General features: G+C 43.4%; 4 protein-coding genes, 3 long non-coding RNA genes and 1 other non-coding gene across 16 annotated transcripts; 4 read left to right on the forward strand and 4 right to left on the reverse strand.

The window, feature by feature from the left end:
• Nucleotides 1-41,183: 41,183 nt before the first annotated feature.
• LOC115560943 (uncharacterized) lies at nt 41,184-42,453 on the reverse strand. The gene is made up of 3 exons (XR_003979862.1): nt 42,232-42,453; nt 41,994-42,098; nt 41,184-41,824 (listed from the first exon to the last, which is right to left on the reverse strand). It is a non-coding gene; the product is annotated as an uncharacterized LOC115560943 (long non-coding RNA).
• A 17,751-nt stretch (nt 42,454-60,204) lies between these two features.
• On the reverse strand, nt 60,205-62,249 carry LOC115560942 (uncharacterized). The gene is made up of 4 exons (XR_003979861.1): nt 61,828-62,249; nt 61,614-61,691; nt 61,134-61,478; nt 60,205-61,031 (listed from the first exon to the last, which is right to left on the reverse strand). It is a non-coding gene; the product is annotated as an uncharacterized LOC115560942 (long non-coding RNA).
• Nucleotides 62,250-94,209: 31,960 nt separating this feature from the next.
• LOC115560921 (uncharacterized) lies at nt 94,210-125,890 on the reverse strand. Of its 9 annotated transcripts, none has more exons than XM_030380583.1 (7): nt 125,767-125,890; nt 107,633-107,778; nt 106,969-107,076; nt 103,455-103,535; nt 103,314-103,364; nt 102,911-103,229; nt 94,210-95,427 (listed from the first exon to the last, which is right to left on the reverse strand). In XM_030380583.1, the coding sequence occupies exons 2-7, from the start codon at nt 107,757-107,759 to the stop codon at nt 94,368-94,370; spliced, it is 1,746 nt and encodes a 581-aa protein (XP_030236443.1). In that variant the 5' UTR covers nt 107,760-107,778; nt 125,767-125,890; the 3' UTR covers nt 94,210-94,367. The 9 variants fall into 9 exon arrangements, with proteins under 9 accessions (XP_030236443.1, XP_030236444.1, XP_030236445.1 ...); XM_030380584.1 differs by lacking the exon at nt 125,767-125,890 and adding an exon at nt 109,671-109,856; XM_030380585.1 differs by lacking the exons at nt 107,633-107,778; nt 125,767-125,890 and having other exon boundaries at nt 94,210-94,468; nt 94,515-95,427; nt 106,969-107,570.
• LOC115560941 (uncharacterized) lies at nt 105,127-106,040 on the forward strand. Its single transcript, XR_003979860.1, has 3 exons — nt 105,127-105,220; nt 105,406-105,486; nt 105,747-106,040. It is a non-coding gene; the product is annotated as an uncharacterized LOC115560941 (long non-coding RNA).
• On the reverse strand, nt 109,158-109,276 carry LOC115529002 (5S ribosomal RNA). The gene has a single exon (XR_003973429.1). It is a non-coding gene; the product is annotated as a 5S ribosomal RNA (ribosomal RNA).
• A 7,537-nt stretch (nt 125,891-133,427) lies between the features above and the next one.
• LOC115560909 (alpha-2-macroglobulin) lies at nt 133,428-220,314 on the forward strand. The gene is made up of 36 exons (XM_030380563.1): nt 133,428-133,574; nt 133,893-134,073; nt 134,408-134,561; nt 134,774-134,826; nt 149,486-149,506; nt 149,743-149,911; nt 149,997-150,081; nt 150,284-150,434; nt 151,391-151,505; nt 158,060-158,169; nt 158,266-158,436; nt 158,682-158,912; nt 169,310-169,373; nt 169,780-169,925; nt 170,059-170,208; nt 182,944-183,087; nt 183,179-183,269; nt 189,026-189,170; nt 189,311-189,536; nt 190,257-190,383; nt 190,509-190,630; nt 190,748-190,799; nt 212,564-212,647; nt 213,040-213,216; nt 216,236-216,311; nt 216,390-216,546; nt 216,751-216,825; nt 217,758-217,920; nt 218,301-218,485; nt 218,665-218,877; nt 219,065-219,189; nt 219,293-219,383; nt 219,461-219,529; nt 219,720-219,828; nt 219,995-220,036; nt 220,137-220,314. The coding sequence occupies exons 1-36, from the start codon at nt 133,489-133,491 to the stop codon at nt 220,157-220,159; spliced, it is 4,383 nt and encodes a 1,460-aa protein (XP_030236423.1). The 5' UTR covers nt 133,428-133,488; the 3' UTR covers nt 220,160-220,314.
• A 1,151-nt stretch (nt 220,315-221,465) lies between these two features.
• LOC115561596 (alpha-2-macroglobulin-like protein 1) lies at nt 221,466-224,156 on the forward strand. The gene is made up of 7 exons (XM_030381744.1): nt 221,466-221,501; nt 222,218-222,380; nt 222,754-222,938; nt 223,118-223,330; nt 223,518-223,642; nt 223,746-223,836; nt 223,914-224,156. The coding sequence occupies exons 1-7, from the start codon at nt 221,466-221,468 to the stop codon at nt 224,139-224,141; spliced, it is 1,041 nt and encodes a 346-aa protein (XP_030237604.1). The 3' UTR covers nt 224,142-224,156.
• A 30,613-nt stretch (nt 224,157-254,769) lies between these two features.
• On the forward strand, nt 254,770-257,109 carry LOC115561564 (putative nuclease HARBI1). The gene is made up of 2 exons (XM_030381706.1): nt 254,770-256,328; nt 256,572-257,109. The coding sequence occupies exon 1, from the start codon at nt 255,107-255,109 to the stop codon at nt 256,322-256,324; it is 1,218 nt and encodes a 405-aa protein (XP_030237566.1). The 5' UTR covers nt 254,770-255,106; the 3' UTR covers nt 256,325-256,328; nt 256,572-257,109.
• The last annotated feature ends 31,249 nt before the right edge of the window (nt 257,110-288,358 follow it).

Consider the following 288,358-nt stretch of genomic DNA (forward strand, 5'->3'; position numbering starts at 1 on the left):
ATGTTTCACATAGAACGTGAACACAAAACATTACGTAATTAATTCAAATAGGCTAACACTAAAACAAATAAGGCCAGTAGGCCTAATAGAACGAATATCGGGTGACAAGATCATTAAAATGGCTCACAATCCCGCATCAGCTGTTTGATGTCGCGCATCAAAATAGCACTTTGCCCCTGTGGAAGGGTTCGCATGTGCCAGATCGTGTGGTAGGTGGCGGTATGAAAACAGGAAATGTGATACTCCAGACAGGAAGTAGTAACCAGACGAGCAGACCAATCACAGCCTTGCAGGCTGCGCGGCTCGCGTAAAAGCTAACGTAAAAATGACGCAAGTCTAGAAAAATCGCCCGACGCACGCAAGACGTGAGAAGTTGCGCAAGGGGTGCGCAAGGGCGCGCAAGGGCCTCTTGCGCTTGCGCTTACGCTTACGTAACTGAGCATAAATCGGCCTTAACGCGTTTGGTGTGGCCGTACCGGGATACACTTGCTTAAGGTGGTGGTGAATCATTTGATGCAGTATCTGCAATTTCCTCTGTTTGTCTTCACTGGCATGCGTGTGAGAGTTGTGTTCAGCAGGATGAGAGGAAGCTGGTTGGGCCTGAAACAGTCTCCTGTTCAGTATGTATTTCCTAGACACCTTGAGCGCTTTGCCAGATTCATGACTCATGTCTTCTGAAACCAACTTGTTGGGGTACTCCAGGGGTGGGTGGAGGGAAACGGCGTCACCGCTGATATCAGGTCTAGTCTAGAAGAATCAGTATCAGGACTGATGAAATCTTTTTTCAGCCAGCGATACCTGTCTCATGCATGGTGTTTGTCTGGTTGGGGCTCGATGTCCACACAGTTCAGCGGGTGGGCAGCCACATGTTGATCTGCCAATTCGTCACTCGCTTCAGTCAACAATCACTCTCTCCGTTTTAGATGCTGTAGTCTCTGCTGGTGGCATTTCTGAAATGAGAAGTTAAAGCATGAGTATACTTACATACACAAACACACACACACACACACACACACACACACACACACACACACACACACACACACACACACACACACACACACACACACACACACACACACACACACACACATAGAATGTACTGTATGTATGTATGTATGTATGTATGTATGTATGTATGTATGTATGTATGTATGTATGTATGTATGTATGTATGTATGTATGCAGGGTGCGATTTGTGAAAAAACCAGAGGGGGGGATAATTTTGAGAGACATTTTATTCAGGAAAAATAACCACAACAGTGTGAAAACTTATGAAAACAGTTGATCTTGTGACCTTGTGTATCCTAGGCTTCATAACGTAGGCGGTAGGCCTATTTTGAACGTGAACTTAACCACTGCATTTGCAGAAATATTTTCTCATAGCTAATATTGTTTTTAAATGTGCCAAATAAAAATAAATATTTTTTTTTTCCCGATATCAGTTCAACAGAAAATATGAAATACCACAATGTGCTGTCAAGACGTTTTTTTTTTTTTTTTTTATGGGTTAATCGGGTAGACTATAGGTCAGACTACGAAAACAGTCCGCTCTGATGACGCACTTCAGCCTCTGTTTTTTGCGTTCCTGTTGGCGGATCGATAGCAGCGTGGTGACCCTGCTTCAACCACATCTCTGCAAATCTGCGGGCCGGGAAGGAGGCAACATCTGGTGCATTTACAGAGATGAAAAGCAGATTGTGCAGTATGGACACATTCATTCTGTTTCTGCCATCTGTAAGAATGTGGTTCATGGCGCTGAAACCTCTTTCACACTCGGCTGTGGACACTAGGAGCGTGGAGACAGCGGTGAGAACTTTGCGCATGCTCTCTCCTGTGACACCGTGACATTTACACTCATGGAACTCCTTCAGGAGTATGGGACTGGTTGCGGCCTCAACAGCAAGAGTTTTGTGTATGGCGAGAAGTTTTTCATCGCCGTAGAGCATGCGATCGTCTTCATCAGATGGCCAGTTTGATGGATTTAGAGCGGCGGCGGCAGAGATTATCCCGTTGTCATCCAGCCTGCGCTCACGCGCGACGCCTCTGACTCGCTCCCGGTAGATCAAAATCACAGCACAATCAAAATGAAGACGGACCCTGTGTATTTTGGTTGTTAATTATTACGATGTAATGGTGAAAATACTTGGGGGGGATAATTTTATCCCCACCGAGGATAAAACTAATTCAGCAGAGGGTAGGACGTGTAAACCAGAGGGGGGGATAATCCCCACCATCCCCACCGGCAAATCGCACCCTGTATGTATGTATGTATGTATGTATGTATGTATGTATGTATGTATGTATGTATGTATGTATGTATGTATGTATGTATGTATGTATGTATGTATGTATGTATGTATGTATGTATGTATGTATGTATGTATGTATGTATGTATGTATGTATGTATGTATGTATGTATGTATGTATGTATGTATGTATGTATGTATGTATGTATGTATGTATGTATGTATGTATGTATGTATGTATGTATGTATGTATGTATGTATGTATGTATGTATGTATGTATGTATGTATGTATGTATGTATGTATGTATGTATGTATGTATGTATGTATGTATGTATGTATGTATGTATGTATGTATGTATGTATGTATGTATGTATGTATGTATGTATGTATGTATGTATGTATGTATGTATGTATGTATGTATGTATGTATGTATGTATGTATGTATGTATGTATGTATGTATGTATGTATGTATGTATGTATGTATGTATGTATGTATGTATGTATGTATGTATGTATGTATGTATGTATGTATGTATGTATGTATGTATGTATGTATGTATGTATGTATGTATGTATGTATGTATGTATGTATGTATGTATGTATGTATGTATGTATGTATGTATGTATGTATGTATGTATGTATGTATGTATGTATGTATGTATGTATGTATGTATGTATGTATGTATGTATGTATGTATGTATGTATGTATGTATGTATGTATGTATGTATGTATGTATGTATGTATGTATGTATGTATGTATGTATGTATGTATGTATGTATGTATGTATGTATGTATGTATGTATGTATGTATGTATGCATGCATGTATGTATGTATGTATATATATATGTATGTATGTTTGTATGTATGTATGTATAGAACAGAGTATGGGTTACCTTCATTTCAGTCTGGCCCAGCCTATTAGGCACCCTCCTTATCATACATATCATATCATATTATTATTATAATAATACATGCTCTCCCCAGAACACTAGCCGCGTTTACATGGACACATCTATGCCGCATAGATTTCTATGCGGCATAGAAAATGGTCATGTATACGCCTCATTCGGAATACAATTATCTGTTCGGCATAGATTCTATGCCGAATAGAATAGGTGGTGTAGTCCGTTTTAAATCGCCATGTATACACTTATTCCGCATAGATTGGGGTTTAACTTAGAGCAGCCGCAGTAGTTCACTGAGCTCCGTCGGTACTTTTAAGCACACCGAACTTCACCGCTGTCAAGGAAAGTGGATTTATTGCCTGATTCACGTCTTTGTTATCACTCCGTAAAAGTAGTCCGGTAAGCGTGCACGGTTGCTAAGCGACGGGACATGGGTGTTTATTAATGAGGTGTCCGCGCGCGTCCGAGATAACTGTAAATTAGTAGGCTACTACTAGTACTTTTGCAGGCTGAACGTTAAAATAATTCTTAACTTAGAGAGATGGCAGCTGCAGTAGTGCGCAATTGGACCTTCGAGAATTCCTGGTCACTAAATTCCCGTAAGACCACTCTCTCCCACCAGTCTTGGCTGCGGACTCGCATCCAAATTCCTCTTGTTTGCGGCGGAGCATAGGGTAAATATAAAGTTCTGACGAGAAATTGACGTTGCTGCGCTGTCCTCCTCCTTCTTAATTGAAGGAGCAGGCAGAAAAAAGCTCTCTCCTGCTGTGCTTTCATTAAAATCTAATTTATTTAAAAAATTTAAAATCCCCGATAGTGATAAGACATCCATTATGTCGCCGCCGGTCCAGAGACGTGTCAGGTGTGCGCGAGAGACATAACGGACACTTTTGTTACTGCCATGTATACAGTACATTCGGAACACATTTTAGGAACAGATCTATGCCGCATAGAAATCTATGCGGCATAGATCTGCCATGTAAACGCGGCTACTGACCCATCGCCCTGTCCCATTCACACCTGTCTCTGAGCAACACAACATTCAAGCATCCCCAAACATTCCAAACATTCCATTCCGGCATCAAGTTGGTCTCAGGATCAGTTAAATGTATTTCACTGATAAGATACAGATACAGTTCAAATACCGCTAGTATCCTGTATGGACTCTGCCCGCACTGCTGATCATAAGCCTGCTCGTTGTCCTGATTGAGTTTTCCCTGTCCCTGGTTTTCTCTCTGCCAATGATTTGTTTTCCCTCTGATATTTAAGTTCAGCCCACCAGTTAGCCTTTGTCAGATTGTACCAGAAAGTTCGGTGAGATACACTTGGATTTTTCATTCTTTGTTGGAACTTTGCCTGGATCTTTTGTCCGTTACATTTTTTACTCTTAAGTTTGACTTTTGACCTGTCTGCCCTTGGTTTGAACCCTGAAGAAAATGAATAAATGCTTTTGCCACTTGCATCTGGTCTGCACCTGGGTCCTTATCAGAGGTGTCAAAAGTATTCACATTCATTACTCAGGTAGAAGTATAGATACTAGCGTTTACAAATACTTCTGTAGGAGTTGAAGTATCAACTCAAGCTTTTTACTTAAGTAAAAGTATAAAGTACTGGTTTCAAAACTACTTAAAGTATTACAGTAAAAGTAATGCAAGGGGAAAAAAATGTCATTAAGGACAAAAGCTTAGGGCGTGCCACAGGGGCCTATAGAATTACAATCAGCTTTTTTGCCAAGTATGCTCACACATACAAGGAATTTGGTCTCTGCATTTATCCCATCTGTGAATTAGTGACGCACACAGCACACCTCTATAGCACACTGCCCAACTTCCCCCCAAAAAACATTTTTCTAAATGCCATCTAATGACTTTAATGTTAATGTTGAAAAAATTGGGATGCACCTGTTTCAGACACATTTATGCCCATTGAAAATGAACGCATATTAGTACAATGCAAATTAATTAAAGAACCATATATGTGTACTACTGAGCATTAACATGTGTTTCATGGAGCGGAAGATATGATGACTGGTGGTGCAAAAAGTCAAACTTCAGAGGCATGTTATCAAAAGGAATTTAAATGTATGTATCCAAGCTTAGCTGCAGGAATTTAAGATGTAACGAGTAAGAACTTGGCAAACTGGGACGCACCATAACAAATCAGCAGTGCCCAGCTGACCAAACATTTGCTAGTGATTAAACATTTCCTGAAAAAAAACACAATATCTACACCAGTATCTACATCAGTTATGCACAGACCATGCAACAAAGAGTTACCAATAGGCTTTGTTCAGCTGCAAAAGCAACTGGTTCTCAAAGTTCTTCGAGCCAATGAATGCTCTTTTTGGACTGAAGATCAGCCCTGCAACCAATAGGGTGTCAGAGTGGTATATGTTTCTATTCTCAACCAACCAATCAACCTAACCCTAACCCTAGCAGTCAGGCTACTGCTTCTATGTTTTGAGCCAAAGAAAAAAAATAAAATAAATTTAATTAAAATAAAACAATTGCGTCAATCGCGCGATAATTTCTTTAACGCCGTTAAAATTGGTTTGCGTTAACGCCGTTAATAACGCGTTTAACTGACAGCTCTAATATATATATATATATATATATTAGTGGTGGGCATAGATTTTTTTTTTAATCTAGATTAAAATGGCAAACGGCAAAAAATCTGTTTGTTTACCTTGACAGCGCTCAATTATACTGGGCAATGGTGAATTATCAAATATAATTCAACGCCGGAAGTTGTGATGTGCCCATGCAAGTGAACGGAGCATAAACAAGAATAATTGACAGCTGAACGTTGGGAAGGCCCATGCAAGTGAATTGAGCAGTCTACAGCATTGAGAAGAGCCGTGTAATAATCCATAATAATGTAAGGTTTAGAAGTTAAATATTTGAAAGTTGTAGAATAAATTAATATAATTGATATTGGAGTTAATTTGCTAGAAATGTACTTACAATTTTTAGTCAGTTAATCATTTACATATTTATGTTACACAATTATTACATATTTAAATGTTTACATATTTAACACAGTCAGGATATTCTGTTGAATCTGCCTCTCTGATTCCCTCACGTTTACCTCAGTCTAAATTCTAGCTTCTGATTGGTTAGTTCAGTCACGTGATGGGTCCGAACAAGGAAGTGTTTGAAAATAGATTAACGGTGATATTTTTTTTATCGCGCGATAAAAGTTTCGCGTTAACGCAGCCGTTAGGGCCGTTATCGGCCCACAACTAATATACATTTTGATATATATATATATATATATATTAGTGGTGGGCCGTTATCGGCGTTAACGGCTGCGTTAACGCGAAACTTTTATCGCGCGATAAAAAAAATATCGCCGTATATATATATTAGAGATGTCCTGATCTCATTTTTTAGCTCCCGATCCGATTCCGATATTTTCATGTTGCTCCTGATCCGATCCCGATATTTCCCGATACTGGTTTTTCGATACCAATTTCCGATATCACTTTTTGTGTTGACAAACAACATTTAATTTCCTGTACATAAAGAAATAGACAGGCATCCAAGCTGTGCTCAATAGCTTTTATTCTCTCAAGTTATCATAACATAAGCATTACTTGTAAACATAACATAGAGTCAAGTTTTGGTTACTTAACTTAGGTATTTGAGGCAACAAGTTTCCACCCTTTTTTCGGATCGGGCCCGATACTTGGTTTTTAAGGTAAATCGGTATTGGCCGATCTCATTCAATTTCATGGCCGATACATATTTATCTATCCATATTTTTTATATATATATATATATGTGGAAATTGCGTTGAATGAGAGGTACAATTTCGCACGTTGAGCACACAGTTGTGTGACTCGTTTATTGAGTTAGAGAAAACAGGAAATCAAAACGTGCTGCAAGTAAACAAATCCCGCATCGGGCTCTGACGTCATGAGACGCTCGTAATCCTTAAAGGGACAGCGATCCCTGAACCACCAAGACAGTAAACGACATGCCTAACACAGTGGAAAGAACAACACATAACAAAATACTGTAGGTGAATTATGTTACACTCGACACATACAGTATATATATATATACAACGGGGGGCCTAAATCCAGCGATCTGATTGGTTCCTAACTGTTGTATAATGAGCGTATACATAACTGCTATGACGCCCGATCATTTTGTGAAAGTTTGCATATCACTCCGCGCCTGGAAGTAGAAACAGTTACAAAGTAAAGCATATGTTGGATGATGGAGACTAGAGGGTGTAAATGTTGTTACTCCGGGAGTGAGCAAGGTGATGGAGGGATGGATACATCTTAGCTGTGGAGCCTGCATGTGTTCCCACCTGGGGAACCGAGATCACTGTTGATCACATGATCACATATGTAAGACTGAATGTAAGACTCTCTGAATCAGCCTTAGCCTTTCACTGTGTTTTATTCTTTTTAATGCAACAGTCATGTTGTAGGAACGACCTGTTATTATGCTGTTACTCCAATATAAATAAGACCCTCGAGATCAGTATGACTTTGAGAACTTTGGTTGTTTTATTCAGACCAGCAAGCAACTCAAACAGTCTCTGCACTCAGTTAGGTAAACAACTAATGACAAAGTCAGTCGCACAAGGTTGAATTAGTACAACTTGTGGGCTTGCACCGCCATCTAGGGGCTACTTCCCAACTTGCTATATTCCCCCTCCTTTAGGTCATCAAAATAAATAAAGTATGACACTCAAACATCCGTTGACTTGTTTGTATTATATTTTAGCCCCTGTCAAACACTACCCTTTTTTTTCCACAAAAAATTATGTCCATGGCTTTGAAAACTGTTGGCCCCGGCTCAAACTGTAAACAAGTCCCTGACTTTTGGTATGGGATTTGGTTCTACGGAGGCAGTTTATAACCACCGCAAAGTCTAATAGACCATCAGGTCTCAATCCTCTTGCAGGGGAGGTAATGCCCCCTTTAACCATCTGTTAGAGTCTGATTCCCCCTCTGGTTACAGGGTGAAGGGGAATGATCTATGGGGGTGGGTTCATGGTGTGGCAACAGTTTTAAACATAGCTCGAACACCATTTAACCCAAGTCATCAGTACATATATTTGCATGCTTGGAGCATACTACTTCTTTCTCTTGTATTTAAAAAGTTAACTTCTTTCCAAATCAATTGTATTTCCCTGATGCAGCTTTGTCCCAGTAGATGATGGCCTGGCCCTGACCCATCAACGACAGAAAGTGGAGTTTTCTTTTGTTTTTCATATTTTACTTTTCACCTCAGCCAACAATTTAATTGAGTCCTCAGTGTCAGTCTTTCATTTATTTAAAATGATGTCTGTGCTGTGTAATGGGGGATGCTAAAGTAAGCCCGAGTATATTGTAATCTCCAATCTACATCAAACTAACAACTTACTTATATGTTATACACCGTGGTTTAGTTTGGGATACCAGTGAACATTAAGCAAACGTGTAGTTGATCCATATTCCTTTGGACATAGTTGCCCTCATTTATCAAACGAGCGTACGACAGAAAACGTGCGTAAAATGGACGTACGCTCATTTCAACGTTGAGCTTGGCATTTATCAATTTGAACGTGAGCGCAGGCTGCGATGAAATCTCACGTCAGGTCTGAGCTCGTGTACGCAAGTTTTTTTGGCGCAACATACGGGTATTTCAATGATGAATAGTGCAGCACAAGTAGCCCATGTTCAACATCTGTATTAATTACTAAATAAATTGGAATTAGCCCAGCCGTTCAAACAATTACAATCAAGTCAGGCCTAATTAAAAACAGTATTGCTATGAAAATAATTAGAATGTGACAGGTGAAATGTTTATTCAGCTGTCTATATCAGGAGCTTTGCCAAATAGGTGGTCGTGTCTCAGCGATGGCAGATCTGGCTCTGTTAAGGACCTCAATGCACAGACGAGAGAGTTTTTCGAGACCGCGCCGATTTTTTTAAGGAGGGCGATGAATGGCTCTTGAGTAGTTTTCGTCTCCCAAGGCATCTCCTGATGGAGCTATGCAATGCTTTGGAGCCACAGTTAAGGCGAGAAACTAGGCGATCAAACGCAATACCTGTGCAGGTTTGCTCTACCTTGGGATTTTTGGCCACCGGGATCTTGCAGCGGGAGATCGGGGACAGGTCTGCTATTTCCCAGCCAAGTATTAGCCGAACCATGCCAGCAGTTTTGGCAGCTCTAATGTCCCTCTCCGAACGTTATATTAAATTCCCATATAATAACGATCAGCAAACTGGAATCAAACGGGATTTTTATGCTATTGCTAGGTTTCCAAATGTGATTGGTGCGGTTGATTGTACCCATGTGCGTATGAACCATCTATTAATGATTACGCGTACATCAACCGCAAAAGCTACCATTCAGTTAATGTTCCGATTATTTGCGATGCCAGAATGACAAATCCTGAACATGGTAGCCCGATGGCCTGGGGGCACGCACGATTCTTTTATTTTCCAAAATAGCAATGTTGGGCATCGTCTACATCATGGCGCACTACATGGTCAGAGTCATCTCGGTGAGTTACGCTGCAGTCGCACTGCACCGGCCTCCTCCCGTTTCTTGCTTGGCCGGCTTCACAGCCGCAACACGTTTTTTGGTGCTGAGCTTCATGTCGGACCATTTTTTCTTCACCTTATTCGGAATTAAATAACTTTAACGGAATGCAAACAATAGCATATATGTGATATGTTTTAAGCTGGATAACAGAAGTTGTACATTTAATTTATTATTTAATTAATTTAATTAACAAACCTCTTCCGTAGCCCGACGAACATTGGAAACACTATTCACTGCAACAGTTATTTCCTTCCATATAGCATTCTTTTGCTGGCCTTTAATGCCAGCTTTTAGGCTACCAAATAAAACCAGACGGTTCGCATCCACCAGTGACCCGAGCGTCTCCATTTGGGTCTCGGAAAAATTCCTCTATTTTACCGTTGGACGTTTCTCCATGTCGTAAAAGTTAGGGCCGAGACTTCTGAAGACGTGCTTTTATATGGGCGTGTTACGTTAATTACGATCGATCTCAGCCACCGTATTTATCAACACCAAGATCCTTCGTACCCTGGGATTGGTGTGATACGAAGGTTTCGTAAATCTCACGTGGGTCCTATCGTAAGATGAATCATGCGTTCAGATTTGCGCTCACTTCTACGTTCGTTTGATAAATGAGGGCCAGTAAGTCTAGGTACACTGCTGCTTATGAATCCAAAATCTCATGATGATCACCCATGGTAACCCTGTCTAAGGGTGCACTCACACTAGGCCATCTGGCCGTGGCCGATTTCACACCTAACCGTGCTCAAATCTGGCAGTGTGAGTGTGGCCAATCTGGCCAGGCCAGGCTAATTTGGCCACTTGGGAGAGGTGTGCTGCTACGGTACGGGCCGCTACGGTACAGCTGCTAATGAGCCGACACGCGCACACGCACGGCTACGCAACCTGAGCTGGATGACGTATAGTCCATGCGACGACCATGGACATAATAAAGGCGACAAGCCTTCTTTCCAATTAAACGGTAAACATGGCGTCAATCGGTTCAACTGTTGGTGTGTTCTCTGTGTTGTTGACCATTGTTGTTAAAACTCTGACTGGCGGCAGACTTTATTATGGCCCATGCAGCGGACGCTTGGTGATGACGTGTTACGACGTGATGACGTATGTACAAGAGCCTACTGTGGCCAGGCCACAGTTGCGACGGCCAACGGCCACGGCCAGATGGCCTAGTGTGAGTGCAGGCCAGAGAACAATGGGGCCATTTGAGCACGGTTAGGTGTGAAAATGGCCAACGGCCACGGCCAGATGGCCTAGTGTGAGTGCACCCTCAGTTGCATTTTGAGATTGGCAAGCATGCATCACCCATCAGTCATCATCATCACTAATCAGTAATCATCACATGTAGATAAACCAGATCATAAAGCAAAAGCATTCAAGCTTAACGGTTTGCGTAACACAACCAACCTGTGTGATCCTCTGCAACAGCTGATCTTGCGACAGCGTCTGTACGGGCTTGCCTGCTCCGGCGGGAACACTGTGTTTTCCAAGAGGCGCTTGGTAAACGCAGAATGATGGGACGCCTCCAGAAGAGGAACTCACCTCCAGCGGCTGGCCAGCAGGGGGGGCCGGGGATGCTCCCCTCCCCGATCGAAGCCTCTTCTTCCGGGCCTTCGCCGGCTGGCCGTCCCCCAGGGCCGACACTGAAGGCCTCTCGCCCGCCTCTTGGGCAGTGCTCTGGTCCCCGTCCCCGGCCTCGAGGGCGGTGTCAGCGACCCCTGGTGGCCAGCTCCGGTGGAACACCAGCTCCCCCTGCACCACCAGCTCCTTGTCCAGGGAGGCCAGCAGCAGGGCCATGGACTTGAAGCCCAAGGATGCCACGTCAGGTTCTTGTGGTATGTCCGGTTGTACTGCTCGGCCACCTTCCTTCCAGAGACGCCGTCAGGGAAGCCTTGAATCATGGCCACGATTTCCTCCCGGGTTTCGCCCATGATGGTTGTCGCTATGACAAGAAGAACACAACATAGAATATCTTGAATAAAAAAGCCAGAATAATGAAAACATAAAAAGGAATGAGTACATGGGCGGCACGCCGAGAGGTACAATACAACCAGTTTTCCCCCCAGCACGGTGTGCTTAAGGCGGACGCCTCAACCATACTAGGGCCCCGCCTTGACTACCAATGTATAAAATAAAAATATATAAAAAATATATAAAAGAAGTATTCAATTTTTTATTTTTTATACATTGGTTGTCAAGGAGGGGCCCTATTGTTGTTAAGGCGGCCGCCTTAACCATACAATGCTGGGGGAAACACTGCTCTATATTTAAGCAATAGATCACGCCAGGCTGTGGTATGTGCTCATTATACCACTGTTAAGGGGCGTTGTCCGGCCCCGACGCGCAGCGGAGGGCCGGCGACCCCCTTCACAATATATTTATACAACGGGGGACCTAAATCCAGCGATCTGATTGGTTCCCAACTGTTGTATAATGAGCGTATACATAACTGCTATGACGCCCGATCATTTTGTGAAAGTTTGCATATCACTCCGCGCCTGGAAGTAGAAACAGTTACAAAGTAAAACATATGTTGGATGATGGAGAGCGTGTAAATGTTGTTACTCCGGGAGTGAGCAAGGCGATGGAGAGACTAACGAAAGCTTAGGCACACGGCGAGTGAACTGCTCCATAGGATAAATTGCCGGCGAACCGCTCTATCGGAGCCTTCTCTCGGAGGGACGCTAAAGTGTGTTGCATAGCGACCGTCGATGCATAGCGGCAGCCAGGAGGGACTACTTTTTTGTATTCTTTAATTAAACGGCTATTTTGACTTTCTTGGTTTCTTTTTAAATGTAGTGTGTCTATGACTTTCGTTTCGCCATAATAGTAACCGTTGTATAAAAGCAATAGATCACTTCAGTCAGTGGCATGTGCTCATTATACCACTGTGAAGGGGGTCGCCGGCCCTCCGCTGCACGTCGGGGCCGGACAACGCCCCTTAACAGTGGTATAATGAGCACATACCACAGCCTGGCGTGATCTATTGCTTAAATATATATATATATATAAATATATACATATATATATATACCATTTTTATTATTATTATTATTATTATTATTAATAAAAAATACCTCCAAAAGACCACCTTGACTAAAGACATTTCCTGGGGGAAACACTGAAAATAGCTGTGGAATTGTTACCATGCTTAAATCTAAGATTTTGGTTACATACAGGACATGTTGTCCTGGATAGTACCAGGGGTTAAAGGGATAAAACGGGTGTCATCTGATGCTTATCAGATGCAAATAAGATGTAGATAAAACACTTTGTATTTATGGTGAAAAAGCCAATAAAAGGCTATTCATCCATTTAGTAAACACCTTATTATTAACCCTGAAGCACCATATGAGTATTAGTCATTAAAGGCCCACTATGCAACTTTTTTAGCCAAAATTACATTAAGTATGCAGGTTGAGAGTTATGCTGATGGTTCTGCATCCATTTCTGGGTCGATTGGTGGGTGTGTTATTTTCCCATGTCGCCTCTTCAGTGAAAAAGCGCATATGCAACTTGATCTGCTCGGACCGGGACATTCCGGATGTGACGCAGCGGAAGTATCCTCGAAAATGTAGTCAGATTGTAGTTTCGAAAGTGCTTTACGGCACAGACACACAACCCAAACATGACACCGGCTAGATATAAACAGCCAGTTGCGAGGCAATTGTTGCATTCATCATGGATCAATCGACTGATAAGGGACCCAAGAGGCGACCGTCGGTGGAACAAAAGAAGAATGGACCAGAAAAGAGATCAGACACGAGTGAAAGGGGAACTATGCAACTTTTTTGGCTTGATTTACCTTAATATAACAGGCTAAGAGTCATTGCGGTGGTTCTATTATACATTTTTGTTCGATTGTTCGTTGTTTCGACTCACCCTTGCGCATCTTGGCGGAGAAAAGGAATATGTTTTTGCCGGCAACCCGCCGCCCACTCTCGCGGGAGTCTCGGGTCTCGCGAAGTAACGAATTGCTTTACGGCACAGACCCCCAAACACGGAACCGGCTCGATATAAATACAAGTCACTAAGGGATTGTTATATTCATCATAGATCAGCCGACTAAAAAGAGACAGAGAAACCCAATGTCGGAGGAACAGAAGAAGAGAAAAGGGAGACTGACCGGCAGAGAGGCCAGACACGAGTAAACGTTGGGCAAGCTGTTCAGGAATAGCGTGTACTGAAAGAAAAAGAAGACTGCAAATCAGACGTCGACTCGGCCGTGTTGCTTTTGAAATTGAAAGTACCCTTGGGTGGCCTTTGTCTTCGTGGTATTCTTGATGTTGATAGTCTCTGTACAAATGTGTTTGCTCAATCATTTTGTTGTGAGCCCTGTAAAAATTGTTTTTTCGACCGTTTTGTTGTGAGCCCTGTATGTTTCTAGCTTGCTTGGTTGCAACCATATAAACACCCTTGGTTCCATGGGTGTTTTGCTGTTCGTTTGTCTCGTCCCCCAGATACAGACTGAATCCCTGAATCCAGGTTCTTGTTTATTTAGATTATTATGTTGGCCAAACCTCTTACACTGATTGTTCTGTTCAACCTAAGATAAAACAATTATAATCTAGGATATAAATTCTCCCCGTCAACTATAAAAAAGGATGGATTTATGTTTATTGCAATACAAATACACCCTTTTAAAAATGTATAACCTTGCCTACACTTTATGAACATCTACTTCGGACATGGCTCCACGCATTCGCCGGCTTCTTTGAAAACAAATGCACATGGCTCGCGTAGAAGTGCATGGGGAAGGGTCGTCAACGAGTTGTTACGACAATGTTGTGAAATATCTACTACGAAGCTTTAGGGGGCGCTGTATAGAGAAATGTGCGTGCCAAAACCAAGAAAACAGCGAAGAAATGCCCGAAGTTGCATCGTGGGCCTTTAAAAGGGTTGAACCTGAAAAACATCTTTTTAAAAATCTTAACATATCCGGTTTGATGACGTCAACATGTTTAAAGGAATCAGCTGTCTTTTCTTTTCACTAAATAACCGATAACTTTCGGTATTTGAGAAATATCCAGCGTCCTATCAAACAATATGTTGATAAAAAGCAAACAAGACAATGTCTCATATCCTTTCAATATATTACACAATGCAAAACCTAATCAAACAAAGCAAACCGGTTAACCTGGTCTCACAGGAATCCATGAAATGACTACGGTCGGACGCTTAACTCGAAATCTGTGGCCACATCACGGAAACACGCCGATATCCGTGTGTGAGCCACGGAATAACAGTGTCATTTACTTTCATTGCAGCACATCACAGACAATTGAAGTGATTCCGTTAGACCACCACAGATTTTGAGTTAAGCCCCCGCTGTGGTCAAATGTGGCACACACACAGATTGAAACGGGAGCACACAGATTGAAACGGGAATCTGTGTGTGTGCCAAGGAATATCATTGTCATTTACTTGCATTGGAGCAACTTCCGTGGAGACAACAAGGACAATTTAAGTATTTCAGTGAGACCACCCCGGGTTTTGAGTTAAGCCCCCGTGGTCGACTCGCTCGTTGAAACGGGGATCCGTGTGTGAGCCACGGAACATCAGCGTCATTAACTTGCATTGGAGCGAATTCCGTGGCCACATCACGGAAATCGGCGTGTTTCCGTGATGTGTCCACGGATTTCGAGTTATTCGTCCGTAGTCATTTCACGGATTCCTGTGAGACCAGGTTGCCCGAATGATGCTGCTGAGCCCCCCCGGTTCATTGGGAAATCCCCCCCCTTTCCTGTGAACAAAAGCCCTTGCATAAAAGACAGCAAAAAAGGCAGAACAGCTTCTTCACGCTCAAGTGTTCTTGTGTTACAAGTGTTCTTGTGTTACAAGTGTTCTTGTGTTACATGTTTGTGTTTGTGTGTTTGAGTGTTTGTGTGTGTGAAAATTTGCATGCAAGGCGGTAACAGAAGTAATAGGCCGTCCTTGTTTGGTTGATTCTAATGAACTCATAGGGCCCTATTTTAACGGTCTGAAACGCAAGTGGGAAGCGCAAAGCGCAAGTAGCTTTGTGGGCGGTTCTACGGCGCTATCGCTATTTTACAGGCGGATAAATGACACTTGCGTCGCGGCGCAAGTGTCAAAAGGGTTGGTCTGAAGCAGCCTAGTTACCCGTAGGTGTGGTTTGGGCGTAACGTCCAACAAACCAATGAGAGTGCCAGCTCCCATCCCCTTTAAGAGCCATGAGCGCATTTGAATCGGACAAGTTGATATTTTGACAGCGCGTCTGCAGTCTCCGATGAGACAGATGCACATGAATTTCAAACTGCAAATGGCTCAGTTTATTGCCAAATAACATGGCCTAATTCACGCATGGAATAAGGTGTTTTCTTCCACAACTTCAGAAATACTGAGTCCTCAAATAAATTTCGGCAAAGAAAACATATAGCCTATGATATAACATAATTATGATATGCGGTAACTGTGGTTCTATTTAATGATATACGCAATACATTATAAACATTGTTTCGTATCAGAATTGTATGCTATCCTAATATGCATGTGTCCCCGCGGTAATAGACATTGCCATTGATTGTATTATGCGTTACGTGTTTAGTTTGCGTGTGTTTAAACAGAGCACACACGCGCGCCCGCATTCATTCATTCTTTTTAACACTCACTCGCAGTAAAACAATGTTTTTCACGATCAAATACTCATCAATCCTAAAAGTTATGGGCATGTAGGCCTACACGATGTCTCTGTCAAGAAAATATGTGTTTGCTGTACGGTGTTTGCAGATGCATTGATTTAAAAGTACAACTTATTACCGCTGCATCAGCTGTTCTTTCCCAAATAATTTACCAAGAATGTGCGGCTAGGTAGATGGGAGAAGCAAAGTGTATGCGAGAGGTGCACAGGCAATCCGTATGCATCGCATGCGCATGTATGCATGCGCCCTTAAAATAGCATCTGAACAACGCGCCACTGACTTTAAACCAGGTAATTCCTGGTCAGTAGCGCAATGGTATTCAGAAACGGCAAAATACCGTTTGCGCCAGAACACGCCTCCTCCTTCCGCCGAACCGCCCCTTGGGGCGCATGATCAATCCCTAATTTACCGGCGAGTGGCGGTGGTGGGAAAAGAACGCTCTGTGCCAGTTGTAAACTAGCAACGACACATGCGCCAGTGACTAAGTCACTTGCGCCGGATGCAAGATAGGGCCCATAATTTGTAATCTGTAAGCTTCTTTGAGCAAGATCGACCATCCTGTTCCTGAATGCACCAAAGGGGCCTTAATGCTAAATGACTTAAGAGTAAGTCTAGTCATATTCAGCCTTAATAAAGCCTTTTGATTAAATGTTTGAATAAGCAACATTAATAATGATATAATAATTTACTTATAATCAATATCTATAACAATAATACACTTGTAAATGGAACCAGCCTAGGGTGTCACCTTTAGTTTACTTTTGAGTTGGGAACGTAAAACGACATGGAGAGAGAAGGGAAAACAAAACCAGAGGTAGCAGCAGCAGAGGGAGGGAGAGAAAGAGAGGGTGTGAGTGTGTGTGTCTTTAAGTTTCAGATTCCTGATCCGCAGCTGATTCAACTCGGCTGTTGCCAATGAAATCACGTGACCCTGCACCAGGGCTATCAAGCTGTGACTATCGGCCAGCTTCAAGCACAAAACAGTACGAATATATATGGCTACTAGAATACAGTTTATTGCTTTTTTACTAGATAAGAGCCCAACATATCAGCTTGATAGATGCATCTCTTTACACAAAGTTATCAAAGCCATGTCACAATTAAGCTGGAAATATACAACATTGACTTAAATTTGCATCCATTTTCACCAGCGATGCAGGTGACAGTCAATTCTATTCAATCTCGTTGGTACAGTTCTTAACCAAAGACACAGTCTCAAAGGCCATCGTGTTATGACATCTCATAACCCTAGCCCTCAAAGTGCAAGAAAATAGGATCCAATGTTTTGTTTAAACCCACCTTATTTACACCAGTCAAATAGTCTCTACAGGATATTTTAGAATGTGACCAGGGTCATACGTCTCCCAACAAAAGGCCTTTTGTAAACTCATTTTGTAAACTCAAATTCTCCATATCCCAAAAATACTCTGTGCTATTCTTGTACTTTGACGGGGACAAAGAGTAATCCATGTCCTTATTTTCTCATGAGTCAACTACTCAAATGAAACTTCAAACAAAGTCATTCTGCTCTCCATCTCAAAGCAGAAGTACAGAATCCAGTGGGAATAGAATGTTTAAATAAACCAATATATGAATAAAAGGTGATGTATGCAAGATACAAGAGCTATTTAAGTATACTTTGTTAGCAATGCCATAGCCATCATGTCAGCTATTCGTGAGTGAAATGCTCTGTTAGAATATCTGTTCTAGAATAATGAGTGTGTCTTTGTTAGTGTGAGCCAAATCAGAGACCGCTGCCAGATAATTAAACTGGTTCAACCAACTGATCTGGAGATAAAGTATTATGGCACACAGCGATCAATAACTGGCCGGATGAGACGTTTACAACACACTGCAGGCGCTGCCCCTTCCGATTTCTGGGGCAAAGAAACTTGCAAAGTTAGCCCCATCCTCCCCATCATCCATTTAAAGCTGCATTAAGTCACTCATTCACCTTTTTACAAGTATAACAATAATACAAACAAACATGCTCAGTCAATTGGCCTTTGTAACTTTGACCAGAACAAAGGAGGGAAGCCCCAACAAGTTTATGAGGGAAGGATGTTGCTTAACGCAAAAGATATCGGATCAAAGAACTCGTCTGCATCAATGATTACCCCGTTCACACCAGGAAAACTTAGGCCCGAATACCTTGACACTATTTTGTGATCATTTTGGGTCTGTTTTTTGAGATTAGGTCCAGTATGTATGTCTATGTGTTTTGGGTGATTCCATAATAGGAGGACTAATTCTGCGTTCCAGGGACACTTTTTAGCCCGTAAGTTACGAGCGGGAACTGGGAGTACATCGATCTGGTATGAGTTCACGGGTAGTGAGCTGCGGGTTTGACTGCCGTTCAAGGGCACTTTCCCGGGTAGAAGCCTTGAAGGTTGTGGAAACACGAGTTACGGGTTGCCTGGAATGCACCATTTGACAAACTGTCAATGCATCAAAGAAGCATGCCGGACCCATCGTTTGGAGATGGACTGGGCTGCATATGGCCCCATATATTGAGCAGTGTGTCCGCTAGCTTATGGGGCCATATATCCTTGGCCACAATAAATGACCGCCTACTCATCAGACCCCCTCTGCGTAAGCAGAAGTATGTACTCATTCACGGAGCAACAGTTTCATATTAAAGACAATCAAAATCATTAAATCGTGCAAGCTGGTTTAGTCCACCACGTAGGCCATTTCAAAAAGCCCATTGATATATTATGAGTGAAAAAGAAACCAAGGACATCTCTCCACACCAGACTGGCGTTCCGATAAGAGTCAACGGCTGCTGCTAGACGGACGGAACATCCCCTCACCTCAGCGGCTGCCGATGACATCACTCAACTTTACCGCCGGAGCTGCCGTTCCGCGGGGAGGCCAGCCGAGGGCCGTGTGCTGCTGCTAGGGCAGCCGGCGCCGACGGGAAAGAAGGTGCCGACCGCGAGGCCGATGGCCGAGATGCGATGGGCCACACTTCCATCTCCCCATTGGTGCACAGATAGAGATGGTCAGGCATGCTCCTAAGCAGGGTCTGCAGCGGGGCAAACCTACACAGCACACAAACGGGTCCATCAGGCATTTTTGTAAAATCACATCCGGATCTGATGTACCATGGCCAAAGGTACAGATAGGTAGCCTAAGGTGAACATAGTGAATCTGCCTTCTTTCGTCCACTGATGTGAGCTTACCTTTTAGGGGTCCCGACAGTGGCGGACTCAGACTGTTTGAAGGGCAGGGGCGAAAAAATAAAAAGGGCACATTCTGGACAACATGGGGCCCCACCAGCGGACACAGTGGCTTTTCTAACTTGATGGTGTTTTGTTCCCCCAACGGAGCCTTAAAGGCAGCGCTGCCTGGAAGGTCCTATCCCCTAATCTTAGCAAGCGCTGCCTTGAAGGTCCCATTCGGGGCACTTGTTACATATCCATGTAGCACCTAAAAGAATATTTGTGCTCATAATTGAAACGGGGGTCTGGGGGTCCTCCCCCAGAAAAAAAAATTGCTTCGAAGACACTGTTTCCCCTTATTCTAGCGACTTTATAAACACCAAAATGAGTTGTTCACATCATTGTGCACTTTCACATTTTAGCCAAAGAAAGGAGGATGCCTTACTGCTTTCATCTTTACTAACATTTAAGTAAAAATTAGACTGGAGAAAATTCAATGTGCCGCTACCATACAGTCTTTGACCGCTGACAGCCAGCTACGGAAACATTTAAGGAAGTTTTCCTTCATGTTGAGGTGATAGCTGACCATTATCGTCTCTCTTGCATGAAATGACCTACACTTGAATGATCTTGAACGCTCAAAAAATGTATACACATTTTAAACGGATTATGCAAACTGAAAATATTAAGTTTTTCTAACTTGGCATCTAATTGCGCTTTTCCACTATGGGTACTGACATACTCTTAATACGCTTTTTGCTTCGTTATCCAGTGGAGATTTAAGTATCACTCGATGTAGCTGTTTGTCATGGCGACGCCACATGAAAGCAACGCCTCGCATTCCCCGTTCGTCAGCTACCAAAGAGAGGAACGTCTGCACCTCAATAGCTAACCACAACATGTTTTTTTCGGTTTGCCATATTCTTGCTCCAGAGGGCACATCTTCATCATCAGGGGCAACCTAGGGCACTCATTCATTTTTGTTCACGTGTAAAGGGCAGCCAATAAGGCACTTTCTCTAATTTTCACCACCATAGAGGGCACTTTAGCACACTTTTTCAACCATGGGGGTACCAGACGGGCAGAAGGGCACTAGAAGGGCACTATAAGGACCAGACGAGCAGAAGGGTACTATCAGGGCACTAGAAGGACCGGACGGGCAGAAGGGCACTATCAGGGTACTAGAAGGGCACTAGAAGGGCACTGGAAGGCCACTAGAAGGGCACTAGAAGGACCAGACGGGCAGAAGGGCACTATCAGGGTACTAGAAGGGCACCAGATGGGCAGAAGGGCACTTGAAGGACAAGAAGGGCAGAAGGGGACTATTGGGGCACTAGAAGGACCAGACGGGCAGAAAGGGACTATCAGGGCACTAGAAGGGCACCAGACGGGCAGAAGGGCACTATCAGGGTACTAAAGGGGGCACTAAAAGGGCACCAGACGGGCAGAAGGGGACTATAAGGGCACTCATTAAGGCACGTCATTGAATTTTCTTGTTCTAGAGGGCACATCATCATAATTTATTGTATGAAGGAGCACCTAATCATGTTTTGCACGTGAAAAGGGCAGCCAATAAGGCATTTCCTCTCGTTTTCGACACTCTTGAAGGGCACTTTAGCCCGCTTTTTCAACCATTGAGCCACGAGGGGGGGCGGTCGCCCCTGCCCCCCCCCCCTGAGTCCGCCACTGGGTCCCGAGACGCAGGGGTTTCCCGTAGGTCCGCTGGTAGAGGCCATGGATCTCCTGTATTGGAAGACCCTCCGGGTAGCCGTTGCACAGCCGGACGACCTCCTTCTGTATCTCCTCCATGGTGTCCCGCTGGTCACATGGGTAGAACCCTGGGACTGTTATCTCAGAAAGAGAAAAGAGACCCATGTATTTATATAGATATAGATAGGGAGAAATGGATGTACACCTGTTCTTACGTTAACTCGTTATGACTCATAAGCATTATGTTGCAGAGAACTGAACTCAAGACAGATATGAACACACAAACAAAGGACTTATGCATATGGAAATGGAAAGAGGATGAGGGCAGTTTCTAGACGCATTTCACATCCAGTAACCCATCGGTTACTTGCCATTCTGCGGACGTGACAAACAAGCAGATAAAATGCGTCGATCCGCTAGTTTGAACGCATCTAAAAACTTGCATTATCAATCGTTTAAAAACGGTGCGAACCGATTGCTCCTCCGGGGAAACACAATGGTCCCTTGAAAGCAAATCGACCCATGCAACAGTTAGCAATTAGCTATAGTAAGGTATTAGCCAGGCTTAATTACTGGAAAAACAAATGAATATCAGGTGATTGTGTGATGTATAATAAATACCATACAGTGCTTCCCCTAGGATGGAGTTGCAGCAGCGGAGGGGAAATGTTATGTTTTTTGCGCGCAATTTTTTTTGTGTGCTTGCAAAGCGCACCCTGCCGGGAGGTTTCTATGTGTCTACTGGCAACATACATACAGTACATTTGTGCACATTATCCAGTAGCTCCGTGCGTGTTGCGTTGTTTTTAGTAATTTAAGTGTGTTTTTGTAAACTTTTAATTCTTTTATAAACTATTTATATGTGTAGATCTATATATATTTATATTATATGGATAGGGAGAAACTGCTTTCACTCCAAACAATGGGACGTAACGGCTTTTTCCGTCGGTAGTATCACCGCCGTTTGTCTGGCGCTGGAACAGCAGATGATACGAAGGATGGACGGAGAGTCAGTCAACCTATTGGAACCCAATACGGGGATGGCAATTTATACCCTTTATGGGGATCCGCAATTTAAATACAAGGATAGATCGTAATAATATAATCAGCACAAATCTATATCTATATATATATATATATAGTGATATATATCAAATTGTGTGAGTGTTTAAATATGTTCGCTAGTGTTTACATGTGGTCGATAGTGTTTAAATATGGTCGATAGTGTTTAAATGTGGTCGATAGTGTTTAAATGTGGGCGATAGGGTTTAAATGTGGGCGATGGTGTTTAAATGTGGGCGATAGGGTTTAAATGTGGTCGATAGTATTTGAATGTGGTCGATAGCGTGTAAATATGGTTGATAGTGTTTAAATATGGTCGATAGTGTTTGAATGTGGTGGATAGTGTTTAAATGTGGTGGATAGTGTTTAAATATGGTTGATAGTGTTTAAATATGCTCTATAGTGTTTAATTGTGGGCGATAGTGTTTAAATGTGGTCGATAGTGTTTGAATGTGGTCGATAGTGTTTAAATATGGTTGATAGGGTTTAAATGTGGTCGATAGGGTTTAAATGTGGTCGATAGGGTTTGAATGTGGTCGATAGTGTTTAAATATGGTCGATAGTGTTTAAATGTGGTCGATAGTGTTTAAATATGGTCGATAATTTAAATGTGGTCGTTAGTTTAAATGTGGTCGATAGTGTTTGAATATGGTCGAGAGGGGTTTACATGTTTAAATGTGGTTGATAGGGTTTACATGTTTAAATGTGGTCGATAGTGTTTAAATGTGGTCGATAGTGTTTAAATGTGGTCGATAGGGTTTACATGTTTAAATGTGGTCGATAGTGTTTAATTGTGGTCGATAGTGTTTAAATGTGGTCGATAGGGTTTAAATGTGGTCGATAGGGTTTACATGTTTAAATGTGGTCGATAGTGTTTATATATGGTCGATAGGGTTTACATGTGGTCGATAGGGTTTAAATGTGGTCCATAGTGTTTAAATGTGGGCGATAGTGTTTAAATGTGGTCGATAGGGTTTACGTGTGGTCCATAGTGTTTAAATGTGGGTGATAGTGTTTAAATGTGGGCGATAGTGTTTACATGTGGTCGATAGGGTTTACATGTGGTCCATAGTGTTTAAATGTGGTCGATAGTGTTTACATGTGGTCGATATTGTTTAAATGTGATCGATAGTGTTAAATGTTCTTTTCCCTCACTCTCCACCTCATCCCTAACTCTCCACCTCAAGCTGGTGTGTAGTGAGCGTTCTGGCACCGATTGGCTGCCGTGCATCACCCAAGTGGGTGCTACATATTGGTGGTGGTTAGTGAGGTCCCCACTTCACTTTAGGCGTCTTTGAGTGTTATTAATTATTATTATTCTTCATGTTTAACCTCTGTTTTCCTTTTATTCCTAGTCTGTTTTACATAGTTTTGAATGATGACTATATGCTCTGTAAGGTGACCTTGGGTTTCTTGAAAGGCGCCTCTAAATTAAATGTATTATTATTATTATTATTATTAATGAGCAGGGGAAATAAGGAGAGATTGAACATATTACAAGTATAATCTTTAAAAACAATATTTATATTTATTTAACAAAAAATATTTATATCAACAACCACCCTATACATTAAAATCCCATAACCCAAATACTACAGCAATCGAAAAGGTCTGTGCATCAAACCAATGCATCTTCCCACTCCCTCCCCTCTCCCCATCACAAAGGTTGTAGTAGGAGCATAAATAGGCCATGCCTCAATTGAACAAGTTTTGGGACTCTAGAGTCAATAATGGCGACGCTACTGAAAATGTTGCTAAAAAAAATGTATGTTGACATTTTTGCTAAAAAATAGAAATAAGTCGAGATATATTTTTCAAAACATAAGGTTGCAGTAAGACCATAAAGAGCCCTGAGGGCGTTTTCATTGCCATAACAACGTGAGCTAATCAACAAGACCAGTCTAGACCAGTGGTTCTCAATCATTTTTCTTTCATTCCCCCCCTAGGCATTTTATCACGCCCTCCCTGAATTGAAATAGCCTACTATTGAGAACCTGCTAATATTTATTTATTTAGATCAATAAAATTAACGGAGATAACATCTGCAACAACTTAAAACTATTTCCAACTTCAGTTTATTAACTCAATTTGTAACATTTAACAAGACTGCTAAGTCTGTGTGAATCTCAAAACAGAGAAACAAGAGCAAATGATTCACAGGGGTTTGCATTTAATTATAATATTTTTAAAAAGTAAACATTGGTCACTTGTCAGCTTCATCAGCTTATTCCCTTTCAAAAAAAAATATATATGTTCATCTTTCAAGCATGAATAAAGACACCAAGTCCCTCTGTCATGACTTTGTAAGATCAAAATTCTTGTAAAACTTCTGACCCTTGGTCTTATGTTTATTTAAAATAAAATAAGTAACCTATTAAAATAAATAAATAAATAAATACATAAGACACTAAGTCCCCTCTGCCGCTCACGCCCCCCCTGACACTTTTAATCAGCTGAGGGGGTTTGCCTGAGTCTCATAGTATTAGAACATGTTGTACTTGTTGATTAGCTCACGTTGTTATGGCAATGAATACGCCCTCAGCTGATAAACTAATGCCAGCATTTTTTTTCAACAGAAAATTAGCACCCATATTAGATTTAGATTTAGATTTAGATTTCTTTATTGTCCTTGTTCAACAGAGTTAATCAACGAAATTAAGTTTAGAGCATCACCACTGGCATAGTATATTAATATAATATGCCCATGAATATATAATATGCCCATGAACACCTGCCTGTTCATGGGCAGGGTGGGGGAGACATGCTTGCCAATCCTGACATGTTGTGTACGGTGTGTTAGAAAGTCCAAAATCCAATTGCATAAAGTGGTGTTCAGGCCAAGTTTGTGTAGTTTGCTGTGTAGCTTGTTAGGCAGGATAGTGTTGAAAGCTGAACTAAAGTCAACAAAAAGGAGTCGCCCATATGTGTTACTGTGCTCAAGATGTTCTAGTAGAGTGTGTAACACAATGGCAATGGCATCCTCTGTTAACCTGTTCTTCCGGTAAACAAACTGATTCTGATCTAATGATGGCGGTATGGAGGCTTTAATGTGTTTCATGACTAGTTTCTCAAAGCATTTTGCGACGATAGGGGTGAGTGCCACAGGCCTGTAGTTGTTCAGACCTGCAACATTTGGTTTCTTGGGAACCGGGACTATTGTTGCTGCCTTGAGACATCCTGGGACCCAGGATGAGGCCAGAGACAGGTTAAAGATGGTGGTGAGAACTGGAGCTAGTTCAGCCGCACAGTCCTTGAGCACCTGTCCCTGGACTCCATCTGGGCCTGCTGCCTTCCTGATGTTGATGTTGCGTAGGATGAGTCTGACCTCATGAGTGCTCAGGACTAGGGTGGAGCCGTCAGAGGGGAGAGGGGGCGACACCGGGTCCTTGTTGTTCCTGTCAAAACGTGCGTAAAAGATGTTTAACTCCTCCGCTAGGGGGGCGCTGCTGTTGACAGGGGGGATGTTCTTCCCTTGTAGTCCGTTATTGCCCTAACGCCCTCCCACACCTGCCGGGGGCATGAGGCGCTGTTGAACTGAGCTTCAATGCGGGTCATGTATGCTTGCTTGGCAGAACTGATGCCTTTCTTCAGGTCGGTTCTTGCCGTGCAGTATGCATATGTGTCACCGGTTCTGTATGCTGCATTCCTGCATTCCTTCCTCGTAGTAAGGATTTCACTTTAGGTGTATCCAGGGTTTAACGTTTGGGAAGACACGGAATTGTTTCCAGGATGTAACAATATCCACACAAAATTTGATGTAGTCAAGGACTGAGGCAAGATAATTATTCAGAGACCTATGCGTCAACACACCCAGTCCACTGAAAATGTCCCAGTCTGTGGAGCTGAAGAAGTCCTGGAGCCTAGGGATGGCGTCCTCAGGCCAAATCCTGACAGACCTGACTTCGGGCCTACTGGCTCTGATTTTGGGTGAGTGCCAGGGGTGCAGGAGGAGCGAAACATGATCAGAGAGACCTAGGTGGGGGTACGCCTGGGTTCTGTATGCATGGGCTATGTTGGTATAAACCTGATCAAGTGTGTTGCTCCCTCTGGTAGCGCATTTTACATTACGGTGGAAAGAATGAAGTACAGACTTTAAGTCAGCATGATTAAAATCCCCCGCTGCAATAAAGATACTGTCGGGATGTGCCAGCAGGCTATTGTTTACAATGTCCTGTAGCCTTACTAGTGCCAGCTTAGCATTGGCGTCGGGTGGAATGTAAACAGCACAGATGTAAACAGAAGAGAATTCTCTTGGTAAGTAAAACGGTCTGCATTGGAGCAACAAAAGTTTTTTTTAATTATTAAAAAAAAAAAAAAAATAAAAAAAAAAAAAATCGTGCTGGGCGCTCTTATTTTGAAACCGCGCGCCGCGATCTCAATACGAGGCTGGGGGTTGCAACGATAAACAGATAGCACTCCAGCCCACAGACCGCTCCAGCCCTCCCAAACTCAGCAGCAGTCAAGGCCGATTTAGGTTTGTTTTAGACGCAGAGACGTAAGCACGTAATTTACACAAGGGACTTGTTTTAGACAAGTTTTGATTTACGGTTCCTTTAAGGTTCCTTAAGGATTGCGCGTGTTGCAAGGGGATTCTCCGCCAGAACAGTAGGGGGAGCAACGAACAAATCTGTGGGCGTGGAAGTGGAAATCGCTGGCTTGTTTATATTTATAATTATCATAATTCGTTCTTGTGTTTTCTTCTTCTCCTTCTTCAAAATTCTTCATTCGCTTCTGTCACAGCCTTTTAAAAATGGCGCTATTATGCTGTAAAACCGGAAATGTGAGACTCCTGAAAGGATGTGGTTAGCTGGCCAATCACAGTCTTTGCGAGCTGCGTAGGGCCGTAGTGTTTTAGTCGCATAGTCAGGAATTTTGGCCGACGCACTTAAGCACGTAAGGGGGGATATTTTACCGCGCAAGGGGGGGTTATGTATCTTACGTGCTTACGCGTTACGTCTAAAACAGAGCATATATCGGCCTCAGTCACACGTATACCGACCGGCCCCTTGAGTTACTGAAAAAAAAATTTGTGGCCCCTCATCATTTCTACTTGAGTACCCCTGGTATAGATACACAGACCTCCTCCTAGCTTCTTACCCGAGTCAGCTGTTCTGTCTGCTCGATAGGCAGTGCGGCCTTCTAGCTCAATAGCCGAGTCCGCGGTCTTTTTATCCAGCCAGGTTTCCGAAAAGATTAAGCTGCAGCAGTTCTTGATGTGTTTTTGTGAAACTAGTTCCAGTCGGATCACATCCACCTTGTTGCGGATCGAACGGACATTTGAGAGAAAGATGGTAGGAAGCGGGGGTTTGAATGGGTTCGCTTTGAGCCTAGCCCACGTACCTCCGCGTTTTCCCCTCTTCTGCAGCCGCGCACAGCGTCTCCTCCTCCGCTTCTCAGCCTCAGGAGTGCTGGATGGTGATTTGGTGATCTCGGCTGGGATGGTGAAGTCCGCTGGGAGGCGAAATGGAGCGTTGTTGAGCTTTAAAAGTACATTTCGGCTGTACTTCATTGTCGGGGTTTGAAAGCAGTGTGGAAAAAAAAACAAAAAAAAAAAAAAACTGTGTGGAATAATATTAAGTGCTACCAAAAACTACAAAACATTCCCGATTTTGGGAGCTCCGGGCCGTTGCAACTATGTCCGCCGCCGCCATGGCAACAAAGCCATGTCAGCTGTTCTGTCTGCTCGATAGGCAGTGCGGCCATCTAGCTCAATAGCCGAGTCCGGGGTCTTTTCTCCAGCCAGGTTTCCGTAAAGATTAAGCTGCAGCAGTTCTCGTTCTCGATGTGTTTTGTGAAGTTAGTTCCAGTCGGATCTGCAGCCGCGCACAGCGTCTCCTCCTCCGCTTCTCGGCCGCAGGAGTGCTGGATGGTGAAGTCAGCTGGGAGTTGGCGAAAAGGAGCATTGTTGATCTTTAAAAGTTAATTCCGGCTGTACTTCATTATTGGGTTTGAAAGCAGTGTGAAAAGCTGTGTGAAATAATATTAAGTGCTACCAAAAATTACAAAAAAAACATGCCAGTTTGGGGAGCTCCGGACCGCTGCAACTATGTGCGCCGCCGCCATGGCAACCTCAAATCATATATCATTATATTTATATAATCATATATATATCATCATATCAACATATATTTGATATTTTTCTGCTCCTTGCACCGAATCATGCTTATCATGCTACGCAGCATTACAAGGCTCTGCCGACTAAAACATGATGCAATTCAAGAAGAGGCATATATAGAATCGTCTTGTGGTCAACTGTCATTTAATAGACATCTGACTGATTATGTCAAGGTTTTAAAATTATAGTATTATTATTACCAGGTCATGTTATAACACAGCTGGAAATCGTGGATTTTCTGATAAAGACTAGCTAGCCTCTTTGACAGACAAAACAGCAGAAACTATGTTAGGTGCGCTCGAGCTGCGAGCTGCCGAGTAAGCTGCGAGTTGCGCTCGATTTCACTAGCCCATTTGAGCCTGTTCATTAGTATAAACAGCATCCATCCTCTCATTGCTTGTGTAAAAAAAAACGGTAGAATATTAGATTTGAGGACGAAACGATAGGGTGGGCTAAGGCAAGTTTTGGGGCTCTAGAGTCAATAATGGCGACGTTATTGAAATTTTACCATTGTGGTCGTTTTCAGTTTTGCACTTTGCAGACGGTCCCTAAGCTCGCGGATGATAGCCGACTGCTCGTAGAAGACAATGCAATTCAGTTTTGCACTTTGCAGACGGTCCCTAAGCTCGCGGCTGAAAGCCGACTGCTCGTAGAAGCCAAGCAGTTCACCGTTCGCCAAAGACGGCTCGTTTGGATGAAAACAATATTGTAGCTGGTTCTCTGGGTTACTACACTCAATTGTGTCGCAACGATGTTTCACTGATGATCTATTGAACCGCAAACTCCGAATCTGCGGAAGTTCCTCCGTTAATATGAAGCTCTCCTCTTCTCTAGTTAAAAAAAGAAATTCAGCAGCGGCGGTCATATTTCAGCAGCGGCGTACCGCTGCACTCACGACGATCGTAGGATTGTACCTGTCCGCTGACATGGTGCTGAAACGGGCTATGACCAGGGGCGGACTGGCCATCGGGAGGTTTGGGGGATTTCCCGAACGGCCGGACGATTTCAGGCCGAGCCGGCCGGCCGTAGTTCTTTTAGTTTTTTTTTATTTATTTATTTTTTTATTATAAATTAATTTTTTTTTTTTTGTTGTAAAAGATGTAAAAAAAAAAATGAAAAAGTTAAGTAAGCCGTGATTTGGGGTGGCCTGCTGCCGGATATTCTTACTTACAGCGCGAAACGGAGCTCTTGCCTGACGGTGAAACGGGGCCGATGTATTACTGTCAATTTAGAGGGGGGAGCACCCCCACAGTGTATGGGGGCAAAGCGAGCGGCCAAAGCAGCAGAGCAGCCGAACGGCCCCTCCCAACTTGGACTGCTCCGCGGTCTGTCATTTCTGATTGGCTCAGCCTGAAACACGGCCGGGTCACTTACCCGGTACTTCTCGTTGATCTCACTAAAGTTACACAGAAATACGAAAATGTCAAAAAGGAAAAAAGGTGGTGAAGAGGCAAAAGAATTGGGTGGCGCTCAGAAGTTGAGGTTGAAAAGGGAAAAAATGTTAGAGTAAGACGCAGCCAAATGTGCTAAATTAACCGACCTTTTCCGTGGAAAAGCCAAGGTTGACGGCGACGCCCCTGTCAGCGAGACCAATGGTTCGGCGGGAACAGGACACAGCAGTATAGCTATGACAGGTGCACTAGCGAGCATGTTTGGCAATATAAAAATGACTTGAACTAATTATGGAAGTACCAGAGACGTCGGAGAACAATTCATAATATTGTAATGCCCACGGAAGAGGCACTGAATGAAGTATTGATTAGAGAGCGATTTATTAGATACCACCGCTAGTAAACCATTGGAACACTCCAACACCAGTAACCACAGCAACGCACAACAAACCCCGGCCCGCCCCCATCTCCCAAACCCTGTGTATGACAATTTTTTTCCACTAAAATAATTGTATCTTGCACTATTTAGATCATTTTCAGCCTTGATTTACCTTTCTAGGCACATGCAATTTCTAATATTTTGTACATGGACAAGATTGCTTATAAAATATTTCCCAGTGATCTTCACAATATTGCACATCCCAACATTGACATGCCGTTGCAATGCACATATCCACAGATAAGGACTAGTTTTTATTATTTTACACCGTGGCAAAATTCTACGCGCGCTATTCCCGCGGTCTCATAAAAGGCCTCTCCATCCCAAAGTCCCGGGCCAAATTTTTGGGCCAGTCCATCCCTGTCTATGACGCAGGGGGAGACGCAGGAATGTCGGAGGAAAATGGGGTTAAAAAGGGTTAAAATATCTCCCCATCAAGGCCAACCGCAGAGTAGCCTACGAAAAGAATAGTGTAACTGTCATCATTAAAAGGTTTCTGTAATTTAATTATTATTTTCATATTATAAGAAATTCATTTTTGTTTATATTAGTAATTCAATAATTGTGTTCGTTATTCGGGTTTAAAATTGTATTTAAATAGTTTGTTGAATGACGTCACTTGTAAGGCTGATGTTTTAGAAGATTCTCTGTCAGTTTGAAATGCGGCATGAGAGAAGGTGAACAGCTTGTGATACGCATCGCCGAAAATAATCTAGTTTCAAAGTCCCTGTAAATAGCATGCAGCCAACGAGGTATGTTTCTTGTTGTTTCCCTGTATTTTGTTTTGCTTGTTTGGCTCTTTGTGTGCCGTGTAATTTATGATTTTATGTAAAGCTAATGCCGTGATTTCTGTTGTACTGTGTATGTTCATCTATAGTTTTCACGGTGGAGTTGGAGTAAAAGGCTACAATAAAACCCGTCAAAGGAAACCATTGGTGTCTACCGAATGCTATTAGAGGGAATTACAGTGAAAACTCGGACTGTTCATCGACGCGAGTGGCAGTTCAACGAAGGAGCGCAAGAAAAGGATCGGCCTGTTAAGGTTTGGCTGGACCGTTAAGGCACACGGAGCCGCGATCAACGGACATCTCTAACTGACAGATGAGTGACCGTTAAGGCACACGGAGCCGCGATCAACGGACATCTCTAACTGACAGATGAGCGACCGTTAAGGCACACGGAGCCGCGATCAACGGACATCTCTAACTGACAGATGAGTGACAAGCACGCGCTGTTCACATGCGCAGAGGAAAGAAGAGATACGCAGTTCATAAAGAGCTAAATCTTCAATGCAAAGGCAAAAAATAACTTTGACACCAAGCTAAGAGTGATCTAAGAAAATTAAGGCTTTTGTATAGGATTTGGTTATTATTTACTGTGAATAAGAGCTGTGTTAAGTGAATGTTTTTTCTTATGCTGTATGGAAGCATTTAAGTGCCAAAGTTAAAGGGCAACTACAGTTCTCATTGAACTTTTGTGTTTCAACTTAGAGTGTGTTGTAGCTACATCAAAGTTTTATTCTGCATTTGATGCTTTGGGTAATTTATAGAGGTTTACAAATTGTTTGCATTTAAGGGTGACCTCCAAAGTTATTTGATTTATTTCAAGATATACACAACTAAAGTGATGTTTACATTCACGCTTTATTTTCAAAAGTGAGTCAACTTAAATAAGTGATTTAAACAATGACAGAGCCAAGTGAGTCCACAGTTCATAGCTTAGACTCCCAAGATAAACCTGAAGTAGGCCTTCCTGAAGCCCAGCATGATGAAGCGCCAAAGCTAAGACAAAGATCTCTCACAGAAAAAGGCAAAGAAATGCGAGAAGAAAAATGTAAAGGGCTTCAACAAAAATTTAACTACACTTATGATAAATGGAAAACACAAGCAAAATTAGCCAATAAGTCATTGTCACAATTAAAGGACCGTCTATCTGAAGAGTTGCTCAAGGATATCATTGGGGATATCGCAGGTCTTTCAGCAGATGTCCAGCTAATTTATGATGAGCTGCGCAATGTCTCAACTCCGGATCAAGACACGCGCAGAAAAGTGGATCTGTGTGTAGAGATCTCCAACTTTATTGTAAGCAAAGCCTCAAGCCGACTCGATGGAGAAGCCAAGGAAGCAGAAGAAGTCAAATGGCCAGAAGCAGGCTCTCTCTTTGGCACAAGCTCCTCTAAGTCAGGTTCTTTCACCACTGAGTTAAAAGTTCCCTCAATCAACTCCTCCAGGTCCTCTATAAAACGCCAAGAAGCTGCCGCAGAGGCTGCCGCAAGCGAAGCTGTTCTGAAAGTGTTAGAACAACAAGAAAAGGAACAGCAGGAAATACAGCGTCTAGAAGCAGAAGTTAAATGGAAGATATCTGATGAACAGGCAGCAATTGTTAAGCGCAGCTTAGAGCGAGAGGCAGAGGAAGTAAAAATCAAAGCTCAGCTAGAAGAGGAGCATGGAGCTCTTCTAAGAGCTCTGGAAGAAAAGAGGAGAAAAGTGCAGAAGTTGGAGGCAGTCAAGAATCTCAATGCAGCAAGAGCCAGAATGCAGGTGTATGATCAACCAAGGGCCCCAGAAGAAGAGCAGACAACCCAGTTATTCCACCTTCAAATCGTCTGTCCATGCAAAAGTCTCCCATACAAAGTGCGAGTACCGGCTCAAATGAAAGTACAGCAGAGCTTGTCAAGGTGCTAGCAGATGCTCTGAGCGCTAACAGAGTTCCCATCCCTGAACCTTCAATATTCAGCGGAGATCCACTGAAGTACAACGACTGGAAACTTTCATTTCAAACACTTATTGGCCACAAGAACATTGAAGATAAGGAGAAAATATACTACCTCCGTCAGTAAGTGGACTAGCTAAGAAAGCAATCGATGGCTATTTCCTACTTGGAACTGAGTCGGCCTACGCTAGTGCATGGAAGATTCTGGAAGAGTGATATGGAAACCCATTCACAGTTGCAAAGGCTTACAGAGACAAGCTACAAGCATGGCCCAAGATAGGGTCTAAAGACAACTTTGAACTCTTTGTAGATTTTCTACGCAGTTGCGAGGCTGCCATATAAAAGCACTGGAAATATTGAATGACTGTAATGAAAACAGGAGAATTCTGTCAAAGTTACCGGATTGGTTAATAGCAGGATGGAACCGGAAGGTTGTTGATGAAGAAGAGGATAAAAACCAATTCCCTTCATTCAGCCAGTTCGTAAAATTTCTGACAAGGGAAGTAAAAATCGCCTGTAACCCTGTTACTTCACTGCAGTCACTGAAACAAGCTGAGCCTGAAAAGTCCCAAAGACAACACGGTGTCGGAGCAAAGACACTGACCACAAGTTCCAATGAAGGGTTTGTCATCATGATGTGTCTTTTCTGTAACGGACATACTTTGCACAAATGCAGGAACTTCAGGGATAAACCAATTTCAGATCGAATCACATTTATTCAAGCTGAAAAACTGTGCTTTGGTTGTCTGAAGTTCGGTCACCACTCAAAGAGCTGCAACAGTAGGAGTGTTTGCGACGTGTGCTCCAAGCGACATCCAACCTGTCTGCATGAGGAGCGATCTAAAGAGCAACAAACACAACCACGTACAGAAAGAAATCCAAGTAAAGAAAAGCCCAAACCAAGTCAAGAGAGGAACAATGAATGTACTCAATCAACACAACACCAAGGGGTATTCACAGCTGCTACTGCCAACAGAGTGCTATTTCATGAACCGAACATGCAAACAGCGGCAATAATTCCTGTTTGGCTTTCAGCAACAACTCAACCAGCACGAGAAATCCTTGTATATGCTCTGTTGGATTCGCAAAGCGACAAAACCTTCGCCTTGAGTGAAGTAGTGAAAGCCTTGGAAGTAACCAAAGAACAAGTAAATCTGAGGCTTTCTACAATGAGCTCAAAAACAACAGTAGTAAGCTCTCAAAAAGTGAACAACCTCCAAGTTCGAGGGTTTTTCTCTGGTAAGAAGATTGCCCTACCACCAGTCTACACCCGGGAATTTATTCCAGCCAACAGAACTCACATACCAACTGATGAAACCGCCAAGTCCTGGTCCCATTTAGAGCACCTTCAAGGAGAGATTGCACCTCTGCAAGACTGTGAAGTAGGTTTGCTCATTGGGTACAACTGCTCACAAGCCTTACTTCCAAGGGAAGTTGTTCCTGGCAAGGATAACCATCCTTACGCACAGCGTACAGACCTTGGATGGAGCATTATTGGCCACGGGAATCTCTATGTGGACTACGGTGACAACATTGGAGTGAGCCATCACATAATAGTGAGAGAAGTAACACCAACTTTGGAGCCCTCGGTCAACCTCCGAACTGAAGTGCATTATGTGAGCCGTACCAAAGTCAAGGAAATTTCTCCTTCAGACATCATCAGAGTCTTAGAAACAGATTTCTCAGAGAGAACACAAGAAGATGATCCTGTCTCCCAAGAAGATCTCAAATTTCTGTTGAAGTTGAGCAAAACCATCACACAGAATGACACTGGTCATTATGAGATGCCATTGCCGTTCAAGGTAGAACGTCCAAAGTTGCTAAACAACAAGTCATGTGCAGTCCACAGACGTAATTGTCTTGAGAGGAGACTGAAGAAAGATCCTAAGTACTGCAAAGACTATGTTAACTTCATGGATGATGTCAATTCACTTGGTGATGCAGAGAAGGTACCTTTGGAAGAAATAGACAGTGATCAGGCCTGGTATATCCCACATCATGGGGTCTATCATCTGCATAAACCTGGAAAAATATGTGTAGTATTTGACTGCTCTGCTAAGTTTCAAGACACCTCTCTGAACGACCACCTTCTTACCGGGCCTGACTAGACCAACACCCTGGTAGGTGTCCTGTGCCGCTTTCGGAAGGGTTCGATTGCCGTCATGTGCGACATCGAAAGGATGTTCCACCAGTTTCATGTGAAGAAGGAAGACCAAGATTATTTAAGATTCCTATGGTGGGAGAATGGCAACCTTGAAAATATACCATAAGTTTACAGGATGAAAGTACACTTGTTTGGAGCAGCATCGTCTCCTGGTTGCGCCAACTTTGGCTTGAAACATCTGGCAGCACAAGGGAAAGGGCAATTCAGTGAAGAGGCCGTACGCTTTATTCAAAGAAATTTCTATGTCGACGATGGTCTGATGAGTGTTCAAACTGAAAAGGAAGCCATTCAACTTGTGAAAGAATCAAGAGAACTTTGCCACACAGGCAAGTTGAGACTCCACACATTTGTTTCCAACAGTGAGAATGTGTTGTCAACCATCCCAGAAGAGGAATGCACCACAGTCAAAGATCAAGACATGGCCTTGAGTCTACCTCATATGGAAAGAGCTCTTGGCGTGGAGTGGTGTATCACCTCCGATTCTTTTAAATTCAGAGTGGACATAAAACCTAAGCCACTCACAAGAAGGGGTGTGCTTTCTATGGTAACTTCTGTTTACGATCCCTTGGGATTCATCTCACCTTTTGTCCTCTTTGGGAAACAAGTTCTCCAGCAGATGTGCAGAGAGAAGATAAGCTGGGATGATGAAATTCCTGAAAACTTAAGACCTCAGTGGGAATCGTGGATCAGAAACTTACCTCATCTAGCTGAAATGCAAATCAAAAGATGCTTCTTACCTTCAAGTTTCGGCAATGTCAAAAGGTATGAGCTTCACCATTTTGCCGATGCGAGTTTCTCCGGATACGGTGTATGCACCTACCTGAGAGCCATCAGCGAATCCGACGACGTCCATTGCTGTCTGGTAATGGGAAAGGCGAGAGTTACGCCTACCAGCGTCACAACTATACCACGACTAGAACTCACAGCAGCAGTTGTTTCAGTTCGAACCAGCGACATGCTTCGAAATGAACTTGAAATCCAAGATCTGCAGTTCTTTTGGACCGATTCCACAGTTGTCCTGGGCTACATCAGTAATGATGCAAAAAGGTTCCAAGTGTTTGTAGCGAATCGCGTACAGAGGATTAAGGCAAGCACAAAACCTGAACAATGGGCTTATGTAGCTTCTGAAGACAACCCGGCCGATCACGCCTCTCGAGGTTTGACAGCTGAGCAGCTGAAGACTTCAAACTGGTTCACCGGACCAAAGTTTCTTTGGCAACTCAAACTTCCTAACAGAGAATGCAAGGTAGAAGAGATAAAGGAAGACGATCCTGAACTTCGCAAGGCTCTAGTGTGTAACACTCAGACAAAAGAAGACAGATCATTATTGGATCGCCTACAGAAGTTCTCTGATTGGAAAAGAGCAGTAAGAGCAGTTGCCAGATTGAAGCGGAAAGTCAAGGAACACAAAGGTCTGAAGCAAAGAACGAACGAAAGCACAAGCCTAGAAGAAAGGGAAGAAGCAGAACAAACAATCGTCAAACTAGTTCAAGAACAAGCATTCTCAGATGAGATAAAGCGCTTGGAAGCAAAGGGAGAAGTTCTCATGTCCAAAGACAGTAAGCTGTACAAGTTGAGTCCATTCTTGGATGCAGAAGGTATTCTAAGGGTGGGAGGACGTCTCAGTCAAGCCACGTTACATCCACACGTGAAGCATCCGGCTATACTCCCTAGTAAAGGTCACATATCAGCTTTACTCATCAAGCACTTTCATGAGAAGGTTTATCATCAAGGACGTGGAATGACGATAAACGAACTGCGAGCTAATGGATGGTGGATCATTGGATGTTCCAGTGCAGTCTCATCACACCTATTCAGATGTGTTAAGTGCAGAAAGTACAGAAGGCGTACTGAAGAACAGAAAATGGGTGACTTACCACAGGATAGGATGGAGGCAGCACCACCTTTCACTTACTCCGGCATAGACTGTTTTGGACCGATCTATGTTAAGGAAGGACGTAAAGAGCTCAAAAGGTATGGTCTTTTACTCACCTGTCTAGAGCTATACACATAGAGGTCATTGATGACATGACGACTGACGCATTCATTAATGCACTAAGAGCATTCATTGCCATCAGAGGGAATGTTCGCCAGCTAAGATGTGACCAAGGAACCAATTTTGTCGGTGCAAGAAGAGAGTTTGCAGGACTCGTGAAAGGAATGGACACAGAAAAGGTCAAGGATCTAGGGTGTGAATTTCTTATGAATCCCCCAGCAGCAAGTCATATGGGTGGCGCCTGGGAGAGGCAAATAAGAAGTGTAAGAAGTGTAAGACAGTTATTCTCGACCAGTCGTCAAAAAGGCCTGATAGCGCCTCCCTAAGGACCTTCCTGTATGAGGTTATGGCCATCATTAACAGCAGACCTCTTACTACTGAACATTTGAATGACCCATCCGGACCCGAACCTTTAACCCCAAACCATATCCTTACCATGAAGCCAACTGTTATTCTACCCCCACCCTGACAATTTATCAAAGAAGATCTTTATCTTCAGAAGAGGTGGCGTCGAGTCCAGTATTTGGCCAATGAGTTTTGGGTTCGTTGGAAGAAAGAATACCTATTGAGCTTGCAACCAAGACAAAAATGGCAAAAGAAGAGAAGAGACTCAAAGGTCAACGACATTGTCCTTCTACAAGATGATCTGGCACCACGCAGTGAGTGGAAGTTAGCCCGTGTCACAGAAGTCTATCCAGGGTTAGACAGTAAAGTCAGAAAGCTAAGATTGTTGGTTAGCAACACCACATTTGACAAAAAGGGGAAACCCAGTTAAAACTGTGTTTCTTGAGAGACCAATACAAGGTTGTTACTCTGCTTGAGGCATTCTAGAGTGTTAATGTTTGCTTGACATTTCATGAGGAAGGGTTGACATGCTGTTAATTTTAAAACCAGAACTATTTCATTTGCATATTAAAGTTTGACAAAAATATTTAGTTTAGAGAAATCCCACATTACTGGTTTGTGTGATTTGGTGGGAGTGTAACTGTCATCATTAAAAGGTTTCTGCAATTTAATTATTATTTTCATATTATAAGAAATTCATTTTTGTTTATATTAGTAATTCAATAATTGTGTTCGTTATTCAGGTTTAAAATTGTATTTAAATAGTTTGTTGAATGACGTCACTTGTAAGGCTGATGTTTTAGAAGATTCTCTGTCAGTTTGAAATGCGGCATGAGAGAAGGTGAACAGCTTGTGATACGCATCGCCGAAAATAATCTAGTTTCAAAGTCCCTGTAAATAGCATGCAGCCAACGAGGTATGTTTCTTGTTGTTTTCCTGTATTTTGTTTTGCTTGTTTGGCTCTTTGTGTGCCGTGTAATTTATGATTTTATTTAAAGCTAATGCCGTGATTTCTGTTGTACTGTGTATGTAGGCCTATTCATCTATAGTTTTCACGGTGGAGTTGGAGTAAAAGGCTACAATAAAACCCGTCAAAGGAAACCATTGGTGTCTACCGAATGCTATTAGAGAGAATTACATTAGTTAAAAAAAGAAATTCAGCAGCGGCGGTCATATTTCAGCAGCGGCGTACCGCTGCACTCACGACGATCGTAGGATTGTACCTGTCCGCTGACATGGTGCTGAAACGGGCTATGACGCAGGGGGAGACGCAGGAATGTCGGAGGAAAATGGGGTTAAAAAGGGTTAAAATATCTCCCCATCAAGGCCAACCGCAGAGTAGCCTACGAAAAGAATAGATTGCAATAATATGAATGCTAAAGATATTAAAACACAATTGATTAAGCCTAGGCCGACATATATATCAGTCCTAATCCTGAGCTCACGATCGGGAGGTGGAAGTTGAGCTTTAGATGCCTTCACAAGTCCAGCGGAGGGCTCCAGTTTCGCCGGCCAAGTCATGCGCTATGATATGTGTGGCAGCTATGTTGCACAACATTGCAGCTAAGGCTGGGGTAGCTTTGGTTGAACCGGAGGACATTGAGGACGATGACGACGAGGAAGATCGGTGTGAGGACGGCCTCCCTCATAACTACGCGGCTGGTTTTCATGCACGTCGAAGAGGGATTGAGACTTTTTTTGAACCCCCTCCACCCTCCCACATGTCACTAAACATTCCCGTCAACGTGACCAATCCCCACCATATCCCAGCCTTTTGCCTGCTCCTTTGCATTTTTTTTTTATATTTTTATAATTAATATTTTTGTTTTATTTTTTTAATTATTTTTTTTTACATTATTTTAGGCTACGTTTTATGAGTAGCCTGTCAGTCTGCACAAATCCCCCCCACTTTCTCTCACACATTTTAAGTGCCCTGCCTGCTCAAACATCTCTATGACTGTCTCTCTCAAACTAAGAACATAATGGCCCACATTAGGCTCAGACGCACGAGATACACCATTACCAATGTGTTATAATAAAACGCATCCAATACTAGGAATGTCCGCTGGTTACGCCACTGAGGCTATAGTAGGCTAACGAGGCTCTTAGCGCCATAAGAGTACCCTGGAGTACTCGTTAGCTACTCGTGACTCGGGAGCGTTTTTAAGACGTTCGTTACCAAAGATGCTTTCGGGAAACGGTGTGAAAACTGTACGATGCTCGTACGACCCACTCTGCGATCCACTTTTGCCGCTTTTCCACTGCAGGGTGCGGAACGGATCGGATCGCAAAGGTGCGGTAGGGAGGGGGCGGTAAAGCCCAGCTCAGTTTCGAGGTTGCGTTTCCACTGCCGACAGTACCCTTTGTGGTAGGCCGGATGTCGATCGCCGCGGCAGCTACGTAAACATCGTAAACAACGTCTTCCTCCCCAAGAATGCAGACGAACGTCTCCACCTCCTTGTTCGCCCAAGCAAGCTTTTTACGCGACATGTTAATTGTAAAGAATAATACCTCGAGGCTACTGTTTGTTTGTTTTTATCCCATCGTCACCCGGAAGTGACGATTCTGTCGACCAATCAACGGAGGGGGGGTGTAGCTAGAATTTCACGGGACCCTTTCAGGCGTCTGGTCTCGTTTTGGGTCCCGCAACGGAGGACTCCCGAGAATGGGGCCGGAACGGGTACGGCAAAGTCCGGGTCACGCCCACTTTTGGCGGTGGAAACGCGACCCGACCCGCACCTTTGCGATCCGATCCGTTCCGCACCCTGCAGTGGAAACGCGCCATGAGGCTAAAGATGCTTTCGGGAAACGGGGCCCAGCTCAGTTCCGAGGTCGCGTTTCCACCGCCGACAGTACCCTTTAAGGTAGGCCGGATGTCGATCACCGCGGCAGCTACGTAGACATCGTAAACAACGTCTTCCTCCCCAAGAATGCAGAGGAACGTCTCCACCTCCTTGTTCGCCCAAGTAAGCGTTTTACGCGACATGGTAATTAAAGAATAATACCTCGAGGCTACTGTTTGTTTGTTTTTATCCCCACGTCGCCCGGGAGTGTTGATTCTGTCGACCAATCAACGGAGGGGGTGTGTAGCTAGAATTTCCCGGGACCCTTTCCCATTAGATCGACATGCCACTATATGCCGACGGTTCAATGTTACGAAAACGGAACCCATTGTTCCGAAGGGCCGTTTGTTCGATAAGTCAAACCAGAGGCGCATTAGGCCGACGGTTCAATATGCCGAATAAGATAAAGAGTTTTATACCTCTCTCTCTCTCTCTCTCTCTCTCTCTCTCTCTCTCTCTCTCTCTCTCTCTCTCTCTCTCTCTCTCTCTCTCTCTCTCTCTCTCTCGTCACTTTGCTCTCCGTCTCCAATATTCATCGTGAACGTGATAGGCTTAAGGTTGTACTTTGTTGCTTAGTGTGTCCAATTGGTTTAGGCTTAAGGCATAGCCTACATAATATGGTATAGGCTACTAATAATATATGGAGTTACTGGGTCACATGACATTGATGCCATATTTATTTTTCAAATATTTAAGTATGAATTGCATTAGCAATCAAATATGTGTGATAGGCCTACCTGAACAATTTAGTAAAACATTTCAATCATAATTTCCACTAATACAAGCAAGTCAGCACGAACGTGCATATTTTTTTTTCTGTTCACATAACATCTTTCCAACTTGATTGTACTTATCTCCATGTGACATAGCTGCAAATTGATATTTATTTTCTCGTACTTTTTGTTTGTTTTGCAACCACTATTCAATTGCCTTGTCCAAAACAGAAACTGCATCACGTATTCTAGGGTCATTCCTTTCAACTGTGCTACACGTATATGCCTTATTGTTTATCAATTGGTATTTATGATGTGACAATGGTTAAATGGAACAATCACTGGTAGTATCCGTAAAACAATAGGTATATTAGGAACTTCGTAGAAATTCTTCATCAGAAAAGTATAAACACAGAAACATCCTCACTGTAGGCCTACCAACAGCGTTACATTGTTGCTTCTTTTTCGTCCGACAAATGTAATAATTGTAAGTCGTTCTGGATAAAAGCATCTGCTTAAGGCCCTAAATGTAATCTAGATGCAAACATAGTCTCCAGATAATGAACAGAATGTCATTATCTGGAGATTCATTAGTGAATTGGCCCCAGGTTTCTAGAGTGCATGCAGACCCACTGATCAGAGGAAATACAGTGCAGCGGTAGACAACAGCAGAAGGATGAAGCTTGATCCAATGCTATTGCTGGAATTTCAAAAGTTACACAAATCGCCTTTGCAGCAACCGGTCCCTGGCAGGACACAGACAGGACTGAATTGACATCCCTTGATCAAGGTATCCCCTGCAAAACAAGATAGAATTATTCATATTTTTTATACTGGCCATTTCAGTATCCGTATGGTAATACAGTAATGTTACAACTTATGATCTTAAGAACACAAATCAGGTGTATTATAAATACTTCTAGGGTCGCCTCAGAATTTTTTTTTTAAAGAAAAAATAAAAGTTACCTAGGCCAGTGGTGAAACAGCGATCCATGGATGAGTGACATTCAACGGTGTTAAAGCAGGAGAGGTAGTCTCCGGAGATACACTTGAAGCATCTTAATCCCCCAACTACACAGAAACACATTGTCAATACATCCCCGTAGAGGCAGGGGTGAAAGCTCCCCTCCCCCCACAGAACGGATTAAACCAACAACATAAAAGTGAGTTTGTTTTGTCAAGGACATAAAAAAGGTGTTCTTACCGGTTGATATTGTCAAAGAAAGAATGAAGAAATTGCCAACGTAGCCCATCGTGGAAGCAGATGATAAATGAGAGAGCTAGTGGAAGACTTTTATCCAAGGTGTGGTAAACGCCCTTCTCTATTTCTTTAAAAACGAAACTTAAAAAAAGGGATAGGCCTACTTGATACGGTTTGACTCGAAGCCCTTGTAAAAAAATGCCTTTCACCAGATTAATATTTAGTATCGACGCGCAACCAAGCTTTCCTGTGATATGGGATAAGTTGGACTTCAGGGCTTTTTTCCCAAACCTAATCAAGTAGGCCTAGTTATGTGCCGAAACCTGACCAGAAAATAAAACAACAGAAAAGAACAAGTCACCCCGGTCACCTGGGTGCTCGTCGTCTTTGATCCATTCATCGACAACGATGCATCCCTATTTGCTTTGTTGCTCTGTGTTCTTCGTCACCTGACTTCCTCCAGCCTTTCTGCCGGAGTTCTGCCAATGTTGATGACGCCCTATCAAAAAAATGTATATTATTGGATCTGGAAATCAATATCCTCTATCAAACGATTATTATTATTTTGATGCTGTATTATAAAGTCACGGCCGTTTTTTTAAACGCCTCTCCCAGCGTTTTTTTCTACCATACGGAGCGTTGAAAAAAGTTCAACTTTCAGGAAGAAAACGGCCGACGTCAGGCGTCTTTTTGACAACTGACCAATCACAAGCGGAACATTGACAGTTCGTCAGGAAGGAAACTCTCAACTGTCAAAACAAGAAACATTGGCACAGTGGCACAAAAAGTGGGTATGCACTATATGCGGCGCATAGGGGCGCCGCACCAGAGGGGGCGCCAAAGCGATGGAAGTAAAAAAAATTAAGTCGTCATTTTCTGTTTTTAACAGCGTTTGTGTACATGATATGATGATCAATAACAAAGGAACGTCACTGATAAGGCGCCCCCCCCCCGCTCCTTCGCGTCCCTCCCCCCCTCCTCCGCCCACGGCGCTCCAGTTGGCTCCCCCTCGACCACGCCCTGGAGGCGAGGGACAGAGTGTCTTCATTTGAACCGTATTGTCATCTGATGACACGTACCTCAATATGGAGAGGCAGAGAAGAAAGCCCTCAGGGTCACAACATAGAAAAAGAAAGATTGGGAAGGAGAAAGGGTGCTCAGGGATGAAAGAAAGCTTTTCAAAGTGTTTGAAAGACAGTCGTTTTTATGTCAGTGTATCAAGAGGAGGCTTGTAAATATTCAGGTTAGCTAAATCTACTAGTAAAACAACAGGTTACTGTTGTCTTGCAACTGTGTACTGAGGCCTGTTTCAGGTAGCTGGTTCAACATACTCTGAGTTTAATCCTGCGCTCTGAGTTGGTTGACTCAGAGTTCAGGGTTGAAAAGCAACTCTGGGTTTTCGGTTTCAGAACAGGTGATCAGCGTTGGGTTAATCAACTCTGAGTATGTTCACTCTGGGTTGAGGGCGTGCCTGTTGACTATGAAGAGCCATCATCAATGGATCTCTGATAACATGAACAAACATGGACCAAAAGCGTAGATCCACTTACTTTTCCCCCACGGAATTGGAAATTCTAATGAACGTGTATGCCGAGCAGTTACCCATTTTAACAAAAAAAAGCAATACCGCCGCAGCAGCGAGAGCGCGAGAGAGAGCTTGGCAGGAAATAGCTGAACAAGTCAATGCGTGAGTCAAATAAATTAGTAAAATAAAATAAAATAAGAGGAAAGTTTAATATCTTCCACTTATTCAATATGTAAATTGTGTGTGTGTGTGTGTGTGTGTGTGTGTGTGTGTGTGTGTGTGTGTGTGTGTGTGTGTGTGTGTGTGTGTGTGTGTGTGTGTGTGTGTGTGTGTGTGTGTCAATTTACGCAACCCCGAGTTGCCCCACGAGGACTTGGCAGCAAATGAAGTACAAAAATATAGTTTAAACAGGTAAACTAATGTTTAATTGAAATCAAATCAATTGTGCTGTTTTGCCTGCTCTACCTAATTTAACAGCTATGTTCAACATGTATTATATATTTGTATACTATATTTAAGCAGTAAATGTAAGTAGTAGGCCTACATTTCCCAGCCACCCCAACACTGCCAATATTTAATAGGATTTAGATATATTAGAAGGCTACACCTAGGCAAAATGCATTATAAATATATATGTGTCTTCAAAATAGCGCTTACTGAATATTAGGGTAACATTTTCCTCCATGTTAGCAAATCGAAAAAATGCAGAGGCCCGGCAGACTGGAGGGGGTCCACCACCTGCAGCCCTCACAGAGGCTGAGGAGATGGCCCTCAGCCAACAGAGTATGCGTCCTGTGGCTGAGGGCATCCCTGGGGGGAGCTCCTCTGATCCCCCCCACCCCCCAGGATAGAAGTGCCTTTACAGTATAAGAGGTTGGTTATTCAAAATAATTAAATATGTACACGCAACCCAGCGCGTTGCAAATTAGATGGGGCAATATTCTGGCTCAAGTAATAATTGCACTGTCTAATCATCTTCTTCCAGTTACTGATGGCGTCATCGCCCTACTTGAACCAGATGCCCTCACCAACCTCCATGCAATTGTAACCATTCAAAAGATGCAAAAGGATGCTTTGGAGATCCAAATTTTGGAACATAAGTTATAGGTGGGTGAGGTGCAAACTGGGATAGGCTACTGTTCCCTGCTCTAAAAACATACCCAATATAAATGACTTTTTTTTTTTTGTGCTTTCAGGAAATAAAAAAATCCTCATAATAAGTAGATTGTCTTTATTAGAACACGGGCTGTGGTGGGACAAGTTATTTTGTTGAACAGTTTACTCAAAGGGTTTTACTTCAGTGAACAATGCAGACGATTATGCTGAGCATGTGCATGTAGAGAAGAACAGCATCTGGTTAAAAGCAGTACCAGGGTCTTTTCTGCCTTGCATTCTTAAAATGAGTTTCTTGACTTGCAGCAGTTATAGGTCCGTGGTTAGTCAGCTACTCTGATCATGGGAAAGCCACAACGTTGAAGTGACTGTAGTACAGATCGGGTGGGATGCACGGGGCGGATCATTCTGCACATGCGTTAATTGCGATAAAAAATAAAAAAATAAACTTAAAGCATGCCCCCGGTGCGTTTGACAGTTAACATGGGGGCTGAGAAGGTGGTCTAAATAAATGATAGATTGCGCTGAAAAACGATAGTGCTCGTGAAGAAAATTATCAGGAAAATAAAGTATATCCAACCGGGGTCTTAATAATCGTTCCTCACGGAGATTCCTTCTGAGGATCGCAGCCTCTACGTCCACAGGCTCTCGTAGAAAAGGACATGCCATTTCTAACACTTCCTTCTGTCGGAGAGCTGCCTTCAGCCTTATAGCCTATTAAACTCAGAGTAGGTCTAACCACCTCCCGAGCAGGTTAGGTCCACGCAGTGGCGGAGCCACATGGTGGCCAGGGGTGGCCGTGGCCACCATTGGTCAAACTTCGGCCACCCCGCTGGCCACCCCTACGACCGGGCCAAAAAAAATTAAAAAATATCGAAACGCTATTTTCGCATAGCTGTCGTTCCCTTAAGGACGCATTTTACTGCAACACAAAACGGGAGCTTCCAATGCGAGTAGAGTTTACTTCTTTGTGAACCTGCTACCTGAAACGGAAAACCCAGAGTTTCCACTAACTCAGAGCGAACAAACTCGGGGTTGCCTAAAAACCAGCTACCTGAAACAGGGCTCTGGGCCGCTTGTATCTCTAGAATTGGTACGCGAATGAATTGCTCCTTGTATGAGCCAGACTCCTCCCTAGACTCTTCTCATGAGAAGGACGCCTCTCTAGTCGCCAAGGACATAAGTGGCCTGTTAGTATAACCACCTCCCGAGCAGGTTAGGTCCACGCAGTGGCGGAGCCACGTGGTGGCCAGGGGTGGCCGTGGCCACCATTGGTCAAACTTCGGCCACCCCGCTGGCCACCCCTACGACCGGGCCAAAAAAAAATAAAAAATATCGAAACGCTATTTTCGCATAGCTGTCGTTCCATTAAGGACGCATTTTACTGCAACACAAAACGGGAGCTTCCAATGCGAGTAGAGTTTACTTCTTTATGATTGAATTACCAGCAGCCACAGATGCAACATTAGTAGTTGATATTATATGCCGTTTGGGTCCATTCCTATCTGAACACACTTCCGGTTGGGGAGGGTGGGGGTGGAGGGGGGATCCCTATTCACAGGGGCCACTTCCTGTTTATGTTTTATGACGGGTCGTAAACATAGTATAAAAAGGGGGCGACGGCTGCTGTAGGGTCCCCGCATTCATCAAGTTGTCTGCAGTATTCTTTTCAATCAACATGGACTGCTCATCAGAAGAAACCCATAGATCAGATAGTCCTTATTGGTTGTATAGGGGCCCTCGTACCCCGTCGCCATTGTCTTCCCCCGCCATGGACGACTCTGTGTCGAGCAATGAGGACATTGAAAACCAGATGCCTGATGGTATGTCCGTCTTTAGTACGCCTGTGTCTAACTATGTCGATAGTTGTGGAGATGCGGTACTGCTTAATGCTCCACTCAAAAGAACGAGGCCTGTTTTAGGCTTGAGAGACCGGAGTGCCGGGGATTCATTCACCCACGTTGGTGAATACGGCTTGGGGTATGTAATATCATGGGTCGATGGCTGTGTTATTTTGAAAGTTAAAGATTGTGCTACAGAGTGGCGGATGAACGTTCACGAGTGGAATTTTTTCTTGGAGAATTTATGCCCCATGCTAGACGGCGGCGAGGGTACATGGCATGGGGGACCCCATGAATACCGTTGGACCTTTCAGTATGAACCGAGGATTCAACATCGTTTGGCATGCACCTTTCAGTATGAATCGAGGATTCATCGCATGGATGCAAACTATCATACGAAGAGCCCACAGGATTTCATTTTTTTCATACGCGGTGTTGATACAGACGAGCTACCACAGTGCTATGATATGCATTGCATCGGTAGCTCTCCTCTACGCACCAGTGTTTTAGAAGCTGCTGATTATTTTGATAATGTCTTTTTCATGCAGTGGGCTGATCTGTCTGCACTACGTGGAATTTTTGCAGAGATTGATTCTTTGGCTAAGACGAATGAAGAACCATGGAGCACAACTGATGATGAATGCCGAATGTGCCTGTTTGAGTCGTCTGGGTTTGATGATGGGGTACATGGTGTGTTTGAGTATGTTTAGGGTTATGCTAGCATTAGAAAATGTCCGCAATGTATAAGAAGGTGGAGGGTACATACTAGTAGTATTAAGGGTGTTTTATTTTCCTTTTTTTTAAATGTGTTTTTGATAGGCTATACCTTATTTTAATATGTGGGTGTTGTGTGTGTTTTTTATTTTCATATTCTAATGGTATATTTTTGATACGCTATGCAGCACAGGTCAATGATGAACATGTTCAAGGTGGGGGTGTGGCTATGGAGACTGCTGATTTAAAGGCTGTGCAACCCGGACCCCACTGGCTTCAAGAGTATGCCGTCTATCTGACCGGATTGAATCTGACCTTCCTACACGTCGGAGAGGACAGTGAGCTGGAGGTGGACACTGCTATGAGAGACGACGGATGGCCTGTATCAACACAGATCCGTTTAAACCCTGCATCGCTGGCTGTTCTGCGATTTACCACGGGGGTCTGTGTGGTGGCCATCATCAGCCATCAGAAGCAAGCGGACTGCTGGGGATGCCAGTGTGATTGCCCAAGTCAACGACGCCATTCATGCCTGCAGGGAGCGACACATCATCACTACGAATCCCACTACCATGACATTTGTGTCATCCTGGACAGACATCCCTTCCTGTTACTTTTAGAAACTGTTCTAAAGAAGACTACAGGGTTGACTGTGTCCCCCGGAAAAATCTATGGTGTGGTCGAATCTTATCTATGTGATTTAATATGCAATACCTATAATACAGAAAAACTGGATTCATTGACCACCGAAGGAGTGTCCGATGAACATCTGCTTCTGATACATGAAGCCATACAAATGTGGCGCCCTACATTGTCATTTTGCAAACCAAAGCCTGGTGGTGGTGGGTGGCGTTTATAATGGGGGTGTTGTTTTCTTATGCGTATGATGCGGATAGCAAGATTGTATCGGATAGACTATCCGTTTTGATGTATGCTGCCATAGAAAATGATACATATGTCCAGCATAATGCCTATATCAAATGTACGTATAAGGGTTGGAATGATCTGGTCATGAAATTCTTGTGTGATAAACCTACTGATCAAATGTTAGCTGAAGTATTTACCCATTTCCCCGATGGTGACTGTTTTACCGTCGGACATGTCATGTGTATATGTGCTTTTGTATCGGATGTCTTGAAGTTGAATAATGCCTCAAACGCCGAGGGTATTAGAACTGCTAGAATGATGGCTTGTAAAATGGTGCAGAAAAATAAAATTTCATGTAAACTTTATCTGAGAATTGTTTTGAACGGCCAGACATTTTAAATAAAAGGATGGATAACTCTGAGCAGTGTTTCAGTATTCGTTTTTTGTCGCAGACATACGACATGGATAAACGGCTGCATAAGACTTATTATGATCCCTCCGGACCAGGGGGTTACGGCGGCATCAATAAACTAAGAACGGCCCTCGCGCATAGTGAGGGTGCAGTACCTCCACTAAAATATATCAAGAAATGGCTGCTGAAGCAGGATCCCTACACCCTGCATGTACCTGCACCGATACATTTCCGCAGAAATAGAGTATTGGTTAGTGGAATAGATAGACAGTTCCAGGCTGATTTAGTGGATATGGCAGAGTATGCATCCGAAAATGATGGTGTGCATTTTCTGTTGACGTGCATCGATGTATTCTCAAAACATGCATGGGTTCGTCCGTTACCGTCCAAGAGGGCTATCGACGTCGCTAAAGCTTTTGATGATATTCTCGGTGAAGGGCGTACCCCCGATAAACTGCAGACTGACGCTGGCAAAGAATTTTATAACAAGATCTTTCAGCGTTTGATGGAGCGGTACAACGTCAAACATTTCTCTACATCTAACGAGACCAAGGCCAGTATAGTGGAGCGCTTCAACAGGACTCTGAAAACCCGCATGTGGAGATATTTAACAGCTGCCAACTCCAAACGATATGTGGATAAACTACAGGATATGGTCCATGCTTATAACCATTCATACCATAGATCGATAAAAATGACCCCGGTCAGCGTTGATAAAGATAATGAGAAAACGGTGTTTAATACGCTATACAAAACCGCTCAAGAGCCGATGGTGGTCTTTAGATACGATGTTGGTGACACGGTCAGAATTTCAAAAGTCAGAGCTACATTTCGGAAGGGGTATGAACAGACATTTACAGATGAATATTTTGTAATATCGCAGCGCATAGCAAGGTGTCCTCCAGTCTATAAGCTGCATGACTATGCAGACGCCCCTGTCCATGGAACATTTTACGAGAAAGAGCTGCAAAAAGTTATAGTGTCTAAAAACAAGGTGTATAAAATAGAAAAGATTATAGATAGAAAAAGGGAGGGGTCTAAGAATCTGCTATATGTCAAATGGCTGGGGTGGCCGGAGGCATTCAATTCGTGGATAGCTGAAAAGACACTAGTCGATGCGTAAAGAGACATACAAGAGACATACAATCCATGATAACCAGAGTGTACGATGGATAAGGAGGTGTCTGGGGGTTTCTATGTGACTCTAGCGAGTAATGCATCGGCAGGGATCTACCCGCAAAATAAGATATGGAATTTTAGAACTAAATTAGCAAAATCTATACACACCAAGCAGCCCTATGAAGTAGGCCTAATTGAAGCTCAGTACCCATGCAGCTGGCATAGTTTTCCTACCGAGGACGCTACGATGACCGTTCACGATGGTAAAACGGGTCATAGGACATCATGTCTATTAGTTGGTGGGCTTTATGAGAGTATCGGATCGTTATTACTACAAATCAACAAGACTTGGACCAAATATAATCCTGGCAGTAAAGTTATACTACATCATGAAGGTATTAGAAACCGCATTTATGTAGAAGGAGACGATCACCTATCTATCGTCTTTAGAGGAAAACTGGCTGCTATGCTGGGTTTCGATACAGGTGTCAAGCTACAGGCCCATAAATCGTATGCAGCATATGCCCCCCATCCCACCGATATTCACGGGGGGTGTTACAACATGTTCATATATAGCGACATTGTCGACCATCAGCTGGTCGGAGATAGTTATGTACCCCTGCTAAGGAGTATTAATATAACCGACACCAGCAGGAGACACTGCATTCACATGTTCGACAAGCCGCATTACGTACACGTAGCCCGAGACCCTCTTGGAGATATTGAAATCGATCTAAAGTCTGACCAGAATACAAATATAAAATTCACATACGGCAAAGTGATACTCAAGCTGCATTTTAGACCTGTAAAACAGTAGAATTCATAGCCCCATCTATAGGGATGAGGGGGTATAGACCGCCTTACGACGAGAACAAATATGTTCAGTATTATTTAAACCAAGCAGGGAGTGGGCTACCTGGCTATGAGGGTAGCAGCACACAATATGGTGCTGGCATCGGAGGGATGTTCCGTAGCCTCTTTAGAATGGCTATTCCGTTATTTAGGCGAGGGGTTAGTATAGCAAAGCCTCATCTGAAGACTGCTGCTAAACATATTATAGGCGACGTTATGACCAACATAGCCCATGCTGCATCTACGCCCAAACAGCAGGGGGCAGGCGTGAGGGTATATGCCCGAAGAGCAACAAAGTATCCGCCTATAGGATGTGGGCGTACCCGTGCACCAGCACGTCGTCGTAAACAGAATAAAAGATTGGCATCTATCAAAAAGAGAGCCAAACCTAAAAGGATCAGGAAGGGGGCAGCCCGTCGTTTTAGAGGGGCGGCTAACGATATATTCATCTAGTATAGCAGGTGGGCTGAATAACAATGGCGTTGCTACATAACATGTCAGACGAATGCATTAAGAGCGAACTGGATCTCTTCTCCCTGCCGATGACGCAGACTTCGATAGAAAAAAGTACATATATTGAAATACCCCCGCTATCGGCGCTAACAGATGGTGGCCCCATAGAGTTCTTTGTATCGGCCAGTAGCGAAGACTATATAGATCTAAACAATACGTATTTACACCTGAGGATCAAGATTACTAATCCTGATGGAACAGACTTGGCGCCGGCGGCACCCGTTGGACTGATTAACTATCCAGGATGCACGTTATTCTCCCAAGTAGATATTACTCTGGGTGATAGGCTTATCACCCAGTCGTCAAACACCTATCCGTACAGAGGCATAATAGAATGCCTGCTAAACTATGGAAACGGAACATTAGACACCCAATTTGGTTGTGGTCTATTCCAGAAAGACACACACGGACATATGGACGAGATTCTTCCTGGAGGTCTCAATCTAGGCTTAACGACAAGGAGTGAATATACGGGGCGAAGTCGTATAGCGGAGCTGATATCCCCTATACACGTCGATATGTTTTTTCAGGAGAAACTGATGATTAACGGAGTTGATCTCCGTATGAGATTCATTAGAGCAAAAAATGATTTCTGTCTCATGTCCGATGGTGCTGTGGAATACCGTGTCTCTATAGTGTCTGCAAATGTTTTCATTAAAAAGGTATCGGTAGCACCAGGCGTCAAGCTGGCACATGCCCGTGCGTTAAACCAGGCTAACGTTAAATACCCTGTTGATAGGGTATGTCTAAAGAATGTATCCATCGCTGCGGGCAGCCGTATATGCACACAGGATAATCTATTTCTAGGACAAATACCCAAGATGGTTATTATAGGTTTTGTGAATAACGAAGCATTCACAGGGAGCTATGCCAGGAATCCTTTCAGATTCCAACATTTCGGCATTGAGTTCTTATCCCTATATTGCGACGGTCAAGCATATCCCTCTAAGCCCTTTCAGCCTGACTTTAGAAATGGCCTCTATACTCGAGAATATTTCCAGCTCATTCAGGCTACAGGTCGTCAGCTCAAAGATAGAGAAATAGCTATTAATCATAAGGAATTCGGGGACGGGTATGCATTATTTTGTTTCAACCTTGAGGCAGATGAGGGCTGTGGGCAACATGTATCGCTAGTCAGAACAGGGAATGTGAGGCTAGAGGCACGATTCAGAGCAGTACTGGCTACAACGGTCAATTTGATATGTTATGCAGTTTAGATTCTGTTATAGAAATATCAAATAGACGGCAGGTGCTGTTGGACTATTACTAAAAAGTCGGTGCGATATGAATACTATAGAGCTAACAGCAGTGTGTCAGAAAATGGCCCACAAGGCATATTTTCTCGGCGCGTTACCGTGTAATCACCTACCCCGGGAAATTCATCAGAGACCTGTAATGATGGTGGTCAACACCGAACCTTCGCATATGGCCGGTGCACATTGGCTAGCCATCTATATTACAGATGAGAAACAGGGTTACTTTTTCGACTCCTACGGTAACCCTCCCTCATACTCTGAGTTTCCTGAGACCATACAGCGTTTTCTCGATCAGCACTGTATAGATGTTGTTCATTCTACACAACAGGTCCAGGATCCGTCAAGTACAGCATGTGGGCATCATTGTGTTTTTTTCTTGTTTAATATGCAAAAAGGGGTATCCTATCATAAGTTTTTGAAAATGTATGGGGATAATTTACCCCGTAATGATGAAAAGGTTTATGACTTTGTTAACCGTGTACAACCTAATGTCTGTAATGAACATGATATGACGTGTGTGCAGTCATGTGTATGCGGATGTAACATGTAACACGTGTTGTTATGTTTGTTTTCTGTATTGATAATAAAAAATACAATATTTTGATTACATTTTAGTCGTACTGTTTTCTTTTATTTATTTTTTTACGGGTAACACATACATTTAGATACATGATTTAAAATGGTAACCACTCGGCCATATGCATTCCAGGGGAAGTATTAGATGACAATGGCTGCTTGCGTTTCCTCCTTTTATCAGACGAGACAGGGACGGAGGCCATCGCATTGTCGTCCGTAGTGACGGGACTATGCTTATACATGTTTACAGTTTGTCTGAGCTGCTTATTAGGGATAGACGATAGTGGTATATTATTACTGGCTAAAGATTTCAGAAATACATTCCAGCCCTGTGGTCTGACAGATTCGACAACATGGTAAGGGGCGGTAACATTCTTTAACAAATCAAACATATGGGACCCCTTAATAGTTTCGCCTTGTAATATGATCTCCCCCTTGTCCGTCCATGAAACATTTTTAGATTTCTTTAAAGAGTCCAGGATATGTCTGGTATTGCTCTTGCTTCTGACGGGTATATGTTTCATTATATCCTTATAAATATGATCGCCGGTGCCATCATCGTCATCAACACCATGCCGTGCCGACATAGGCGTATGAACTGGGTCCCCCTCAGCAAGTGACAGAGTTAATTCTCCGTGCTCGCGTTGCCCTTGTTTTATCATGGATAGATAACGCTGCAGGACAGCACCGTACCTGGCCGCTTTTTCATATAGGTCTGTATCGGGAGTGTTCAACACCATCGCAATGGCCTTATCCAGCTCATTTTCAGCAGTCTGTCTAACAGAATCCCTGGGTTGTGTATGCTTTAAGGCATCGAGTTGATGTTGAGGAACTAGATACATCTTGTGCGTATGATCCATTATAATCACCCGCCTCTTGAGAACAGGCTTGTAAACAACGGTATGGCCACAGACAGTAGGGGTAGAAGAAATCCACCAGTCTGATTGATTAGTCTTTTCTTTCTAGATATTAGTACATTTTTATTGGCGAGTATTCTGAGGTCCTTCTTTCGTCTACGCAATTTCGTATGCTGGCGTGGAGTCAGAGGTATTTTGCCCTGTAAAATGTTCAAGGCTATTTCACACAGCGAGTTGATAAAGTCGGCGTTGGCTGTCCTGAGGATAACTTTACGCTGAGCCGGAGGGGCGCTATATAGTTGCTTAAGACGCTCACAGTTTCTACTTATACGTGAGGACATGGTCTTTTGGGCTAATCACTTTGGCTCTCTGAGTGTATACAACATGTCGGTCTGACAATATATCTGTTCTAAGTCTCATGTTGTCCGGGGTCATGGCTTTAAAGTCTACAAGCAGATAGCCGTAAGGCATGTCGGTAGCGTCGTTGAAGGCTTCTAGAAAATATTTTGTCTTGCATGGAAACATCTGTTTGGCTATCAACATAATCTGATATTTGTCACGAGGGTTCTTAAACAAAACCATGTAATTGGTATTTAGACTAATTGTACGGCTGGTTTTACCCTGCATAAATAAATTCTGAACCAGATACATACAGCTGAGATTACGATGGTGTACATATTTGGTAAAAACGTACTGAACCTCTATATTATTGCATGCATCGTTCATCAAGTCGTCAATAATGAGCAGATTTCTAGTATGGACTGGTAAGATTGCATCATCACATAGAGATTTGGGGATCCCTTCTACAAAGTGAATGTTCCTTATTTTAAGCAAATCATCATATATGGGCTGCCAGCATGAATAAACATATACTATATTTTCAATCTTTTCTGAGAATAACCGATCCATATTTTCAATGACTGTTTTGACAAAGTAGGTTTTGCCGCTGTTTGAAGGTCCCGATACTACCATGCTGAACGGGTGTTGAAGTCTAGGGTCGAACGTTGTGTGTACAGCAGCCATCTCTGCGGTCTGTGTGCACCCCCTCTGATGGACGGATGTATTGTGACCATAGAACCGTGAAACATTTGACAGTTAACATTCTTTATTAACACCAACAAGATTATTAGCACAGTCATTCATCATTAATACATGAGGCATAAAAGAGTATATACAGATACAATATGAATACCCCCCAAAATACAGAAATGATTAAAATACAAAAGATGAAAGAAGAGAACATGGATCATTTGAAAACAATAAAAAACAAAATAGGTAATAGTATGAACATGAAACAATTCTTAACACAATATGCATACCCCCCTCAAAAATATAAAATGAATAAAAACATGGATCATTTGAAAACGATATGTAAAAAGAAGAAGAAGAAAAAACATGGATCATGTGAAAAAGAGAAAAACAATAAACAAAATGGTTAATAGCCGTAAGGAAGCGTGGTGTAGTCGGGGAAGACCCTGCGTTTGTTGTAAACCACCCTAAGCCGTTTAACTACAGTAGCATTTTTAAGCAGAAACCTAGTCTTATCTCGCTGGATGGTATCTACGGTGGTGGTGATGTCGAGGGTTTGAGGCCGATGGTTGACAAAATCATCCAATAGACATTTCAGGGTCTGCTGGGTGACCACTTCAGCATTTGCTGCATTTAAAGTCACCCCTTTGCTTTTGACGACAGACTTGTGGTCACGGGTGTGGTATGCATAGCTTTTAGGACCTGTTGAGACATATTCGCTAATGTAATCCTCCTGTTCGGTACCATACAGATCACCATCATTTAGCTCGTCGGTCAAGTCGCCCAGATAAGGGCCTAAAGGGGGTACCCAATCACCCTCCTTAGAAACAAAAATGATGCTGTCTGTGTCACAATAGAGGACACGTTCCTGTAGTTTGTCTAGAAGATCGTAGAGCATGAGCCTGGCATGGGCGGTGGTCACAGCCCCCACAATCACGTTGACATCCCGCGCCCTCGCGAGACGTGCATCTACATGTTTCCATTGTACAAGGGCTACTTCATCAGAGATAAAGCAAAAGTGACTAATGTGATAGCTATCGCTAAACATGAGCTGAGTGAACCTTTCAGGGTCAGAAATTAGCTCACACGTGGGTAGGTCTGGGCGTAGTGAAAAGCGACCCCACAGACTGTTTAGAATCAACTTGTTGCAATTACGCATGGCCTTGTTCACACATATGTTGTTGTGATCCAACTGTATACCCTCCTTTGCCAGATAGTTTTGCACATACGCTCGCTGTTTCTCCGCAGTGTCCACTGTGCTGGGGTATCCTGAAGCCTCCTGTTTACGCTTGAGAAACGTTTTGACATACCCTTTAAACAGAGTCTCTGACCGTTTGGGGTAGTGCCACACCTCATGCATTTGGATTAACACGTAACCCATTTCGACCGCTTTTTGTAGCTCAAAAGTCACCCAGGTCCCTGTCAGAGCCCGTTCATCGTTGCAGTGATGACACGCGTCTGTCTGATTGAGCTCAGTGGCACATGTACCACAGAGGGGGAACATCAGCTTTCCATGACACCTGTAGGGGAGCACAGGATGGTAAAGACCCCTGGGGGGCAACACGGTGCATTTGATGATGCCGAAATACCCATCCAAAGGACCAAAATTCCTGAAAATGATCTGGGGGTGCTCTACAGGATAAGGACAGCGGGCCTGTACTGTGGGGTAGAGAGAGGTAAAGTCATAGTAGCGTATTTTCTCACCGGGCACGGCCTTGTGATACATTTTGATGGCGTTGGTGCGACCCCCATAGAGAGAGTCGCGAGGATCAATCCTAGGTTGTATTTTCAGAGTAGCCAAGAATGCCTGCACTGCAGCATTGGTCTTTTTCAGACGGTGCCACTCACACTCACACATGACCACAACTCTTAAACCATGATCTCTTTTGAGAGCCTTGACTTTGAGGTGAAACTGCACCCACAATTCGCCATAGGTCTTCCTGAGGACAGGGTTCTGGTGGCCAGCGTTGTAGCACTGTTCACACCCATGATAAAAGCATCCTGCAAATTCATAGGCTGTGTTTATAGACGGTGCATGTCCGTCTAGGAAGAATGGTCCATATTTAGCCTCTCCATGGTTGAGAGCATGCCGAATCTCCATGTTAGTGGAGTGGGATAGATATTCAAGCCACTGGATGGATGCGCATGAGAACGACTTTTGCTTTTTCTGATAGACACCCTCGTAGGTCAGTGCCAGGACGTTTTTCTTCAAGAACGACTTTTTGAAGGTGGCCATGCACGCCGAAGCCAGAGTGGCATAGGACAAGGGGTCTATAGTGGCACACTCTATGAAATTTTCCCTGTAGATCCTACACGCCTTGTATAGGATCCTCACGTCGTTGACACAGTAGAGACGCAGCTGTTTCTGAAAGTCAAATTTTTTGTGTCGTACAGATCTGTACCAAATAGCGAAATCTGTCTTTTGATCGCTAGTCATGGAATCATATCCATAATATGAGATCTCAGGGTAGGCACCGACATAAGACTCGTTGGCCCGTGTGTTGAATTTATGCGGAAAATTACCTTTTGCCATATCGTCAAAATCCAACGCCGCCGGTGCATTAGCCAATCGCATGGGCAAGAAGCTAAATGAGTCGACCCATCTCTGATGGTAGGCGTCATCACGCATCAAAATGACTCTGCTACCCTTCATGACTAAAACGGGTTTAATACCCTGCTTGGTCATGTAGTCCAGGACGATATAGTTATCAAAGCCCGACGCGTTGTGTGCCACAAATGTATACAACGTATACTCCCCTGTTCTGTAGCGTTTCACAAACTCTCTTACACAATCTAGACCGGTAGCATACCATTCTATGCCTTCAGACGTAATAGCCGCCACACAGTTTGCTTCGTGACGACCATCATGCACGCGCGTTTCGAAATCATAGTATATGTATTTATTAGGCGGAGCGTCGTCATCAGAGTCATCCGATGGACCCCCGCGACCACCCCTGCGTTTCTTTTTCTTTTTCTTGTCGTACGGCTGGATATAGCAATCATGTACTCCATCATCGGGCATCGGCTCCCCACAGTTACGACACTTTGCATCGCTGCATACATGACCATTAGCGTCACCTTCCTCATCCTCCTCCTCCTCCTCCTCCTCCTCCTCATCCCCCTCCCCCACCCCCTTCTTCTTCTTCTTCTTCTTCGATATGATATACTGTCTACAACAACGATCGCAGTATTTGAGCTTTTCACAAGGTATCATGTCATGTTTGGCAGAATGCTTCTTGTGTGTGTTGTAGCAGACCAGCGAGCGGCATATACGACTACAGTCCTTGCACTTTATCGTGCGACCTGATAGTCTATCGCACACTGTCAGACACACATTGCAATGGATCGGGCATTTGTGTAATAGAATTCCCTCATGGGCCTTGTAGCAATATTCACACACATATCCCGTACCAAAGAATGCCGTTCTGTTCTCTATGCAATGATAGTGGCTATCATGGAGGTATAGCCATACTGTTTTTGGATGTTGGTCCGTATGTGTCTGGAACATCTCCAGCTTCCTGAATGCATCATTATGATGAAATATCAGGATTTTAACATCTAGATGTCTCTCAAATTTGGAAACATCCGAGAAACCCACAGGGTGATCTGGGGCAAACCCCAGATCCCTGTGTAATTTGCGAGCCGCCTCCAAATTAGTCTCTTTGGCCGCTGTGTCGCCCCCGGTTACCCCCTCATGCAGAAAATGTGTCATGCATAGTGAGAAACACAAATTGTCGTGAGTATTACTCGGTGTGTAGAGACTTAGCTTCTTCTTGTGTATGATTTCATCATAGGGAATGTTTTTTAACTTCAAACGTGCCCCACCCCGTTTGTTGTGGACCCCTGTGACCACCAGCTCTAGCACATCATCCGTCAGACCTGTGTCGTTGCTCTGTATGACTTGGCTAATATGCTCCATAAACAAATCCTCATTGTAATCGTCACCCATTACGAGCACAGCCTGTACATCAGAGGCCAATGAAGGACCTCTCAGCACCACGTTTAAGACACTACCATCGGCTGCACTTTGCGAGCAGCTTGTTATGACATCCAACAGCCTCTCCCTGATCAAATCTGGGACCTCCTGTAAATTTGCAAGGGATATACTTCTCAGGTCAATGGACTGTCTAACCTCAAAGCCGTTAAACCGGGGAAATAATCTGGTATGCAACTCGTCATTATCTTCCCCCGTTACAGCAGGCACCTGTGTACCATCATAAGCAGCACCATCACCAACACCTCCATCCCCCACACCGCTACCGTCACCACTGCCATCATCGTCAACAACAGCATCGCCATCACCGCCACCACCACCATCCCCCACGCCACCACCACCGCCACCACCACCGACCTGTATATTCGACTCTATAGGGACCCCTGCCACAGCCGGGGGGTCCTGAAAACCCTCGCCAATCCCTTCATCACGTTGCGACCCATGCAATACATCGATCTGTGTGGATATGTATAGACTCTCTTGTGCACTATCCAACCACCCCCCGACAGCGTTAAGTACATCTTGCGTGTTTGCCCCCGCATACACCACACCCCTCGACTCTATAGGGACCCCTGCCGCGGCCGGGGGGTCCTGAAAACCCGCGCCAATCCCTTCATCACGTGGCGACCCATGCAATACATCGATCTGTGTGGATATGTATAGACTCTCTTGTGCACTATCCAACCGCCCCCCGACAGCGTTAAGTACATCTTGTGTGTTTGCCCCCGCATACAACACACCCCTTGTGTCTAAATCTCCTGGTGCCTCTAGCCCCACCACGTCATCTAGACATGGTTCGTTCGAAACATTTATCTGTGCTGCCTGATATAGAGCATTAGCCAAGCTACGACCCCATGCATCAGCTGCAATTAACACCCGTCTAGTTCTATCTACGCCAACACATATTTCCCGCCTGTCTAAACAACCTTCTGCATACATGCCCCCACCCACCACATGGCCTACGCCCGACAAATGAGACGTATCGCCGGTTGCGTCATACCGCATTGTCATCTCTTCAAGTTCTAAATCCATAATGCTACCCCCACTATCAGATCTACGCCGTCTCTTGGGATTACCGTCTATAGATTTGAATTTCCTTTTTCTAGGGTTAATGGCGTTATGCATAGTGTACGGCTATAGTTTTTTTTAATGCCGATAGATAGAAAATAAAATAAAATTATATATATATATATATATATATATATAAAAATTATATTTAAAAAAAAACGTTAATTAGTCAGATATTAAAAGAAAAAAAGTTTTATTACATGCAGTTTAAAACAAAAAAAAGTACCCTCTCCACGAGATAAAAGAAAAAAACAAAAACACAAATCAAATAATAGCATTCACCGTAAGCTTTGCTAGTGTGTCATTCATCACAGACATCTCGGTACACATTGCCCGATAGGCATTGAGGTTAGCTTTGCAAGTAGATTCCATTAACCATAATTTTCGAGCGGTTTTAGAAGCTCTTAACACCTCTTCTGAGCTAATTCTCGCTATGCCCTGCGTGTTGCCACGCACAGCTGCCTCGGCCGCCAAATGCTTACGTTGAAGGACCAAAATTGCACGTCCATTACTGGTCTCAGTGTTTGGGGATTCAGCAGTCATACGATCACGCGCATTTTCGAACCTGATAGCGATGAAGGACTGCTTCGTCTGCTCTTCGAGAGCCTGATATCTACTGTCACCACATTTACTCTGACGATCAATGGCTAAGGAGTTTACAGCCACCGTTGCAGTTAACACGGCTAATTTATCAGCAAATTCTTTACGCAATTTAGCATCTCGCAGCACAGCACGGTATTCACCATCAGCAATTGCGGGACCGGCTGGTAGCCGCAGCACCGCTACCTCATGAGCGATGGGACTCACGATACACGGAGAGTCGCAGATAGGGGCTTGAATGGTGTGTAGGGATCCAGATGCAGGACCTGCAGGCTGGTGGTGTTGTACAGGCTCTGCACTGGTGGTAGCCTCTACGGATGTAGCTGGAGAGTCGACCCACAGAGCTGGAGTGAAGTCGCTATGTTCCAGCAGCGATGAATTCCAGGACGCGTCCAGGATGTCGTCAAGACCAGCCCAATCATTGACGGTCAGCCCTGCTGGTGGCGCACACTGGGGATCTCCATAGACTATTTGTAATAGAAAAAAAAGAAAAGAAATCAGTATCAATCCCATCATAATCATTACACTCTATAGAATATACACATGCTTTTTTTCATTGAATTTCCTACCGTGTTGTATAGTCCCATCCGGTTGCACTGTGACGGTGTCTGTAGGCGACTCAGACACATGCACCTCCACTTCCCCGATCACGCAGTGTTTGGCATCAGACCATGCCGCTCCATGTTGAGCAATTTGTGGGTTTATGCCTGCCTGTATAACCTGGGTAAAATTATCCGGAGCTAAACCATTATGTGTGGCATCCTTGCGAGCCTTTTTATAAGGAATTTGTAGCTGTTCTATGGCCAGTGGTGGGCAGGGTATAGCCACCACTACCCCCGCCGATCTTTTCAAATTCTTCTTGGACAGTCGACTTGGTCCGGGGGTTCGCTGAATGACATTGGCCTCGATAGGTACTAAACGTGGATCAAAAACAAAATACAAGAGTATTCAGGGGTTAGGTTTGGTTGTTTTAGATGTTAAATTAATAGATATTTTATTTTGGTAATACACCTATAGATATATTAATGGCGGACGTATTAACAACTTACCAAAACTACCGCTTGTCAGCACATTAGTCTGGTCTGCTAGAATCGGTCTTTGAATGTTGAGCCGAATATCAGGCAAACCTGTTACACATTGGGAAAACACAAATTTAATCTTTGTTCTACATGAATATACCATAACTAATAATAATAATGGTAGAGAGAGTGTTATGGAACTATATATTACACGCTGCTATAAAAAACAAAACAAAAAACATACTTCCACGTGGACCCTGCTGCTGTTTCACGCTCTCGCCTCCGGCACCGCGAATCGCTGTAAAGTAATCGCAGCTACGGTCAGATATAAACAGCTGATTCACATAGACATAGTCATAATATAATCATAATACACTCATATGAATACTTACAGTCAGTTGGCATAGTTGTGCAGGACGGATCGATGTTTTTTTTTTTTCTTCCAACTGCTACGACGCGTTTACTATCTTAGAATAGCGTGTCTAACGTCAGGGTCGGAGGTCGTACGCTCCCGTATCAAGGGGCCCCGTATATTTATGCCTGATAGCAGCCCCTCTGTAGACATTCACACCTAAGGCCCCGACGTCATAGACGCCTGTCCAATAGGTACTGGACCCACGCACACGTAGGTACCAAGCCGTCGCCCCCTTTTTATACTATGTTTACGACCCGTCATAAAACATAAACAGGAAGTGGCCCCTGTGAATAGGGATCCCCCCTCCACCCCCACCCTCCCCAACCGGAAGTGTGTTCAGATAGGAATGGACCCAAACGGCACTTAATATCAACTACTAACATTGTAGCGTGTGAAAACCGCAAAATTCTGCCGTGTCCATGTATGGGCAGATTTAGAATAATTAGTTGCAAAATGTTGCAAATTCAACGTCGGTATTCTTTCTTCTCTATGCATAGCGCATCTCGTCGATTATGCTGTTTCGTGCTGCTAGCCTTTTAGTGAGATCAGAGAGTGTTGAGAAGGACAGTACCAAAATATCTTTGGTAAGATGGATATAAGAGAGAACCGCAGTGAATTCAACCCGGTCCACTTGACATCGGGTAGGTGCATGACAGGTACCGTAAAACATAAATAGCCCGGGCTATTATTTGTTTTCTATCACTGAACTGTCGAACAAAACTCTTGCTCAGCAACGATGGGAAATAGCCTATCAAATGCATTATTTAAACCAGTATGAATATTACCGTAGGCCTACATGTTTACCAGGCAATTGAATAACGCCTGCCCTGCAGACACACACAGGCACGCACCCACACGCAGTGCGTGCCTGTGTGGTAATCGGGAGAGTTGGGAGAATTCACTGTGGCCCGTTAACTTTTCGGGGGGCGCCGGGTCAACGTCGCAACCAATTCGATTTTGTCTAGAGGGGAGTAACTGAGCGCCCCCTCCCGAATATACAGCCCAGGTCGGCCTTGAACTGTGATTGGTCAGAAAGACGTAACAGCTAATGACAACATTGACCTCTCATGCAGGCTCGAACAGAGTGACACACAAACACACACACACACACACACACACACACACATCGTTTTTCACCCACTCCGTATCCAGCTTATTCCATGCTTAAAGCACCCAGGCTACTATGCGGCGAGCTGGGGCTCTCATGTTCTCCTAGCGGTGTATTCCTTGTCCGTATCCCCTGCCATCCAGTTGTCATACGATTCATGCAGACTCATGCGTGTGCCGTGTTTTCCCGACGATGTGGCGAAGGCGAAGCTGTATGGTTATGCTGTTGAGAGCTTAAATAAATGCACTATATAAGTTGACTATGAACAATTATTGAAGTTTAACATTTTCTTCAGCAAATTTGACAACTGACCGATGCAATATTGTAGCCAGTGAAAATCGCAAAAAAAAAATGAGACACTAAAATAATGGACTTATTTTCTCTAGATGTACCCTCTAGATGGGTATGTTTAAGTTAACTCCATCAATTTAGTATAATGGGATTGGGGACTGGGACTACTAGAATAGTTAGAATAAACTAGTTGTTTTTTCCGCTGCCTTGTAACCATGTCAGTGGTATGAAAAGGCCTAATACTATCAGATAAAGCCGACTTTAGATGCTTAATGAAAACAATCATGTTTCTGATTTATGTGGCCACCACTATGAGAATTTTGGTCCCAGTCTGGCCACCCCTATAAAATTATTCTGTCTCCGCCACTGGGTCCACGGCGTATGTTGCCGCAGCGACTAACTCTCGGTTGCGCTGAACCTGCTACCTGAAACGGAAAACCCAGAGTTTCCACTAACTCAGAGCGAACAAACTCGGGGTTGCCTCAAAACCAGCTACCTGAAACAGGGCTCTGGGCCGCTTGTATCTCTAGAATTGGTACGCGAATGAATTGCTCCTTGTATGAGCCAGACTCCTCCCTAGACTCTTCTCATGAGAAGGACGCCTCTCTAGTCGCCAAGGACATAAGTGGCCTGTTAGTATGAATGTGTGAATGCATGTCACAAGGCCTACATATCCAGTAGATTAATGAAACTTAAGTGATACAGTTGGTCTGCTAAGGATGGTGATTTGGATGGGTTGTAGTGTGAACATAATATTTCCTTCATTCATATCTCATAATTGTGCTTTTAATAAAATGTATAACAAAATCTGACGTGAAAGTCAGAGTGCTCTTCTTCATTTGGTTTAATTGGCGGTTTGCAACCCGATATGGTGCATTACCGCCACCAACTTCATCGTCTCCAGAGATTGCCATTTGTAAATCTTTGCGGGACCTTTACTCCGGGGTGAAAGGATGCGTAGAACTGCGCACTCTTTTCCGCATGGATTTGTTCTTTAAATCACGACGTTGGCGGTGAAAGATGCGACCGCACATTTCCTCTTTTGTTTCCGCAACATTCGCCGGGTATTTGTGTGACGCAGACAGATGCGCCCACATCGTTACATGTTAACAACAATGTTACATGTTAACAACAATGTTACATTTCCTTGTTCAAGTTTTTTTTAATTAATTTTGAATGTTAAATATTCTATGTTAAATCCCAAATAAATTGTTGACATTTCTAAACGAAAGCCGGAGACTCACCTTCTCCTCCGGAAAAACACGACCGCATTGCATTGTGGTATAGGGGAGTAACATGTAGGGTACATCGTATGTACACTCAAATTGTGGGTATTTTAAGTGCACTATATAGTGCATGAGTAAAAGTTAATCTGTTAATCTCAATTTTGCCCATGGAGAAAATATATTTTTTAAAGATACATTCTGAGCCAATGTTATTTATTTTTATTTCTACATTTCTTTGTATTGTCTAATATTCCTATTGTTAAAAGCAGCAAAGTGGCACATTTATATCTTGCATTTTGTTTTCTTACAGTACCGAAAATGAACCGAACCGTGACCTGAAAACCGAAGTACGTACCGAACCGAGATTTTTGTGCTAGGTGTGTGTGCTGCAGTGTGCTAGGCCTCGGGGCAAGTTCGCGCTGCCCCCCCCCGCCCCCCCCCCCCCACACACACACAAACACACACACACGCACGCACGCACGCGCGAATGCATCCACTCCCCCATAGGGCCTAAAGGCCTATTTAGGGTCGTTTTAGACGCAGAGACGTAAGCACGTAATTTACACAAGGGACTTGTTTTAGACAAGTTTTGATTTACGGTTCCCGTAAGGTTCCTTAAGGACTGCGCGTGTTGCAAGGGGATTCTCCGCCAGAACAGTAGGGGGAGCAACGAACGAATCTGTGGGCGTGGAAGTGGAAATCGCTGGCTTGTTTATATTTATAATCATAGCCGTGGAAACGTATTCTCAGCAGGGGGTGCTGGAAAAAAAAACCTCAGCCTGGACTAGACTCGCAACTCGCTACATTGATAAAAAAGATATATAGCAGCGCAGCTCAATTACACCAGTGCATGCGCGCACAGTCGAAAATCGATCGTTGTGTTTACACCATGGTTCACATCCAGCTGCTCACAGAACAAGTTTAGCGCGCCACCGCTCCCCTCACACTTTTTCATATAACTTTTTTTCAGCACTAGGTCATATGAGCATTAAATAAATGCTGCGTCTCAAAATGCCTTGGACAGCAGCGACGATGACCCGCTTTGCCACGGGCCGAAACAGTGCGGAGCGACCACAGCCAGAGCGAACACAGCGGGGCAGAGGAGTGTCAGGAATAGTCTTTTGTGTACACATCAGTACGGCCTATTTGCACTACTGTTTAGTGGCAATGCAGTGTTTTATTCTATGCCTTTTAATTTTCGTATATTATTTCAATGAATACAATTTATTTATTTATAAAAACAAGATCTGGTCTTCAAATCTTTTTTCCAAACATAGGTCGGGTTTGTGTTTATATTCGGACCAATACGGTACAGCGGGCGCCCACATGACGTTAAGCATTTCCTGGTGCATAATGTGACGCTTCAGAACCTAAAATCCCGTTTCTCCCCGTTGACACAACACATAACCGGCGTTTTCAGAAATCTCCACTTTGGCCGGAGTTTTTAGAAATAATCGTTTTCTGTGATAAGACAGGGCCTCAGACAGGGGGTGCGGCAGCACCCCCAGCACCCCTACTTCCCGCGGTACTGTTTATAATTATCATAATTCGTTCTTGTGTTTTCTTCTTCTCCTTCTTCAAAATTCTTCATTCGCTTCTGTCACGGCCTTTTAAAAATGGCGCTATTATGCTTTAAAACCGGAAATGTGAGACTCCTGAAAGGATGTGGTTAGCTGGCCAATCACAGTCTTTGCGAGCTGCGTAGGGCCGTAGTGTTTTAGTCGCATAGTCAGGAATTTGGGCCGACGCACTTAAGCACGTAAAGGCCGATTTATGCTCAGTTACGTAAGCGTAAGCGCAAGCGCAAGAGGCCCTTGCGCGCCCTTGCGCACCCCTTGCGCGACTTCTCACGTTTTGCGTGCGTCGGGCGATTTTTCTAGACTTGCTGGAGTATCACATTTCCTGTTTTCATACCGCCACCTACCACCCGATCTGGCACATAATTATGCGAACCCTTTATGCGAACCCTTCCACAGGGGCAAAGTGCTATTTTGATGCGCGACATCAAACAGCTGATGCGGGATTGTGAGCCATTTTAATGATCTTGTCACCCGATATTCGTTCTATTAGGCCTACTGGCCTTATTTGATTTAGTGTTAGCCTATTTGAAATAATTACGTAATGTTTTGTGTTCATGTTCTATGTGAAACATAAGTGTTCTTGTTCTGTGTGAAACATAAGTTCAGTAGCCTCTTTGAGTGAATGAAATTTGAAAGCGTGAATGTGTAGTGAATGAAAAATGTGTGCGTGCATGGTGGGACTATTTTCTGTATTTGATAAATAAACCCCTTTTCTCTAATAATGCTGCCTACCATATAATTTATGTGGACATTATGCGCTATAGCTTAAAGCCTTTGGCTATAGGCCTACACTTAAATAATTCATTCATCTGTCAAGGCAGTAGCTGTTGTATAAACATTTTATATGGATATGAATTAATGAGTTTGACGTAAACCAAATTAGGTAACTTGTGTAACATGATAACTAATGAATCAAAAGTCATGCTTCCAAGTGACTAATGTATATATATTTATTGGTCAGTGCGCATACCCAATCGTAGCACATTGTACTGGTGGGGAAACACGCCAGCATCTGACAAAAAATGATCTGCCAGCTGCTCCCTGACAAGGGCCGGTTTTGGTGAGAGTCGGGAAGATATCGGATGACACGCGAAAGGAGATCATCAAACTTTGGCACATAAACAAACCAACGACTCCCACAGACAAAGACGTCATTCTCGAGGTCGTCTTCAACGAAAAACTTTACTCCACATATTACTCCACCTACTGTCCTGGCGGTAAATTGCTTGGCAACACGCGCAACCTAAAAGGGAGCATGAATTGCTTTGAGTAAATTTTGCGCAACAACGTAAAACCAACGCTGAAGCATGCAGCCGCCTTAAAGGCCGATTTATGCTCAGTTACGTAAGCGTAAGCGCAAGCGCAAGAGGCCCTTGCGCGCCCTTGCGCACCCCTTGCGCGACTTCTCACGTCTTGCGTGCGTCGGGCGATTTTTCTAGACTTGCGTCATTTTTTACGTAAGCTTTTACGCGAGCCGCGCAGCCTGCAAGGCTGTGATTGGTCTGCTGGTCTGGTTACTACTTCCTGTCTGGAGTATCACATTTCCTGTTTTCATACCGCCATTTTTAAAAGCCAGAAGGCAAGGACGACCCGGCAGGCTCATATACAAAAGCATTAACGTGAAGTGAAGTTAACTTTGCTGCCAACACATTATGTCGTTTTAAAATGTAGAGAGATATGCACATTTATACAACCCCAATGATCAACGACTTCATCACCCCTGGGCCCTGTTCCTCTGTCTGTTGCCATGATTCACTGTGTATGGGGAGAACACGATCTGGCACATAAACAAACCAACGACTCCCACAGACAAAAACGTCATTCTCGAGGTCGTCTTCAACGAAAAACTTTACTCCACATATTACTCCACCTACTGTTCTGGCGGTAAATTGCTTGGCAACACGCACAACACGCGCAACCTAAAAGGGAGCATGAATTGCTTTGAGTAAATTTTGCGCAACAACTTAACACCAACGCTGAAGCATGCAGCCGCCTTAAGGGGGGATATTTTACCGCGCAAGGGGGGGTTATGTATCTTACGTGCTTACGCGTTACGTCTAAAACAGAGCATATATCGGCCTTAAGCCAACAGCCGCCACAACGAGAGAACGCAAAATCATCATCAGAACCTTGGACAGAGACTTAGCATCCCTAGATCGCGAAAACATTATTAGGACCACGTACACCGTATTTGCAACACACTGCCTACTATCAAAAACAAAACAAATACTCCATTCAGCCGACCACACAACAACATTTCCCAAACAGCACAATGGCCTAATCAAAATGGCCAATGGTAACATACATGGCACAGCGGCCATAACCAATAATAAAATAAAAACAGCTCTTACCCGTTCAGAAGTTAACTCTGCGTGCCTTCTGAGGCCTGTTTCAGGTAGCTGGTTTTGAGGCAACCCCGAGTTTGTTCGCTCTGAGTTAGTGGAAACTCTGGATTTTCCGTTTCAGGTAGCAGGTTCAGCGCAACCGAGAATTAAGGCCGATTTATGCTGTTACGTAAGCGTAAGCGCAAGCGCAAGAGGCCCTTGCGCACCCCTTGCGCGACTTCTCACGTCTTGCGTGCGTCGGGCAATTTTTCTAGACTTGCGTCATTTTTTACGTAAGCTTTTACGCGAGCCGCGCAGCCTGCAAGGCTGTGATTGGTCTGCTGGTCTGGTTACTACTTCCTGTCTGGAGTATCACATTTCCTGTTTTCCTACCGCCATTTTAAAAGCCAGAAGGCAAGGACGACCCGGCAGGCTCATATACAAAAGCATTAACGTGAAGTGAAGTTAACTTTGCTGCCAACACATTATGTCGTTTTAAAATGTAGAGAGATATGCACATTTATACAACCCCAATGATCAACAACTTCATCACCCCTGTTCCTCTGTCTGTTGCCATCATTCACTGTGTATGGGGAGAACACGATCTGGCACATAAACAAACCAACGACTCCCACAGACAAAGACGTCATTCTTCGAGGTCGTCTTCAACGAAAAACTTTACTCCACATATTACTCCACCTACTGCTCTGGCGGTAAATTGCTTGGCAACACGCGCAACCTAAAAGGGAGCATGACTTGCTTTGAGTAAAATTTTGCGCAACAACGTAACACCAACGCTGAAGCATGCAGCCGCCTTTAGTTGCTGCGGCAACATACGCCGTGGGGTCTAACCTGCTCGGAGGTGGTTAGACCTACTCTGAGTTTGTTTGTCTATAAGGCTGAAGGCAGCTCTCCGACAGAAGGAAGTGTTAGAAATGGCATGTCCTTTTCTACGAGAGCCTGTGTACGTAGAGGCTTCGATCCTCAGAAGGAATCTCCGTGAGGAACGATTATTAAGACCCCGGTTGGATATACTTTATTTTCCTGATAATTTTCTTTTCGTTTTTAAGCGCAATCCATCATTTATTTAGACCACCTTCTCAGCCCCCATGTTAACTGTCAAACGCACCGGGGGCATGCTTGAAGTTTAAGTTCAAGTTTTTTGACGCAATTAACGCTATGAGTAGAATGATCTGCCCCGTGCATCCCACCCGCTCTATACTACAGTCACTTTAACGTTGTGGCTTTCCCATGATCAGAGTAGCTGACTAACCACAGACCTATAACTGCTGCAAGTCAAGAAACTCATTTTAAGAATGCAGGCAGAAAAGTCCCTGGTACTTGCTTTTAACCAGATGCTGTTCTTCTCTACACGCAGCTCAGCATAATCGTCTGCAATGTTCACTGAAGTAAAACCCTTTGAGTAAACTGTTCAACAAAATAACTTGTCCCACCACAGCCCGATGTTCTTCTACTTTTTATGAGGATTTCTTTATTTCCTGAAAGCACAGTCATTCATATTGGGTATGTTTTTAGAGCAGGGAACAGTATCCCAGTTTCCACCTCACCCACCTTTAACTTATGTTCCAAAATTTGGATCTCCAAAGCATCCTTTTGCATCTTTTGAATTGTTACAATTGCATGAAGGTTGGTGAGGGCATCTGGTTCAAAGTAGCCTAGGGTGATGTCGCATCAGTAACTGGAAGAAGATGATTAGACAGTGAAATTATTACTTGAGCCAGAATATTGCCCCATCTAATTTGTAACGTGCTGTGTTGCTTGTACATATTTAATTATTTTGAATAACCAACCTCTTATAAAGGCATTTCTATCCTGGAGGGTGGGGGGGGTCAGAGGAGCTCCCCCAGGGATGCCCTCAGCCACAGGACGCATACTCTGTTCGCTGAGGGCCATCCCCTCAGCCTCTGTGAGGGCTGCAGAGGTGGACCCCCTCTAGTCTTCCGGGCCTCTGCTTTTTTTCGATTTGCTAACATGGAGGAAAATGTTACCCTAAAATTCAGTAAGCGCTATTTTGAAGACATATATATATATATATGTAATGCATTTTGCCTAGGTGTAGCCTTCTAATATATCTAAATCCTATTAACTATTGGCAGTGTTGGGGTGGCTGGGAAATGTACATTTACTGCTTAAATATAGACCCATCACATGTTGAAAATAGCTGTTAAATTAGGTAGAGCAGGCAAAACAGCACAATTGATTTGATTTCAATTAAACATTAGTTTACATTTTTGAACTATATTTTTGTACTTCATCTTCATTTGCTGCCAAGTCCTCTCGGGGCAACTTGGGGTTGCGTAAATTGACACACACACATACACACAATTTACATATTGAATGAGTGGAAGATATTAAACTATCCTCTTATTTTATTTTACTAATTTATTTTACACAGGCATTGACTTGTTCATCTTTTTCCTGCCAAGCAATCTCTCGCGCTCTCGCTGCCGCGGCGGTATTGTTTTTTTTTTTTGTTTTAAAGGGGTAACTACTCGGCATACGCGTTCATTAGAATTTCCAATTCCGTGGGGAAAAGTAAGTGGATCTCCGCTTTTGGTCCATGTTTGATCATGTTATCAGAGATCCATTGATGATGGCTCTTTATAGTCAACAGGCACGCCCCCAACCCAGCGTGAACACACGAGTTTATTGAGCCAACGCTGATCGCCTGTTCTGAAACCGAAAACCCAGAGTTGCTTTTCAACCCTGAACTCTGAGTCAACCAACTCAGAGCGCAGGATTAAACTCAGAGTATGTTAAACCAGTTGGATATACTTTATTTTCCTGATAATTTTCTTCACGAGCGCTATCGTTTTTCAGCGCAATCTTTCATTTATTTAGACCACCTTCTCAGCCCCCTTGTTAACTGTCAAACGCACCGGGGGCATGCTTTAAGTTTATTTTTATTTTTTTTATCGCAATTAACGCATGTGCAGAATGATCCCCCCCGTGCATCCCACCCGCTCTGTACTACAGTCACTTCAACGTTGTGGCTTTCCCATGATTGGAGTAGCTGACTAACCACCACGGACCTATAACTGCTGCAAGTCAAGAAACTCATTTTAAGAATGCAAGGCAGAAAAGACCCTGGTAGGCCTACTGCTTTTAACCAGATGCTGTTCTTCTCTACATGCACATGCTCAGCATAATCGTCTGCATTGTTCACTGAAGTAAAACCCTTTGAGTAAACTGTTCAACAAAATAACTTGTCCCACCACAGCTCGTGTTCTAATAAAGACAATCTACTTATTATGAGGATTTTTAAACATACTCTGGTTGGCTGGTTTAACATACTCACGGAATTGGAAATTCTAATGAACGTGTATGCCGAGCAGTTACCCATTGTAACAAAAAAAGCAATACCGCCGCGGCAGCGAGAGTGAGCGCGAGAGAGAGCAATTTACGCAACCCCGAGTTGCCACACGAGGACTTGGCAGCAAATGAGTACAAAAATATAGTTTAAACAGGTAAACTAATGTTTAATTGAAATCAAATCAATTGTGCTGTTTTGCCTGCTCTACCTAATTTAACAGCTATGTTCAACATGTATTATATATTTGTATAGGCCCTACTATATTTAAGCAGTAAATGTAAGTAGTACATTTCCCAGCCACCCCAACACTGCGAATATTTAATAGGATTTAGATATATTAGAAGGCTACACCTAGGCAAAATGCATTATAAATATAGATGTGTCTTCAAAATAATAAACTTAAAGCATGCCCCCGGTGCGTTTGACAGTTAACAAGGGGCTGAGAAGGTGGTCTAAATAAATGATAGATTGCGCTGAAAAAACGATAGCGCTCGTGAAGAAAATTATCAGGAAAATAAAGTATATCCAACCGGGGGTCTTAATAATCGTTCCTCACGGAGATTCCTTCTGAGGATCGCAGCCTCTACGACCACAGGCTCTCGTAGAAAAGGACATGCCATTTCTAACACTTCCTTCTGTCGGAGAGCTGCCTTCAGCCTTATAGACAACAAACTCAGAGTAGGTCTAAAGGCGGCTGCATGCTTCAGCGTTGGTGTTACGTTGTTGCGCAAAATTTACTCAAAGCAATTCATGCTCCCTTTTAGGTTGCGCGTGTTGCGCGTGTTGCCAAGCAATTTACCGCCAGAACAGTAGGTGGAGTAATATGTGGAGTAAAGTTTTTCGTTTGAAGACGACCTCGAGAATGACGTCTTTGTCTGTGGGATAGTCGTTGGTTGTTTATGTGCCAGATCGTGTTCTCCCCATACACAGTGAATGATGGCAACAGACAGAGAACAGGGGTGATGAAGTTGTTGATCATTGGGTTGTATAAATGTGCATATCTCTCTACATTTTAAAACGACATAATGTGTTGGCAGCAAAGTTAACTTCACTTCACGTTAATGCTTTTGTATATGAGCCTGCCGGGTTCCATTCTATCAAACCGCGGTATGAAAACAGGAAATGTGATACTCCAGACAGGAAGTAGTAACCAGACCAGCAGACCAATCACAGCCTTGCAGGCTGCGCGGCTCGCGTAAAAGCTTACGTAAAAATGACGCAAGTCTAAAAAATCGGCAAGCATAGACGGCCTCAGAAGGCACGCAGAGTTAACTTCTGAACGGGTAAGAGCTGTTTTTATTTTATTATTGGTTATGGCCGCTGTGCCATGTATGTTACCATTGGCCATTTTGATTAGGCCATTGTGCTGTTTGGGAAATGTTGTTGTGTGGTCGGCTGTCTAGAAGTCTAGAAAAATCGCCCGACGCACGCAAGACGTGAGAAGTCGCGCAATGGGTGCGCAAGGGCGCGCAAGGGCCTCTTGCGCTTGCGCTTACGCTTACGTAACTGAGCATAAATCGGCCTTAACCACCTCCCGAGCAGGTTAGGTCCACGGCGTATGTTGCCGCAGCAACTAACTCTCGGTTGCGCTGAACCTGCTACCTGAAACGGAAAACCCAGAGTTTCCACTAACTCAGAGCGAACAAACTCGGGGTTGCCTCAAAACCAGCTACCTGAAACGGGCCTCAGAGGGGTGTTCCACGAACGGAGGTTTAACAAACACTGAGTTAACGCTGAACTCTAGGTTGATTGACCCTGTGCCGACCAACCCAGAGTTTTCGGTTCCACAGCAGCGGTTATGCATTAGTTCAATCAACTCGGGGTTGGTTAACACAGGGTTGTGCGCGTCCACGCCAAACTTAAAAAGACGTGATGTATGGATCATGGAAACCCTGATCGATATGGCGAAACGGGCCGCTTGTTTCAATGAAATGGAACTCCAGGTTCTCCTGGAGAGCTATGACGAGGAGAAGGACATTATCACAAGAAAAGGGAACGCTAAAACCTCTGGAACCCGGAGAACCAAAGCCTGGCAGCGGATCGCTGACCGCGTAAATGCGTTAGTTACACGTCAAAAGCATGATCCTTAATATTTGAGCCATATAAATATCCCAGTTAAGCATTCTTAAAGATCCTACCACATAAGCCCTTTCTTCTAAAACAATATGTAGGGCCTACTCCGATTGCTTCCAAGCGGTCAGAGGATCAAGTATAAAAATGAAGTAGGCCTAGGCTATAAAAAACATACAAACTGGTAAGCTTTCCCAACATCGTATTGGTATAAATTTAAATAAGCCATTTTTTTTAAGCCAATCGTGAAAAGGCGGACAGTCGGCAGACTGGATCTGGCCCTCAAATGTCTTGAGCCCGGTGGAGGAGCTGTTAATAAACATAAAATCAGGGCGCCCTGGCATGGAGGGGGTACCTGGAGGTAGGCCTAACTACCACCTAGAGAGTCATGGGCCATACCCCACACTGGTTGAATGTAGGTTTTTTGTGTTTTCTTGTATTTTAGATTTTTTTTGCCTTCAAAGTAACACATGCAAACCGTTGTGCTTGCCACAGCGCATACTATTCCAAATGTTTATTTTTTTGGTAACTGGGTTAGAAAACCTAAAAGTGACAATTCATCAACTTCACAGATCAAGATGGATCAGTGCAGTGTTGTTTTTGGCAGGCCATTTAGATTTAGTTTAGTCTTAGTCTTTTTGACGAACTGCTTCTTAGTTTTAGTCCCATTTTAGTCATTTTCTATCTTTGAAAGTTTTAGTCTAGTTTTAGTCTGACGAAAACTCAAAAGGTTTAGTCTAGTTTTAGTCCGACGAAAACTAGATAACTAGAAATGCGAAATGCATCCTGGGATATTTGATGGTCCCAAGTCCACACAAGCCAAATAATATTGCAGGCACAGTTGCGATGGGTTTCCTCCAGCGATTTATACAAATTATGTTAAAGCAAAACCCCTCTTTCATTTTAAAATAGTATGTAAATAATAGGCCTCCATTTTTGTTATACTTTTAAAATCGTCCCTATATAGCCTATTTTATAGCTTACACTGATATTTTAATACAGGAATGCGAAAATGCATCCTGGGATATTTGACGGTTGTCAAGTCGGCGGTCCCAACGCAGGCGAACCTCTCACAGTCAAATCCTTTATATCACAGGTTGTTCACGGTAGCGTTTTGAACACTTGCTTCGCGTTGTGCCGGCGAAATGCACACTTTCTTGTCGCGTTGTGCCGGCGGAAATGCACATCGCTTGGACTCTGCATAAAGCTTTGCAGTTCTGGCTCCATTTCTGATGTCTGAGCTCTTGATTGACATGCACGCATATTATAGTCTGGCGGGGAAAAAAGCATGTTTTGAAACTTTGTTCGTCTCACTCACTAACAATTTAGTCTCTGTCTTGTTCTCGTTCTGACGAAAATGTCTACATTTTTGTCACTTTTAGTCTTTATATGGCTTGGTGACGTTCGTCTTAGTCTCATTTTCGTCATGGAAAAAAGGGGTCTGACGACGTGCATTTTCGTTTTCGTCTTGCCTGACGAAACAACACTGGATCAGTGCTTGTAATGAAGCCGCCGGCTACGACGAACATTCTCCAGTGGATGTCAAGTCCGTTAGGACTATTTTATACTTTATGTGTAAATGCCTCTCGGCATAGTACTCAGACAATATTGCTCTTTTGTATGATAGGAGCGGATACAAATCTTGGATGGGTCATCTGAAACGACTGTGATGTGCTCAGCATCTCCAGCATTATAGCCTAGATAAAACTACCATTTGAAAAAAACGGAGGGCTACGCAAATAGTCTGGAGTGAACTGAGGCCAGGTCCTCGATTGGTAGTGTTGGCTATGTAAGGCTATTTAAATATATTAAAGATTTGCGCGAGAATCTATCTCTCCACTCCAGCAAAAAGTCATCCAATATGCCAAGATGTCGAGCCGTGGTCTTATCAATCGCTCCGGTGGATTGCACGTATAATTTGCGCTCTGATATCAGCAGTTCTCTCATCAAAAGGGCATGCCATTGTGAACATATGAAATCTGCGGTGAACGCAGGTTGAAATACCCAAAACCGGGTTATGTTTCAAACTTAACCTGCGCAAAACCTGGTCCGACCAGGTTTGATTCAGAGCATATGTTGCTATAGCAACTAACATACCGTGATCCTTTTGGAACGGAAACCTAGGGTTACAGCAAACCCTGGGTTAACTTACCCGGTTATGTGATTAAAAACGGCTTTGTGGAACACCGCACTGGTGTTCGAGAAACTCAGACACTCAAGGCCACAAAAACAAGTGTTAATGCCCACACATAACCACAAGAGGTCAGCACCAAGCCACAAACCAAGTTGCAATGCCAACACATAACACCAAGGGACCAACGCCAAGTATTAAAGTCCCAACACATAGCCAAGGGGGCAGAACGCTCCAGGTAACGCATCCATGTCCTACTAAGCATGTCTTCAACGCGTTGTGTGTACAATTCCTCTCCTTTTGCTTCATAGGTATCATAGCGAACCTTTTACCAAACAAAGTGAGTTACAAAGCGATCCTGACTCTGCAACCGTTTTCCAAAAGAACACGACAATTTGGTGACCCCAATGTCCCGAGATGTCCCGATCAAATTTTTTAGCTCCTGATCCGATCACGATATTTCCCGATACTGGTTTTCCGACATCACTTTTTTGTGTTGACAAACAACATTTAATTTCCTGTACATAAGAAATAGACAGGCATCCAAGCTGTGCTCAATAGGTTTTATTCTCTCACGTTAACATAACATAACATAAGCATTACTTGTAAACATAAAATAAACATAACATAACATAAAGTAAAGTTTTGGTTACTTAACTTATTTGAGGCAACAAGTTTCCACCCTTTTTTCAAGTAAGCTTATTATTTTTTACAATGTGGGTGTGTAATAATAGTGTAATAGAGCTTCTTATTTCCTCCATCTTAATCTACTGTACTGACTTCTTCAGTGTAGTGCAGGTTTTCTTTAATGAAAACCAACATCTCGGCTGACAACCGGTTCCTTTTCTCATCAAGGACATTCAACACTGCACTAAACAGTCTCTCACTGTCCACCGATGTACAAGGAGCACAAAGAAACTTTGTGGCTGTATCAGCCAGTGCGGGTCGCTGTGTAGCCCGCCAGTAGTGTAGAGGATTCTCTGACCTTGGGATGGTTTGTTCAGCCAGCATTGAGAAGAGCCGTGTAATAATAGAATAGAATCTTTATTTGTCATTGGGTTAAATACAGTGTATTTACACAACGAAATTGAGGTGCAGATCTTGTTCTTGTTTTTTTTAAATAAATAAATAATAATAATCCATAATAATGTAAGGTTTAGAAGTTAAATATTTGAAAGTTGTAGAATAAATTAATATAATTTATATTGGAGTTAATTTGCTAGAATTGTACTTACAATTGTAGGAGCCATGAAGGTGTTTATTAATGGAAATAGATAATTTCGTGGTTTATATTTGGGTTATTCTAGTTGTTATATTCCGTAACTTTTGTTGTTTATTTTGATATCACAGTAATTGGTTTACGATCATATGGGCGGTAACATCTAGTTAATATAATCACAGGTACGCTGGTGCGGGCGGAAGTAACTAGGAAGTAACTAGGAAAGAGAGGGTGAGTTACTGGGAGGTCGTATTTTTTGTTGACCGCTGTTTTTGCTTAGATCGCTGTGATCGATATTCTTCATACTTTGAACACGTTATGATAAGTTGTCATACTTTTTTCAATAAAAAACCGGTAAACGGAATCTCGGATCTCAGTGGATATTTTGTTTAGTACAGCGCGTCGGACAATCAGCTTACACCCTACACTCAGCCTCTCAGCGACTGCTTCGTTTGGATACTAGTCGCTACATTTTGTCAACAAAAAGCGGCATTAGGAAAGCAACTCCGGACGGATCAAGGATCAAAGGGAAAAAGGATCATCGGAGATAAAAGAAGGAGGGAGACACTGACTTTGAATCATTAGGCTACAACCTCGGGAGACGCACTCAAGAGCCATGAGGTAGGCTTGCTGGTGTGCGCATTACGCTGTGTACTAATTGGAAGGAATGCGGATTGCATAACCGTATGCTGATGCTCGTCCATTGGGGACATTTTTATGAATGAACACCGGTTTGTGAGAGTTGGTCATACCGATCGCGTCAATGATTGTGTGGATCCGTCAGATGACGAATCTCCCCCTGTCTCTTTGAAATTGCCGCTGCTCTGCTCATGTGCGAGACGTTTTTTTGAATCTGTTGACGTGTCTGGATGCACAAATGTATTAAAGGAACTGGAAAGAAGAAAATGAGTCAAAAGAGTGTTGTTGCTTCAAGTTCTGAAATGGAGAGTGGGAAAAGGCATTCTAAGCTCACTGCAAAGGCTTTGTACAGCAAAATTGAAAAGCTTCAAAGTGAAAGGAAAATAAGTGTGAATAAAATTAAAAGGTTCATACCACAAATTAAATCATTCATGAAGAAAAAGGAAAATGTTTCACTGGTACAATCTCTTTTGGAGAGTTTAACTGAACAGTGTGGAAATGCCACCAAGTCACATAACATGCTGATTCCTTTACTCCCTGAGGAGGAACAGAGGAAACATAATGAATGGTTTTCTAGTATTATGGGCTACAGCAACACATCTAAGAGGGAGATACCAATTTTTGATGGTGATCCATTAAAATATCATGCATTTGTGAAGGCCTTCGAGAACGGTGTAGAGAGGAACACTGCAAATCACAGTGACAGACTGTATTTCTTGGAACAGCACACAAGGGGTCACTCCAAAGAACTGATCGGAAGCTGCCAGCATATGGAGCCTGAGAGAGGATATGCTAAGGCAAAAGCGTTATTAAAGGAGCAGTTTGGAAATGAGCAAAGGATTTCATACGCATATATGGAAAAAGCTCTTTCATGGCCGTCAATCAAGAATGAGGATGTAAAGGCTCTTCGAGATTACAGCCTTTTTCTCAGAGGTTGCTGTAACGTCATGGAAGAGGTGCAATATCTGCATGAATTGAACATCCCGGCTAACATGCTAACCATCATAAAAAAATTGCCATACAAATTCCGGGACAAGTGGCGTTCTGCAGCCTGTGAACTACAGGAAAGGCACAGTCGGAGAGCTACACTCATTGACATCACAAACTTCATAGAGAGACAAGTACGGATTCTAACAGACCCAGTGTTTGGAAACATACAGGACGCACCATCACTGATGACTAATAGAGGAGTGAACAAGGCTAATCCACAAACTCGTTCTGCAATTAAGGGAACCAGCTTTGCCACCACTGTAGCCCCTGCGATAAACAGAACTCAGCCTGGAACTAAAGGAAAAGAGCATATCGAGTCTGCTAGGAGGACATGCATCTGTTGTGGAGAGGGACATGCTTTGAATTCGTGTCCACAGTTGGGGAAGAAGACACACAAAGAGAAGATAGGCTTCTTAAGAGAGAAGAGTGTCTGTTTTGGCTGTTTGTGTATTGGACACATCAGCAAAGTTTGCAGAAAACGGATTACCTGTACAAAGTGTGGTCTCAAACATCCAACTGTTCTTCACATTCCTCAAAAAGAAAAGGACAAAGACTCAGACCAAGCTGAGAGGAAATCAGAGGTGTCCGTCGACAGCGCTCTGATGTCAAGTGGGCTTACAGGGGCTGGTGATCACGACTGCAAACTTCCTATAGTTCCAGTGCAAGTTAAGTCCAAGAAGGGCAGTAAGATTGTCACTACCTATGCTTTCTTGGACCCAGGAAGTACTGCAGTATTCTGTACAGAAGCTTTAAGAGAAAAACTCAATATTGCAGGAAAGAAAGTCCACATTCTCCTACGGACGATGGGCCAAGAGAAAGTGGTGAGCAGCCACATGGTGCCAGGACTGGAAGTGGCTGGCTTGACTGGGGAGCATTTCTGTGAGCTGCCCAAGGCTTACACTCAAGCACACATGCCTGTTCACAAGGGAAACATTCCAAAACAGAGTGATATTCAGAAATGGCCTTATTTGAAGCATGTTCATTTGCCTGAGATTGATGCAGGGATTGAGCTGTTGATTGGGACAAATGTCGCTAAAGCCTTGGAACCCTTGCAAGTGATTCGCAGTGTTGGAGATGGACCCTATGCAATCAGGACAATGCTGGGCTGGACGGTGAATGGGCCGCTGAGAGAAGACAATGATGATGCAGTGGACGGTGAGCAGCCAGAGTTAACAGTGAACAGTGTCAGTTGTGACTTTGGACGAACTTTGGCAGCAGCAGTTTAAGACAGACTTCCCTGAATGCAGCTTGGAGGAAGGGCCAGGCATGTCAAGAGAAGAACAGAAGTTCATGAAGCTGGTTGCAAATTCAGCAAAGCAGGTCAGTGGTCATTATCAGATCAACCTGCCATTGAGGAATAAGGACGTTAGTATGCCAAATAATAGGAAAATCATTGAGCAGCGTGCCTTACACCTGAAGAAGAGGCTTCAGAAGGATTCCTCATTTCATGCTGACTACAAGGCCTTCATGAATGATCTTGTTGTCAAAGGCTATGCTGAAAGGGTGCCTGAAGAGGATTTGGAACGTAGTGATGGCAGGGTTTGGTACATCCCGCACCAAGGTGTTTACCATCCTACAAAGAAGAAGATCAGGGTTGTTTTTGACTGTGGAGCAAGTTTCCAAGGAACATCACTTAATGCTCAACTCTTACAGGGCCCAGATCTTACAAGTTCGCTGATTGGAGTGATGAGCAGGTTCAGGAAAGAACCAGTGGTTATCATGGCGGACGTCGAAGCAATGTTTCACCAGGTCCGGGTACCACCAGGGGACGCTGACTTATTGAGGTTCCTCTGGTGGCCTGCTGGAGATTTAAGTCAAGATCATGTGGACTTCAGGATGCTGGTGCATCTCTTTGGGGCAACGTCCTCTCCCAGCTGCGCCAATTTTGCCCTCAGGAAATGTGCAGAGGACAACAAAGGACAGTTCAGCCAGGAAGCAATGGATAAGGTCCTACATAGCTTTTATGTAGATGATTGCCTAGTGTCTGTGGCTTCAGAGGAGAAAGCTGTGTCTCTTTATCATGAGCTCATCGCGATCTGTGCTAAAGGTGGTTTCCGACTCACAAAGTGGATAAGCAAGAGGCGTGATGTTCTAACTGCAATACCTGAAGAGCACAGAGCTAAAGACATGAAATGTTGACATGGACAGGATTTGCCACCTGTGGAGAGAGTGCCTTGGTGTGGAGGGGTGCATTCAGTCTGACTACTTTAAGTTCAAGATTGTTGTTAAGGACAGACCACTCACTAGGAGAGAATCCTCTCTACAGTTAGCTCCATCTATTGATCCTCTGGTATCGTGAGTCCTGTCGTCTTGTCCGCAAAGAAGATCTTAAGGGATCTGTGTAGGAGAGCACTTGGCTGGGCTGATGTCATACCCCAGACCGTGGCTCAGGAGTGGACAAGTTGGCTGGATGAAATTTTCCATTTGGAGAAATGCAACATCATGAGGTGTCTGAAACCATTGGACTTTGGTGAAGTGACTACGGCACAATTACAATCATTTCTGTGATGCAAAGCGAGGATGGCTATGGAGCAGTGACTTACCTGCTGTCACGAAATGCACACTCACAGGTGCACAGTGCTTTTGTCATGGGAAAGGCAAGGGTGGCACCATTGAAACCTGCTACCATCCCCGAATGGAGCTCATCTGCTGCCACCATGGCCAGTCGCATTGATATCTTGTGGAAGAAGAGCCTGCACATGCCATCTTCAAGACTCTGTGTTTTGGGACCGATCAGTACTTCGGTGCTGAAATATATCAGGAATGAGACATCCAGGTTCAGAGTCTTTGTTGCCAACAGAGTCACAGAAATTCGCAAGGCTTCACAACCCCTCTCAGTGGAGGTATGTTGGAACGGCAAGTAATCCAGCCGATGTCGCCTCCAGGGGTGTTAAAGGCGATGCATTTCTCAAGGATGCAACATGGGTGTCAGGGCCTCGTTTATCTCCTTCAACCTGAGAATTGAGTGGCCTGTCAAACCCTGAGACTGTTCGACTCCCAGCAAGATGACCACTGAGGTTCAAGAAGGAAAGCCACAGTGAATACTGTGCAGGCCAGTGAGGAGGCTGATGCAGTAACTCGCATGATCCACCACTTCAGCTCTTGGATCCATCTTGAGAAAGTCTGTAGCTTGGATCTTGAGATTTAAAACTTGGCTCTTATCTCTCTGCCAGAAGAGGAGACAAATTGAATATGGCCTCTTGCACAATCTGCGTTGGATAGGAACAACAACGACGTTCATTGGAGAGGGATATGGAAACATTCAAGAGAAAGATGCTTTCAAGTTGTTTATCAGTGGAGGAGTTGGAGAAATCTGAGCTAGAGATCATCAAGTTCAGTCAAAGGAGGAGGTTTCCAGAGGAGTTCTCCATGCTGGAAAAAGGCAAAAGTGTCAAGGGTCATAGTCACATCCACACACTGCCCACTAATAAAGACTTGGTGGTCGGCTCAGCAGGTCATCTATGCCAGCAGAAGCTAAGCATCCCATAATACTGGCAAAAGATTTACATATCTCAACCCTTCTGCTGAGACATGTCCATCAAGAGGTGGGACATAGTGACGAAACCACATGTTGTCTAAGCTGCGTGGAGAAATACTGGATCTCAGGAGCTAGTACAGCCATAAGGAGTGTTCTGTCAAAGTGGTCTGAGCTTGTCGAACGATTGAATGCTCAGCCAGTGTCTCAGCTAATGGCAGACTTACCATCTGAAAGGGTGATTCCAGATGAACCCCATTTACACGGGTAGGAGTAGACTATTTTGGACCTTTCGAGGTGAGGAGCAGAAGAAGTGTTGTTAAGAGGTATGGGGTAATTTTTTACCTGCCTATGGCGTTAGAGCAATCTCACATTGATAGTGGCACCTCCCCTCGACACTGGACGCCCTTCATAAATGCTCCTCAGACGGCTTTATAGCAAGACGTGGTCAATTGTACGGGAATGCGCCTCAGATAATGGGACGAATTTTAGGGGAGCAGAACACGAATTGAAAACATCCATTGAGCAGTGGAATCAGGCACAGATTAATGATGTCCTCCTTCAGAAAGGGATAAAATGGACTTTTAATCCCCCAGCTGGCTCCCATCATGGAGGTTCTTGGGAGAGGTTAATTCGATCAGTCCGTAAAGTCCTCAACTCCACCTTGAATGTGCAAGTTTGGATGAAGAAGGCCTTCATACAGTTCTCTGTGAGGTGGAAGCCATTATCAATGGCCGACCGATTACAAAAGCTTCCATGGATCCTCATTGCCTGGAAGCATTGACGCCTAATCACCTGCTGCTTTTGAAGGCATTACCATCTTTGCCACCAGGAGTCTTCCAGGAGGCCGACATGTACGCACGCAGGCGATGGAAGCAGGTCAGTACATGTCAGACCTGTTCTGGAAAAGATGGGTTAAGGAGTCCCTGCCTCAATTGCAGGAGCGGGCAGAGATGGTCAGGAGTGAAGCGCAACCTTGGTTCCTGGAGATCTGGTGCTTATAGTGGACAGCACAGCACCTCGTAACTCCTGGGTCATAGGACGAGTCCTACAAACCTTTCCGGATAGAAGGGGCTTTGTGCGTCAGGTGCGCATCAAAACTAAGAGTAGCTGCCTGAACCGGCCTATAACCAAGGTCTGTCTGCTGCAGGAGGCCGATGCTGGATGTGGGGAGGCTGTTAGGGATGACAATACCCTAGACCTCGAGCTTAACTTTGACACTTGACTGATAGTGACTGTGGCGAACACAGATCCAGGGCTATGTGCTGGTAACCTCTGGCCCTACTGACCCTTTTCACAGGATCATGAGGACGGAACAAGACAAGGAATGTAATCTCATTATGTGGACTGTTTAGTTTTAATTATTTCATGACTCGTATTGTGTATAATTATTGGGTGATAGCTTAATAATTAGGGGCTGGTGTGTAGGAGCCATGAAGGTGTTTATTAATGGAAATAGATAATTTCGTGGTTTATATTTGGGTTATTTTGGTTGTTATATTTCGTAACTTTTGTTGTTTATTTTGATATCACAGTAATTGGTTTACGATCATATGGGCGGTAACATCTAGTTAATATAATCACAGGTACGCTGGTGCGGGCGGAAGTAACTAGGAAGTAACTAGGAAAGAGAGGGTGAGTTACTGGGAGGTCGTATTTTTTGTTGACCGCTGTTTTTGCTTAGATTGCTGTGATCGATATTCTTCATACTTTGAACACGTTATGATAAGTTGTCATACTTTTTTCAATAAAAAACCGGTAAACGGAATCTCGGATCTCAGTGGATATTTTGTTTAGTACAGCGCGTCGGACAATCAAGCTTACACCCTACACTCATGCCTCTCAGCGACTGCTTCGTTTTGGATACTAGTCGCTACAACAATAGGTTTAGGTCAGTTAATCATTACATATTTATGTCAACACAATTATTACTTACATATTTAACATGTTTACATATTTAGCAGTCAGGATATCTCTGTTGAATCTGCTCTCTGGATTCCCTCACGTATTCCCTTCAGTACTAACTTCTAGCTTTTTCTGATTGGTTTAGTTCAGTCACGTGTGATGTCGTATTCCCGAACCAACGTAAGTGTTTTGAAAATGGATTTAACGGCACGATTATTTTTATCGTCTCCGATTAAAAGTTTTCCGGGGGGGGTTTAACAGGCCAGCCGTTAACGGCCGATAACGGGCCCAACCACCTAATTATATATTATATATATGATATTAGTGCTGGTCAAGCGATTAAATAATTAATCGTGATTAATCGCTATTATTGTCAGTTAACTCACGATATAATCGCGAGCAATAGAGCAATCGCGATTAATCACAAATGTTTTTTATATGCTAAATATCCCTGGATTTCTTCGTCCCATTAATTGTTCTCATTTTAATGCTCTTATCAACATGGAGAAGTGCATCGGCTTGCCTTGGTGCAAATGTTTTTTTATTGATAACAACATTGGCATATACTGATCAAAACAGGACGATGCAAAAAAAAAAGCCTATAGTGCAATTAAACGATGAACATGCAAACATACTGCCTGAACATGGCAGTCAGGCTACTGCTTCCTTGTTTTGAGCCAAAGAATATTATTATTTTTTTTTTTTTTTAATTATAAAAGAATTGCGCGATAAAAAAATTAACGCCGTTACAATTGGTTTGCGCTAACGCCGTTAATAACTGCGTTAACTGACAGCACTAATATATATATATATATATTAGTGCTGTCAAGCGATTAAAATATTTAATTGCGATTAATCGCATTAATGTCCTAGTTAACTCACGATTAATCGCACAATCGAGATAAATCGCAAATGTTTTTTCTATGCTAAATATCCCTGGATTTCTTTGTCCCATTAATTTTTCTCATTTTAATGCCTCTTATCAACATGGAGAAGTGCATCGGCTTGCCTTGTGTTGTTTTTTTTATTGATAACAACATCGGCATATACTGATCAAAACAGGACGATACAAAAAAAAAGCCTATATTGCAATTAAACGATTAACATATAAACATACTGCCTTGAACATAGCAGTCAGGCTACTGCTTCTTTGTGTTTTGAGCCAAAGAAAAAAAAAAACGCTGTTAATAACGCGTTTTAACTGACAGCACATATATATATATTTATTCTACAACTTTCAATTATTTAAATTCTAAACCTTACAATTATTATGGATTATTACACTGCTCTTCTCAATGCTGTAGACTGCTCCATTCACTTGCATGGGCCGTTCCCCAACGTTCAAGCTGTCAATTATTTTTTGTTTATGCTCCGTACACTGCATGGGCACTCCCAACTTCTGGCGTTGAATTATATGTGATAATTCACCGTTGCCAAGTATAATTGACAGCTGTCAAGGTAAACAACAGGATTTTTTGCCGTTTGCCATTTTAATCTAGATTAAGTCGAAATTAATCTACATTAATGTAGATTAAAAATAATAATCTATGCCCACCACTAATATTATATATAAAAATATGTATGGATAAAAAATATGTATCAGCCATGAAATTGAATGAGATCGGCCGATCTCGATTTACCTTAAAAACCCAGTATCGGGCCCGTTTCCGATCCGGGGATCGGGATCGGGACATCCCTAATTTAATTAAAGTAATATTTTTTGTCGCCATTGTGAGACTAGATAGAGGAGGCAAAGGGCCAGAATTGTATCAGATTTCCCCGAGGGGAGGTTAGAGTCCTCCCAAGGATTAGTTTGACTTTTCCCAGAAGGGAGGTTACAGTCCTCCAAGGGTAGTTTTATTTACCTTTTACTTTATTTACCCTACTTTTTGATATGGAGAACGAGATAAAAGAGTACAACACCCCCTTTCCATTTCCGTTTCCGGTTCCGGTGTCCGTTTCATTGTTACAACATGTCGATTTACAAAATCGCCAAATGAAACACGACAGAAACTGTATTTCGCTACGATGCTGATTTGGAACATCAACGAACACCACTAACCATCGCGATTATTTAGGGGTGTTTTAAGGACAGGTTTGTGAATGCCCATAGCCAGCTATAGTGAAGCAGGCAGGGGCGGTGTTAACCACTCTAGTTTCATCCTAGACATACCAGAAAGGTTAAGTTCAAAATACCGGAATTGGTCCTTTAACACCACCACAGGTTGTAGTTCCCCTCCCTAGAATTGTATGGAAGTTAGAGCCCTGGAGGGCCATCCCGGGTTCGGGCTGAGAAGTCCTAGACCATCTCGGCGGTTAGCTTATATGGTCTCAACCAATAGACGCAAGTTTTGTGAAAACTGGGTATAGAAATCTGGAGGGACAGAAGGATACCTTTATGTGTGGGAGTTCCAAGGCCTTGTTCCACAATGAAAGTGGAGGAGATCACATTCCATCTTATCTGTTAATCGCTGAGATTTGCTGAGGCCAACAAGAACTACTACGCACCAATGTAGTGCTGCTTGAGTGAGGAAGGGAGAGAGAAAGTCTACACCAAACGAATACCAGTGAGCAACTACAGAAAGACAGACTCACACACATATACATAAAGCCTATACTGACATAGACACACACACTAGGGCTTTGACTCTGAACTTGTATTCGAATATAATTTGAATATCAAAAAATAAATCAAATTCAAACAAATATTAGGCAGCCCTAATATTCGAACCTGTTATGGGCAGGCCTAGGAGGAGAGACGTCGTAGAACCCGACGCAGAGTCTATTCATAATATTGTATGACACGGTAAGAGGCCAATGAATGAAAGTATTGATTAGACAGCGATTTTAGAAACCTAATAAACCGTTGGAACACGCCAGACGGGTAACCATAGCTACCCTGGGTAAACAAACCGTCGCAAGCCAAATCCAGGTCTTACTGAAGGCATTTAATGGTCAAAATATTATTAATACATATTTGAATATATTCAAATATTAATATTAATAAATAAACAAACTTCGAATATGATTTTTGGGCAAAACTCAAAGCCCTAAGAGGAGGGAGAGGAGAGTGTGTTCTCCTGAGGCCAATGCGCAATAAAATATATGTCCCAGGAATGCAGATAGAGCTCTGCAGATGTTTTTAGGCTTTGATCAATTTGTATTTCCCTGTCTGCTATGTTTGGAGTTCTTTGTAGTCCCTGGTAGATATGGTTTCACTCCAACAACCCCCTCTTGCCGGCCGAAACAGAACTACTACCAGTTCCAGCCAACAACACCCCCTGCTGGCCAACATGAACTACTACCACCAGTTCCAGCCAACAACACCCCCTGCTGGCCAACAAGAACTACTACTTACAGTTCCATCCAACAACACCCCTTGATGGTCAAGAGCCACAGTAGCTAGGTACCTAACGGCCACAACGCACAAGCAAGCGCTGTCTACTAGCGAACAAAGCTTTGCCGCAGCACACGCCCCCCTTCCGAAACCCCGCCTAGCCTGGCCCCCAACGTGGAGACACAAACCCCACTCACTCTAGAAGGAGCGGCGCAGAGAAGACCCAGACCACCCTTTTACCCTAGGCCTCGCAGATGACCCACTTGCCGAATACTTGGACCCAAGATCTCCCACCATACCGGTCATATCATGGAAATGGAGAAAATGACGGACAGAGAGGAAGAAAAGAGAAGTCACCAATAGGGACCAATGCAGGATAACAGGAAGGCACGGCCCGGATGCCATTATAGGTGAAGATGAGACCCGCCCTCCGCTGATCTCTTGGAGAAGACGCCAGGACGAGAAGCCAGAAAGAATGGACGGTCCCACCGCAAGTTACGAAGGGGCCAGAGAGACATACAGTACAAGGAAGACTTTAGTGACAACGAGAGGACTTATGGAGGGCCACACAGGGAAGAGACGAGAAACCAAGATACGAAGGAAGGTACCGTGATACAGACAAAGAAGAACCCCTGGAGGACCATCTGTGGGAGGGCAATCAAGGAGGAGACCCGAGAATACGAGGAGAGGATAAGAGAAATGGAGCAGGAAAGACACAGAAGGAACCAAGAGAGGTACGGATCACTGTGAGACCAAGCAGAAGACACACCCCGCACAGACGGAGGACAGGACCTGAGCCAAGACCAAACTACCAAAGTCGGATCAGACATGCACCGACGTACCTCATCCTGAACAACGAGGAAGAGGAAGCCCACGGAGAAAGCTGGCAAGACCAGGGAAGCCTGGAGAGAGGGCGATCCTCAGCCTCCCGGTCCGCCTGTGGCCGCAACGGCCCACCCTCACCCGAGGGGGCTCGACATCCCATGACGACCAGATCCAGAGGGCTCGGTCCCCTAGTACCAATAACACCAGGTCACCCCCAGTCACAGGCTCCCGCCCCATGGACCCTACCTTCCTCCCTATTGACCCCCTCCTGGTTCAACCCCGACCTGGACCGCTCCAGTGGCCCCCATACCAGTCAGAGCAAGCCACGTCGCCCCCGGCCAGGCGAGCCGGAGGACTTTAAGGCACCTCTGCTGATAGATGCAGAGGGGAGGGCAGCCTACACACCATGGGGCCAGCGGGAATGGCCCACCCTGGCCTTCCACTTGCCACCGCTCCCGGTTGGAAGCCTCGGCCTGGATCAGAAGATTTGAGACATTCTGGAGATCTCCTTATTAGGAGATATACGAGCCATCATCGGCAGGGCACACGGGCACCAGACAAAGCATCGAACTGGAGAGACGGACCAAGACTGAAACCCCTACCTGACAGAACCCACTTCGACACATACTGAAACCTCTTCTGAGGGAGTCTCAGGGCACTCTTCCAGCCGACGCAAGCAGTAGTGGCAATCTCCGGCCTGACAATCAAACCGAAGAATCGATCTTTCAGTCAAAGGATATGCGGCATGGACAATAATGACTGCCACCCCACACAATAGCAAACTGGGCGACCAGACATTCCAGCTGGCATTAATACAGGGATTGCAACCGGAGTCCAGAAGGGACTCAAAACCGTGTAGCACTGAAACTGAAGCCATGGCAAGTGTGGGTGGATCACCTCGACCACCACCTCCGTCTCAAGGAGAGGCGGTTAGAAAAGGAAGATGATTTTGAAGAATTGAAGAAACAACTCCTGAGGATGCAGGAAAAGGAGCAAGAAGAGAAATCCCAAGCAGAATAAAGTGTTTGTTTGGGGCCACCGATGCACGTTCCAAGTGGACTCGGTGAGCAGCCGTATCAACAATCTGATTTCTCCCGGGAATCCCACCTCCCACTATCTCACTGTTCATTCTGTTCAAAAAAAAGAAAAAAATCTTTAAACAACAAAAGACTTCCTCTTTTTCCTTGCTTAATACTTTTCATTTTCAATTAAATGTTCTCATTTTGTCGTTGAAACCTTTTTGTAACAGTCATTTCTGGAACTCTTTTTTAACATGTTTTCAGACTTGCTTAACAGTCATTTTCTGGAACTCTTTTTGACATGTTTTCAGACTTTTCAGACAACCACTTTATGAGGTCTACTCTAACCCGGGATTCCACCGGCATGCGTTACGGCAGCGTTAAGGCTGCGGCACGGAACGCTGCGACTTTGCCTGCTTGTCATTTCCACCGGGCGCATTCCGGCAGCGCAGAGGCAGCCGTATTCACGCGAGATCATGAAATCACACCATAGAGACTGCGATATCCGAGAAAAACTGTAACGGTACAGCAAACAGCTGTACGTTTGCTTCTCCGACGTTGAAAAACTTGATCTGGCCATCTATCCTCCCATTTTCTGCTTCATGGTAAGTTTGCTACTCAGTTTCTATATTCACCTGGTTTTACGATTTTAATCGTAGTTCATTATGTCATACTTTGTGTGCGTGTACTTAAACTAATTACATAGTTAATACTGTTAAAAGTCCAGCTATAAATGACAAGACAGTGGAACAATGATTTGTTGCTTTTTTGTTTATAAACAATAAGTTTCATTCATGATAATATATTCATATGTATTGTTCAATATAGTGCCTTGCAGAAGAAAGAACCCCTTGCATTAGGTTCTCCTACTTGAAGGACTGCAGAGGAGGGGTAGAGGGAGAAGGAGCCGATTTCTGGGTTCATCCCCTCAACCAGAAAAGAAGACAAAAAGGCGATTTTTCACAATCTGGTGGCTGAACTGAGGCTGGAACAGTCAACGCCACCATCAGTATTCAGAATGAGTGCAGAGCAAATGGACGAATCTTCTATCCCTCATCGGCCCTGAAGTGACCAGGCAAACCACAACTACAGATCTGCCATAGAACCTAAGCAGAGACTGGCTGTGGCACTAAGGTAAACCACAAACAACTGATAATCATAGACCAGAAGCTTGAGAAACATTTTTTAATGCTTTTTCAAACATATAAACGTAATAAATAATAAATAAGTGACAGTTAAAAAATTAAACGAAAAGATTTTCAAAAACAAGCATAAAAAACTTAAAACTTAAAATAGTTAAATAAATTGTAAAAAAAAACAGGCAAACAAGCAACATTTGTACTAAGTGTCGTATGCCCCCATGGCGTCGTCCGGTCTTCCCTGTAAGATTTCAGCATTCTGTGCCAGCCACTTTTTCAGTGCAGATAGCCCCATAGGGATGGCTAGTGTGACGTCAGACGTCACTTCCGGGTCCAATCGCTAAACCGTGTCCATTCGCTAACAACGGATGGCTACAGCAGCACAGAAACGGTTCACAGTTCTATACAGTGACAGCGTACTTTACCGACATCCCAAGTCGTACAAAAGGGACTTAACTCTTACAATTCGAATCGGGTAGTATCAGTACTAATGTCAGGTGGATGTCTGACAGGGAAAGTCCAGGCTGTCAATGAAAAAAAAAGCTACGATGTTGAGGTGAGAAAGTAAGGTGTGTGATAGCTAATGTCAACACAGGGCTGTCTTTTTAGCCGTGTTGGGGTTTGGTGAGGGTTATCTAGGATTAGTTGTTTTCAGCGTAATAGCATAACATACAACTTTAAAACATAGCTAGACAGGTTAGGAATTTCGCATTGGAAGCTAGCGATAGCTACTAATGTAAACACAGGGTGTGCGTTGCTGATAGTCCTTAAGCTGTCTAGCTGTCTTAGGGTTTGATGAGGGTTAGCTAGTTGAGTTGTTTTCACTCAGGTACACGTTGAGGGACAGGAGGTGAAGGCAAGTACCTGCTCTTGTGCTATCGGGAGGGCCAAGTGTCACCATGTAGCAGCCCTGCTGATTTGGGCTGAAAAGAACCAACCCGCCGGATGTCGAGTCTGGTGTGGGAAGAGGGCCCCCAGCACCAAAACAGATGAGGTCACAGCGAAGTGGGTGTATGTGATTGCACCTTCCACATCTCAAGGTCAGTGTTTTCTTGCATACTAAAAGCTACGCCCTGTCTGGCTTTAGTGTTATATAATGAAGTGTGATGCTACTGACAGCAGGTATGTGAGATAGAGATGGTTTCAAGTGAGAACACTATAATCTATTTATTTCAGCTGGAATTAAACGACCTGTCACCCAGGAGGACAGAGAATGGACACTGAACTCCTTGGCACAGCTGGGCCGTTTTTACAGGTCTTGGTTGAATTCTGGCACCAGAAACACCTCAGGTTTGACCAAGGGCCGACGGGACTGCGGGGACAAAGGGGACAGTTTGTGGGGGGCCCAAGGCAGAGGGGGGGCCCATGAAAAAAAAAATGAAAAAAATTACTTATCGGCCACGTCTCCCCCTCCCCGTCAACAAACTTTAGCGCAGGAGGGCCCATTAGTAACCTATAGTATAGGGGCCCAGGATTAGTGCTACGGCCTTGGGTTTGACTTCTGTCCTTTGTATTTTTGATTTGTCACGTCCTGCTATATGAGAAACATGACAAGTACACTACATTAAATCAGTTAAAATTAGCTAAGTTTGATTGAGTTATCCCACCACACTCCATTTTCAACTGATGATCAATTCAAGTTTACATAGTACCCATAGATATAAACCATTTGTAAATCAGACATCAAACTGTTCACACTTTGAATGTATTTGTTGTACTGTCGTTGCCAAACAGCATATGTGGTCCATGACTTACTGAAACATCATTAACAACATTTTCTGTCTAATTTCAATGATATTTGTCTGTTTTACTTAGACCGTCCTATCAAGACCTTGATGGAGACCAGCTCAGGTTAGGCAATGCAGAGACAAAGCTCTGTATGTGCTTTCATCGCTTGCTGTCAGCCCACAAGAGAAAAGAAGCCATTGAGAGAGCCACAGTTGGGAAAACTAAGAATGCCTTATCGGTGATACATACAAAAGATAGTCTCTTTTGATTTCAGGTGTACGGTAATTGACTAGCTTTCTCTCCATTAGTGCTGGAAACATCCCTGTGTGCTACATTGTCAAAATGCACCTGTGTTGCAAGTGGCATGATGGTAAACTGTTATGTTTTCTTTCTACCAGGATGGCATATCGCCACAAAAGAATCACAGCCAGCAACTTCGGTTTGGTGTTGGCAGCATTGAAGCGGAACTCTTACCCTCCTTCCTTATTCAAAACCCTGCTTGGCCAATACAACCTCAAACAAGGATCTCATGTAAGGGGTGGGCACTAAGTGTTTTGAATTGAAGCATACTTCCATATTATACATATAATTATATGCATTTCAAAATACATGAATATATAAATTAATATTAATAATAATACTATGTCAATGTTATGCCTAGAGTATAGGAATGCATACTACGTCGTCAAATTTTGTAGGATGCAAAGCCACCACTTTTGTGTCATTTAGAATGCGATACGGAATGCAGGGAGTCTTCACGATTACACCTTTTTCCTTCCCTGCCCCCAGGCTTGTGATTGGGGAATCCTCCATGAGCCAAAGGCAAAGCAGGAATACATGGAGCGCACTGGTGTGACCATCCAGGAGGGGGAGTGTTCCTTTCTGACAGTGGCCTGCTCGGTGGCTCTCCAGATGGGACGGTGGCTGATGACTTCATCATTGAGGTGAAATGTCCCTATTCAGCCAGAACCAAGACCAACCTGCAGGCAGCGGAGAGGAAGGACTTTTTTCTAGAACTGGATGAAGTCACTGGCTTACTGAAGCTCAAGCAAACACACAACCACTGGCATCAGATTCAGGGCAATCTGCACCTGACAGGAGCCAACAATTGTCATCTTGTGGTGTGGACTCCTCTTGACCTTGTTATCCTGCTCATCCCTAAAGACCCAGCATGGGCTAGCAACATTAACATTCTGGAAACATTTTATAAGGATTGTTTCCTTCCTCGCATACTTCTGCATTCATGACCTGTTCTAGTGAAGGATTTCATTCTTCTGCCGCTTGCCGGGCCACCAAGGTATTTATCCTTTTGTTTTGTTGTACATTCTCATCACACAGTACATAACACACTACACATAGTCAGATGCCATTTACACTGATACACCTAGTCTCTTTAAAAGGTCCCATGACATGCCATCAGGTGTGGTGTGATTAGCCGTTACAAGCCGTTTTGGAAATCTGCCCCTTATGGATAGATCAGTCTACCAGCCAACACAGTAGACTGCAGCAAACGTTGCTCATCTATCCGTCATACATCTAGGTGGACACGCCCACATGTGATGTCATAAGGGGCAGATTTCCAAAACGGCTTGTAAGCTAATCACACAACACCTGGTGCCGTGTCATGGGACCTTTTAAGGGTAAGGCCTCATTCATGTTCACTATTCATTCACTATATTATTATTTTGTCACATTGTTTGTGTTAACAATAAACTGACTGGGAGTGGGGGCAACTGTGTGAAGACTCAAATTTGTCTGCTAGTTCAGCTTGTTTTGCACCTAGCCTGTCAAATTGTATGTCCAAGTAGTTCCCAACTGATGGTGGCTTAAACTGAATGATTTTGATGTGACAGACATGAGATGGACACGAGTAAAACAATGACATTTATTCATGCAATTTCTTGAAGAATGGGCTTCTGTAAATTCACAAGACTAACACATACTTTTAGGATCTTGTTGGCATGCTTCTTATGCTGGTACGGGATGTAGGTCAAAATGCCAAATGTTTTCAGAAGTTGTATGGAACGCTCTACTCATGAATCCTTGCACAGGCAACGAGTCTTTTGTGGTTTACTTCCTCCACTGTGAACTGTCCATTGACAAGGAACGTTGGGATGTTCAGTGACACTCCCTCAGGCAAAATGTCACGAATAGTGAATCCCTTATCTGCCATCACCATGTCACCTGGTTCTAGCTGTTGGAGTACTCCGCAGTCAGCTGTTATCGCCTTGTCCGAGGTACTTCCACCGTATAGGTCAATGGCGAAGGTTATAACTCCATTGGGAGCCACACCGATCAAAGCTTTAAGTGTGGTGCGTCCTTTGTAATGACTGTACAGATGACTCTGGGTGTCCAGTCTTTCTGTATTGGAGACGGCCACTTCAGCGCAGTCAAGCACAATTCGACAGTCGGGGAATGGCTGGAAGCAATCTGGCAGGGATGTTTGGTTCTTGAATCTCGAGGGCATGTTGTTTTCCATCATGCCAACATACAAAATGTCATACAGTGCACTGCTGATTGTGGTGAAGATGTTGGTGACTGTGGCACGGCAGCAATTAAATCTTGTTGCAAGGTCTAGGATGCCACAATTCAGTCGGAGCTTCATCAAAGTCAGGAGTAGCTGATCGATAAGGGGCATAATTTGGACATTCCAATTAAAGTGGTACTGGCGATCAAATTTTGAGAGAAGGGCTTCCAAAAATAAGACAGTGGCAGCATCTGTCAAGCCAGTGTAGTATTTAACTTTGTCAGGGTGTGAGGAGATTTGACTGAATGAAAATGTTTGTTTTTGTTTCTCCAATTCTCGTTTCAGTTGGTCATTTTCTTTTCTGAGCATATCATTCTCAATTTTAAGCACAACACTTGAAGTACCAGGGGTCTGTGGAGCAACGCCAAGGTGGTTTGGGCCTGGTCCAGCTGTTCCTTCATCCTCCACGCTCGCAGGGACCATTCTTTTACGTTTGGTGGGGATGTGGTCGGGGCAAGCCTTTCCGTCATTCCATGCAAACCGTGTTGGCCCAGCTGCTTTGCCATCAGGAAAATGCCAACCACAGACCCTGGAGTTGTAGTTCGGGGTGAACTTGTCACGCCTGCAAAAAAAAAGAAAATAAACTAACTAAGTGGCAATTAACATATTACGGTAACACTTTATAATAAGGTTCCATAATAAATAGCAAACTAGTCATCACCTAACCCTTTGTTAATTGTTACTAAAATATATATTTTGCACAAGTCAATAGTTTTTTCATCATTAATTAAATATTAGTTGTTTGCATAACCCTAACACACAACCCTAACCCTAAAACGAGGCCCTAACCATAACACACTGCCCTAACCAGCGACAATCTTTGGTGAGTGAAAAAAAAAGATTAACTTGTGCCAAATAGATATTTTAGTAACAATTAACCAATATTATCAAAGGGTTAGGTAATGACTAGTTTGCTGTTTATTATGGCACCTTATTATAAAGTGTTACCCACATTACATTTCAGGCTCCCTCCAACTTGCAGAACCAACTTCTATTATCAAATGTGTCGTTTAGCACGACGCTGAAGTTGGCATCCGATTCGGCAATTGACCCTTCGCTAAGCCACGCCCAAAAACCGCCCTAGGCCAATCGTAGTTTAGCAACGGTAACTAAGCGCGGAGGACCTGACAAACTTTTGGGCTAAATGAAGATGCCGAAGCACTGTGCCTATGGGTTGTGCAAAACGGACAGCCGATACCCAAAGAGTTTGGAGGGTGGTGTTGTTTTTTTTCCATTCCCGAAACCCAAAACTCAATACGAGAAATGCCGTGAGTGGATCAAAAAGTGTGGGAGGCCCCAATCGCAGATGAATGTCTCGACGATAACCAAGAACACTTACATTTGCTCCAAGGTAAGAACAAGCTAAAGTTATCAAGTTATCAAGTGAGCTAAATCATCTCAGTATTGCTTGAATATAATTCCGGTCCTTTGTTCACAATGCATATATTTTAACGTAAAAAGAGACTATAAGATACTGTTGAATGTATTTTGGCACTTTGTTAAGTGTCCAACATGAGGATAAGCTAATGTAATAAGGTGACCAGACAGGCCCCGTTTTTCGCTTACAAAGATTAAAACATTACTGTTTTGCAGGTGTTTACATGTCTGAACTGATAATGTCCTCGGATTTTATCTCAGATATATGGTCACCTCATAATGTAATTAAGCTAGCGGATAGTTAACTCATCTCAGTATTGCTTGCAAATGATTACGGTTCTTTGTTTAGAATGCGTACATTTTAACGTAAAATGAAATGATAAGAGACAAGATGCAGGCTCGCTTTGACATACTGTTCAATATATTTTAGCATTTTGTTAATGGACAGCCAACACACGACTTTCCCAATCCCATTGCTGCTCTCCCGGGGTCAGTTCGTACGCGGGAGCATCAGGGGGGTTGCCGGAGGTCTCCACGGAAAAGGTACGCAAACTTACAGGTTCACTAGTCACTTATGAGACGCTCTCACATCTGTTTAAAACTATGTTCTTTATTAGGTAGTGAAATTATTACACAATACAGCATGCATACTTCATATGAAATGTATTTATTAATTATTGAAAGAAAATGATCATAACCTCAAGAAAACAACTGTGTAATCAAGTAACTAAACTAAACCTGTGTTCAACTGATTGTTTATAGAATCAGGTGTGACCAGCCGGAAACGAACACCTCATTCTCCACCGAGGACACATCACTACAGTGTGACTTGACCAACAACAGCGGTAAATTGAAATGGGGAGGAAGAAACTAAAGAAAAACAAATCTAGATTGTTTTTAATGTTACACCACTTTTCCACATCAAAATGTCCTCATCCTCATCGTCATCCGCTTATCCGGGGTCGGGTCGCGGGGGGAGCAGCTCAAGCAGGGGGCCCCAGACTTCCCTTTCCCGGGCCACATTGACCAGCTCTGACGGGGGGATCCCGAGGCGTTCCAAGGCCAGTGTTGAGATATAATCTCTCCACCTAGTCCTGGGTCTTCCCCGAGGTCTCCTCCCCACTGGACGTGCCTGAAACACCTCCCAAGGAAGGCGCCCAGTGGGCAACCTTACCAGATGCCCGAACCACCTCAGCTGACTCCTTTCTAAGTAAAGGAGCAGCGGCTCTAATCCGAGTTCCTCACGGATGGCTGAGCTTCTCACCCTATCCCTAAGGGAGACGCCAGCCACCCTTCTGAGAAAACTCATCTCGGCCGCTTGTTCCCGCGATCTCGTCCTTTCGGTCATCACCCAGCCCTCATGACCATAGGTGAGGATAGGAACGAAAATGTCAAAATGTATCCTCTGTAAATGGTAGTCCTCCTCACACATCACAAAAAAGTCACACCAAGGCATGCCTGTAAGTCCCAGCTGCCCTATTATCTGATAGTAGTAGGCGTGGGTCTCCTTTAACCTTTGACTACCATCTGACTGTTTTTGGAGATAGGGACAGTCTTGGCAGCTGCTCTTTGATGGACATTTTATTTCAAGAAGGCCAAAGCTTGTACCATCTTTGACCCTCCTATCTGGGGATGTGCCGAGGTGTGGAGCATTGGGATTAACCACAAAGCCGACAGGGGAAACTAGATTGCCTGTTATTACTGTATACTTCTGCGCTGCCTCGGGCTCAAGTTCTACCCCTCGCCTCATTGCCTTGGTCTGCTTACCTGAGGTGGCCTTGAGCCTAACAGCCAAAGCACCGAAGTCGGCCCTCCTAGAACAAATACACTTGATGTGAGTCGTGGAGCCCTTGCAAGATGCCAGGTTTTATTTGCATCTTGTTGTCTGGTCTCTCTTTCTAGGGCTGCAGACTGGGATAGTGTGATTGCTAAGACATCTAGACTACACATGTCTTTCTCAGACAGCACAAAACAATAATTTGAGGGCTGTGCTGGCAGAGGGAAATCTGGGAAGTTATATGAAGTAGATGATGGTCCTGGAGGGTCAACGAGGGGAAGCTGTAAAACATAAGAAAATAATAAACATTAATCATTTCTCTTTATTTTTGTCATTAACAGAAGATCTCGACAAGAGGAACTGAGTCTGCAACCAAGCCGTGAAGCCAACCAAGAGGAATTGAGAACTCTTCAGGATGCATTAACTGCACAAAAGCAGGAGATAATTAGTCTGAGGGTTAAGCTTGAGGCAAAGGACAGGGAACTCCACCTTCAGAAGTGCACAGACTTAAACCCTGAGATATTGAACATAAGCCATGTGCCTGATTATTTCAAATACTGCACAGGTTTTACCTATGACCAGTTTAATGTCTTGTGTAATTTGTTTTCCATTCCAACTGACCCAGATGCACCACAAACACACATTCCACTGACATATAAAAAGATTGATAATGAGATCTCAAAACTTACGCTGCGCAGTCAATTGTTACTGACACTGATGAAATTTAGACAAAATTGGGACCACAAAGATTTGGCATTCCGCTTCAAGATTTGTTTACAAAGTGTCAGCACTTTGATAAACTACTGGGTGGACTATATGTTTGAAATTCTAGGGAAATTGTCTGTTTGGCCACACAGGGACGTTATTTCAGAGAATATGCCAGCTAAATTTAAGGAACAATTTCCGAACACCTTTCTAGATGGCACAGAACTTAAAATTGAGAAACCTAGTTCACTAGTGTTGCAGAGTCAGACTTACTCCACCTACAAGTCTACAAACACCCTTAAGTCTCTGATGGCATGTGATCCACGAGGTGCCCTCATTTATGTGTTTGCCCTCTTCACTGGATCCATTTCAGACAAGGAAATATTCAATAGGAGCAACATCATTGATGTTTTGAAGGGGTGTGTTCAGTGTGGCTACCTAAATGTAGGAGATGGATTGATGGTTGATAAGGGTTTCCTAATAGAGAAAGAAGTTGAGGGGATTGGCTTGAAACTTAACATTCCACCATTTGCAAGAGCAAACAGACAGATGCCACATGCAGACGTTGATCTGACAAAAAAAATAGCCAAGCACAGGGTCCATGTTGAAAGAGCTATTGCGAAGATATTTTTTTTAAATTGTGTCAGGCAGAATCCCCATTTCTCGGCTTGGGAACATAAATCAAATATGGTATGTTGTCAGTATGTTGTCTAACTTCCAGCCACACATCATCAAATATTAAGGTTTGTGTGGAGAACAGCTAGGGGGTCATGATGAAAAATAAAGAATATATACTGTACTATACACTGCCTCATCTCATTCATTTACCTGATGGCTTAGACCACTTCCTAGTGAGTATTTCTCTCCTCCTACAGTTATGTGAATAGGGGGCCTGTTCACCAAGTAGCTGATAGGTGTTCCTGTCTGCCTTTTGAGAAGCGCAATTTTCTCCTCTGTAACTGAGACGGTCCTGAAAAACAATTCCCTATCAATGCAACGGTAGGGCTTTCATGTGCAGAAGTCTGTTGTGCATCCTACTTGGAAACCTTAGATCCCTAATGTTCAACGTACCTGCTTCCTGAATAGCGAAAAGCAATTGGCCGCCGCTTACGACTTTCGGTAGCTTTAGCCACAACTACAGTTGAAATTGGCACAGCCCTGATCTTGCTACCCCTTGGCTTGTGCCACTGCTGAGGTAGGCTTGTGCAAGATGACGTGCTCGGCTCATAATCTCTTGCTTTAGATATAGCCAGGTCCAAGGCATATATCAGACCTACTACGTGTGAGCAGTAGCCTGCGGCGCTAAAAAATAAAAGCGGGAGAATTAATCTTTGCCAAAGTGATCAGACGTCTTGGTGCTATTTAACAACACGTATGTACAGTTTAAGCTGTTCGATTTATAATTATTAGAAAATCACTTACCCTGCTGTGCAAGAACATTGCTGCTCCTTGATGCCTCCAGTATTAGCGCTAATGAGTAGCAAGTGAGGTGTCTCTGTTTTCAATTGCGACCAATATGCTTTGGCCTCAATATTTATTTCCCCATTGTCTGACTTCGCGCAGATGTCATGAATGTATCCCTCAAAAGCATACTGAAGCCCCTTTTGCCTTGTTCTTTCAGAGATCTCCCCTGAACTCCAGAAATTAGCTATTATCTCTCTCGGGACGTCAGATAACGGTACATACATCATTGAGTTCAATGAGAGAGATACGAAAACATGTCAGGCGTAGCAACAGTAGCTAAGGCGGGCGGGGCTATGCGAAGGGTGAATTGCTGGTCCATCTTAAAACGGTCGTGATTGAAAACCACATAGAATCTTCAAATCGGTCCTGATTGAAAACCACTACACCTAGACTCTTCAAATCTGGACTACATTATCACAGTGAGGCTATACATTATGTAAAACATAGTTTCAGATTTTTGAAACCTTTACCCTATTTGTGAAAATGCAATGCTGTCTGGACCCCTAAAAAGCATTCAAATGAGCCTGTATTGCATTTTCACAAATAGGGTAAAGGTTTCACAAATCTGAAACTATGTTTTACATAATGTATAGCCTCACTGTGATAATTTAGTCCAGATTTGAAGAGTCTAGGTGTAGTGGGGTCACTAAAGCAAAAAAAGTTTATTTTCACAAAAAGCTTGTTTTCCCCATGATGATGTTGTGACGTGCCTGAAACACCTCCCAAGGGAGGCGCCCAGTGGGCATCCTTGCCGGATGCCCGAACCACCTCAGCTGACTCCTTTCTAAGTAAAGGAGCAGCGGCTCTAATCCGAGTTCCTCTCGGATTGCTGAGCTTCTCACCCTATCCCTAAGGGCAGGAGCGTCGCTAGCATCCGGGGCTGTAGCCCAGAAGTTAGAGTCCTTTTAAAACGGGGGTTTGGGGGTTTCTCCCCCGAGGAAATTTGAAAATCGGGCTGATGAACATGCAATTGTCACGTAGTTTGAGAAGTAAAGGAAAGACAAATCGTCATGTCTGACTCACGTCGGGGCAGGCCTACTGAATAGGTTAATGTTTACTTTAAGGATAGGAAAGTGCACCACATACAGCAGCCAAAATTAGATATTAGAAAAGCCTGTAGCCAAATAAACACTCATGCGCCGACGTCTATTGGACCGGGTTGAATTCACTGCGGGTCTCCTGAATCTGTGCAAACTAGAGCAGCACTAAACAGCAATATCGACATGATGGGCTTTGCATAGAGAATCAAATTTGCAAACATTTTGCAACTAATGATTCTAAATCTGCCCATTAATGTACAAGTCAGAAGTTTGCGATTTTCACTGGCTACAATATTGCATCTGTCAGTTGACAAATTTGCTGAACAAAATGTTAAACTTCAATAATTGTTCATAGTCTACTTATATAGTCCATTTATTTAAGCTCTCAACAGCATAACCATACAGCTTCGCCACATCGGCGGGAAAACACGGCACACGCAAAGTACATCCATGGAATCAGCCGTTCAAAACCAGTCTGCATGAATCGTGACAACTGGATGGCAGGGGATGCGGACAAGGAATACACCGCAGGGGAGAACATGAGAGCCCCATCTCGCCGCATGCCTGCATGGGTGCTTTAAGCATGGAATAAGCTGGATACGGAGTGGGTGAAAAACTGTGTGTGTGTGTGTGTGTGTGTGTGTGTGTGTGTGCGTGCGCGTGCGTGTGTGTGTGTGTCACTCTGTTCGAGCCTGCATGAGAGTTCAATGTTGTCATTAGCTGTTACGTCTTTCTGACCAATCGCAGCTCAAGGCCGACCTGGGCTGTACCACTTCGGGAGGGGGCGCTCAGTTACTCCCCTCTAGACAAAACCGAATTGGTTGCGACGTTGACCCGGCGCCCCCCGAAACGTTAAGGGGCCACAGGGAATTCTCCCAACTCTCCCGATTACCACCCTGCGTGTGAATACCGACGTTGAATTTGCAACATTTTGCAACAAATTATTCTAAATCTACCCATACATGGACACGGCAGAATTTTGAGGTTTTCACTCGCTACAATGTTGCATCTGTGGCTGCTGGTAATTCAATCACAAAGAAGTAAACTCTACGGGGCTATTTTCAGCATTATGTTGTTTTTTTAACGGCACAGCGATCCGGGGCTATTCCAAAAAGATCCGGGGCTATAGCCTCGAATGCCCAGGAACGACGCGCCTGCGGGAGACGCCAGCCACCCTTCTGAGAAAACTCATCTCGGCCGTTTGTACCCGCGATCTCGTCCTTTCGGTCATCAGCCAACCCTCATGACCATAGGTGAGGATAGGAACGTAGATCGACCGGTAGATTGAGAGCTTTGCCTTGCGACTCAGCTCTCTTTTCGTAACAACGGTGCGGTAAAGCGAACGCAATACCGCCCCCGCTGCTCCGATTCTCCGGCCAATCTCACGCTCCATAGTACCCTCACTCGCGATCGCGAACAAGACCCCGAGGTACTGGAACTCCTTCACTTGGGCTAAGGAATATTCACGTGATAGAAATAGATCTCGCATGTAATAAAAGAAAAGATGTAAAAAAAAAACAAAGTAGCCAAATGGAACGGCGTAAAAGTACCGTTCTTTCTTCAAATATTTACTCAAGTAAAAGTAAAAGTATGTTGCAATAAAACTACTCCTACAATTACAATTTATCCAAAAAGTTACTCAAGTATTTGTAACGGAGTAAATGTAGCGCGTTCCTACCCACCTCTGGTAACCAGTGAGAAAACTGAGTCCAAAGAAAGTTTTCAATTCTGGGACTGACACTGGTTTCCATGCATGTCCTCTGCTATATGGCAGATTGTCAGGGTGTGCTTCAAAATATTGACTTGCGTATAGGTTGGTCTGATCCACAATATTTTGGAGCAGCTCGTCCGTCAGGAAGAGCATCAGGAAGTCAGCTGGCAGGTCGCTATCCAGCTCCGCAGCAGCCCTCCGGGGTCCAGGGGTTGCAGTGAAGGGGAAATTGTTTGGTTGCCAGCCAGCTTGATGCCAGTCATCCCCGCAACCTCTGCTTGATGCACGACCTGTAAATTATAGAAACATATAAAATTACCATAAAACATCTATTTTTATTGCTGCGGTGTGATGTGAAGAATATTTTTTTTTACCTTTCTTCTTCGCTTTGCCAATAGGAGTCGGAGCTCTGCTGGATGCACGACCTGTAAATTATAGAAAAATACACAATTAGCCTACAATAAAAACATCTATTTTTATTGCTGCGGTGTGATGTAAAGAATACATTTTTTTACCTTTCTTCGCTTTGCCAACAGGATTGGGAGCAGTGGGAGGGGGAGGGGGAGTGCGAGTGCGAGCTCTGCTGGACGCACGATCTGTAAATTGCAACATTGTATCAGTAGGCTACTGGCAACACATATTAGCTACAGTAACGAACTACTGGGACTAAATTGCGTTCATGTGACGCATAGGCGTAGCGGCCATATACATTGGGGGGTACAAGTCCCCCTCAATGTTCAGATATGCCCAAAATGTCCCCCCCCAATAAATCGCTGGGAATAGGGATATAGCGATTCAATATTTCTATGGGTAGAACACTTAGTTTTTCCCTGAATTACACTCCGTTCCGTTCATCTCTGCACAAAGTGCGCGCCGCACACCCTAAATAACTCAATCCGATTCCATCTACAGCTCTTACAGCCAATGAAAATATGGCTGTTCAGGCAAGCTAGCCAATGGGATAGATCCATGATTTGATTCGTCCCCGCACGTGCGGCTCGGTGACGGTGACTTGTCACTCGATTGCATTGGTCATCAACCGTCTTTTTTACGTGACCACGGAATAAAAAACATCAACAACAGCAAATGATTGGCGTGTTACGATCGAAAACACAGGTAAGTTCTGAAGCTTTTGATTTTGTCTCTCAAATTTCGTGGGTTTTTGTCGCTTCTCTAGCGAGCAGCATCATTAGCTATGTGTTACCTATGTAATAAGCCAGCTAGATGACGTTGGCCCCGGCCCCATTCCGTAATTCCAACGCCTCATTATGCTGACATCTCAATGTTCCGAAATATTCCCCATTAGATCTAAATGCATGGGCAGTTTGGTTTTAAATGTGCTGGGGACAGAGATGCATTCGGAAGTGCATTTTCAGAAGTGCTGGGTACAATGAGGATGCACTCGTTTTTCTCTCTTTAGTGCAGTTAATGAAAGGTTCTGAAAGACGGCATACCCATGTAGCTAATACTTAGGAATAAAATGTGTACAAAATCTGCCTGGCACGTTTTATGAAGAAAACGTTTCCAAAAAGTATCGGACATATGACCCACTATGTTCTAATGCATGTATCCAATGTTGACAACCTAACATGACATGGCTAAGCTACCAACATAAACAAGATGAGCTAGGAAAGGAAATTAACTTCTTGTTCAAGTTCAGAAGGGGCAAACGTGTGGCTATACTACACACAGCACTACAAAAGTCGTCAAGATTGTATTTATTGCTGCTTAGTGTGAGAGAGAGAGCGAGAGAGACAGAGAGAGAGGCCTGATTCACAAATTAACAAATGCCAGTGACGGTAAAGGTGTTGGCAAGCTGTTACAAATATGCATTAGCAACCTTTGCTGGTTTAAGTGAATTCACCATCCTCTTCAGGGTAACTAGGCTTGGAGGTGTGGAGAGCGAAAGAGAGGAGAAGAGCAAGGGATTGGTAGTAGGAGAAGGGAGGTAAGGATGATAGTAGAATCTCATGTTAGCCAGGCCTGTCTCAAAATTGGCTCTGTGTCGCACACACGCACTTGTGTATGTCACCACGGGTAAATCTTTCGAATGCACTGTAGGCCTACGAAGTGCACACCCATTCACAGCACTCCATTTTAGGAACTATCAATGTTGTACATTGTAACAACAAGCCTGCGTTAAGTTTTAACTTGTCTCTCATGATGTAAGTGCTGCTTGTGTTATTTCAGTCGTTATGAGCAAGAGGAAGCAAGAGGGTTGCAGAGACCTTCGGCAATGTTTTGCCTCAAAAAAAAAAAGAAGAAAAGAAAAAGAAGCACAGTAAGTAAAGAGGGGTGAGAAAATGAGAAGTGTTAACCTATCAGTTGTAGCATTACAGTACAGAAGAGTTAATAGAATTATTATCATTCAGATCAAAAGTGGTTTGTTGACTATCTGAGAAAGGAACAGTACTTGTTATCTGATAATATTTCTTCCCTGTGGCATGTTCACTTTGGTGTGTTCAGAATAAAGAGAGTGAAGCACAGAGAGAGCAAGAACGTTTGGAGGATGAAAGCAGTGTGTGTCAATCTGGTAGTGACATAGAGGTGAGTAGCCTAAGAGAGGATTTCTGGAAACTAGTAGAGCCTTGGCTTTTCCTATGTTCAATGCAGTGCATGTCAATGCAGTGCATGTCTGCACAATTATTGTCAAAGAGTAAATATTAATGGTTTAAACCAAATTGTGACAGAGCAGAATCCTGTTGGCAGTGGCACTGATGTCTATAGTGTGTTTCAGTTGTCTACTGGTAAATAGTTTGCTGATATCTGTGATATTATTCCTTCCATGTTTCCTCTGTTGTGTTCAGAGTAGAGCTAGTGAGCCAGCGGGAGAGACAGAAAGTTTGGAGGATGGAAGCACAGGGAGAGTTTGTCAATCTAGTGGTGGCATAGAGGTGAGTCGCCTAAGAGAGGAGTAAATATGAAAGGTTAAGACCGAATAATGACATTGAAGTAGAATCCTGTTAGCACACATTTTTATAGTGTAGGGTTGTCAAAAAAATGTATACTCAAATACTAATCGATTAAAATTAAAAAAAATAATATCTGATTAGATACTTATGTGCAACAGTATCGATACTAAAATCGCTGTCTTCATCATCTTCATCTCTTTTTTTTTTCTCGCCTCCTTCAACACAATTTTACACAGCAGCGTTGCAGTTGCTAATATAGCAATATAATAATTATTAAGTCAAGCCTCATTCAAAGTTACAAAACATTGTATAATGTATGTATTCATAGATTAATCCATAACTAATCAGAAAACATTTAGGTTATGTCCTTGACATGTCTAATTCTTTAACAGTGCATCATTCATTACGGCTAATGGTTTCACCATGAGATTAGCTCAGTGCGCTCTCTCATGAAACTCATCTATGTAGGCCTACTTATTAAACAAGTGGTTGAAAATATCAGAAAATCTATGTTTTCTGAGGGGTAACAAAAGTTTTGGGGTGACTTCTATTTAGGTCCATGAGAGAGATGCACCTGGGTGTGTTTTACTCAACATTGGCAAATGTGATGGTTATGCAAAAAAAAATGTAATGGAAGTAAGAACTGGCTGGATTTTGTGTCCTTGTTGTGGTGGTGCAGGTGTTTGTTTATGTGTGTTTTGTAAAAAAGACAAAACATCAATGAATTAATGTGGAAAAAAAAGAACTGACTGGATTGGTTGAAATATTGAGGAGCACAAAATGTTATATTTAATTAAAAAGTAAAGGAAAACAGAGCTATGAAGTATATGTGTGTCAACCTTTTCCTAATTTCAGGTCTTCCACACTCCCAGACTGCTTGGTCACATCCAGTATTAAAGTGTTTTGAACATTCATCCCTTGAAAGGTCTTCAAAATTAGGTGCTAGGTATTGAGATTTTGCTCTCAGAGTGCACCAGATTAATGCATGTTCAAAATCTTTGCCTGGGGGGGGCCGGACCCCGCCCCCAGGCATTTGTCCCCCCCAATGTTGAAACCATGGCTACACCTCTGATGTGACGGACTGAAGGAGGAGAGAAGGGGAAAAGTTAACTCTTACCTCCCTCACGTCTTCCTGGAGACACGCCAGGGGATGAGGCTCTGCTGTTCCCGGTTGACGGCAACCACTCATCCGACGAATCCGGGTCAGGTTCGCTGAATTCATCACCTGATGATTCGGAGGTGTCTTCTGAAATACGCCGTGTAGGCCTACTCTGTCTACTTGGCCCGGGTGTTTCGTCAGAGGCTTTATCGCAACCAACCGCGACACTGAGACGCATACTCTGTTCAAGTGTTAGCTGTCGGAAATTTCGCTTACGTTTCGCCATGCTCACTTACTTAACCCATTAGGCTACTGTTTCCTCATCTCTGATCCAATTTGGCACAGCGCCCCCGCCCACCTGGCGGCTCAGTTCAGTAGTACATTCTGTTTACAAGCCTGATTTTTTGTGACAAGGTGCTCCAGATTGCTCCCCAGCCCGCCCCGTTGAAAAACTTAATTGACGTCTATAGACGTCATTGGCAGTCAACGGTTGTATTTAAATTGACGTCTATAGACGTCATTGGCAGCCAATGAGTTAATAAAATAATTGCGTTAATCGCGCGATACATTTTTTAACGCCGTTAAATTTGGTTTGCGTTAACGCCGTTAATAACGCGTTTAACTGATAGCTCTAATTTTTATGAAATGTATTTTTGTTTATGTTTAAGTAATTTATACAGACCTTCTTGGTTGTACATGGGGCAAAACAAAGGACATGATCTCTGCATATTTCCAGTCCTTCTGTGTGCCACCTGCCGATCCACTTGGAATGCCTTTTTTTTACAAATGCGTCCCTTAAAACCTTCCATCTTGCTTTACACGTGTCAGCTGAAACAAAGGAGAGACACAGGTGAATGAAAAATGTTCACATCTAACCTATATTTATTTGCTTCCTCCCTCACAGGTACATGGCTTCTGGAGATTCACTAGTGTGTCTGGCATATAGCTACCGCCTGGGGCACACTACAGACAGGAACTCAGTCCACATGGTGTGTGCTGCCATAGAAAAAACGATGATGGAGAGGTTCCTACCCAGGCCAACACAAGAGATATGGGAGGAAGTGGCTCAAGGCTTCTGGGAGAAATGGAATTTTCCAAACTGCCTTGGAGCAATAGATGGGAAGCATGTGACCATCCAAGCCCCAGCACTGAGTGGGAGTCAGTATTTCAATTACAAGAAAATTTTCTCGATAGTGCTTTTGGCACTTGTGGACTCCAACTACAGGTTCAGGGTCATTCAAGTGGGGGACTTCGGAAGGACCAGTGATGGCGGCGTATATGCTGGGTCAGCTCTCGGAAGAGGAATGGAGAACAAAACCCTTCATGTCCCACCCAGTACCTCTCTGCCTGGCGCTGCTCTTTTGGGTGATGTGCCACATGTCATGGTGGGTGATGCAGCCTTCCCACTGAAGCCGTATCTAATGAGACCATACCCCGGACATCACCTCACTCACAATAAGAGGATATTTAACTACAGAATTTCAAGGGCAAAGATGGTGGTTGAGAATATTTTTGGCATTCTGTCCTCCTGGTGGAAAATCTTGCATCGCAGGATCAACCTGCACCCACAAAATGTGGACACCCTTGTTTTGGCTGCATGCATTCTCCATAACTTCCTGCTTTCCCCGAGAGCGAATGTGAGGTTGCTGGAGGAGGCAGAGCAACAGGGGAGAAACCTGCCAGCAGTACGCAACATGGGAGGAAACAGAGCCTCAAGAGAGGCCTGTAATGTGAGGGAGATCTTCTATACCTTCAACTCCCCACAAGGCAGTGTTTCTTGGCAGGACAGGATGGTGTGAAAGTTCTTCAAAAAGTGTGGAAATGTACATATTTGTAAATAATGTTTTTTTTGTTATTCAGATGTTTTTTTTAACATGCTCATGCTTTATTGTTCTATTCTAAAGATGTAATCATTCATTGTGAATAAAACATTTAAAAATTAGCCCGCTGTTGTATTCTTCTCATTTTGAACTCTCAGCAAAATATAGAGAGGTGAGACTGAAAGTTCACACTTCCCCCACAGCTAACTATATGAACAGTATTTAAGTAAGTAAGTAAGTAAGCTTTATTTGTACAGCCATGCAAGGCGACAGCCAGCTCATCGGGAGCAGTTAGGCTTAGGTGCCTTGCTCAGGGACACCTCGACACTCAGCTAGGAGGAGCCGGGGATTGAACCACCAACCCGCTCTACCTCCTGAGCTACTGCCGCCCTACAGCACCTGGTCTTCCCAGGCGGTCTCCCATCCAAGTACTAACCAGGCCCAACCCTGCTTAGCTTCCGAGATCAGACGAGATCGGGCGTGTTCAGGGTGGTATGGCCGGCATTTAACACTGGGTAGTTACATTTTCAGGTAGTTATAATAGTATTACTTATTTGTATACACCTTTAATACCATAGCTGTGTGAAATATTTTTTAATGTATCTTTTCTTCCAGAAAGTACAAAAGTTTTAAAGTTATTCAGTCAAGTACTTCTAAAGAAAACTAATATTTAAAGTAATTAAAAATGTTCTGTAACTTTGCACTGATCAAGACATATTTTACAGATACACAAAGGTAGATTTTGTACAGATCATTTAAAATCACATTTTCATAATCTTAATCAGAATCAAAGCTTTATTGCCAAATACTTTTTCACGTAAGGAATTTGTCTTGGTCTTCAGCGCGCACGATATTTACAAACACTAAACAGTAAACGATAAAGCAGTACTTTGTACTCACCATCCATTCCCTAAACGACTGCAATTAAATGCCACGCTTTGTCCTTCCGGCCATTGTCCCATAAAAAAGATGTTTGGGTACATAAATTATTTCGTGCTGCTGAACTTCAACAATGAGTCTCTCGTCGTCCATGTTGCCGACCCTCTGAGACCGTTTGATTGATTGCTTTATAATATGTCCATGATTGATTGACTGCTGACCTGGTGCCACCGGTCATGACGTAATAATGTTGATGTGAAGTTGTGATAAGCTACATGAGCTGAGTATTGTGTTTTATTTTGAAAATGGACCGGATGCTCTATGGCTTTTACTTTTTCACGTCCTGCCCTGCTCGATATGCTCAGTTGAAATTGACGCGGTTCAGCAACGGCTTGCGGCAAAAATAGAAGTGCTACGGAATGATAGCACTGCGGCATGGCAAGCCGCTCCTGGGACGCTGCTGAGACGTTACGCAGCCGCGCCCGGTGGAAATGGTCTCATTGATTAAAGTGGAACCTATCGGCTGCGGTGACCAAGACGTGCCGCAGCCGTAACGCTGCCGTAACGCGTCCGGTGGAATCAGGCCTTTAGACAGCCAAAAGTCTAATCTCTCCCCTGAGATATTCAAACTTCTGTTCAGTCAGTGGCTTGATCAAGATGCCTGCTTTCATGTCATTTGTTGGACAGTATTGTAGTTCTATTTGTCCATGGCTCCTTGGTTGTTTTCCAGGATCACTGTGGATTTAGCCTTCATTCCGAGATCACTCAGTAGTCGTCTAAGCCCAATACCTTCGTGAGCGGCTTGGCTAAGCGCGACATACTCAGCTTCTGCTGTTGAAAGTGCAACTGTTGCCTGTTTCTTACTGAGCCAGCTCACTGCTCCTCCACTCAGTAGAAATATGTTGCCTGTTGTCGAGCGGCAGTCATCATGATCTCCAGCCCAGTCAGCGTCTGCGTATCCAGGGTTCAGTCCTTGGCCCCATCCTATTTATCCTCTACCTCATCCCCCTTGGTCAGGTCATCAGTCGCCACGGTTTTTCATTCCATTGCTATGCCGACGACACACAGCTCTATGTCAATGCCACAGCTGCCAGCCCACCTTCAACATCACCGTCATCCCCATCAAAACTCACCACGTGCCTGCAGGAGATAAAGGTATGGATGGAGCTCAATTTCCTCCAACTCAACAGCTCCAAAACCGAAGCCATCCTGATCGGCACCTCTCACCAGACCAAATCATCATCCATAACCAGCATCAGCTTTTCTTGCTCAAATATCCCTCTCTCATCAACAGTCACAAATCTTGGTGTAAAAATTGACCCCCAGCTCACTTTTGAATCCCATATCAACCACCTCTGCAAGACCTCCTTCTATCACCTCCGCAACATTTCAAAACTCCGCCCCATTCTCTCCCTCTCAGACTCCGAAAAACTAGTTCATGCCTTTATCTCCTCCAGACTGGACTACTGTAACGCCCTACTCATCGGGATCCCTAGCAAGAGCCTGCAGAGGCTTCAATACATACAAAACTCTGCAGCTAGGATCCTGATGAGAGTGCGCAAGCATGAGCACATTTCCCCAATCCTCCACTCACTCCACTGGCTTCCGGTTTCCGGATTGAGTACAAGGTTTCTATCCTCACTCACCAATGTATCCATGGACATGGCCCCCCATACCTCAAAGAACTTCACAACCTACACAGCACAACACGCTCCCTCCGCTCCACTCACTCTAACCTCCTCCACATACCCAGAGCCAAACTTAGGACCACAATCCACTGATTGCTTTAAAAAAGGTCTTAAACATTTATTTTTAAAAAAAAACCTTTTGCTCCCACTCTTAGATGTTTTTAAACCCCCTTTTTATTTTTATTTTTGCTTTTAACCTGTAGCCCTTTGAGATCTTTGGATGAAAAGGGCACTATAAATTAAATTTATTATTATTATTATTATTATTATTATTATTATTATTATCCAATCGAAGCTCCAGAGTCTGACTGCTCATACTTGAGAGCAAGGTTCACTGTCCCTTTCAAGTATTGAAATCAGTCAGATGTGTTACATTTGGATTTGCATTGAATTTTGACACAGCACTCACCGCTGTGTCAAAACACTCTATGTCTGGTTGTGTGGCCAATGCAGCATACAGCAGACTTCCAACCATTGACTGATAAGTAGGTTGGTGCACTGGCTTACTGACACCATCACTTTTCCTCATTTTGACGTTGGCATCAGCAGGAGTTGCTACAGGATTTGCATTATCCATTCCATATTTCTGAAGTATGACTGATGAAGACAGTTATTTTCTTTGTCTTGGACCACAGTGATGACCGAGATTTGGGACAGCTCACCCATGTCTTTCATCTTGTAGTGCTCCTTGAGAGCTCTTTTCAGCTCGTTCATGCTCTCAGCCGACTCTGTTATCAGAATGAGATCATCCACGTAAACAGTGAGTATCTCTAGCTCATGTCTTGTTCTCAAAAACACACAGGGGTCTGATGTGCTCTGTTTGAATCCAATTTCTGTCATGAACCCTGTGAAAGCCTTGCTCCAGCAGCGAGGCGATTGCTTCAGTCCGTAGTTTGACTTCTTCAGTTTGTACACCGGGTGTTCCTGCTCTGGTTTGATGTATCCCTCTGGTTGCTCCAAGTAGATCTCTTCTTCCAGGTGTCCATTAAGGAATGCAGTTAAGACGTCCATTTGGTGCACATGTAGATTGTTTTGGACAGTAGTGTACAAATAGAGCTGAATCGTACCACTGGTGAAAACGTTTCATCGTAGTCAGCACCATACATCTGTGAGTAGCCCTTTGCGACGAGTCTGCACTTGTATCTCTCCATTTGTCCATCACTGCTTGACTTTGAACACCCATCTTGATCCTAGTGTCTTTCTTCCTCTTGGTAAATCCACTTAATCCCACCTCTCATTTTCCAGCAGCGACTCACATTCCAAATCAGCCGCCTCCTGGCATTCCTTTGCGTTAGGACTCAACATTGCTTCTTTCAGTGTGATTTGGCTCCGTCACACAACACATATTGGCATGATGCTCAACATTCACTGTACAGGCATACTCATCATATCCAAATATCCTTGGAGTCCTTCTGCTTCTCTCGCTTGTTCTGACTGTGGTATCGACAGGAACCTCATCATCTTGTGTTTCACTTTCTTACGTTCTCATGGTTATCTCACTCTCTGAGGTGAGTACTTCCGCTTCCTGTTTCCAGTCGAAGTTTGATTCATTGAAGATGACATCACGACGAGTTAGAATCCTCCCTTTCTCTTCCTCATACAGGCGATAGCCCTTGGCATTGTTTGCATATCCAACAAAACAAAGCTTCACAGCCTTTTTGTCCAGTTTTCTCCTCTCTTCATCTGGGATATGTGCATAAGCAACACAGCCAAACACCCTCATGTGACTCATGTCAGGTTTCTTTCCACACCATCTCTCGTAGGTGTCTCTTGCTTGAGGAGAGATGTTGGCAGCCTGTTCTGTATGTCAGCAGCGGTGGCTACAGCCTCTGCCCAGTATGTCTTTGGCAACTTAGAATGTGACAACATGCTTCTAGCTGCTTCAACCAATGTCCTCTTTTTTCTTTCTGCAACACCATTTTGCTGTGGTGAGTGAGGTACAGTCATTTCATGGTGGACGCCTTGAGCCTTCAAATATTCTTCAAACTCCTTTGATGTGTACTTACAACCATTGTCTGATCTCAGTCTTGTGACGCTCTGCCCACACTCATTTTTTAAATTCCTTGAATTTGTTTAGCACCTCATTCTTCTGTTTCAGAAAGTATACCTTGCAGCATCTGGAGTAGTCATCGATGAAAGTCACAAAATATTTTGCTCCACATATAGACTCAGTCTGCATGGGACCACAAACGTCACTATGAATCAGCTGCATCTTGCGTTTGGAAAGGATTCCTCCAATCGACTTGTATGGCTTTTTAGTCAGCTTGCCTTCCACACATCCTTCACAGAAAGGAACATCTTTCTCTGCAGAGAAGGTCTTTTAGTTCCTTCAGCTTGATGGTGTGACCCAGGCGCTGGTGCCACAGGCCGGCTGCTATTGATGCACTATGACTGACAGATGAACTTCCTTCAACATCCAGCTGATATAGCCCGTCAGCTCTTAGTGTTCCTATTCCTTGAAGAGTTCCATCTTTTCCACGCATGTAGCAGCGAGAGTTCCTGAACTGCACTGTATTTCCTCTTTTGGTAGCAGCTCCCACTGAGAATAGATTACCAGTTAGCTTTGGAACATACAGCACGGCAAACATTGTGACATTTTTTGCATCACTCATTTTGAAGCTCATTTTCATTTTGACAGTTCCAATTCCTAGGGCATCAACCACCCTGCCATCACCGAGTTTCACAGACTGTGCTTCTGTGAATTGCTGGTGATCTTGAAGAAGTTCTTTATCGCATGTCATGTGTTTTGATGCCCCCGAATCAATCACCCATTCAACCTGTTGTGGTCTGGCAGTCGGGTTTGTCTCTCTGGCGACAAAGGCACTTGCACTTTCAAACTAATCGTCATACATCATGCTTTTGGCCTTGTGGGTTTTCTTTTTAGTTGTATTTTTCCAGGTTGGACAGTCACGCTTTATATGACCTTCTTTCCAAAATTTCCAATTTCTTGGCCTTTCTGCTCCCACTGACCTGGAGTTATCCTCAACATTTCCCCATCATGGCTGATGCACCACCTGACGTTGTAGCACCACTGGAGTTACCATTTACTCGCTTTTGCTCTTCATTAATCAACGCTTGCTTAACAAACTGCAGTGTCAGATTGTCAATTTTTGTTTCTAGTGCAGTGACAATCGTAGCATAACTTGATGGCAAACTTCCCAAAAGTGTTACAATTTGGTCTTCCTCTTCAATAACAGCTCCTATTGCTGATAACTGGTCTTTCAGCACCTTCATTTGTTTTAAATGTTCAGTTAAACGATCTCCTTCCTTCATTTCGCATCGGAAATATTTTTTCTTTAAGGAGAGTTTATTTGCCAGAGCATCTCTCTCAAAATGGCCTTTCAGCGTGGTCCACGCCACTCTTGGAGTCTGGGTGCTTGTTATCAGGTACAACTGGGGTGTATTTACGTTCAGCACTAACATAGAGAATGCCCTCTCTTTCCATTTAGTGAACTCAGCCTGTGCGAGTGCGTTAGCATCTGCTGCTAGCGTATCCGTCTCTATTAGCATACCCCATAGTCCTTTAGCTTTTTGCATGCGTTCCATCTGAAACTTCCATGTCGTCCAATTCTCTGGTCTGCTCAGCTTGTCAATAAACAGCTTATCATCCATTGTGTAATCCCACAACACTGTTTATCTTCCACAAGAATTCTTGTTTAGCGTCGACCTGGGCCCATAACCTATTGGAATTAACGTGAACCTTTTAATTCAGCGTGCTTTAGCATACAGCGTTAACAACATAGCTACAGCTTTATTGACAACTTCCTGCTTGACAAGCAGAGGTAGTAAAGAGCAACAGTGCCATCTAGTGGCAAGATTATATAACAACACTTTTGACGTATAACTAACGCATTTATGCGGTCAGGGATCCGCTGCCAGGCTTTGGTTCTCCGGGTTGCAGAGGCTTTAGCATTACTTTTTCATTGAAATAAGCGGCCAGCTTCGCCATTTCGATCAGGGTTTCCATGATCCATACGTCACGTCTTTATAGGTTTGGCGTGGACGCGCACAACCCTGTGTTAACCAACCCCGAGTTGATTGAACTAATGCATAACCCGTGAGGTGGAACCGACAGCTCTGGTTTAGTTGGCACAGGGTCAATCAACCTAGAGTTCAGCGTTAACTCTGTTTGTTAAACCTCTGTTCGTGGAATACCCCACTGTACTACGAACCTCGATTAGTGGGTTAGCGAGGTATATTGCGCTCAAAGCCTGGGTTAGTTGGGACACGAATAGTCGATCTCTTTTAGCGTCGCTGTAGTCACCATGGTGACTTATGCTCTCAACCAAACCTGGTAGGGAGCAGGTTTTCAGCTAAGTCTATCGGGTTAGATCGGCGTGCGCAGATTCCTAGCCCCTCCTTTGACAATGGCGTCACCATTACTGGGTGTTCCCGTGGACCTCGGAACCCGTATCGTACAGGGGTCTCTCAGACAGAGGCTCTTTCGGGACTGATCCCTTTGTATTGCCTGAGAATATTCTTTATGAGAGATTCAGGTTCTCATCAGAGGGTATTCTCTATTTGATCGTCCTTGTTGGACCTTATGCAGACAATGTTTACCGTTGCGCATTGTGTCCCTGTGAGAGAGTGGTAGAGTGGAGGTAGCGCGTCAGTCTTGAATTTCTGCGTGTGGGGTTCATCTCCGAAGTGACGCGCATTAATGTGAAGTTTAAAAAGTCCCAATTCTCATGCATATGGAATACTTATTCACTAAAGGTTATGGAATTATATTTTTGTGCTTATTTCGAACTGGAACCCATATTCTCAAGGCCATGCTGGCAACACATCTATGGGGGTAAAAGGCATAACGATAGATCGGAGAGATTTGAACCCCGGTTGCTGGCGTTCGGGTCTTATACTAATCCACTACGCCACCGCCGCTATCTGGCGATGTGATACATTGCATGTGATACTTATATAGGGTGTATTTAAAGTGAGTTCCTTAAATTATAGCAGTTTACATAGGAATGAATAGGCGCCATTTCTGAATCCGTTGTCCATTTTATAATATGTCCATGAAGGTTACGGCTGATGTGTTGTGTGGGGGAGGGGAGATTAAAGTGAAGCGGAGTTGGCTGCTGAACGCACTACCTCGTCTCCACTCCCGTTCATTGTTTTGTATTATTACTACAGTATAGCCGAACCCAGAACGCTCGGCTACAATAGCAACCACCATAGCAACCATGACGGTCAAGTGACTGGATGCAGTGACTGGATTCTTTTGAGCCAGTTGGCTCCTGTTGGGCAAAATAACCTGCTGAGTACATCACATGTACATTATAAGTATAGCTAACTCCTACCCTAGCTTAATGAGCACATCACATGGCAGTCAACTTACAATATAGTCAACTTTTAACACATAACACATACATGAGAATATAGTCAGGTCAAGGCCGGAGCCGAAGGCCCCATTTCCCAGGCTGGCAGCATCTTCAAGAACGGGAGAGCCGCACACAGGAGACACTTTGAAGCTCTCCCCCGTTATCTGCCCATACCAAGGGCCTGAGAGACACGAGGAGCTCTCCCCCGTTAGGAGGCATACACAGCAGGGCCTGGGAGCCAAGGTCAAGTAAAACACACAGAACCACACACATCTCAAACGCACACACCTCATCAGGAGGAAGATACAGTATAAGACTGTATCACACAGAGACTCTTCACCTTCTTCTGAAGCAGACCTTCCACGGAGGCGAAGCTTCGGACGAACCATCAGCGCTGATTAGGGACTTAGACATATTCGATTTCTCACGCTTATGACTCTGTATAACCGTTGCCACTTTACTTAATAAATCCAAGGTCCTCGTGCCGACAGACTTTATTACCTCTCCGTCTCATTTCATCTGGTCCAGTAACTAGACAGACCGTTTTTCCCTTCAATTTGGTGACCCACGACGTGATTTTTTCTGAATTGGACCGCAACTGGGAAACGAGAGACGGAGAACGGCACGGCCTCGGGACCCCGGAGCACCGGACCGATTCCTGCAGTCTCACCTCGCGGCCGCCCAACAAAAGGTAGGCAGAACCTGTTGATAAAATCCAAACTCTGCATAGTTATATAGGAACCACATTAGGAGGTGAGACTGTGAGAACGGTTCGCTACGGGATATCTCGTGGGGACGAATAGGACTGCACCCCAGCATTTCCCCATAAAACCCGATTGACCCTGAATGCGTGACACATCGAATATCGGCTCGTTGCATGGTGAAAGAATACCCTCGAGACCATAGGGCCTATAAGAATCGGTCATAGTGATACAAGACTACCGATGGCCAAAGTAATAAATGCCTGGGCCACAGAGTGGACTCAGAGGGATGCCTGGGCCGCGGGTGGAACCCAGAGGGAAAGAGAAGGGCCTATAAGAATCGGTCATAGTGATACAAGACTACCGATGGCCAAAATAATAAATGCCTGGGCCACAGAGTGGACTCAGAGGGATGCCTGGGCCGCGGGTGGAACCCAGAGGGAAAGAGAAGGGCCTATAAGAATCGGTCATAGTGATACAAGACTACCGATGGCCAAGTATTGGATGTGTATTAAATAATTCTATGTGGTGAGTAGGTTGGAGTCCTTTATCAGGGTTAAAGTCCCTTTGCAAAGAGAAACAGTGTGTGTATGCGCGTGAGAGAGAGAGAAAGGCTGTGAGCGACTCTGTGTGTGCGCGGGTACGCAAGAGGCGATGTTTTTGTGTGTGCGTTTGGAGGAGACAGAATGAGAAAGGTCTGTTTAGGTGTGTGTGTGAGAGGGAGCAGAGACCTCTCACCCCCACCTTCACGACCAGAGAGACAGTGTGTGTGTGCGGGTGAAAGAGAGAAACAGAGAGACAGCGTGTGTATGCGCGAGTGAACGAGAGACAGTGTGTGTGTGAGAGAAAGAAAGAGAGCGAGCGTGTTTTTGGGCCGGCTGAAATATGGAAATAAATCAATCAGTGATAACCCGGCTATGTGTGCAACGCTTGCCTGCTTTGCTATGCTTAACGCTATTTTGCCGTGTCTAATGATTGTGGGTGCGGGACACAGAATGAGAAGTCTGTCGATATGTTTCTGTGTGCGTCTGCGGGAAAGAGGGAATCTGTGAGTGAATCAGTGAGTGTGTATGCGTGGTCCGCTCTATCTTTGTCCGTTAAAACGGGTAAATGTAGGAATAGATAGATTGATAATAATGAATAAATGTCTCTCTGACGTATTGCGTTGCTCTATGGCGTAACCTGCGGAAATAGATAAATTGACAATGATAAATAACCTTTTTTTACTGTGTCGCTTCAATTTACTGTTTGAACCATTGAAACTAGACCTAGACAAGTTGACAAGGATAAATGATATCTCTTTTTTCTCTGTGTTTCTTTGAATTACTGCCGGACCTGTCGCACAGATAAACCACAACACTAAACAACATCTCTTTGCCGTGTTGGTTGACGGTTTAGTCTGTTGAAGCAGATTAATCAATAAAGATAGATAACGATTATTGGCGATGAAGAATATCTGGATGTATTGAATAACGTCTTTTAGGCCCTGTTGTTGTTTTTTGCTTCCCTCCCCCCTGTTTTTTCCTCCTTTTTCTCGTTCTCCTCCTCCAAGAGTGACAAAAGTTACCCCCTAGTCTCTCATCCGCTCTCGTGTGTTAGACGGGCCACACAGAGTTATAGCATCACGGCCGCCATTTTTTGAGTTCTCTCACTCATTCCCAAGCCACACCTCCCCCTCCGCCAAAGTTGGTCCACTCCAACCTTACCCTTCCCCAACTAGACTGCCCCCTGCTGGACCACTCCAACTCTACCCTTCCCCAACTAGACTGCCCCCTACTGGACCACTCCAACCTTACCCTTCCCCAACTACAGCGCCCCCCACTGGACCACTCCAACCTTACCCTTCCCCAACTACAGCGCCCCCTGCTGGACAACTCCAACCTTACCCTTCCCCAACTACACCGCCCCCTACTGGACAGCATCAATACCAATCCAACCCCGACTCTTGATCACCCCCTGCTAGAAGAATTATCCCAGTTACTAAAAAAGTTAAGAAGACAAACCTCCCCGCACCCGGCCTTCAGTGCACGGGCGTCCACAACCCCGACCACCCCCATTTGTCGACCTACACCATTAAGGCAGTACAGAGAGACACACTAACACACAGTACAGAGAAAGGAAATAGAGAGTGTGTTCAACTGAAAGCGTGTGGTGGCCATACGCCATAAAATACCACATATCCAAGGAATACAGGTAGAGCTCTGTTGAGTTTTCAGGCTTTGATAAATTTGTAGTTCCCCGTCTGCCATGTTTGAAGTTCTTTGTAGTCTCTGTCCATAGGTTTCACCTGAACAACTCCTCTGCTGGCCGAGAAAAGGAACTACCACTGGTTTCTCCCACACCCAGCCCCCGGAGCCCGCTCGCTTCAAGGCGTTATGGCCGCACCCAAAGTGGGAGGGAGACACGCAGGGAGAGAGAGCGTGTTCTCCTGAAGGAGGGAGAGAGTCACAGGGAGACACGCAGTGGATTTTCACATTATGGCTAATTTGTTTTTCTTTAAGTTTAGTTTTTATTTTGTTTTTTGTCTTCCTAGGACCACAGTAATGATAATCTAATGCAATTGGACTAAAGAAGGTGTTGCTATTAACTAAGTGATTATTATTATTTTCACACAGGAAAGAATAATTGAATAAATATGGGATGATAAAGATGAGGATAATAATTAAAAATATATGCATAAAGTAAAAACGTAATCTTGATAAACTGTACAAGTAGGACTACACCAATTAAAATATAGGGTAAATCTCTTTGGTCAAGGATGACGGGGATTGGCGCTACATCTGCTGGGAAGGGATCCCACATGCTATGTTGTCAATTTGGATTCGGAAGTAGTGGGTTTTACCTTTCAAATGCCACTACTGCTGCTGCAACACTTTAATAATTTTAACTCTGATAAATGACCTTTTGTTTTATAGTTTCCCTGAGGTGTATCTTTTACGCACACACAACGCTGCATAGGGCAGAAGCCGGCTGTCTCCATCCCTCCACCTTGCGATCTATAACACCATATAGGTGGGGATTGATCGTATCCCAGGTACGGCATCCTGCAGCGAGCCAGTATGGAAGGGCTGGTTAGCCAACGACGGGTAAGATCCCACCTTGACACCCGGGACGACCTAAGGCAGGCACAGTCACGATTACTTGGCAGAGTCGCTGTGGGCACTGGCTTACCTTGATCATGAAGTCACAAGCTGCAACAATCATAGGAAGTGCCGGGTGGGGTGTAGGGTGGAGGAGGAACAGGAGTCAGATATGTCAGCTCTTGCAGCAGAGGTGGTCTTGGAACGGGGCATGTCGCGTTTTATTTTATTTTATTTTACCTTTGTGGTATAGAAGGCCACTAACGCATGTAAGTTTTTTCGGTTTAGTGCATGACTTTGGAACAGCGTGGTTTCAGGCGGCTGATGGTAAACCCACCCATATTGGGCTTTGGATTTGGACATACTGGTTTCGATTTCCCTTCCCAAAAGATTGGCTTTAATTTGCTGATGGTTAAGGTTAGACGTTTCGACGTTGGTTGCAACCAACGGCGTTCTTAGATTTGCTTATCATTTAATGCGCATGGTTTTGACCGTTGCGCAAGGGGTGAGGTATTGAGGAGAATTAAAAAAAAAAAAAATAATAATAATAATAATTAGAAAACAAGGTTTTTCTTCACCATACTTGCAAACAATGATTGACATCCGGCTAAATGAGTGTGAAATACAGTGTTCAACAGATGGGTAAAGCCATCCCATCAAAAGACCAAAGTGGGACTACAGTAATCAAGTTTCTGACTGGAGAAGTCAAGACAAGGTTTGGAATTCCGTCAGAAATAAGCTCAGACAAAACGTTTGTTCAGAGAACACTCAAACAAGTGATTCAACATTTGCATGTCAAATAAAGACTAGATTACGCCCCAATCCTCAACCACAAGGTATGGTGGAGAGAGGAATGGGACGCTTAAGACAAAGATTAACAAAATTAAATTAGAGTACTAAATTAAAGGACTACTGCACTACGACTGACACTAATGAGTTATCGCATGAAAACTAACAGAACGACGCATCTAACCCCGCATGAAATGTTTACGGGTCGACCAATGCCTTCACTTAACATTCGAGGGTCCCAAGAGGGACTTCCATTAGAGTAATTAGAAATAGAATTAAGGAAAATATGTTTGAACATCTAACTGTTGTACATAAGTTTGTAATTCCAGCAAGAGAAACACAAAGTTTCCAGGGCCAGAGGAGGAGCCAGATGCAGACACGCCCGGAGCCGACCAACTACCCAAGGATGATGCAATCAAATTTCAGCAGGGTTACAGTCCCTCAGATTAGAGTTGGCAGAGAGCTCCGGCATTAATGACCCCTTCACAGGATGGATGGAGAGCCCAATGAGCGATGGGCGCTACAGGTGCAGCAGGTGCCATCCAAGCTTACCTGGGGATCGAGTATACACCGGAGAGTTTGGACGAGGGACCACCAGAGGGGCCCGACCTGATCTGGCTGGAGAACATAGAATAGACCTCCTGCACCATTGTCCAAGAGCCCCCACGCCATGCAGCGCACCAATACATGAAGATCACCTGACCCCCCCCCCCCCCCCCCCCCCCTTTTCCCATCCCAGCCACTGCAAACGGACCCCACCACCAACTACAGAGTACGAGCTCCCCTACACACTCCCAACCCCCGCCGACGACTGTGTCCCCGCCGAGCCGGACATCTACCCGTGAGTGCGAGTGGCCTCTCCAAGTGCACGGCCCCGGTGTCCTGTTTCCACCACCGTATGCTGACACCCCACCACGACACCTCCCCTTTCCCCCCCCCCCGCCTGTGACGTGCTAGTAACCTCTCCAGTCCCCGCCAACAGCACCACCCCCCTCCCACCTGAAGCACCCACGACGCCCGGACCAGGGATCTGCGTTCCGGTACCAGGGGCTGCGGCCCGCTCCCTTAAGGCTTGAGGGCACCCCTGGCTGTATTCGCTTCTGTACGCTTCACTGTTTTTAGCCGCTCCCATATCTATGCCCGCGTCCCGCGTCTACGCAACCGACGCCGGGAACGTAAATGTTGTTGTTTATATCGCTGTCCCACTAGATGGAGCTCGGGGATACACACAGGCGAGATTCCAGGGGCCTTGATTGCCCGTTTATCAGATGAGGTCCTGAGCGCAGTTGAATAAAAGGGTCTAATGCTCAGGTGGCGCCTTGCGACCACCTGCCCATGATGACGCTCAGGACTATTCCATGGTTTCAGTTGTTCCCGTGCCCCGAGCCTACCCTGGATACCCCATGCGTGTGATTGCTTATTGTAACACGACCAGTCAACTCCTCCTCACGTCCTTAGTGTGTGGTCATCTAGGGATGGGTTGAGGGGGATTGCCATTCGTTATCTACCTCATATCTTCGCTATTATTTAGGGACACGTTTCATGGTTACATTTCTTTCCTGTGATCGTTAGTGTAGTGTTTGTGTGCTTGTTGCATATTTATATTGTTATTGTTTACTGTTCGTCTTATTGCTGCCTTTGCTGATACTGTTATTGTTTGGAGTTTGTTTTATTGGTGCATTTTGTTGTTATGTTTGGAGTTTGTTTTATTGTTGCATTTTGTTGTTATGGTTATGGTTTGGTGTTGGTTTTGTTATGTGGCCAGCTTTGTTGTTGGTTGTCGTTTTTGGTATTTGTTTTTGTATTATTGTATGTTTATGGTATGTTTTGTGTATTATCTGCTGCTAGTATTGTTGGTATTGTTTGCTCGCGATGTACGGCCGGGGTGGATGCCACCCCCTAGGTGGGGTGTGTATGGCGTACCCATGTCTGACGCATGGGTGGTGTTTCTCCCACGTGGTTCCCCATACACCCGGTCCAGCGAGCTGTTTTCGTCCCAGGCTCATGGTTGTTTGTTTTTATGGTCATTTGCCTTCTTTCTGTTATTTCTAATAATGTTATAATGGTAGTCCCGCGCTGGAGTCCTATCCCTCGTACCCCTAATGAGTAAAAGTCGTCTTGCGACGACTTGAGGGGGATATGTTGGGCAAAATAACCTGCTGAGTACATCACATGTACATTATAAGTATAGCTAACTCCTACCCTAGCTTAATGAGCACATCACATGGCAGTCAACTTACAATATAGTCAACTTTTAACACATAACACATACATGAGAATATAGTCAGGTCAAGGCCGGAGCCGAAGGCCCCATTTCCCAGGCTGGCAGCATCTTCAAGAACGGGAGAGCCGCACACAGGAGACACTTTGAAGCTCTCCCCCGTTATCTGCCCATACCAAGGGCCTGAGAGACACGAGGAGCTCTCCCCCGTTAGGAGGCATACACAGCAGGGCCTGGGAGCCAAGGTCAAGTAAAACACACAGAACCACACACATCTCAAACGCACACACCTCATCAGGAGGAAGATACAGTATAAGACTGTATCACACAGAGACTCTTCACCTTCTTCTGAAGCAGACCTTCCACGGAGGCGAAGCTCCGGACGAACCATCAGCGCTGATTAGGGACTTAGACATATTCGATTTCTCACGCTTATGACTCTGTATAACCGTTGCCACTTTACTTAATAAATCCAAGGTCCTCGTGCCGACAGACTTTATTACCTCTCCGTCTCATTTCATCTGGTCCAGTAACTAGACAGACCGTTTTTCCCTTCACTCCCCCTGACTCTGCAGCGCTTCCCAGTCCTTTTTCCACCTGTGAAAATCCCGTTTAATGCCACCAAACTTGGGGAGGGCTGTTGGCTTTAACTTGATGGTTGGTATGCGATAATTAGATGTAGCTCCCACCTGGACTTGTCTTTCAGTTCCTCCTTTATGGTTGCTTGTATGAAGTCAGCCTTTCTGGAGACCATCAAGGGGACTTGAAGTTCGAGCCTTCTCACATGACTCTGTAGCTCCTTCTGAGTCATTGGTGGGGCCCACTGTTTCCACCGGCCATACGTGTCCTTTGCTGTCACTGCCAACCCTTTCAGTTGGTCCAGCATGATTTCATACGCATCCTGGTTAATGTTCGGTTGCACAGCAGCGACGCGTTCAGATGCTGCCTCTGCTGCTTGTAGTGCTATAGACATTTCACTACTTCCAAAACTGACCCAAAGAGTCTCCTGGATAAACCTCTTGACCTCCTTCAGCTTTTCTTGGCACTCATTTGTAGTTTTTTCCAGGTCGGCTTTTTGCTGCTCAGTTAACATGACTTCATCCGTTTCCATCTCTGCTTCGAGATCTGCAATAAAGCCAGCTTCCAGCTCATCATTTGCCTACATGACGTTCTCTCCTACTGCCTTGAGTTTGCTGAAACTGTCTCTGAGTTCTTCTTCAGACATGCCTGTATGTGACCCGGTTATACTGTTGACCAGACGGGAAAACACTCTTTTGGCTGTAGTTCTTTCAAGTTTCAATTGTTCAACTGATTTTCCAGCTTCTTGATTAGCCATGTTTACTTTTATTTGAAGGTTCTTTAACTGTGAATTCGAAAAGTGGAGGTAGGTGCAACTCTCCAATGGTGCCTTTAATGTTGCTTATGGTGCTTTAGTGTTGCTTTATGCTCCACTTCCTTTCCTTTCCAGGATTCCAGGTTTTTGCTCCTGCTGTTCCAGCTTTAAGCTCCTGTACTTTTCCTGGCCAGCTTTATGGAGTTAGATATCTACGCAGAGTTGCTGGGCTTCACTCAATAACCACACTTTTTCTTTTCCTCTTTATCTTGTGTGTGTGGAGCCCCAATCGGGTATTGGTTTCCATTCATATCTGATTAAGCTTCTAGGACAGCAGTCCCCAATCTTTGTTGTGCCATGGACCGGTTTAATGTAAGACAATACTTTCACGGACCGGCCTTTAAGGTGTGGCGGATAAATACACAAAGTAAAATGATACGACCGGCATAAGAACTATGGTATTTTCAAAATATGATAATAAACATGAATCCACTGTATACTTGTCAAGCAGGTAGGTGAAAAACCTTTTGAAACATTAAACAAGAAAAAGGTTGTTTTTACAATGTTCTGGAAAATATACATTTTTAACAATTATTGCATTTTTCCTCCTAAATTAAACAAAGTGCAACATAAATTCTCCCTTTTCAATCATTATTAATGTATTAGGGATGTTATTAAGTTAATATGACAGATTTTTAATATTTTACATATACTTAATTTAAATAATGTCACCATAATAATATAATTTGATCATGATTTTAACTAATCTGTAACATATAAGCTCACTCAACAATCATGTTCTTAACTTAAACAATCATGACATCATTCAATTATGAATGAGAATCAAACATGACAAACACTTGCATTTACAGGGTTAACCACGGCACTGCGGGTTCGGCCCGTGGCTAACACTAGCGGCTATCGCCTGCACAAACGTTTCATTTCAATTGTCTGCAGTCTCTCCAGACGGGCTCGGTGCCTTACCGCCTGCCTCTCTGGCGTTTGTAGATTTGTTTGCACGGGATTAGAAATGTTTGCACTAAGCACTGCTTCAGTTTGCGTCTTCTCTTCACTTTCGTTATGTAGATGTTGTGTGCCGCCTCTTTTATAGTCACTGCTGCCAACTCGAACTGCCGAAAGGTTCCTTTTCCAGCTTGCGACGTGAGTTTATTAATTATTGCTTTAGTTTGACTTCACAATACTCTTATGCAACTTATTAGTGATAGGGAATACAAAAACGGTACTGTCTAGTTTACTGGACCAGATGAAAGTGAGAACGGAGAGGTAATAAAGTCTGTCGGCACGAGGACCTTGGATTTATTAAGTAAAGTGGCAACGGTTATACAGAGTATAGCGGGAGAAATCGAATAGTCTAAGTCCCTAATCAGCGCTGATGGTTCGTCCGGAGCTTCGCCTCCGTGGAAGGTCTGCTTCAGAAGAAGGTGAAGAGTCTCAGAGTGATACAGTCTTATGCTGTATCTCCTCGTGATGAGGTGTGTGCGTTTGAGATGTGTGTGGTTCTGTGTGTTTTTACTTGACCTTGGCTCCCAGGCACTAGTGTATGCATGTATATCTTCTTGTGTTCCTCCTCACGGGGGAGAGCTTCAGAGCATCTCCTGTTGTGGTCCTCCCGTTCTTGAGGATGACTGGTGCATTGTCTGAGTGTCTACCATCTGCCGGGAGGAGAAATGGGGCCCTGGCTCCGACCCTGACCCTGACTATATTCTCATGTATGTGTTATGTGTTAAAAGTTGACTATATTATAAGGTGACTGCCATGTGATGTGCTCATTAAGCTAGGGTAGGAGTTAGCTATATTTATAATGTACATGTGATGTGCTCAGCAGGTTATTTTGCCCAACATTAGCAGCGCCCTCGTAACATTGTGCCAACATAACATGAGTGACATCCTCTGTGCCCCCTTACACTCTCTGGTCTCTATGGTAACATTTAAAACATGCCTTCAAAATAAGACAACACAAAAACAAATATAAAGTGCATGACAAAATACAACTCACGATATCGCTAAATCAGTGGGAGCCCTGAGCTTGTATCTCTGCAACCAGACGGTCCCATCTAGGAGTAATGGGAGACAATGACACCCGAAGTGTGTTGCTTATGTTGTCCACTCCGTAATTTGGTTTTGGTTGCTGTCACTGCAGAAAATCCCGCTTCACACAAGTAGGATGTCGGAAATGGCAACAGTGTTGTTGTGGCGATTTCAGGGTATTCTGCTGTGACTTTAATCCAGAATACCGGCAAAGTTGTTGTTTCGAACATACTTTCAAGGCCGCCGTCATTTGCGATCTCCAGCAGTTGATTTTCTTCTTCCATAGACATGCTGGATTCCCCTGGTTTGTTGACACTGGGTCGCGGATCCATTCCTTGGCAGTTTGTGTGTCTTTTGTGGTTGGAAAGTAGCGCTCAAACTCTTTAAAAGCAAAGATAGGTGATCGTGCACCAGCTGGGTGAATGAAGGCTCGGGCTCAGTCTCTTCCAAAATCCCTGCGAAGGTTTGAAACATGTAAAATATACCTCTGTTCACACGCCATCCCCACAAATCCAGTTTGGCTTTAAATGCAGCTACTTTATCTGCCAACTTGAAGAGAGTTGTCGTTTTCCCCTGAAGTGACCGATGAGTTCATTGAGCAGGTTGAATATGTTGAAGAAGTAAGCAAGTTTTGCGACCTGTTCCTCGTCACTGAAATGTGCTGTCAGCGGTGACTTTTTTTCTGAGAGAAATCTCTGCAGCAGCTCTCGTAATTCAAACACTCTGGCCAGCGATCTCCCTCAGGATAACCATCTTATTTCTGTGTGTAAGAGAAGGTGTCTGTGCTCCGCGTCCATATCCTCACAAAGCTGCTCGAACGGGCCCGAGTTAAGGGCGTGTGCTTTGTTGTGGTTAATAACTTTAACGACATCAATCAATACGCTGTTAAGTTCTGTGGTATTTTTGGGCTAGCCAGCATTTCCCTGTGAATGACACATGCGTAGACTCACATTCAGGTGCAACCTCTTTAATCCGAGCAGGTAAACCAGACAGCCATCCGGTCATGGCAGCAGCAAGGTTTGAAACATGTAAAATATACCTCTGTTCACACGCCGTCCCCACAAATCCAGTTTGGCTAAAACTATTCAAAACCATTATGTGAATAGGCCCAAAATTGAAGGAAGCTCTGTCCATCACAAATGTCCAGGTATGCCGCTTTCACACCAAAAAGAACCGAGAGCCAGTTCCGGGCTGGTGCTAGGGCCAGTTCCAAACTGGTTCCAGCCTTACCCCAGTTAAGAACCGGTTGGTTTCACACCGGCCAGAGCCAGCCATGGAGCCGGCGTGAGCAACGTCATGACGTCACTGCAAACGTCTCGGCTAGTGAGCTTGGACAGAAGCATACGGCTGACATCTTTCTTTATTCTGGGTGGAAATAGTAACATCGTTACGCCATCAAATGCGTTTATGGAAACATTTTTAGCGAGAAATGTGCATTTTACTTTCATAATGTTCGCTCGGTGAATGTGAAGGATGTTTGGTTTGATAGTTATGACGAAGAGGGAACGCTCCGTTCACTTGCATGGACATGGACTCATCTAGCTGCGTTGGCGCGTTGACGCGTTGAACCACCACACAATGTTAGGTGCGCAGAAGAACCCTCGCGCCAGTTTCAAACACAACAACAACAATTTCGTCTTCGATTCAATCCGTGTATGGTTCGTTCTTTGAATAATCAGATTTAAAACAAAATCAGAAAAAACAAAAAAGAACCATACACGGATTGACGTCCATTGTTTACTTCGGTGTTTTAAAAAATGCCGGTCTTCGTTGGTCTTCCTGTTTATGAAGGTACGGATAACTCCGCCCCCTGCCCCCGGCGTAAAAGCTGTTCTAGTTCTAGCCCAGCTCTAAAGTGGGGCCAGAGTTTAACCGGTTTTTAGGGGCCGGAGCCGGTTCTTTGGCGGTGTGAAACCAAGGCCCTGGCCCTAGCTCCGAACTGGCCCGGAACCGGCCCCGATTTTGCGGCGGTGTGAAAGGGGCAGTAGTGGTTCAACTGAATTTGGGGACTGGAACTTGAACCCTCTTAATTTTTTTGCGGTATGCTGAGAACAGCCCAGTCTGACGCTCTGGCTCTGACGGTGTAATTTTACTTGGAAATTACTTGAAATCCTTATCATAACCCACTTACAGCCACTGAGTTAGAAGTAGCCTACTGACATGAAAATTAAACAAGTCAAAAATCTGTGGAACGGGCAGGGCTCGAAAAACTCCAGCCAATGATTTTCAGAACCACCGAGTGGCATTGGACAGTAAGTACGTCAATCAAACGGTCGTACTGCACTCCCCCGCTCCCCGCAAGTGACCCCTTCGTGCACGTGCACGTACTCAAAGCTCGTGACCCAGAGCAAGCTTCTGTTTTTTCGTTATCCTGCGGTAGCTACTAGAGCTAGCTAACTAGCTAATCCACATTTGGACCTAGCAATAGAAGACAACCCTAAACTCCAACCTAGCTAGCCTGGTTCATTCTCGCGCATCTGTGTTCGCGCTCGTGCGTGATTGCGCGTCCATGTACTTGGAATGGGTGGAGTCAGAGTAAGCGTTGAAGGAGAGGGGGTAGGACCATTTGAGTGTGTATTTTCAAAATCTGCTGGCGTATTGCAAATCCCATATCCAACCTTTAATCTAACTTTAAAAAAGTCATTTTGAGTCATCTGTCTCAAGTCTAAGTCAAGTCTCGAGTCATGAAGACCAAGTCAAAGTCAAGTCGAGTCTTTTATCAGTGTTAGTCAAGCAAGTCTCAAGTCCTCAAATTTGCGACTCGAGTCTGACTCGAGTCAAGTCATGTGACTCGAGTCCCCCATGTCTGTGAATATCTGTGCAGGTTGAATGTCTGTGCATATGCCGATACAAAAGGACCATTACAGTTTTCCTGATTTATAATCATCCAGCGACTTGAATAGTTTTGCGGCTGTGGTTTTGGTTGGCAATGATAGTGCACATAACATATCCTCATGCACATCCTCCTGATAAAGATATCACACATAAACAAGTAGTATTGCCTTGTTGTCAATATCTGTAGACTCGTCAACCTGGAGTGCGTGCCACAGTGATGTATTAATCCTCTTCAACAATTGTGTCTCAATGTCCTCTGCTATTTCCTCAATGTGCCGAGTGACGGTGCTAGCCAAAAGAGGCACCTGTGACATCTTTTTAACCGCAGCCTCTCCTAGAAGTTCACAGCAAATGTCTTTAGTGGCAGGCAGGATCAATTCCACACCAATGGTGAATGGCTTCTTAGCCTTAGCAATACGATTAGCCACCAAGTATGATGCTCTCAGTGGACTCGCATTTTTTGATGTGGTGGCCCTCAGTAATTGCTTCTGTCCTTCTTGTTCATGCTTTTTTCTTTCAAAATACTCCAAAGGCTTGTATTTTAATGCAGGGTGCTAGGTCTCCAAGTGGCGAAGCAGTTTTGAAGGCTTCATTGCCTCATTAGAGAGCCGGTCGCCGCATATTATGCAGAGTGGGCTTGGTGCGCTGGAATCACGTGTCGCGATAAATCCATATTTTAAGAAGGACTCCTGGTATTGCCTGTTAAATGCAGCTTTATTTTTCTTGGAAGTCGTAGGCTCTTCTTCCGTCTCCTCACTGGGCTTTTTCCCCTTCGCAAAGAAACTAATTTTGCTAGCTTGTGGGTTTAATTTGAGCGGCAACGTATCACGTAACCGAGAAAAGCGACAAGAGTGCATCATAGACGGATGTAACAGTGGCAATCCGGTCATTTTTCAAAATAGAACATCGTTCATCGTTTAATTAATGTACGTTTTTCATTCTTTCTCTGCGGACCAGTACCAAATGACACCACGGGTCTTCTTACTACCATGGCGCTGTCCTTCCACACCACCTTCCCGGTTTGTACACTGACCCGGCTTGCCTTCAGCATCAACCAGCCTCTGCTCATTCCCAGCAAATAAACATTTGAACTTTAAAACCCTTGTCTGTTGTCGTGCGTTTGGGCTCCCCCTCCCTCGGGCCATAACACTATCATTCTACACAACAAATTAAACCTACCTTAGAGTTGAACCATGGGAATTGTGTTTGTTGTATGTTTGGTGGGATAATAAACACAGTCTTGTATCTAGGGATGGGCATTTGATTAAGTTGTCTTAGTCGATCGTCGGGAGAATTAGAGATCAATTAGTCGATTAATCGTTAATATTTTACATTCCAATTTAGTTCCGGCCAGGGCACCGGGACTTTTAACTATACATTTATCACTCCGCTGTTTATGTTCTGCTAGCTAGTGTGTCTGTTGCTTTGCAACAGTTCAGTCCCAGTCACGGATCCATTTATGTTGGCGGTGCCAAATAAATAATTAAATAAACAAACAAATGTTAACTAATTATTGGGGCTTGTAGAACTGTTGTATAAAAGCAATATCACACTCGAGGTCGTGCTGTTGTAGGGAATATCAGCACAGCTGTGATTATCTTCGGCACAATCACAGCAGTGCTGATACAACACACTCCCTCTCGTGTGATATTACTTAAGTATTTATATGCTATATTCAAAATGAAATGAAAATACAAAAGCAGCGTGTTTTCCTCATTGGGATCTTTATTATTAGATGAACAACTCAGTTAAAACAGATCTGTTCAATTGTTATGCGCTACTCTGCTTTAAGCAACGGAGCATGCAGCTCGAAGCCGGTGCTCATAAACATAACTAAAAATAAACAGAACCCTAGTTTCTTCCCAAAATAATAACAATAATAATATAAAAAAAACAATCATGTTATAACTTAACCAACCAGTCTACGGATTTTTGTTCAGAAAGATGAACATGTTGACATGCTCTGGGGTCAGACGCGACCGCAGCCTGGTGACCGTAAGTCCAGCCGCCGAAAACACCCGCTCTGAGGAGACCGACGTTGCCGTGATGCACAAATACCTCTGTGCTAACAAAGCGGGGGAACAACTTTCCACAATCAAGGGGCTCAGAAAGTTCTTTATTTCTGCTACGATGCTAACCTCGCCTTGAGTGGTAGGCCTATAGTGCTCCCCAAGAAGTCATTTTTAAAATCATAATGGTCTCACACCAGACTTCGCCGTGGCCTCCGAAGAGGGCGGAGCCAGGCTGAGCCAAAGTCGGCGCATTTTCCACATAGCCTGCGTTAATAGTCATTTTGTAGTTTTTATAGTTTTTATAGCTTTTTATAGCTTATAGGCGTAAAAAGTTCACCATTCAAAGCAGCATGTTTATTGGAGGAACCGCAAATTTAAATATTGCCCCCGTGTGGTAAAATGTTTAATTGCACACTGCATTAGTTTAATCGATGAAAAATGTACGTAATCGATGAAATTCTTAACGATCAATTAGTCGATCGTCGATCAATCATGCCCATCCCTACTTGTATCATTACTTTTTGTCCCTAGGTAATTATGTTCTATTACAAACTAAGCTTTCTTGGAATCTAGGAATGAAAAATAATTGCCCAGGTTGATGGGGCCTTAGATGTGAGAATATAAAAAATATATACATATATCGTTTATTTTCCTCTTCCATCTGTTTGAGGGGTTGGTAGTACCATTTGTTTTTGTGTACGATCTCGGGGCATAGGCTTCCTACAGAGACGTGTATTTTTGACTCCCTGCTTATAGGGCGGGCAGCTAGCGTATCGTGAGAAAAGATCAGATGTGTGATCATTTATATTTCTGCCTAGAATCGCTAAATTAACCTTTAAGACTTTAAGGACATCCTAGACCTCATAACTGTTAAGGGGATGTAGTGTGAGTGGACACAAATGCTTAACACAGAGTGAGACTGAAACAGCCAGGGACGAGGTACTATCTGTGAAACAACGATCTAGTGATGAATGTCCGGGGATGAAATACTGTGTTCTGATGGAGGATTTCGGCAGGTGCGTCAAGCGCTAGAGATGATGGATGATGAGAGACTGGCCCCCACTAGATGGTAGAAGTGGACGGCGTGACAATAAATAGCCTCCTAGTGATATTTTCCTGCTGGCATGCATTGTGGCGTTGTGGCTAACTGTTGTAATGTAGTCCATGGTAGTAACATTGCAGTGTAATTATCAAGTGTGTTGGTAGAAAACACATATCAAATCATGTCATGCACGTTTGTCCAGTTATTTTGCATTTATAATGACATGAAATTATAATACATAGGCTACCTTCATCAGCTGACTTTCAGTAAGAGCTTTTTGACTTCACATCACACGCCGTAATGGGAGTGAAAATCTGAATTGCTCAATCCTCCTTACAGTAAAAGTAGCCAAACGGTTCATATATTGACCTGCCACTCTTATGTCTGTACCTCACTTTATGTAATCAATCGGTGTGAAATTAAAATATAGACTCAAATTGAAAAAGGCCTTTGCAGCATGTGGATTACATGTGACATATGACAAGGCCTTAAACATCCAAATATGTTTAGTCTGTAAACATTAAGCCTTAAATCTTCTTATTTTCCCCTCATTAAATGACAAAACACCACAAAATGAGTCATGGTTGGCCTGACAAGGACCAAAGAGCCAATAAGACTGGAATGAGATCCAGATCTCAATCGAAGATTGACCCTCAGTATGTGTGTGCTTCTGCATTTGTGTGTGTAAGAGGTCATGCGTTGGAGGACGGCCCCTCTTAGCACAGCCTATATGAGAGAGATCCAGCTGTAAGGATAGCCCAGTCAGCCATGGAGCCAGCTGCCTTACAGATGTGGAGATGGCTAGCGTTTGCTTGCTTCAGCTGGACATGTTTGGGCCAGGTTGCTTCAGTACCGTAAGTCTGCCTGTTTTTCTGTGAGATACTTACTAACTCAGACAGTAAAATGTACTTTGAACGAGCTCCGAACCCTTTCCGAAGGGCAGAAGTCGGTACATACCAACAAGCAACAGTTTTAGGACCATGCTGTTGTTATAACGGCTTATCCTGTTATGTCAGCCACAGCAGTGTGTGTGTGTGTGTGTGTGTGTGTGTGTGTGTGTGGGTGTGTGTGTGTGTGTGTGTGTGTGTGTGTGTGTGTGTGTGTGTGTGTGTGTGTGTGTGTGTGTGTGTGTGTGTGTGTGTGTGTGTGTGTGTGCGCGTGCGCTGTTGCAGGTACTACATAGTGACCATCCCAGCAGTGCTGGAGGCCGGGGCTGGAAGCAGGTTCTGCCTGAGTCTGCTCAGGCCAAATGAGACGCTGCAGATGACTGTCACTCTGATGTCCGAGGACGAGAACATTACGCTGTTTCAGCAAACCTCCGATAAACAGTTTCGCCAATGCATTCTTTTCAAGGTTGTCCCCTCTTTCCTAGACTGATTAAATTGGTTCATTTTTTACAATACCAAATATCAATCTGAATACAAAGCATTGTTGCCTATAATCCTGTGTGTGAGATTTAAAACAGGTTTTGACCTTTGTTTTATCAAACTTTAATCTCAATATTTTTGAAGTTTTCTAATGAAAGAAATTGAAGGTGGATCAGGCTTATTTTGTTGGAGCCTTTGTACCAACCATTATGTTTGTGTAATAAACCATATTTTTTTGGAAAAATATTGAACCAATGCCTAACTTAATTTAATTACGTACAGGTCACAAAATAATAAACAAAACCACTTTTTTTTTCCAGGTTCCAAAAGTGCAGAATTCTGTACAGGAATTGGAGGTTATTCTTCAAGGCCAAGACTTTGTAATGAAAGAAGTGAGGAAAGTGATGATCAAATCTTACAACCCACAGACGTTCATCCAAACGGATAAACCCATCTACCTCCCAGGACAAACTGGTAATTTCAGTTTCATTTGACTGAATCACTCAACATTTAAACGTATTTTAACTAAAATAATTCCATTGCAATCACTGATTATGTCCAATTTATCTAAAACAGTTGGATTTTAAAGAATAAAAAGATGTGTCCAATGTCTAGTCTGCTGTGTGTGAAACTAAATCATTCCCCAGAAGATTTCCTCAGACTTTATCTGTCCTCTCTTCTTGCAGTACATTTCAGAGTGATAACCCTTGACAGCAAACTCAGATCAGTCAACGAGCTGGTGAGTGCAATCTGCTGCAGATGTTAAGTAAAAAGCCATAAAACCGAAATCGGTAAATTGAATGCATCCCAAAATATTTTAATTATTTACTTCATGAACTGTGGCCGGTAGCAAAAGCAAAGAGAAATTAGATGAATGATTCACAAAAAGCATCTTGTGCACTTCAGTCTTGGTCTCATGTTGGGTCAGGCTGGGTAAACAGCTCAATGCTGTTCAAAGGCCCCTGTTACAGTTCTGACCTGGGACAACAGTTCATGAGGGGGATGCTCTACTTACTAAGTCAACAGTTTTTTGCTGAGTTAAAGGACCGCAAACATTTTGGCTGATAGTAAAATCAATGCCAATTGCCTGATGTAGAACAGAAATCCGTTATTGACTTCTACTTATGAGTAATATTTTGTCTTATTAGTGTGGTTGCAAAGCAAACCACACTATTGTAATCATGTGTCTTATTAGTGTGGTTGCAAAGCAAGCCACACTATTGTTATCATGTGTCTGATTATTAGTGTGGTTGCAAAGAAAGCCACATTATTATAATCATGTGTCTTATTAGTGGTTGCAAAGCAAACCACACTATTGTAATCATGTGTCTTATTAATGTGGTGGCAAAGCAAGCCAAATTACTGTTATCCTGTGTCTGATTATTAGTGTGGTTGCAAAGCAAGCCACACTATTATAATCATGTCTTATTAGTGGTTGCAAAGCAAACCACACTATTGTAATCATGTGTCCTATTAGTGTGGTTGCAAAGCAAGCCACATTATTGTTATCATGTGTTTGATTATTAGTGTGGTTGCAAAGCAAGCCACACTATTGTTATTATGTGTCTTGTTAGTGGTTGCAAAGCAAGCCACAATATTATGTCTTAATCTTATGTCTTATTATTATTTTCTTCCTCTCCATTCTCAATAATAACCTACTATGTTTGGATTTGCACCAAACACCTACCAAAAGACGGGCATATACCAATGCAGTGCGTGTCTTCTTTTATAGACCGACCCGTGCAGATTTTTCTTTTTTAATATTTATAATATAAATATTTAACATGGAAAGTGAATTCTAAAATCAACCACTCCAAACCTGAACATTAGCATATTTAGACCGAATGTAAGGAGATCTCCAAAAGGTTTTGACCCGCTATGACCATAGGGGCCGCTATAACTAGTGGTCAAACCTATAAAGCTGTGCGCCGTGCCCTGTTTTTTTTTTAAATCTGAAACCTGGTATTTGGGTCTTATTTGACATTTGGGCCTTATTTGGGAACCATTAGGTCTGTCTGAATAGATTTTGCTGTACCTTGAAAGTTTTGAAAACCTTGAAATAAAATACAACCCAAACTGTAAACCAAAATGACAGACAAATTGGTAAATACCCAGGTGAAAAAATATTATACTTCAGCTACACTTTTGAAAGGATGTACTAAGTCCACTTTTAGTATGTAACTGTATTCTGTACTAATTTCGTTGCATTCAAGTATACCAAAGTGTACTAAGGTATACCTTAGGTACTACTATAGATATACTCCAGTATACTCCAAGTGTAAATAGTATGCTAAAATGGCACAACTTTTGACAACCTTTAAAGGTTGGGTAGGTGATTTGCGAAACGCCAGCAGATTTTGAAAATACACAACTCAAATGGTCCTACCCCCTCTCCTTCAACGCTGACTCTGACTCCACCCATTCCAAGTACCTGGACGCGCAATCATGCACGAGCGCGAACAGAGATGCGCGAGAGCGAGCCAGGCTAGCTTAGGTTTTCGTTTAACAACATGGCACTACATTCAGCTGTAAGTTGCACCCAGTACCGCGGGAAGTAGGAGTGCTGGGGGTGCTGCAACACCCCCTGTCCGAGGCCCTGTCTTATCACAGAAAACGATCATTTCTAAAAACTCCGGCCAAAGTGGAGATTTCTGAAAACGCCGGTTATGTGTTGTCGTGTCAACGGGGAGAAACGGGATTTTAGGTTCTGAACAGTGCTTAATTTGTCCAGTGGGAGCTCCCGGAGCGCTGAGGACGGGGGGGGGGCGATTGTTGACGGGGGGGGGGGGGGGGGGGGGTCCGTAGCGATTGTTGACGGGGGGTGTCCGTAGCGATCGTTTGACCGGGGGGGGGGGCACCAAAGTACCTATTCCCCACGCAATGTTATGTCGTACTTCATTGATTACCGCTACGCAGCGCATTTTTTTTTTATACTGCTCGTGGCGGAGCTGGCGGAGCGCACGTCGGAGCTTCCGGAGCGCGCTCCCTCTTGCTCCCCCTCAAATTAAGCACTGGTTCTGAAGCGTCACATTATGCACCAGGAAATGCTTAACGTCATGTGAGCGCCCGCTGTACCGTATTGGTCCGAATATAAACACAAACCCCATTGTAAGACGACCTATATTTGGAAAAAAGATTTGAAGACCAGATCCGTTTTTTATGAATAAATAAATTGTATTCATTGAAATAATATACGAAAATAAAAAGGCATCGAATGAAACACTGCATTGCCACTAAACAGTGGTGCAAATAGGCCGTACTGATGTGTACACCAAAGACTATTCCTGACACTCCTCTGCCCCGCTGTGTTCGCTCTGGCCGTGGTCGCTCCGAACTGTTTCGGCCCGTGGCAAAGCGAGTCATCCTCGCGCTGTCCAAGGCATTTTGAGACGCAGCATTTATTTAATGCTCATATGACCTAGTGCTGAAAAAAGGTTATATGAAAAAGTGTGAGGGTAGCGGTGGTGCGCTAAACTTGTTCTGTGAGCAGCTGGATGTGAACGATCGATTTTCAACTGTCCGCGCATGCACTGGTGTAATTGAGCTGCGCTGCTATACATCTTTTTTTATCAATGTAACGAGTTGCGAGTCTAGTGCAGGCTGAGTTTTTTTTTTCCCCAGCACCCCCTGCTGAGAATACGTTCTCGCTGCACCGGTTGGACCAGATGTTATAAACATTAAACGGTCACATAAATCATTACTATTTTTAGAAAATGTATGTTTGTTTCATATAATTGTATTGGAAGTCCTGGTTTTCACTAGGGTTGCCGCGGTGTGGACATTTTCACACCGAGTAATACACTCGTCTCCACACCGGTATTACCGAGTATAAACGGTATAAACTTTGAAACTAGGTCAACCGCCACACAAGCATCGGTTTTTAGACCCTTCTCGTCCTTCAGTTGCCGCCAACGTTCGACAGCAGCGCCTAGGATTATTCTTGATTTCAGTTTTTCTCTTTCAGCGTTTTTATTATCAATTACTCCCTGAAAAAGAGTTTTCCTTCTCTTTGCTGGTGGTGGTGGTGGTGGTGGTGGGGATGGTGGCGTCTTGTCTGCCATGGAAATTGTCTTCTACTGCTAGGTCCAAATGTGGATTAACTAGTTCCAGTAGCTACCGCAGGATAACAACAAACAGGAGCTTGCTCTGGGTCACGAGCTCTGGGTCACGAGTACTGCACGAAGGGGTCGCGCGCGGGGCGCGGGGGAGGGGGAGTGCAGTACGACCGTTTGATTGACGTACTTACTGTCCAATGCAACTCGGTGGCAATGGAAATGATTGGCTGGAGTTTTTCGAGCCCTGCCCGTTCCACAGATGATTGACTTGTTTAATTTTCATGTCAGTACTTCTAACTCAGTGGCTGTAAGCGGGTTATGATAAGGATTTCAAGTAATTTTGCAAAAATGGCCAAAAAAGCAAATCACCTATACAACCTTTAAGTGTACTGAAGTACACTAGTGAAAAGTATGATTTCTAGCATTTGAAACACACTTGCAGTACAATAGCATTATATTACCAGTGTGTTTGAAATATACTTAAAAAGGCATTATGGTTCAATTGATAGTAGTATATAAGTCTATTTTGAACACACTATTATCATACCTCTGTCATATTTCAAATTAAATTCAAATACACTTTCTGACTATATTTAGTACTTTTTAAGTCTGCCATTATGTTAATTAAAATGTATTTAGCTGTCAAGCGATTAAAATATTTAATTGTGATTAATCGCAACAATGTCATAGTTAACTCTAATTAATAGCGATTAATCGCAAATTATTTTTCTATGCTAAATATCCCTTGATTTTTTTGTCCCATAATTCTTCTCATTTTAATTCTCTTATCAACATGGTGAAGTGCATCGGCTTGCCTTGTGCAAATGATTTTTTATTGATAACAACATTGGCATATACAGTGATCAAAACAGGACGATACAAAAAAAGAGCCTATAGTGCAATTAAACGACTGCTTTGAACAAATGTCATTTGAACATAGCAGTCAGGCTACTGCTTCTTTGTTTTGAGCCAAAGAAAAAAAAAATATATATATATATTTTATTTTTTTATAAAATAATTGCGTTAATCACGCGATAAAAAATTTAACGCCGTTAAATTTGGTTTGCGTTAACGTCGTTAATAACGCGTTTAACTGACAGCTCTATTTATAGTACATTTCTATCACAATTGCAGCATCAAAGGCATGCACTTTAAGTACAATGTTATTATACTCTAATGAGGAGCAGAAGTGTATATTGAGTGTATTTGATCACTGCTTATACTACATAATAGAAGTGTATTTTTAACACACTATTATCATTCCTCTGTCATATTTCTAATTAAATTCAAGTACACTTTCTGACTATATTTAGTACTTTTAAAGTGTGAAATTATGTAAATAAAAATGCATTTATTATGTATTTATAGTAAATTTGTGTCACAATTTAAGCATCAAAGGCATGTACTTTAAGTATAATGTTATAATACTATAATGTAGAGTGGAAGTGTATATGAAGTGTATTTTATCACTAACTTATCATACCTCTATAATACTTCAAATTAAATTCAAATAATAATAATAATATCTTTATTTTATATTGCGCTTTTCAGATACCCAAAGTCGCAGATTACAAAGTCATAGAGGGGGGGGGGGGGGTGTTACAGACAGGGGGACAGTACAAGCAGGACACATTTACATTTACAGGCAAAGAAGGGGGGGGGGGGTATTACAGACAGGGGGGGGCAACACAAGCATACACAGCGCAGGCAGAAAAAAACAGGCAGAAAATAACAGAGTTATTGAGATATAACAGGGGGTAGAAGTGTAGGCAGTTGGGTAATGGTGGCTAGGGATAGGGAAGATCATAGGCTTGGGTGAAGAGGTATGTTTTGAGGCGGGACTTGAATGTTGTGAGTGAGGGAGAGTGGCGAACAGATTGGGGGAGGGAATTCCAGAGTCGGGGTGCTGTGCGTGAGAATGCTCTGTCGCCAAAAGTTTTTAATCGGGATGTTGGTGTAGTCAGGGTGAGAGTGGAGGAGGAACGGGTGGCTCGGAAGGGGCGGTGGGGGAGGAGGAGGTCAGACAGGTAGGGGGGGGCTAGGTGTTGAAGAGCTTTGAAGGTGAGGAGGAGTATTTTGAAGTTGATGCGCTGCTTGATGGGGAGCCAGTGGAGAGAGTGGAGAACGGGAGTGATGTGTTCATGGGACCGGGTGTGGGTGAGGAGGCGGGCAGCAGAGTTTTGGACCATTTGGAGTCTATGGAGGGAATGGGAGGAGATGCCAGTAAGGAGGGAGTTGCAGTAGTCGAGGTGAGAGGAGATGAAGGCATGGATGAGGGATTCAGCAGCAGGGGGGGGGAGGCAGTGTCTGATTTTGGCGATGCGGCGGAGGTGGAAATATGAGGTCTTGACGATGTGGCTGACATGGGGAGTGAAGGTAAGGGTGGGGTCCATGATGACACCGAGATTGCGTACCAGGGTGGAGGGGGTGATGGTTGAGGAGTCGATGGTGAGTGAAATGGGACCAGTTTTATTGAGAGTGGATTTGGTGCCAATGAGGAGGAGCTCAGTTTTGTCACTGTTCAGTTTGAGGAAGTTGTGAGTTAGCCAAGTTTTTATTGTGGAGATGCAAGTTTCGATGTGGGTGAGGGGAGGATTTTGGGGGGATTTGGTGGTGACGTATATCTGGGTGTCATCGGCGTAGCAGTGGAAGTCCAGGGTGAGTTGGCGGAGGATGTGACCAAGGGGGTAGAGGTAGCAGATGAAGAGGAGGGGGCCGAGGACTGATCCCTGGGGGACCCCCTGCGTAACTGGGGAGAGGGTGGATGAGTGACCGGAGAGGGAGATGAACTGTTGCCTGTTTGTGAGGTATGATGTGAGCCAGTCAAGTGCAGAGCCCTCAACACCCAGTTGGCGCAGCCTTTGTAGGAGGATGGAATGGTTTATAGTGTCAAAGGCTGCGCTGAGGTCTAGTAGTAACAGGATGTTGAGGGCACCGGAGTCTGCAGAGGTGAGGAGATCATTGAGTACTTTGACCAGGGCTGTTTCGGTGCTGTGAAGTGGACGGAAAGCAGATTGGAGGGGTTCGTAGAGGTTGTTTGACTGGAGGTGGGTGTGGAGTTGGGCGGCGACAATGCGCTCAAGTGTTTTGGAGAGGAACGGCAGGTTGGAGATGGGGCGGTAATTGGAGAGGTTGGCGGGGTCGAGGGTGGGTTTTTTGAGGATGGGGGTGATGGAGGCCAGTTTGTAAATGGAAGGAACATGGCCAAGGGATAGAGACTGATTGAAGAGGGTGGTGAGATGGGGGATGAGAGCAGGGAGGCAGGCCTTGGTTAGGGTCGTTGGGAGGGGGTCAAGAGAGCAGGTGGTGGTTTTAGAGGCAGTGATGATGTCTAAGATGTGAGAGGAGTCAACAGGGGAAAAGGCGGTGAGGGGAGGGGAGGTCAGGGAGAGGGGGGGGGTCAGGGGTGGGGGGGGTGATAGAGTTGATGGCGACGGCAGTCAGGGAGCTGTTGATTTTGGAGATTTTGTCATTGAAGGCAAGAAGGAAAGAGTTGCAGAGGTCAGGGGAGGAGGGTGGTGTGGTGTCCAGTGGCTGGAGCAGCTTGTTGACGGTGGCGAACAGGGTGCGGGGGTTCCGGTGAGAGCTGTTGATGAGGGTGGAGAGGTGGGCAGATTTGGCGGCTTGGAGAGCATCACGGTAGGAGGAGATGTGTTGCTTGTAGGCTTCGGCGTGGACAGTGAGGCGGATTTTTTTGAGGAGTCGTTCCAGTTGGCGGCCCGTCTGCTTCATGGTGCGGAGTTCAGGGGTGTACCAGGGGGCAGGGTTGGTGTATGAGACAGAGGAAGTTTTCCAGGGGGCAAGAGAATCGAGGGAGTCGGAGAGGGTGGTGTTTAGCATGGCAGCATAGTCATCGGGGGAAGAGGGGGCGGAGTCAGGGGGGAAAGCAGAGGATATGAGCTGGGAGAGCGTGAGGGGGTTGACTGACTTGATGTTGCGGTAGGTAATGGTGCGTTTTATGGGGTTGTGGGAGGAGGGTAGGGGGGCGGAGAAAAGGATGCAGAGATGATCAGAGAGTGAGAAGGGGAGGGGGTGGGGGTTGGATATGGGTAGGAGAGAGGAACAAACTAAGTCCAGAGTGTGGCCTTTGGTATGGGTGGGGAAGTCGATGTATTGGGTGAGGTGGAAGCAGTCCAGGAGAGAGAGGAAGTCAGACGTCAGTGGGGCGTTAGGGCAGTCAATGTGGATGTTGAAATCACCAGTGAGTAGGAGGCGGGAAGAGAGAGAGGATGCGATGGTGAGGAGGTCAGACATGTCAGTGAGAAAAGAGGGGTGGGGCTTTGGGGGACGATAGATTAGAATGGCGGTGATAGAATTGGGGAGGGAGAGAGCGAGGTATTCAAATGATGAGATGGATGGAAGGTTGAGGTTCAGTTCAGTGATGGATGTAGATTTTTTGTGTATGACAGCAAGACCTCCCCCACGCCCGGTGAGACGGGGTTTAGCAGTGTAACTGTAGTTGGATGGAGTGGCTTGGTTGAGAGCGTAGAAGTCCAGGGGCTGTTGCCATGTTTCACAGAGGAAAAGCAGGTCGATGTTGTTGTCGAGTAGCAGTTCAAGTATAATAGGTGATTTGTTGGAGAGGGAACGGCAGTTCAGCAGTGCAAGGGAGATGGATGGGGGCGCAGGGGTGGGGTGGCGGAGGTTGCTGAGGTTGGCAGTGCGGCTGGTGGGGGCGACGGGGGGGCGAAGACTAGTCCAGAGTGAGGGGATAGGTGAGCCATCTTTGGAGTGTTGGTTGTGAGAGAGCCCAGAGCGCCGGTGGATGTAACGGGGCCAGCGAAGGATCCCAGCTGAGCTAGCTGCAGAGGCAGCAGCAGCTGGGAGACGGTAGTTGTGGTTGAGGAGGTGAAGGTCAGCAGCAGTGTAGGTGAGTGGACGAGAAGTTGGTGGCGTAGTGGTAGTCTGTCCAAAGAGGAGATGTAACGTAGCAGCAAATGAGAATAATCCGTTTAGTAAACTGGCGGTGGCTAGAAGCTGGTTAGCTAGAAGCTGGTGGGCATGGAGTTGAGGGAAAGCGGCAGTGGACCGGGTGTTGAAGTTGGTGGAGTGGGTGGCGTTGGTTGCCCCAGACCGTGTCTGCACGGCAGGTAGGACCCGCAATGCCATGGCGGGCCTCAGCAGGCTGTAGCAGGTGAGCTGAGAGGGAGTGGAGGCTCCCTCCAGGAACGCCAGCAAGATAGCCAGACAACCGAGCCCAGATCACGCAGTCCACACACTCGAAGCCGGGAGAAAACAGATGAGTCCAGTGATGAGGTGAGTCCGGAGATGGAGAAAGTTAATCCAGCTGCTAGCTAGCTGGCTAACGCAGTAGATGGTCCAGGAGTGAGGGAGGAGAAGAGTGAAAAACGGGTGCAGCAATGACCGATGAAGTTGAAGGAATACGGATATGTAGACGGATATGTAGACGGGAACAAAACAAAACACTAGAAACGACTAACGACTAACAAAACACGAACGATTGGGACAGAAGCGGCAGTCAACAAACTAGACGCCAGCGTTGCTTTAGCCCAAATCAATCATTCACAACAGCTAACAGCTAACTTACGGATCCCGAGTTGTTGTTACACCAATTCATGGCGCGGCGGGGATCATTCCGGGAGCAGCTCCGGCACTCAAGATGACTTGCAATCCACATTGTGTCGTTAGTCCGTAATACACATTCTGACTATATTTAGTACTTTTTAAGTGTGCCATTATTGTTAGGGTAGCGTTAGCTGCTGGACCCAAGAGCAGAACACAGAGACAGGACAGGAGTTGGAGTGACGGTGAACAGGTTTATTTAGTTCAGCTAGGAGTGAAGCAGGAGGTTGGTTGGAGTGGGGCGTATCGGGCTGGAGGGAGTGAAGACTGCAGGCTGGAGGTGACGATCCAAAAACTATAGGTGAGAGAAAACAAAGGTGAGGCACGAGAATTCCACAAGAGAGAACACTAGAGAGATACACTGGAGCCAGGAACGAGTAACTACCACGGTAACACGAAGTACGATCAGGCGATGACTGCAGGGAAACCAGGTGTATTTGTAGGGGAGTTGATGAGACGATGCAGGCCAGGTGTGAGCAGTTGAGTATTACTAAGTGTACTTTTCAGAATCACACTGAATGACAACTATAAGTTTTTGCAATTTAGTATACTTTTTCTAAGTACACTGAAATACAGCTTAAAATTAACTTGCATTAAAGTGAACTGTAAGGAAGTATACTTAAATACACTACTAATAAAGGGAAATGTAAGTATACTTTAATAAAGCATTTTAATAGTGTATTACAAAGGACTTGAAACAAAGTGTACTTTTCAGAAGTACACTAAAATACCACTTTAAGTATGTGCAACTTAGTATACTTTTGCTAAGTATACTGAAATACAGCTTAAAATTAACTTCAATTAAAGTGAACTTTACGGAAGCATACTTGAAATTAAATTACACTTTAAAAAAGTATTTTAATAGTGAATTCCAAAATACTTGAAAATGAGTGTACTTTTCAGAAGTACACTTAGGTACAAATTACAATACACTTACAATAAATTACACTTTTTATAAGTACACTAAATGACCACTATAAGTATTTGCAATTTAGTATACTTTTTCTAAGTACACTTGGGTACAATTTAAATAAACTTAAAATAAAGTATACTTTTTACAAGTACAAAGCAATACCACTTTAAGTATTGCAGAATTTGTATACTTATTTTTAAGTACGTTAAAGTTGAATTTAATGACCTATGATCTATTGTGAAGTACACTTTTTAAAAGTATATGTTAAGTATACTTTAAATTAAGCACAAAAAGTAAAAGTATACTTGTACTAACTTTTGTATAATTTAATTATACTTGTAATACACTAAAGTATACTACTTTTTCACCTGGGTATACTCCTTACATTGTTAATATGTTAGACATGGCAGGGTAATTGCCAATTTATGAAGAAATATGATTATGCAAATGAGCCAAGATTGTTCAACCAATCCAAAGTGAGTTTCAGAGAACCCCAGAGGCCTAAAATCCTTCTTTTTTTTTGAAGGGCCTAAGTCCTCCTAAAGACCTCGTTAGGTAATGTGGAATGTTTGTTTTGTTAGCTAAGAAAATGGCTTCACAAGGTCAACTTAAAAGTCAATGGGGGAAAAAACACTGACTTCAACCAATCCGAAGGCAAACAACTCAGGGTAGTTCAAGTTGGTACACTTATAAAAAACGTGGGAAAGCAGGTCTTCGAAAAGTAAAGGAACTCTTCAGTGACAGGGGGCGCCATAACTCAAAAACAAAACAAAAACGCCCCATTGTTCGATCAATCACAAGTCTGCTTTAAAGCGGCCCAGGGACTTGAAGCTCGGTGTGCTCGCTAAAGTTATTTTCTGTATTATTATTTTGACGATGGATAACAGCGCTGGCCTACACCCCTTAACATTACCTCCACCTGTTTGGGTCGTTGAGTCATCTAATTTTTAATTAGCAAATGATGTTATGAAAGTTGTGGTTATTTAATTAGAATAAAATCGACATATAACCTGAATAATCGTTACAATATGTTACAGATATACTAATGAGGCTTGGCTCTTTCTTCTTCAACACATTTATTTCCTGTTGGAAATATAAACAGTCTACATTAGAGATGTGCTCTCTTTAGCGTAGCATACATTCATTAGCAATACTTTGTGTACTGTCCTACTTCGGCGCTACTGGCCCATATAATCTTATCTAATACATCTCCAAAACACATGCTCTCAATAACAATACCCTTTATAATACACATTAATCTTATACACTTGCAATAGACCTGCTACTCTTAGCACAATACTCAGTATCTCTTCTACAGTTAATAGTCTAACTAACCATGCTGGGCACCCAAATACATGTTCACTTTACTATTACAGGGCCCACAGGTAAGTATTAGCATGTACCCTCAGCTATTTTAAGTGTAGAATTACCACTTTAAACATACTGTAAGTAAAGGTAAACATAAATGCATAAACCCAAATGACCTAGAACATTAAAATAACATTACTTCAGACTGAATCACTGTATAACCTGGTCTTATTAATCACTATTTATTATTACTGCTTTCTTGTTGTTAAACCTTTATGAACTACACATATGCACTGCCTTAGCCTAATGTAACTCTTCCTTAACCCACAGTCAGCACCTGTTTATTCTGTCTGCCATCACTCTCGGCCCCCACCCACACATAGCCAAAAACAGTTATTACACTAACCATAACCCCACACAGGACGTGACTAGCTTATTTATTTAGCCGCATCATCGCTATCGGCGCCCGCAATCTTAAACACTGGCTCGTCCACATACAAAATCAACTACACCCTTAGCCACGGTCAACTTCAATGTTCCCTATTAATGTAACAGGGCAAAGTCTATGCTGTACTAAACATTTCGCTAGTGTGTATTACAACATACCTGTTGGAAATATAAACAGTTTAAATTAGAGATGCGCTCTCTTTAGCATAGCATACACTCATTAGCGATACTTCTTGTACTGTCCTAATTCGGTGCTACTGGTGTCAGTCACCGATGCCTAGCCACCTGTAACGCCTCGTGCCCACTGCACCGTCAGTCAACGGACGTGGGAAGGCGTGGCTGACGGATGGGGGAGTAGTCTTTGCAGAGGCATCCGTCAGCCAATGAAATCGCTTCGCCGGGTTCTTCCCGCTTCTTCCTGCTTGGTGCGATGCAAGATTACCCGCTTTCCCGCTTTCCAGTATCGTCAGAGCCCGAGTCGCGTCACAGTGCTTAAATTTGCATACGCGATCTGATTGGATGACGGAACCGTCGCTGCCGAAAAAGTTGAACATTTTTCAACTTTCTGTGACGGTGGCGAACGCTCCAACTGAACGGACGGATCCACAATGCATTGCGCGTCCGTCCCCATTCAAAGTCAATGGGCAACGGTCAACTGACGGAGGTAGTGGGCACGGGGCGTAAGGCCTAGAGCGTCCTCTGCTGGTGAATACGAGTTCGTTCAGCCAATAATGTAACCCCTTTCAAAATACCTTGTGATAAGACAGAACCTGTGTTTAGCTTGTTGAATTTGGCATAAATATTGAAGGGGGGGGGGGAATAATCCTATGTCTTTTAATACACAGTGCCACGTAAACATAAAACTTGAATCCTTTAATTCTTCCGTGAACATAATTTCAAACCCCAATGGGCCAGCGCTGCTATGCGACATCATCAAACGAAGACTGTTATCATTTTGTTAAATATTAATTTATAAGTTTTAAAAGACATTACTCCATATTAACAATGTTTTATTCATTACTTTTCAATGGTTAAATCTTATTAAATATATTGTAATATTTTTTTTCAGATTTGACCAAAGTCTGTTTGTCATTATATTGTCATTGTCATTGTCATTATTGTCATTACTGAATAAAAACAAGCCATACAGAGCGGCGTTAGACTCGCCAGCATCCCCGTTACTAGGCAACTGTATGATCTGGATGATCACCTCTGGCCAACCTCTCATCAGCTCCCTCTCTGACTTCACCCCAGTAAAAGAACAGACCGTTTCAGAACTCATCCGCAAAGCCAAAACCACCACCAGTCAGCTCGATCCTCTTCCCACCTCCCTTGTCAAAGCATGCCTTCCGTCCATCTCCCCCATGATCACCAACATAATTAACTCCTCCCTCACTACTGGTACTGTACCCCCCACTCTCAAGCTGGCTGCCATCACTCCCATCCTGAAAAAACCTGGTGCTGACCCAACTGACCTTAACCATTACCAGCCCATCTCCAATCTCCCTTTCATCTCCAAAACACTTGAAAGGGTGGTTGCCGCACAACTACAGTCCCACCTTGACACAAACAATCTCCACGAACCGTTCCAATCTGGCTTCCGTCCAAAACACAGCACTGAAACAGCCCTAGTCAAAATCACCAACGACCTCCTCCTTGCAGCCGACTCTGGATTACTCACCATTCTCATCCTCCTCGATCTCAGCGCAGCATTCGACACCATCTCCCACCCTCTGCTCCTGGACCGCCTGGCTGGCATTGGGATCACTGGTGCTGCACTCTCCTGGTTTACATCCTACCTCACCGGCCGTCAACAATTTGTTCAACCAAGCAACCACAAGTCTGGGTGTTCAGGTGTCTCACTGGGTGTCCCCCAGGGTTCAGTCTTGGGTCCACTCCTGTTCACCACTTACCTCCTCCCGCTGGGCACACTCCTCCGTCACCATGGGGTCCATTTTCACTGCTACGCTGACGACACACAGGTCTACATCTCCACCAAACCCACCGCTGCCATCCCCCCCACCTCCCTCATCACGTGCCTGGAAGAGATCCGGAGCTGGTTGAGCAGGAACTTCCTGAAACTCAATGGAAACAAGACCGAGGCCCTGCTCATAGGATCCAAATCCACCCTCACTAAATCACAACACACCCCAGCTCTACTCATAATGATCGATGGATTCCCAGTACCCTTCTCCTCCAAAGTCAAGAGCCTCGGCGTCATCCTGGACAACACCCTCTCATTCGCACCCCATATTCACAACATCACCACAAGTTCACTAATCTGTCACATCACGCATAGACTACTGCAACGCCCTCCTCACCGGACTCCCCACCATACTCATCAACAGACTGCAGATCATTCAGAACTCAGCCGCCCGGATCATCACCCGCTCCAAATCATCTGACCACATCACCCCTGTCCTCATCCAACTTCACTGGCTCCCAGTACACTACCGCATCCAATACAAAACCCTACTCCTCACCTACAAAGCTCTCCACAACCTAGCCCCCAGTTACCTCTGCGACCTCCTCCAAGAATACACTCCCTCCCGCTCCCTCCGCTCAACCTCTGCTGGACTACTATGTATCCCCACATCACGACTCACTACAATGGGTGCCCGGTCATTCAGCTGTTCAGCACCCAGGCTCTGGAACTCCCTCCCCCCACACACAACAGTCAGACACCATTACAACCTTCAAGTCACAACTCAAAACTCACCTGTTCAAACTCGCACACGTCTAACCGATCACTGTTTTGATTGTTTGTTTGTTTTGTTTTGTCTTTTTTTTGTTTTATTTATTTTTATTTATTATGTTTATTTATTTATTTATTTTTTCCACAATGTCTTTTTTTAATTTATTTTTTTAAACGATTTATGATGACTATATGCTCTGTAAGGTGACCTTAGGTGTCTTGAAAGGCGCCTCTAAATTAAATGTATTATTATTATTATTATTATTATTATTATTATTATTATTATTATTATTATTATATTGTCATTAAACTATATCCATATCATTAAAAACGTTATATACAGAACTGGAAAAAAAGGTAATATCAATCATCAATGGATATCTTTTTTTTTTTACAGTACAAGAACATTTTAATCAAGGTAAGATTGCATAAATACCCTACATATATACACAGTTCTTAGATCATCATCTGATAAATCAATCTGATATATTACTTAACTTTTGTTAACAAGGGGCCTCTTTCTGTATTTTAAATAATACGTTGGTTATTTTCCTTAACAATGCTCCTTGAAAGGGACGATGCCTTTCCGTTATAGACATAAATAAAGTGATTCTCACCAAGCATATTTACATGTGTATATATTTACCTAAATAGTATGGCACAAACCGGATTGGACAGTGGTTGAATCAGGCACCGAACGGAACATTACTGCAGCTTTCTTACAAATTGAACTCTGAGGCACCTGTTGGAACATACCGGATTGAGTTGTGGAATGTGGACGACGAAGTCCAATTTTCACAAAGCTTTGAGGTGGAGAAATATGGTAAGTTCTGTTCCTTTCCTTACGTTAATGTATGCATGGTACTGCCAGGCATGAGAATGACCAACAGCCATGTTCTGCCTCCTAGTACTGCCAAAGTTTGACGTGAAGGTGACGGCGCCTAAAGAAATAAGTGTTGCTCAAGAGGACATAACAGCAGAAGTGTGCTCAACGTAAGAATCTCGAGTACAATAGTGATTATTCATTGTGGTACGATCTTAGCTCATATTTAAGGTGATATGATCAGTGTTTTTGATTAATAATAGATGTTTTGTGCTAAGATGTGATGTGATATGATCCAATAACATGGCATCAAGACATGATGTTCTGACTACAACAAAGAGGTTCCATAAGCAATTATTTTCCTCCATCCAGCTACACATACAAACAACCTGTGCCAGGCACCGCTTCGATGCATATCTGCCGACCTCTGGATCATTATGTCATGATTCCAGTGAGGTTATCGCCCAACCACCCAGAGGGAGAACCTGAGTTTGTTGTCCCTTGCCACAAAGAGACTAAACAGGTAGGGTAGCAGCAGACCCTCTATAAGTCATCCACACACCAAAGAGCTCAAACAGAAGCTGAACCTTCTTGCAATTGCTATTGAAATTGATTATTTTAAAAGATCAAGGTCAAAATCGACAGTTAAACGTTGGAACAATGAGAAAATCAAACACTAGGAATGCTGGTTCGTTCGTTTGATGATGTCGCATAGCAGCGCTGGCCCATTGGGGTTTGAATCTTTTTTAATACATATATAACTTTATACACCTTTGTTACTAGGCCTACTCTGCTAAATATATATGTAAGGGATAATGTATAGAACGCCGGTCATTATCGGGAAAATAAGCCCCGACAGGGCGAACAGTACACCGACCTACGCGCAGCGAAGGTGTCTTGCTTCGCCCTGAAGGGGCTTATTTTCGACAATGACCGGCGACGTTCTATACATTATCCCGCTTATTACACGGCTTCTTGCCAAAAGGAAAAAATAACTTTGCATGGTGTGTCTTTTTACAATTTATTCGTTACCAGCATTCCTAGTGTTGATCAGTTGAGAAATAATTTGTCCGCAAAGACGGTGACGTCGCTTAGCAACGGAAGACGCTGGGGTTGACAAGTCACCGGACTACTACCCATGCAAGTGAACGGAGCGTTCCACGGCATTGAGAAGACCTGTGTAATAAAGGCCTATAATATTTCTGTTGATGGCATAGATTTCTCCTCAGATTAGGCCAATAAACCAATGTAAATAAAATAAGAAATCGTCGATCAAAGGCCCGGCCCGACCGGGCCGAGGATAGTGGTGGGAAATATTGGCCCGATCCGGCCCGCGGGTCGGGTCGGGCTCGGGCAGAGAATCTAAACTCTATCCTGTGTACAACAAAGATGGTTAGGATAATATGCTACACAATGCTAAGTACTATTTTCAAGTGCCAGTGTATATAAGTGTATATATCTCTTTTATACTTTTCCTAGCTTGACAAGACTGGCTGTGCAACATTTAACTTCAACATGGCACTTTTTACACGTGTAGAAAAGTTGGTAAGGACTGAACTTTCTGTCACCGCGGAAGTGGAAGAGGAAGGGACAGGTAAGTCCAGTGGTGTATACTGTACTGGAAAGTCATGCTTGAATAAAAGTATAGACATTTTTGTTGAAATTGTCAGGTTAAAATCATCCATAAGAATGTAATTTGAGCAAACGTCCCAAAAAGTTGCTCAAATAAAAGTATCAAAAGTATTTATCCTTACTTATAGAGCTAAATATTTGGGTAACTGCCTAGTTACCAGTAATTCTGAAGGCAGTTCATGTGAACATTTTAAGGAGTGTTCTTTTTCTAACTTCGTTCTGTGTTTCACTATGGGAATCGCCTCGGCGTGACCTACTACGGAAGCTCCAATTGCACTACGACCTACCTTGACAGACAGGTCGGACTGTGCCACAGGGCCCCGCCCCCTGCACTTTTAAAGTCAACCCTCCATCGTCAAATCATTCTCTCTTTCTTCCCGTTAGAAAGCTACTCAAGCTCCCTCAGCTCATCTAGGCTAGCTTAACTGCTGAACAGTTCACAGACGTGCCATCAAGGATTCCGTCGTCGAACGCAGTCATAGAATTTTAACCTGGTTCAGCTGAGTAGGTACTTCGTAAGAAGCTATCTATTACACCATGTTCTCCGGGCAGTTTTCGCGTAAAGGAGAGCAGCCTTTCGGGTTACCCTGTATTTGCTTACAGGTCTCTCTGGTTAAGGTGTAGCTTAGCAGCTAACACGCGTCAAGGCGAGCTTACCGTGGCACAGTTAACATTAACTTGTTGGCTGAGCCAAAACCGCCAGAGTCTAACTATATGGAGCCTCCATATCAGGCCGGGACCCCCACCCCATGTGCATATGGGCATTAAACACGTTCAAACTTCGCTAGCGGACTGGCATTAATGCGCTCACTGTGCATCGTTGCCGGAGAAAATTCTTCGAAAGGAGGCTTAGAGAGACGTGGCTACCAACCAGGACCCCTGCCTGGAGGATGCCACCGCTAAAGCCTCAACGTGCACCCGCTAGGAATTCCTCAATGCGGAACCGGGCGCGGAGGACGCAGAGAGCAACGCCAACTCTGACCTCCTCGACATGGACGGAATGGAGGAAGAGGATTCCACTTTTCCTGTCCAGCAGTCCAGACCCCCTAGCGCCTCAAACGCTGTGCAACCAGTGGACAATAACCTGTACGATGTGTGCAAACAGGCTGCTGCTAAATTGGACATTCACTGGCGTGCAGCACCGGATGCTGAAGGGGCATAGAGAGACCCGTGTGACGGCAAGAGGCTCCCACCAGCCCAACCACCCTCTAAGCAGCTCCTGCCAGCAGTTCCCATCTGCATGAATGGAAATGAGCCGCTACTGATCCAGCCCATTTAAGAGCAAGCTTCCAACCAACGGCTGCTCAAAACTTGAGATCCACGGGATGGGAGAGCTGGGGCTGGCCGAACCCCCGGCTGTGGAGCCTTCAGTGGCTTACCACCTCCACCCAAACCGTCGCTCTCTCTCCGCTTCTTCGGGCATCTCTCTGCCGGGTAAGATGGACCACCTCACGACTTCCACTTTCCAGAGGATGTATAAATATGCAGCACAATCAGTATGCTCACTCAATGCCATGACACTACTGTCTGCATATCAGGTAGAAATTCTAATGGAAATGAGTCGTCAGCTAGACTCTGGGTCAACCAACCCTGCCCTCTGGGATGAAATTGGCATCGTAAATGACCTAGTCTTACCCTCCTCATGGGGCGCAGTTCAGGGCTGTGGCCGAGTCATGGGAATGGCGGTCTCAGGTGAGAGAGCGCTGTGGCTTAATCTCTCCGGGCTGAGTGACGCATAGAAAGCCGAGGTCATGGATGCTGCATATGACCCAACCAAGGGTCTGTTTGGTCCAGCGCTGGAGAAAATGAGAGAGACCAGCACTCTCAGGAAACAGGAAGGAGAAGCCTTTGATCTCTGCCTTCCCTGAAAACAGGCTCCCCGCCCACCCCAACCAGGGGTGCGGCCGCTACAGCGGCAGAAAGAGGAAAGCAAGGGGGAAGCAGACCTCAGAGAGCCTACAGACCAGCCCACACGGCTGGCCCACAGGCCAACCAACAGCCTAGGTCAGAGAGGCCATGGGGCAAATACTTTTTCGCTGCTGCGGGTGCCAGGAACCGCTCTCCCCCCCACCCCGGGGATGGGAAGAAGAAGCGTGCAATCTAGCACTCCCAGCTTCTCTCTCTCCATCTCCCATGAATAAAAGAAAGCTTGGGAGGGTAGAACAGAGCCCCAAGTTTCATGGTTCAGGGACCTCGATATGTTTAAGTTCTCCAGATGGTCTGTCTCGCCTCACGTTTAGAGCGAACTGAGTCAGGGGCAACAGTTGACACAGTGCCACCAAGCATTTTCAGTGTCACCAAGCAGGTTCACTCTTTTTTAACCTGAAAACAATAAACCCTACATTATCACAACCAGGCTCAGAGCCAAGGGTGAAATGCACAAAACAAAATAAACCAAAATCTTTCACCCTACATTCCCATAGGGGGAACTCAAGCTCCTCGTGTGAGAGCAGACCTCCCCTCGGGTCCCGAGGTTGAAGCGCGATCACATAGGACCAGGAATGGAAATTAACGCCCGCCACATGCCATTTGCGGATGGATTTGTATGGTGGCGGGTGAATTGTGTCACTTCACCCGCCACTGTGTCGGGTAATACTTTCCAGTCAGGTCCGATCAAATTTGCATATTTAATAAATTCGTTATACGGGGCTGCACAGTTCCACAACCATTACTGTCAACATCCGGCCCCCTTCTTCTTCTACGCCTCTTTTGCTGAACTGCGACTGTCAATATCCGGGATTATATTCAACCCATGCACACGCCACATTTCGCATTTCTCACGCAGAGAAAAGTTTGACTTACTCAGTTACCGTCGTGTTTTGTATTTATTATTTTACCATTATTGTTTTATAGGGACAAACATTAACAAATTTCTCCTACAGGGGATTGATAAAGTTCTATCTATTGAACAGAAAGAAACACTTGTGCCGTGTTCCAATACCCGTACTATCCGTACTTACTAGCCACATTTTGAGTACGTAGTACGTTCCAATTCAGATCCGGCGAAAAGAAGTATACTTCAAGGACCCGGATGTCGTACTCAAAACGGGCTAATCGTGAAGTGTGGATCAAAGGACACTTTCCGTACTCAACGGCAGCCATCATAGCTACGTAGCGGAAGAGGCGCAGCCAGGCTGAGCCAAAGTCGGCGCATTTTCCACATAGCCTGCATTAATAGTCATTTTGTAGTTTTTATAGCTTTTTATAGCTGCTAGGCGTAAAGAGTTCATCGTTCAAAGCGGGATGTTTATTGCGGGGGAGGAGCAGTCGTGATCGTAATTTCCGGTTAGTGCACAACGGAGTACTCGATTTTGGAACAGCACTCACATCTGGAAAATTAACGTACTCAGTGAGTACGTTAATAGTACGGATAGTATACTTCCTTTAAGTATACTCATGGAAGTACGGGTATTGGAACACGGCATTGGTCATACTTTACACCCTTTACCACAGCATTGGCCTACTGAATGCCACAGATATATTTTCAGCATTGGACTGAATGCCACATAAATATATAATTATGTTTTTGCACGTTTGTAACGTTTAAAAGTTCAGAGTATAAAGTTCAAGTATATGCCTCTACTTGTATTGCTTAAGCCAATAGCCTTTTGAGGCAGTCTTTTTTTTCTCAATATAAGGGCATATAATGCTTACTATCATACGTTAGTTACCATGTCTGTGTGGACACATTTGTATGCAGTCACATGTAAATTAAAAAAAAAAAATGTTCCTATTGACTTATGATGGTGTAGCCAAGCATGTTGTTTTATTATTAATATGTCAATTAGTTTTTTAATGAAAATACTTTGTATAGATGAATTATCCCCAAACCTGTCATCGTAACACCAACTGATGTGTATGAAAAACACTTTTCTTATCTATTGTTACTATTATATTGTTTAAAATGTACGCATATATTAAAATATATATGTAGCGTATAAAAAGTGGCTGGTAAAAAAGATGAGTGGGTGGTAGATTTTTTAATCTACCTGCCACAGTGGCCGGTGGGCAAAAAAGTTAATTTCCATCTCTGCATAGGACCGCTCGCTACTCGAGTGGAACAGTGGCGCGCATGCGCAGTTCACCCGTGAATCCTGTCTACTGTTTGCCAGAATTACAGACTGCCTTTGCTATGAAACCAGCCAGATTCAACGGCGTGTTCGTTTCTATGGCCAGTGGGGATTCGACATGAATCCTAGAGGACGAAATATCGTCCCTGTTGCAAAAACAAGCGATCTCAGTGCTATCCCGAACGAGCGAGCCAAACAGGGTTTTTACTCCCGGTATTTTCTCATTCCAAAGAGAGGGAGCTTGTCCCTCCGCCCCATATTAGATCTCCGTGTGTTAACAGACACCAGCGCAAATACATTTTCAGGATGTTAACACACAAAGTGCTCTGTCGTTCAAGCTATCCAGGGGATTGGTTTGTAACGATCGGTCTCTCAGACGCATATTTTCACATCGCCATCTATCCCACACACCGGAAATTTCTCCTGTTCGCATTTCAGAACAGGGCTTACGAATACCAAGTAGTCCCGTTCGGGCCATCGTTGTGTTCAGTAGTGGACCTACTGTGTTTCCTGCAGGAATTGTTGGAAAAGGGTAAGGCCTTTTCCACGATTAAAGTGTACTTGGAGGCCATCTCAGCTTGTCATGTTGGCATTGGGGATAAGCCTAGCCTGGTTCTACCAGACTCTCGTACTTCACTCCATTTCATTTCATTTGTACAGAGAGTCTGGACCTAATCAATTGACAAACGTTAACTCACATGAAGGCGGGTGTCTGTTGAAGTTTAAAATGATTGGATCTGCCCAGTGCCAATCTGGATCTGCCATAACCAATCGCTAACGTTTGGTTGTGACGTATGTCATGCGCCGGGAATCACGCGCAGGTTGTACACAAACCAAACACCTTGCGCGTCTGCACGAAAATGTCCGTCAACGACAGCTGCAGGTTTTGTTCGTCGAATGTAATTTATCAGGGAAAAATTGCACAACAACAACTCAAACTGGCGTACGACTTTATCGTCATTGTTCTCAGACACGCCCTCTGTTCGCTGATTGGTGGCCGCTGTGGCGGCACCAGAAAACCTAATTACATACAGCAGGTCCAGACCTAGTACTGAAGGGAAATTCAAATTGAGCGGAAGTACTTAGGCGGGCGGAGCCAGGCTAGGATAAGCCTGCAGCATCCCTTAGTTTGTCGCTTCATCGTCGCAAGCTCCCAGTTTCAAGGCCCCTGGACCCTTTGTGGGATTAATCGGTGGTGCTGGACTCCCTGTCTCATCACCCATTTGAGCCGTTGGAGGTGGTGGGGATGAAGTTTGTGTCGCTGAAAGTGTTGTTGCTCTTAGCTTTAACCACAGCTAAGCATGTGAGTGATCTACAGGCATTGTCTATCCGTCCTTCTTGCTTGCAGTTTGCTCCGGGGGTCTCCAAGGTCTGCCTGCGGCCCAATCCAGATTTTGTTCCTAAGGTGGTGTAGTCAGCCTATAGGTTTCTCACGGCGGAACTGTCAGCGTTTCACCCACCTCCGTTCTCTGTGGAGGACCAGAGACTCAATACATTATGTCCAGTGTGGGCTCTACATGTGTATGTGAGTTGGTCGGCTGCTTTTAGGAAAGGGGATCAACTGTTCGTGTCTTGGGCCACTCCCCATAGAGGCAAGCCTTTGTCCCGCCAGAGGCTGTCCCACTTGATTGTAGATGCTATATCTCTTGCTGATGGATGTAGGGGCTTGCAGACCCCCCCCCCCAAGGCTTGAGGGCCCACTCCACAAGGGGTATGACTTCTTCGTGGGCCTTATTCAGAGGAGTGTCAGTGCGTGACATTTGTGCTGCGGCGAGCTGGGCTACGAGCTATGATGGCTGCCTCACGACGAAGTTTTATAGGCTAGGTGTCTCAGGGCCTTCTGTTTCTCAAGCCGTAGAGACCATCTCACCAGAATCCGAGTGATATTTGCTGCCTGTCTGAATTTGCACGGCTTCGGGAGGCATATGCAATACGGATGGGTCTATATCTTCCATAGTGAAACACTGAACGAGGTTAGAAAAATAACTTTGTGTTACTTAACGTAATCCCTGGTTCTTTGATAACAGAGTGAGATGTTTCACCAACGTATCCCGCCTTGCATTTACACAGAAACAAACCGGTATAGAATGATTTGAGGAGGAAGGGTCGACTGTAAAAGTGCAGGGGTAGGGGCCCTGTGGCACAGTCTGGCCTGTCTGTCAGACAGACGTGAGTCAATTGGAGCTTCCGTGTTATCAAAGAAACAGGGATTACGTTAAGTAACCCAAAGTTATGTCAACTCAGGAAAGATTCCAACACAAAAAAAAGGAAATCTGAATATTGATTACTGTAACAAGAATTTCTACTTTGTTCCTTTACACCACTATAAGTCACACAGTTTCTATCTTCTATCTCAAACACACATTGAAAAATGATGCAGATTGCCGTGACATGTAGCTTAACCCCACTGCAAACTAACACAGTTGTCTTTCTCATGACTTCGAAGGACTCAATTACTTGGGGAGTGAAACAATTCAACTTTCATACGTGATTGGAAAACTTTCATTTGTTGATACGCCCGAGGTTTATAAGAAAGGATCGGTTGTGGAAGGCAAGGTTAGTGTGATGAGCAGTTCATAAAAAATAGTTTTGGCTGCGGTAAACAAGATGCCATGGTTGACGCTGTCTGACGTGTTGTCGTTAATCCATCAGGTGAAGGCAGTATACTTCAACAACACGCCCATCCCAGACATGTTGCTCCATCTGTTTGAGGGTGAGAGGTGGTCAGAGAAAATGCTAAGTCAAAACCTCACCACAGATAGTGATGGTATTGCCAGTTTTTTATTTGACACATCCAGATATCCAGCCGACTTCCAATTTACAGTAAGTAAGACAATTCATGGAGACATCAAATCCCAAGGATGTCTATAGTTATGGTTCTGGCCAATCTTTGTATACTCTTGCAAACAAGTTTTGTTTATTGAACCCTCAATTGTACATCAGTCTGTCAAAATATTTGTTATGTTTAATGGTTCTATGTAGTTCGCCAGGCTGATAATTTAGTTGTTGAATTATAAATTGAATTATCCATAACCACATACTTGTTTTTTGTTTTTTTTATCACCAAGGTGTCTGCGCTGCCCATATACCAAGAGTACCAAGGGTACAGAACTCCTCACTACGAAGACGGCGAACACACCTTCATGCTGTTCAGGCTCAAAACAAAGGACACTCCAACCATCAGCTCCCTGGAGGTGAAGAAGAGGGAGACCAAGCTTGTCTGCAACGTGGAGGAACTCATCAATGTCCGCTTCGCTTTTGTTGGGGAGGCCCCGGGCCCCGTGGATATAATGTATCTGGTGAGAAAAATGTCCAAATCGATAAATTTGCAGAAAGCTTCTGATATTTGGAAACATATATATGTGTTGGACTGCTGAAAGCACGGCTTAGTATTATCTCAATATTTGGGTGAAGGAGGGTTGAGATTGTATCGACAATAGCGTATCTTTCTGCACTCCTCCTTGAGCGAGACTTGTTAGCAGGCACATTGGAACTATTTTTTGGGGGGGGGTGCTGGAAATTGGTAGCGGTGGTGGGTGCAGCACTATCCAACATGGCAGTAGACTACTGGTTAGAATCATAGGTTAACCATTGATACCGGATACTGCGCGATGCAACATTGTATCTCCTGCCGGGTGCTGCTTGGCGCAGCATGTTGTTTTATCTAATTTTCTTGGCTTAGATTCAAATACACATGAGCTGGGTTCTGGGTTTTTTAAAACCACGTGACCACCCAACTGTTGTTTGGTTTGCCAAAAATCACATCAATCAGTTCATGTGATCGGCGATAGTGTAGGCCTATTACAGAACAGTTAGTGGCGTTCAGAGGCTACTGATGAAAATCACACAACACGACATAGGCCTACACATTACTTCTATTTAGCAACAGTATTTATTCATTTAGGCTATTTGGCTGCTCCAACTCAAGTCAGCCCGGCCAGGCGATAGTTAAGTTTCCGTTTTCAACTCCGCATTTTCTGACACAAAATAAGCAGAACATTAATTTGTGAATAGTGTCTGTTGACAAACAAAAATCTATTCAGTAAAAAATCATTAACAGGGAACACATCAGAGAGAGGTTACTTTACCAGAACATCTCCTAACTTTAATTCTCATAGAATTCACTGTAGCCAACCTGGATTACACATATGTTGTTTGTGGATTTGAATGATAATTTTTCATGCAAAGAAAACTAAAAATGTTCGTGAAGAAGATTGATAATTTTAGGTTTTATGTGAGGCCGCTTTGTGAACTACAGCTCTTCGCTGCTCTCGAAGGCATATGATATACGTCACAACACCCGCACTTGGAACTCGGCACAGAGATGGCGATCTCTCTGCCCCACTTCACCGCTTTTTCCAAGGGGAGGATAAAAGCATCGAAAGAGGTGAAAACCATCATAAATCGGGGCACGTGCAGAGTTTCAGTTATGCCGATGGGAAGATTGTCGGTCTTCTCTATGCCAGTCGCAGGGAGCGTGACGTCACATACGAGCCGTTGCGTTTTCTCTACAGCCTTTATCTGAACAATTGCACAATAAACGGTCGAACTCTTTGCATGAAAAATTATCCTTTAAATCCACAAACAACATATGTGTAATCCAGGGCATATAAAGACCGGGACCAGAAAATAATTATTTTCTCTCCATTGACACCCATTCATATTTTTCGATCTCATAGGTCCCATGAGCTCTACGGGAAGGGGCGTGACTTCGCCACTCTATTGATCTCGCACACAAAGCAGTTCACATTGACCCGTCCTGTTTTGTCGATCGTGTTTTTTATGCGTGGCTTATGTGTCCTGTTCTGTTCAACCTATCAATCAATTTATATGTAGAGGAAAAAAAGCACAATTTCACTTGACCGTTTTCTTGTAGGCTATTTAATAATAATAGGCTACTAGTCTTATCAAACGGACACATGCTTTCCATGATGTGGATGTATGTGTACATGCAGGGTGCGATTTGTGAAAAAACCAGAGGGGGGGATAATTTTGAGAAACATTTTATTCAGGAAAAATAACCACACAACAGTGTGAAAACTTATGAAAACAGTTGATCTTGTGACTTTGTATCTAAACCTTACACTTAGGCCTCATAACGTAGGCGGTAGGCCTATTTTGAACGTGAACTTAACCACTGCATTTGCAGAAATATTTTCAAATAGCTAATATTGTTTTTAAATGTGCCAAATAAAAAAATATATTTTTTTTCCCCCGATATCAGTTCAACAGAAAATATGAAATACCACAATGTTCTGTCAAGACGTTGTTTTTTTTTTATGGGTTAATCGGGTAGACTATAGGTCAGACTACGAAAACAGTCCGCTCTGATGACGCACTTCAGCCTCTTTTTTTTGCTTTCCTGTTGGAGGATCGATAGCAGCGTGGTGACCCTGCTTCAACCACATCTCTGCAAATCTGCGGGCCGGGAGCCTGCCACACACATAAAGATAATCGGGCTGATTTTGCCCCGATTTTCCCCCTTCCGATCACGGACAGACATCGCCCGATTATCTTAAGCTCTTAAGATTATTTTATAAGATTCTCTTGTAGTGTGTGGTGTGTTAAGAGTGAAATTCGGCCGACAATCGGCTCCGAAATCAGTCGGCGCCGATAATCGTAAGTATTAAACATGTTCAATATTTACGATTATCGGCGGAGAACGTTGTGGTGTCAAATCGTCTTGTGTGGGGGGGAAGCCGACAATCGGGAGTCTCCAACGTGACGTAATATTTAATTTAACCAATAAAGAGCGAGCTGACTGAACACGGAATTATAACGAGCTATCTCCATGGCTACGATATCCCTGAATACCACCAATATGGCGAAGACAGTTAGAGTTAAGGGATTTTTCAGTTAGGATTAATCCCAAAACCACCATCATGCAGTCGGTATCCAGCTGGTCCTCCATGAGTTTACACTGGTTTACACTCGCTCTTCTTCACTTCTTCTTGTAGTTAGTTCAATGACTATTTTTGGTGTGACTGCCCCCACAGGTCAGTCAGAGTACTACGTCAGATCACGTTTGTTCACGCGAGATTTCTTGCTTGAGGGACAAGATTCTAGTGCGTCTGAAGACAAATCTTTATGTGTGTGGTGTGCTGTGTTTGGAATATCGCAGGACACCACACACAATACGATCAAAACTGTTAATGTAATGTTAATGTGTGGGGTCTCTCACAGATAAAAAATCGGTTGAGATTTATAAAATCTTTATGTGTGTGGCAGGCTGAAGGCTGGATAGCTTATCCAGAGAGCTGTCACTGACGTGTAGGCTGAGGACAGCCAGCGCACATCAAACACTCTCCCAATCCTACGAGCCTGGATGCCCAAATCAAAAGCCGCAGACTCAAGCTCTTTCAAATATGAAGATATGCTGCTCTGTATTCTTTTCATTTTTCGTCCATTTGGTTTAAACTTTTGTTTCGGCGGGGACAGGAAGTTGACTTTTGAAACCATAGAAACGCAAGTAAATCCGGTTGGTTTTCAAAATAAAACTGCTTTCTGCGAGCGCGACGCCTCTGACTCGCTCCCGGTAGATCAAAATCACAGCACAATCAAAATGAAGACGGACCCTGTGTATTTTGGTTGTTAATTATTACGATGTAATGGTGAAAATACTTTGGGTGGGGGGGATAATTTTTATCCCCACCGAGGATAAAAATAATTCAGCAGAGGGTAGGACGTGTAACCCAGAGGGGGGGATAATCCCCACCATCCCCACCGGCAAATCGCACCCTGTGTACATGTAACTATCCAATTGAAAATAGAGCTTGAGCTCGAGCCGCACAAACAAAAATTATGTGCAAGTTAAAACAACGTCACACAAATACTCTGTTTTCCAACACAACATTTATTTTATTTTGTAAACCATACAGATACGTTTTGATTGGATTGCTAATGATAACCTCTTGCCTGGTAATGCTCCTTAGTGCGCCCCCCGCCCCTCCAGCACTCTGACTCTACCGAAGTGCGCGTGGGAAGACGGGGCAATGTAAACGTAATCTGGTCCTGGGCACGGTGAAGAAATGCGGCGGGTCTGCCTATATGATATATATCATAGTGTTAATGTCAAGTGGATGTGAGGCAGCAGGAGATGGGAAAGAGAGGACTGCTGTTGCGTTTTAATATCCATCCGTCTCGGAGGTCCGAGGACGTTGCCTAGCGACACGCACAAACACGCCCCTTTTCCTCGGACGGCGAACTCGCCATCTCGGTTGAACTCATGCTGCTATCCATTTGGATGTACGAAGTGGTAAAGTCGCAAATCTCCCAGCTTTCTTGCGGCATTTCACTGAGGCACGCCCCCTTTCGGTCGTAGTATCTCGTCGCTTTCAAAGTAGAGCGAGCAAATCTGTACAACTAGCAAAGAAGATGGCTGCGCCCATAGTCAATGGGGATTGAGCTGTATTTTCTTTGTATTTGTACCACGTTGGGGGTTGTAATGTCGATTTTAAATCCTCTTACACACTTGATTTCATTGCTGCTTTAATCCGGTCACCAATTTATGCATTGCATGGTCATGCTTTGCGTGCAATTCAATGTAAAGTTGTGTTTTCAAGCTGGTTTGCTAAAGAGGCTATGTTGCTAATGATGACTAGCCCGCTACTACCCCTCGTGGCTCGACAGAAACACGACAGAACTTGTTGAAATTAAAATTGGCGAAAATGGCAAGATATTATTGCAATGTAAAAGGCTTGCAATGTTAATGTTTCTGTTAGAGCTGTCAAGCGATTAAAATATTTTATCGTGATTAATCGCATTAATGTCATAATTAACTCACGATTAATCGCGATTAATCGCAAATTATTTTCTATGCTAAATATCCCCTGATTTTTTTGTCCCATAATTCTTCTCATTTTAATTCTCTTATCAACATGGTGAAGTGCATCGGCTTGCCTTGTGCAAAAGATTTTTTATTGATAACAACATTGGCATATACTGATCAAAACAGGACGATACAACAAAAGATCCTTTAGTGCAATTAAACGACTGCTTTGAACAAATGTCATTTGAACATAGCAGTCAGGCTACTGCTTCTTTGTTTTGAGCAAAAGAAAAAAAAAAAAAAAAAATTCAATATATTTTTTTTATAAAATAATTGCGTTAACCGCGCGATGATTTTTTTAACTCCGTTAAAATTGGTTTGCGTTAACGCCGTTAATAACGCGTTTAACTGACAGCTCTAGTTTCTGTAAAGGCTGGCGACCATTATACTGGATTATTTCTTTTTTCCAAAATAGTTTTCTTCTCAAACTCGTCGGACACAAATGGCAAACTGGAAGGCTGGAGCAAGGGAAATACGTCACGTTCTCGCTGAAGCTGGTCGGTCGTACCAGCCTACCATCAAAATGGATAGCAGCATCAGTGGTGACCGAGCAAAATTCCGAGACAGAATTCAAGATGGCTGCGCCCATTGTGACTTGAAGTATGAACTGTTTTCATTGTGCTTGGACCACTTTGGTAGTTTAAATGGCAATTTCAATCATTCGTATTACTGCAATACCTTACTGCGTCCGTATCTCTGCCTATGGCCTATAGCCTACTTATTTTGGAGCGCCTGGTCCTCTGCCAATGCTACCATCCGCGACAACAGCTTTCCGGGTGGCGTCCATGTTTTCCTCCAACGACCGAGCGAAATAATAAAACGCTTGAAGTGTGGCCGTGGCGTCAGAACCGAGATCCGAGTCTGTTCGCAGAGAATACTCGAACGCAGCATAGGCTATGACACCGGGATTCCACCGGACGTGTACGCGCCGCAGAACGGCTGCGTCCTCTGCCCTCCGTCCATTCCTACTGGGCGCGTAACGGCAGCATAGCGCTGCCTTGCGAGCCAGCCGTATTCACGCGAGATCACGAGATCACGCGATAATCCTAAACCTAATGTACTCACCTTCCTCTTCCAAAACTATTGCAATTAAATGCCACGCTTTGTCCACATTTTCCTTATAAAAAGGATGATTTGGTACATAAATGACTTCATGTTGCTGAACTTCGACAATGAGTCTCTCGTCGTCCATGTTGCCGACCCTTTGATTGATTGACTGCTGACCTGGTGCCACCGGTCATGACGTAATAATGTTGATGTGAAGTTACATGAGCTGAGTATGGTGTTTTATTTTGAAAATTGACCGGATGCTCTATGGCTTTTACTTTTCACTTCCTGCCCGGCTCGATCTGCTCTGTCGAAATTGACGGGGTTTAGCAGCGGCTAGTGGCAAAAATAGAAGTGCGACGGAAAGATAGCGCCGCAGTGCGGCACGCCGCTCCTGGGACGCTGGTGAAACGTTCCGCGGCGTGCCCGGTGGAAATGGTCTCATTGATTCGAGTGGAAGCGATCAGCAGCGGTGACCGCGCGTACGCCTCCGGTGGAATCGAGCCTTGAAGGCCTTCACACACCGGCGCGTCAAAAACTCCGCCCCCATTATTCCGGATGTACTAGCCCACACCGGCGCCGACTAGCTGCGCAGCAGCGTTCCGCGACGCGCCGCCCAACTAGTCTTCGAGCCAATGTTCTATTCCCTAGCGTCGCCGCCCCTGAAAAAGGGCTTTGTAAAAGCTGGTTTGTACATCCCGGGTACCGTAGGCACCTCTATATCTACTCCTCACCACTGGATGTCGCCCTCTTTCGTTTGTGAGAAAACTATTCTGAGAGAATGGACGATGAGAGACTGGTCGTCGAGGTGGAAAAGTATCTCGAATTATATGACCAAAGTTCCCGTCATTACAAAGACAACACCAAAAAGGACATGGCCTGGCGAGCCATAGCTCTGGAGATTGGCTCTTCAGGTGAGAAATCAACAATGGTGGACTAAGTACCCAAACCATTATTAACCATAATGGGAAATAGACGAAATCAAGTCACATGTAATCACACCATGTAGGTAGAAACCAGATTACTTGTAATATATATTTTTTTATTTAAGGCAAGGCAACTTCATTTTTCAACTTCAACTTCACTTTTCATGCATGAAGCAGACTCAAAGTGCTTCACATAGAAACATTCTCATACAATAAAATAGATAAGTAAAAGAAAACACAGGCAAAGCTCAAAAATGCATTGTCATGTATTAACTGTCTCTCTGGTATCAGATCATGTATTAACTGTCTCTCTGGATTTAAGGAAAAATAACATTAAGTGTCTCGAGCACTCAAATAAAATACACTGGCTACTGAATCCAGCACAGCAATAACATCACTGTATTTATCCCGAGGGATAAAAAAAAAGTATATATATGCAAAAGAGTATACCAGAGAGGGATAATAATAGATTATAGGTCATCATATAGGCTGCACCATATGGTTCTGCCATTGCACACTTAGTGGCGAATTGAAATATTGGCGTGCCTCTCAGGATCTTCACGGAGCTCTTGGACCAGATTGTGGCATACCCCCTGTTCTTGTCTCCGTTCATTGATGGGGTGCACCCAAACCCTTCGTCTTCTCCTTGCCCTCCTACAGCGCAGGAGAAGAAGGGCAGCCCCCCTCTGTCTGGCAACAGTTATTTGTTCTGTTGAAATAAAAAAAACTCAATAAAATGTAAAAGAGCTTGCTCAATTAAAATGGATAACTACTGGCTGCATACATGTAAATGTGTAGCTATGTTAAGGCTATATAGATAGATAGATAGATAGATAGATAGATAGATAGATAGATAGATAGATAGATAGATACTGTATTGGTCCCAATGGGGATCAATAAAGCCATCCAGGAGCTCAATACAATAAATACACACAATAACAATTGGCCTTAAAAGGTGACTGCACTATACTAAAAAGGCTTAATAGAAGGTCCTGCAGTTATTGAGATTGTTGATGCAGTAGATGAATAATTGCAAAATAAATAAGAAATGACAGTAAATAAAACGATAAAGTGCTCTACAAACTAAGTTGATCTGATGCTTGAAAACATACTTTCACTGCGCAGATTATACATTTTTCAAATTATTCAGCCAAAAAGATGGAAAATAAACTAGAACTGCAAGCAGTTATGCAGGGGTCCAAGAAGTGTGCATTTCGCCGGCACAACGCGAAAAGAAATGTGCATTTCGCCGGCACAACGCGAAGCATGTGTTCAAAACGCTACCCTGAACCTGTGGATACAAAGGATTTGACTGTGGTAGGAGTAGCGCGAAGTCAGTGTTCCCGCGGCGAAATTTTGTAGAAGATGTACAATTTCCTCGTTTATTGCGCCCTCTAATGGCGAAATTTCCCGATTTTTTTAATTAAGGTTAACACCAACATGTGTGTAAAATTTGGACTCGATCCGATGTCTAATTTTGGATTTCTTTGGATTTTTGATATTCCACGTCTAATTTAGCTAATAAACCAATATTCAAAACGCTACCGTTTCGTCGTCGAAGGTCGGATCAAAAAAGTAATGCAGGATTTCTTTTCGTGTAGGTCTGAAGATGCCTTGTGCAAAGTTTTGTGTCAATTGGTCAAGAAATGTGGGAGGAGTAGCGAAAAAACAGTTTTGCGGTTTTCGCGATTTTGCGAAAAAAAATTATAGACGCAAATGGGCGTGGCCTAGGCCAAAAGATGCAGCAGACTCCAGTGCATATGTGGGTACAAGTTTTTGACTGTGGGAGGTTCGGTGTGGGAGTTATAGCCCCAAACGCGTATTCCTTGGTATAGCGCCACCTAGGGACCGGCGTGTCTGGATTTGGTTATCTGAGTAGCGGTGCCGGACCTGGATCTAGTCATGCAATTGGCGTGTCGGCACCATTTGCGGTTTGGGCTGTGGACCCACTTTCTAGGGGGGAATAATAACTAGAACTGCAAGCAGTTATGCAGGGGTCCAAGAAGTGTGCATTTCGCCGGCACAACGCGACAAGAAATGTGCGTTTCGCCGGCACAACGCGAAGCAAGTATTCAAAACGCTACCGTGAACAACATGTGGATATAAAGGTTTTGACTGTGGGAGCTTCGGTGTGGGAGTTATAGCCTGAAACGCGTTTTCAGAACATTCCATTGGCCAAATAGGAGATAGACAATGTCGTCGTTTTTTTGCACCCCCTTGTGGCGAATTTTTCCAAAGACAATTTTCCTTTTCCAAATAACTCCCGCCCACATTAATAATTCTTGGCCATATTGTCTATATAGACTAGGGATTGCCCCTTGATGGTTTCCCTTGAGTTTGAAGAACATTCCTCTGGCAAATGAGAAGATATACAATTTCCTCGTTTATTGCGCCCCCTTATGGCGAAAATTTCCGATTTTTTTATCGAACGCCATTAAGTGGAGCATCGACATGTCTCAAAAAATTGGACTTTATCCGATGTCTAATTTTGGTATTTTTGGTATTTTTGATATTCCACGTCTAATTTAGCTTATAAACAAATATTCAAAACGCTACAGTTTCGTCGTCGAAGGTCGGATCAAAGTAAAGTTCAATAATTTCATTGCGTATGCGAATGAAGATGCCGTGTGCAAAGTTTTGTGTCAATTGGTCGAGAAATGTGGGAGGAGTAGCGAAATTTTTTTTGCGGTTTTCGCGATTTAGCGAAAAATATTCCTAGACGCAAATGGGCGTGGCCTAGGCCAAAAGATGCAGCAGACTCCAGTGCATCTGTGTGTACAAGTTTTTGGACTCTGAGAGGTTCGGTGTGGGAGTTATAGCCCCAAACGCGTATTCCTTGGTATAGCGCCACCTAGGGACCGGCGTGTCTGGATTTTGTCGTCTGCGTAGTCCGAAGAGATCTGGATCTAGTCATGCAATTGGCGTGTCGGCACCATTTACGGTTTGGGCTGTGGTATCACTTTTAGGGGGGCAAGTATAGGAATAATAATCCTTACAAACGCGTATTCCTTGGTATAGCGCCACCTAGGGACCGGCGTGTCTGGATTTTGTCGTCTGCGTAGTCCGAAGAGATCTGGATCTAGTCATGCAATTGGCGTGTCGGCACCATTTACGGTTTGGGCTGTGGTATCACTTTTAGGGGGGCAAGTATAGGAATAATAATCCTTACAAAAACAATAGGGATCCAACCTGTTGGCTTGGACCCCTAATAAAAAGAAAAAGAATCCTTACAAAAACAATAGGGATCCAACCTGTTGGCTTGGACCCCTAATAAACTAGGCTACAATAGGCTACTCACCCATTGCGTTCCGTCTCTTTGCTGCGGTTGATTGACAGGTGACTTCCTGCTTTTATACTGCAGCGCGGCCGTCGCGCCGCCTCCTGTTGGTGCTAGGGGCGTGCTTTTGACGCGCGTAAAATGCGCGCCGCGCCGCTGCGGCGCCGGTGTGTGAAGGCCTTGAGACTGTTGAGAGAGCAATCGCGGGAGCACAGGGCAAAGTGTGGGGGTGGGGAGAGGGGGTGCGGGCGGTGGTGAGAGGGGGGGGGCGCACCCCTACTTCCAACGTCCCTGCTTGTTAGACACAATTAAATACAGACCGGATAAAGCAGACGCTGAAGAAGAAAGTTGTATATCTCAGTAGGGATCCTTTCCAAAATGTTTATAATGAATATAATCATTGCATGTCAGTGGCGAGTTATCACGGATAACGTCTGCGTTCCCACTCAAAACTGAAGCAATTTCAAAAGAAGTGGTTGCATTAATTTACACCAACTATGATCCTGGTTGAAAAATGCAGAAGTTTCCTTTAACTGATATTTTAATTTGAGTCAAGCTACTTTGAGTACTGGAGACCAAGACTCAACTAAAAAACGACTTTGCCTTTAATCATTGCAGATCTTGGCCCGAGGAGCCATATCCAGACAAGGACTCATGAAGGTTGAAGTTCTGGATGAACCTGGTGGGTATGGACAGTGCACTTTCCAGGCTCTGGGACATTCTTTATTTTTCGGTGTATAGAACTAGCCTGGCTCCGCCCGCCTACAAACTTTGCTCAATTTTCATTTCCCTTCAGTACTACGTCTGGGTTTGCGGTACAGAGGGAGTGGCTGAAAACAATGACGCTAGGTTATGCGCTAGTTTGAGTTGTAGTCAAACGTTAGCGATTGGTTACGGCAGATCCAGAGTGGCACTGGGCAGATCCAATGGTTTTAAACAGACACCCGCCCTCAAGTGAGTTAAAGTTTGTCAATGGAGAGGCCAGACTCTCTGTGCATATGAAATTAAGTACGAGAGTCTGGTAGGACAAGGCTAGCATAGAACTGTTAATTTATGGATAATTGAGGCTCATAGAATGATAATTTCAGTGACCAAGGGGGAAGTCTCCATCAAGTTGGAAGTGTCTCCCGACATGGCGCCATTGGTCCAGGTGGTTGTGTACGCTGGCCTTCCCAGTGAGAACGTCATTGCCCACAAAGCTGATTTCGACACAGAGAAATGCTTCGCTACCAAGGTCAGTGTTACTTAATACTACTATATGTCATATTGGCGGTTATGTATCGTTAGAGAACAGTGTTTCCCAAGTGCCGTGGACTGCTGTGATAAAGGGGGTTAATAAATATTCCCAACATCTAATTGGGATTAAGGTCTCGCTGGAGTTTTCTCCCAGTACAGCCGTCCCAGGCGAAGAGAACAGACTGCAGCTGAGAGCCAACCCAGGCTCCCTGTGTGGCATCACTGCGGTGGATCAGAGTGTCCTTATCAAGGAGCCCGGGAAGAAGCTGACTGCTGACAAGGCAAGTGGGACAGCCTGAATCCATCACCACGCCTTCCTCCTTCACTCCACCATTATAGGAGGCAGAATAATCTCGAGCAGTGGTTCTAAAACCTTTTATACCACGTACAACATCAGAAAAAATATTTGTCTCCCTAAGTACCAGCATTATGATTATAACTAAATACAATAGCGTAGGCCTGTGGCCCTGTTCTGGTATGCACAGTTTACGCAGGAGGCACATTTATTCCTTGAAATAATATTACTAACTGGTAACTATTGTCAGCTGTACAAACAAGGAGCACTAGAACTGTCACACGCACAGAGCAAGTGACAACATTCAGAATAACAACTGTAAGCCAACAACCAGTGCAAAAAATGTTAGGCTGAATAAAAAATAATATTAAAAGTTGGTGGGATGGATGTCCTGGATGTCTGGATCAATCAAGGTCAGGTTCAGTCTTGTGTGGCTCGGCATCAATCCTGCTTCTGTATTTCATTTTTATGATGGCAAGTGAATAGAGGCCTTTCTCGCACAGGATTGTCCGAAAGCACAGGGTATTTGCTGTATTACTGTTTCCAAAAGTCCAAAAACAACTTTAAAGCAGACTTCACTGTTTTGTCACATGACAATTCTGATAAACTCTCCTGCTAACCAACAGTGAAGTCCACAGGTATTTCAGAGGTTTCGATGCTGATCGGGTTTCTCGCACTCGCAACAAACCGACTAGGAAACAGGTTGATGAAAAAGAATATTACAGGAAAGGCAAAACTTATTTTAAACCCCATTTTATTTTTATTTTATTAGGTTTTAATAACAGCTTTTCACGATCGATACCGATACCGCTCAGCTTTCATATGGAATATCGTTTGTGTAGATAGCATGTGTTGCCAGATCAGAATGGCAATTTCCAGCCTAATTATAGACTAAAAACCGCCCAATCAACCAAAAACCCGCCCAAATCTTAAATTGACAGAAAACCGGTATACTTCTGCAATTGTTATTACACAAATACACAGTTACGTTACAAACATACGCTGTGGTTACCCCGTTCCGCTTTTGTGATCGCCACAGGTGTGGCGATCACAAAAGCTGTGATCCGCTCTAGACTAGACATCCTCATGCTCTAGCCTCAACGGAAGACCAACTGAAAATATACAAAGCAAATGTTTCATTCGTCAGTTGCACTTTTTTCTTCTGTTCTTTTGTCAGAGCACTGACATGACTGTTCAACAGGTTGCTCTCACGCACTAGTGCTAATGCGACTAAATCATATAATTAGGGTGCCAAGCACAAAGTGCGAAGGCAACCTATTGTAATTGTTAGTTTTATTATTATTATTAAACCATTCATCAAACTTGGTGTAGTCAAAGGCACATGGGTCAAGATGGACCCCTGCAAATGGTATCAATATCGGGCTATAGGGAGCGGTAAAACAATTAACTGAAAATGTAACCTCTCCAAATTGTACCCAGATTGGGCGATAGGGGGAGCTGTATCAAATAACTGAAAATGCAGAATTTGGACAGAAATATTTTCTGACCTATTTCTTCTACAGTCATGAAATCCTGTAGACATTTGTATCTCCTGAGCAAATGTTCCTAGGAAACCCTATTTCTTCTACAGTCATGAAATCCTGTAGACATTTGTATCTCCTGAGCAAATGTTCCTAGGAAACCCAGAACCTGTAACCAAATGACAGCTGGACGTCCAAATTAGCCCAATCAATGATAGATGACTAAAGGCTGGGTTGACTTGAGTCAATCATCACCAAACATGGTCTATTTAAAGAAGCATAGGTCAAGGTTAACCAGGCTGAAGTTCATCAGAATAGGACTATAGGGAGCGCAAAGCGATCAATTTAAAACTTTAAAGAATCATATTTCCTCAGCCTTTTGACGTATGGTGATGACATTTTGTTCGCCCATCAACTGATCCAAGCTGAGGCTATTCCAGCGTTGTCAATTCCATGCAGAAACGGTCTTATTGGCTGCGTCAGGGTCTTAATGGTCTGTCAGGGTCTCAATGGTCGACAGGGTCTTATCGGTCTGCGTCAGGGTCTTAGGGTGCACTCACACTAGGCCATCCGGCCGTGGCCGTTGGCCGTTTTTCATAGCTAACCGTGCTCAACTGGCCCAATTGTTCTCTGGCCTGCACTCACACTAGGCCATCTGGCCGTGGCCGGTGGCCGTCGCAACTGTGGCCTGGCCACGGTAGGCTCTTGTACATATGTAATCACGTCGTAAGTAACACGACATCACCAAGCGTCTGCTGCATTGAACATAATAAAGTCTGCCGCCAGTCAGAGTTTTAACAACAATGGACAACAACACAGAGAACACAGCACTTGGCTGAGTCTGTTGCTTATTTGGAGCCGTTCTCAGATAGAGCCCACTCTCACTGCTGATTTTTTCGAATACGCAAACAAGCGTAAACATCGCTTGATGCCATGTTTACCGTTTAATGGGAAAGAAGGCTCGTCGCCTTTATTATGTCCATGGTCGTCGCATGGACTATACGTCATCCAGCTCAGGTTGCGTAGCCCTGCGTGTGTGCGTGTCGGCTCATTAGCATCTGTAATGTGGCGGCCCGTGCCGTAGCAGCACACCTCTCTCAAGTGGCCAAATTGGCCTGGCCTGGCCAGACTGGCCACACTCACACTGGCAGATTTGAGCACGGTTAGGTGTGAAAACGGCCACGGCCAGATGGCCTAGTGTGAGTGCACACTTAATGGTTTGACAGGGTCTTATTGGTTGGCTTTAGGCTTGGCACCTGTAAAATGCTGCTTGCAGCTTTAATTATTACATTTTTCAGAAATCCCTCTGCGTTCCACTAAATAGCGCACGTGTACCACCAGTGGTTTGCGTACCATTGTTTCAGAACCGATGGTAGGGAAGGGCAGGGGTGCCCACACTTGTTGACTTACACTTTTCAGTCTGACATGTGTGTTTGTGTGTGTATGTATGTGTATGTATGTATATATATTAGTGCTGTCAAGTGATTAAAATATTTAATCGCGATTAATCACATTAATGTCATAGTTAACTGCAATTTTTTTTCTATGCTAAATATCCCTTGATTTCTTTGTCCCATTAATTTTTCTCCTTTTAATGCTCTTACCAACATGGAGAAGTGCATCGGCTTGCCTTGTGCAAATGTTTTTTTATTGATAACAACATTGGCATATACTGATCAAACAGGACGATACAAAAAAAAAAGCCTATAGTGCAATTAAACGATGAACATACAAACATACTGCCTTGAACATAGTAGTCAGGCTACTGCTTCTTTGTTTTGAGGCAAAAGGAAAAAAAAGAAGAAAAAAAAAATTGCGTTAATCGCGCGATAGAAAATTGATCGCCGTTAAAATTGTTTTACGTTAACGCCGTTAACGCGTTTAACTGACAGCACTAATATATATATATACATACATACGTACGTACACACATCAGTGGCAGCTGGTGGTTGTTAAAGTGAGGGAGGAAGGTCTGTGCACTTGTTTGCCAATGGCCTGCTTGCACTGTTAGTGGCGTATGGTGGCATAAGTATGTGAGACTCAAGTTGTGTCAGTGTTTTGGTTACCTACAAATTAGCAGAAATGAAATGGACTAAAAGGGCAGAACGAAAGGATGCAAAGGATGCAATTAGTCAAATCCCCCGTTCGTCACAGCTTTCTTGGTTCACTGGAGAAGGCGGAGCTGCGCACAGAGTCTCTGACCTCTTTAGAATCATTTGTATTGTTGCATACTCCTGAATGTTTATCTTTTTTTATGAATGAAGACACCCGCATGCAATAATTAGTTCACGTCTGAGTGTAGACTACAAACGCATATAAATATGGTCAGGGATGTTCGTTACTGTCTATCACGGTCCAATAAATAGTGAACTTGATCACACTGCATTCCTTGGTATTGGATGTGTTTTAATAAAATGCATCCAATACACGGAATGTCCGCTGGTGACGCCACTGAGGCTATAGTAGGCTAACAATGCTCTTAGCATCCTACGAGTACCCCTGGAGTCCTCGTTAGCTATGAGCATTTTCACGACGTTCGTTACCAACGATGCTTTCGGGAAACGGTGTGAAAACTGAACGATGCTCGTACGACGCACATCACGCACTCCACGATCCACTTAGGCTAACGATGCTTTCAGGAATCGGGGCCCTGGTCATACCAAACTGGATCTTTTTAGAGTTACGGCGTGTGTAGCTCCACGTTTTCGGCACGCTTTCAGACTTAGGAGTGCCGAAAAATAGGTGGACTCAGCGCGGCGCTCAGTGCGGCACTCAGCACGTTTATCTTGGCCTTACTTTTGGCAGTGGAAACGCCAATATAAGCGAACCAAGCCGCACCGCACCGCTTGCTGGAAACGCAAATATCAACGAACACCGCACCGCTCGGTGGAAACGAGGCATAAGAATGAGCACAGGGTTCGTTGGTTCTCGTAGCCTAGAATTGAGGGGATAACCCCTCTCTCTGGGCTGCTCCACAGCCAGGGCTCCTGATTATTGGTTCATAGCGCAGCCAGGGCTTCTTCTTATTGGTTCATAGCGCAGCAAGGGCTCCAACCTATTCGTAAATAGATTTTTGCACGATTCAAACCCCTTAGCTAGTCACACCCACTCAGAGGAGAATTTCCTCCTCTCACCCATTGAACCCCATGTTATTCACCGGCCACCAACACTGCCGGGGAAATTAATGGGAGCTTGTGGAGCTTGTGTGTATATATATATATATACACACGTGTGTATATAAATATGTGTATGTATGTAAATATGTGTATATATATATATATATATATATATATATATATATATATATATATATATATATATAAATATGTGTATGTAAATATGTGTGTATATATATATATATATATATATGTATATATATATATTAGTGGTGGGCCGTTATCGGCGTTAACGGCTGCGTTAACGCAAAACTTTTATCGCGTGATAAAAAGAATATCACCGTTAATCTATTTTCAAACAGTTCCTTGTTCGGACCCATCACGTGACTGAACTAACCAATCAGAAGCTAGAATTTAGACTGAGGTAAACGTGAGGGAATCAGAGAGGCAGATTCAACCGAATATCCTGACTGTGTTAAATATGTAAACATGTAATAATTGTGTAACATAAATATGTAAATGATTAACTGACTAAAAATTGTAAGTACATTTCTAGCAAATTAACAAATTAATTTATTCTACAACTTTCAAATATTTAACTTCTAAACCTTACATTATTATGGATTATTACACGGCTCTTCTCAATGCTGTAGACTGCTCCATTCACTTGCATGGGCCTTCCCAACGTTCAGCTGTCAATTATTTTTGTTTATGCTCCGTTCACTTGCATGGGCACTTCACAACTTCCGGCGGTGAATTATATTTGATAATTGTGATGCGTCAACTGCCCATGCAAGTGAACGGAGCATAAACAAAATTATATTTGATAATTCACCATTGCCCAGTATAATTGACCGCTGTCAAGGTAAACAAACAGATTTTTTAATCTAGATTAATTTTGGAATTAATCTAGATAAAAAAATAATATCTATGCCCACCACTAATATATATATATATATATATATATATATATATACTGTGTGTATATTCATACATCAGTGGCTAGCGTGACTTTTGATGCAAGGCATGCTAATGAGAATCCTAAATAAATGTAAATACGCCACACTCATGCAACCCGCGACAGAAACCCTCTTATAAATGTATATCTATATTGTGCTAAACTAGATTTTGTCCAATGTCTGCTTATTATGAAGTGCATGCATTGGATTTTTCTTTCTCGTGCATTGAAACCCTTCCTGCCAAACCAGATCAATGTACCACTCAATGTATGACAAACCACTAATGTAATAATATGATGTTGTTTGGTGTGATGGTCTACGGGTGCATGCAACAGTAGTATCCTTTGAAATGTGTAACTTAGCTTAGTCCCTTAGCATTGTTGGTGTCATGAAGCTGAGGTGAATTCAGCTTTTCTCCCAACACACATTGAGCACTTTGAGCCCCTCCCCCCCCTCTCTTTGAGCACCTTCCCACTCTCTCTATGAGCCCTCTCTTTCACCAAAACGGGAGTTGACATAGAGCGCATGAATGAGATATGCTCAACACTGCATTCAAGCCTTACAACGTAGATTCACATAGAGCTCGAAACACAGCTGCACATCTCTAATCATGAAATGACTAGAGAAAATGTCGACATGAAACATGTCGTTGCCATGGCGCCGCGGATGGCAGCCTAGGTACTTCGCTCTCTAGTACTTTGTTTGTTTTTGTCAGTTTATTATGTTTTCGGTGGTATTTCACCAGCAACTTTTTCCAGAGAGGAACTCTTAATCATCCGGAATACCTCTACAGGATTTTATTCTCCAGTTTTCACAAACTCAGCAAGTTTTATTGAAATCCTGGTCGGAGGAGCAACGGTTCTCCTTGGAATCTGCCGGAGACGCATGACGGGGGAAACGAGCAGGAGCGCTTGTGAAATGAAGGAAGCGGGGACTACGCATCACGCTTCCAGCCATTCACCTGGCAAACGTCCGGTCCCTGGTAAATAAGATGGATGAGCTGTTGCTACTCAATCCAACCAACTCGGACTTTGATAGATCCGCTGCCCTGTGTTTCACCGAAACCTGGCTCTGTGAACGCATCCCGGAAAGCGCACTTCAGCTGCCCGGTTTCCAACTCATCCGGGCGGACCGCAACACAGAGCTTTCGGGGAAAACGAAAGGCGGAGAAATCTGCTTCTACTTAAACGTTGGTTGATGTACAGATGTTACAGTGCTGGAAAAGATGTGTAGCCCTCACTTACTCCGCGGGAGTTCTCCTCATTTGTTATGGTTGGTGTTTACATACCACCACAAGCGTGCGTCGCAGACGCGCTGCAGCAGCTGGCCGACCAGATAACGGACGTAGAGAAAAAACACCCGGACTCTCTCGTTATTATTGTTGGGGATTTTAACAACACCAAACTCAACCAGGAACTCCCTAAATACAGACAGCATATCAAGATTCCCACCAGAGACAAAAACACACTGGACCACTGTTACACAGTTTTGAAGGACGCCTATCGCGCTGTTTCCCGGGCAGCTCTAGGACTCTCCACTGTCTGCTTCATCTCATCCCAACCTACAGGCAGAAACTAAAAACTTCTAAACCTGTGGCAAGGATTTTAAAGAAATGGACAAGGGAATCAAAGCTGGAGTTGCAGGCTTGCTTTGACTGCACCAACTGGAGCGTTTTTGAAGCTGCAGCTACAGACCTAAACGACCTCACGGACACTGTAAGATCTTACATCCGTTTTTGCGAGGACCTCTGTGTGCAGACCAAGACCTTCTGCACATACAACAACAGCAAACCTTGGTTCACTCCTAATCTTAGGAAGCTGCGTCAAGCTAAAGAGGAGGCCCATAGTAGTGGGGACCGGGACCTATATAAGCAGGCCAGGAACAAGTTGACAAAGGAGATCAAGGTAGCCAAAATAAGCTACAGTGAGAAACTCAAATATAGCCTCTCCGCCAATGACCCTGCATCAGTTTGGAAAGGCCTACAACAAATTACAAACTACAAGAGACCATCCCCCCACCCTGCAGGAAATTCCAGACTGGCAGACGACCTGAATGACTTTTACTGCAGGTTTGAAGAGCACCCATTGTCACACCCCTCACGCACAAAAGGTTTTCCCTCATCACCCATCCCCCTCCCCCCACCTGCACTAACTATCTGCGAGAAGGATGTGTGCCGGCTCTTTCAGAAGCAGAAGATCAAGAAGGCTCCAGGACCTGATGGTGTGTCCCCCTCTTGTCTGCAATTCTGTGCTGAACAGCTGGCGCCAATCTTCAAGCGGATCTTTAACTGGTCCCTGGAGCTGTGTGAAGTGCCCACCTGCTTTAAATGCTCCACCATCATCCCAGTCCCAAAGAAAACCTCCATCACAGGACTAAATGACTACAGGCCTGTCGCCCTGACGTCTGTGGTCATGAAATCCTTTGAGAGACTGGTGTTGAGCCACCTGAAGGACATTATAGGTCCCCTGCTGGACCCCCTGCAGTTTGCCTCCAGGGCAAAACAGGTCGGCGGATGATGCTGTCAACATGGGACTGCAATACATACTGCACCACCTCGACTACCCAGGGACGTATGCCAGGATCCAGTTTGTGGACTTCAGCTCGGCGTTCAACACCATTGTCCCTGAAATCCTACATCAGAAGCTCACCCAGTTCGAAGTGCCTGTCACCACCTGTCAGTGGATCATCAGCTTCCTGATTGACAGGCAGCAGCATGTCAGACTGGGGAGCATCTCTTCCAAAACCCGGTCCATCAGCACTGGCGCCCCACAGGGGTGTGTCCTCTCCCCGCTGCTCTTCTCCATCTACACCAATGACTGCACCTCAAAGAACCCGTCCGTAAAACTCCTGAAGTTTGCAGATGACACCACCGTCATTGGTTTGATCCAGGATGGTGATGAGTCTGCTTACAGACAGGAGGTGGAACAGCTGGTCCAATGGTGCAGTCAGCACCACCTGGTGTTAAACCACAACAAGACTGTGGAGATGACAGTGGACTTTCGGAGAAGTCCCCCCCCACTCCCCCCCCTCACCATCCAGAACGACACAGTGTCCACTGTCAATTCCTTTAGGTTCCTAGGTACAACCATTTCACAGGACCTAAAATTGTGTCCCCACATTTACTCCGTCCAGAAAAAGGCCCAGCAGAGGTTATACTTCCTGCGACAACTAAGGAAGTTTAATCTGCCTAAAGAGCTGCTGACCACCTTCTACTCAGCCATCATCCAGTCTGTCATCTGCACCTCGATCACTGCCTGGTTTGGGTCAGCCACCAAACGGGATAGGGCCAGACTGCAACAGACAATACGGGCTGCGGAGAAGATCATTGCAGCTGACCTTCCCACCATTGAGGACCTGTACCAGTCCAGGGTCAGGAAAAGGGCAACAAGAATCGCCCTAGATCCCTCACATCCTGGTCACAAAATGTTCAACCTCCTTCCCTTGGGCAGGCGATACAGGGCACTGTTTGCCAAAACCAGCCGACACAAAGTCAGCTTCTTTCCCCAAGAAGTCTCTCCGTTGAACGCTCAGAATTAGCCCCCACCCTCTATTTTATTATTATAATTATTATTATTTATTGTATTGTTATTCTGTATACTTAACGGTTTATTTATATTTATTATTATTTATTTTTTTGTACTGTTTTCTGTTTTTTTTCTTTTTTATATATTATTAACAATAAGTTAAATGTTGAGTGTTGTACATAGAGAGCAAAGGGACCGAAGTCAAATTCCTCGTTTGTTCGCAAGCCTGGCCAATAAAGCTGAATCTGAAATGATCAGAGGAAAAACTACATATGTTCATAAATGATTGTTAATTAAAGAAATATGTAAAGATTTATTTAAGAAAATTAAGAAATTCTGTCGGCTTTCAGAACGCGTGGGCATGCACCACATTCACAGATTCTATGACAAATAAGACTTCAAAATGCAAAAATAAATCGCTAAAACATTATTTAATGTACGCATACTCCAGTCCCCTCTCTTTGTGAGCCCAGACAACAGTTTCATAAAGCTAATTAAACAGCCTCACCCCCTCTCTGTACTGCAATTGTCAATGATCAAATCAGGGAAATGTGTACCAAAAAGACAAAGTTGCCTGTGTTTGTATCAGGCAGAGGAATGCATAAGGGGATCATGCTCCCTTGTGTCCAGTTGACCCCAGGTAAAAGGATAACCCTAAAGAACTCCAGGAATAGGCTGACTAGATAATATAACCAATAGAAAACAAAGCTTCAATCGTTAAAGTGAACATATGGATTTTTCCATCACAATATCACCATAACTAATAGAGTGAAATTATTACCAATGTTATGTATCACTTTCCACTCTTGACTAACCTGCACACTTGATGGCCTGGCTATTAATGATGTTGATTGAGTATCCCTCAGTCCACATGTAATTTTGGCTCAGCATTAATGACATCAGTATCACTGTTCACTCGGTTAGGTCCAAGCCGTATAATCAACTGAAACTTGCCAATTCGTGACATTGATTAATCAAAACTAAATTAAGTGCAGCATTAGTAGGGAGATTATGTGATCATCTGACCACAAGGGAGTCATTCTTTCATTGACAAATACAACCATTCACTTTTTGTCATACCCCGTCAGTTACGCCAGCTCCACGCAAACCAAACATCCAACCAACCGTAAAATTCTGTTTTTTAAAGTAACACATTCATCTTGCAGCTGCTTGCTGCATAGCTCAAGCTCACAAAACCCACAACCTCCCCATCTCCCCCATTCCCCTTGCTCGCCGGCTATGCGTTGCTGCACTTTGAATAAAGAAGAAGAAGTTAGAAGTTATATATGTATGTTTCATGTATGTATATAAATATATATATATATATATATATGAAGAAGGAGGCCTTCCGGGATATGATATCCTGGAGGACTCCTGACTCGGTTGCAAGGTACCGACAGGCTCGAAGGGCTGCAGCGGCTGCCGTGTCGGAGGCTAAGCAGCGGGTGTGGGAGAAGTTCGGAGAGGCCATGGAGAAGGACTTTCGGTCGGCACCAAAGTGTTTCTGGAAGACTATCCGGCACCTCAGGAGGGGGAAACGGGGAACCATCCAAGCTGTGTACAGTAAGGATGGGACTCTGTTGACCTCAACTGAGGAGGTCGTCAGACGTTGGAAGGAACACTTTGAGGAACTCCTGAATCCGAATAACACGCCCTCTATGTTGGAGGCAGAGCTCGAGGTTGATGGTGTTTCGTCGTCAATTTCCCTGGTGGAGGTCACTGAGGTAGTCAAACATCTCCGCAGGGGCAAAGCCCCAGGGATTGATGAGATCCAGCCAGAAATGCTAAAGGCTCTGGGTGTTGAGGGGCTGTCATGGTTGACACGCCTATTCAACATCGCGTGGGAGTCGGGTACAGTGCCAAAGGAGTGGCAAACCGGGGTGGTGGTTCCCCTGTTCAAAAAGGGGGACCAGAGAGTATGTGCCAATTACCGGGGTATCACACTTCTCAGCCTCCCTGGTAAAGTCTACTCCAAGGTGCTGGAAAGGAGGGTTCGGCCGATCGTCGAACCTCAGATTGAAGAGGAACAATGCGGTTTTCGCCCCGGACGTGGAACTACGGACCAGCTCTTCACTCTCGCAAGGATCCTGGAGGGGGCCTGTAGTATGCCCATCCGGTCTACATGTGTTTTGTGGATCTGGAGAAGGCGTATGACCGGGTCCCCCGGGAGAAACTGTGGGAGGTGCTGCAGGAGTATGGGGTAAGGGGGTCTATCCTCAGGGCCATCCAATCTTTGTACTCCCAAAGCGAGAGCTGTGTTCGTGTTCTCGGCAGCCAGTCAGTTTCGTTCTCAGTGGGTGCTGGTCTCCGCCAGGGCTGCGCCTTGTCACCAATCCTGTTTGTGATAAACATGGACAGGATATCGAGGCGTAGTCGTGGTGGGGAGGGGTTGCAGTTCGGTGGTCTGAGGATCTCGTCACTGCTTTTTGCAGATGATGTGGTCCTCATTGGATCATCGGCCTGTGACCTTCAGCACTCACTGGATCGGCTGGCGGCCGAGTGTGAAGCGGCTGGGATGAGGATCAGCACCGCTAAATCTGAGGCCATGACTCTTAGCAGGAAACCGGTGGATTGCTTACTCCGGGTAGGAAATGAGTCCTTAGCCCAAGTGAAGGAGTTCAAGTACCTCGGGGTCTTGTTCGCGAGTGAGGGTACTATGGAGCGTGAGATTGGCCGGAGAATCGGAGCAGCGGGGGCGGTATTGCGTTCGCTTTACCGCACCGTTGTAACGAAAAGAGAGCTGAGCCGCAAGGCAAAGCTCTCGATCTACCGGTCGATCTTCGTTCCTATCCTCACCTATGGTCATGAGGGCTGGGTGATGACCGAAAGGACGAGATCGCGGGTACAAGCGGCCGAGATGAGTTTTCTCAGAAGGGTGGCTGGCGTCTCCCTTAGGGATAGGGTGAGAAGCTCAACCATCCGTGAGGAACTCGGATTAGAGCCGCTGCTCCTTTACTTAGAAAGGAGTCAGCTGAGGTGGTTCGGGCATCTGGTAAGGATGCCCACTGGGCGCCTTCCTTGGGAGGTGTTTCAGGCACGTCCAGTGGGGAAGAGACCTCGGGGAAGACCCAGGACTAGGTGGAGAGATTATATCTCAACACTGGCCTGGGAACGCCTCGGGATCCCCCCGTCAGAGCTGGTCAATGTGGCCCGGGAAAGGGAAGTCTGGGGCCCCCTGCTTGAGCTGCTCCCCCCGCGACCCGACCCCGGATAAGCGGATGACGATGATGATATATATATATATATATAAACCATGGCTACCAGCTTATAATAAACTTAAACAGGTTCATTTTCATGCTAACCTAATTTCTTTCCTGAAAATACTTTTTCCTTGCCATTTAGATGACTTATGGTTAGGGGTTTTCATATAATGTGGCCCAGGAAGTCTCTTCTGAGATTGTACTGTGATTAAGAGTTATACAAACTAATTTACATGACTGCAATATCAAGTTTCTGCAGTTCTTTTCTCCATAGGGGAGGGTTATTTGTTGCACCTCCTTCCCGTTTGGCCCTGGCTGCTCAGAACTTTACTCCCAAATGTGTTTCCCTGGCTACTAATATATATTGTGGAACCTTGAATGAATGAAGGTCCAGTCGGGAAAACAAACTGCTTTTTTGCATTTTATTTGAACCCTTTGCAGATTTTTAACTTGTTGCCAGTCCAGAGAGCAAGCATGTATCCATATGAAGTCAATGATCCTGAGGCTTGTTTGAGGGTGAGATCCAAAAGATCTATCCTACCATACCCAGTCCATGATGACAGCAACGCGTACTCAGTATTTGAGGTACTTGTTCATTGACATACATTGGAATTAAGCATGCAACCAAAATGTGGAAAAACATCTGATCATTTGTATACATTATTTGTTCATCTAGGGAGTGGGGCTGAAGATGTTGACAAATTTGGTTCTCAAATCACCTTCCTGTGTCACGTACAATGGTGTAAACTACTACCATCAACGCATGGGTGAGATTTTTTTTTATTGTCTGGGGAAGTATGTTTATGTCCAATAATCAGATACCTATAATTATTGTTATTAGTAGTAGTAGTAGTAGATATATTTATTTCGGTCCATCAAAGCACAGCACATACGGTCAACAAAGAAAAATAAATAAATAAATAAATAAAAAAAATAAAAAAAATAAATAATAATAATATATACCTATAATTATTCAGGGTTAACCCACACTCTGAACAGTACCCTCTTCAAGTACTGTTCAGAGTGTCACATCACATTGTGCCACTCTCATAGACAATATATTCACTAATGACATTGAAAACAATACACCAAGCGGACTATTGATAAATTATATAAGCGACGATCTACCAGTTTTTACAGTTTATGACAGGAACTATAAGATCAATAAGCCAGTCAAAAATAAAGAATACAGACGAGTTAGATCTGAAGAATCGATGATTGCTTTTAAAAATGAACTGCAGGCACAGAACTGGAATGAAATGTATGAGAAAATAGATATTAACAGTTAGGGATGCATCGAATATTCGGCCACCGAAAATGTCCGGCCGAAATTGGCCCAAAACATAATGTTCGGTTTCGGCCGAAGGAGTAAAAAAGCCGAAAATAATACACTGAATATTTTTATTTTTTATAAAAAATAAATAAAAATGTTTTACTCATTTATTTAAAGGTACATTGTTCTTAAATTCTTGCTATAAGGTCTGCTGGAATGTTAGAAAACGTTCAGTATTAAATGAATATTTTGTATCAAATTTGTAATTGATTTTTTTTATTGAAAAGCAACACACAAAAGTTTATAAAGGACATGTAATTGTTTGATTTATGCAATGGTGAAACATTTAAAGCAAAATGAATGAAAAACAGCAAAAGCCACATTCGGTATTCGGTTTCGGCTTTCGGCCAACTGTTTCAGTATATTCAGTTTCGGCCAAGAATTTTCATTTCGGTGCATCCCTATTAACAATGCATATGAAGAATTTCTCAGGATATTCAAAAATTATACAATAAAAACTGTCCAATAAGAAAATACACAAAAATTAAATACTCTGAATGTCCATGGAAGGGCCTACAAAATGCCTGTAAAAAGAAAAATACACTATACCAGAATTTTATAAGGCTGAAAACTGAAGATGCTGAGAACAGATATAAAACATATAAAAATAAGTTAACTAAAATCATAAGAACTAATAAAAAATACTATATTAAGGAACTATATTAAGGAATTAATATGGAACATACTGAACAGTGCTATAAAAAATGGTTCTGGACTCAGAAATTATCTTAAGTATTTTTTGGTTGATGATAAGGAGGAGTACAATATGGATGTTGTGGCCAACTGCTTTAATAACCTTTGTGTGAATATTGTTTTGGACCTTGCAGAAAAAATTCCTGATCAAGGGTCATCTGAGCAAAATATGGAAACATTTATTAGCAGAAATGAGTTCTCTATGTTTCTCACAGCAGTGGACGAAAGGGAAATTGTTGATATTGTTTGAATTGTATGGGTAAAAAATCAAATGATTGTGATGAGATAGATATGACTGTGGTAAAAAAGGTAATTGATGGAATAACAAAACCATTCACATACATCTGTAACCTTTCATTCCAAACTGGTACATTTCCAAACAAAATGAAAATAGCAAAAGTCATACCTTTGTACAAATCTGGGAACAAACACCACTTCACAAATTACAGACCGGTCTCGTTATTGCCACAATTCTCAAATTCTTGAAAAACTATTCAATAATCGACTGGACAATTTCATAGATAAACACAAACTGCTCACTGATAATCAATACGGATTCAGAGCAAATAGATCTACATCAATGGCTTTATTAGATTCAGTTGAAGAAATCACTAATTCTATAGACCAAAAACAACAATCAATAGGGATATTCCTATATCTAAAAAAAGCATTTGACACGATAAATCATGACATATTAATAGAAAAACTGGAGCGTTACGGCATCAGGGGTATAGTGGGCAACTGGGTGAGGAGTTATTTGAGTGACAGGCAACCATTTATGACACTTGGTGATTGTTCCTCTGTGTGTTTGGACATTGCTTGTGGTGTCCCCCAGGGGTCAGTGTTGGGCCCAAAATGGTTTATTCTTTACATAAATTATATATGTAATGTATCGAATGTGTTGAAACTTGTTCTGTTTGCTGACGATACAAATATATTTTTTTCAGGTGATGATTTATATCAATTAGTAGAGGCGTTAAATTTTGAAATTCCTCCTCATCCTCCTCATCGTCATCCGCTTATCCGGGGTCGGGTCGCGGGGGGAGCAGCTCAAGCAGGGGGCCCCAGACTTCCCTTTTTGAAATTAGCAAATTCAAATTATGGTTCGATATTAATAAATTATCGTTAAACTTGAGCAAAACAAAATTTAAGTTATTAGGATACTGCAGAACAAACGAACAAATAAAGATACAGATTGATGGCGTAGACATTGAACGAGTTAGTCAAATAAAATTCCTTGGTGTAACAATTGATGAGAAACTAAACTGGAAATCTCACATAAAACATATACACTCCAAGTTGTCAAGAAGCATTGCAGTATTATATAAAGCTAAACAGGTTCTGGATCATAAATCATTACACATCCTCTATTGTTCACTGGTTTCACCTTATTTAAGTTACTGTGCAGAGGTTTGGGGCAATAATTACAAAAGTACATTACACTCACTTTTTATTCTGCAGAAAAGAGCTATACGGACCTAGGTATAGGATCATACAAACTCATTATTAATGCAGTCAAATACTCAAATTAACAGATCTGGTTGAATTTCAAACAGCACAATTAATGTTTAAAGCAAAAAATAACAAACTACCGGCAAATATTCAAAAGAAATTCACACAAAGAGAAGGGAATTATTTTTTACGGGGATTGTTTAATTTTAAAATGAAAAAGGTGCGTACAACCAGAAAAAGTTTTTGTATTTCTGTCCGTGGAGTAAAATTGTCGAATAAAGGAAGAGCTCAAACAATGTCCTAACATAAAACTATTCAAAACAAGGTTAAAGATCCCATGCCATGCTATTTATGGATGCTTTAATATAGGTATTAGTTGGCTACAAACACAGTATTCAAAGACGTCCCCGAAATTCAGCCGTGGTGCAGAGTTACAGCCACTCCAAACCAGTCGCACATTGAGCTTCCCCCAAACGCGCTGTTTCGGTGGGCGTGTCAAGGCAGGTCAAGGAGGGGGGTGGGGGTGTGGCCCTGAGCAGCTTGTAGCCACAGTACAAGGCGCTCTGGTTACGGTGGGCGTGTCAAGGCAGGTCAAGGAGGGGGGTGGGGGTGTGGCCCTGAGCAGCTTGTAGCCACAGTACCATGCGCTCGCCGCTCTGTTGACGGTGGATGTATGCAATGGCTCGTAGAAACCCATATTATACATAGATATCTATATAATATAATATAATATATGATGTATATTATCACCTGGCCCTGCATGCGCTCTGTTTACGGTGGATGTATCGCAATGGCTCTTATAAACCCATATTATACATATCTATATCATATAATCTATATATATATATTATCACCTGGCCCTGAGCACCTTGTAGCCACGGTACCATGCGCTCTGTTTACGGTGGATGTATCGCAATGGCTCTTAGAAACCCATTTTATACATCTATATCATAATATATATTATCACGGCCAAAAGCTGTGTGAGCCTCCAGACGATCAAACGACCGCGTCTTCTTCAGATTGATGTGGAAGTGGAAGAACCAGAGACGTCGGAGAACCCGACGAAGTCCTTTGCGATTCATTATATCGTCTGCACACAGGTTTTGGCCGTGATAATATGTATTATTTGATATAGATATCGATGTATTATATGATATTATTTAGATGTAGAGCCCCAGGACTGTAACGCTGCTGTAGTTGTTATTAGGATCTTAACAACACGTCGGACTCTCGTCTCTGGTATTTCTACAACGAGACTCGTAGTGGGGGTTATCTCAGCCATGGTTGAGAATGAATTGGGGGAAAGGAACTTTGGCTTTGACTCCCTGAAGTACATGAACCACGACATGGAGGAGAAGGGGATTGTTGGCCGCGAATGTATCCCGCTTGAGCCCTGCTTCCCGCCGCCTCGGCAGCGGTCAGCGCTAATCACCGCCTCCTGAAGCGGTGGTCCATCGGCAGCGAGGCTCCGGCGGGAGACGACCGCGGTCAACAATCCCTTTCTCCTCCATGTTGTGGTTCATGCCTACTTCAGGGAGTCAAAGCCAATGTTCCTTTCCCCCAATTCATTCTCAACCATGGCTGAGATAACCCCCACTACGGGTCTCGTTGTAGAAATACCAGAGACGAGAGTCCGACGTGTTATGCGCCATCACACCAACAGCAGAACGGTTATCCAAATAACAAGGAAGTGTACAACACTTGCGTTACAGTCCTGGAGCTCTATATCTAAATAATATCATATAATACATAGATATCTATATCAAATAATACATATTATCACGGCCAAAAGCTGTGTGCACGTCCAGACGATATAATGAATCACAAAGGACTTCGTCGGGTTCTCCGACGTCTCTGGTTCTTCCACTTCCACATCAATCTGTAGTAGACAGAACCGCGCGCTGCCTGCTGCCTGCTGCCGGCGCAAGGCACCACCGCCCGGCTGCCCGCTGCCGGGCGGTGGTGCTTCGCGGCGGGGGTGCCTCGCGCCGCGGCAACCGGCGGCAGGCAGCATGTCGCAGTTCATGTACTTCGATGTCGTTCTGCCATTGCATTCAAAATTCTGTAACTAGCCTGTTACAACGAACTAAGCAACTACCATACATGTATTAGCATTTAGCACTAGCTCAATCACGACTCCTTCAGAATTCTTGTGGGTGGTTACGAACCAACCAAGTGGGCAGGGCCATGAATAATAGTTTGACAACGCTACGTCACAGTGTCACCTTATCCAGATTGGCTCATTTCTTCTGCCTTTTTCCTTTCATTGCCTATTGCATTCAGCAGACACACTGCATAGATTTCAAACTTACCACAGCTCACAAACTTATTCAGACCTATGTTATTTAACAAACAACAGGAAAAATGTGATTTTAATGGCATGGGCTCTTTAAAGGAAATGATTCTCACAGGGTACATGGATGAAGGTGTTTGATTTTCATTGGGGGTTAATTGTTTATTTATTTAGTTTGTTATTTATTCCTTTTTTTTGTATTTATTTTTTAATTTTTTTCTGAATTTAAATTATAGTTTTGATACTAAAATATATCAATAGTGAGATAATATCTATATATTTTCATGAATGTTTTTTGTTTATTTTGTTTATTTATTTCTTCATTTTTTTGACATGTGTAAGAAATTATAGTATACATCTGATATGAACATATAAGTTATACATTTTATTTTTAGAAATTATATGTTTGGATACGTTAGAAAATAATATATATATATAATATATATATATATATTTATTAATAATAAATGAAAATGTTAATAATTATTATTATAATGACTAAGGAATCTTAATTTCAATGAGTTACGGAAAAGGGGTGGGATTAAATAAGTGTAAACTTCTTCCCACTCCTTTTCGAACATGTCACAATTATCAAGTATTTATCATTTATGTATCTAATTATGCTTTCTATTTTGTTTAACATCAGTAATTTGTGTATGATATATATTTTGTTTTCTTTTACATGTTAAATTTCAATCAAATCAAATCAAATTCAGGGCTCAGTTAACATTAAACCTTTTTACTTTGATTAGTAACTTATAGGTTGAACAGTTACCCAATGGCAGTTGCGATGAACAGAATGGATGCTCATGGAGGTTCTCACCCTCAACCTCAAATCATAGAGACTGTCCGCACCTTCTTCCCTGAAACATGGTTGTGGGACATAGTGGAAGTGGGGTGAGCAATTTTTTACTTTCAGAATTCTACTTACTTGGATTTCGGAGTTATAAAGGTGATAGCTTAGAAACTGAGGGAGAGCGTGGTTTGTTATGTCGATGTGAAACAAATTCTCCATCTCGCTCTCTCTCTCTCTCTAGAAAGTCAGGTCTGGAGGAGGTGCACGTAACCGTCCCGGACACCATCACCACCTGGGAGACTGAGGCTTTCTGCCTGTCAGAGCAGGGTTTTGGCCTGGCCTCGCCCAAAGAGCTGGTCGTCTTCCAGCCCTTCTTCCTGGATCTCAGCCTCCCCTACTCCATCATCCGAGGGGAGAACCTGGAGCTGAAGGCGACCGTCTTCAACTACCAAAGCAGCTGTATAATGGTACAGCAACAACATTCCTTACTTTCATAGAATACCCCCTGATATGTCATTAATTGTACTGTAATGTGAACATTTACATGTAGACATGATTACATGTCGATTTAGATTCATCAGCTAAAATCATATTGTTGAGAGTTTCATTTTTTTTTACTTTCAGCTCTATTAAACTAAACCAAATTTGCTTAAAGGGTTTGGCTGGTTTGGTAAGACCCCAGGTTCATTGTTGACATAGTCTTTGCCAAGCTATTAATCCTCCATGATTTTTGTTCAACTCACCTCCTCTAGAAGCATTCTAAAAAAAGACAGTTGGCCATCAATTAGCATCAATCATATACCAAACGATTGTTAAACAACTCCCATAGCTGTATCTTTGTCGTGTCCAACCCAGGCAAGCGCAAACGGACTGCCCTGGCTAGGTAACTTTCTCCAATGGTGCCCATAAACAAATCTACAAGTTATGATTCTGTGTTTACATGCCACTGCCCATGCTCACACAGACGGACAAAACAAAGATACAGCTATGGGAGCTTTTAAATACTTGTTTAGGATATAATGGATATCAACTGATAAATTTTTGCAAGTGTCTACACAGGAGGTGAGTTAAACAAAAATCCTAATGATTGATTTACATCTCGACAAAGACAATGACCTGGGGTCTTAACAAACAAGCCACATCCTTTAAGCCATGCTTTCAATAACAGAGGGTGTGTGTTCTGGCAGGTGAGCATGAGCCCCTTAATCTCTTCAGACTACACTCTCACACCACTCGCCGGGGCCCAGCAAGCCTCCTGTCTATGTGCCAAGGGCCGCAGGACTCACAGTTGGAAACTGACCCCAACAGCCCTTGGTGAGGGTTAAAAACCCAGTACTCCAGTAGACTGAAGACATTTCACAATAAATCATAGACATAGTAGACCATTGAACCATGTGTTTTTATTGTGCTAAAGCCGTGATGTATCCTTGTATCTGTAGGGCCTGTGAATGTGACCATGATTGCAGAGGCAGTGAGTTCCCACACCTCGTGTGACAACGAGATTGTGAACGTACCCGAGAGAGGCCGCATCGACGTGGTCACGCGTTCTCTCATCGTGAAGGTGATGATTACACCACCCAAATGGTTTTGTAATCTGACAATCATTTTGAGTGTGTGTCTGTAGCCTATATATAATAAATATATATGAAATGTTTTCTTGTATCATTATTTTTTTTAGGCTGAGGGAACGGAGCAGACTAAGACACACAACATCTTGCTCTGTCCAAAAGGTAAATAAACTTTTTCTTTTTTTAAATGATAATTCAAAATAGTCATCTCGCAATTTGCATGATCACTATTTATATTTCTACATGTTATTTTATATATTTAGATGATGGGTTAGGTCATTTGAGAGAGGTTTCACAAATATTTGCCATAGTGAAAAATATACTTTGAATCATCCTTTTATTTTTACTTTAGTAAAAATAAAAGGTCAGTCAACTTTGAGTACGTGTACGTGCACGTGCACGAAGGGGTCACTCACGGGGGAGTGCAGTACGACCGTTTGATTGACGTACTTACTGTCCAATGCCACTCGTGGTTCTGAAAATCATTGGCTGGAGTTTTTCGAGCCCTGCCCGTTCCACAGATGATTGACTTGTTTAATTTTCATGTCAGTAGGCTACTTCTAACTCAGTGGCTGTAAGTGGGTTATGATAAGGATTTCAAGTCATTTTCAAGTAGAATTACACCGTCAGAGCCAGAGCGTCAGACTGGGCTGTTCTCAGCATACCGCAAAAAAATTAAGAGGGTTCAAGTTCCAGTCCCCAAATTCAGTTGAACCACTACCTGGACATTTGTGATGGACAGAGCTGCCTTCAGTTTTGGGCCATGAACAGGCGCACCCTCCCCTCTTTGTTCAAGGTGGAGGTAAGAGTTATGGCAATACCTGCACCAAGTGCACCTGTTGAACGTGTGTTCAGCCATGGTGGGGTGATAATGTGACCCCATCATTCACAACTCAGTGACAAACTACTGTCAAATTATTTTTTTTGCAAATACAATGCATTGTAAGTCGATATATGTTGTGAGGCAGCAAGATTGCTACCAGCTTTCAGGCTATTTCCCCTTCCTACAGTATGTGTATCTGATATCACTTTTGAAATATTCTTTTTTTTTCATGTCTGATGCCATGTGTTGCAAATAAAATTCTACAACATGTAGGGAGATTGAGTGATTGACTTGAACTGTTCTCGTATACAGCCACCTAGAGGTTCTATTTGATTCTGTTCATAGGTTGGAGGTAATGATCATAAAAACATTTTCAAACTATTCACATAATGGTTTTGGAATGTTTTGAATAGTTTGAGTTATTGTTAATGTTGAAATAAAACTCAACTTATGAACCACTCTCTTTACCGATTTTTAAATGTGGAAACTGGGTTAGATCATCAGATTTTTGTATGACTTGACTTGTGACTTGCTTGACCTGAGCAATGACTTGACTTGTGACTTGCTTGATTCTCACCACAGTGACTTGGGACTTGCTTGAGACTTGAAGGTTATGACTTGAGACTTGCTTGTGACTTGCACATGAGTGACTTACCCCCACCTCTGATTTATACTACAATGTCCGTCCGATGACCCGGTCCAGGAGGGTCAAGTTTCAACCAGATCCTTGTGATGGCCTTTTTACCTGCAATTATAAAGATTTTAAAAAGAGTTGTCTTATTTTCCAATTATACAGCCCAGGTTCAAACCAAGGTGCATATCTGGGGTTCACTGGGAATCTTATATCTTTAATAACTCCTCCAGAATCTGAATAACACTAATCCAAAATGTTTGAACTTTTACACCTGTCCAGAATATATGCGAGTAATTGCTGTTTAAGTATCCACATTGTCTCCAACAGTGCTGCTGTCTATCCAATTGTTTATTGTTCAGGTGTAATGAAAAAACTGATACCTTTTCCCACCCCAATTCCCTCCATCTGTTGGAGCTAGTCGAAGTGCTTTGGGTTTTCAGTATGCCAATCACTCACTGATAGTACAGTGTTCAATTCTAATTCCTACTTTGTTTTTACGTATAGTGTACTTCTCTCATTTCTTTTTTGGACCCCCTGTACAGTTTAGAAACAATTTGAGGGTGTTTGTTTATATTAACCTGTCAGCACTCCAATTTCTTCATTACCATCTACGGTTATTCCTTTTTTAATTTCTGTGTCAAATTCTCAATTGTAAGAACTTCAAAATATCCTTGTTTTCCAAGTTAAACTAAAATAAATCAGTTTCTCCAGATCCAAAATGGAAAGTTTTAGAAGGCCAAATTCAAAGTTTACTGTCTCCAGGAAGTTTATGTATTATATTTGACAACCTCATTCCCTAATTGGAGTGTCTTGAATCCTTTATTCAGCCCAAATAAACCAAGATATCAGTTTATCCCAAGCTGTAAATTGGGAATCAGGGACACTAGCGATAAAAATAAGTACAACAACTTCGGCATGAAATTAATTCAACGCAATCCACTTGCTGTCCCTCTGGCTGTTTCTCTCGCTGTCTCTGTGTGTGTTCTTGCTCTTCACTCCGGAATTTTCCTCTCTGTGTCAGAGCCCTCATCACCTGCCCTATCCCACACCTCCCCTGACTCCTCTGGCTCTCCCCCATCCTGCTTCTCAGCTCTCTCAATACCTTGACTTGTTTCTCTCATTACTGTTTCTCTCCCTTTTTTTTTACCGGGGCAAAAAAGGATGCAATGTCCCTTCCTCGTTTCATGATGATGAAAAAAACATAGGGGCATGCATAACATTTCGTTGCCTAACCATCCCTCCCTACTTAACATACAACTTTGCTCATGTGTATTTGTCATCGCAATGCAACAGCCAAAACAGATTAAGTTACGAGGTTCACATCACAAAATTGTGTAGCCTAAACCTATCAAGGATACTGACATTTGGATACTCGTTTCTGCTTCGATGAGTTTGCTTAGATGTGATTAAATTTCTAAATATACTGAGACTAGACATTTACATACTTAATTTCATTATCAATGCGAGGAAGTACAGTAACAGTCATTTGCAAGAACAAGTCACTTACGAGATGAAATAGTTTTGCTTACTGCTTAGAAATTGTAGCTCCTTTCTCCAAGAGTAGTTGCTGAGCTCTCATTCACTGAGCAGCAGCACCAATGTTTGGTTGCGCCGCTCTATTTTAACAGTGTACAACGTTGCTGTAACGGGTCGGGAGAGGACCCAAATGTAGCACACGTAGGCAGGCAGACAATCGGTATTGACTTTTATTTAACACATTCCTCATGGATAGTTCGAAGATATCACAGTGGGGTCAACTTGCTTTGTGGGTAGACACGGAGTGTCCTTGGAGGACATGCCGTGGGAGCCGACAGGTAGTGATGGGCAAATGAAGCTTTTATGAAGCATCGAACCAGTTGAGCCAATGTTTCGAAAATGGGTTCATTACTCGAAGCTTCAGTGACAGTGACCTCTGCTGGCGAAGTTCGAGGCTGCAGTGGATTCAACGTATCCCTGCTTTGAAAACGATTTGACGCACAAACACACAAACCCAAATACTTAATAGCATGATCTTTTCACGAATAAAGATTGATCTAAATACAGATGTCTAAATTGTTCTTAAAGGGATATACCTAGCCTTCTGTCCAGATAGGCTAACTGATGTAGGCTAGGATATAATTGAAACAGCATATAAAAACTTTCCCCCCAGGAATGGGATTCAAACCCAGGTCCTCCACTCCACAGTCAGTGTGTTATCCCCTAGTCTACTCTAATCGATAGCTTACGTTGATCACATACATACCGTACTATGCACAACTCCCGTAAACGATTATAGCATCGATTGTGTTGTTTTTTTTCATTAAATAATTAGGCGGTGACCAGCTGGCTTCGGACAAGGTTGGTTGGGTGTGCTTGAGTAACTCTAGGGGGTGATTATGTGGGATGGGGTTAGACACTCAAAGATTTGTATTGAGGTAGGCTGCCTTATGGATTGAGTCGGTTTCTTTTTTTTTGCTCAAAGCTTCTCCACCGAGCCGCGGACCAGTCAAGTGATTCATTCAGGCAACGAACCAGTTGCTGCTTCGGACGTCACATGTCACGTGGTTTTTTTTGCTCTGAAGCAAGCTTCGAAGCAGTGCTTCTTGGGAGTTGGTTTGAAGCACGTATCGAAGCTTCAGTGTCACACTGCCATCACTACCGACAGGTGATGGAACCGAGCAGACAGAAGACAGGCAGGGCGCAGGCAGAATTCGTTGTCAGGGGCGGAAGGCAGGGTCAATCACTGGGACAGAGACAGGGCAGGCAGGTCGGGGACAGGCAGGGTCGATAATCTGTTGTCGGGGGCGGAAGGCAGGGTCGATCAACGGGACAGAGACAGAGCAGGCAGCTCTGGGACAGGCATGGTCGATACCGGGGAATCAGACCGGAAAACGCTGGAGACTAGTACATAGGGCACTGAGTGAACTGAGAGGAGAGTCTATATGTTGGGTTGATTAGTGATCAGAAGAAGCTGAGCGCAACAGGTGAGGAGAATTGGTCTGATGAGCGGGTGAGGAGAAGGAGGGGCCGGTGGGAAAACACTGGGATCTAAGGTTGATTAGTTCTGCTTTTGGGCCTTGCATGTAAAATCATAATAATTTCATATTTTTTTATTTAGTCAGCACAGGGGGGGGGGGGGGGGGACATTTCTACGGAGGCATGGGCCCCCCGTAGGCCTCCATGTAGAACCGCCACTGTTGGAGCTCAAGCAGCATCCCCAGCGGGTCCCTTTAAACATTTTTAAAGGTTGTATCAGCAAACAGTTTGAAGCGAGATCCTAAACAAACAGAGCCAGCTCGCCCCTCCCTTCCATGTTTCGTGCATCCAGTAAAAACTATCATGAACGCAGCGCAAAATCCCAAAACACCCACCCCTTGTTGGTGATTGATTGGAATACTATTTATTTTGGTTTTGAGCGGTTGGTAGTACCATTTGTTTTTGTTTATGATCTCGGAGCATAGGCTGCTTACAGAGACGCATTTTTTGACGGCCTGCTTATGGGGCGCGCAGCTGTCTGATCGTGAGGAAAGATCAGATGAATGTGATCATTTATGTTTCGGCCCAGAATCGCTGATGCAACCTTTTAAGCTGTAAGTCAAATGGCCATTGATCTTAATTCTGGCTGATTATTATAAAGGGATTATATGCAAATGTAAAAATTAGCATTGAAGCCTGGCATCTCAAGCACCCTGTACAGAAAAGGCCAGCCAACCCGGTCAAAAGCCTTTTTCAGCGTCGAAACTAGCCAGACCTGGGCCCAGTTTCCTGAAAAGCATTGTTAGTTCGTGAAGTTCCTCGTACGAGCATCGTACAGTTTTCAGACCGTATCCTGAAAGCATCGTTGCGTAACGAACGTCGTGAGAACACACGTCGATAACGAGGGCTCCAGGGGTACTCATAGGGTGCTAATAGCATCGTTACTATAGCCTCAGTGGAGTCACCAGCTGGACATTCCGTGGTATTGGATGTGTTTTATTAAAACACATCCAATTCCACGGAATGTCCGGCTGGCACAATTTCGCAATACCCCAAAAACAGTGGTTACCGCCGATATATTACTCATAGACTACTGTTAGATATAAACAGCAAAGACAGAGTCATTTTAGAAGTCGAGAACAACATAATTTATTGCAGCAATTTGAAATTCCAAAAATATATACGCACAGCCAAAATGTGCCGATTTAAACGTCACGTCACAAGGCAACCCTGTCACAAGGGCATACAATAAAATCTAATGATTGCATTGCTCTTGTGTGGGAGGTCGCTTTCGAGCTGCACTTGCTTCCTCCCTTTGATTTTAATGCAAGCATCGTGGATAAAATGTCCTCATTTTGATCAATGACAGAAGACATACTGTACATGAATAATGCTGAGACCAGCAGGTGTTGGAGAATTTTTGCAGGCGTTTTTTGTTGCGATTGTTTGCCATAAAGCACTTTGGTGAGGCTGTGATGAAGTTCAATATTTCTTCTTCAGTATTTCCTGTCTAGACAGTTATGAACATCCCTGACCTTAGTGGAGTGCACAATCGCCAAGTTGAGAGCGTAGTGTCTGCAGTGAACGTAGGCTGCTACGGGAAACTGTGCGATGCGTTCCCCACCGCTGCTCGCTTTCCCGCTTACATTGCCCGCACCGTCCTACCCCTGCCCAACAATGTGGACAGGATCTAAAGAATCTATAAAAAAAAAAAATCTGCAGCACAAGAGGCGTGATCAATGGGCCCAGTTAGAATAACTCTGTACGCAATTGGCTGCTTGCAGTCGCTTCCCTGTTGTCATTGTGTTAAACCAGCCAATAGCGTGCCAGGGGGAAAAGCCATCACCAGTGGGGTGTTCCACAAAGCCGGTTTTATCACATAACCGGGTAAGTTAACCCAGGGTTTGCTGTAACCCTAGGTTTTCCGTTCCAAAAGGATCACGGTATGTTAGTTGCTATAGCAACATATGCTCTGAATCAAACCTGGTCGGACCAGGTTTTGCGCAGGTTAAGTTTGAAACATAACCCGGTTTTGGGTATTTCAACCGGCGTTCACCGCAGATTTCATGTGTTCACAATGGCATGCCCTTTTGATGAGAGAACTGCTGATATCAGAGCGCAAATTATACGTGCAATCCACCGGGAGCGATTGATAAGACCACGGCTCGACATCTTGGCATATCAAATGACTTTTTGCTGGAGTGGAGAGATATAGATTCTCGCGCAAATCTTTAATATATTTAAATAGCCTTACATAGCCAACACTACCAATCGAGGACCTGGCCTCAGTTCACTCCAGACTATTTGCGTAGCCCTCCGTTTTTTTCAAATGGTAGTTTTATCTAGGCTATAATGCTGGAGATGCTGAGCACATCACAGTCGTTTCAGATGACCCATCCAAGATTTGTATCGGCCTCCATTATACAAAGAGCAATATTGTCTGAGTACTATGCCGAGAGGCACTTACAACACAAAGTATAAAATAGTCCTAACGGACTTGCATCCACTGGAGAATGTTCGATCGTAGCCGGTGGCTTCATTACAAGCACTGATCCATCTTGATCTGTGAAGTTGATGAATTGTCACTTTTAGGTTTTCTACCCAGTTACCAAAAAAAGAAACATTTGGAATAGTATGCGCTGTGGCAAGCACACGGTTTGCATGTGTTACTTTGAAGGCAAAAAAAATCTAAAATAAAAGAAAACACAAAAACCTACATTCAACCAGTGTGGGGTATGGCCCATGACTCTCTGAGGTGGTAGGTACCTCCAGGTACCCCCTCCATGCCAGGGCGCCCTGAATTTATGTTTATTAACAGCTCCTCCACCGGGGTCAAGACAATTTGAGGGCCAGATCCAGTCTGCAGACTGTCGGCCTTTTCACGATTGGCTTAAAAAAATGGCTTATTTAAATTTATACCAATAGGCCTACGATGGTGGGAAAAGCTTACCAGTTTGTATGTTTTTTATACTTCATTTTTATACTTGATCCTCTGACCGCTTGGAAGCAATCGGAGTACATATTGTTTTAGAAGAAAGGGGTTATGTGGTAGGATCTTTAAGAATGCTTAACTGGGATATTTATATATTCATGGCTCAAATATTAAGGATCATGCTTTTGACGTGTAACTAACGCATTTACGCAGTCAGCGATCCGCTGCCAGGCTTTGGTTGTCCGGGTTCCAGAGGTTTTAGCGTTCCCTTTTCTTGTGATAATGTCCTTCTCCTCGTCATAGCTCTCCAGGAGAACCTGGAGTTCCATTTCATTGAAATAAGCGGCCCGTTTCGCCATATCGATCAGGGTTTCCATGATCCATACATCACGTATTTTTAAGTTTGGCGTGGACGCGCACAACCCTGTGTTAACCAACCCCGAGTTGATTGAACTAATGCATAACCGCTGCTGTGGAACCGAAAACTCTGGGTTGGTCGGCACAGGGTCAATCAACCTCGAGTTCAGCGTTAACTCAGTGTTTGTTAAACCTCCGTTCGTGGAACACCCCTCAGGACGGGGCAACCCGTCCATTCATCCAACAACATTTCTGCGTCGCCTCCTCCTACAGAGCCCATTTCAGCACTGTGTCAGTAGACATTTACAAGCCTACGAACGTCGTTAGAGCAGTGCACGCGCGTTCATGTTAAGAGGAGTTGTGGGAAACGCTCAGACATTTTTTACGAAGGTTTGAAAGATCCTTTGTGAGAATGATCGTACGAGCGTGGATCCATCCAGTGGTGTATTCTGCGTGATACGCAGGTATACACCATATACCCACTAGGAACACTTCAATATTTGCGTATACCGACTTAAAAATGTGCACGGATACGTATCAGTACTTGTAGGATGCTAAGAGCATCGTTAGCCTGCTATTGCCCAGCGGACATTTCGTGTATCGGATGTGTTTTATTAAAACACATCCAATACCACGGAATGCCCAGCTGGTACAATTTCGCAACCAAAAACAGTGGTTACCGCCGATATACAGTATTACTCATAGACTACTGTTAGATTTAAACAGCAAAGATAGACATGTTAGAAGTCAACATCAACATCATTTATTGCAGTAATTTAAAATTCCAAAAATACATGCACAGCCGAAATGTACAGATCAAACGCCACGTCATCACAAGGCATATAAAATCAAATGATTCCATTGCTCTTGTGTGGGTGATCGCTTTCGATCTGCACTTGCTGTCTCCCTCTGATTTTAATTCAACCATCGTGGATAAAATGTCCTCATATTTATCAATGACAGAAGACATAGGCTACTGTAGACATGAATCATGCTGAGACCAGCGGGTGTCGGATGATTTCTGCAGGTTTTTTTTGTTGCGATTGTTTACATTAAGCACTGTAGGCGCTTCGGTGAGGCTGTGATGAAGTTCACTATTTATTGGACCGTTTCTAGACAGTAACGAACATCCCTGACCATAGTTAATCGCGTGAACTCCTTATGGCATGCGGGTGTCTTCATTCATAAAAAAATTAAAACATTCGGGAGTATGCAATAATGCTAATTATTCTAAAGAGGTCTAGACTCTGTGCGCCTTCTCCATTGAACCAAGAAAGCCCGCGCCATGACGACCGGGGGTTGACCCCCACGGTTTTACACAGGAAACTTGAAATAAGAAGGTGAAAGCGCCGGGCGTGCCAAGCTGCGACCGAACCGGCTTGGCAGCGTAAAAAGACCTATAGCCTACATCATCCTGCCGAACAATATGGGCAGGATCTAGACCAAGCTCTCCTAATCGGGTCAGCAATAGCCGTGGGTTAATGCCTAGCCTCTGCGCTTGAATGATAATGAATGAATGGAACGTTGCATTTTTAATGTCTACAAATATTCTAGACTATAGAGTGCGTTCCAATCAATGAAACCTTGTGCGGAATCAGATAAAGTCGGCTCTCTTTGCTGCGCAAAGCATGTTTTAGAAAGCAGCACCTAGTTGTCACACAAGCTATTTTTTATTTTTATAATATGGAAGGGTGAAAAAATGTACACGCAGTGCATTCAGGATTAGGACCGATACATATGTCGGCCTAGGCCTATCAATTGTGTTTTATTATCTTTAGCATTCAAATTAATGCAGTCTATTTTTTTCGTAGGCTACTCTGCTGTTGGCCTTGATGGCCACGCATTTTAACTCCATTTTCCTGCGACATGCCTGCGTCTACCTAAGTACGGAGCCCATTTCAGCACTGTGTCAGTAGACAGTTACAATCCTACGAACGTGAACACAGTGAACACGCATCCATGTTAAGAGGAGTTTTAGGAACGCAGTGAACACGCATCCATGTTAAGAGGAGTTTCGGGAAACGCTCAAAAGAAATTCACGAGGGTTCGCAAGATCCATCGTGAGAATGATCGTACGAGCGAAGATTCATCGTTATCGGGAAACGAGGCACTGGTCCTACCAGACTCTCGTACTTCATTTAATTTGCACAGAGTCTGGACCCACTCAATTGACAAACGTTAACTCACTTGAAGGCGGGTGTCTGTTTAAGTTTAAAACTATTGGATCTGCCCAGGGCCATTCTGGATCTGCCACTACCAGTCGCTAACGTTTGGCCGTGAATCACGTTGCACGCAGGCTGTAAACAAACCAAACACTGTGCGTGAAGATGTCTGTCAACAAAGCTGACTCTACTGTCATTGTTGTCAGCCTCTGTTCGCTTATTGGACGCACAAAATTTGGACAGAGAAAACCAAGGAATATACCGCAAACCCAGATGTAGTACTGAAGGGAATTTGAAATTGAGCAGAAGTACTTAGGCGGGAGGAGCCAGGCTATAAAAGAACTGGTTACAACGATAAAAAACACACCACAAACACTTAAAGAATCCCAGGCTACATTACAATAACATTCAACATTACAATATGAAAAGCAAACTACATTGTTTCGGTGTTTTAGTTAATTTTAAACCTGGCCCAAAATCTACTGCTGCTGCTTCGGTTGACCCTGCAGCAGCAGATGCCACTACCAGAGCTACGGAGACTAGCAAAGACACAACAGAAAAGTGTGTGTGTGTGTGTGTGTGTGTGTGTGTGTGTGTGTGTGTGTGTGTGTGTGTGTGTGTGTGTGTGTGTGTGTGTGTGTGTGTGTGTGTGTGTGTGTGTGTGTGTGTCCAGTCCTCCCATATTAATTTGTATACCACATAACAAGAAGTCAAAAGAAGACAATGTTTTAATCCCACTGCATATCTCCTTTTTACTTTTAGATGAGAACCCCTGACCAGCCTTTCGGACTTGGTGTCAGGCTAGGGAATTTAAAAACAGGCATCCTTGGTTAGAGTGGAGGGAAGAACGTTGGGTAAATGTCAGCCAACATGCAGTTGGCATACACAATTTAAATTCATAAAGTTAATTACTATGCAAATGAGAGTATAGCTAATTCATCATTTTTAAGGTGCAGTAATTTATGACTTTTAGACTTAGAACATTAGTCTCCTTTCATCTCCTTCTCATGCATTGGTTAGCCATGGTTTTAATAATAATAATAATAATAATACATTTAATTTAGAGGCGCCTTTCAAGACACCCAAGGTCACTTTACAGAGCATATAGTCATCATAAATCGTTTAAAAAAAACAAGACATTGTGGAAAAAATAAAAAAATAAACATAAACAATAAAAAAATAAAAAAATAAACAGTTCATTCAATTATTTTGAGTCGATTGTGACCTTGTTTAGCAGGTGCTATTGCTACTATAGATACACAAAGGACAATTTGTCATTTTTGTGTTCTATTTGTTCATACTGTTATTAAAACTGATAGCCTATTCAGCTTTCCATGATTGTTGATAATTGTTGCACTCTTAAATCCATGCAGCGGGTTGTAGACCCCTGCGTTAGTGAGTGTGGTGCGAAACCATATAAGCGCCACACACGTACACGTACCGGCGGGACGGGTGTGTACGAGGCTGGGAGAGAATCTTTACAGTATACCCACTACAATAAATAGACTACACCACTGGATCCATCGATATCGGGAAACTGGGCCCTGCACTTATCTGTTATTTATTGACCTGTTCTATAATGTGTTAATTTCGCCTGACCAATCTTATTATCCTTTATACATGCACTAATTTCTTTCTTCATCTCCTCTACAACATTCTTATTGTTCAGAATACCAGTATTTCGTCTCCATAATGTACTCTTTGGTCTATTATTTAAATGTAGCTTAGTCAAATAGCACAGCTGAGCTCTTCTGATAATGTTTGGTGTGTGTGTGTGTCAGTGTGTGTGTGTGTGGTAGTAGTAACTTCGAAAAGTATGTTTTGACCTTATTCCTTCACATCTAGTTAATCAAAATTAGATCACAAAATGATGAGGCTCACACCATTGGACTCTGTCTCAGCTTTCATGTGAGACAGTGTGTAGAGTGAAAAAAAAAAATTATATATAATTTTGAAGCATTGTTGTTAGCATTTAGCTTCTACTGGGAGTACAACAGTAGCGATCACCTAGCCTCTAGCCATGTAAACGGTGGTCCCCCACACACAAACGCCCAGTGGTGGGTAGAGTACTGAGAATCTATACTCAAGTGAAAGTAAAATTACTTCTTTCAAAATCTACTTGAGTAAAAGTAAATATTCCTATTGGAAAACCTACTTGAGTAAGAGTAAAAAATAACTTTGTTATAAAGTTACTCAAATTACAAGTTACTTTACATTTTTGTATTGGAGTGCTTGGATCAGTGAAAAATACATAACGTGTTTGAATGCGTGAGTGAGTGAGGGAGAGAAAGAGATGCACTCTTATTGTTGTCTATTCTTGTTGTCTGCGAGTTGTCTGGTCCCACTCCAACCATCATTGCTACCGTCTACCGCCCCCCTAACCCGAATAGTGAATTTTTAAATGACTTTGCTGCCTATCTCACCCATTTATCCTCTCTCTCACCAAACATAATTCTACTGGGTGATTTTAACATTCACATGGACAATATCAATCTGCCGCTCACCAAAGACTTTATTACCTGTTTAGAGAGTGTTGGATGTCAACAACATACCACTTTCCCCAGCACACATTCTGGACTTAATCTGCTGCTCTGGTGTCACCCCTTTTGATCTCACAGCTGATGAACTCCCCATAACTGACCATTTTCTTCCCTCATTTACATTTAAACATTTAATCTCTCCATCCCCAAAAAAACCTGCCCTATTTAATTTCGTAAAATAAAGAATATTGACCCTGCCACTCTCACTTCAAGAATCCACTCCTCCTGCCTCCCTGACATTCACAATCTATCCACTCCTGATGATCTGGTCTCTCATTACAACAATGGACTCAATAATATCCTTAATTCCCTTAAAAACCAGATCTGTTTCCTTTTCCGTCTCTGCCCCTTGGTTCACCCCCGATCTCCGTTTAATGAAAGCCAAAGGTCGGCAACTTGAACGTCTTCATAGGAAAACTGGTCTCAGTATTCACAAAGAGATGTACAAGAACCACATCTTGCATTATAAGGAGTCCATTGCCAGCACTAAAACCCACTACTACTCAAATATGATCACTGCCAGCAAAGGAAACTCTCAGTCACTGTTTTCCCTACTTAACAAAATTACCCAACCCCAGGATTCTCTCCCCCCTCACTTGTACACAACCTCCCTCTGAAACTCCATGATGTCCTTTTTCATCGATAAAATCAAGAACATTCACCTGCACCTGGGATCAACCCCTCATCTCAATATCTCAGCTGACTTTTACCCTTCCACACACTCATTCTCCTCCTTCCAGCTCCCTGATATCTCAGAAATCACTGAACTCATTCGGAAATCCAAGCCATCCACCTGTCAACTTGACCCCCTACCCACACATCTGGTTAAGGCCTCCCTCCCCTCCCTAATTCCTCTCATTTCTGCAATCATCCACTCCTCTCTTACTACTGGAACTGTCCCTACATCCTTCAAAACTGCTGCCATCACCCCAATTCTGAAAAAACCTGGTGCAGACCCCTCCAACTTCAACAACTTCCGTCCTATATCAAATCTGCCCTTCATCTCCAAAATCCTGGAAAACACAGTTGCCTCCTAACTCCATTTTCACCTATCTGACAATTACTTTTACGAACAATTCCGGTCCGGATTCCGCCCACTCCATAGCAGTGAAACAGCACTCATCAAAATCACCAACGACCTCCTTATGGCAGCTGATTCTGGACTACTCACCATCCTCATCCTCCTGGACCTGAGTGCAGCCTTTGATACCATCTGTCACACCACGCTCCTCAACAGACTATCCTCCATTGGCATCACCGACTCTTACTGATTGCATCTCTGAAATGAAAAACCTGGTTCACCTGCAACTTTCTCAAACTCAACAGCAATAAAACAGAAGTTCTCCTCATCGGCACCAAATCAACCCAGACAAAACCTGACAGCTTTTCCATCACTATCGATAACACCTCAGTTTCCCCCTCCCCTCAGGTTAAGAGTCTGGGTGCCATCCTCGACAGCACACTATCATTCCAAGCACACATCAATAATATCCCCAGGTCTGCCTATTACCATCTACGCAACATCAACCGCCTCCGCCCATCCATCACACCCCATAGCACAGCCATCCTTGTTCACACCCTGGTCACTTCCCGCATCGATTACTGTAACTCCCTCCTCTTTGGTATCCCCCTCAAGTCCATCCGTAAGCTTCAACTGGTCCAGAACTCTGCACCTCGCATCATCACCAGAACCCCCTCCATTAATCACATCACTCCTGTCCTTCATCAGCTTCACTGGCTCCCGGTCAAAACCCGCATCCATTTCAAGATTCTGCTCCTCACCTTCAAGGCCCTCCACAACCTCGCCCCTCCATACATTTGTGAACACCTGCACACCAACACACCCACCCGCACTCTCCGGTCCTCCTCTTCCACTCAACTCACTGTACCACCCGCCCGCCTGGTCACCATGGGGTCCAGGGCATTCAGCCGATCTGCCCCCCACCTCTGGAACACCCTCCCACCAGACATACGTAACTCTGACACTCTCTCCACTGTTAAGTCCCGTCTAAAAACACATATTTTTAAACTGACATATTCAATCTAATTCATTGTCTCCCACCCATTTCACCCCACTTGTGTAAATTGTTTCAATGTATCTTGTTCTTATATTTTTTATGATCGTTGATTTTGTTTTTTTTAAACACTGCCCTGTAAGGTGACCATTAGTGCTATGAAAGGCGCCCTCAAATAAAATGTATTATTATTAGAGCTGTCAGTTAAACGCGTTATTAACGGCGTTAACGCAAACCAAATTTAACGGCGTTAATTTTTTTATCGCGCGATTAACGCAATTATTTTATTTAACAAAAAAAAAAAAAACATTTATTTATTTTTTGGCTCAAAACAAAGAAGCAGTAGCCTGACTGCTATGTTCAAATGACATTTGTTCAAAGCAGTCATTTAATTGCACTATAGGCTCTTTTTTTGTATCGTCCTGTTTTGATCAGTATCTGCCAATGTTGTTATCAATAAAAAATCATTTGCACAAGGCAAGCCGATGCAATTCACGATGTTGATAAGAGAATTAAAATGAGAAGAATTATGGGACAAAAAAATCAAGGGATATTTAGCATAGAAAAATAATTTGTGATTAATTGCGAGTTAACTATGACATTAATGCGATTAATCACGATTAAATATTTTAATCGCTTGACAGCTCTAATTATTATATATTATTATTATTAAATTACTCATTAGCGTTACTTGTGACACGTTACTACTAGAGCTGGGTTTCGATTCACATTTCAAGAATCGATTTGATTCCGATTTTTAAGTTTCAGAATCGATTTTTTTCAGATTTTCTCAGATTCCATCCGATTCGATCCGATTCTGATCTGATTTCCGATTCGATCCGATTTCGATTCGATCCGGGGGTTAATGTTATTAAAAATGAAAAATTTATTTGAACCGTTTCCTTCACTTCATGACTGTGTAGAGAAGCAACATATTAAAACTAGTATTATATCAATATTAAACAGCAAATCTTACAAGTATTGGTAGTTACTGATGGCTGGAAGACTGATGAAAAGGTTAAGGGTCAATCTACCTTCAAGAAAGATAATTCAGGACAATAAATGGAGGACATCATTGAGGTGACTATATCTGCAACAGTGGATTCCCACTGGGACACTAACCAGTGCATTATTATTACGCTTGAAAATAATTAAGAATTCACCCAAAAGCGGTTGCTACCAAAAGCATTTTTATTTTAAAACTGCTCACACTTAATAAACTGAGAAGTACTGAAACTGGAAGTATAAAATGTAAACGTTGAGCATTTTTCTTTAAAGTGCGAACATAAGAACAGAACATTTTAAACTGTAAAAGCACTGAATGGCGTCTATATGAGCATGTTCAAATCTAAAACCACACTCAAGATTTGTTTTCAAGAATATGCAGCACCCTAAGTGTTCAGGGGAATCCCATGAATATTTTCCATGAATATATAAAATATTATTTATTTATTTTTTTTTTTATTAAAAAAAATCGATCTTTGGACGTACGAATCGATAATCGGTCATTAATATGCGAATCGATTAAAAATTGGAAAATCGATTTTTTCAACACAGCTCTAGTTACTATCCACCACTGCAAACACCCCATACATAACAATCATATCTCGAGCACGTGATGTCATCACGCTCGAGCGTAAACATAGACCAACTGAAAACATACAAAGTGGGTATGAAATTAAGCTATTCATTCTGAAAAAGATATAAATAATATCGAAAATCTGTTGAGATATATTTGAAGATACAAGTGTTTTGATTTGTTAAATGTTACAATTGTTAAAATGTTAAAAATTGACGATCTTAGCCGCATAATCATGATTGAAATAGAGAGACTTATTTCCAAGCTGAATTCTTCCCTTCTTCTAGGCTTTTCTCAGCACCAGGGCCCTGTACCACGAAGCTCGCTTAGAGGGTTAGCGAGGTATGTTGAGCTCAAAGCCTGGGTTAGTTGTACCACGAAAGTCAATCTCTTTTAGCGTCGCTGTATCACCATGGTGACTTATGCTCGCAACCAAACCTGGTCGGTAGCAGTTTTTCGGCTTAGTCTAGCCGGAGGTCGGCTACTTAAATCGGCGTGCGCAGCTTCCTAGCCCCTCCTGACAATGGCGTCACCATTTGTGTGTGTTCCCGTGGACCTCGGCGCACTTCTCGTACAGGCGTCTCTCCGGAGACAGAGGGTTTTACGCGACAGAACCGATCCCTTGGCATTGTCCGAAGATATTCCGATTTCAGACTTTATTGTCATTGTGCAATTGGGGTTCTTCATGAGAGATACAGATTCTCATCAGAGGGTGTTCGTTATTTGATCGTCCTTTTGGACCTTATGTAGACAATGCTTACTGTTGCGCATTGCATCTCCGAGTGCTAGAGTGGAGGTAGCGCGTCAGTCTTGAATTTCTGCGCGGGGGGTTCGACTCCCAAGTGATGCGAATTTATGTGAAGCTTAAAATGTCCCAATTCTCATGCATATGGAATACTTATTCCCAAAAGCTTATGGAATTATATTTTTGTGCTTATTTCAAACTTGAACCCATATTTTCAAGGCCGTGCTGGCACCACATCTATGGGGGTAAAATGCATGATGGTTGACCGGCGAATTTGAACCCCTATCGCTGGCGTTCGGGTCTTATACAAATCCACTACACTACAGCCGCTACCTCTCAGCGGTTGAAAACATGCTATGCATTTCTTACATAGGGTGTATTTAAAGTGAATTCCGTAATGATAGAATAAGGCAGTATGGACGTTGCTTATGCATTTTTAAATCATCATCATTCTATTTGGATTAATGGCGAACAATTCTGCATTTGGCATAGTTATTTTATAGACATTATGCAGAATCTTTTCACTTATACGCATATAGACTGCTTGATCTATCGTAAAGGTGAGAAAAATTATTCAAAAAACGCCCCTTTCACGTGAACGCGCACTGAACCTAAAGCGGAAAACCTGGTTCAACTATTTGAATCTAAAGTGAGCTTCGTGGTACCATTTAACTCTGATTGCGAGTTGCGGCTCTGTCGAGCCAGGTTTTCCCAAGAAAGCCTGGGTATGTTCAGCGAGCTTCGTGGTATACCCCCCTGCTCTTTAGCTGTAAACTCCTGGAAGTTGATGACGCCTGGTCTCAAGGGAGTTTTTTGCACCAGAGACCAAGGAGCCTGCTGTGTTTTCAAGGCCAAGTCCTGTGGTAGCGGCAATTGGCTTCTGAGGAGCTTCTAAATAAACAGTGTCATCGAGATTCTTCTATTGTTTCTTCGGGAGCGGAATTCGGAGTCTGTTAGCTTGCGCTGCATGGTTCTTTGCTGCTCCAGTCAGGTGCAGGTACTGGTTACCTGCGTTGTGTCTAACGATTGGAGACTCCGGCTTTGGCACTGAACATTTATTGCTGTCTAGTGTTTTAATGAAGGGAAACAGTATTGGTCATCTGCCATCAACACACTCCACTCTCGGCCAGATCCAATATCATCATCAAAAAACACTTGAAATCACAATAAATTCTGTGCAAACAACATACCTGTCAAGTGTTTTGACAAAGGAAAAACAGTGTTGGTCATCTGCCATCAACACACGCCTAACACAAAGATAATGTATTGTTACGTATTTTAAGCACATAAGCTACCCCCACATAGCCACTAGGAAGCAGGATCGAACACACAAGCTGCATAACCCCCACATAGCCACCATGGAGCAGGATCGAACACATAAGCTGCAATAACTACTCCAGCCACAGATGGCAGCAACTTTGGACAAGTGTGGAGGGCGGAGCCAATACGTCACACAGGACACGCCTACTTGATACTTACCAGAGCGGGGGTCAGATTGAGGTCAGAAACATAGGCAGACCCTCAGAGAGCCTCGGGCCTAAGCCCCGGGGCTCGAAGTAGCTCTTCAGTATTTTTCTCCACGCGTGTTAGATACAATTCCCTCTTCTCACGAGAGCACATTTTTAATTTGCTCAGCGAGTCACTCTGGGAATGAGTAACATTCCCAGATTCCCCTGGATCCGGACATTAACCAATCACATCAGTGTTTATGATATAGGCCGGCCAGAAGAGAGCTAAACAGATAAAAACAGCGCTGCTACGGAATCAGTCAGTAAACATTGCAAGATGGCTACGGATGAACACCAGTTGTTTGACTTGGAACAGAAGATGGCGCTCAAGGCTTTCCTTTGCAAGAAGGACGTTTTTGCTGTTTTACCGACCGGATACGGCAAGAGTCTAATCTATCGGTTTGCTCCGCTGGTAGCTTAGCGTATGGGGCTCTGTGCTGTGTTCCAATATCCATACTATCCGTACTTACTAGCCTTAGTTTGAGTATGTAGGGCGTTCCAATTCAGATCGGGCGAAAATAAGTGTACTGAAAGGACCCGGATGGTGTACTCTGTCAGATCCGTCAATTCTACCACCCCCTAAAAGGAGGTGCTAGTGAAACCTGTATCCAGTAATGGTTGTAACAGGTTGGTGAGGAGATTCGCTCAGCCCCTAACTACCTTGTATCAGACGCCTATCCCACTTACTTCGGTGCCCCACCCCTGGGCATAACCCGTAGCCAGGAATGTGGCATGCCGATCACGTCTGTTATGATAGCTCTCCTCTGGGATCCGTGCACTTGGTGAATTTGCTGAGATTGTTTTAGGAGTTTGGAAATGACTAACTCCCGGGATACGTTTGATTTCTTTGTACTAGGTAACCTCTTAGGTCCACGATGCCTATACTAGAACAGTTAGTTCGTCCACTGAAGCTCTAACCTACACTCCTCCGTAGCAGGTCCTTGGAATAATTGAAAAGGAATGGTTTGAATATAGTTTTATTTGCAGGATTAATATCTGGGACTTTGCAGCAAGCGGTGAAGGCCATCAAAAAAGCATGTTAATACATATAATATAGTGACTAATAAAATGCCGTCTGTGACACTTCTAAATAGGTGACATAAAATACATCTGGAACACATCTTGGTGGGTTTGTCTACGATAATTTCGATTCCCGATTTTTCACCTCTCTACACTACGTCCAACACTCCCCTCAGCTGTGAGAAGAGAAAGGCTGTTGTTCCCTTGTCGTGGCCCCCGCACACTGTGAAGAAAGGAGAGATCGAGACTAATCTATCCTCACGTCCGTGTCATCGGGGAGTGAGCTGCGCTGGAATGTTGCTCCGGTGACGTCAGAGGGAGAGAGAGGGAAGCTCTATCTCTCCTATAATACCTATAATATAGTGCTTAATAAATTGGGCTTGTCTATAAAGCTGATTTAGTCTATAATAATTTCGATACCTGATTCTTACCTCTCTACACTACATCCAACACTTCCCCGGTGTCGACGGAGGGGGAGAGAGGGAATCTCTATCTCTCCTCGGGCACGGAGGGTCGGTCTCATCAAATGGTCCCAAAGCCAGGAAGGTCTCATCATATGGTCCCACAGCCAGTAGTCTTCATTGCCCCATTGGGAGAGAAATCTCCCATATCTGTAGCGTGTTGGAGAGAGGATGTCCTAATTTTTCTAAGTCCGAAAGTCCGGAGATCGGATGTTCGAATTCCTCTAAGTCCGAAAGTACGGAGATTCGATGTTCTAAGTTTTCTAAGTCCAAAAGTCCGGAGATCGGATGCTCTAATTTCTCTAAGTCTGAAAGTCCGGAGATCGCAAAGGGCCCAGTTCCGCCCCGCATGGAGCCCCCGTCGGGACAATGTCTCTCTGTCTCTGTCTCTCTCTCTCTGTTTTTATCTAGAACTTTCACTGTCACCCCGCCCTTTTCTCTGATGCAGATACCAGGTCACTATGACCTGGTAATTTTCCACCTCGCCATGGCAGAGATTCTCTCAGGCACGTAGGCCTACTCCCAGGCACGTACTCTCAGGCACGTACGCCTTCAGATTGTTGTTACTTGTTCCACAAATTATACTAATAAGTAAAATACACCATATAATGATAAACAATACAACATATCATAAGTGTAAGATAAACAATACAACAATACAACATGTCATAAGCGTATGACAACATCATTTCACCCACAAGTGCTGTAATCTTTCTAAGTGCTTTCTTCCATAACCGATTATGTCTAAACATGATAAATCTTATAGTGAATAATAGATATAAAAGAAAAAGATAGATATATGATGATACTAAAACAAGAAACACTTTATAATGAATGATAGATATTAAAGAAAGAGATATATTTATGATGATATTAAAACAAAGAAACACTTTATAATGAATGATAGATATTAAAGAAAGAGATATATTTATGATGATATTAAAACAAAGAAACATGTTATAATGAATGATAGATATTAAAGAAAGAGATAGATTCATGATGATGCTAAAACAAAGAAACAAAGAAAATGATTGTTATATGATGATACTAAAACATGATATATGATTTTATGATATTTAACTGATACATGAATAAACCTGATACATGAGTAACACTGACATAAGTAAATCCATTCCTCTTTAACATCCTTCAGCCCCCGCTGGAAAAAAAACCCACCTTTCCCTAGGCCTTGGTAATTCTCCAACAGCCCCTGCCTCCCCCGCCCTTATCCTCCCACAGACCTCTCCACCTCCTCCCTGTCTCCTGGACTCTAAGAAATCTACCTTACTTGACAACTCAAAACGGTCAAATCACGAAGTGTGGATCGATGTACTTGTACACTTTTCGTACTCAACGGCAGCCATCTTAGCTACGTAGCGGACGAGGGTGGAGCCAGGCTGAGCCAAAGTTGGCGCATTTTCCACTTTGTAGTTTTTATAGCTTTTGATAGCTAATAGGCGTAAAGAGTTCACCATTCAAAGCAGGATGTTTATTGCGGGTGAGGAGCCACGGCAGCAGTCGTGATCGTAACTTACGGTTTGTGCACCAAAGAGTATTCGATTTGGAACAACACTGACATCTGAAAATTAGCGCACTTAGTGAGTGCGGATGGTGTACTACATTTAAGCGTACTCAAGGAAGTATGGATATTGGAACACAGCACTGGATACGTCACCCCTGTTTCTATTATTCTATTATTCTATTATGATTGGCCGTAGTGTACTCCAATTTTGTGCAGTGATATTTTCAAATGCATGCTTGGTTCCGCCCCTCGAGTTGGGCCATTTTCATTACTCGTTGACAGACCCTACTACTTTCTAGATGTGGGTCTGGATTTCCAGGCTAACACTTTTCCATAACTGCTACACATGCTAGTTCCGGGGCCTGGCTGGCTTTTGCTAGCTTGAGCTGCTCTGGTTTAGCCAACTTTCACCAGTCAATCAATATCTTTGGTTTTTGGCACACTTTCTTCATTTTTAGTAGTTTGCATTTGATGGCCTTAATAATTGATAAATTATTCTTTAAATTGACATTTTTCAGCTAATGCATAGCCTGTACATTTGCGTGTTGATTATACCGTTACTTTCCTCAATGACATAACTTTATGAAGCCATCTTTTTTACATTTCTTCCTTCAGGTGTTGCCATATGCCTGTATATATATTGCATGAATATTCATGTGTTCTCCATACCTAGGAGAGAGTCTTCAGGAGAAGGTGGAGCTCAGCCTACCTGAGGATATGATCCAAGGATCTGCCAGAGCTTCAGTTTCAGTCCTGGGTAAACTATGATCTCTTTTTACTGAGCATGTTGGGGGGCTGCCTTATCAACCATGCCCAATAGGAAGAAAACCACTGTGTGTCTGGGGAATGATTCAGAACAATTAAGCACACATTAACTGGTCAGAATTTAATTAATTAAAAGGTCAGCAGTATTCAGGGGAGAGGAAACCTAGTGGTCAGAGTGTTTGGCTCCCAGTCAAAGGGTTCTGGGTCCAAACCCCAATGTCTGCAGTCTACCAGTAGGCCTCCCTGATACCTTTTGTTTATTATATTATTATTATATCTAAAAAAAAAAAAGACCAACCCCTCTGGATGAAAGCATATGCTGTTGAAAGAGATAGTTAAAACATTTCTTAAAACATCCATGTTCTCACCTTAAACTTCCCACAGGTGACATCTTGGGCCGAGCCCTCAAGAACCTAGACGGTCTGCTGAGCATGCCTTATGGATGTGGAGAGCAGAACATGGCTCTACTCGCCCCCAATATTTACATCCTGGAGTACCTGACCAACACACAGCAAATCACCTCAAAGATTAAAGCCAGGGCCACTAACTTCTTGACCAGTGGTAAGTCTCCTAAGAATTCATGCTCTTTGGATGTGTTCAGCAGACTTAATTGAAAACTTTAACGTCTTATTTTGTTTAACGTTTGTATTTTGTAACCGTCCCTGTTTGGTCATTCCCTGAAAACGAAATAGGCTTCAATGATATGTAGATGAATAAATTGGTCTGGGCTGTATGGAAGAAGGACTGGACCACAATGGAGGCTGGCTGTTCACATTTATTTAACTCTGCATGAGCCAAAAGAAAAGTATCAGTGAGCATCTATGATCCAATACATGGGTCAGCATTCCCTTCCTCAGTTAGGTTAGCGCAGACCGCTAATATATAGAAATATGTATTTAACAATATAACATGAAAAGAAATAAAAATATAGCTGCATGCAGCAATGTGGGTGTCAAGCATAATGGGACTCGATAAGCTAATTCTGCCGGACGGACGTAATCGGCTGGGTGGCTACATGACGACCGTCTCTGTAAACGGTAAACTAACTCTGCCGGACGGACGTAATCGGCTGGGTGGCTACATGACGACCGTCTCGGTAATCTGTAAACTAACTCTGCCGGACGGACGTAATCGGCTGGTGGGCTACATGACGACCTTCTCGGTAATCTGTAAACTAATTCTGCCGGGCGGAGGTAATCGGCTAGGTGGCAACATTATGACCGTCTCGGTAATCTGTAATAATGACGGCAGTTGGGATGAAGTACAGCAATATGCGAGTACGCACAAATGTAGACAAAATGGAAAAATGACCCTACCTAGTGGTAAGGGCGCATTATCGTCTGCCCGACAGAACAAATGACACAAATACGTAGTGGTATTCTGAACAATATCCCTAACAGAGACACAATGTTAACAAGCATCAGTTCTTGAGGCGCTTCACGAAGCATCGAAACCAGTCAGAATTGCAGTTTATATTGTAAGTGGGCGGAATGGTAAATAAAGTCATTGTTGTTTGACGTCCCCCTGAGGTCAAAGGTCACCAAATTGTTTGGCTGTCCCCAGAATGATGTCATGAGTCTATGTACCAAGTTTGGCTATGATATGTTCAAGATTTGCTGAGAACGGGCTTATTTCCTGTTAGGCGGCTTTGCCGTCAAGTTTGATTGGCTGTCACGGCCAAACGGTTTGGAATTAGAAAAAGCTGTTTGGCACGTTTGTTCAGTTTGGTCTGAAGATCAAATATGGCAAGTTTCATGATGATTGGACATAATCTAGCAAGTTTGGTTATGATATGTTAAAGAGCTGCTGAGAACAGGCTTACTTCCTGTTCGTTTTTGATGGCGCAAGTTTGATGAATGACGTCCTAGGGTCTGTTGAAGTCGGCTTGGTTCAAGGAATCCAATGATACCTGGTTTGTGAATATTGGATGAATGGGTCGAAAGTTATAAACATGAATGCATGTCCAACTTTGACCTTTTGGTGGCGCTAGAGCTGATGGGCTAGTGACCTGAAATTAACTTGATGGGCTAATGGGGCTGTCCTGAACCAGTGTGCCAAATTTCACAACTTTTCACCAAGGCGTTCTATGGGCTGCAATAGACTCCCACTGAAGGATAATAATAATAATAGGAATTCATACAAAAACAATAGGTTGTCTCGCAACTTCGTTGCTTGACACCCAATAAAGTACTTAATGCAATTTGCTGCATTCCCACAAACTTAAATACGACCAGCTTTGATATAACATATAGAACAGATAAAACATTCATACCTGCTTGAGCCAAAAGGAAAGTGTGATGGTCGAAGCAGCTAGTATACCGTACATGGGTCAGCATTCCCCTCCTAGCAAACAAACACACAGGGAACCGGAAACCCTGTAAACACTCAGGACGAACGTGTATACAATAAAACTCTTAAAATGTGCCTTTACAAAGCTTAGGTTGAAATGACAGCGCCACTGCATGTTAACAGCCTTAATTCTAACACCTTAATGGTGCGGCCACACTGAACGCGTTGAGCGCGTTAGATTATGCGAGTAACGCGCCTAACTTGATGCTTGGTTCAACGCGCCTACGCAGCCACCATCGCTGCGCTGGATTTAGGAGTCCGAGGTAGGCAACCCAAATGCCACCGTGTTTGGGTGCATGATAGAGCTCGGATCGGGTTAGATTAAATAATCTCGAATATAAATAACAATAATCGGGTTAAATAACATCACATGGTGTGTTTGTGTTTCCAGCATTCGTAGTGTTGATCAGCAGAGAAATAGTCCGCCAAAGACGTTGAGGTTGCCTAGCAACCAAAGACGCAGCCCATGCAAGTGAATGGAGCGTTCCCTCTTTGTCATAACTATCAAACCAAACATCCTTCACATTCATCGAGCGAACATTATGAAAGTAAAATGTACATTTCTCGCTAAAAATGGTTACATAAACACTTTTAATGGCATAACTATGTTACTATTTCCACCCAGAATAAAGAGTAAGATGTCCGCCATGTGCTTCTGTGCAAGCGTCTCTGCCAGTGACGTTGGGTCAAGCCCCACGCTGATTGGCTATCGCGGCTAAGCGTCATGCGTAGGCGCGTCAAAAGTTCACATTTTTTAACTCTGCGCGTTGGTGCGTTGGGTGCATTGGTGCGTTTAAGTGCGTCATTACGTGCGTATGCCGCCCCTAACGCACCGCTTTAACGCGTGTAACGCGTCTACACCAATGGTTCCCTATGCAAAAATGCAGATTTTCAATGCGTCTAACGCGTGCAGTGTGGCCGTACCTTAAGATGCACATTACACATTTTCATTGTCTACAAAACAAATGACATACTCAAATATGACGACAAAACCAACAACATCCCGCACCTCAGTTAGGTTAGCACATACTGAGCTTCACGCTACAGCAAATCAACGCAGAGATTAACTCACTTCTTGACCCTTGGTAAGTCTCCTAAGAATTCATGCTCTTTGGGTGTGTGCAGCAAATGTAATTAAAAACGTTAACGCCTCATTTTGTTTGTAATTTTCCCTGATTGGTCCTTCCCTGAAAAGAAATAGGCTATAATGATATGTTATAATCACACACAGGCTACCAGAGGCAGCTGAACTACAAGCATTCAGATGGAGCTTACAGCACCTTTGGAACTGGATCTGGGAATACCTGGTAAGATTTGGTAGACTTTGACATGAATGATTGAAATTTTGAGTGACTGACATTGAGTGACTTGTCATTATTCATCAGGCTCACAGCATTTGTGCTGAGATCCTTCGTCAAAGCAAAGTCTTTCATCTACATTGACCCAACCATCTTAGCGGACGCTAAGTCTTGGTTGGAGAGCAAACAACAAGACAACGGCTGCTTCCAAAAGTTGGGCAGTCTGTTCAACAACAGAATGAAGGTACAGACATGGAACCTTCTCTCTGACTTTGCTTAACTATGAGGAGGATAAAAGGGCCTCTTCATGTTTTGGGCAGGTTTCAGTTTTGTTGAGACTAATAAGCAGAAGGTGGAGGCACATTTGGTGTACAACTGTAAACACACGCTTCAACCAGATATTTGAAAAGAATCACAGAGTCAAGCTTTTCATTGCTTTGCCTTACAGGGAGGCGTCTCAGACGAAGTCACTCTCTCTGCGTATGTGACGGCCGCTTTGTTGGAGACCAATATGTCTGTTTCTGTAAGTATTGAATCTTTCAAGCGCTGGTTATTAACCAGCGCTTGAAAGATACCCATGGAACAATGCAAAAGGGCTTACCACTTTAAATAAATTAAAATGGATACAATATGTAACACAGAGTGACACAGAGTGTTTACAATTGGTACTGCATCTCAAATTCACAATATTGGAGAGCTTTCTCCCAATTGGGTTGTATGGTTAAGGACAATGAAAGAACACAAGCGCAAGATGAGTCGGGGGCAACATTGTATTTTAAGACAAGTAAAATAATTATATTTTGATTTTGTCATTATAGTATGACAAGTGATGATGAGTCCTACAGTGTAAGTTGATCAGCAGATGTGTACATTTGTAAATTATTAACCGGCTCATGTGGCATCTGTCGTGAAATCCTTCTTGGCTCCAGGCTGTCTTCATCTATCAAATCCAACTCCAAGATTTACCGTATTTACCTTTTATTCAAAGTCGAAAAGGCTTTTTAGGTTGTGTAGAATGTAGTACATTCTCTGTTGACCCAGTTTGTCTGTTTGCTGCCATAGCTGCAGCATGCTGTGTTTGTGTATTTGTTTAATAGCTGGCAACCCGTATTACTCAGAGAATAGAGAATCACAACCTACAGACCAAAACAAAAACAAACATTCAAACCCAGAACGGAAATTTCAAAGGATAAAACACCATAGCATTGTTATCGGGGAGTTTAGTATGTTTAATCTCTGACGTGGTAAATTTAAGAGTACAGTACATTTGTTACACGTAGAGAAATGAATTGACATTTTCATTCTATTAAAATTATTCACATCTTTCAATATTATTTTATGAGCCATTTAATACAGGTAACGGTGATTGTACAGCAGATACAGTATATGATATAAGTATTGTTGGAAAGTTCAAGATTTGATAGAACCACATTATTTTGACATCCCCGCCTACAGGATCCACAAATAAACAAAAGCATGTCTTGCCTGAGGCAAAGCCTGGGTGATAAAAGCAACACGTACGCCACGTCTCTGCTGGCTTACGTCTTCACCCTGGCTGGAGACATGGAGGCACGGACTTTGCTGCTGGAGCACCTGGACAAGGTGGCCACACAGGAAGGTCAGAGGACTTTCAATGGCTCTATTGTTCCCCTTAAACAACTTTAACATCTCCCTTACGAGGTGATCTTACAAGTGTACAGAACAGATGAGCTGGGCTAGTTGTTACTAGTTTTCTTGGTCAGGATGTGTTAGACAAGGTGGACATGCGTGATGGAGGGAAAGGATGGAGATCGAGGCCTGGGGTCGGTAAAAAAGGAATACGCTGTTGAAACCGATCTAACAAAAGTTGACAGCATTGTGTAATCTGTGTAACTTCTATAAAGGGTCAAGTGGTTATTGATCTGATCTTTTGTATACTTTGAAACCGTAAACTAAATAAAGCCAAGGCAGGTCCACCTCTCTCGGCCCTCAGTTTTATCCTGGATGTGTTTTCCTCAGGGGGAAACCTCTACTGGTCTCAGAGGTCTGAGAAGTCAATGTCCCTCTCCGTGGAGATCAGCTCCTACGTGCTGCTGGCCACTCTCAGCGCCACCCCCACCACTGCTGACCTGGGCTACGCCTCCCGCATCGTCAGGTGGCTCACTAGCCAGCAGAACTCCTACGGAGGCTTCTCCTCCACACAGGTACAGGATCTCCTCTATAGGGGAATACAGCTCTATAGGGGTATCACAGACCTACTATATAGCGGGCATGCATTAATATATACATTTAAAAGTAAAGAATTGTTCCTATCATACCGTTGACCGATTGACCAATAGCTTTACCATTAGCCTTCACAAACCAAAGCTTTCTTGTTGTTCAGGACACGGTGGTAGCTCTTCAGGCCCTCGCTCTTTACTCTACACTGGTGTTCAGCCCAGAAGGCTCCAGCACTGTGGACGTCCAGCTCCCCAGCGGCCAGATGACCTTTGAGGTGAACCAGGACAACAAACTGCTTTACCAGGAGAGGTCGATGAAGGACGTGACGGGAAAATACAGTGTGGTGGTGAAAGGCACTGCTTGTGCCTCCATGCAGGTAAGCATTCAGCACAACAGCTTGTGCTTGGATTTTGTCTGAATGACCTTATGACCTAAATGAAAAAAACACGACCTCCCGTGCCCCCACTGAGCTCCTGGTTTGACCGGTCTAGAAGGCAATGTAAGGTATACATTCGTCAAGAACACATGGCGTGAAGATATTCTGTTGTGTTCTGCTCTTCCAGTTGTCTCTTCACTACAATATTCCAACGCCAAGAGATGAATCGAGTTTCAGGATCAAGGTGACACCCGACTCTGAATGCAGCACCAACCAGCTGAGGCCTAAGGTCACCCTTAGGCTAGAGTCCAAGTAAGTTAGCCATGGGTAGATTTAGGCTGATCATTGTTATTAATTTATTTTGTTTTGAATAACTATTTTATACAATACTTCTCACTGACAATAATTTTCACAGATATGTGGGAAAGGAGGATTCCACCAACATGGTGATGGTGGATATTAAATTACTGTCTGGATTTGTTCCTGAGCCAGAGTCTTTGAGAAAGGTTGGTAAATGTTTTTGACATTATTTGTCCAGGGTGTTCTTTTTTTATAAATCTATTGAATGTCCTCTCCCTCACAGCTCAAGTCTGCACTGCTGGTGGATCGCGTTGAACATAACGACGATCACGTCATCATTTACTTGAAACCGGTTAGCAAGCTAGCATGCAATAGAAACACATACCGTGACATTTATTTAAAAAAGAAGATACATACGGGGGGGTTATAACACACACATGTAATTTATAATGACATGTTTTAATTTATGTCATTTAAATGTATCCTATTGCATTGCGACCTTGATCACAAGTGTTTTTGACACCTGTGCTTTCTGTTCACAGTTTTTTGCGGTTGATGTGCCCATCAACCACTTTTTAGACATCTTGCAGGACATTGAAGTGGAGAACCTGAAGCCTGCTGTGGTCAAGATCTACGATTACTACCAGCAAAGTAAATATGTACCAGATATAAGAGAAAGGGAGGGGTTGGAAGAGGAAAAGGGGGCTGGGGTGAATGAAAAAATGCAGACGGACATCTTGGGGCACAAAAGTATCACATCATTTTGTATCACAAAATTATTACCTAATTTTGTGTAACACATATTTTTTCTACTCAGGTGACCAGGCTGAGACAGAATATAATGACCCTTGTAATAAAAGTAAGGATACAAAGTGTGTGTGTATTTGTCTCTGTCTGACTTTCTCTTCATGCTTTTTTAAGTATATTGTTTTGCATTAATTTTCTTTTTCCTTTTGCAGAGTTGAGGATTGCAGATGAATAAGCAGATATTCAACACTTAACCCAAGCTTTCAACAATGCAAAAACTCAACCATTTTGTTCAAAGTATATTGGTCGATATATTACTACTCATTGTTTGTTATGTGGTATTATTGGTGGTTTTATGTCACAAAATAAAATACTTTGTTGCATTTAAAATGTATCCTTCATCAAGCTCTGTAATTGTTTGTCTTCATCTGACCATTAACGTAAATAATTAAGACTTCTACTCAAGAGAATGTACCTCACCGTCATTCCAAATTACATTAAACCCAACGCTACGAATGAAGAAGGAAGTGGAGGGACAGAGAGTGACTTTTGTCCATGAGTATGACAGAAATAGCTACTAAACGTCAAAAGTATGCAGGGCTAAGAGAATTCTCAAAGAAAGAGCGCTCTGGTAACAATCACCAATGGACACACTGGAGGTGCACTGGGCCGATGGAATAATAGCGTACAACAACGCTCAACTTTTTCAGCAGCGACGGATCCGTCATCCAATCAGATCGTGTATGCAAATGTGTGCAATGTCTCGGCCTCTTCCGACGTCCTTTGACTGACGGTGCAGTGGGCATGAGGCGTTAGCCAATCAGGGTTGAGCTTGACCCGATGTCACTGGCAGAGAGACGGAGGACGCACAGAAGCAGAAAGAACATGGACGACATGAGGAGGTAGTGAAACTCACCCAGCTGTGTCATGCACTAGAGTTTAGATTCTCTTCCCGAGCCCGACCTGACCCGGCTGGACACGCGGGCCGGGTCTGGACGATATTTCCCACCACTATCCTCGGGCCGGGTCGGGCAGGGCCTTTGATCGAGCGTTTGCGTTGTTCTTTTTGAACATTGCTTTATTGTCCTCATCTGAGGAGAAATCGATGCCATAAACAGAATATTAAAGGCCTTTATTACACGGGTCTTCTCAATGCCGTGGAACGCTCCGTTCACTTGCATCGGTAGTACTCCGGTAAATTGTGAATCCCAGCGTCTTCAGTTGCTAAGCGACGTCAACGTCTTCGGTGGACTATTTCTCTACTAATCAACACTACTAATGCTGGGAACGAATAAATTGTAAAAATGTGAAGTTATGTTTTCGTTTTGGCAAGTAGCCTTGTAATAAGCGGGATAATGTATAGAACGTCGCCGGTCATTATCGAAAATAAGCCTCTTCAGGGCAAAGCAAGACACCTCCGCTGTGCAGGTTCATCTAGCTGCGTAGGCGCGTTGAACCATTTTTGTGACACACAATGATCAAGCGTTACAGGCGTAATCTAACGCGCGTCACGCGTTCAGTGTGGCCGCACCCTTACACCGATGCAGAGGCTGGAAGCTGCGTGCAAGTGGACCAGAGTCAGAACCAGGAGATAAGAATGAGGGGAAGACAGTGAGACGTAAAGGAGAGAGGAATGAGAGGAGGTGGAGAGCTACGGTGACCCGAAAAGGACGGACAATTCGGATTGCTTGTTGAAGGAAGCTGGTTATTTTGTTCCTTGTACGTCTTTTTGGAACGCGGACAGTATGTCAGAAATTAATCTTACGATAAGCTGCTCGGATATATACATCAGGGCCTTTTTTACTTATTTACTTTAATCTTTATCTTCATTGGGGACAGCTAATGTGTTAAGTTATAAACTGAAGAACACACAGGATCACTTGTGATGCAAATTTAAAGGCAGGGTTTGAACACAAAGCTCTGGCTGGGAGCTCTCGAATTTAGTTAAAAAATGTTAGGCAAGGCTTCCGGTTTGGACTTAAAATGGAGTAGTCGCAAGTCCAACGCGCTCCGTATTTTATATTGGTATACATTGATTAGCCACAACATTTTATTATTTCGGCTGCAGAACGAGCCAATTTTTCATACTGGAAAACTATTTGTAAGCAAAATGGCGACTAAAAGTCAGAAAAAAGCACCCAAAGCCGCAATTCAAAGTTTAGCTAGCCCTGCACTCAGACAATAATTAATACAGGTAACGGTGATTGTACAGCAGATACAGTATATGATATAAGTATTGTTGGAAAGTTCAAGGTTTGATAGAACCACATTATTTTGACATCCCCGCCTACAGGATCCACAAATAAACAAAAGCATGTCTTGCCTGAGGCAAAGCCTGGGTGATAAAAGCAACGCGTACGCCACGTCTCTGCTGGCTTACGTCTTCACCCTGGCTGGAGACATGGAGGCACGGACTTTGCTGCTGGAGCACCTGGACAAGGTGGCCACACAGGAAGGTCAGAGGACTTTCAATGGCTCTATTGTTCCCCTTAAACAACTTTAACATCTCCCTTACGAGGTGATCTTACAAGTGTACAGAACAGATGAGCTGGGCTAGTTGTTACTAGTTTTCTTGGTCAGGATGTGTTAGACAAGGTGGACATGGAGGGAAAGGATGGAGATCGAGGCCTGGGGTCGGTAAAAAAGGAATACGCTGTTGAAACCGATCTAACAAAAGTTGACAGCATTGTGTAATCTGTGTAACTTCTATAAAGGGTCAAGTGGTTATTGATCTGATCTTTTGTATACTTTGAAACCGTAAACTAAATAAAGCCAAGGCAGGTCCACCTCTCTCGGCCCTCAGTTTTATCCTGGATGTGTTTTCCTCAGGGGGAAACCTCTACTGGTCTCAGAGGTCTGAGAAGTCAATGTCCCTCTCCGTGGAGATCAGCTCCTACGTGCTGCTGGCCACTCTCAGCGCCACCCCCACCACTGCTGACCTGGGCTACGCCTCCCGCATCGTCAGGTGGCTCACTAGCCAGCAGAACTCCTACGGAGGCTTCTCCTCCACACAGGTACAGGATCTCCTCTATAGGGGAATACAGCTCTATAGGGGTATCACAGACCTACTATATAGCGGGCATGCATTAATATATACATTTAAAAGTAAAGAATTGTTCCTATCATACCGTTGACCGATTGACCAATAGCTTTACCATTAGCCTTCACAAACCAAAGCTTTCTTGTTGTTCAGGACACGGTGGTAGCTCTTCAGGCCCTCGCTCTTTACTCTACACTGGTGTTCAGCCCAGAAGGCTCCAGCACTGTGGACGTCCAGCTCCCCAGCGGCCAGATGACCTTTGAGGTGAACCAGGACAACAAACTGCTTTACCAGGAGAGGTCGATGAAGGACGTGACGGGAAAATACAGTGTGGTGGTGAAAGGCACTGCTTGTGCCTCCATGCAGGTAAGCATTCAGCACAACAGCTTGTGCTTGGATTTTGTCTGAATGACCTTATGACCTAAATGAAAAAAACACGACCTCCCGTGCCCCCACTGAGCTCCTGGTTTGACCGGTCTAGAAGGCAATGTAAGGTATACATTCGTCAAGAACACATGGCGTGAAGATATTCTGTTGTGTTCTGCTCTTCCAGTTGTCTCTTCACTACAATATTCCAACGCCAAGAGATGAATCGAGTTTCCGGATCAAGGTGACACCCGACTCTGAATGCAGCACCAACCAGCTGAGGCCTAAGGTCACCCTTAGGCTAGAGTCCAAGTAAGTTAGCCATGGGTAGATTTAGGCTGATCATTGTTATTAATTTATTTTGTTTTGAATAACTATTTTATACAATACTTCTCACTGACAATAATTTTCACAGATATGTGGGAAAGGAGGATTCCACCAACATGGTGATGGTGGATATTAAATTACTGTCTGGATTTGTTCCTGAGCCAGAGTCTTTGAGAAAGGTTGGTAAATGTTTTTGACATTATTTGTCCAGGGTGTTCTTTTTTTATAAATCTATTGAATGTCCTCTCCCTCACAGCTCAAGTCTGCACTGCTGATGGATCGCGTTGAACATAACGACGATGGACGACATGAGGAGGTAGTGAAACTCACCCAGCTGTGTCATGCACTAGAGTTTAGATTCTCTTCCCGAGCCCGACCTGACCCGGCTGGACACGCGGGCCGGGTCTGGACGATATTTCCCACCACTATCCTCGGGCCGGGTCGGGCAGGGCCTTTGATCGAGCGTTTGCGTTGTTCTTTTTGAACATTGCTTTATTGTCCTCATCTAAGGAGAAATCGATGCCATAAACAGAATATTATAGGCCTTTATTACACGGGTCTTCTCAATGCCGTGGAACGCTCCGTTCACTTGCATCGGTAGTACTCCGGTTAATTGTGAATCCCAGCGTCTTCAGTTGCTAAGCGACGTCAACGTCTTTGGTGGACTATTTCTCTACTAATCAACACTACGAATGCTGGGAACGAATAAATTGTAAAAATGTGAAGTTATGTTTTCGTTTTGGCAAGTAGCCTTGTAATAAGCGGGATAATGTATAGAATGTCGCCGGTCATTATCGAAAATAAGCCTCTTCAGGGCAAAGCAAGACACCTCCGCTGTGCAGGTTCATCTAGCTGCGTAGGCGCGTTGAACCACTTTTGTGACACACAATGATCAAGCGTTACAGGCGTAATCTAACACGTGTCACGCGTTCAGTGTGGCCGCACCATTACACCGATGCAGAGGCTGGAAGCTGCGTGCAAGTGGACCAGAGTCAGAACCAGGAGATAAGAATGAGGGGAAGACAGTGAGACGTAAAGGAGAGAGGAATGAGAGGAGGTGGAGAGCTACGGTGACCCATAAAGGACGGACAATTCGGATTGCTTGTTGAAGGAAGCTGGTTATTTTGTTCCTTGTACGTCTTTTTGGAACGCGGACAGTATGTCAGAAATTAATCTTACGATAAGCTGCTCGGATATATACATCAGGGCCTTTTTTACTTATTTACTTTAATCTTTATCTTCATTGGGGACAGCTAATGTGTTAAGTTATAAACTGAAGAACACACAGGATCACTTGTGATGCAAATTTAAAGGCAGGGTTTGAACACAAAGCTCTGGCTGGGAGCTCTCGAATTTAGTTAAAAAATGTTAGGCAAGGCTTCCGGTTTGGACCTAAAATGGAGTAGTCGCAAGTCCAACGCACTCCGTATTTTATATTGATATACATTGATTAGCCACAACATTTTATTATTTCGGCTGCAGAACGAGGCAATTTTTCATACTGGAAAACTATTTGTAAGCAAAATGGCGACTAAAAGTCAGAAAAAAGCACCCAAAGCCGCAATTCAAAGTTTAGCTAGCCCTGCACTCAGACAAACGCTCATGGCCGATGCTAATGCTAGCGCTACCGCGGCTGCCACCCGACCATCAACCCCACCAGCAGAGCAGCCAACGGAGAGCGCTGTTCTAGAGCTGATAAAAGCAGAGATGGGCATTTCTCGTCAACAACTGGGGGATATAATCAAGAAGGAGATGGCTAGTCTCCACGCTGAAATTAAAGAAGACATAGCAGCCCTTCGGCAGGACACCAAAGCTGATATCGCCTCTCTAAAAACGGAATTCCGAGCCGAGATGTCATCTCTGCGCGCTCAACCGGCATGATTCTAGCATTGCAGGGCTGGATAAAACCATATTGGATCTCATACAAGAGGTGGGGAAACTGAAAGACCGGAATGATGACTTGGAGAACAGAAGCCGCCGTCAAAATCTGAGGATTATTGGAATACCCGAGGGTGTTGAAAATGGAAAACCCACTGCACTCATGGCTTCGTTTTTAGCCTGCGTTCTGGGCGACGAGATAACTGATCCTTCGGTGCTGGACCGCGCTCACAGATCCCCGGCTCCTTATCCCAAACCCGGCGACCGTCCCAGACCCATGATAGTTCGGCTCCACTACTACTCGGATAAGGAAAAGATTCTCCAAGTATCCAGGAACAAGGGTGAGCTCAAATTCAGAGGGGCAAGGGTGCATATATTCCCAGACATGAGCGCCGAGCTTAGCCGCCGCTGAGCGGCGTTTACCCCAGTCAAGGCCAAACTCAGAGAGGCGGGCATCACATACGGTCTCTACCATCCAGCGGAGCTACGTCTTGTCCACGACGGAGTTTCACATTCCTTTAAGGCACCCGCGGATGTGGAAACCTTCCTTGCCAAACGCACTCGTCCCTCTTTGGAGACGTAAACAAACGAAGATAGACGCTGCGGTTCCCTGCGCTGTGTGCTGATCCCTCATACTGGACTATAACCTACCTAATGTTCATACTTTTAGTTTTTCCCTCCCGGTTTATTTATTTTCTTATGGAGATGGAAGGAAGAAAGGAGACTTTATTATGGACCGTGAATGGAGAGACTATTATTTGTTATCACCAGTAGAGGACAGTCGGCATCTACCTACCAGTTTGGTTGGCGCACATCTTCACCAAAGTAAGGTATCAGCATGTTATTGGTTTCCTTACTCAATTTGAACATGTTGCCGATAAAGAACTATACCCACGTTTCAGAAGGGCCAGAAAAATTTATTCGCTTACTTATCTTGCTAATGTTTTTATTTTTGTTTTTCCCTGTTATGGCCGCTTCTCTCTTTTATTGCATTTGAACATTGTCAGTGGTGGGTATTATATTTTATTTTATAAGCTGTGACTACAAAAACGTATGTGCAGGGCTCTAAGCTAACTTTTTTTTTCAGGAGCACTCGTGCCCTTAAGTTAAAAAATTTAGGAGCACAGAAAAAAAAACGGGGGCACAATAGGTTTTTGTTCAGAACATTTACTAGGGTGCAGAAATTGCACACACCAACCGCACCAACGGCACCAACTTACTAAAACTAAATTAATACAAACAGACAAGATTACATTTAGGCTACACAAAACAGCACCAATTTACTAAAAAGATAAATAGAAAAGATCACATTTAGGCTACACAAAAATCATGTCGGACTCTGAATCACTTGGCCATGACTTGTAGTTGGGTCGACGTGACCTTTTTCCAGCTGACGGCTTTAGTGGGATCAAATAATTCAAGTGAGGGGCCCTATGTAGTGATCCTGATAAGATCTTCTGTGGTGGAGACATGCAAGCAGCTCCTCAAAGAGCTTTTGAGGCGTTTCTGCGCAGAGATGCCCCGCTCACACTGTGCAGAAGAAATTGGGAGGACCAACAGTATGTCCACAAGGTGTAGGATGTTCTGTAAGAGTAATTTAAAAGGGACTCATAGTAACTGATCAAAAGAAATGACTACATACCAGAAATACCTCATTCCAATTAAAGTACAACCTTCCATTTAAGTGCTGAAGTGTATATTACCTTGTAGTCAGTTCTGTATGGCTCTTTGGTTGAAACTGTATGCCATAAGCTGCTGTAGGACTTGTCCTTAAACGTGTAGCTGACAAGGGTCTTCAAACTCTGCCATTCCCCTGGCAAAGCATCCATCTGGCATCCAGAGCTAGAGAGAGAAAAACATAGGCTTGTCACTCATCTGTTTCATAATCTGGTAACCCATCAAATCCATGATATTAGACAGCGACGTGCCTTGTAAGGACATGACGAAAATGCTCCATTAGGGCCTCCAACTGATCGTTGCCATAATCAACCAGTTCATTGGTATTCTCAGGCCAGCTGTCGTGATGAAAGATTTTCATGCAATTCACTGCAGAGTAGTCTTCCGAGTCCTCATTAATGAGACTGCCGAATCTGGTGTTAATGGCTTCCACAGTGGTGGTGATGACAGAGGTGATGTTTCTCTGTAGCCTCTGCTGCATTCCTGTGACATCTCCCGAGAGTGGTACACCCTTTAAGAAAAAATTATGGAAAAAGAACAGAACATACCTAGTTATCGCATCCAGTAGCTTGTGCACACAACATGTACATTCAACCTACAGAATATTTCACACAGACATGTAAAAGACATGTGAGTTGATTACAAAAGAGTAGTAATGGATTAATTCTGATTAAGCTGTTGTACTACACTCACTATCCTGTATCCCCAGGGTTGCCAACAGTCACGCCCCTGGCGTGACTCTCACGCTTTCACCATCAATCTCACGCTGTCACGCACACGCAAGAAATGTCACGCCAAAATAAAAAATCCCGTTCATTTTCTGCGGGAGCAGACTAACAGCTGTATCATCTGCCTACCTACAACGTGATCACGGCAGTATTCTCTGATCGTTGATTCGCTGAAAACCATGCACATGATACTAAGTTGCGTTTGAAAAGGTCAGAGAGAGTTCAGAGCCGGAGTCGGAGCCCACTGATGCGCGTTTGGGGATGGGTCGGTCGCGACCGATTCGTTCACAACGAATGAATCCCGAACGTGAACGACAAGAACTTGTTCCCCAAAACAAGAAGAACTGGTTCTTTGATTCTTTTTTTTTTAACATAAAACAAAAATATGGTTACGTAAATAAAATATACAAACGAACAGAGCTTCGTCTCCTCGCCACCTTATATCGATTGAGTCTACAACGTTCTCAAAAATTCAGCCAATGAGAGGTAGCAATGTTGTTGCCATGGCACCTGGGTAAACAAATGACAAGGTGGTACCGTCGAATTTGCGCGCTTTCTCTGTCTGACGCCTCTTGGGTCATACCATTCGACGTGGGGCCACTAATATATCCCCCTACATTTCCGAAAATAGACTTGACCTCCATCTGTTTATTGGATAAACGCATTTCCCAATCCCATGAGCCTTTTCTCCATTCTTTGTCAATTCAAGAACAAACAAAGAAATTAAACTGCAGTTCGTATTTTCTTATTTATGACCATGAAAGTTCTGTAATGCCTGAGTTATGAAGAATTAAATGTAAAGTAAAATAAAAATTATAAAAATAAAACCATGAATGACATATAGAGAGTAAGCAAGTGGTGTAAATATTGGTGGGACGTTTGACCATACAAAATAGTATATCTTGTCGATTTTCACAGGGGGTAGAGCCTAGCCCAGGGTATATCTTGGAATACTTGAGAATCGGGCGAGTGGCACTTTTAAATTCCCCAAATGATTCAAGGTGGCCCAGATTGTACATTTTGAAAAAGCGTTTCCATTCTTTAACTTTTTTTCATAGATGAGGCTTTATACTTATTTTTTAGGGTTAAGGGTCGTCCAAAAAATTAGCCGCTCACACTAATATTTTAGAGTCTCACTCCAGCCAAAGTCCCAAAGTTGGCAACCCTGTATCCCTAACAAACCTGAAATGAGATCTCTTCCTGCCCTTGTAGACATTCCATGAACTGACATAGCATGCCCCCTCTTTGCGGTGTTTCCTGCATAGCCTGCAACACCATCACTGTCTTTCTCAGCGCTGAGATGGCTTGAGGAAGAATGAGGTCATTCTTCTGCAGAACGCAACTGAGCGAGGCCAGTTCATCAAACACGTCAGCCAGGAAATGGCTAAATGCGCAGAAGTTAATCTCGTGCATTCCCTTCCTAATCTGAACAGGGGCAGTCAGAAAAAATACCTTGTTTAGATTTTAAGTGATATATCTCAAAATAAATCAGGTCACTTTCGTAAGCAATGTGTACTATGGTTTTGTAAAACGTACCTTCTTTGCACGCCCTTGAATTTCAGCACTGGCTGCTGAGGAGGCAAGGTGGTCCATGTGGCGCAAAACAGCCGTATACTGACCACTGTCAGTTGACAGACTCCCTTCTTTTGCTGCACGAAGGAACACACTCAGTGCCCGGTGTACATGGGGAATCCACCTCGTCCCTTTCACGCTCGAAGGAGAGCAGACCCTCACACCTAGCTCTTCTCCAATCAGGTTCTGTCACGGTCTGTCCGCCACGCCCCCTTCACCCTCGCAGCTGGGCTGCGTCAGGTGGTTAGTGGAGCCTTTAAGTTGACTGAACACTGTTCACCTGTTGCCAGATTGTCTTCGCTGTTGGTTCATGCAAGTCTCTCGAGCTATTCGCCTGTCTCCTGTTCCCGGTTTACCGATCCTGCCTGTTCCCGACTACGTTCCCCGCCTCGTCCTACTGGATCCTCATTCGCCTGTCTCCTGTCCCGGCTTCCCGACCCTGCCTGTCCCCGACTACGTTCCCCGTCTCGTCCTACTGGACCCTCGTTCGCCTGTCTCCTGTCCCGGCTTCCCGATCCTGCCTGTCCCCGACTACGCTCCCCGTCTCGTCCCTCTGGATCCTCGTTCGCCTGTCTGCTGCCCCGGTTTCCCGATCCTGCCTGCCCCCGACTACGTTCTTCGCCCCGTCCCCGTTGATTTGCTTGACGAAGTAAAGAGCGGATTATCATTGTGTTTGCTGGTCTCTGAGTCGTGCTTTTGGGTTCAAATCTGCCAGTCTCTTCAGTGGAGCGTGACAGTACAATCTGGCCAAAACATGAACCCAGCCGACTCAGATTCTTTCCAGAATGAACTACAGGCGCAAGGCAGCGTCCTGCAACGCCATGACCAACCACTTACCTCCATGGCGGAGAGTCTGCAGACGCTGGTCGCCCGCCACGAGAGCAGCATGGAATCGGTCCGGGATCACTTGCGGAGGTTACCCGTCGCCGCTCCTCATCCCGGTTCCTCTTCAACGTTTGAGGCTCGTGTGCCCCCTCCGGAGCGCTGCTCCGGGGCTCCTGGTTCTTGTCGCCCCTTCCTGGTGCAGTGCTCCCTCTCCTTCGAACTCCAACCCTCAGCCTTTCCCACTGAGCGGTCCGTGAACTTTGAAATGCCCTCTCGACCTCTGCTCCAGGCTCGTTTCCACTACTCCGGGCAGGACCACACATTCAGTGTCCTCATTGACTCCGGTGCCGACGCCAATCTCATGGACATGTCGCTGGCCACCCAACTGGAGATTGGACGCGAGCTCCTGGAGAAACCCATCCTCGCCACGGCCCTCGACGGCCGTCTTCTTTGCCGGGTTACTCACCGATCTGTTCCCCTCCGAATGAGCATGTCAGGTAATCACACCGAGACACTTGCCTTTCACCTCATTCACTCTCCTCAACAGCCAGTCATTCTGGGGTATCTCTGGTTAAGAAGACACAATCCACACATAGACTGGTCTACAGGAACCATCCTACAGTGGAGTTCACATTGTCATGCTGTCTGTCTTAAAGCTGCATTTTCGTCTGCCCCTAGTCCGCCTGCCCTTTCAGATTTCCCAGACCTGTCTAGTGTTCCTGGGGAATACCTGGACCTAAAGGAGGTCTTCAATAAGACCCGGGCCACCTCTTTGCCACCTCATCGACCGTACGACTGTGCCATTGACCTGCTTCCTGGCATGTCGCCCCCTAGAGGTGGGCTCTACTCCTTGTCTGCTTCGGAGAACAGAGCCATGGAGCAGTACATCCAGGGGTCACTGGCAGCAGGGATCATCCGGCCTTCCTCGTCTCCTGCTGGAGCGGGGTTTTTCTTTGTCTCAAAGAAAGACAAGTCCCTGAGGCCGTGTATCGATTACAGGGGGCTGAACAACATAACCGTCAAGAACAGGTACCCCCTTCCTCTCATCTCATCTGGCTTTGAACTTTTGCAAGGGGCCACCATCTTCTCTAAGCTCGATCTCCGAAACGCCTACCACCTCGTACGCATCAGAGAGGGGGACGAGTGGAAGACGGCTTTTAATACACCTAGTGGACACTATGAGTACTTGGTCATGCCGTTTGGACTCACCCATGCTCCCGCTGTGTTTCAAGGTCTGTTAAACGATGTGCTTCGGGATATGCTCAACATCTGTGTGTTCGTCTATCTGGATGATATTCTACTTTTTTCTAAGACCAAACAGGATCATGTGCAGCACGTGCGTCGGGTGCTGCAGAGACTCCTGGAGAACCAGCTGTTCGTCAAGGCCGAGAAGTGTGAGTTCCATGTCCCAGAGGTATCGTTCCTGGGGTTCATCGTCGGTACAGGGAGTGTTCAGATGGATCCGGCCAAGACGAGAGCAGTAACGGGATGGTCCACTCCCTCAAACCGCAAGGAACTTCAGCGGTTCCTTGGGTTCGCAAATTTCTACCGGCGATTTATCAGGAACTACAGCTCGGTGGCAGCTCCCCTCACGGCACTCACCTCCCTAAGCATCCCCTTCCGGTGGTCATCGGTGGCCGAGAGGGCGTTCGGTGAGTTAAAGGAACGCTTCACTTCTGCTCCCATTCTCGTCTTCCCAGACCCAGGCCGTCAATTCATCGTTGAGGTGGATGCCTCTGACACGGGGGTGGGAGCTGTCCTCTCGCAACGTTCGGTCAAGGACCATAAGGTCCACCCATGCGCTTTCTTCTCCCGCAAACTGTCTCCGGCAGAGAGGAATTATGACATTGGGAATCGGGAATTACTGGCGGTGAAACTGGCCCTTGAGGAGTGGAGACACTGGTTGGAAGGGGCAGAGTTACCGTTTGTGGTCTGGACAGATCACAAGAACCTGGAATATATCCGTTCAGCCAAGCGTCTGACTTCCAGGCAAGCCAGGTGGGCTCTTTTCTTCAACCGATTTGACTTTTCTCTTTCGTACCGCCCAGGTTCCTTAAGAACCTTAAGCCTGACGCCCTATCCCGGCAGTACCAACCCGACACGTTGTCCTCCCAGCCGGAGAATATTCTCCCTTCCACCTGTGTCATCAGGTCAGTCACCTGGGAGGTGGAGGAGAAAGTCAAGCGCTCCCTGACGGAGCATCCTGCTCCAAGCTCTTGTCCCAGTGGTCGTTTGTTTGTCTCTGCTAGTCTCCGCTCCCAGGTTCTTCAGTGGGGTCATTCCTCCTGCCTTGCTTGTCATCCTGGGGTGAGGCGCACCCTGGCTCTGCTGCGTCAGCGGTTTTGGTGGCCGTCCATGCAAGAGGATACCAAGGAGTTTGTCGCTGCCTGCCCAACGTGTTCCCAGTGCAAGGGCTCACATCAAGCCCCGCCCGGTCTCCTCCAACCCCTGCCGATTCCGCATCGCCCCTGGTCTCATGTCGCTTTGGACTTTGTCACTGGACTACCTGCCACTCATGGTAACACTGTCATCCTCACTGTTGTGGACCGTTTCTCTAAGACGGCGCATTTAATCCCTTTACCCAAGCTACCCACCGCCAGAGAAACTGCAGAAATTATGTTAAAACATGTGTTCCGCCTGCATGGACTACCTAGTGACGTGGTCTCAGATCGAGGGCCACAATTCACCTCTCGTTTTTGGTCTGAGTTTTGTACCCTCCTAGGAGCCAAGGTCAGTCTGTCGTCTGGATTCCACCCACAAAGCAATGGTCAAGCTGAACGCATGAACCAGGAGATGGAGACTGCTCTGCGCTGTCTCGCCTCCCGCAACCCATCCTCCTGGTCCAAACATCTCCTTTGGGTGGAGTATGCCCACAACACCCTTCCCAGCTCGGCCACTGGCCTCTCTCCCTTCCAATGCTCCCAGGGGTTCCAGCCACCCCTCTTTCCCGAGCAAGAACGTGAGGCCAGGGTTCCTTCAGTCCAGGCGTTTATTCTGAGGTGCCGACACACCTGGAGGCAGGCTCGTTCGGTTCTTCTCCGCACCTCCGACCGCTACCGACGGTCCGCCAACCGACGTCGCACTCCGGCCCCCTGTTATTCTCCAGGACAACGTGTCTGGCTGCCTGTCCCCGACTACGCTCCCCATCTCGTCCCTCTGGATCCTCGTTCGCCTGTCTGCTGCCCCGGTTTCCCGATCCTGCCTGCCCCCGACTACGTTCTTCGCCCCGTCCCCGTTGATTTGCTTGACGAAGTAAAGAGCGGATTATCATTGTGTTTGCTGGTCTGTGAGTCGTGCTTTTGGGTTCAAATCTGCCAGTCTCTTCAGTGGAGCGTGACAGGTTCAGCTCACGCCTGGATTTAGGGCTCCTGGGTACGTCTTCCACACAAGATGGAGAAGGTCATAGACTTTGGCCACCATTGTCTCATTGCGCTGCAGGTTGAGAATGGCCAACTCCAACCTAGACATTGACAACAAACACAGACAAATCTTTTCGCAGTAGCCTATTACTAATGGACAAATGCATACAATCAACCATGACATTCTGTAATATAGTTAGGGCACAATGTATGTACATTCACCTGTGAGGCATGCAATGAATGGGAATTACATGCTGTCCGGCTGCCTGTTTGAGTAGAGCACTCACTCCCCTATGCACACCCATGTTGACTTTAGCACCATCTGCACCAAATGCGACACACTTGGCCTTTGTGATGGAAAATCTACATGTTACGTTCAGGTTCTTCTAAAATGTAAATCTTAAGGTGCGGCCACACCAAACGCGTTACCCGCGTACCTCGCGTACAAAATCGTCAATTTTTCCATAGGGAACCATTGGTTTACGCGCGTATGAGACGCGTACACGCGTTACATGCGCTAAAGCAACATTTTACCCGCGTTAGCCGCACGTATATTTACGCGCGTAGGCGAGGAGTTCAAAAAATTGAACTTTTTACGCTCATACGCATGACGATTAGCCGCGTTGCCCAATCAGCGTTGAGCTTGACCCGACGTCACTGGCAGGGAGTAGTGAGCTTGGACAGAAGCATACGGCCGACATCTTTCTTTATTCTGTGTGGAAATAGTAACATAGTTACGCCATTAAATGCTTTTATGGAAACATTTCTAGCGAGAAATGTGCATTTTACTTTCATAATGTTCGCTCGGTGAATGTGAAGGATGTTTGGTTTGATAGTTATGACGAAGAGGGAACGCTCCGTTCACTTGCATGGACAGAGTCTCTGGTTACTAAGCAACCTCAACGTCTTGGCGGACTATATATCTGCTGATCAACACTACGAATGCTGGAAACACACCAGACACACCATGTGAAGTTATTTAACCCGATTATTGTTATTTATATCCGAGATTATTTAATCTAACCCGATCTAAACTCTATCACCCAAACACGGCGGCGTTTGGGTTTCCTAACTCGGACTCCAGCGCAGCCACGGCCGACAACTTTCTTTATTCTGGGTGGAAATAGTAACATAGTTATGCCATTAAATGCGTTTATGGAAACATTTTTAGCGAGAAATGTGCATTTTACTTTCGTAATGTTCGCTCGGTGAATGTGAAGGATGTTTGGTTTGATAGTTATGACGAAGAGGGAACGCTCCGTTCACTTGCATGGACATGGACTCATCTAGGCGCGTAGGAGCGTAGACGCGTTAGGAGCGTATGCCCATTTTTGACACAAAATGGTCAAGCAACATTTTAGCTGCGTTACGCGCGTAAAAATTACGCGAGATACGCGTCTGGTGTGTTCGTACCATTAGTGTTTCGTGTGATGTAATCTGCTTTAACATTCCATTCTTGGAATCTTGCTATTCTGCAGGGTCTTCTAAAATGTAATTCTTAGTGTTTCATGTGATGTAATCTGGTTTCACATTCCGTTTCCGTGTTGTATGTAGTTTGGTTTGGGCCTGTTTTACTTGACCCCCTGGGGAGCGTAGAGAAGCAAAGGGTGATAAGGAACAGCCTCAACCACCTTCTTAACCTCTGAAGAAACTTCAATCAATAGATTAACATCTGGTTAACAAAGGCTTTTGGTTTATTGGAGGCCAACTGCCCTCAAGGATCCGATCTAAGTGTATAAAAGCTCCTGACTTTAGCTTCTCAGTGGACTTCTCCCCAGCGTACCTTGAGCATGAAGTAACACGCAAAGAGAAGCTCCCATCTGAGGCCTCAGATTATTGTAATGTTTGCCTGTTATGTTGTTTGTTGATGCATGTTGTGATGTATCTTTGTTCGTACTTTTATTACAAATATATATGACCACTAATTGTCAACAGTATTGTGTGCTTTTTGCATCTAAATATCTCATCTGCTTAGACGCAATATCTGATACAGAAATTGCCACTACAGTTGGGGGCTCGTCCGGGATACCTAACCTGAAGATCCCGTGAAAAATCCCTGGGTGTCTGCCAAGTCAGGTCTGAGGATTCGTTCTCAGTCCCAAAGCTCTACCTCGCCTCCAGGTGACTGTAACCAGACTAATGGGGTCGAGGAAAGGGTGTCTGTGGGGGATCAAGTAGGGGTATTCAGTACGGTATCCAAAGGAAAAAGAATTCGAGCAGGTGAGATCACAATACTGTTTAAAGCTTCCAAATAAAATCCGTTACAGGAACGGTATATAAATGTTTCGGTAAACGTAAACTTATATCTGAACTTAGGCCTCGTTCAAAGAAACTCTGTTATAGGAACATGCGGTAGCTCCGCTTCCGTCAATATATATATGGCTATATAGGTAACAGAAAGGGCAGCTAGGGTCTGTCAGGGACGGTAAAGGGAAACCCGTTGAAGCGCGGTTGGTGTTATATATATATATATATATATATAAATAATAATAATAGGTATTCATTAATAAATATATGTATATGTGTGTAGTAACAAGGAGGTTTCGGCGATATTAGATAATTTGTTAAATAATAACTAATAGTGTGTGTAAATGTATAATAAATCGGGATAAACATAGTGAAATATTGGTATAAACTGGGCTTAAACGTTTTAGCTTAAACGGTTGTTGGGGCCAGGATAGAGAAAAAAAAAAATCAGCCAGGGACAGAGTGCGTAGAGAGTATAGGAATTTTTAATCTCGATTTCACCCGAGATGTAGACCCGGACCTGGACTGCACCGGCGGACCGCGTGCGAATCCCCCTTCACCTCCACCGTATGACGACAACGCCCAGGCCGCCGCCCCATCATTCAACCTCTATCCAGACCTCACGGCAAAGGAGGCACCCGCTAACAGCGCAACAGGGGTTATGGCAGTCCGGCGTACGTTTTCCGTGCATGGAGACCCAGTGACATTAAGGACATAGCAGAATGTCTCCCGGACCCATCTGCAGTGGGAGGGGAATCCCTCGCTACAGCCATTCTGGAAATGGCCCATCACCCATCGGCGAACCACGCCAAGTCAAACTGGGCCTACGGTGGGGTCGTATTCAAGGCGACATTCCCAGGAGAGACCAAGCTGATATAATGTTCGTGGAGGCGCCGGACGGCAAGGACGACCACAGGAAAGTGGGGAAGCACAGAGGAAGGCCTTCTTTCGTTGTGGCGTCATGGATCCTTGATTCAACGATTCTCCCAAAAGAATCGACAAAGACAATGGAAGGGCCGGCTGGCAGTTCGCACCTTCCCGTGAAGTGACTGTGAATCATCCAAGAGGCAGAGGTGGAAGGGGGCATTCGCATTGACGGGACGCAGGAGCAGGCCAGGTCCAAGGAGGAGGTATGAGCACCATAACACATAACACAACCAACGCGCAAAATGGTCTCAGCGTCACAACGTATGCAAGCACCACATCCAAATGATTGTTGTATGGTTCTCACCAGCCTTACGCGACCTGATCAGCTAAATGTAATATTATATATGGTTATTATATTTATTTATTATATATGGTTATAGTAAACAACGGGCTATTGTAGACAGTGGATACTCGATTTTTACAATCTATCACAACCAATTTAATGGTCAACCATATCACACAGCCATGACATGACCCCGACTGACCCAGACTAACCCTGACTGACACCCGACTGACAACGTGACGGGGACAACAGAAGTGTGTTGCATAATATTGAAAATGCAGATTTTTTATATTATGATATTTTGTTTTATGGCCAAATGGCAAGAAGGTGAATTAATGAACGTATGAGAGAGATTGGAAGAAGTATGTGTTATGGAAGGAGAAGAGATAGATGAGAACGTAAAGCAAGACAAGATAAGGAAAGGGGTGGGGAGAGAGATAACCCATCTGCATCGAGTTTTGTTCAAATAGATCCGGACCTGGACAACGCTCCTCCTCCTCCTGCTTTCAGCCCGACCAGTGGCCCAATACAGTGCAAATACCCCACGTCACGACTCCTCTTCATCAGACTTTATGAAGTTACAGACCATGGGAGGCCCACCTGAAGAGCTACGGAACGGTCTGCTGGACGACACAAGGAGACAGTCCAGCAGGACCAACAGCACCAGAGTGGTGGCCTCCATGGTGCCTGTGTAGCCACAAGGAAGTGGCCTGAACAAAGAGACAAAGGAGGGTCTCAGAGACGGGAGAGACGTGGGGACAGGCACTTCAAAGGACAGCCCATGATGCGGATGAGAGGCAGGAAGCAGAGAGAGAGGTGGAGGCGTGTCCAGGCGGAGGGAGAGAAGAGCAGTGTACGGAAAGTATCGCACTAGACACAGCATTCACGTATATTACAAGAGACGAGATCTAATGTGTAACTAGGACTGTCTATATGAGTGTGTGATAGTTTCTAAGAAGTATATCTGAAAGGTTTGAAAGTTATTAGGAAAAGTAGTTTGAAGGATCAAAGACAAGTAGAAAAGTTGAAGGTTAAAGAAATGTTTTTTTCAGAATTAAAGTAGAAGGTTTTTGGTGCGCTCGCAACAGAAAGCCATGCTTACAGGCCTGGGCTTTCCCTTATTATGGTAAATTGACGCATGGGAAAGTCCATGCGTCAAGAGGGGGGATGGGGAGCCCACAACAACAACCTTGGGTATACCAAAGCAAACCAAAGGAAATAATTACTCAGGAAAAAAAAAATGAAACAAACCCCATGTAGGTCCCTCAGAGGCATCATAAAGGACAATGGGAAAGAGAAGAAGAATAACGTTTACATTTTGGGTTATACTGTGTGTTATTAATACTGACTGGATTGACAATTAATGTTTAGAGTAGTAAACATTAAGTGCTTGCCGATTACTCATGTGTTTATATCACGGAAGCAGCATTAAGGACAAATCAAATAAGAATATTTTTTGTTTAGAAATATTTTTAAAAGGTAGCCTTGTTTGTTTTAGTTTTTTTTTTATTTTTTTTTTATGACTTTTGAATATATGGAAACAGATGACTTGATTGTAATGTTTATGTGGATAATTATCAAAAGGGGGGATTCCAAAAGAAATTATCCAGTGACAATGGTTCACATTTGGTGAACCAAGTCATCCAAAAGAATTGATCCACGCAACCATTGTGCGTACCACCCTCGGAGTGGTGGGACAGTAGAGAGGGAGAGTGGTCCCGTAGAGAACAACGTCTACGGGACAACAAGCCAAGGCAACTGCAGATACAGCCCAAGGAAGGGCAACTCAACGATACATGGATTACTATCGAAGACGTGCCTGGAATTCACCAAGGTGGTTGGAATCATTCCAAGTCCTGTGGATCACAGCAAGGTAGCTAAGAGTGCTACCCAGACCCACGCCAGCCACTGCAAGCGGGCACCATCACCAACAACAAAGGTCACTTCCGACCCAACCCCCCTGGCCGTCACCCCACACTGAAACCAGGGTGAAGTGCAAGTAACTCACCCTTACACACACAATCACGTCAGAACCAGGCCCAAAAGACTGTCTCTGGCCTGGGGAGAGATGGGTCCAGAATCGACATCATTCAGAATGGATGCCAGCCCTGGACCACTATCTGATGGGATTGATAGTGTGATGGAAGTTTAATTGTATTTTTCCAGGTGATTTTATGCTACCTTCTGTAAAAGCAAACGGTGGTATAAATATCTGTACTTGGAGGCCATGGTTGGACATAGTAGATTATGAACATATGCATCTTTTCATTAAGTGATCATTTTTAATCTTAAGGGTTGCATGATTTTGTGATTATATATAATCAAAGGGGGGATTGTGATGGAAAATCTATGTTCAGGTTCTTCTAAAATGTAAATCTTAGTGTTTCGTGTGATGTAATCTGGTTTCACATTCCATTCTTGGAATCTTGCTATTCTGCAGGGTCTTCTAAAATGTAATTCTTAGTGTTTCATGTGATGTAATCTGGTTTCACATTCCGTTTCCGTGTTGTATGTAGTTTGGTTTGGGCCTGTTTTACTTGACCCCCTGGAGAGCGTAGAGAAGCAAAGGGTGATAAGGAACAGCCTCAACCCCCTTCTTAACCTCTGAAGAAACTTCAATCAATAGATTAACATCTGGTTAACAAAGGCTTTTGGTTTATTGGAGGCCAACTGCCCTCAAGGATCCGATCTAAGTGTATAAAAGCTCCTGACTTTAGCTTCTCAGTGGACTTCTCCCCAGCGTACCTTGAGTATGAAGTAACACGCAAAGAGAAGCTCCCATCTGAGGCCTCAGATTATTGTAATGTTTGCCTGTTATGTTGTTTGTTGATGCATGTTGTGATGTATCTTTGTTCGTACTTTTATTACAAATATATATGACCACTAATTGTCAACAGTATTGTGTGCTTTTTGCATCTAAATATCTCATCTGCTTAGACGCAATATCTGATACAGAAACAGAAATTGCCACTACACCTTCCAGTCACATGTACCACGCCCAAGAGCATCAAATGCTGCATTGGTTCCAACCAGGACACCTTAAGTAAAAAAATAAATTAATTAAATTCCTTAAAGTAGCCTTTTTTTTAACAAGCAATTGTCCACATATTCATATTCTGTGTAAGTAATTTTGCATTAATTTCATTGATAATGTTAGCCTATAGGCCTAACTATTGTTGTAGACATGACATTCACATTTCAGTCCCCTTGTTTTATATTATTATTATTACCCCTTTACCATTGGACTTTATATAAAACACCACAAATAAATACCTAAACTTAATATAAATAGACACATTTACATTATAAACACACACGCACGCACACACCACCACCAGTCATCATTGCATTTCAGAATAACTAGGAGAGCTAGGCCTATACGATTGGTGAAGAAGATAAATTGTGGGGCTGTGTGATTAATATAAAAACATAGAATTTCTTTGCCACTCACCTTGCGCATGAGCGTGTAAGAGAGCCTGTTGGCCGACGAGGCGGGTCACCGGTCTGCCATCCTCCACGAAGCGCACATACACAATCTCACACTCCGTGTTTGATATGTCCGTATCGCCATCTATCAGGACTGCGAGGTAACGGGCCGCTTGTAGCTGGGCAGCGAGAGTGTCTTTGATGCCTTCTGCTATTTGACCGACCATCTCAGCACATCTCACATCATTGTCATATGTGGGATTGATGTTTAATCCATTTTTACAGTAGGGCCGAGATCGTTTATTGGCCTGTGGCATGTGCCACCGCGACCACTGACATACCATGGCATATGCCGTTCTGGAACGGTAACTGCCGTTCTGAAACGGTAACTGCCGTTCTGAAACGGTAACTGCCGTCGCGACCACTGACATACCATGGCATATGCCGTTCTGGAACGGTAACTACCATTCTGAAACGGTAACTACCGTTCTGAAACGGTAACTGCCGTCGCGACCACAGACATACCATGGCATATGCCGTTCTGGAACGGTAACTGCCGTTCTGAAACGGTAACTGCCGTCGCGACCACTGACATACCATGGCATATGCCGTTCTGGAACGGTAACTGCCGTTCTGAAACGGTAACTGCCGTTCTGAAACGGTAATGCCATGGCATATGCCTTTCTGGAACGGTAACTACCGTTCTGAAACGGTAACTGCCGTCCAGGTGGAACGGTAACTGCAGTTCCCAACAATGGTATGTGACACCAGCATAACTCCTCCGTATAATTTCAAGACAGGTATTGCCATAAATGTAAAGGTATATATATTTGGTATTTATTGACACAATATCACAACATAACGCCGTAAATAAAGGGATTTACACGTTTCTCTCGTCCGTGCTGTTGTAAGGATATTTCCGATCTGTTTGTTGTTGCTTTTGTAATGGCAGATGCTTTTGAAAACAGCCGGACTTGCTCCGGTGACGGTAGTTATAGCCTAGCCTTCTAGGTGGCCATAGAGCTATAGTCTATTGCTTTGTTCCAATATCCATACTATCCGCAGTCATTATACTTTATTTTAGTATGACTTATTTTTTATATAGTTTGAGTACGTAGTGCGTTGCAATTAAGATCAGGGCGAAAGGAAGTGTAGTGAAAGGACCCGAATGGTATACTCAAAACGGTCAAACCGATGAGTGTGGATTGATGTACACCTTTCGTGCTCCACGGCAGCGATCTTAGCTACGTAGCTGAAGAGGCGGAGCCAGGCTGAGCCAACGTCGGCGCATTTTCTTTAATAGGTCCATGCATTTTCCACGTATCCTGCATTAATGGAGTCATTTTGTAGTTTTAATAGCTTTATAACTACTATGTGTAAAGAGTTCACCGTTCAAAGCGAGCACCGTCCTATAGGTTCCTATCATTTAACCCTGATCCAGTGTCATAAACCTTTCTATATCGACATGATCCAGTGGTATCATGGCATACAGGCCAAAAGCTGTATGCCATGGCAAGCCAAATATGTTAATCGGAAGTTCCATTTCCTACTGGAACCACCGTTTTCCCGCTGGCATGCCACTCATGTAAAATGGTATTACCCGTTTCTACTGGCACCTACCGTTTTTCCGCTGGCATGCCACTCATGGAAAATGGTAATTACCAGTTTCTAATGGCACCTACCGTTTTTCCGCTGGCATGCCACTCATGGAAAATGGTAATTACCAGTTTCTACTGGCACCTACCGTTTTTATAAGAATGATTGTGTAGCTGTGAATCATGAGTGGTATGTGTGTTGGACGGGCAAATACCACAGGAATATCTACTGGCAAACGGTAGGTGCCAGTAGAAACTGGTAATTACCATTTTCCATGAGTGGCATGCCAGCGGAAAAACGGTAGGTGCCAGTAGAAACTGGTAATACCATTTTCCATGAGTGGCATGCCAGCGGAAAAACGGTAGGTGCCAGTAGAAACTGGTAATTACCATTTTCCATGAGTGGCATGCCAGCGGAAAAACGGTAGGTGCCAGTAGAAACTGGTAATACCATTTTACATGAGTGGCATGCCAGCGGAAAAACGGTAGGTGCCAGTAGAAACTGGCAACGCACTACGTACTCAAACTATATAAAAAATAAGTCATACTAAAATAAAGTATAATGACTGCGGATAGTATGGATATTGGAACAAAGCAATAGGCTATAGCTCTATGGCCACCTAGAAGGCTAGGCTATAACTACCGTCACCGGAGCAAGTCCGGCTGTTTTCAAAAGCATCTGTCATTACAAAAGCAACAACAAACAGATCGGAAATATCCTTACAACAGCACGGACGAGAGAAACGTGTAAATCCCTTTATTTACGGCGTTATGTTGTGATATTGTGTCAATAAATACCAAATATATATACCTTTACATTTATGGCAATACCTGTCTTGAAATTATACGGAGGAGTTATGCTGGTGTCACATACCATTGTTGGGAACTGCAGTTACCGTTCCACCTGGACGGCAGTTACCGTTTCAGAACGGCAGTTACCGTTCCAGAACGGCATATGCCATGGCATTACCGTTTCAGAACGGTAGTTACCGTTTCAGAACGGTAGTTACCGTTTCAGAACGGTAGTTACCGTTTCAGAACGGCAGTTACCGTTCCAGAACGGCATATGCCATGGTATGTCAGTGGTCGCGACGGCAGTTACCGTTTCAGAACGGCAGTTACCGTTCCAGAACGGCATATGCCATGGTATGTCAGTGGTCGCGGTGGCACATGCCACAGGCCATTAAACGATCTCGGCGTCTCTCCATTTTTATGGTGAAGGGCAATCCTCGGTCCAAATTTAGTGAAGGCTATCTCTTCCTTTGCGATCACATACCCTATGGTAAATTTAACCTTCAGCTGCCGGAGCGCGTCCTGATTAGAGATAGCCACTTGTCTGCCAACGGCGGCTTCCACCGTGCCAGGGTTATTGGGCTGGGTGCGATTTATATATAAATCGCGACATCGAGAATGCCGAACGGACTCGCTCTGTTTTACCACAGCATCGCGTTTTAGATTAGGGTTCCCGGTTCTAAACAGAGAAGAGCCTGCCATTGCCGATGGGGCTTCCTTACAAAATGTACAGAACATTTTCATGTTCTCGGCATCATAAAGTAGCCCCCCGAAATCCTTCAACCAGTCGGGGTTGAATTTGTAGACTTTATCGACTACAGTAACTTTCTCCACTCTAACCTTCTTCCTGGCGATTTCTTCCTCTTCCTCTCTTCCTCTGTTTGTTTGTGTTTTCCCATCATTCTTTTTGAAAAACGCAGTTATGCTTTGCATATTTGTTTTAGCTTAGTAGTTAGCGGTGTTGAGATGTGCAATATCACATACAGCGAGAGGCGCTCGAGCAGCAATATCACATACAGCGGGAGGCGCGCCGCACTCGAGCTATCACATACAGCGAGAGGCGCTCGAGCAGCAATCTAAGCAAAAATAGATCTCCGCTGAGCGGACTGTTGCCAAGCAACATATAAACAAAACACCATGCACGAAGAATGCGGAGTGAATTAAAGTTTGGTGAAAAGTCACGCCTCGTTTCCACATACGTATGTTTTTCGTGTCCGTGCTTCCGTAAATTTACGGAAGGAGTCGCTAGTGTTTTACGTACGGGCATGAATTTATTTACGGACAAAAGATGTTAGGAGAAATCAGCGGATTGCTTACTCCGGGTAGGAAATGAGTGCCCAAATGAAGGAGTTCAAGTACCTCGGGGTCTTGTTCGCGAGTGAGGGTACTATGGAGCGTGAGATTGGCCGGAGAATCGGAGCAGCGGGGGCGGTATTGCGTTCGCTTTACCGCACCGTTGTGACGAAAAGAGAGCTGAGCCGCAAGGCAAAGCTCTCGATCTACCGGTCGATCTTCGTTCCTATCCTCACCTATGGTCATGAGGGCTGGGTGATGACCGAAAGGACGAGATCGCGGGTACAAGCGGCCGAGATGAGTTTTCTCAGAAGGGTGGCTGGCGTCTCCCTAACTCGGATTAGAGCCGCTGCTCCTTTACTTAGAAAGGAGTCAGCTGAGGTGGTTCGGGTATCTGGTAAGGATGCCCACTGGGCGCCTTCCTTGGGAGGTGTTTCAGGCACGTCCAGTGGGGAGGAGACCTTGGGGAAGACCCAGGACTAGTTGGAGAGATTATATCTCAACACTGGCCTGGAAACGCCTCGGGATCCCCCCGTCAGAGTTGGTCAATGTGGCCCGGGAAAGGGAAGTCTGGGGCCCCCTGCATGAGCTGCTCCCCCCGCGACCCGACCCCGGTACTTTGGAACATGAGGATCGACATATACAGAGATAAAAACAAAACCAACAGGCTTGGAAAGAGATCGCTGAGGAGTTTGGCCTGCAAGGTACTTAGCCTACAAGTTTTGTGAAAAACATAAAAACTTTCATACGGTATCTCCGTAAAACGACGGCGAAAGTTAAATTTTTTGAACGTATATTACGGACATACCGGACAGAAATTTTACGGAGGGGAGGAGTCTCGGAGGAAAAACGGACATTACGGAGAATCACATAGGAATGAATGGACTTTCGGTCGGAGACGGTTGGATCGCATACGAGAATGTACGTATGTGGAAACGAGGCGTCAGAGTGACGTTGTTCGCTCATATCAGCGCTCCTGCAGAGCACAAAATAAAAAAAATAAAAGTGCCGGAGAAGTCACTCGCACGCGTGCTCCTGTTTTGTTTTTCTCGTTCGCACGCTGAAATATTCACTCGCAAATGCGAGTGAAATGGGCGCACTGTAGAGCCCTGCGTATGTGAAAGGAGCAGTGTTTCTATGGTTGTTAACTGCCTATGGCAGCAAAACTGAAAATTACCAAGTGTTCCCAGGGTTTTTTACCTCTCGTTTGGGGAGGGGTAATTTGTTTTTTGGGCTGGGAGGGTGTGGGTGGGGGGAACTATGTGTTTTATGTTTGTACACTTCTTTATTCTTTTAGCTTGAATGTGTGTGTGGCAGTGTCATTTTCAAAATGCTGTAACATCCTTCAGTACCCTACTAATAACATAACAATCGGCCATGCTCTAATGAGCATGGTTGATTGTTTGCGGCAAGAAATAATGGCTGACAATATTACAGTAAATTGCATTAGTTGGAACACCAAAGGCCTGAATCATATTAATAAGCGTAACAGGGTATTGTCCCATTTAAGAAGTATGGATTTTAATGTAGCTTTTCTCCAAGAAACTCATCTCAGGTCCTCTGACCATAACAGACTGTGCAAAGGATGAGTGGGGCAATTATATCATTCCATTTTTGAGGTGAAATCTAGGGGTGCTGCTAATTCTTATTAACAAGAATACTCCTTTCATCTTGCAGAAGGTTACTGCAGACCATCTGGGAAGATCTGTTGTGGTCACAGAATTCTTGTCCTCATTACCTTGTTTAAATACACACAGGCTTATTTTAGGGGGTGATTTCAACTGCGTATTAGACCCAATACTGGATCGCTCCTCGAACACCAACTACAATATATCAAAATCAGCTAGGACGATTAATGCTTTTCTACAAATGTATAATATGTCTGAACCCTGGCGCTCCTTGAATCCCAATTCTAAGCATTATTCATTTTTTTCCCCAGTACATAACTCCTACTCCTGCATTGATTACTTTTTAATTGATAACCAGCTAATGCCCTCGGTGAAGGACTGCAGATATGAGGGCATTGTCATCTCTGACCATGGGCCCGTGGTTTTACAAATATCTTTTCCAAAGAAATCTGCTTGGCGTCCTTGGCGTTTTAGTAATGTTTTGCTTGGGGATTAATCATTTGTTAAGTATATTAATACGCAAATTGATATTTTCCTGTCCATAAATGATACGTCAGATGTTAGTAAATCCACCCTCTGGGAATCCCTAAAGGCTGTTTTAAGAGGGGAGATTATCTCTTACACCTCCTGGGAAGCCAGGTCGAGAAAACTGCGTCTTAAAGACCTTTCCGACCAAATTATACAATTCGATTATAAGAACTCAATTGCTCCCACGCGTGATTTTTTAAAGGACAGATTGACTCTGCAGACAAAATTTGACCTAATAACTACCCGCAATAGAGAACAGCTCCTCCTCCAGTCTCGATCAAGGTTATATGAACATTCTGATAAGGCTGGCAAATTCCTGGCTCAACAGGTTAGACAGTCTATGACCTCTACTCTCATTACAAACATCCGAAAGCATGATGATCTAATTTCTAATGATGAGCAGGAAATGAATGTAGAATTTAAGAGATTTTATTCATCTCTTTATACTTCTGAGGTGATATATGACCCTTCTAAACTTGAACTCTTTTTTCAGAACTTAAATCCACCTCAAGTTAATGTATTATTAAAGGAGCAATTGGAAAAACCTATGTCTAAGGAGGAAATTAGGACGGCCCTTTACAGTATGCAGAATGCAAAAGCTCCAGGCCCTGACAGATATACGTTAGAATTTTTGAAAAAATTTGGAGATCAATTATTGCCAATCTTGCTATCAGTTTTTGAGGAGTCCTTTGTCGAAGGCCACCTTCCACCAACCCTTTGTCAGGCCTCTATTTCGGTTTTACTGAAAAATAATAAGGATCCCCTCAATTGTGGGTCATTTCGCCCTATTTCGCTCCTGAATGTGGATTATAAATTGTTGGCTAAGGCCTTGGCTCACCGTCTAGAGATCATTCTCCCTTCGATTATTTCACCGGACCAAACTGGTTTTATTAAAAAACGCCTCTTTTTTTAATATTCGTAGACTTTTAAACATCATACATTCCGCAGACGGTCAACACTTGCCCGAGGCAGTTATCTCTTTAGACGCTGAAAAGGCGTTCGATACAGTGGAATGGGGTTACCTATTTTGGTGTATAGACAAATTTGGTTTTGGTCCAAAATTAATTTGTTGGGTAAAATTGCTATATAACTCTCCAACTTCATCAGTGCGCACTAATAACACCAATTCCCAATCTTTTCCATTACAACGCGGGACAAGGCAAGGATGCCCAATTTCCCCACTTTTATTTGCTATAGCTATTGAGCCCCTTGCAATGGCAATACGCTCCTCTCCTGAGATTCGTGGTATTGTAAGAGGGGGTAAGGAACATAAAACGTCATTATATGCTGATGATCTTTTATTATATATAACTGATCCACAGAACACCTTGCCCTATCTTATGAAGTTATTAGACCTCTTCAGCAGCATTTCTGGGCATAAGATTAATGTTTCGAAAAGTGAGCTTTTTCCTGTCAACTCTGCCGCTAAGTCCATATCCTTTAATTCCTGTCCTTTTAAGGTGACATCTGACAACTTCACCTACCTGGGGGTGGTTGTTACACGTGGCTTCTCTGACCTTTTTAAGCTTAATTTTGTTCCCCTTCTTGAGATCTCTAAAATTGCCTTCAATAAATGGTCCATGCTTCCTCTCTCTTTAGCAGGAAGAATTAATCTAATTAAAATGAACAAGTCTTTCTTTTCGCACCTAAATAAGATTATATCTGACTTTATTTGGAATAAGAAGCCACCCCGTATCCATAGGGAATTTTTGCAGAGGCCAAAATCAATGGGTGGTATGGCTTTACCACATTTCCAATTATACTATTGGGCAAGCAACGGTAACACTTTACAATAAGGTACGCAAAAACGTGGGTAGTTACTGAGGAACGAATGAGTAACGAATGATGAATGACCAGGGGGCCGGCCCTAAGTGAGTTACTCGGTAACTACTGAGGAGTTACTGGTAAACAGACTAGGGGACTACTGTATTCGTTACTGAGTAACGAATGATGAACGACCAGGGGGCCCTGACAGGGCCCTAAGTGAGTTACTCAGTAACTACTGAGGAGTTACTGGTAAACAGACTAGGGGATACTGTATTCGTTACTGAGTAACGAATGATGAACGACCAGGGGGCCCTGACAGGGCCCTAAGTGAGTTACTCAGTAACTACTGATGAGTTACTGGTAAACAGACTAGGGGATACTGTATTAATTAATCATTCTGTGAATTAGCAAACTGACCAATTGATTATGAAAGCAACTGAATTTTCCTGGGATTTCACAATTAGTTATTAAATTAACAGGACACAGACGGGATGATTGTCATATTTTAATGAAGATATTCACAATACATACACACAGTACATACATTAATATTCACATTAAAGGTTTATTATGTGGCATTAGTAATGCTGATGGCTTAAAAGCAATTGTCCACCGCTGCAGGGCACGCTTTAAACCTGCCGCCCTTGGTTTCAAGCGCTGTCGAGGGCTGGCTTGGGTCCCACACTGGATCGACTGGTGGAGCTGGATCTGACTGATGATGAGTTGTTACTCATTCGCGAACCATTGGTTCACCAGTAGTTAAGCTTTTTGAACCATTCGTTCACCAGTAGTTAAGCCTTTTGTGTACCTTCATGTAAAGTAATGCATCATACTGAGTTGTTACTCTTTCGCGAACCATTCGTTCACCAGTAGTTAAGCTTTTTCAACCATTCGTTTACCAGTAGCAAAGCTTTTTGAATCCTTTGTTTACCAGTAGTGAAGCTTTTTGTGTACCTTCATGTAAAGTAATGCATCATACTGAGTTGTTACTCTTTCGCGAACCATTCGTTCACTAGTAGTTAAGCTTTTTCAACCATTCGTTTACCAGTAGTGAAGCTTTTTGTGTACCTTCATGTAAAGTAATGCATCATACTGAGTTGTTACTCTTTCACGAACCATTCGTTCACCAGTAGTTAAGCTTTTTCAACCATTCGTTTACCAGTAGCGAAGCTTTTTTTTATCATTCGTTTACCAGTAGTGAAGCTTTTTGTGTACCTTCATGTAAAGTAATGCATCATACTGAGTTGTTACTCTTTCGCGAACCATTCGTTCACCAGTAGTTAAGCTTTTTCAACCATTCGTTTACCAGTAGCGAAGCTTTTTGAATCATTCGTTTACCAGTAGTGAAGCACTTTGTGTACCTTCATGTAAAGTGATGCATCAAACTGAGTTGTTACTCTTTCGCGAACCATTCGTTCACCAGTAGTTAAGCTTTTTCAACCATTCGTTTACGAGTAGTGAAGCTTTTTTAATCATTTGTTTACCAGTAGTGAAGCTTTTTGTGTACCTTCATGTAAAGTAATGCATCATACTGAGTTGTTACTCTTTCGCGAACCATTCGTTCACCAGTAGTTAAGCTTTTTCAACCATTCGTTTACCAGTAGTGAAGCTTTTTGAATCATTTGTTTACCAGTAGTGAAGCACTTTAGGGTTAGTTATAAAACGCCAAACCACTGTTGATGACAATGAGGGATCTACAGCCACTTTAGTTAAACATTTATAACATAATAATAACATAATAACAGGGTAATACAGAAAATATTAACAATTTAAAACACAAACAGAAACAAAAAAAGGCATTTTAAAATGGAACAAAAACAAAGGCTGCACTTTTAACAAGGCATTTCTCGATGTCACTGAACAAATCAACCAAAAAAAAGGGCATTTTAAAATGGAACAAAAAAATACCCTCAGCTGGTCATACAGGTCCTTGTCAACAGCGTGTAGCTCCGAAATGGCGGCCGTTGCTGCCACCGTTTTTCGGTCAACCCCGACTTTGACGTATGCCTCAGTTTTTGTAATGCCCTTTTTCACTGCTACAAAGATGCGCCTGTAGCGATCCATGGACTCTTCTGGGGTGAGGACTGAAACAAAGAAAATTATAAACATGTGTTAACTGTAATTAACAGTAGTATTTTGTCAGGATGATGGTGCAGTTGGTTAGGGGTTTACTAGTATTAATACTATTCTTGTATTAGTGTTACATAGTGTACAGAGGTATAATAATAATTATTATTAAATTTCCAGTAGTATCAAGAGTACTGTGAGTGTACTGTTTATTCGAGTAGTATTATCTGTACTCTTAACAGTAGGTTATTATAAATCAAATGAGCACAACTAGAGAGTAAAGTGGAAGCACTGTATAGTTTAGATAAGTGGTAGAATAAGTCAATTATATCGTTAATTGTTATTTGAAAGCCATGTTCAGACGTGGCTTTGATATTATAAGCAGACTTGGGACCAGCTGATCAACCAGCTGATTGATCCATAACATAGCATTTGTAGGCAGGCTTTTCCTTTTTATACAGTAGTCAGTAATATTTGTTGGAAGTTGGAATAAAGACTGGGTTAGGCATTTCAAAGGTGATAACTGTAGTACACCACAGATGTACCCCGCCTTATCCCCTGGTTGCCAATGTACCTCTCTTTCCTATCTTGGTGTTCTTTTTGTTTCCTTTCTTCCCTTTTGTTTCCTTTCTTCCCTTTTGTTTCCTTTCTTCCCTTTTTTGTTGCTCTTCTTCTTCTTCTTCTTCTTCTTCTTCTTCTTCTTCTTCTTCTTCTTCTTCTTCTTCTTCTTCCCTCTTTCTGAAGAAGATGACCTTAATGAAAATAGAGGCGGCAAGACAAAAACTATCTATTTTTTCTAAACTGCCATGCAGCCCTTAGCTGTGACCATCACTTGTTAGCTGCCATCACAAGTCAAAAGTGAAACTTAAAAGTATTTTACATTATGCCCAAATGTATCAAAGTGTATAATTGATAATAATGGATGAAAAGATCTGTGAGTTCCTGGCTGTTCAAGATCTGTGGAATCAGACCCCACTCTGTATCCTCAGAATTACCCTTGATGGCCGTAGCGCTATCCCCATGTGCTATGGCAGCCGTTTTCTACTCCTACTACAACATCACACAGTATCCCCTAAGAACATACCCCTGTGAAACGGATTTCCTTCTCAGAATAGGCCCCTTACTCCAATGAAGAGTTACAAAATGGAAAATGAGTGACCTAACATGCTAAACATAATTTTTACTATTGTACATTTTTATGGCCTTATTAATGATTGACACATAGTTAATCTTAAGCTCTCTATTTTACAATTTTACTAATGTACATATTGATTACTTACTTTTACTAATTTCTTTGAATTTACAATTTTACTAATGTACATATTGATTACTTACTTTTACTAATTTCTTTGAATTTGCAATTTTACTAATGTACATATTGATTACTTTATTAATGATTGATTTTTACTAATTTCTTTGAATTTTGTTCCTATTATTCTGTGTTTTAACTTGTTTTACCATCATTTGTAATCCTGTGACATAATATATCACCTGTAATAAGTGTTGATCTTATGATCAAAAAGGGAGGAACTGTCGTGGAAATATCAATCATAACTATAAATATACAATCACATACAAATTATATTAACCTTGTTTATATAATTATTACATTAGAAGAAACTGTATACATTCTCCCTGTAACTTAAAACAAATCCCTTCCTCTCTTAACTGAAAGAGGTTAAGTTAATTCGTATTCAAGTTCCCACTGGAGCCAGTAAGTCTGGTTCTGTGACGAGGCCAATCGACTGACTTCTTTGTTGTGTAAACTGCTTACAGACATGTCTTACAGACCTGCAGACATGTCCAATATCGACCCATTGTATTACAAATTTACTTGGCCTAAGGTCACTCCCACTCCCTTCCCACAATGAAAACGTTCCCTATAAGAATCTTGTGAATCTATTGTCTCGTTGAATGTGTTCTTGGTAACTCTTGTATCCAGTACCTTCCCATGATCATGCCTTAAAATTAAATCAAATATTTCGCTGTCCGACGTGTCCGTGAGAGAACTTTCTCTTCATCAAATGGCGTTGTCGGCAGGATCCCAATATGAGATCATCAGACTGGTAAGTTATGTTGTTTTTTAATGACTATCTTGCCATTCTGACGGGATCCGGAATTTGGAAAATAGATAAACACATGTGATTAGGATCTGACCCGGACCTTTGGAGGCGATTAGCACTAAAACAACTATTCAGCTAAAGAGGGGATAAGTGGACATAGTTGCCTGCCTTTGGTATGATGAATGTAAACTAGTGGTTTATATTATATAAGGGTTAAGATAACGCCCTCGGGAAGATCGATCTAAAAGCATGAGGTTTAATTTAAATTCTTATTTAGGCGGAGGCTCTGTCTGATATTTTTTGCTAAAATATCCAAGAATTAGGAATCCCTACGAATTGATAATCCGTACTACGTAGGCATCAATGATTGGCCAGTAGTAGACTGTTTGTTCCTACGAATGGGAAGCTTGTGCCGTGCGAATCATTAGCAAGATTTCGCTCTGCAGATTAACTCTTGTTATGTGACGAATGCAGGAATGTTGGCGGAGGACGTTCTGATTACTCGCAGTAAAGGGTAATAAACCTCCAAAGAACTACGTACATTACAAGAGTTACGTTGGTGTGTTACAAATAACTGTGCATCCCAAGTAAACCCCATTCAGTAAGTAGCCCAGTAATAAAACAGTTTGGGACCCCACATACGGCCAACCAGTGAATGCATTTGCTTGGACCTCAGATGAATGGGTAATGTACGTCCCTCGGATGTTATGCAATTCTGACCCGGACCTTTGAACGTTTCTGTACTGACAGACTTTTCACTGGTATGATGAATAGACAGAGATCTATTTCAAATAGGGCTGATGATTGCACCCACTAGAAGAAGTTATTAATTCTGACCCGGACCTTTGAACGGTTTCTGCACTGACAGAAACTTTACAAAGGTATGCTGAATAGACAGAGATCTATTTCAAATAGGGCTGATGATTGCACCCACGGGAAAACCAAGTAGGATGAATTGAGCGGCCTCATGTTGTTTGAACCTGAATGAAATGTACATAAAATAGAAGAGCCTCCCAACCTAAAGACACCAACGACGGCGGAAAATTTGATTTAACCACTGTTCAACTTTTCTTGTCATGTTACTAAACTTATTTTTCTTCAGAAAAGTGGACGAGTGGTAAAACTAAATATAATAGAGAAATAACGTCCGGCCTTTACAGACGCAAACAGTGCCAGCGGGTAAGTATGGCACTGAAACAACTGAGGGAATAGGCCCCCCTCGGTTGTGAAAAGAAAAAATATATAAAGAACATCGTTGTGTCTCATCCCAATTGTTATGTTATGTATTTTTCGCGCCGTATCTCTATCCTTTCTTTCCATGCTTGCTTTCATGTAGTCTACAACCTCTTGTAGACCCTTCTTCTCTCCACAGCGCTGGAGAAGCAGTTTTACGCCGTCCCGAAATTCTAAATGTATTTGAATGCGATTGTAATAGATTTACTGCTGAGTTGTATTAATATGATCTGAGAGATCGTGTAGATTTTTTTTCAGATAAATAGCAATGTCCAAGGAACGAATGCCCGAAAAAACGTAGCAGTTCAGGACACTGATCCAGAGCCAGAGGACAATTCAACTCCACAGAAGTTTATTCTTCAAACAGGTTTGATTGACAAACCACGAGTGAGTACCCTGAAACTAACATAGAAATTAATAAATCGGGCTCCTTTGAGACATTGACTTTACTCTGATTTACAAATTTGTACAAAATATATTAATATCATTCAGTTAGGTAACATTTCTTTGTTTCTTTATCAAACAGATCTGTGGTCTCCATATACGTTGAGTTCCACATGTTTTAAAATTATTAAATAACATTAACATAGCCTATTTTTAGCATTAAAGAATTCATGATGTAAAACTATAACAAAAGTGATTGTGTTTTGTTTCGTATATCCCTATCTGTTGTATCAGCTGTGTGTAACCCACTGTGTCTAACCCACAATCATAAGGAAGAGTAAAATGGACGCCCATTCATCAAAACGGGACGCTAAGGTGACAATAACGGTATCTAAGCAAATTAAAAAAAGAGCGGACCTGGTAAGAACCCGCTATGGTAAAAAAAAAAACGATCCTATAGTGCCACCAAGATCCCCCGCAGATATAGTCTTGAGAGAAGAAGGCATATACTCGGTCTTTCCATTTACTTATGATGTGTACGAATGGACAGATGGCTGTTGGCCAATAGGTGGTTCTTTTGATTCTTGCAAACTACAAGAATTAAAAGAAACAATAACATCTGGGGCCCTATCTTGCATCCGGCGCAAGTGACTTAGTCACTGGCGCATGTGTCGTTGCTAGTTTACAACTGGCGCAGAGCGTTCTTTTGCCACCAGCGCCACTCGCCGGTAAATTAGGGAATGATCTTGCGCCCCAAGGGGCGGTTCGGCGGAAGGAGGAGGCGTGTTCTGGCGCAAACGATATTTTGACGTTTCTGAAAACCATTGCGCTACTGACCAGGAAATACCTGGTTTAAAGGCAGTGGCGCGTTGTTCAGATGCTATTTTAAGGGCGCATGCATACATGCGCATGCGATGCATACGGATTGCTTGTGCACCTCGCGCATACACTTTGCTTCTCTCATGTACACGGACAGCAGTTCCCATTTTTGCAAACCATACATAATTACAAGGACAATAAAATATTACCACACAAGGAAAATCATTGTGGTGTCCATAAAGATAAAATAAATAGGCATAAATCTAGCGTACACATTTACCCAAATTATTCACGCGAATTGTAGCAGGCGTAATGACGGATCAAATTAACCTGGTTGACCAATAGTGGCAAGAGACACATGTATATAAGGAATGGACACCTGTCAAAGTGGGTTGTCCGTCAAGAATCAGGAACCACAATTCTGAAGACTGCGAAATCACCTTCTGTAAGTCCATTTAAAACCTTACTCTGCAACTTACCAGTTAAGTTGAGGTTACACATAATTTTTCTATTGCACAGTGGAATGGAATACGTCTTGGGACAGAGGATCAGACGCCAAAGGGAGAGGGTCTACCGGCCCAGACACACCTATCTCTCCCTGAGTGAGGAGGAATGCAGGCGTAAGCTACGCCTGACCCGTCAGGCTGTCACCAACATCTGTCATCTCCTGGCAGATGAGCTGGGGACTGATGCACGCTGTCCCTATGCCCTCCCCGTTGCAGTGAAAATTACAGCGGCACTGCATTTCTATGCATCTGGGTCGTTCCAGCATCCCCTTAGTTGTATTGGACGCATTTCACAATCGGCAGTAAGTTCGGCTATACATGCAGTTACGTCAGGTCTAGTCCAACATGCTGGGGAATACATAAAATTCCCCGTTACACCTGACATCCAGGAAAGAACTAAGCAGGAGTTTTGGACCAAGTATGGGTTCCCTGGCGTCCTTGGTGCTATAGACTGCACCCATGTGCAGCTACGTGCCCCATCACTAAACGCACTCACATACATAAACCGGAAGGGAACTCATTCAATTAACATCCAAATAATTTCCGATGCTAATTTTCGAATAAATCATGTCTTTGCCAATTACCCTGGCTCAAGCCATGACTCCTTCATATTGGCAAACTCGACCATTCCTGCCATATTCGAGGGGAATCCTCCCTTGGATGGGTGGCTGTTGGGGGACAACGGCTATCCGTTGAAGACATGGCTCATGACCCCATTTCTTATGCCAGCAACAGTGCGCGAAATGGCATTCAACAGGAAACACACACAAACACGTAGTGTAATTGAACGTACTTTCAGGATTCTGAAAATGCGCTTCAGGTGTTTGGATAGGTCAGGTGGTACTTTACATTATGGTCCTCAAAAAGTCGCAGCATTCTTTGTGGCATGTTGTGTTTTACACAACATTGCCATGAATCATGGATGTGTCGATGACATTAATGAGGATAGATTAGAGGACTTAATGAGACATGATGCTGAACTGCATGTGCTGATGCCATTACGTCCAAATGCCCCAGCAGCAGCACGGGAGAGGAGAGCTCATCTGTCAGAGGAGCTGCATCGTATATAGTGAGGTAAGCAAACGAATGACATCTCCGCTCTATTGTTTAGCATTGTACAAATATTACCATGCATTCATAACCTTGTGAGTCAGAGAAAGTGAGCCCAAAACATCGGAAAGTATTGTATGTCCTTGAGACATTTTTTATTCGGCTTGTCCAAATGTTAGGCGTAAATGAAATAAAATAATACAAAACGAAAAATGAAAAGTTGCAAAGATTTGAAGGAAAAAATATTTATTAAAAGGCCTCTGTAAGGCCTTTTACGCGGCCTGCCTCGGCGGGATCCAACAAATGAGGGTCCGGGAGTTGCGACGCTGGATGTGGTCCTGCAGGAGCGGGTGGACGGAGATGGAATGGGGGGAGGAAGGGGCACAACAGGGGGAGGAAGGGGCACAACAGGGGGAGGAAGGGGCACAACAGGGGGAGGAGGTGGGTCGTTTGGGGGCCATGCACGTTCCATTGCTGTCGCAATCCGGTCCAAACTTGAGGCGATGCGCCCGAGAGGCCGCAGCAACATCGCCACCCGGTCCAGACGGGTGTTGGTGTTTCGCCGCATCCCGGCCAGCTCCCGCTCCTGCATGTCGAACCCGGTTTGCTGGAGCTGCAGGAACGGGTGGTCCTGCGGTCTCATGCTGCTGCTGCTTCCACGGTGTCTTGCTTGAGGGCGCCGCGCGCCTCCTCAGCTGCCCCGTGTGCGCTGGTCCCGAGGCCAGGGTCTTCTTCCTGAGAAGCTACGTGACATTGTTTTGATTTATTTTATGGCTGTGTTACATTTATTAAATGTCAAAAATTATTAAAAAGATTTTCACGGACATCTCTATTTATGTGAACTTTATTTATGTACCTTGGGGTTGGACAGCTGGTGCATCGGGTTGGGTGCCGACCTCTAAGCCCCCAAAACCCTCAACACTTTCAGCGGTCAGTGTTGACGCAGCGATATCCTCTGCTGGTGTGAGGTCCTGGTAACTGCCAGATCCTCCTCCAGTCTTTTGACGTGCTTTCAAGTTGGCCGCAAGCTTGGCCTTTCCTCTTCTCCTGACGTCGTTGTATCGCTTACGGCAATGGAGAGATGTCCTATTTTGTCCAGCTGCTGAAACAATTACGGCGATTTCCTCCCAAGCCGCTTTCACGGAAGCAATTTTGGGTGGGTTTCTCCCATCCCCATATAAAGCCAACTCGCGTTCTTTGACTGCTCTGACAAGCACATCGGTATCTTCTGTGGTGAACCTTTCATTGCGTGCGCCTGGCAAACCCGCCATCATAATAGCAATCCGCCATGGAACATGCGCCGATCGTTCTTAAAGGGGATGCGAGAAAACGCTCTGATTGGTTCATTGCACGTTACGCCCAAACCACACCTACGGGTAATTAGGCTGCTTCAGACCAACCCTTTTGACACTTGCGCCGCGGCGGAAGTGTCATTTATCCGCCTGTAAAATAGCGATAGCGCCGTAGAACCGCCCACAAAGCTACTTGCGCTTTGCGCTTTCCCACTTGCGTTTCAGACCGTTAAAATAGGGCCCCTGGACCAGATCAGAAATGGGATTTTCATTACACACAGAATTGTTTAGATGCATGGATTCGCACGGAAACGACACCCAAAACCGAAACCAGCTAAACAAGACTTAACTCCATAAATCGCGTCTAACATTTTCAAAATAACGATGCAAATCAACCCAGATTGGACAGAAGTGTATAGAACAGCTCTGTTGAACATAACAGCAACTAGTAATGCAGAACATGTTGATAAATGAATGACTGAAATAGAGTTAACAGCCGCCGAATAGGTGGTTCTTTTGATTCTTGCAAACTACAAGAATTAAAAGGAACAATAACATCTGGACCAGATCCGAAATGGGATTTTCATTACACACAGAATTGTTTAGATGCATGGATTCGCACGGCGAAACGACACCCAATACCGAAACCAGCTAAACAAGACTTAACTCCAGAAATCGCGTCTAACATTTTCAAAATAACGATGCAAATCAACCCAGATTGGACAGAAGTGCATAGAACAGCTCTGTTGAACATAACAGCAACTAGTAATGCAGAACATGTTGATAAATTAATGACTGAAATAGAGTTAACAGCCGCCGAAGTAGACGCTATTAAAACAGCGCAAAACAACATAAAAGAAAAAACCGTCCTCGCTACACTTTGTGTATGGAGCCAACGTCAACTCGTTATAGACCTAAACAGATTGCAGAAACTAGCGCGTAAAGTAGGACTTTCCGTTAACCAAGACTGTACAGGATTGTTTCCCAAACTGCCCACAGATAACGGACTAGACGACACCGAACTCGCCGCAATAGCAATCGCCACACTGGAAAAAGTCTTTCATTGAACCAATTAAAAAAATGTAGGGTAATGGTTCACATCTATATTACATAACTTGAGCCAATGACAAATATATAGCTTGCCTCAAACAATATTTCCTATGTTCATAAAAACAAAATAATACAACTTGGCACCAAGTATAATTCTATTCTTTGAATGAAGTTAATACATTTAAATCGTATGTTAAATCCTAAACAAAAAAATATTGATTCACTCCAACAATTCTTTCTCATTTAAGAAATATCTATCAGAAATAATTTGTTTTATCCAATCAAAAAGATTAAAATTTAATCAAACAATTGTTTCTCATTTAAGTCATAATATGCATCCGATATAATTTGTTTTATCCAATTTTAAAGATAAAAATCGAATCAAACAATTGTTTCTCATTTAAGAAATATCTATCACAAATAATTTGTTTTATCCAATCAAAAAGATTAAAATTTAATCAAACAATTGTTTCTCATTTAAACATGAACATTTTTAACATAACATATTTTTGTATACAATATATATTAACAATCTAAATGGCAGAGTTAGGCCTACTCCAGACCTCCCTCCAGACACAGACAGGCTGTCCTAGCTCACAGAACCAGTGAGTCATCGTCACTCTGGTCAAGGCTCTCTACTGCAGGTTCAGCTGTAGGTGCTACCTTGAATGAATAAGCAGCTGATGTTCCAAAAAGCTTCAAAACATGATCAGGCAGCTGGTGCTCAAAGCAAGCATCACCTGACAGCTTTAAACCATATCGGATGTATAGGATGGAGTTTAAGGTCTGCAAGGACATCCGGTTCCTGAGTTTGCTTTTTACCACGAGGACTGAGCTGCCTGTAAGTGCGTTGAGACGGGGGAGGGGCCGCGCAGGCACCCGGTGCTCGTTGTGAATAGGTAATAACGATAGTGCTTTCACCTCAAAAAGTCGCCAAAAGTCACCAATAGCAGCTGAAAAAGAAGCTAGATTTGTCGCTTGTCGCTGTTTTGACACAGGGGGGTCTGAAAAGTAGCTAAATATAGCGACAAAATCGCTAAGTTGGCAACACTGCGGTTTGGTCCAGTAGTCGTAAGCGTCTTTGTATTTAATGCGCATGTGCAGGCCTGTACGTAACCTTGAAATTGTACATTTGTCTAAACAAATATTTCTAAATTGAGCTCCTAATCAAATATAACAGTGTTTTAGGAAGAAAACAAAAAATGTTTATTTGGATTGAATGACAAAATTATTAATCAGTTGAATACACAACCTTAAAATTTTACCTTTGTCAAAATGGATATTTCTTAATTGACCTCCTAATTAAAAATATTTATATTTCACAGTATTTTGAAATAAAAAAAAGGTATTTTAAAAATAAAACAAAAAAAGTTTATTTGAATTGAATTACAAAATAATAATCAGATGAAGTACGGCTTAAGAACCTTTTTCCAGTGCACCCGAAAATCCATAGAATCGAATCAACTCGGTGCTTCAGGTACAGTGTCTAACGCTGCACCAACAATACCCATTACAACCTCTTCACAGCCGTGTCAAATTGAGCAATGTCCGAAAATAACAATAGGCGACGCCGCGATATTGAAACCTTGGTCACCATGTGAAGCGCAATCAATGGCCAAAGATGCTCCAGATCCCCTTCTCGCGCCAACACCTTTTTTTACATTGGTTGAATCAAATGTGTACAATTTACAGTCCATTACCAGGAGACCTGTTAATCATTCTAAAATTGGCATACGGTTCAAAATGGCAGTTAGTTCGAGAATTGTTTCATGTCCCTCAAAGAGCCGAATGGGGATCAGAAGAAAGGGGAAACAACATCTCCCTAGACATTTGGTTGGACACAGTCTGTGAAAAAGTGGTAAAAGCCGAAGCATCAAGTCAAGCTGACTTTTCCATTGTTACTCAGACCATACAGAAACCAGATGAAGCCCCCGTAGATTTTTCTCAACGTTTTAGACACATATGGGAGGAAAGCGCTGGAATAACAATGGACTCAAATATGATGTTTACTGTACAAACGCTTATAAACTGCCTTAACCCACAAACTCGCTCTCTTCTCATTCCAACTGATTTGCAATGGCAGAAAAAAAAAACACTAACTGAACTAACCACGCAATTGGCTAATATGGAACGCTTAGGCATGTTTAAAGATAAAAAGAAAACTAACCTAAGTAACCATCAATCAGGAATGTTTCTACAGCACAACTACAAAGAACGGAACAAAAGACAGTTCCAAAAACAGACCCAGGAGTACAGAGAACGTACTAATGAGAACGACCGAGACCAACACGATTATAATTCGAAAGAACGTCACGTTAAAGATTTTAATAAAACATCATCAGGAGAGATATTGCAGAAAGAAACACAGCGACGAGGCCAAACCGTCGGCCCCGCCCCTGGAACCTGTCCGCGCCCCCCACACCATGAAGAACCCGCTCCAACGCCCAGGTGAGTATAATCATTACTAGGACCCCTTGGAGAAGGAAACAACGATCCAGGCAATGCTTCTTCAACTGTCTTCCACCCCTACCGAAAATCCAAAATGCTCCGTGCAGGTAGGACAAAACCATTTTGAATTTCTTGTCGATTCTGGTGCTACAGTATCAGCTATTAACAAAACTGATATTTTACAAGAAAGTAACCAAACATTGAAAACGGTTGGTATTGCTGGCATTGCGATGAGTGAAACAATATCAAAGCCGGTTCCTATTATTGTATCACATGTCCCATTGGAACAGAAGTTTTTAATCTCTCCCTCCTCTCCTGTTAATTTAATGGGACGAGATATGTTGTGTAAACTAAATGCAGTAATCTTTTGCACTCCGGATGGTATGTTTATGCGAATACCCGATGATAAGTAACGCTACATTGTTTAACAACCTCGTACCAATAGAATATCAACAGAAGACGTGCTTGTTTCTAAATCACACTGCTGCATTTAATCCTATCACGCAACTATACATTGGTCCGGCCAGTTGTACTGCAGTTGTGTCTCTCACAAAAGACCAATTTTCTCTCCTTCACGACAATACAACTGTACCACACATCATACTAGCTATTTCACCAACACATACACCCCAAGAATTAGAAAACATGATTAAAACCATACACAACACAAAACCCATTAGTTCATCAGCGAACTCTACAGGTATACTGCACACACTACAGTCTGACGGTTGGAGACTAGATTTGAAAACCCTGTTCGCGAATTCGAGTTGTACATTCGAAAAACACTCTCCAGCACCGTCTCCTGATTACAGTTCACCCCAGAGTTTATCCCAGGTACCATCTAAACTATGGGCCATGCATAAAAATCATGCAGGATTTGTAACCTCTTCACCATCTCTTAAAGTTAAATTAAAGTCAGATGCTATTTTGACTTGTATTCGACAGTATCGTTTGTCCCCCGAAGCATTATAGAATTCAGCCGGTAATAACTTCTCTTTTATCTCAAGGTATTCTAAAGGAAACAACTACTAGTCCTTGTAACACACCCATATTGCCCCTCCCGAATCCAGGGAGACCAGATGAATAGAGATTTGTACAAGATTTGAGAGCAGTCCACAATTGCGTTGTTCCTATCACACCCATAGCACCCGACACACATACAATCTCTATTCCAATACCATCTGACAGCCCTACCCATGGCTTTTATCCTGGTGATATGATCATGTTAAAGTCACTTAACCAAAATGTTCTCCTCCCCAGATGGCAAGGACCAATCCAGGTGTTACTGACCACAAGGACTGCAGTCAAACTCCAAGGAAAACCAGAATGGATCCATGCAAGCCGATGCCGCCCAGCACCTCCAGAAGAGGAAAGCACCAACGCCTCGGATGGACCACACCTCCGGAAGAGGAAAGCACCAACGCCCTCGGATGGACCACCCCTACCGTGATCTGCATAATACTCCTGATGAGCCCAGCAGACCAATGCAACGCAACCACCAGTAACAACGACCGACTCCCGACCATAGCGGAACCCCAGCTAACCACATCATCACACAACCAGTTTGCAAGCCCACTTGCTGCAATTCAAACCCACTTCAACACCACCAAGATCTGTGGAATCAGACCCCACTCTGTATCCTCAGAATTACCCTTGATGGCCGTAGCGCTATCCCCATGTGCAATGGCAGCCGTTTTCTACTCCTACTACAACATCACACAGTATCCCCTAAGAACATACCCCTGTGAAACGGATTTCCTTCTCAGAATAGGCCCCTTACTCCAATGAAGAGTTACAAAATGGAAAATGAGTGACCTAACATGCTAAACATAATTTTTACTATTGTACATTTTTATGGCCTTATTAATGATTGACACATAGTTAATCTTAAGCTCTCTATTTTACAATTTTACTAATGTACATATTGATTACTTACTTTTACTAATTTCTTTGAATTTACAATTTTACTAATGTACATATTGATTACTTACTCTTACTAATTTCTTTGAATTTGCAATTTTACTAATGTACATTTTGATTATTTTATTAATAATTGATTTTTTACTAATTTCTTTGAATTTTGTTCCTATTATTCTGTGTTTTAACTTGTTTTACTATCATTTGTAATCCTGTGACATAATATATCACCTGTAATAAGTGTTGATCTTATGATCAAAAAGGGAGGAACTGTCGTGGAAATATCAATCATAACTATAAATATACAATCACATACAAATTATATTAACCTTGTTTATATAATTATTACATTAGAGGAAACTGTATACATTCTCCCTGTAACTTAAAACAAATCCCTTCCTCTCTTAACTGAAAGAGGTTAAGTTAATTCGTATTCAAGTTCCCACTGGAGCCAGTAAGTCTGGTTCTGTGACGAGGCCAATCGACTGACTTCTTTGTTGTGTAAACTGCTTACAGACATGTCTTACAGACCTGCAGACATGTCCAATATCGACCCATTGTATTACAAATTTACTTGGCCTAAGCTAAGGTCACTCCCACTCCTTTCCCACAATGAAAACGTTCCCTATAAGAATCTTGTGAATCTATTGTCTCGTCGAATGTGTTCTTGGTAACTCTTGTATCCAGTACCTTCCCATGATCATGCCTTAAAATTAAATCAAATATTTCGCTGTCCGACGTGTCCGTGAGAGAACTTTCTCTTCATCAGTAACACTTTTGCATTGAAATTGACAGAGATATCAACATTTCTTGTTTTTATGCGTACAAAATGCTTTTCAGAGTGCTAGAATCACTTTTTGACCAACAATGTGTTTTTGACCTTACATTGTTGATTTTGCTCAAAACTATTGTATTCCACTTCCAAATAGTGGAGCATGGCCCTATAACCCTTTGGTAAGCTTAGTAACACGATTGCATTGAAATTGACGGATATCAACATTTCTTGTTTTTATGCGTGCAAAATGCTTTTCAGAGCCCTAGAATAACTTTTTGACCAACAATGTGTTTTTTACCTTGTATTGTTGATTTTGCTCAAAACTATTGTATTCCACTTCCAAATAGTGGAGTATGGCCCTATATCCCTTTGGTAAGCTTAGTAACACTTTTGCATTGAATTTGACAGAGATACCAACATTTCTTGTTTTTATGCGAGCGCTAGAATCACTTTTGACCAACAAGGTGTTTTTGACCTTACATTGTTGATTTTGCTCAAAACTATTGTATTCCACTTCCAAAGAGTGGAGCATGGCCCTATAACCCTTTGGTATGCTTGGTAACACGTTTGCATTGAAATTGACAGAGATACCAACATTTCTTGTTTTTATGCGTGCAAAATTCTTTTCAGAGCGCTAGAATCACTTTTTGACCAACAGTGTGTTTTTAACCTTACATTGTTGATTTTGCTCAACACAAATGTATTCCAATTCCAAATAGTGGAGCATGGCCCTATAACCCTTTGGAAAGCTTAGTAACACGTTTGCATTGAAATTGACAGAGATATCAACATTTTTTGTTTTTACGCATGCAAAATGCTTATCAGAGCGCTAGAATCACTTTTTGACCAACAATGTGTTTTTGACCTTACATTGTTGATTTTGCTCAAAACTATTGTATTCCACTTCCAAATAGTGGAGCATGGCCCTATAACCCTTTGGTAAGCTTAGTAACATGTTTGCATTGAAATTGACAGATGTCAACATTTCTTGTTTTTATGCATGCAAAATGCTTTTAAGAGCGCTAGAATCACTTTTTGACCAACAATGTGTTTTTGACTTGTTTTTCTGAAATGAACAGAAATATCAACATTTCTTGTTTTTATGCGTGCCAAATATTTTTCAGAGCGCTAGAATCACTTTTTGACCAACAATGTGTTTTTGACCTTGTATTGTTGATTTTGCTCAAAACGAATGTATTCCCCTTCCAAATGGTGGAGTATGGCCCTATAACCCGTTGGTAAGCTTAGTAACACTTTTGCATTGAAATTGACAGAGATATCAACATTTCTTGTTTTTATGCGTACAAAATGCTTTTCAGAGCGCTAGAATCACTTTTTGACCAACAATGTGTTTTTGACCTTACATTGTTGATTTTGCTCAAAACTATTGTATTCCACTTCCAAATAGTGGAGCATGGCCCTATAACCCTTTGGTAAGCTTAGTAACATGTTTGCATTGAAATTGACAGATGTCAACATTTCTTGATTTTATGCGTGCAAAATGCTTTTCAGAGCGCTAGAATCACTTTTTGACATACAATGTGTTTTTGACTTGTTTTTCTGAAATGAACAGAAATATCAACATTTCTTGTTTTTATGCGTGCCAAATATTTTTCAGAGCGCTAGAATCACTTTTTGAACGACAATGTGTTTTTGACTTTACCTTGTTGATTTTGCTCAAAACTAATGTATTCCACTTCCAAATGGTGGAGTATGGCCCTATAAACCCTTTGGTAAGCTTAGTAACACGTTTGCATTGAAATTGACCGAGATATCAACATTTCTTGTTTTTACGCATGCAAAATGCTTTTCATGCTCAATGCAAAAAAATACATTGTTGATTTTGCTCAAAACTATTGTATTCGAGATATCAACATTTCTTGTTTTTACGCATGCAAAATGCTTTTCATGCTCAATGCAAAAAAATACATTGTTGATTTTGCTCAAAACTATTGTATTCCACTTCCAAATAGTGGAGCATGGCCCTATAACCCTTTGGTAAGCTTGGTAACACGTTTGTATTGAAATTGACAGACATCAACATTGCTTGTTTTTATGCGTGCCAAAGGCTTTTCAGAGCGCTAGAATCACTTTTTGACCAACAATGTGTTTTTGACCTTACATTGTTGATTTTGCTCAAAACTATTGTATCCCACTTCCAAATAGTGGAGCATGGCCCTATAACCCTTTGGTAAGCTTAGTAACATGTTTGCATTGAAATTGACAAATGTCAACATTTCTTGTTTTTATGCGTGCTAAATGCTTTTCAGAGCGCTAGAATCACTTTTTGACCAACAATGTGTTTTTTACTTGCTTTTCTGAAATGAACAGAAATATCAACATTTTTATTTTTAATGCGTGCAAAATGCTTTTCAGAGTGCTAGAATCACTTTTTCACCAACAATGTGTTTTTGACCTTGTATTGTTGATTTTGCTCAAAACGAATGTATTCCCCTTCCAAATGGTGGAGTATGGCCCTATATCCCTTTGGTAAGCTTAGTAACACTTTTGCATTGAAATTGACAGAGATACCAACATTTCTTGTTTTTATGCGTGCAAAATTCTTTTCAGAGCGCTAGAATCACTTTTTGACCAACAAGGTGTTTTTGACCTTACATTGTTGATTTTGCTCAAAACTATTGTATTCCACTTCCAAAGAGTGGAGCATGGCCCTATAACCCTTTGGTATGCTTGGTAACACGTTTGCATTGAAATTGACAGAGATATCAACATTTCTTGTTTTTATGCGTACAAAATGCTTTTCAGAGCGCTAGAATCACTTTTTGACTAACAATGTGTTTTTGACCTTACATTGTTGATTTTGCTCAAAACTATTGTATTCCACTTCCAAATAGTGGAGCATGGCCCTATAACCCTTTGGTAAGCTTGGTAACACGTTTGTATTGAAATTGACAGACATCAACATTGCTTGTTTTTATGCGTGCCAAAGGCTTTTCAGAGCGCTAGAATCACTTTTTGACCAACAATGTGTTTTTGACCTTACATTGTTGATTTTGCTCAAAACTATTGTATCCCACTTCCAAATAGTGGAGCATGGCCCTATAACCCTTTGGTAAGCTTAGTAACATGTTTGCATTGAAATTGACAAATGTCAACATTTCTTGTTTTTATGCGTGCTAAATGCTTTTCAGGGCGCTAGAATCACTTTTTGACCAACAATGTGTTTTTGACTTGTTTTTCTGAAATGAACAGAAATATCAACATTTCTTGTTTTTATGCGTGCCAAATATTTTTCAGAGCGCTAGAATCACTTTTTGACCGACAATGTGTTTCTGACCTTACATTGTTGATTTTGCTCGAAACTAATGTATTCCACTTCCAAATGGTGGAGTATGGCCCTATAAACCCTTTGGTAAGCTTAGTAACACGTTTGCATTGAAATTGACTGAGACATCAACATTTCTTGTTTTTATGCGTACAAAATGCTTTTCAGAGCGCTAGAATCACTTTTTGACCAACATTGTGTTTTTGACCTTACATTGTTGATTTTGCTCAAAACTAATGTATTCCACTTCCAGATAGTGGAGTATGGCCCTGTAACCCTTTGGTAAGCTTAGTAACACGATTGCATTGAAATAGTCGGATATCAACATTTCTTGTTTTTATGTGTGCAAAATGATTTTCAGAGCGCTAGAATCACTTTTTGACCAACAATGTGTTTTCTACTTGTTTTCTGAAATGAACAGAAATATCAACATTTCTTGTTTTTACGCATGCAAAATGCTTTTCAGAGCGCTAGAATCACTTTTTGACCAACAATGTGTTTTTGACCTTACATTGTTGATTTTGCTCAAAACTATTGTATTCCACTTCCAAATAGTGGAGCATGGCCCTATAACCCTTTTGAAAGCTTAGTAAGACGTTTGCATTGAAATTGACAGAGATATCAACATTTTTTGTTTTTACGCATGCAAAATGCTTTTCAGAGCGCTAGAATCACTTTTTGACCAACAATGTGTTTTTGACTTGTTTTTCTGAAATGAACAGAAATATCAACATTTTTATTTTTTAACCGTGCAAAATGCTTTTCAGAGCGCTAGAATCACTTTTTGACCAACAATGTGTTTTTGACCTTGTATTGTTGATTTTGCTCAAAACTAATGTATTCCCCTTCCAAATGGTGGAGTATGGCCCTATAACCCGTTCGTAAGCTTAGTAACACTTTTGCATTGAAATTGACAGAGATATCAACATTTCTTGTTTTTATGCGTACAAAATGCTTTTCAGAGCGCTAGAATCACTTTTTGACCAACAATGTGTTTTTGACCTTACATTGTTGATTTTGCTCAAAACTAATCTATTCCACTTCCAAATAGTGGAGCATGGCCCTATAAACCTTTGGAAAGCTTAGTAACACGTTTGCATTGAAATTGACAGAGATATCAACATTTTTTGTTTTTACGCATGCAAAATGCTTTTCAGAGCGCTAGAATCACTTTTTGACCAACAATGTGTTTTTGACTTGTTTTTCTGAAATGAACAGAAATATCAACATTTCTTGTTTTTATGCGTGCCAAAGGCTTTTCAGAGCGCTAGAATCACTTTTTGACCAACAATGTGTTTTTGACCTTACATTGTTGATTTTGCTCAAAACTATTGTATCCCACTTCCAAATAGTGGAGCATGGCCCTATAACCCTTTGGTAAGCTTAGTAACATGTTTGCATTGAAATTGACAAATGTCAACATTTCTTGTTTTTATGCGTGCTAAATGCTTTTCAGAGCGCTAGAATCACTTTTTGACCAACAATGTGTTTTTGACTTGTTTTTCTGAAATGAACAGAAATATCAACATTTCTTGTTTTTATGCGTGCCAAATATTTTTCAGAGCGCCAGAATCACTTTTTGACCAACAATGTGTTTCTGACCTTACATTGTTGATTTTGCTCGAAACTAATGTATTCCACTTCCAAATGGTGGAGTATGGCCCTATAAACCCTTTGGAAAGCTTAGTAACACGTTTGCATTGAAATTGACTGAGATATCAACATTTCTTGTTTTTATGCGTACAAAATGCTTTTCAGAGCGCTAGAATCACTTTTTGACCAACATTGTGTTTTTGACCTTACATTGTTGATTTTGCTCAAAACTAATGTATTCCACTTCCAGATAGTGGAGTATGGCCCTGTAACCCTTTGGTAAGCTTAGTAACACGATTGCATTGAAATTGTCGGATATCAACATTTCTTGTTTTTATGTGTGCAAAATGATTTTCAGAGCGCTAGAATCACTTTTTGACCAACAATGTGTTTTCTACTTGTTTTCTGAAATGAACAGAAATATCAACATTTCTTGTTTTTACGCATGCAAAATGCTTTTCAGAGCGCTAGAATCACTTTTTGACCAACAATGTGTTTTTGACCTTACATTGTTGATTTTGCTCAAAACTATTGTATTCCACTTCCAAATAGTGGAGCATGGCCCTATAACCCTTTTGAAAGCTTAGTAACACGTTTGCATTGAAATTGACAGAGATATCAACATTTTTTGTTTTTACGCATGCAAAATGCTTTTCAGAGCGCTAGAATCACTTTTTGACCAACAATGTGTTTTTGACTTGTTTTTCTGAAATGAACAGAAATATCAACATTTTTATTTTTTAACCGTGCAAAATGCTTTTCAGAGCGCTAGAATCACTTTTTGACCAACAATGTGTTTTTGACCTTGTATTGTTGATTTTGCTCAAAACTAATGTATTCCCCTTCCAAATGGTGGAGTATGGCCCTATAACCCGTTCGTAAGCTTAGTAACACTTTTGCATTGAAATTGACAGAGATATCAACATTTCTTGTTTTTATGCGTACAAAATGCTTTTCAGAGCGCTAGAATCACTTTTTGACCAACAATGTGTTTTTGACCTTACATTGTTGATTTTGCTCAAAACTATTCTATTCCACTTCCAAATAGTGGAGCATGGCCCTATAAACCTTTGGAAAGCTTAGTAACACGTTTGCATTGAAATTGACAGAGATATCAACATTTTTTGTTTTTACGCATGCAATATGCTTTTCAGAGCGCTAGAATCACTTTTTGACCAACAATGTGTTTTTGACTTGCTTTTCTGAAATGAACAGAAATATCAACATTTTTATATTTTATGTGTGCAAAATGCTTTTCAGAGCGCTAGAATCACTTTTTGACCAACAATGTGTTTTTGACCTTACATTGTTGATTTTGCTCAAAACTAATGTATTCCACTTCCAGATAGTGGAGCATGGCCCTATAACCCTTTGGTAAGCTTAGTAACACGATTGCATTGAAATTGTCGGATATCAACATTTCTTGTTTTTACGCATGCAAAATGCTTTTCAGAGCGCTAGAATCACTTTTTGACCAACAATGTGTTTTTGACTTGTTTTTCTGAAATGAACAGAAATATCAACATTTTTATTTTTTAAGCGTGCAAAATGCTTTTCAGAGCGCTAGAATCACTTTTTGACCAACAATGTGTTTTTGACCTTGTATTGTTGATTTTGCTGAAAACTAATGTATTCCCCTTCCAAATGGTGGAGTATGGCCCTATAACCCGTTCGTAAGCTTAGTAACACTTTTGCATTGAAATTGACAGAGATATCAACATTTCTTGTTTTTATGCGTACAAAATGCTTTTCAGAGCGCTAGAATCACTTTTGGTAACACTTTAGTTTGATAGTCCACTGTTGACACTCAACAAGCCATCAGTAGATATTCAGTTGCATGTCAACTGTGAATGAGTTGACATTCAACTGAACTATCTCAACTGATAAGCAACATGTATTCAACTAACTGTAAGGTAACTATAAGTTGCACTATTAGTAGGTGGTTAGTTGATATTTGACAGAGCTTGTTCAACAGATAAGAAACATGGATTCAACTAACTGTCTGTTAACTATAAGTTGCGCTATTAGTAGATGTTGTTTTGTACACGTAGCATGCATTCAACTAACTGTCAGTTAACTATTAGTTGCATTATTAGTAGATGGTTGTTGATAATCAACAAAGCTTTCAACAGATAAGAAACAAGCATTCAACTAACTAAGTTAACTACACGTTGCACTATTAGCTGGTGTTTAGTTGATATTCAACAGTGAGTTAGTTGATACTCTACAGAGCTTGTCAACAAATATGTAACATGCATTCAAATAAGTGTTAGTTAACTATAGTATATTTTTATTTCGTTCATTTATTTTTACAAAAACAGTCTGCATTGCATTGCATACATTGTGCTTTTTACTACATGTTCTTTACAAATATTCAACCATCAGTTGAGTGTCAACTTCTAGCAAGTTGACTATCAACTGCTGTTATTAACCAATTCTCAACTTACGTTTCATATGGATCAACTTTCCTCCACTCACAAGGAACACATCTAATGAATGAACATTCAACCCTCTGTTGATCATATATGTTCATTGTAAAATAAAGATGAGAATATTTTATCAATCAATAGGCACCCTGTGTAGGTGACAACCTGTTCATTGTCATATGACTGTCGACAAACTATCAGTCAATATTCAACTAAGCATTAGTAGAGAGGTCTTAGGACTGTCAAATTAAAGTGAAAACAGTTTAGTGTCTACACACTATTAACAGAGCAAAACAGAGAAAATAGTTGACTATCAGTTGATTCTCAACAAACTATCAGTCGATATTCAATTAAGCATAAGTAGACAGGTCTTAGGACTGTCAAATTAAAGTGAAAACAGTTTAGTGTGTGCAAACTATTAACAGAGCAAAACAGAGAAAATAGTTGATTCTCAACTAACTATCAGTCGATATTCAATTAAGCATTAGTAGACAGGTCTTAGGACTGTCAAATTAAAGTGAAAACAGTTTAGTGTCTACACACTATTAACAGAGCAAAACAGAGAATATAGTTGACTATCAGTTGATTCTCAACAAACTATCAGTCGATATTCAACCAAGTATTAGTAGAGAGGTCTTAGGACTGTCAAATTAAAGTGAAAACAGATGAGAACAGTAGACAAACTACAAACTAGTAACTGTACAAAATAGAGACACGTTTTGCTCAACTGATCCGTAACACTGGATGACCGCAAAGTGAAATAAACAACTTTATTATTAAAAAAAAAACTAAACTTTAACAGAACTCTTTTTACAAAGGAAGAGTTTGAAGAGTCAAAAGAACCAAGAATACTATAAACCGTTTGAACATATACAACAAAAACTTTTCTTTTAAAAATAAATTAAAACACTCCCCTTTCTCCTCTGTCCATTTCAGCTTATTTTGATCAATGCCAAGCTCTGCTTCCTATGTCTGATAGGAGCGCCTTATGTCCTTGACAAGCCTGCCAAGGACACCTTCTGAATTTTTCCTCGCTAACCAGTAGGTCCACTCAATAAAGCAGAGCTGCTCTTTCAAGGCCTTCTCCGACCGATTCCCCCGCATTCTCCAAATTTCCTTTTTATAGGTCTGCCACGCTCTCTCGAGGTTCTGGGTATGGAGTCCTGTCTGAGGGTCAACATAATGTTGGCTGTGGTTCACCCTGACATGCCTGTAGCCCTCTGTGGCGAGACCGGCATACGCTCTCCACTCATCACTTACGACGAGACTGTGACGCTCCACATGCTTTTTGATGATAGGAATAAGGGTCTCCTTATTTCGTCTCTGCACGAGGCGAAGAATAGGACGCCTGTCAGACCGTTTGATTTGGAGCATTCCAAAGACCCATGTCCTTTTTCTCCTCCAGCTGTTCCCGAAGCGCCCTCTTCCGTACTGCCAAAACACAATATAAATGTTATAAAATAAATAATACCCTACGGTCAAACATATACATAATCAATGTTATATTACTGCCAGTGAGAAGTAGGATGATTATGCTAATTTCCAAATGATATAAATAATGGAGTAATATAAAAACTTTTGTTTTTTTAAATTTGGAATGCATATTATTATTAGTATGTGTTGTTGCATGTCAACAGTGAATGAGTTGATAACTCTTTCATGCATTGAACTACCTGACAGTTACCTAGAAGTTGCATGATTACCTTGATATGATATAGCATACGGTCTAATTTTATTTCTTATTTCAACTTGCTCTACCTGAAAAAACTATAATGTTGCCCATGTTTTCTTAAGGCATAGATTGGTTATAGCAAATAGTATCAAAACACTCCTCGGCGTCTTCCATACTTCTTGAAAGATGCATACAGCACACAAGTCATGACCTTGTAACTTTTCATCGGCCCCTCCAATATGCCGATTTGCATGTGAATACAGTACATAGTGCTATTTATTTGATTGCATTAACATCATCAAGTACTTAAATTAATATTTTTTTTCAAGTGTGGTTAAAACCATTCCAGGGAAAATATTTTCAATGGTGAGGCTTTAAATACAAATTCCGAAAATTCAGAAATTATGTTCATAGAGCCAAACTTCCACAATAATTAATCTAAAAGTAAAGCTTAAAGATTTCTCTTGAAGACAATTGATATTTCAACATTAATTTTATGATAAAATCCAAAACAAGAACTGAGGAAAGATCAGGTTTTTGATGAGTTGAAATTGAATGACCCCATATTTAGTGAATTATATTACAAATATACCTTGCGCTTATGGCAGAACTTGCTCTCGTCAATGTGGACGATAGCGTTGACTCCACCGATTTTCTGGCCTTTTTCTTTCCTGTGCCTTTTAAGGCTTTTTAGGCAAATTCTTCGCAGTTTTTTAGACATCATTGAGAGTGTTGCAGTGCTTTTAGTGATGCCATCCTGAAGCATGTCTACCTGCCGTAGCTGCAAACCCTTTGCAAATCTACAAAGAAAACAAAGATTGAATCAGAACTGTTTACATAAACAAAGAAAATATGTGCTTGTTTGATCAATCCGTAAGTCTACTTTTGTCACAAAGCTTTTTCTACTGAAAAACTACTGTTGCAACTTGCAACTATAGTTTCAGCTTAAATTGTACAAACATTTCACACTCTGAACCTAGAGCTGTAATCTGTGAAATACTGGAGTTGGAGAAAACCTAAAATGATTACCTGTGAATGTACTTCATCCATGTGAAGAGACTACAGTGTGAGTTTGAGAAAAGAGACTTGGTCCTTACACTTCTCCTCAAACGTCCACATCTTTTACGACGGCACTCCCTGAAAATTGCAAACAAATTGGAAATTTAAATGATGTCTATAAGTTTGACATATACATACATACATTGTCTACAAACTGCTCAGCCTAAAACATTGTGGCAATGTAAATAACCCTTATTGATGATCATGTCATAAATGATAACTTGATCAAATAGATATCTTAAAACTTAAACTAGCTTGATACTACATATCAAGCTACATGCTTCCGGCTATTCGCTGTGTACAAGCTTATTCATCATTTCAATCATGCAATACAAAGGGGTAGGATTAAGTGTATAGTTCTTCCTACTTGTTTCAGGCATATCAATTAAATATATCTATTTTTTATTTTTTTTTGTGAATTGATTTGAACATAATTTTTGTCTATTGTATTTTCATTCTTTTCATTTTTTTTTTTTTTTTTTGATATGTCTGAAATAATAACATTGAATCAATCAAACCATTCATTAGCATTTGATTCATTACTTACATATATTACATTCAAATGGGAATTGTTAATAAGGGCTACCATACAAATATTTCAATATTAGCATTTGTTTTTTTGGGGCGGTGTCACGTTAAAATTGTACCGGGGGCGAAAATTGTACCGGCCTACGTCATCACAACAGATAACGTAAGGGGTTGTCCGTTGCCAGGCAGGTTTCAATTGCGCTCATGTTGCCGAAGACGAAATAATATAATACCGATAACGGATCGCGCTAGATAACACTTGTTTTTACTTTATATTTGTATTGCATTTAATTGTTTAATCGAATTTAGCTAGTAAACTGAGTGTTTAATGTGTTCATAGTCTAGCTAGCTTGTGTTAATTTAATTTCCTTAATTAAATTTAGAGAATAGATTATAGGTAATAGATAGATAATAGATAGATAGATAGGTAGATAGGTGAGCAGGCATTTACTAACTGTTTTTTATTAGGGGTCCAAGCCAACAGGTTGGATCCCTATTGTTTTTGTAAGGATTTTTCTTAAACTCCCACACCGAAGCTCCCACAGTCAAAAACGTTATATCCACAGATTCACTGGAGTCAGCTGCATCTTTTGGCACACGCCGTTCCTCAATTTCGAACACATGCTTCGCATTGTGCCGGCGAAATGCACACTTCTTGGACCCCTGCATAACTGCTTGCAGTTCTAGTTATTCTTACCTCCCTCAAAGTGGGACCACAGCCCAAACCGTAAATGGTGCCGACACGCGAATTGCATGACTAGATCCAGATCTCTTCGGAATACGCAGACGACCAAATCCAGACATGCCGGCCACTAGGTGGCGCTATACCAAGGAATACGCGTTTGGGGCTATAACTCCCACACCGAACCTCCCAGAGTCCAAAAACTTGTACACACAGATGCACTGGAGTCTGCTGCATCTTTTGGCCTAGGCCACGCCCATTTGCGTCTAGAATTTTTTTTCGCAAAATCGCGAAAACCACAAAACTGTTTTTTCCCTACTCCTCCCACATTTCTTGACCAATCGACACCAAACTTTGCACACGACATCTTCAGACGCACACGCAAAGAATGCATGTAACACTTTTTTGATGCGACCTTTGACGACGAAACGGTAGCGTTTTGAATATTGGTTTATGAGCTAAATTAGACGTGGAAAATTAAAAATCCAAAAAAATCCAAAATTAGACATCGGATCGAGTCCAAATTCTACACACATGTTGGTGCTAACCTTAATGACGTTCGATATAAAATTCGGAAAATTTCGCCATTAGGGGGCGCAATAAACGAGGAAATTGTATATCTTCTAATTGGCCAAAGGAATGTTCTTCAAACTCAAGGGAAACCATCAAGGGGCAAACCCGAGTCTATATAGAAAATATTGCCAAGAATTATTAATATGGGCGGGAGTTATTTGGCAAAGGAAAATTGTCTTTGGAAAATTTCGCCACAGGGTGGCGCCAAAAAACGACGACATTGTCTATCTCCTATTTGGCCAATGGAATGTGCTGAAAACGCGTTTTAGGCTATAACTCCCACACCGAAGCTCCCACAGTCAAAACCTTTATATCCACATGTTGTTCACGGTAGCGTTTTCAATACTTGCTTCGCGTTGTGCCGGCGAAATGCACATTTCTTGTCGCGTTGTGCCGGCGAAATGCACACTTCTTGGACCCCTGCATAACTGCTTGCAGTTCTAGTTAGGGGTCCAAGCCAACAGGTTGGATCCCTATGGTTTTTGTAAGGATTTTTTAGGGGTCCAAGCCAACAGGTTGGATCCCTATTGTTTTTGTAAGGATTTTTAGGGGTCCAAGCCAACAGGTTGGATCCCTATTGTTTTTGTAAGGATTTTTATTATTAGGGGTCCAAGCCAACAGGTTGGATCCCTATTGTTTTTGTAAGGATTTTTCCTATTATTAGGGGTCCAAGCCAACAGGTTGGATCCCTATTGTTTTTGTAAGGATTCTTCTTTTTATACTTCCCGCGCTAAAAGTGGGCCCACAGCCCAAACCGTAAATGGTGCACACGCGCCAATTACATGACTAGAACCAGGTCCGGCACCGCTACTCAGATAACCAAATCCAGACATGCCGGCCACTAGGTGGCGCTATACCAAGGAGAAACACGTTTGGGGCAATAGCTCCCACACCGAACCTCCCAGAGTCCAAAAACTTGTACACACAGATGCACTGGAGTCTGCTGCATCTTTTGGCCTAGGCCACGCCCATTTGCGTCTAGAATTTTTTTTCGCAAAATCGCGAAAACCACAAAACTGTTTTTTCCCTACTCCTCCCACATTTCTTGACCAATCGACACCAAACTTTGCACACGACATCTTCAGACGCACACGCAAAGAATGCACGAAACACTTTTTTGATGCGACCTTTGACGACGAAACGGTAGCGTTTTGAATATTGGTTTATGAGCTAAATTAGACGTGGAAAATCAAAAATCCAAAGAAATCCAAAATTAGACATCGGAACGAGTCCAAATTGTGCACACATGTTGGTGCTAACCTTAAGGTCGTACGATAAAAATTTCGGAAAATTTCGCCATTAGGGGGCGCAATAAACGAGGAAATTGTATATCTTCTACAAAATTTCGCCGCGAAAACGCTACGCTGACTTCTCGCTACTCCTACCACAGTCAAATCCTTTGTATCCACAGGTTCAGGGTAGCGTTTTGAACACATGCTTCGCTTTGTGCCGGCGAAACGCACATTTCTTGTCGCGTTATGCCGGCGAAATGCACACTTCTTGGACCCCTGCATAACTGCTTGCAGTTCTAGTTAGGGGTCCAAGCCAACAGGTTGGATCCCTATTGTTTTTGTAAGGATTCTTTTTATTAGGGGTCCAAGCCAACAGGTTGGATCCCTATTGTTTTTGTAGTGTTTATTATTATTATACTTACCTCCCTAAAAGTGTGCCCACAGCCCAAACCGTAAATGGTGCCGACACGCCAATTGCATGACTAGATCCAGATCCGTGGGGACTACGCAGACGACAAAATCCAGACATGCCGGCCACTAGGTGGCGCTATACCAAGGAATACGCGTTTGGGGCTATAACTCCCACACCGAACCTCCCACAGTCAAAAACTTGTACGCACATATGCACTGGAGTCTGCTGCATCTTTTGGCATAGGCCACGCCCATTTGCGTCTATAATTTTTTTTCGCAAAATCGCAAAAACCGCAAAACTGTTTTTTCCCTACTCCTCCCACATTTCTTGACCAATCGACACCAAACTTTGCACACGGCATCTTCAGACACACACGCAAAGAATGCTTGAACACTTTTTTGATCCGACCCTCGACGACGAAACGGTAGCGTTTTGAACATTGGTTTATTAGCTACGTTTTACGCCGAAACGCAAAAATTCAAAAAATACCAAAATTAGACATCGGATCAAGCCCAAATTTTAGACGCATGTCGGTGTTACCCTTAATGGCGTTCAATAAAAAAAACGGAATTTTTCGCCATTAGGGGGCGCAATAAACGAGGAAATTGTATATCTTCTAATTGGCCAGAGGAATGTTCTTCAAACTATAAGGGAACCATCAAGGGGCAAACCCGAGTCTATATAGAAAATATGGCCAAGAATTATTAATGTGGGCGGGAGTTATTTGGCAAAGGAAAATTGTCTTTGGAAAATGTCGCCACAGGGCGGTGCCAAAAAACGACGACATTGTCTATCTCCTATTTGGCCAATGGAATGTTCTGAAAACGAGTTTTAGGCTATAACTCCCACACCGAAGCTCCCACAGTCAAAACCTTTATATCCACAGGTTCAGGGTAGCGATTTGAATACTTGCTTCGCGTTCTGCCGGCGAAACGCACATTTCTTTTCGCGTTGTGCCGGCGAAATGCACACTTCTTGGACCCCTGCATAACTGCTTGCAGTTCTAGTTTTTATTATTCCCCCCGTAAAAGTGGGCCCACAGCCCAAACCGTAAATGGTGTGGACATGCCAATAGCATGACTAGATTCAGGTCCGGCACCGCTACTCAGATAACAAAATCCAGACACGCCGGTCACTAGGTGGCGCTATACCAAGGAATACGCGTATGGGGCTATAACTCCCACACCCAACCTCCCAGAGTCAAAAACTTGTACGCACATATTCACTGGAGTCTGCTGCATCTTTTGGCATAGGCCACGCCCATTTGCGTCGGCAATTTTTTTTCGCAAAATCGCGAAAACCGTAAAACTGTTTTTTCCCTACTTCTCCCACATTTCTTGACCAATCGACACCAAACTTTGCACACGACATCTTCAGACGCACACGCAAAGGAATCGTGAGACAGTTTTTTGATCCGACCTTCGACGACGAAACGGTAGCGTTTTGAATATTGGTTTATGAGCTAAATTAGACGTGGAAAATCAAAAATTCAAAGAAATCCAAAATTAGACATCGGAACGAGTCCAAATTGTGCACACATGTTGGTGCTAACCTTAATGTCGTATGATAAAAATTTCGGAAAATTTCGCCATTAGGGGGCGCAATAAACGAGGAAATTGTATATCTTCTACAAAATTTCGCCGCGAAAACGCCACACTGACTTCTCGCTACTCCTACCACAGTCAAATCCTTTGTATCCACAGGTTCAGGGTAGCGTTTCGAACACATGCTTCACGTTGTGCCGGCGAAACGCACATTTCTTGTCGCGTTGTGCCGGCGAAATGCACACTTCTTGGACCCCTGCATAACTGCTTGCAGTTCTAGTTATTATTATACTTCCCCCCGTACTTGTGGGACTACAGCCCAAACCGTAAATGGTGCACACGCGCCAATTACATGACTAGAACCAGGTCCGGCACCGCTACTCAGATTACCAAATCCAGACACGCCGGCCACTAGGTGGCGCTATACCAAGGAAAGACGCGTTTGGGGCTATAACTCCCACACCGAACCTCCCACAGTCAAAAACTTGTACGCACATATTCACTGGAGTCTGCTGGATCTTTTGGCATAGGCCACGCCCATTTCCGTCTATAATTTTTTTTCGCAAAATCGCGAAAACCGCAAAACTGTTTTTTCCCTACTCCTTCCACATTTCTCGCCCGATCAACACCAAACTTTGCACACGACATCTTCAGACGCACATGCAAAGAATGCATGAAACACTTTTTTGATGCGACCTTTGACGACGAAACGGTAGCGTTTTGAATATTGGTTTATTAGCTAAATTAGGCGTGAAATATCAAAAATCCAAAGAAATCCAAAATTAGACATCGGATCGAGTCCAAATTTTACACACATGTTGGTGTTAACGTTAATGTCGTTCGATAAAAAATTCGGAAAATTTCGCCATTAGGGGGCGCAATAAACGAGGAAATTGTATATCTCCTACACAATTTCGCCGCGAAAACGCCACACTGACTTCTCGCTACTCCTACCACAGTCAAATCCTTTGTATCCACAGGTTCAGGGTAGCGTTTTGAACACATGCTTCGCGTCGTGCCGGCGAAACGCACATTTCTTGTCGCGTTGTGCCGGCGAAATGCACACTTCTTGGACCCCTGCATAACTGCTTGCAGTTCTAGTTATACTTCCCGCGCTAAAAGTGGGCCCACAGCCCAAACCGTAAATGGTGCCGACACGCCAATTGCATGACTAGATCCAGGTCCGGCACCGCTACTCAGATAACAAAATCCAGACACGCCGGCCACTAGGTGGCGCTATACCAAGGAAAGACGCGTTTGGGGCTATAACTCCCACACCGAACCTCCCACATTCAAAACCTTGTACACACATATTCACTGGAGTCTGCTGCATCTTTTGGCATAGGCCACGCCCATTTGCGTCTAGAATTTTTTTTCCGCAAAATCGCGAAAACCGCAAAACTGTTTTTTCCCTACTCCTTCCACATTTCTTGACCAATCAACACCAAACTTTGCACACGACATCTTCACACGCACACGCAAAGAATGCATGAGACACTTTTTTGATGCGACCTTTGACGACAAAACGGTAGCGTTTCGAATATTGGTATATTAGCTAAATTAGACGTGGAATATCAAAAATCCAAAGAAATCCAAAATTAGACATCGGATCGAGTCCAAATTTTACACACATGTTGGTGTTAACTTTATCGTCGTTCGATAAAAAAATCGGAAAAATTCGCCATCAGGGGGCGCCATAAACGAGGAAATTGTATATCTTCTACAAAATTTCGCCGCGAAAACGCTACACTGACTTCTCGCTACTCCTACCACAGTCAAATCCTTTGTATCCACAGGTTCAGGGTAGCGTTTTGAACACATGCTTCGCGTTGTGCCGGCGAAACGCACATTTCTTGTCGCGTTGTGCCGGCGAAATGCACACTTCTTGGACCCCTGCATAACTGCTTGCAGTTCTAGTTAGGGGTCCAAGCCAACAGGTTGGATCCCTATTGTTTTTGTAAGGATTTTTCCTATTATTATTATTCTTCCCCCCGTACTTGTGGGTCTACAGACCAAACCGTAAATGCTGCACACGCGCCAATTGCATGACTAGATCCAGGTACGGCACCGCTACTCAGATAACCAAATCCAGACACGCCGGCCACTAGGTGGCGCTATACCAAGGAATACGCGTTTGGGGCTATAACTCCCACACCGAACCTCCCACAGTCAAAAACTTGTACCCACATATGCACTGGAGTCTGCTGCATCTTTTGGCATAGGCCACGCCCATTTGCGTCGATAATTTTTTTTCGCAAAATCGCGAAAACCGCAAAACTGTATTTTCGCTACTCCTCCCACATTTCTTGACCAATCGACACCAAACTTTGCGCACGGCATCTTCAGACGCACACGCAAAGAAATGATAGACAGTTTTTTGATCCGACCTTCGACGACGAAACGGTAGAGTTTTGAATATTTGTTTATTAGCTAAATTAGACGTGGAAAATTAAAAATCCGAAAAATTCCAAAATTAGACATCGGATCGAGTCCAAATTCTACACGCATGTTGGTGCTAACCTTAATGACGTTCGATAAAAATTTCGGAAAAATTCGCCGTTAGGGGGCGCAATAAACGAGGAAATTGTATATCTTCTAATTGGCCAAAGGAATGTTCTTCAAACTCAAGGGAAACCATCAAGGGGCAAACCCGAGTCTATATAGAAAATATGGCCAGGAATTATTAATATGGGCGGGAGTTATTTGGCAAAGGAAAATTGTCTTTGGAAAATGTCGCCACAGGGCGGCGCCAAAAAACGACGACATTGTCTATCTCCTATTTGGCCAATGTTCTGAAAACGCGTTTTAGGCTATAACTCCCACACCGAAGCTCCCACAGTCAAAACCTTTATATCCACATGTTGTTCACGGTAGCGTTTTGAATACTTGCTTCGCGTTGTGCCGGCGAAATGCACATTTCTTGTCGCGTTGTGCCGGCGAAATGCACACTTCTTGGACCCCTGCATAACTGCTTGCAGTTCTAGTTAGGGGTCCAAGCCAACAGGTTGGATCCCTATTGTTTTTGTAAGGATTATTATTATTATTATTCCCCCCTAGAAGCGGTACCACAGCCCAAACCGTAAATGGTGCACACACGCCAATTGCATGACTAGATCCAGGTACGTGAGTTCTAGGCAGACGACCAATCCAGACATGCCGGCCACTAGGTGGCGCTATACCAAGGAATACGCGTTTGCGGCTATAACTCCCACACCGAACCTCCCAGAGTCCAAAAACTTGTACACACAGATGCACTGGAGTCTGCTGCATCTTTTGGCATAGGCCACGCCCATTTGCGTCTATAATTTTTTTTCGCAAAATCGCGAAAACCGCAAAACTGTTTTTTCCCTACTCCTCCCACATTTCTTGACCAATCGACACCAAACTTTGCACACGACATCTTCAGACGCACACGCAGATGAATCGTGAGACAGTTTTTTGATCCGACCTTCGACGACGAAACGGTAGCGTTTTGAATATTGGTTTATGAGCTAAATTAGACGTGGAAAATCAAAATTCCAAAGAAATCCAAAATTAGACATCGGATCGAGTCCAAACTTTACACACATGTTGGTGCCAACCTTATCGGCGTTCGATAAAAAATTCGGAAAATTACGCCCTCAGGGGGCGCAATAAACGAGGAAATTGTATATCTTCTAATTGGCCAAAGGAATGTTCTTCAAACTCAAGGGAAACCGTCAAGGGGCAAACCCGAGTCTATATAGAAAATATGGCCAAGAATTATTAATGTGGGCGGGAGTTATTTGGCAAAGGAAAATTGTCTTTGGAAAACTTCGCCACAGGGCGGCGCCAAAAAACCACCACATTGTCTATCTCCTAGTTGGCCAAGGGAATGTTCTGAAAACGAGTTTTAGGCTATAACTCCCACACCGAAGCTCCCACAGTCAAAACCTTTATATCCACATGTTGTTCACGGTAGCGTTTTGAATACTTGCTTCGCGTTGTGCCGGCAAAATGCACATTTCTTGTCGCGTTGTGCCGGCGAAATGCACACTTCTTGGACCCCTGCATAACTGCTTGCAGTTCTAGTTAGGGGTCCAAGCCAACAGGTTGGATCCCTATTGTTTTTGTAAGGATTTTTATACTACCTCCCCGTGAAAGTGGAACCACAGCCCAAACCGTAAATGGTGCACACGCGCCAATTGCATGACTAGATCCAGAATCGGCACCGCTACTCAGATAACAAAATCCAGACACGCCGGCCACTAGGTGGCGCTATACCAAGGAATACGCGTTTGGGGCTATAACTCCCACACCGAAACTCCCACATTCAAAAACTTGTACACACAGATGCACTGGAGTCTGCTGCATCTTTTGGCCTAGGCCACGCCCATTTGCGTCTAGAATTTTTTTTCGCAAAATCGCGAAAACCGCAAAACTGTTTTTTCGCTACTCCTCCCACATTTCTCGCCCGATCAACACCAAACTTTGCACACAACATCGTCAGACGCACACGCAAAGAATGCATGAGACACTTTTTTGATGCGACCTTTGACGACGAAACGGTAGCGTTTTGAATATTGGTTTATTAGCTAAATTAGACGTGGAAAATCAAAAATCCAAAAAATTCAAAATTACACATCGGAACGAGTCCAAATTGTGCACACATGTTGGTGCTAACCTTAATGTCGTACGATAAAAATTTCGGAAAATTTCGCCATTAGGGGGCGCAATAAACGAGGAAATTGTATATCTTCTACAAAATTTCGCCACGAAAACGCTACACTGACTTCTCGCTACTCCTACCACAGTCAAATCCTTTGTATCCACAGGTTCAGGGTAGCGTTTTGAACACATGCTTCGCGTTGTGCCGGCGAAACGCACATTTCTTGTCGCGTTGTGCCGGCGAAATGCACACTTCTTGGACCCCTGCATAACTGCTTGCAGTTCTAGTTATTATTATTCCCCCCTAGAAGTGGGCCCACAGCCCAAACCGTAAATGGTGACGACACGCCAATTGCATGACTAGATCCAGGTCCCTGAGTTCTAGGCAGACGACAAAATCCAGGCACGCCGGCCACTAGGTGGCGCTATACCAAGGACAGACGCGTTTGGGGCTATAACTCCCACACCGAATCTCCCACATTCAAAAACTTGTACGCACAGATTCACTGGAGTCTGCTGCATCTTTTGGCATAGGCCACGCCCATTTGCGTCTATAATTTTTTTTCGCAAAATCGCGAAAACCGCAAAAATGCTTTTTCCCTACTCCTCCCACATTTTTTGACCAATCAACACCAAACTTTGCACACGACATCTTCAGACGCACGCGCAAAGAATGCAGGAAACACTTTTTTGATGCGACCTTTGACGACGAAACGGTAGCGTTTTGAATATTGGTTTATTAGCTAAATTAGACGTGGAATATCCAAAATCCCGAAAAATTCAAAATTACACATCGGATCGACTCCAAGTTTTACACACATGTTGGTGCTAACCTTCATGTCGTTCAATAAAAATTTCGGAAAATTTCGCCATTAGGGGGCGCAATAAACGAGGAAATTGTATATCTTCTACAAAATTTCGCCGCGAAAACGCTACACTAACTTCTCGCTACTCCTACCACAGTCAAATCCTTTGTATCCACAGGTTCAGGGTAGCGTTTTGAACACATGCTTCGCTTTGTGCCGGCGAAACACACATTTCTTGTCGCGTTGTGCCGGCGAAATGCACACTTCTTGGACCCCTGCATAACTGCTTGCAGTTCTAGTTATTAGGGGTCCAAGCCAACAGGTTGGATCCCTATTGTTTTTGTAAGGATTTTTCTTATTATTATTCCTGCGCTAAATGTGGTACCACAGCCCAAACCGTAAATGGTGCCGACACGCCAATTGCATGACTTGTTCCAGGTCCGGCACCGCTACTCAGATAACAAAATCCAGACACGCCGGCCACTAGGTGGCGCTATACCAAGGACAGACGCGTTAGGGGCTATAACTCCCACACCGAACCTCCCACATTCAAAACCTTGTACACACATATTCACTGGAGTCTGCTGCATCTTTTGGCCTAGGCCACGCCCATTTGCGTCTAGAAATATTTTTCGCAAAATCGCGAAAACCGCAAAACTGTTTTTTCGCTACTCCTTCCACATTTCTCGACCAATCAACACCAAACTTTGCACACGGCATCTTCAGACGCACACGCAAAGAATGCACGAAACACTTTTTTGATGCGACCTTTGACGACGAAACGGTAGCGTTTTGAATATTGGTTTATTAGCTAAATTAGACGTGGAATATCAAAAATCCAAAGAAATCCAAAATTAGACATCGGGTCGAGTCCAAATTTTACACACATGTTGGTGTTAACCTTAACGTCGTTCGATAAAAAATTCGGAAAAATTCGCCATTAGGGGGCGCAATAAACGAGGAAATTGTATATCGTCTGCAAAATTTCGCCGCGAAAACGCTACACTGACTTCTCGCTACTCCTACCACAGTCAAATCCTTTGTATCCACAGGTTCAGGGTAGCGTTTTGAACACATGCTTCGCGTTGTGCCGGCGAAACGCACATTTCTTGTCGCGTTGTGCCGGCGAAATGCACACTTCTTGGACCCCTGCATAACTGCTTGCAGTTCTAGTTATTATACTTCCCGCGCTAAAAGTGGGCCCACAGCCCAAACCGTAAAGGGTGCCGACACGCCAATTGCATGACTAGATCCAGGTCCGGCACCGCTACTCAGATAACAAAATCCAGACACGCCGGCCACTAGGTGGCGCTATACCAAGGAAAGACGCGTTTGGGGCTATAACTCCCACACCGAACCTCCCACATGCAAAACCTTGTACACACATATTCACTGGAGTCTGCTGCATCTTTTGGCATAGGCCACGCCCATTTGCGTCTAAATTTTTTTTTCGCAAAATCGCGAAAACGGCAAAACTGTTTTTTCCCTACTCCTACCACATTTCTTGACCAATCGACACCAAACTTTGCACACGACATCTTCAGACGCACACGCAAAGAGTGCATGAAACACTTTTTTGATCCGTCCTTCGATAACGAAACGGTAGCGTTTTGAATATTGGTTTATTAGCTAAATTAGACGTGGAATATCAAAAATCCAAAGAAATCCAAAATTAGGCATCGGAACGAGTCCAAATTTTACACACATGTTGGTGTTAACCTTAACGTCGTTCGAAAAAAAATTCGGAAAAATTCGCCATTAGGGGGCGCAATAAACGAGGAAATTGTATATCATCTACAAAATTTCGCCGCGAAAACGCTACACTAACTTCTCGCTACTCCTACCACAGTCAAATCCTTTGTATCCACAGGTTCAGGGTAGCGTTTTGAACACATGCTTCGCGTTGTGCCGGCGAAACGCACATTTCTTGTCGCGTTGTGCCGGCGAAATGCACACTTCTTGGACCCCTGCATAACTGCTTGCAGTTCTAGTTAGGGGTCCAAGCCAACAGGTTGGATCCCTATTGTTTTTGTAAGGATTTTTCCTATTATTATTATTCTTCCCCCCGTACTTGTGGGTCTACAGACCAAACCGTAAATGCTGCACACGCGCCAATTGCATGACTAGATCCAGGTACGGCACCGCTACTCAGATAACCAAATCCAGACACGCCGGCCACTAGGTGGCGCTATACCAAGGAATACGCGTTTGGGGCTATAACTCCCACACCGAACCTCCCACAGTCAAAAACTTGTACCCACATATGCACTGGAGTCTGCTGCATCTTTTGGCATAGGCCACGCCCATTTGCGTCGATAATTTTTTTTCGCAAAATCGCGAAAACCGCAAAACTGTATTTTCGCTACTCCTCCCACATTTCTTGACCAATCGACACCAAACTTTGCGCACGGCATCTTCAGACGCACACGCAAAGAAATGATAGACAGTTTTTTGATCCGACCTTCGACGACGAAACGGTAGAGTTTTGAATATTTGTTTATTAGCTAAATTAGACGTGGAAAATTAAAAATCCGAAAAATTCCAAAATTAGACATCGGATCGAGTCCAAATTCTACACGCATGTTGGTGCTAACCTTAATGACGTTCGATAAAAATTTCGGAAAAATTCGCCGTTAGGGGGCGCAATAAACGAGGAAATTGTATATCTTCTAATTGGCCAAAGGAATGTTCTTCAAACTCAAGGGAAACCATCAAGGGGCAAACCCGAGTCTATATAGAAAATATGGCCAGGAATTATTAATATGGGCGGGAGTTATTTGGCAAAGGAAAATTGTCTTTGGAAAATGTCGCCACAGGGCGGCGCCAAAAAACGACGACATTGTCTATCTCCTATTTGGCCAATGTTCTGAAAACGCGTTTTAGGCTATAACTCCCACACCGAAGCTCCCACAGTCAAAACCTTTATATCCACATGTTGTTCACGGTAGCGTTTTGAATACTTGCTTCGCGTTGTGCCGGCGAAATGCACATTTCTTGTCGCGTTGTGCCGGCGAAATGCACACTTCTTGGACCCCTGCATAACTGCTTGCAGTTCTAGTTATACTTCCCGCGCTAAAAGTGGGCCCACAGCCCAAACCGTAAAGGGTGCCGACACGCCAATTGCATGACTAGATCCAGGTCCGGCACCGCTACTCAGATAACAAAATCCAGACACGCCGGCCACTAGGTGGCGCTATACCAAGGAAAGACGCGTTTGGGGCTATAACTCCCACACCGAACCTCCCACATGCAAAACCTTGTACACACATATTCACTGGAGTCTGCTGCATCTTTTGGCATAGGCCACGCCCATTTGCGTCTAAATTTTTTTTTCGCAAAATCGCGAAAACGGCAAAACTGTTTTTTCCCTACTCCTACCACATTTCTTGACCAATCGACACCAAACTTTGCACACGACATCTTCAGACGCACACGCAAAGAGTGCATGAAACACTTTTTTGATCCGTCCTTCGATAACGAAACGGTAGCGTTTTGAATATTGGTTTATTAGCTAAATTAGACGTGGAATATCAAAAATCCAAAGAAATCCAAAATTAGACATCGGATCGAGTCCACATTTTACACACATGTTGGTGCTAACCTTAATGTCGTTCGATAAAAATTTCGGAAAATTTCGCCATTAGGGGGCGCAATAAACGAGGAAATTGTATATCTTCTAATTGGCCAAAGGAATGTTCTTCAAACTCAAGGGAAACCATCAAGGGGCAAACCCGAGCCTATACAGAAAATATGGCCAAGAATTATTAATGTGGGCGGGAGTTATTTGGCAAAGGATAATTCTCTTTGGAAAATGTCGCCACAGGGCGGCGCCAAAAAAATGACGACATTGTCTATCTCCTATTTGGCCATGGAATGTTCTGAAAACGCGTTTTAGGCTATAACTCCCACACCGAAGCTCCCACAGTCAAAACCTTTACATCCACATGTTGTTCACGGTAGCGTTTTGAATACTTGCTTCGCGTTGTGCCGGCGAAATGCACATTTCTTGTTGCGTTGTGCCGGCGAAATGCACACTTCTTGGACCCCTGCATAACTGCTTGCAGTTCTAGTTAGGGGTCCAAGCCAACAGGTTGGATCCCTATTGTTTTTGTAGTGTTTGTTATTATTCCCCC

The sequence above is a fragment of the Gadus morhua genome, chromosome 16, assembly GCF_902167405.1.
Source record: "Gadus morhua chromosome 16, gadMor3.0, whole genome shotgun sequence".
NCBI classification, from domain to species: Eukaryota; Metazoa; Chordata; class Actinopteri; order Gadiformes; family Gadidae; genus Gadus; species Gadus morhua.

Coding starts and splice junctions, on each gene's coding strand:
- LOC115560909 (XM_030380563.1), top strand. CDS start 133,489: ATGGAGCCAGCTGCCTTACAGATGTGGAGATGGCTAGCGTTTGCTTGC. Junction 190,384..190,508: donor ACTGACCCCAACAGCCCTTG/GTGAGGGTTAAA, acceptor TTGTATCTGTAG/GGCCTGTGAATGTGACCATG. Junction 219,190..219,292: donor ACCCTTAGGCTAGAGTCCAA/GTAAGTTAGCCA, acceptor TAATTTTCACAG/ATATGTGGGAAAGGAGGATT.
- LOC115561564 (XM_030381706.1), top strand. CDS start 255,107: ATGTATATAAGGAATGGACACCTGTCAAAGTGGGTTGTCCGTCAAGAA.
- LOC115561596 (XM_030381744.1), top strand. CDS start 221,466: ATGCAGAGGCTGGAAGCTGCGTGCAAGTGGACCAGA. Junction 223,331..223,517: donor CTGCTTGTGCCTCCATGCAG/GTAAGCATTCAG, acceptor CTGCTCTTCCAG/TTGTCTCTTCACTACAATAT. Junction 223,643..223,745: donor ACCCTTAGGCTAGAGTCCAA/GTAAGTTAGCCA, acceptor TAATTTTCACAG/ATATGTGGGAAAGGAGGATT.
- LOC115560921 (XM_030380582.1), bottom strand. CDS start 107,236: ATGGCGAAACGTAAGCGAAATTTCCGACAGCTAACACTTGAACAGAGT. Junction 103,536..106,968: donor TCCAGGAAGACGTGAGGGAG/GTAAGAGTTAAC, acceptor TGCAATTTACAG/ATCGTGCGTCCAGCAGAGCT. Junction 103,365..103,454: donor TGTTGGCAAAGCGAAGAAAG/GTAAAAAAATGT, acceptor TATAATTTACAG/GTCGTGCATCCAGCAGAGCT.